Source organism: Strix aluco, chromosome 1 (genome assembly GCF_031877795.1).
Source record: "Strix aluco isolate bStrAlu1 chromosome 1, bStrAlu1.hap1, whole genome shotgun sequence".
Classification (NCBI taxonomy): domain Eukaryota; kingdom Metazoa; phylum Chordata; class Aves; order Strigiformes; family Strigidae; genus Strix; species Strix aluco.
This window is the reverse complement of record NC_133931.1, coordinates 12253626-12541983: the sequence shown is the minus strand read 5'-3', so window position 1 is coordinate 12541983 and position 288358 is coordinate 12253626. Positions and strand designations below refer to the sequence as shown.

The following is a 288358-nucleotide window of genomic DNA, read 5'->3' as shown; positions in this document are numbered from 1 at the left end:
AACCTCAGCTTTTGCCATGGCTGCTGAAGGAGTCTCACACTGAAGCAGTTGGCCCCTGGGAGACTCTAAGGACACACACAAAAGCATTTGTTAGAAATGAGGAAAGTCTTTGTATGACTGAGACACTTCCTGGGTGAGTCCTTAATTTCCAGGGTTCAGATACTGTCAAAGAACTTTTAACAGTTTATTGCAAGTTTGCATACAAAGCACCTTTTCTCTGATAGGGTCAAATTTACAAGCATCAATGTCCAGCCTGTTAGCTGCAGTTCCTCTGAGTTTCAAAATTACTGGAAATCTTCAGTTTTCCTCTAAATTTCCGGTTTAGGTCATTCCAGACATCCAGAAGTATTCAGGATCCAACCCTGACCAACCCTAAGTGAGCCTTCCACCAGGCCAAGTATTATTCATAGCAATTGCGGACTGTCTCGCCATCCTCTGTTCTGTATTTTGGATCCTGCCTCTTCCCTTTGCTCTTTCTAGTCTCAGTGCTTGGTAAAGGCCTCCCCCAGTGTCCCGCCTGAGTCCAGAGACAACAGCTCTCACCAGCTCTGTGTCAGCCTGAATGTTATCTGGGTACTGAGATGGTGCCACAGGGCTGAGCATCACTAAAGTCTGAGGAAGAACAGGGAAATGTGTTTCCTCATCCTGAACCATTTTCTGCCACACTGGAAACGACCCTTCATCACCCATCTCGGGAGCTGCTGGGCAGGGAAACGCCAAGGGCCTGCCTTTGCCAAGTGCTGTGAAAGTCAGGGAGGAAAGGGTAAAGAAAAAAGGGTCTACCTCTTTCTTGTCTATGCCTAAGGCAGCAGGATTTCTTTCTTGATGGAGTAATCCAACCCTGCATCCCCATGGGTAGGGATCAGCATAGTTTCTACTGCTCACCCAGAAAATCCTGCAGAACAAGCATTATTTTAAATACTCCCAAGGTACAGGTTTACTGCAGGATCTCTGCTTGGACTCAGGCTTGAGAGAACTCACAGTACTTCCAGAGGCGCCCAAAATTCTTGGCTGTAAAAGAAACTCAAAATCCAGGAGTCTAATGCAGACAGATGAATAAAAAAAGTGTTTTCATCATGTCAGGCTCATGCGTTGCCCAAGGTCGCCCTGCGGCTCCAGGTACAACAGTTTAACCAGAACTTGTCAGCGCAGCTGTCTGATGGCCTTCCCCACATTTCACAGACATTGTAAAGCAGCAAAGGAATAAAAAGCAGAATTATTCAGGAAAATCAGGGTTGATTTGCTGTTAAATAACAGCCTTTATGTTTTCCAATAGTTTTATTCCAGCAGCTTTAAAATCTCATTGTGGGCAAGACACATCTCATCTAATATTTGCATAAAGCTGATGATGTGCAACAGGTTTTATTTAAAAAAACACCTCCCCTACAGTTTTTTGATTTACAATGACAAATATATTTAGAAGAAAATTATTTTCTCCAGCTGCAGTCTCACAGTCCACACACATATTAATTACACCAGGAGTGCCTGGAACCCAACATTACTATTTAGGAGATGGTATTTCAGAAGCTCCTGTTGCTAACATCTTTTTCACCTACATTACAACCAGTCTTTTCCTTATGCCCGCCACCAGCCAACTGCAGATTATATCCACTCTCCCGCCGCTCTTTAAACTACAAATTAATACCGAAGATGGTTTAGAATAAAGTTCTTCAGTTTTCTTCTCTCCCCTCCAGACAAAAAGAAATGCCCATTCCCACTGCTGTCACCTCCAGTTCAGACAGAGCCCTCAAAATCTGTCAAGTTACTCTCTTCCAGTGATCAATATTCTCCGGCATTGATTAGAAAACAACAGCTTTCAGAAGGAGAATGGCCCAGAGGGTAGGGATAATGATAAGTGGTTTCAATGAGATAAACCTGGCCTGTAGGAGAAGAGCTATTTCATGCCAAGCCCTGCAAGCTACAGAAGGATTAGGCTGCATTGTCCACATGCATTCCAAGTAACTCATTCCAGCAGCAGTTGTACCCCCAGCCTGCTCGGAGACAACTGACCTGGAAAGCCAACACCTTTGAGGATGCACACACAAAAAGGGAAGAGAGACAGAAATAAGCAACAAATCAGAGATGCATCTAAAAAGCAATAGGGATCCTGGTCCTGCTTACTGTTGGCAGGGAGGCACAGAAACGGACATCTAGGAACCCCCACCCAGCTGTGATACATCGCACACAAAGGTAACACCATGTATGTGATATGCTATTTGCAGGAGCCTCTTTCCGCTAGGAGACTCAGAGGCACTTTTTCCAATCCAGGCTTCAATCACCAAAACCCTCCCAGTGTAATTCAAAACATGTATCCTTCCTTCTCTGACAAGAACTGAGCACTCTGTAACAGGTAAAACATAGGCTTGACCGTAGTGATGTTTCCAGGTTCTAACTACCAATGAACTTTTAGGTACATAGTGCTTATTTTCTCTTATTTTTCACCAAAAACCTCTGAACAATTAGAGTTTCATTCCAGTGAAGAATTTTTTTTCACAGAATAACAAGAATATATCATACACACTGAATCGCATCACGGCTGAGATAGGAAGGGACCTCTAGAGATAGCCTAGTCCAACCCCTTGCTCAAAGCAGGGTCACCTACAGCATGTTGCTCAGGGCTGTGCTCAGTCAGGTTTTCAATATCTCCAAGAATGGAGACTCTACAACCTCTCTGGGAAACCTGCTCCAGTGTTTGAGCGCCCTCACAATAATATGTTGAGGGTTTTTTATGTTTAAATGGAATTTCCTGTCCTGACACTGGGAACCGCTGAGAACCATCTGGCTCTGCCTTCTTTACTCCCCCCAGTCAAGTATCCACATATGGTTAAGGTCCTCCTGAGCATTTCCTTCTCCAGAATAAATAATCCCAGCTCTCTCAAGCTTTTTCTCATATGACAGATGCTTCAGTTCCTTAACCATTTTTCTGGCCCTTTACTGGACTTGCTTCAGTATGTCCATGTCTCTCCTGTACTGAGGAGCCCAGCTCTGGTCACAGCACCCACATGTTTCTCACCAGGGCTGAGCAGAAGGGAAGGATCAACTCCCTTGATCTGCTGGCAATGCCCTGCCTAATGCAGCCCAGGAGTCTGGTGGTCACCTTTGCTACAAGGGCACATTGCTGGCTCATGGTCAGCTTGGTGTCCACCAGCACCCCAAGCGCCTTTTCTGGGGTTGGCTCCAGAGTGTAGCAGTGCATAGGGCTACTCCTGCCCAAGGGCAACACTTGATATATTGCTTTGTTGGACTCCGTGAACTCCTGTCAGCACATTTCTCTGGCCTGTCCGGGTCCCTCTGGATGGCAGCACAACCCAGTGGTGTATCAGCCCCCTCCCAGTTTCATATCATCTGAAAATGTGCTGACAGAGCACTCTGTCCAATCATCCAGGTTCTTTAATGATGAGGTTAAACAGTACTGGCCCCAGTATTGACCCCTGGGTCATCACTAGTGACTGGCCTCCAGTTGGACATGGCTCTGGGCCCAGTCATTCAGGCAGTTTTCAGTCCACCTCACTGTCCACTTGCTAAAGGCAGGATAAACAACATCCATCACCCTCCGCTTGTCCACTAAGCCCATCATCTCTGTAGAAGGTTACCCAAATTCGGTTAGAACTATTGAGAAATGACACACATACCACAGGATAAATTATGTTATTTTAAAGTTCAAATAAAGATGATCTTTGAATCGTGATTCAGTTTATATGCTTATCTAAACCAACACACATTCGTGCTTTGCTTGAGAACTAATATAACATCAGAGTGAGGTTTGTATTATGAACAGTCAGGTGAGTAGCTATTCCTCCTCATATTTCCCCTGGAAAAGTACATTTGCTGGAGCTCCAACAGAGATGTCATCAAGATAAATGTGATCTTTGGTGAAAGAAATATACCACAGCCATTCATATGCTGACTTAACCTTGTTGCCTCTTGACTTAAATCCATCTATGTTAAGATTAATGATTAAGCATGTTCTCAAATATGCATGTGAAGATGGCTTTGAAGCCAGTTGAAAGGGAAATTTCTTGACTTCTATCTGATATTGAGCTATACAGACTTCTTTCTCCAGTTTATTCAATTTCCATTTTAAAATGCAAAAAACTGTACCCCTCTGCCAAATAAGTCATACAACATCTGCAAAACCCCCTGAGATCATAGGAAAACCTGCAGAATCCAAACCTTTCAAGTAGGTTAGTCAAAGCAACAAAATACAATCTCTCAAGCTCATCAACCAAAACATCTCCGATTTTCACAGTAACACCCACCATCAGAGCTCAAAGAGTACTGGCAAGGCACATCTCTGCACTCCTGCTTCCTGCCTTAATATCCATAAAGGACCACACACCCCCACAAGTTTTTATTATAGTTGGTTCATTCGATAAGATTTTGAAGCATCTTTTCTTCTTCATTTCTTTCTTTCAGTTTCTTAGAAGTTAATTCTCAGTCCTCCTTCATTTACCTACCCTCTATGCTGCCGATTCATCACTTTTTGCCCCCCATCAGCTCAGTTTTTAACACCCAAACACTGTTTTCTCTCACACTTCCCTGTTTGACCCATCCATCCTTTGGATTCTAAGTAAAGCTCCATAGCACCAGGCATCCCTCACATATATGTAACATCCCTGTTCAAAAAAGCTTACATCCCATTTCAACCACCATGACTTTTCATCCTGCCTCCCCTTCCCCACTGGCCCCGCTTCCCTTTCTCTTTTTGTCAGATGTGGGCTTCTGAAAATATTTTAGGCTTCCCTCCCACAGCCCTGAGTGTTCAGTATGAGTAGCTGGACTTAGCACTGTGCTGCTATGACAGTTATTTTTGTGTCCAGTGCCAAATTGATTTTTAAAAGCATCACAGCTTCCTGTTGCTGATGTGAACCTGAATCTCTCCTGGTGCCAGACTTGGCTGGTATCAACCCTTTGCTGTCACTCACCCTGTCTGCCAGCAGCTCTCTTAATGAATGAGTTTCTCCAGCAGACTTCTACACCCACGTGACTAGAGGATAAACATCAGGTCAGCAAGAGGGTCTGCAGCTGTGAGAGGACAAGTGAGTATATCAAACAGGCAGAGGACACACTGAGACAACGGGAGTCGAAACTTTCCATGGCCTCAATGTCATGCCAGAACCTGTCATGTCTGTGACAGAAAAGCCAGGTTTTGCACATCTTAAGGAGAAACCTTTATTATAATTGGGCCAAAGTGACCCTGTGCCCACAAAAAGTCCTCATCTTCTAGGCTAAAGGAACATTCATACCCTACTCAGTGTTGGTGCTGTACCTCACATACTGTGAACCCTCTATCCAGAACACTTCTGGAAGGAGACATTGAACAGTATCTTCGTACACCTGAGCAATGCCAGCTTCAACAGTCTGGACCCTTAGTATTTATATATGTACTTTGATGTTAAAAGCCCATTGAATTGACAAATTATAAGCCTACAGCACTGTAGAGGGCAGGAATGCACTGTATCTACAGTTAGATGCTCTTCATCTATGTACAGATCTTATAGGCCCTATCAACCTTTAGCTAAAGGGCTAGTCTCAAGAAATTGGTGTGGCCTCAGCACAGTTCTCAGCAGAGCACAAGTCTGCCCCAGGTAGACATGTCTTGTGTGCACGATAGGGGGTCATCCTGTGGCAGCTGCATCTTAGTCTCAAGTTTAACCAGGGTTTATGCTCCAGGAAAAGGGGCCTCCCCACTTCCCCAGACACCCATCATGCATCCTATACAAATACTGCCCATTGCTAATAAAACCTGTGCATCTCATATGGTGGAGAACTAGACCAGCAGCCACTGGACTTGAGGGCCCATCATTTGTTCAATGAATTTCACAGAATTCTTAGCACATTTTCCATTTATTAGTGTGTTCTGGATACAGCCCTGACAAATCTGCTTCAGACTGCCTAGATGACCTGATACACCATTACCAGTATCTGTTCTGGCCCAGTTCCCCAAGCTGTACAGAGAACTAGAGACTGTAAAAGCAGCTTAGCAAAGAATCTGAGCTGCTTTCCCAAAAGTCACTTGATTTAAGACATCAAGGCAAGTCTCCAATATGGATGAGGCACTATGTTTCTTTCAGGCCAAGAACAGAACAGCCTCCCTCTTTTTTCAGTGAAGGACAGCAGCTTTTTTGTTGCTTGCCAATAGAAACGTCAGTCTGCCAATCCTGCACCACAACTAGAAATAATGCTTTTATTTTCAATTTAGTAGTGTCTAGTCCCGAAGGTGAAAGACTTTATTATAGCTTTGAGATTGCTCCAAGTTTGGAGCACAGTCGTGTTAAAATAAATTGTCTCACCCACCACTATTATTCTTCTTTTCACTTATACTGATTGCAAAAGTCACCCATCTTCCAGATCCTACAAGCCATGTATCAAAACCATCATACAGCCAAGAGTCACAGGAGTCAGGGAAATGAATGTGAGACAGCCCTAGGAGTTTTTCAACAGATCTGCAAACGCCCATTTCACTGGGCTGGGTCACCACAGTGACTCAGGTATACAGTGGTCTTTGTTGGCTCATCTTCTCCCAGGATTCAGATGACTGGACAGCAAACCTTCAAACACAGCCCCACAGCCCCACAGCCCACCACATGATGTACCATGAGCACAGAATCCAGTCCTGAGGAGCCAGAGAGCCGCATGCAGTTCAAAAGCCATAAGGTGCCAATATTGGATTTACTTCCATCTCCATCAACAAGTCTAAAGTTTGGGGCATAATTTAAAGTTAGTTCCTCTTTGAAAGCAGAGAGACACAAGCATCCTCTGGAGATGTCTGGCTGGCTGTCGGAGTTGCTCAGAGGTACATATGATTTCTAGATAGCCACAGTTAAGTGAGACAAATCCTACCCTCCAAACAGAACAAGCTCATGTGCTGTAGGTTTCTCCAGCAACGTTAAGTGACAAAACTTGCAGTTTCTATAAATTGATTCACTGTTTCTAAGATCAGCAAAACCAGAGAGTTTCCTCTTGTGGGTTGAACATTTAATAGTTCTTGAAAATGATGGGGGAAAAAAAAACTAGAAAAGAAAGAGAGTCACAAAGATTGTGGAGAAAAAAAGCAAAAAAATATTGATGGCGTTCTTTGCATGGGTGGCCAGTAATGCCAAGAATAAGGACAGTTTAACATAATTGGTATTTAGAAGATAGAAAGCAAAATATTAATGTTAATTAAAAAAATACAGTTTTCCCTCAACTACTGCTCACACTTCTGCTAGTGACAGGATACTGTAAGAAGGATTCAAAGAGGCTAGGAGGAAATTCAAACATTTTTAATACAAAATAAAAGCTAATTGCACACGTAGAAGAAAATCAGGAACAACCATTTAGTGTTACAAGTCAGTAGGGTTGGAAATTCAGAGGTGAGAGAAAATGAAGAACATCTGCTTTGTGCAGTAATGAATGCTGAGACAGTTTTGACTGCACAGACAGTAATATCAGGAGGAAGGAAAAGTAACAGCAGTAAAATTTTCCTATTTGTTACAGCTACCTTGTGACAATCCCTGAAATACTCCATCCTGTGTTTATAAGCACAGGAAAATGGAGATTGCTTACTTGCAGAGAGGATAGCGCTACATGGAATTAATGGATATACAGAAAAGAGCAGTATGTTTCAACAGTGACTAAGACTGGTTAAAAGGGATATCTTTTCAATATATAAATATTTTTCAGTGTGCATATACACCAACCATGGGGAGGAATTACTTAGTATGACACACTGCAGAGTAATAATTCAAAGCAGCACTCTGGAGAACAGTTAAAAATGAAGGTCAAAAAAAAAACCCACCCCACAACCACTATTGAAAGCAAAATGTATTAAAGCTGTAGACCACACTTTGCAAAAGAACTACAGCATCACCATGCCTGCAACATCCTAGACATGATACTGCCAAGTGTAGCCAGAACAGTCATTCATGGACAGCAGCATCAACAGCTTTATTATTATCTTTTTATTATCTTTTTGAACATTTACACATCTCCACAGCATCCATGCAAAGAAAAAAGCATGTTGAGAAAGTGCAGGAACTCTCCTGCCTTTCTTTCTGCATTTTCTTACAATCTGGAGGAAATAAGAGCAATCACCCCACCACCAACATACCAAAAGGAAGTTACCAGCCAACTCTACCCAGAATAAGATTAGATGAGTATGTGAGATAAAATATTCAAAACCCACAGTGCATACTGAGTCAAAGACAGTTCCAGACATAGGCAAGATCAGAGGACACAAACCCTGGTACATCAGCAGACACCGACCTGTCACTTGTCCTGTGGCAGACTGTTTCTTTCTTAAACAGGTGCTTCCTGGCAGCAGGAGCCTTCCAGGCTCCGAGTCTCTGCACTTGCTCTCTGGTCTCTGCTTTCACAGGTACAAAGCATGGATGCTGCCCGTCGAGGGACTCTGATCACCACTGGAATTACCGTTGACTTCACCTGAGCTCTCGGAGCTGTCAATGTGGCAAAGCTCAGGGCACGCGGTGGCACTGGTGCAACGTGGGCACCACATCTCCTGCGCTACCATGCCCAGGCTTGGGCTCGTGTGTGGGCGTCAGAGTACCCATCACTCTGCTCACAGAGCTGGATCAGATGATTTCCTAAATACTTCCTAAAAAAACTACAGGAACTAAATAGAGATTCATGACTCCACTAGACCAGATCATAAGTGTGTGTGAGTCATAACATATCTTGGAGACTTATATTTAAAGGGCTTTCATCAGAACATTTTTAACCTGATTTGTATGAATTGATGACAAAAGCCAGATTATTTTGGTGGTGGATTATATGAAAAAGTCTCTTCCGCAACATTCAGTGCCACTTCACCACGACATATACAAGATCAATGCCATAACAGAAAGCAACAGAAGGCTTCATGCTTAGTTCAAAGAGCAAGAAGCAAACAAAACCTATGAAACCAGTATGGTAACCACACAGTGAACAAGTTAACTACCACTATATCTTCCATTGTGGCTGGAAAGGTTTTTTAAAGGAAATAGCCAAATCATAAATTGTGCTAATAATTGACATCACCTAACCAAAGTGAAACACAGACTACCTATAATTACCCATTATTGCTCTTCCACGTCAGTGGTGATGAAGCCACAATGTATAGTCCAAGGGCAATCAAAAGAGACTTCAGAGCCTTCGGGGCCTTGGGACCATTGGTAAGGGAATCTTCAGCACAGGCAATTTTTTCCTCTCTTTCCAGTTGTGGACAGCAGCATTGGAAGAAACAGACAGATCCGGTCTATTAAAACATGGTTCCATGGCTGGTGTCACTGTCACAGTTTGGGGTTTTTTGATAATGGGATGGTCTACACAGCACCAGGCCTGCTGGCGTTGGATGGGATTCATGACCTAGCAGGGCTCATTGACAGAGCTTTAAATGAGACTCGAAGGGGGAGGGGGATAATATCAGGCTTGTCCATGACAAACTGTGGGACAACACGCCAAGGTTAGAGGGATAGTGTTAGCAAGGGCCCTCAGCCTGTGGCTCTGAGATGTGCTGGGTACACTGGAGCACACTTAAGTCATATGGAGATAAGCCAGGGGCTCCTGAGGTAACAGGAGCCAAGAGGGGAACACCAGTGAAATACTTCAAAGGAATTAAGGGGTGTTCCTCTAAGAAGGTGACACGGCCGACAGTCCTGTTCCTCTACACCAATGTATGCAGCACGGACAACAAACAGGAGTTGGAAGCCACCCTGCTGCTAGAAAGCTACGACCTAGTTGCCATTACCGAAACTTTGTAGGATGAATTCCATGACTGAAGAGTGGCAAGAGATGGCTACAGGCTGTTCAGAAGGCACAGGCAAGGAAGGAATGGGCAGAGGCATTGCCCTCTACATCAAGAAATGGATAGAGTGTGAACAGCTGTCTCTGAAAAATAGCCACAAGCAGGTTGAAAGCTTATGGGTAAGAATTAGAGACTGAGGCAACAAAGGGAACCTTGTGGTTGGTGTCTAGGCGGCCTGATCAATAGGAGCCTATTGACAAAGCCTTCTTACTCCAGCTACAGGAGGTATCATAAACTCAAAGAGGGTAGATTTAGACTAGATATAAGGAAGAATTTTTTTACAATGAGGGTGGTGAAACACTGGAACAGGTTGCCCAGAGAGGTGGTAGATGCCCCATCTCTGGAGACATCCAAGGTCAGGTTGGACGGGGCTCTGAGCAACCTGATCTAGTTGAAGACGTCCCCGTTCATTGCAGGGGGCGTCAGACTAGATGACCTTGAAAGGTCCCTTCCAACTCAAACTATTCTATGATTATATGACTACAGGGAAAAGGAAGTGCATCCTAACAACTTTTCCCATTTTAGATTCAGAGTGAGAAAAAAGACTATTTGTTTACATGTGACGCTGTCTTAACAACATTTATCCAGCTAAGAACTATATGATAATAGTTTTAATATATGCCATTATATTATCATATAGGAAAAAACCCCACACTATTGTTCTCAGTAATCATTTACAATGACAAGCACAAAACAGAAACAGCAATGCTTGCTCTTTCACAGCCTGATTGCACATATAGGGAGCATCCTAACTTTTTAAACTGGAAAATAAAAGGATTAAGAAATAAAACACGCAGAATCCATTATTTCTGTTTACTATGACTCGGTTTAAATCAGAGTCAAGTCAATACAGGACCTGCGCTGAAGTGGTTTTCATCAAATGGAACTCAGAAACCTTCTAGCTTTGCAACCATCAGTGGGACTGCCAGAACGAAAGATACTGGTTTAGACCAAAACATTCCTTTTGTAATTTTTTCAGATCTTTTAATAAAATTAATTTGTTTGTATTTCTTTGAAAGGAGGGTTTATTTCCTGTGTTCTCTTCTTTTGCAATTATATTCTTCAATGTTTTATTATATGCCCCCTACGCAGATATCAGAACTACAAGTGACTCAAGGAGACACAAGCAAACCCAGCATTGAGAGGGAGCAGCTGCAGAATAGTCACAAAAATAATTTATTTTTGTAGGCCACAATTCTCTTAATGATTCGTCAGTAACACTGTTTGCTATATTACACCATTGACCTACCTTTGTGTTACACCAACTTTCAGCAACATCAAGCTGACAGCATTTAGCAGCACATTAGTTGTAAGTATGCTATTAAATTCCTTTTTGTTGGCCAATCTCTTTATTTTAACAGACTGTGTTTTTCAAGCAAAGAAAATTACAACAGGGAGCCCCGCTGCTGTGCAACATGTGACATTTGCATTGTTTGTCACAGCAGCTGAAATGAAAACAAAAAAGTTGCAATTTGCTACCCACATGGAGTGTCACAGAGAACAGCCATCCAGAAAGGAGCTCTTTCCCGCTGGAAAGTTTCTAAAGAAGTCATTTGTTTCCCTGTCATCCCTCTTCACTACCAAGCTGCTGCACTTGCAATTAAAGTAGGTTTGCTTTACAACAGTAAACAGTTCCCATCCAGTGAACTAGTTATTTCACTTTGAAATAAACCCTTCCATTTCATGTACAAGCTGATTTGCACAATTAGTAATTTCACTGATCAGAAGCAACATGGTGAAGACCAGGTCGATCAAAACCTGTGCAAACTCTGGGCAAAGGACAGGGCTAACTCCAACACGCTCCAAATACCACAGCCTGGAGAATAATAGTGGACAATAAGGATTAACATAAACATTGTATTTTCGGTGCAGAGGTTGTATGGCAGTAACCTCCTGCCTGCAGAGCATGACCAATCCCATCCTGAACAGGACACCTACAATACATCAGACAAAACACCTTCTCCAGTGCTTGACTTCTACCATCTGCAAAGGAGTCATGGCACGTGTGACCCAGATGAAGTTGCCCAGCTGGAACACGGAAAGGCTACATTTAGGCAGAGAAATCCCTTTTCAGGAATCTCCCTCACATATATGAAAACAGAGCCTTGAAGCCTGCAGGATATCTGAGTTCACCAGTACCCAGAACACTCGCCAGTCATCTAGATGACCCATAGAAACACCACATGCAACTGTATTTTGGCTTTTCTAGGACTTTATAATCTGCCAAAACATACACCCAGGCCATTAATCTACTGTGGAGATAAGGAGATGATTATCCTAAGAGACATTAAGGTTTCCAATGTAGGTAGCCTCCTCTTTTTTTTAATATCTGAATGAATGACTGCCCTGTTCCTCAGCTTGCCAGTATAACCCTTGGCATAAATTAACACAATCCAACAGAATAAATTATTTCCCGAGGAACCATTCCACTGTCTGCCTGCCTTTACAAGGCAGCTGAGGACTGTAAATGAAGATGAGACTGCCTCTCACATCATGACCTCCTCTTGGGATGTTTTCCTACAAGCAATGGCTCTCGTCACAGCCTCTCTCCCAGTCCTGCCATCCCTTAGAGGTTTTGGTGCTCTCATAAAGGAAAGTGGGTAGACAGAAAACACCACCTTTGTGTTCCTACACAAAACGGGACAAGTAACTGATCAGGGGAAGCCACGCAGAGAAAAAATTGCAGATCCACATCAAAGCTTATCTGAAACTTCACCAAAAGGGGCTATTCTCCTTTTAAGATCTAACTGACTTTTGATGCGGTCTTTGGCAACTAGGCCATTGTATTGCAAAGGTAAATCACCTGTAATCATTCTCCTCTTCCTATTCAGGAACTCCTGTGTTCAAAAGGGGGCGTTTTACTATCATTTTTCCTTTGACAGTTACTTCTGTGCAGGGACTATTGGCAGCTCAATGGCTGAGATGTGCAGAAAAGCCACTCTGGGGGAGGGAAGCCTCATCAGCGCTTTCTTCCAATCTCCCAGCATGTTAAAAGCACTCCGAGGCACAGAGAACAGCAAGGAAGTAGCATGAATGCAAATCATAGTTTTCTCTCTTTTAATAGATCCTCTATGCATCCCCATGTAGGGAAAATGACCCAGCAGAATCCCATTCTCCTCCCTTTCCTCCTCATTCCTACCTGGAAGTAACAGGAATTTTCAGCAAAAATAGATAGCATCACCACAATGCAAACAGATCACCCTGTCAAATCCAAGCAGCAGTGCTGTGCAAAGACAAGAGTGCACTCTCTGTTGCTGCACTACCATCCTGCTCAGGGACAACCTCTTCCCAACAAGAAGGGCAGCTGCAGGTCCAATTCAGCAAATCTTACTCTTCAGATACGTGTTTTCTAACCAGTGAATGGTCCCATTCAGTATGCTTCATAATCCATTGCAAAACAATCTATTTACTGATAGATAATATCAATACTTACATGCTTAGGAGGGCTTGAACCCTCTAAGCAAAAGCATAAGGCCCTTTTCATAATCAACGATATATAAATAGGGCACTAATAAGCACAGTATCAAGAACAGAACACAAAATGGACACAAAATGCATCAGGTTTGAAGTCTCAGATAATTTTGGTATTTCACAGCAACTTAAGTCTTTGCACACATACACAGGAGCAACTCTTGAGACTGTGGAGCTGCATTCATAGTTGCATCAATATTTAAGTCAGTTGCTTAGATACCTATGGACTATTAAGGTGAAGACTCTTAAACCAGAACTGTTTCCTGCCAGTTCTCTTCATGCTGCTGCAAGAGACCTTATCTTGGCATCATCTACTCACAGGGGAGATACTACATCAGCACATCACAGTCACTGTTGCTACCCAAGGTCACTACTCTGAATTACATACCTGAGGCTCAAAGACTGCCCTGCTCAAATATTAGTGACTACAGTCTCTTGGGGGAGCAAGGGCTGGGCAAAGCTCACAGATCTCTGGAAGGTGTCGTTTGTTTTGATTGGGGGAAATAGTCTTCCAAAACAAAACAAAAAAATCCTTCTGCATTTATCTTGGCTGGCTTTTAAATTCCAAGTTTCCCCAAAATCCTCTGTCCCCACATCAATACTATATTGAAGCAACGCTCTGGATGCCAAGGGTCCTGAACACTGGGACAAGGGTAAAACACTTTAAAACAGGTGCTTGAATTTGCGTTATGAGCATATTAACTGCAACTTGTAGCTCTAGCTATTTTCTTAGTATGTTAGGTTAAAAAATTCCCAACATAAGACTCTCAGAGCAGGATGATTAATTCCTCAATACTTTATTAAAGTCTTTAGTTTATACACCGCCGCTCTGTCAGCTTGTCACTAGACCATGTAAAACATCAGACAGAGAGAAGGAAACATGTTGACTAGAAGTGCGATAGACTCTCTGAACAACATTAATGAAGAGTTCTACTACACAATGCAATCAGAATAGAATAAAGATACAGCCAACCTCTACAGGTTGTTAAAATGAGATGAGACCATCCTTCCAGTACAGATGTTTTATTCACAGCACTTCTTTATGCACAGACATCCACAAAAGGGACTGACCAAGGAGTGAAAAAAGGTGAAGAGCTCCAAAGTCCAGGAAAGTTCAAAAAGGCTTAGTTTGCATACAAAACCTCAGTTAATTCCAGAAGTTCAAGTGCAAGTGGACTTCTGACTAATATTAACCACAAACACCACCAATTTACCACTGAAACATTTTAATTGTTTAAATTGCTCTCTTCCAAGCATGAAGAGAGAGAAGTACCACTCCACAGTCGTATCTCCCATGACAGTGACAAAGGACCACCTGCTTACAACTTAAATAATAAATTCCTGTTTTGTATAACTGAGGCTGAATACCCACAGGATATTATTAACATTTCCCCTCCAGCATCTGGTCTAATAAAGAAACACAGAACAGCTTTGCTGTAGTACAAAAGTTTACAGAAAGTTTGACAATTTAGTTAAAGACAATACAAAATATGTTGTCTGAATTCAAATAATTTAGGTAAAAGTACATGAATGAGAAAATATTGGTGAAAAGATCTGGGTAACTGTATTATCAGATGCATGTTCTTTGTCCCTAGAGATAACATACAGTCAAAAATACATTTATATTTTAAATTACAATAAAAGACAGCATTTTAAAATAAACACAATTTCAGGTCTACCAGCCCTTCAATGAGAATAATTCCTGTTAACACAGAACAAACTGATAGAATAAAAAAAATGGAGCAATACTGAAGTCTCTGAATAAGCCTGTAGTGTTTGTTTTTCCTTTTATTGAGGAGGGAGAAGACAACAGAAAACAAAGAGGAGTGTTTTGTTAGTGCTCTCTCCTCAGTGTTTTAAAAAGTGTTTAAAAAGTATTTTAAAAAGTGATCAGAGCATCAGGGATTACTTTCATCCACACACCCCAGAAAAACCTACCCTCCTTGTAAGGAGACAGGGTATAGATCAGGCACAGATCTTCCCTGCTACACAAAGCAGTACCACATCCACACAAGAGTGGACCCTGCAGGCAAAGCAAGCTACCCCTACTGTACTCAGGGTGGCAGCTTGACCCCAACAAGCACTTTCTCTCAGCATCCAGGTCCACTATTCCTCTCAAATCACAAATTATTTCTTCACATTTGTCAAATACTGAACCCCCGGAAGTCACCATTTAGATTATGGTATCAGACAACAGCCTGAAACACCCAAGATTTCTTACCATGTGTCACTTGCCCTCCACATTTTTGTGGTCAGCTAAATAGTTTAACAAGACAACATGATTAATTTCTTTGAAGATATTTTAGTTCATTAATTCTCGATAAAAGCATTGGTTGCAGTACAATAGTTTGACATACAGCAACAAAACGTACTCTATTTACATGCACAAGCTATTTAACAACAGTACATGGTCTTTCCTATTGCCTTTATAAAATGAACACTACTATGACAGATGACACAGCCTTCCAATTGTTCTCATGAGCACTAAAAAAGTGATGAAAACAGTGTTCCAGTTGGTACGACAGCAAAGAACAGAGGCTTGGCCACTTATTCCAATGAAGATGCCAGTATCATAATGGGAAACAGTGTTGGAATTACTGTAAAGACAGCTACAAAAAAAGCTATGCAAAATTGTTTTGATGTGTACTTCAGTTTAAAAAAAAAAAACCAAAAACCAACACACATGAAATATTTACAGCTTAGTATAGAAACATACCAGAAACAAAAGTACATGCAGAGGAAGAAAAGTTAGAGTTTAAGGCAAGACAAATGTGTGGATGACTAAAAAAAACCTGTCACTGAAGTACTGTAAACCAGCAGAAATCTGTTGGGGAAAGAGTGCATAATTTTCTACCAGGATTGTTTTTTGTTGGTTTGGGGTTTTTTTGTAGTTGGAGGGTTTTTTTGTTGGTTGTTTTTTTTCTTTTTAGAAAGCTTCCAACTTTGAAAATGCAAGCCAAAACTCCTCTGCATTTGTGTTCTATGCCTGGCTGAGATTTCTTTCAGTTTTACAGTTTGGTCCAGATTCTCATGGTTTAATGTACAATGTAGAGTACAGGCTACTAGGACTACTCACAGCAAGTTTTCAAAGTCTGCTTTTCAAAAAACAGATACAACACTGTCATTTTCATTAAAGGTTGATGTCAAAGTTTCAGTATTGCTGTTAAAGGGCTCCTAGCAACGAGAACAGAGAAGTCAGATTGATGACCATGACCTAAGCAATGACCTCTGTAAAATGTATATGTTACAGTAAGACTTTTCCTACAGCAAGTAAGTGTCATCAGGGGATTTTTTTTTTTCCCAAACATTTCTTTCTAGGTTTCAGAAGTGCTAACAATCCAGCAATAAAACTTTAATCTCTTCTTAGTGTCTTTTCCAAACCGTATTCAAACAGGTTAGAAACTCTCTCCTCTAATCAACAGTTACCAGTTTAGCATTATGCTACTGGCAAGTCAGATCCTGAAATATGAATATTCGATAGTTGTAATCAAATTTATTCATGACCATATAAAAAAGCAGTTACATGTGACTGCACTGCCAGATCTATAATACACCAAGACTGCCAAAATAAAAGGCAAAAAAGGAAAAAGGCCGCAAGTCTCCTTTTTTTTGTTGTTTGTTTTTTAACTAATCCTCTCACAGCAAAAAAAAAAAGTAGCAAAGTCTTAATCTTAAATACAAAGTTATAATCTGCAAATCAGGTCCTCTAATCCAGACTGATGGTACACTTTGTTTCAACTGAACCATCCATTACAACCTTGCAATGCAAATTTACAACTCATTCATACCCTGAAGTGTTCCCTGGCCTTGTCCACCCAATCAACTATTCACACCTTACTTTAAGCAAAACAATAAAAAAAATGTTGTTTGTGGTTTTGAAACAGTTGGTCTGGATTCTTTAATACCACACTCAAAACTCAGGAAGACAAATTTAAGGATATCTCAAACTCAATTCTCAAGATACTGTTTACAAAAGAAAAAAGAGGCATGAATATGGAAGTACAGAAGGTGTTAAAACACACTAAAAATGGACCTGGTAAAGAGCCTACACTGGAAACACTTACCTTGTCAAAGCATTAAAATGATCATCTCAGAAGACAATTCAGAGACACTTAGTCAGAATTATGAAAAAATGCAAACTAGACTGTCATAGATCACCAAAATATCTAATCCAAAGGCAGTGCAAAATGATGGCTGGTGAGGGGGCAACCAGTTGTGGCAGGTGCACCCACCCAGTGAAAATGGGGCTTCCTGGCTACTGAAATGTAGCAGCCACTGATTTCTTTTTTCGTGCCCTTGTTCTCAGGGCTTTATAGTAACTGAGGCCCTCAGCCAATAAGGGCTGATACTGACCACAGATCAGACTGGGCTCAGGTATAAATGGAGTCCCCTGGGGAGCCATTTTGAGCTAGTCCCTCCCGGAGCATTGCACTGCGGTCAAGGACTGTCCCCTTGGGTCAGGACGCTGCCCAAAGAAATTCCCTGAGGTTGAAAGCCCTCATTTTCTAGGTGAGTGACTGAGCATTTTGGATTGTTGTTAAATCCTAGAAGTTTGTGTGGTGATAGTTTTTGTTCTCCTCTCGCAGACATTTGAACCTGCTGTTTGTATGTTTGCAGAGTGCTGGTCAATTGTGTTGAAAATAAATTTTATTTTGTTTGTTATTTACTCATTTCGAGAGCCTCTGCAACACCAGTCGTCTCACAAACTGAGTGACTTCAAATTACTCATCACTGACTTAATAATCTGCATTGAAGGACCTGATGGACAGCAGTGAAATTTTTGTCATGCAATTATAACTGTTAAGCAACCAATATGCAACTCAAGAGTGATACTGTCATCCATGGTGGATTATCACCATAAAAATTCCATTAAAGAATAAGGTCAAAGGGGAAAGTGGTAAACATCAGTTGCCATAAATGAAAACACTTCAAAAATTTACAATTAAATAAAAAGTTAAATGGTATCTTATAAAAAGAAGTACTGAACACAAAGCCACAATAAATTAGTGTTTCCATAAAACGACATGCTGAAGGTTTTGTTCCCAAGTCTATACATTTTTAACTGTCTGTTAATTCCTAAATATTGACAGCGTAATTGAATAATTGAGGTACAGTAGTTTACATTTGTATGTCTTGTAAAAAGGTTAATTTTTTTCTTCCAGTTTTTCTTCCTCATCACCAAAGAACAACAAAGGAAACATTCCTAAAATGCAGCCAATGGTCACTCCAATAGCTTTACCCTAGAAAAAGGAGGAAAAAAATTAAGTTTCTCACTGATCAGTTGTTAGTCATTTGCTGTGTAGTACCAACACAATCAGGAAAACAGACCCTTTGTTCTAGTTTTTGGTTGGGAGCCACATTTTTCTTAGCATGCAGACTAGAAACAAAATCTATGAGAGAGACACAGATAGGACAAGGTTAGAAACAGGATGTGCTGTGGTAAGAGAGATATAAAAACGTAAAAATTTTGAATAAAGAAGGGAATGACCCAGGGTGATAAGGGAGGAGACAATGATTCAAAAGGATTAAAAGGTTGGTCAGGAAGACAGGGAAGGAAAGAAAAAAAAACCCACCACACACCACCCACACACATTTTAGGTGCAATTGTAAATGTATCTGCTTGCATCTCGTAATGCAAATTATCAAAGTCAGGAACAAGGAATTTCTTGCAAACTTGATGGCTTGTAAAGGCACAAGGCAAAGATTTAAAAAAAGAGATTAGAAAACATTTCACAATTGACCTAGATGTGAAAGTCAAGAGGACAGAAAGAACTAACACAGGCAACATCCAAACCACATCACCAGCTGTAGGTGGACAGTGTTGAGAAACTTGAGACAGTGGGTAAAAAAGAAAAAAATGCTAGCATACAGGTGAAGATGCTCAGAAGTGCTTTCACAGAAAAGTGAATGAACTGCAGTGGAATGACAGACTTTTGCCACACACTCAGCTTCCACCACGAAGACTTACATTAGACAGACGAGAGGGCAGCCCACTGACAACATGCCAATTCTTTCCTACTCAATGCTTTGATCTATCACTGCTAAAAGCAGACTTTTTTCCCCCCTAACTTTGCTTCAGCAAGTGTTTCTCTTCCCTTAAATCTGCAAAGATACTTTTCCCCATGAAGGTTCATTCTGGCAAAGTGAAAGAAATATCCGTTTCTTTACTCAGTTTCTTATAATCTGTTTCTTTAATCAAAATAAACTAACACACTCATTGCTAAGGGGGATTGCTTCAAATGTTTAAATGTTAATTAAGTAATCATCCTGAAAATTAATCTGCAAGGTGAGTGTCCTGTAACTGTAAATGCAGGCAGTGAATATTACTCAAAAGTTAAGATTACCCAGGGGAAAGCTAATTTCACATCCAAGCTAATTTAGAATATTAGAAATGAATACATACTAGCACAGGTATATGAATAGCAAGCAATTCACAAAGAAAGTATAGGAGTAAACTACTAAGAGGTCATAACTTTCAAATAAGCTATCTTATCACAGTAGCCAGAGCTCAACCCAGGTATCTGCATTGCATACATAAAGTCACTGCAGACACATCCACGTTACAAGTCATTCGTGGCTTGGTGCATACAAAAAAACCACCCAAGCCCAAAACAATCCAGTCTCATGATGCTCCCTGACATAGGCTCACAACTAAATCTGCCATGAAATGGCCAAAATGTTGGTGGCTATTAAGTATTTAATGGCAAAAGTGACAAAAAGGATTTATCACATATTGCTTTAAACAAAAAAAGCTCCATGCAAACAGTGCCTGCCTACAGGATACTCACCAAGTGTGCACTGAGACGCGTTTGCCACATATCAGCTTGTTTGGGTGTCAGATCAGGGATTGACAGACCCAGTCGTGAAGCTAAAGCTTCTACATAACCTGCAAGACTGGAAGAACAAGAAAACAAGTACAAATAATTTTGGATCTGACAGTATCTTCTAATAAGGATTTTGAAATATTTGAAGTGCTGAACTTAAAATGAATAGCTTCTCCTTCAGCTTACTGGTAAAGCCATCGAGAGGTAAATATGGGAAATTGTTCAGACTTCTGATGGTCACATTTTGCAACGTAAGTTAACTAATCTTCTCACTGAATTAATATGCAATATTTCCAGAAAAACTACGCAGTGAGACACAACTGTTGTGACCGTTACTGCATTTTTGCAGAGCTTGTAAGTAACCTTTACTGGAGGAAAGGTTACACACACACTAGTTAGTAATAAGCCTTGTTATCTGCAGAAGAAAAAAAATTAGAGGGAAAGTGGGAAAAAAAGAGGCATAACAGACAGCTTTATTTTCAGCAATTACTCAGAAATTTTCTTTGAAAAATAGTCAGGTACATCTGTTTATATCAGAAACAGGTACGCCTAGATCTGAAGACATTACAGATACAGAATTGTTTTATCTGAGAAGGAAATGTCTTCAGATCTAGGCATAACAATCTGAGGAGGTATATTAGGTATATTCTATCACAGCAACATATTACATCACAAAAAATGTATTTTTCCATTTTGTATTTTAATGAACACACTTTTTGTAGAAAAAGTTCTAATACTTCCTTAAAATCAAGCATTACCTACAGAGTACACTGAATCAGGTTAAACACCAACCCCAATTTTATCACTTAATATAATACTGCAATAGCAGTAGAGTTATTCTGCTTCAGAACTATGGCACTGCAGTTTTAACCTCAACAAAAACCACCTAATATTCCAACTTTTTCTTAGGAAGGACAGAATACATTTCTACAGTCACGTAGCTTACTGAAGCAAAACTCAACAGCTAGGAAAAAAAATAAAACAATTTCAGCAGTTTATATATTTTAGTTCAGTAGCACCAATAATGATTGCAAGAGAGAAAAAACCCCATATACTTAACACAAGTTCAGACATACCCCAGTCCGGCTAAATCTGAAACAAGGTTTCCCAAAGCTGCAGCTGGAGGGAGGAAGAAGGAAGAGAATGGGAGAAGGCAAAGTATTATTTTAATTACAAACAAAACCAACCAGTTCCTCTCCCTTTTCTCAGTACTTATAGCACAAAAGACTAGAAGTAAGCGTCTTTTAGAGTTTTTCTTCTGACCTTATTGCAGTTTGTAATAACAGCAGCAGACTAACAATAATAGGAAGTGCAACTATATTCTCAAGTTATATGAAGAAAACTTGAGAAATACAAAAAGACAACACTGACACCTGGAAATCAATGTAACAGCTTTTCAGATTGGAGTTAAATACAGCCATATGCAGTTGCCAGTTTCATACAGCTAACGTTGGACACCAAGCAAGGCCTTCTAGTGCCTGAAGAGACACAGGAGCACTGGAAACCAGAGGGGCTGTTACACATGTATGTAGCTTTGATAAACCTTTCAACATATCCATGAACTGTGTCAGTTTAGGAATAAATACTGTACATATGATTGAATAAAGTTACACACTTAAGATACATGATTTCACAGCAGATCTTACTGAGATAAGCTTGCTTGTGACTGTCTTGCATTGCAACAGAGGGCTACAAATTTCCAAATTCTTAACTTCTGCTGTATACATTTTCATTTAAGCTATCTGTGTGCTTTCGAGCAATGCTGCACCTGCAGTTGGTGCATCCATGAGCAGGTTTTTCCCTCTGACATTGCAGAGGCACCAAAGCTGCTGAGCAGAGCTTATCAGTTTTGGCCAGCGCAGGAGCAGGGTCGCTGCTTGGCCTTCCCATGGTATCACACAGAGGCAGAGAAGCTGCCAAGAACACCAGCCAACGCAGTAAAAGGACACCAACACTGATCTTCACGTAGCACTGCAAGCAAACAGCAACTTACAAATATGTATAGAAGCACACATAAATACCAGACCCTAGGCAATTTAGAGCAGTTCCACTACAGAAATGCAAATACACTTTGCCAAGCAACCTAGGATTTGAACTTTCAGATTAAAACCAACAAGCATTTCAAAAGCTATTTGAACTGAAATTCCATTTCTGCAAATGAAATTCATCCTTGGTTCAACCAAAGATTGTTTCTTTATTAAGAAAGGCAGCTGCAAGCCCAAGGAAGAGCTATTTCCAGCCCTGTGGCCCGCTTCCAGCCTAAAATATAGGCATGTGCCATGTTAGTCTATACATACTGCATTTTTATTACTTGCCTGCCATAGTTGAAATTCCTAGGACAACTCCAATTGACAACTCTATTTGGGTTCCCTGCAAAATAAGAGTTTTCTCATTATTTAAGGGATTTGGAGTTAAAATACATTATATTGAATTAACTGGTGAAAGTATTGTTTACTGCTTATGTTAAGATTGAAAGGATAAATGGACAGTATTTCTACTAGATCTACACATCTACCCTCCTAGCATGTGTATCTCCCCCTAGGACAAGAGCCTACTTCTGATATTCTTTTAATATTTTATACTGTTTCATAACGGCCACCTAATGGACAAAACTGTAATTCCTATTTCTGCACACCATTTTCCCCACTGTAATTCTTAGCTGAATGCACAGCTTTGAATGCAAACTTCTACAAATACTGAGCAAGTAAAACATCGTGTTATAGCTCCTTACTTTTTCACTTGAAGAAACGAAATCGGAGCGAACTGCACAATGGAACAGCAGTACAAGGTCCAAAGATGATAGACAATGTGCACGAATTAAAAGAAGACATGTTCCAGTTGGATGTAGGAAAATGTTTTCCACTGTGAGAACAGCTGACTATTGGAACAGGTTGCCCAGACAGGCTGTGCAGCCTCTGTCCTTGGACCTTCTCAAGACCCGCAGGATAAAACCATGAACAACTTCGTCTGACCTTAAAGCTGACCCTACACTGAGCAGGAGGTTAGACTAGAGACCCTGAGAAAGTCCCGAGCAGGAGCAAGACTAAAGACGTAGTGGGTCCTGGGGTTCCTTCCCACCTGAATTATCCCGTGATTAAGATCACACTGTCAATGATAGTTCTACACAAGGAACAGTATCTTTGGCCTTTATCCATCTTCCTGTTCCACTAGCCTATTTCATTTTCCAAACGAACAGGAAAGTATCTCATAGTGTTACTCAGAAATGCCAGGCTACATCAGTACAAATCAACATCAGCACTAACATTGCCTGCGTCACTCAGAACAAAGGAACACATCAGCAAAACCCCTGAAGACCTAGTCACCAACACATTATAATCACATTATCAGTCAGTACAAAAAAAAAAATATTGACTACATGATCATAAATGTGTCCTGCAGCACAAATTAGGAGAGGAAAAAGGCAAACCTCAGTTCAGTAAAATCAGTTACAATATTGCCCTTCAGAAGGAACAACACTGCATTCTGCAAAGGCTGAATAGAGCACGGACATTTTCTTTAAAAAAGAAAAATTAAAATAGAAATTAGTGAGTCAATACAGAGGGAACAGAGTCTTCCTGAAGCTCTCATCTACTCATGTAGTACTTGTACAATATGAATTTTACCGACTCGATCAAGGAATTAAATAATGAACTTACCGCAGCGATCATAATTGCGTTATCCAAAAATCCAAACCCTACAAAAGGTAATGCATTGTGGAAGAACACTAAAAGAAATAAGTAACAAAGAGAAAATAAATATTTATAAGGGAGTTCACTAGTTCACACGAACTACTGAAATGTCAGGCTAATACTGCCTTTAAGAGAAACAAAGATAACATACAGAAAATCCCTTTCCTACTACTTCTATTAGTGACCTTTTTATTTCTGGGAGGTTTGGTAAAACCTTCTGCTACCCATAAGCGTTACTAGTGGCTTGTGAAGAACCAGTTACAACTTACTCTGCAAATACTTGTACCATTTTGGATGGAAGCCACTTATGCCTACTACTGCATAAGAGAAATATTTGAAACTACACAAATTTTGACACTATTTATTTATTTCTAGCTGATGTTGCAGTATCAATGAAGATTGCCAAACTGTCTCACCGGACTCCCTGCATTCTTCTCTTGCTTGAAATAAAGCCTCTTCCTCTGAAAGTCCCTCCCTATTCCTGTGCAAGAGCTTCATCTTCTTCACACACTCCTAAAAATTCATATTTTAAGAGGATTGCTTGGAGCTAAGCAATTGTTATCAAAAGCCCTTCAGCTTAATCTGCAAATGCTAAGGTGGTTTTCACTTGTATGTCATACAGTGTTGATTATCTCACTATTCAACTCAAACGTCTGTGTCTTGATTTTCTTTGGGCACTATGCTGAGAGGAAGTTAGACTTGAAGCTGCTCCTCAGTACATTGTTTAAGACATCAAATTCCATCTTGTTTCATGCATTTTTTCTTTTCACCCCTGAAACTCCAAGTAAACCCTATTTCAAAATATTTTCTATTGCAGGAACTTGGAACATGCTGGTCTGAATAATTTCTAACAAGCACAGTGCTACTCTAGCATTCCTTTGTCCTGCTCCGTTTTCTCTTTCAAGTTTTAGCTTCTAAGTTTCTGATGGCAATAGGATTGAATTTACACAGCATTGCCTCCAGCTGAGTTTCAAGGTGCTAGCATCATAAGACTAAATACAGCACCAAAGACAGACTACATGACTAAAAATACAGCTTAGAAAGTTAGAACTTCTCGTGTTTTTTAACATTTTAGATGCATCAGCTATTTAGGGTTTTTAGGGTTTTTTCCCCACTTCAGATGGGACCAATAATTCCTGTATTTTATAAACTTGAGGTGCAAACATATGAAGAGGGAAGAAAGAAGAGTACGTGAACCTCAGAGTCTCGTGAAAAGAAAATGGTTTGAGTCCCTTTTAGGTTTACCTCTCACAGACAGCAAGAATCCATGATCATATAAAAAGTCACACTCAAGAGGTCTTTCATGCTCAGGTAGTAGAACATGTTTGGACTTCCGTAACTACTTTGTAAGAACACACATACCTTCTTAAATGCACAGGTAAAAGACTAAAGCACAGAACGTATGAAATTTCCCAAATTATTTTTTTAAACCATCACAGGACAAAACTCCCAAAAACATAAATAACAAAAGCACACAGAGATGCCTAGCATTTTCAAAATGTGTGCATCAAACTCTGGAGCTACAAAGGGAGCTCAAATTCTTACCGAAGTTGACAGAATTTTGGAATCCATGGAGTAAACAGAACCCCAGGGACCAAGCAAAAAACCCAAAGAAAAATGAGTGAAGATACCTAGAATAGGGAAATGTTCAACTAAATATGTTTGCTCACTGACAGAGTTTAAAAACACAAAAATACGCTGTTTTGGAAGCTACATCGGAATTTGAACGACCATGGTATCATAAAGAATACCAGATCTATTCCCAATTTCTCTGCAATTTTCTCCCACTTCTCAGTCCACTTAAAATATATGCAGTAAGAAGCAAGTCAATAGTTTTAAGCTTAAACACAACCCCCCCCACAAGGTACTTCAGCGTCAACACCACTCAGCTTACAAAACATTTGCTGCTGGCTTTAAACAGCATGGTCTCATTTGGGCTTTCTGTCCTACTTTCACTAAATGGTGCACATTCTTCAGCTGAGGTGTTATGAAAATAAAGAAGGCAGGGTGACTGTTGGTTCTTGCTTTCATTTTCTGTTACTCCATACGACAGGGATGAGGACAGACCAGCTCTTGTAGGAGAAAGATGAAGCAATTCAAAGACAGACGGCACAAGTACTGAACCACATTCAACAAACATTCTTCTTTTACCATGTTTCAGTTGTCCTGGAGATGGTGGTGCAACCTCCAACTTCTCTAGAGAAGTCAAAATGAAATAAGAAAGTTAGCTAGTTCATCACAAATTCAGTTTATTATATTATGAAGTGTTTACCAAATTATTAACAGGCAAAAAAAGCAGTTATGTTATTTAACGGCTTTAAAATTTGAAGAAAAATGCTTCACATCTACATTTTTATTATTTTTACAAAAGGTAACATGATATGAAAAGCCACAAAGTCTTAGAATATTACAAGACTAAACTAGTATAGTGATTATGCAAAGTAAGAGCATACATTAGAAGCCACCCAATAGCCATCTTTATTATTGAAAATTAGAAAAACACACTAAAATTAGAAAAAACAGGACATCTAATAAAAACTGCATTTTAATATTTGTTTTTAGAGGTCCTCTAGGTAGGCATCAGACAACCTTCTTTCCTCCAGAGACAGTCTGAAAAAAAACCACCCTATCATTTCTGTTCTGACAGACTAGTGTGAGAATGAAAGAAAAATACTACAACATTAGAGACCACTGATTTCAGTAACAGCAGATCAAGTTTGGTCATTTGTTGCATGTTTCAGGTATCCTGGGTTCAAACCATTAAGAGCTTGGGAGGACCAGGACATCACTCCTGAACACGAGAGAATAGTCTGTAGGAAGCTAATAGAGGTGATGCACAGAATGCAGCAACAGCTACCCATTTCACAAGGACAAGGGAAAGAAAACAAGCTACATTTTTAGGCTTTTGTTGTTTTTTTTTTTTAAACGTGGATATTGAGCATGAGACCCATTTTCAAAGCAGAAAAAAGTTGCCCCAATGTCTTCCAGTATTATGAACCCTGAGCTTTTGACAAGTTGCTTCCATACTTTTGATTAGGTAACTTCTATAGAAAAAGATAAAAAATGGTAAAACATGACAGGAGCCTACAATGCTACTCCAAGTACTCAGATTTTACTTGGGGCACCCAAGTACATGAAAAGACAATGCTGCCAACACAGGCTGTGAATCATTTGAGCATATGTCTGAACAGCGCAGACTAGAGCGAGTATCCCTGCATCCAAGTCATTCAAAGCTACTGTAAAGGAGAAACTATAATATTCACTTAAATTAACTTTTTTTGGGAAAAAAAATTGTTTATACCATAACACCAGTATTCAGTCAACCAGGCCACTGACTTCCAAAATAATTTCATTAATTTAAGGTCTTAAACTATAAGAACTTTCAAGTTTTAGCAGTTATTGAAGAGCTGTTTCTTCCCTCTGCCCAACAAAACTACCTAAGCTCTGCAAACACCAGTTGTACTCATCATGCAAGCAGGAGAAGTACAGCACAAATATTACAGAAATAAAGATTTTTTTTTTTTCCCTAGAAAAAGCCTAGGAATTCACAGATTCAAACTTCAGGCCGGAGAAGGAACATCCCTGTTAAACAGAGGGGAGCCCTGCAAGAGTCAGTCTTCCAAAGCCACAGGCATCACTGGTGCCTGACAGCCAGAAAACATCAGACCAAAATTTTCAGTTTATATTCAGGAGCTGGACGGGACTGATGGGAGTGCAGATGGGACCCATTTTCCCCAAGACAAGCTTCCTCTGTGCTGGTCCACATATGGTCTCCTTCCATCCTCACGGGTTAAGTAGAGCTTTTACAGACGCATGGAAAAAGAGCTCTGTCTATATATACTAGTACTGCCCTTTCAGCAGCTTTTCTCAAAGACAGCAAATCTGTACAACACTGGGCAAAATCAGAGCCACTCTGAACCAAAGAGATTAACTGAGGCAACTGTTTCCAGAAGCTCTAGATGCCCTGAGGATGGCCAGGCAACCTAAGCCAGCACCATCACATTCCTGATGAAGCTTTCCTAACCTCCTCTTGCTCCATCCTGCTGGATGCCAGGGTGAGAATGAAAACCCAGAATCACAAACTCAAGCACAGGAGGTCACTGAGAAGAGTGCTGCCCTCCACGGCTTTCTGCTCCAAGGGGAAGCTATCGCATCAACCAGCTATCACATTGACCATGTGACATTGCCACTGAAACCATCCCCACTGAAGTACCATCTATTCTTCTGATACAAGGATTTCATGATAAAAAAAAACTGTAACAGCATAAACAAACTTCCAGGAAACACTCTATTTACCTCTGAGGAAGACATCTTTTCATAGTTTGCCCTGATTACGATAACCAATTAGTTTAGATAATTCCCAAGTGAAGTATTTTGGGTACCAACAGAGAATACAGAAGACTATTTGGTTTGTCACAAAATACTACAAAGCTCTAGAACATCAGTCTTGTGGATGTAACTACAATTGACTTTTGAGTTTCATAGCACATGGCAGTCTATGTAATTACACTCTATTCAGTGTAGATCGAAAGCTATTTTAAAAAGCTAAAACCCAGTGTGTAACTGATTTTAGAAACTTACTACCAGAAGGAGGAATTGAGGGCAAGCATTTGGTAGGAGAGGGAAAAAAATCAACCCGCACTTGTACATCTATGAATAATGGGAGTTTCAAGTCGCATTAACTAAAAAAGACATAAACCTCCTCCTTCAGAACTTAAGTCAGGGTCTATCTTGGTTGGGATGGTTTTAAAAGGAGAGGCTGAAGGACATTACTTTGGAGTCAGAGGAAAGATAAATTAGTGCAAGGTAGAGGGAAAACAGCTAGGGATCAAATATAAGTGAAAATTACTTTATCATTGACATAACTTGTTTCAGTAGCATGGGATTCCTGCTAAAGAGCCATTTTATGAAGCAGGGCACCTAAGGTGCTTCAACACCACTAGGGCAGTCAAATGTTAAAAGAGAGGTCACTAAGGACAGCATGGTGGCACCATGCTCTGGAGACCAGACTGCTCTTGTCCAGCCATAAGAAACCCTTGCGTAGGTAACAGTCTTCCTGTCGCATCCCTAAGAACTTTCTTTTATAAAAGAGAGTCTTGCCAAACTCATCTGGAAGTGTGCCTGACACACAGCTTCTCGCATCACTGAGATAAAAATTAATCTGGGAAAAAAAGATCTGGGATCACATGTACTAATGAGACAGGGATAGGAAAAGTCTGACAGAAGAAGTTCAGATGAGTAGTACAGGTCAGCCCTGCTCACGCACCAGAGAGGGGAAGCTCCAATCCTGACACTCTCTCTGACTGAACCAAGACATATCTTTAGCCTAGAGAGGGCATCTAGTCCCACCCCTGCTCAAAGGAGGGTCAAATCAGACCAGGATGCCCAGGACCTTGTCACACAGTACCTGCAGGACCACACTCAAGGAAAAATCTGTTCCCTGTGGAGCACCAAAACAAGCCTTTAAGCACAAAGACAACTTCACAGACAACTGAAATACGCTCTGCCACTGCGAGGTACAGAGCACTGCCCGCTATGGGAAAGAGGGCTGGATCAACTTAGCTCTACTTGCAGAGGCCAAGGCTTAGTTTAAAGCTGGGACATTGGGAGGAAAAAAAGAATTAAAGCAGGAAGAATTAAATAACCTCTGTGTCATGAAAGCCAATAACCTTTTTACAGAACCACTTCCAATACCACCTCTTTAAAGCACAACATACTTCAAAACTCTGCAAGATATGAAGGCACCTGGGGAATACATCTCACAGAGCGCCAAAAAAATTCTTTAAAGCAATTTTTTAAAATTCTAGATAGCAAAATGTTTTTCAGAAAAGGGTATTTATTCATAGGAAGCTGTTCTGACTATTTGAATTGTCAAGGCTCTGCAAAAAACAAGAAAAAAATCTTCAGAGTACAGCAAAGGAAACATACACTTCGCTTGTTTTACTGGAGGGAAAATAAAAATCCAAATTACAAAACAAGAACTGAATTCAGTCAGAATCCAACAGTTCATACTTCAAATATCTGGGAAAAAAAACCTGAAGTACTCCAGTACTGCATTTCATGTTAGCTGTTCACCAGCTCATCCTGTGCCATAGTGCTCAGTAAGACACCAGAATTCATCTTATCGCAAAAGGAGTAAAATGAAATGGCAGCGTAGGAATAGTGCTATTTTGCAACTGACATTCGTTACCATAAATGAAGTTATAAATCAAGGTTCAAGTGCAATACAGGTCACACACCCTGAATTAGCAAAGTCTGGGGAGCAGAAAAAGAAATGTAACTGCCTCTTAAACTGTTCTAGATCTTTTTTTAATTTACAGTATCACTTTTTTGCTAACTGAACATTTACTTTTTTTTTAAAAAAATAGATAAAACCCAGGGGGGAATATAAAGCTGTCAACATAAATAATACCATTATCCACAACTTGGCCCAAATCCAGCAAGTTAAATTCACTCTGGCAATTGTAGCCAATTTAAACCAAGACAGTACTTGCAATTTAGTTTTAAGATTATTATCCTTACCCCCAATTGACTAATGGATAATGGAGGTGCATTTATTCAGACAGTTGGCACAAAAGCCCAACCAAAAACCAGACAGTTGTCATCACCAGTTTTTGAGTTACCAATTTTTAAAGAACTAGTACACAAAAGAACTTGCAAGCCTAAAGGCACGTGTTATGTTTTATTAAAATTGCTGCTAACACTGCCATAAAATTTTATAGCTAAATCTATTACTGTCACCCAGGGGCAAGAGACATGTAACAGTGTTAACAGGTACTATGGCCAGGGCTAGCCTAGGAAGATACATGCTACAGCTGAGTAGTGTTAAATCCAAGACAAAAATATGAGCAGTGTTTTATACATTTTTAAACAGTGAGCAAATTGTTAAAATTAATGATTTCACAATGAATATCAAGAAGGGAAGGAACAGCAATATGGAAAATATTAACAATCTACATCCATTACAACCTCATTGTAGGCTCTGAAGGTTAGCGTCTCATCTGGAAGTTAGGGAGGGTTTTGTCTCAAATGCATCAAATGGTTTCCTCCAAAAAGCCTGTCCAGGTCATTTCAACAAATCATTCAGATACACACCATGGATGCAGCAAAGGCTTCACTTGCACAGAACAAGAAATCAAAGCAACTGCTGCATCTATCAAAAAGAGGTACAAATTTCTGGATTGGAGCCTAGAAATGAGGTGTGTGTTATTGCTTTGTTCAGTATCTAGAGGTGGATCCTTAAGAGTGAATTCTGACTATGATGTATGAGTTCATTCATGGAATAAGCTCATAAGGCCCATCTCCATAGCCCTTCGTTTCTCCTGTTTTTCTCTATGTTTTAACAAAACCTGCAAAAATCTCAGTACATACAGCAAAACACAAAGTTGAAAAACCATATCCATTGATCTTCAGTTGGGTTCCCATAATATTTCAAATGAGAAAAAACAATCCATGAGTTGACAGCAAAGAAAAAATCTGCATCATTTGTTATAACTCACAAATGGTTTCCTGTTACTACAGCAATTAAGGCATGAAAGGATGCTGACTCGTGCAGTGCTAAATATAAACTTGGCTGCTAGCCCGTTCAGTCACATGCACATGAGAAAGCTGAGCGAAGCACTAGTAAGAGATGAATAGACAGAGGACATGATAGGATAATTTCTCGACTACCCCTGAAAAGATAACTATGTCCAACCAAATATTCTGCATAAATACAAATAGGACATTAAAGATTTTTTTTTTTATACTCTCTGTAACACTGTAGAAAATTACACAGTGGTCATGTTTCATTTCCCTCCTGACAAGCCTTGAAGTAGCAGAAGAGATTATCATCTTTATTTGAAACTGTTGTTGTATCTACTTGACCAAGTGTTGAACAAGCTTTGCAGGAGTCCTGTTTGCTCTCTGGCATCAGTCAACCAATTCCCTTCAGAACAAAACCCAGGAGTGATTTCAGGCATAGTACCTTCCTGGGATCCCCTCTGAGCAGGTGGGCAGCCTGGACATATGGGCCCCAGGACAAACCCAGGGCTAAGTGCCACATACAATGGATGCATCCACCTGCTCCAAAGGAAAAAACCTCTGTGACTCTGCACCACCTCATCTAGTGGTCAGTAGTTTCTCCCTAGAACAGACACATTTAGCAACAGAAATGTACATTATTTCTCACCAGATGCAGGATAGCCTAGGTTTAAATATCATATAACTTAATTTCAGCTTTATCTGCAGTGCTTACTGGATGTTCATCATCAAATATTGTGAGTATACAATACACTCATCCTACTATCCCTTCCAAAAATGTGATACACCATTCATATCATTTTAAAAGATGTTTAACAAAACAGAGACCTAAGGTGAAAACCATGACCAGAAACCTAGGGAGAGCATAAAATGCAAACAAGTATCCAGAGACTCAAATCACTGTCTTCATCACTAAGAGGATTTTTTCTCCTGATCTAATCCAATTCTCTATCAGTGCCTTATAAACTCAAAGGTCAACCTTTCATTTCAACTCAAGCAGGTTCACACGAAAATAGGATTTGCAGTCATTTGCTTAACAAGGTCTCAAACCACAGCTGAAAAACATTAAAAATAAGATGCTTGCCTCAAGATTTAAGGGGGTTAATCTGCTAAAATGATGACAATGCAGAAAGGACTTCCAGTTTGTAATAGAGATGTAGGGTAATGATAGAAATACAGAGTTTGAGCTGTCTCCTTAAGAGAGAAATGGAAAACATCAAAAAAAAACCCAGCTGAAGTGTTTGTATAACAATGCTATAGTAACATTGATAGGAGACTGAACAGGAACAGTAATGTGGTATTCTGCTCTGAGCATTCCGGAAGTGAATGGTTATACATTATTTAACAAAAAAAAAAAAAAACACTAAGAAGGTAATTGTGTGCTGTCAAGAAATAAACCGGCTGTAGCAATTCCCTGACTGGAGTGAGCCATCCACAGAGTCAAAATTCTCTGCCTCAAAAAACCAAAGTAATACCCATCATCCCAAATGAAGGTTGGCTCTTCTTTCCCTCCTCACCCTCTCCATTTCAACACTTGGGGACTCCAATGAGTTCCTGGGAGCTAGAGGAGGGTCACCTCCCAATGACACAGCAAACTTCCATCTTCAGATGAATGAATCTTCCCCTGGGATTATTAAGGCCCTCTCCACTAGCTATGGAAAAAGACCAGATAAGTACTGCAGACTAGCATCAGAGTGGAATTAATCTCATCCAAATATACTCACCTAACTGTTTCAGTAAAATGAGGTGTTGGCACTTCTCTGTCAGCACTGATATTTCTTGGGCCCCTCTGGTTTGAGGTATCTATCAATTATTTCACCAGTTTGCAGCTGAACAGAGCAGCAGCTCAGCAACAGTTTTGACCTGGCTACAAGTAAGACCACAGTATCTACGCATTATCAGGGTGTGAGATTAGGTTTTTGGTTGTCCTCCATAGCAGGTTCAAGTAAGACGATAAGCAAAGCAATTCCGTGGGACACCACAAAAGATTTGTTAACAAGACTTATCAGAGCTCTGTGCACAACCAAAGAGATCTGATCTAGTAGAGGACTTTCATCACCTTTAAATAGAGCAGTGTTAGGCATCACTGATGCCTACATACAAGCGCTCATGAAATAACCAGGGAGTTATATATACAATTATAATATCCTTTATTTAATGATGTTCCCCCCAGGCCCTGTTTTAAAAAAGAAATCTGAGGAGGTGGTGAGAGATGAGTTTGTTTATTCCCACTCCTCCTCTTCCTTATGCCCTTCCTCCACCTGCCCAAACCCACACTTGTTTCCCCAGGAAGAAGGCAAAGGAAGGTGGCAAGGTAATTTATGAAGAACAGGGAGCAGCGTTGGCTTTCGAGCCCAGGCACATGATCCTGTGCTTGCAGCCAGCAGCACATCCCCTTGGAGGACGAAGCTGACTGATGACAGCCTGTGCAGCACCCGGGGGAACCATGATGCTTCCTCCTCCGCTGCCCTAGCACAAAACTGAGTGTATTAATAACATGGGGGACTTAACGCCTCATAGCAGATGTAGTGGACCAGGTCCACTCTACACTCACTGGCTTTTTTCAACACACTTGCTCTTTATACTGTCATTCCCAGGCACAGGATGTGAGATTTTGCCTTTCAAGACCCTTGGGTTCTGCAAAATGAGAAAAAGCAACCTTGGCTAACATCAAGAGAGATGCTTACTGTAGGAGCAAATCCAAGGCCAGCAACGCCAGTGCTTCCCACAGACCTGGTACCAGCAGCAGCAGCACCTGTACTCAGTCGAACAGCAACAACTCTTCCAACAGCCAACACCACATGCAGTCAATTACAGCAGTGCAATAACACCAGGAGGGCAACTGGTAAATTTGATGTTTGGTGGGATTATTTTTTTTTCCCCTTTAAGAGAGCTCTACTATATCTTTACACAAAGCTGAAGACAAACTGCTATTAAATAATATACCACTAAGTACCAGCCTTTTCTTAAGCAGAAAGTTTCATTCCCTGCTTGAGGACAATCTTGAAGCAAGTAAGAGTGCAGAAATAAGCTTCTCTGAAATAATTTTAAATGCATGTAAAGTTTATTGCTTTTCATCTGTCTCAGAATTAAGACAGCTAACCAGAATGAGAGAGAGAGGAGAGAGAAACTGAATGGTGTTCAAACATTTTGTTACAGACTCACATGGGGAAATAAAGACAAAAGCATGAGGTCCCCTGAAGTCCTTAAGAAACTTTTCATACCTGTCAGCCAAAGGAACACTGTAACAAACCACTGACAATTTAAGTCCCAGCCAGAAGTTATACTCAGATAATTTGTATCTCTAACAGTAACAATGAAGCTATTCTTAACTCTTAACCTACCACAGTAGATAAATCACTTGGGTACCTTTCTTCTTCCCTTCCCCATGTAACTTAGCAAAGCCTCTGGCTGCATTGGTGAAACTAATCAGACTTCAACATCTGACTCTCTGCACAGTCAAAGCCAAGCTGCAATGTCAGATATCTTTGGCAAACGGCTGAAGGAACGAATGTTATATGATATAAAGTAAAAACAGGTAAAATACACTTTACATGGAACTTGACCTCAAAATGTTTTCTTTTAGCTTTTATAAGAATATGGAATATCTACTGGGTTGTCATGCAGCTGCATTATTTATTAATTTATTCTGAATGTGAATTTTAAGTTCTACTAAAAAAAATTCACTCTGTTCACGAAAATGATCTGGAATTACCAAGATTGTTGATTTTGTAAAGTCATATACGTAAGGAGAAGCAGAGGACAATAAAGACTGCTGTGCTCTACTCTTCCTATAAGTGAACAGTTCTAAATTAACTTCTAACTCCTTTAACCAATTGCCTTTAATCTGCAAAACAAAAAAAGGAAAATTCTTCTCCCAGTCAGTGTTTCTGCAGCCTTTGGTAAGCATAAACCCTCTCTCAGGAGGATTAATTACCTCAGTTGTACATGCATCTCTGCAGCTCCCAACTGCAGAGCTAACGCAAGCTTCGGCCCACATCACACCACTGCAAGTCACAGCTGTGCACACACTCCCTCTAAAGCCACTTCGGGACCTCTGCTCTATGAAGTACTACACATCTGGTCTGTTTATTTAATCCCAATGTTGCTTAATCTTCCTGAGAAACTACCCAATGACAGTTTATGAAAGATGAGGTTCCACCACTTAGCAGAGTCTGTGTTTCAACTTTGCATGTTTTCCCTTTTCCACTGCTGGTTTTCACCTGTTCTTTTGTCATAATTTCACTACGAGCACACAGCAAACTCCAGTGAGTGTTAAAATTACACCCCCCACCTCCAGTTTTGCTAATCAGCTTGAGAACTAGTAAATTATGAACACAAACCCACAGCTGAATCCAAGGTCTTCTACACCCATAAGCCTGTTTTGGTTTTTTTACATGGGAGAAAATATGGAATCTAATCTATTTAAAGCTCCTCCCCTTGGCAGTGGAAAGCACGCTGTGGCACTAGTGTACTGCCTGCATCAGTGACATACCTGTAATGCCAGTATTTACTGGAGACCTTAATGAAATTTGTGTTACTACAATTGTTGTCATACTGTGCGTTGGGGGATCACCTCAGTGTGCCTCCAGCGTCCTTCCCTCACCCATTCTCATCCACTTCTCCAAAATTTGAACAATGTTTACACAGCCTCTTCTCCAGCAGCAAGGAAGGGGATGGATTCAGGCTAAGGATGCCTTTTGCAGTGCTGAAGCAAAGAGCTGTGTGATACAGGAGGGCAGCCACTGATCCCAGGAGGAATAATCCTAAATAGAGAGCCAGAGGAAGAGAGAATACTGCTCCCTACCTAGTCATAAGATTAATTCTGAGGTCAAAAATGCTCCCAAATATAATTGCAAGTACTTGACAATACAAAAAAGTAACCTGGGAGATCGAAATATTGCTCACTAGTGCAAGTCAGCATATGTGCTGTTAGTGACACAGCAGGATCCCAGAACAGACTCCCGCCTGAGGCACACAAAACCTCATCACGCTTCCCATGAGAAAATAGGAAAGACAGAACCTTAGGTCAAATACAAAACTGCACCTTGAAGTGATCTAAGTCATGCTGCTGCTGCAAGGGGTGATTCGATACTTTTCTTCCCTTCCTAAATTCCCTCCTGGTCATGTATTTGGGACTCTTCCTTTATTCTAGCGCTTGTGTTCAGCCAGGCCCAGAGAAGAACAGCAGTGCTGGCATGAAAAGCAGAAGTAGGATTTTTACACCCAGAGGTGTTCGGGCCAGGAAGAACAGGACACTCCCTTCACAACAGCATGGGTGAAGCCAACAGTGAATCCACACCCATACAGACAAGTCACATCTATTACACATCAGCTTGTCCACAGCTCATCTGTGCATGCTCTTATCCCACAGTGGGGAAGCCATTTGAATGTTTTTCCTCCACAGCTGAGAAAGAATAGTTAAAATGAGGTGGGTTTTTTTAGCCAAGGTTTTAACACAAGGTCAGACATAAGACACAGTAAAATTCAGCCCATATTAGTGTCCAACTGTAAAAACTGAAATAAGCACGGAAACAAGGCTGATACAATAGGTTCCTAGCATCCAACCCAGAGAAGTAAACCAACAGTGAAAACATTACAAATCCAAAGGCTTTTTTTTCCTTCTGATAAACCAGATGCAATAAATGAGTAAACAACAAGTCACATATATTTCCCACCAGAACCAGTTATCTTTGACATACGCCATTTGTGCTGTATCAGAACCACAAAAGCACCTTTGTTATGTTCCTTCTGTTCAGGGAGAGCAACACAGACACAAAAAGTCTGTCTGACATTTTCAAGAGGAAAAGGTCAGCAGGCTGATTATTCATAACAGGACAGCCACTTTTTCAGCTACCTATTTAGTTTGGTTTATTTACTTTATCCCATCAAATGATATAAATAGGTAACAGGAAAACTGGGGGGGGGGGGGGGGGGGGGGGGGGGCAGGAATTTCAAGTTGCTCTCCCATTTTCTCTCTAGCAAAAATTTTTATTAGGCAAGATGGCATTGGATCCAGCTGGCAATTCTTACATCTCTGCATCTTGAACAAAACAGATCATTTCACATTTATAACATCCCATCTTCACTTGTGCTTTGTAAAAATCAGCCTGTTGTCAGGACCTAATGAAGCAAAGAAACAGCTGGATTGAAAAGCTATTTGCAATCTGAAAATACAAACTGATGGTATTCAAAAGAGCAGCTGGCTAAAGAAATTGGTTTGTTCCCTGCACATTTCTCTCCAGTCTTCCATGAAACCCAATAAAGCCAATAAAACATAATTCCTACCCATTCAGATTGCTATGAAAAATGGGATAATATCCTAATGGGAGGCCAATGATTCACAGTGTAAGATGAACTGTGGCCAGCAGGTTGAGGGAGGTGATTCTCCTCTACTCTGCTCTCCTGAAACCCCACCTGCAGTGCTGTTTTCAGCTCTGGGGCTCCCAACAGAAGGAGGACATGGACCTGCTCAAGTGGGTCCAGAGGAGGGCCCAGAAGATGATCAGGGGGCTGAAGAACCTCCCTTACAAGGACAGGCTGAGAGAGTTGGGGGTGTTCAGCCTGGAGAAGAGGTTCCAGGGAGACCTTGTAACAGCCTTCCAGTACTTAAAGGGGGCTACAGGAAAGCTGGGGAGGGTCTCTTTATCAGGGAGTGTAGGGACAGGACAAAGGGTAATCATTTTAAACTGAAAGAGGGCAGATTCAGATTAGAAAGAAATTCTTTACTGTGAGGGTGGTGAGACACTGGCACAGGTTGCCCAAAGGGGTTGTGAATGGCCCCTCCCTGGCAGTGTTCAAGGCCAGGTTGGACGGGGCTTTGAGCAACCTGGTCTAATGGAAGGTGTCCCTGCCCATGGCAGGGGGTTGGAACTAGATGATTTTTAAGGTCCCTTCCAACCCAAACCATTGTGTGATTCTATGAGTTAAAGCAAACTGGCCAGCAGTAAGAGATGGATCACTGCCTAGAGTCAAAAGCTATCAAAAGCAAGTAATTGAAAGCCATGAACAAAAAAAAGTTATTTTAACAGTACAGTAACCAGAAATTGATGAAGTCTAAAATGCAGCAGGTACCTGTTAGTTGCATTTGGACCTGAAGAAAATACCAGAGCTTTTTGACAATACAACTTTACATACATCAACACATCCCAAAGCAGAGACCCCTGTCCATGGCATGGACAAGAATCACATACCATGTCTCCTCCTAACCCTGCCTGAAGACTTCCCAGAAAGTTTTGAAAGAAGTGCTGGTGTTCAGCCGACAGGTCCCAGACTATCTCTGAGAAGTGAGCTTTGTGAACCAAAGCCTGGGCCACTGCTGAGACCCATGCCTCTGGCTTCTCTCAGTTCAAGTTGGCCTCACTGTAGAAGTCTTTTTCTCTCAAACTTTTCAATTCTTTTTGAAATGAAAAAGATTTTTCAAGGCTTCATCCTTGCTCCAGGTCATGCGGGAGCCTTTCACCAGGATCACTGCTAAAGAGTAAGGCAAGTTTTAATTCTGTAAATGCCTATTCTCCTATCTGACATCCTAAAAGCTATGAAGTAAATGTAGCAAGCATGTTGAAGAAAGGTTTTATCCCTGGGTACAAGCAGTAGGAGAAAATAAAACAAGCCACCTGCTCCTTATGTCTGCTTTAAGGCAACAGGAGAGTTGATACAGAATATGCCCCATCTCCAAACACATAATATTGCAGTCTTAAATATGTTCCTATTTGCTCTTTTTATTATCTAGAGAGGAACATGTAAGTTAAAAAAAATGGCCTGCTGGAATTTGCCAAAAGCTAAAGCATCTCAGTTTGTCAAAATTAAATTTGACAAACCTCAAAGAATATCCAAAACGCGATGAACATGAGCTCATCACATACAAATGGAAACTAGCAAATGATGCAGCAAAAAAGATATCACAAGTATCAGAATGTACTATGGCTGCTACAGTGGATATTTTATTAATAATTAACATTAAAATATCTAAGAATCCAAAGTAAATGAACACTGGAAAAAACAGCTATGATTTTATATCCTGTAGTTTTGAATGAATTATGTACTCTTCTGGGTTAAAAATGGTGTTTTGCAGGCTCTGCCTTAAAACGCTCCCCACGTCCCTGTGTTTCAGAGGAAGCAAGGGGTTTGTTTCAAGCATGGTTTAGTCACATCCCCAAAATTCCAAGGGGCTTTTTCAGTGTAAAGGAAATTCTCACACGCAGCAACACAACAGAAACAAGAACATGTGCTTTCAGATTTTTGAAATAACACTGTGCTAATTTAAGGAGAAAGAAAGGAGGAGGACACAAGACAACTCATACACTCAAGTCCAGCTTCCCCCAGATAAGCCACTTTTTGGAAAGAAAATAAACAATACTAGAGAGATCCAAGACAGCTTCCTTAAGTACTCTGTGTATCTGCATGATACACTTATCTCATTTTTCCATTTACTACTTTCTTTTTAGGAAAGATTTTCTCCTGGAGACATCAGCTGCTTCTATAGTTCCATATTTGGATTGATTAAATAATAAGGCTGACTAAAGCTAAGTTTTCAGTTGAATGAGTAAGCTTCAAATAATTTCTTTCTTAGAGAAACTGGTAGACTTCATTGTCTTTTAATTTTGATTACACACTGAAATGGTATCTGTGTTCACAGAATAAACAAGATCCATTGCATTCATGCCTATTATAGGGAGATTTAAGTGTTTCAAATGTATCACTCTGAAAGGTTTAAGTTGCATTGTAAGTAAAAGTTGCATTTCAAGTGATCTTTCCTGAAAAAGACTTAAATCAAAAGCACCCCCTCATATAGCTAAAGGGAAAATCTGACTCCTCATAACTATAAAATGTATTATTTTACATAAGACAGATACAGTTGAAGAACAATGGCTCAAGGTTTAGATTTTTTTAAAATTTGTGATTTAAAAGGTGTTCATGCACGACAACTATTTTGGACACATCACATGCTTAAACACATGCAAAAGATGGAAAACAAATTTTAATTAGAGCAATCTTCTATTCTACCTTTCTAAAACTTTAATTGCACGGAAGGGCAAAGGCAGCTAACTAAAGATTTTTTTTTTTAATGGTAATATTACTTCTGCATTATGTTTTGACCATGTAATTTAACGCACAGCATTTTCCTAGGAAAAGGCATAAGGTAGAAGACACAACTTCAAGTAAGTGAACTTGTTTCAGAGTCTGAAATCTCTGGTCAAATATTATCTAGAAACTATGGTATAGCTCGGGACTTTCCACAAGACCTGGACTTGAAACACTTCTTCAGTCACATTAAGTCCCTGAAGTACTATGGGGATCACTGAAACTCTTGAGACTGAGGGCTTTATATTAATATAAATAAACAAAAACAGTGTACATTTATTTCTTGTAGCAATACATGCCAACTGCATCAAAACAAGCAAGCAGAAAGTCTGTCAAACTAGCAGCCTGGCCTTATGCAAAGCCACGTCATAGCAAACACACTTTTTTGCTTGGGTTTTGGGGTTTTTTTTACTGTACCAAAAGTACTGGTCGTCTCTGGTGATACTACCTCCTTCGCTGGCTTCTCAAGTGGTACCAGTGGTTTGGGATATCTGGATGCTACAAAGAGTTTTCAAAAGCAAGAGAGCAATAAGTCATTATTCCAGTTGATACTGGAGTATCCGCCAGCAAGGAAAGAGCCTTTATAAGCCCTAAGATGATTGAACTTCTCTAGCTCTTACACCGATTCTACCTGAATGTTTGCAGGCTCTCCTCTGCAAAAACATACAGCAAAGTTTCTGCTTTTAAGCAGAGAACTCAGATTAGAACCCCCTTTAAATTACACAAACAAGTAAAACTTCAGAATATAGAAGAAAACCAAACCACAATAGCAAAACCAACATGAATTTCAGAAAACAGTACCTTGCTGAATGTGGTTGAAAGGCAGACAGTTACGGTGACATTTGACATTTTCAGAGAACAGTTTCAGGATAGTTTTACCATGCGTGACCAAGCACTAACTTTCTTGTTTACGACATTAAATCTCAGCCCCTTCTAATACTTAGTAATATACACATGGCCCTGTCCCAAAGTACTATCTATATTAGCACAAACAGAATAAGCCTCACAAATGGAGTTTAAAGCAGAAAAAGAGAATTACCAAATCTATTCAAAGTTAAAACTTTATGAAAATTTTTCTATATAGTTAACATTTCCATAAAATACTATGTGTGTATTGAGATGACAACACAATGAAAAATTCAAATTCCCCAGGCTACCTAAATTTGCAGTTTTATTGTTACTTAAAAAAGGAAGTCTGAATAAATCATATGCATCCAGTTGAAATAAAGCTTAAACATGAAGGAGCACTGCAATAAAGACATGCAATGTCTGACTGACTAATGAAACACAGTAAGTGCTAGAACAAACAATGGAAATAGAGATCTTCTACTGCCCAAGAGTGGACTTTTTTGTTCATTTTTTGGAGTTTTGTATGTAACTACTGTGAGCAGAGTGAGAAACCAGCTGCCCCCAGCCAGGCTCCATCCCAGCTCCCTGAAGAGGTGAGAAGGCAGAGCCCTGCTCTTCAGCATCAAGGCCTGGGAAAGCCGCAGCAGGTTTATGCAGCAAGTATTCCAGATATAGAAGCACATGACAGCTAAAGGGCTGAATACAGCTTATGATTTCTCCCTCTCTTCACTAAGGCTTAGGAAAATAGTGTCAGAGCAACTAGAAAAAGATATAACTCACATGCCTCACTTCCCCCCCCCCCACCCCGCCCCATGGCAGAATAGCATCAATTTCAAATAAATGGCTAGGATTTATTACTGGCATAAACTGACATTTAGGGTGAGAAGTCTTTTATAATAGTTTACTTCAGCCTGTTTAATAAAATACTTTGCATTACACAGATGACCACTATCTGAATATAGAACAGTTCCATCTGTAGATGTTAAAGAAATCAATCAGTAGAGTCTGTGTAGCACTCCTCCTTCTGCACTCTTGCCTTCATGAGAGGACTCCACGATTTGGGGAAGAGGGAGGATTTTTTAAAAAGTTTCAGAAGCAAAAAGAGAAGTAGCACAAAGAGAAGTAGCACATGTTTCCATCTGAAATACAATACTCCTTTCACCACTGAGTATTTTTGACTCAGCAGTGACATTAGCAGTAGTCCTGGTGTATGCTGTGATAGTTTAAGAACACAAAGGGACTGCATGCAGGCAGGCAGGCAAGAGTATACCAGCTGGACAGGGCACTTCAAACTTGTGAATTAGATGCTTGCCAGCAGCCTGCCAGAAGACCTTTTCCTAGAATAGCAACCAAACATTGGAGTTAAATACAATTTCTTGACCTAGGTCACAGCAAGGGAGAGGTAGATGATCCTTCTCCACACACAGCTCAGAGTTAACCTGCATACGTTGGGCCTGTAGAGGAGAGGGGGATAGAGAGCGTCCCCCACCAGGTGCCATCGTACCCGCCAAAGCACACCAGCAAGACTGTTCCCTCTTCTCCCAGCTCAGCAGGCTGGGCAGTCCTCGCAAGAAACCTCACACTTGCACTGTGAAATCACTCTTCAAACAAGACAAGTGCTTCCAGAAGGATCAAATTATGCTTTGTTGTGTTAATACAGATTAAGTTCTAACAAAAAGAAGTACTAAAATCTGAGTGGTTCTAAACCACCGTGGCAGATGAACCGGTTTGTTCATATTAGCAAGAAGCCTCTGACTCATGCAGCAAAGGGAATCTTTTTCATAGATCACATTTGGAGCATCTAAAAACCTCAGTAAAACCCATTTGTTTTTGATAACATTTGCAGTCTTCTGAATTAAATTTTCTTTTTAAAGCTGTGGAAGTAGAGGCACCTAGGCTCCCTAAGCTATTCCAGTCACATTCCCTAAGCTATTCCAGTAAACAGGAGAGTTCATAAATTTAACACCAGATCATAAACCGGAGATGCTTCTTCTGACACCAAAGTAAGACTTCACCCAACAATGGCTAAAAGCTTGCCCCAGCTGTCAGCCCTATTGAACACATACAAGTGGTGCCCTTTACCCACACACTTTTTTTTTTTAAACAAAGAGAAGATGCAGTAACTTGAAATTATAAACATTTTTCTATCTGAATGCACCGGTTTGGTCAGATTATTTATTAAACTATGTATGGTATGACATACCAGTGCCTTCAAACAGAGTCTAGCTAGAGACTGCATTTTCCAAGACCTGCAAATTAAACCAACAAAACTAGCTGTCAAAACTGCATTGCTACTGGATTTTTGCGTGTTTTCCAGTTAATACACAACCTCAACAGGCAGAGAAACAAGCAATTACACTCCAGAAGGCCTTTTATTTAGTGATCGCACCACAAAAGCCTTCCATTTAAGATATAAAATGCAAGTTAGTGCTTCAAGGAATTGTGTTCAATGTACATACATTATATATTTAAAAAAATATGTATTATATACAAAGATATATATTGCACATATATTTTATGTATATGTACACAAAGATGGGAAAACAGCAATTGTTTTCCCACCTTCACAAAAAAAGATGGGAAAACAATGGATTCTGTCACTATCAAGACCTGAGATTTCTTAGAGACCCTAGAGAGCCATCATGTTAATATTATTAATGGAAAATGGTTACATCTGGGCTCAAGAATATTTTAACCCAGCACAGATAAGAACAACAGTACCCTTAGAAGAAATAGATTCAGCAGACATGCTAAGTTTAGTATTTCTTATCTAAGCAAGTAAAACCCTTAAGTATTTTTCCACCTTGTTATCATGCTTGCTGCACTGCTCTGAAGTGCTTTCATGAATCATTTCTTATCATACATTGGAAACTAAAGGTAGAAAACCTGAATATTAGCTCCTTAAAGAAGTTACATCTCTTTTCTAATACCTCTCTTCTATAACGGAAAATTGCTACAGAATATCAGATGCATGAAATCATTCTCCATGTTGCCAATAAGATTTTTACACTTTCACCTAGCCCATGCAAGAAAGGAGCAACAGGAAGAAGGATTTGACTATCTGTTGCCAACAAAACTAAGCCTTGATTATGGGGCACCACTTCCACAAACAGGAAAGCAGAACTATTACATTTCAAATGAATTGGCCTACTTGCTACTTCAGTGGTGCTGTAACTATGAGAAAGAAAAATACAAAATATTTGTATTCAAGTCCACACACATCATCTGCATCTGGTGTGGCTGACATGCTTACAAGAAACACAAGTGGAAACTTAAAAACCTTGTTTCAGACCTCTTACTGGGAAAATGTGAGACCTTATTCACGTTTCCAAGATTGGAAAGGGGGGGGAAAAAAATACTTTAATGAAGAAGAAAAACTAAATCCAGATGAGAAGGTCCTGCAGCTGTCTTCAAAAAGAGCAACTTAGTGATGTTTTGACTAAATTTTGAGATAATAATATACAGATCATAGTCTAAATCAGGACAGTTCTCAAAATATCTTCGAGAACAATCCATCAAGATCCAGTTTCATCGCCTTCCCCCCAGCTTCCCCTGTGCAAAACCCATCTATTACTTTCAACTCAGGCTCCCAGCTTCACAGCCATCCTTTATCACAAACTCACAGATAGAGCTGTCTTCTGACTGATGCACGAAAACAAACAGAAGAATCTCTGTGTTTATTAATAAGCTCAACTGTTTAAACCGACTGCCAGCACTCAGCATCTGGAAGCTCTAAGAGTCCAGACATAAATATCCAAGTAAGACAGGTGACAAGGTGATGGCAGAAACACATTCACAAACCTCTCCCCACCTACAGCTTCTGTAACTACAGCGCAAACAGAGGTGTTAAGTTTCAAAAACGCTTCAGAGACTCACCTAACTTACAGGTCAACAGCTACGACTCACCTACCTGAGGACCGTCCTTCAGCGTAGCAGCCGCAGCAAAGGATGGGTTTCCCTGTAGCCTCTGCCATTAGCGGAGGCCACAGATAGTGTGTCCTGTCATATTTCGCGCTAGGGCAATTAGTTGATGGAACTGCATCCTTCTGGTGGTAGGCCTGGGAATGGGCTGAGGAACAGGCCCCATTTGGTTCTTGATGTGCCCAGGTCTCCCCATATTGCTGACAGCTTCCCCTAGCTGATATGGGGTCTGTTAGGGCACAGAAGAGGTAGTGAAGGAAGAAGGTCAAAACTTAACCCAATAAGGACTGCGTTAAGAAGGGTATGGACTAAGACCTCCCTTTCCATATAGAAGTATGAAAAGATCACAGGCACAAAACAAGCTTAAGCACAGTGGCAAAACTGCATAGGCATTTCATGATTGAAGAGAGACTGATTTTCCAGACTCAAACAGGACACGGAATTTACTCAGCAGGTAGACAAGCAAATTTGACAGCTGCATTTGGATCACTTTCATTGGAAATCAACACAAGAGTAAAACTAGTGACCTCATCTAAAGAATCAGCTACTGGGAGCTACAGCATGCTGCCACCAAATGAGAAGATTGAGAAGAAACGCAACATCTCCAAACCCACTTTGTCTTGATTAAGCTTATCAGTTGTAAAAATCAAAAGTGAAACTAGTAGATTGGAAAAAATACTTGGAAAGCAGGGCACAAGCACCTCTCACCCCCCCCATCTGCTACTCACAATCACAACCCGTGTACCTAGTTAGATCACTCCTACACAGTCACCACTTCAACAGCAGGAAAGAGCAAACATACAAAATATTATCTAACTATAATAAAGCATGTGAAGTACAGAATATTGACATCTAGCCTAGAAATCATATCATTTTCTTTCCAGTGCAGCTGTTCTATTCACTTTGTCTTCTGGCACTCCTTGGTGTTGAGAGTGATGATACATATCCAACACCCCTCAAGAGCCTGGCTCTACATTCACTGCCTTTCTTCACGTAAAATCTGAATTCTGTTGCTATTAACCCCCTACAGAAAATAGCTATGGGCAATCCACCCCACCCAGGGACTTCTGGCATTACCGTTTCCTTTCTCAGCCCTGAGCAGCTGGCACACACGCACACCAGAGAGGATCCAGTGCTATGGTGCAGGCACCTAATAGAAGCAGAGCACCTATTTTATCAGTGTTGGATGGTTTCTGTGCCACATTTCCTCTCTTGTTCACATGATTTTAGTTCTCTAGAATATCAGGGAACGTACTCAAGGTATGCACTGTGATTTTACGTTGGTTTTTTTTTTTCCTCTAATTCTTATTTAACAGACTTACTAGAAGCCCTTCTTGATTATGATTTTTCTTTCTTCACAACACATGTAGAAATATAATTTCTTAAGAGTTAAAAGCTGACAGGCATTATCATGCTGCAGCAAAAAAAAAAAAATGAATGGAACTGGCTAAAGGAAAAGGTTATTTTCAAAAAAGTCTTGTCAAGCTACTAGATGGGCAGATGAAGAATCTGACCCCAAGGACCAAGGTCTGAGGGCATTACAACACTTTGTGGAGCCCTCACCTGTGAGGCTATTAAGCCCAGAACTGAGGTTTTGTTGAAATGATCTCTCCGGTGAGATTAATGCTCAGAGTTTCAGGCACAAGTGAGTTGCAATTTCCACTAGTGAGATAAATTTGCAGTTTACTAATAAGATCCCATGCAGTAAAGTCTCTAAACTCAAACTAATGCTTTTGTTACTGTCTTCTAAATCCTGAATCATCAGAAAGTCACAGTATTTTATAGAAATAGACTTTGATATTATAGCTAACAGCAACTGAGCAACAAGACATTAAATAGGGCCATCTGTTGAATTATCTCTGTATAAACCTTGAGACATTATACTGAAATGCATTTTAAAGTCTCATTTTGATGTCCAGCGCATGATCCTCCAGGTACTCAGAAGCACTGTGAGCAGCCCAGTTTCATCTGAGCAGTAACTGCCGAGATCAAAACTCATACAAAAACCTCATGGCAAGAACCCTTCAGAAGCTTGGAAGGATTTATTTAGGAAAAGTATTAGTTGTTAGTATTCAAAAGTTAGTGTCAACTTACAGCTGAAAGCACACTTCCCACTATGTTGGGCAACAAATACAACCGATGCATGCTCTGCAAAACAGCAGCACTGCTCCTAAAATGAACCGTTTGAGTGAACTGCTCTTGCTCTGACTAGAAACACTAGTGTTTATATTGCAAGTGTGCTATAAACAAAACGGAGGAGGTACCTGAAAAGGTTCAGTCTCTTCCTGAACACAGCACTCTCACAGCTGACCCCTGGACCTTTTCTCTGCCCACAAGATTTCTTACAGACATGTACAGAAGAGCCACAAGGCACAGAAATGTCCTTTCCAAGGGCACGCTACTATCAAAGTCACAAAGAGGCCTAGATCAAATGCACGCTGATCTCTTAAGTACCTGCTATCATCTTCATTGCTACAGGGACTGTAAATTACAGCTAAGCATCAGAACCAGAAATATCGACGTTGTAATTAAGATTTGGTTTTGTCAGGCTTTGATTTAAGGAAAAGTGTCAGGCTGGCAAGAACAGTTGGATCACACAAAAAAAAAAAAAATCACCGTGAACTATTTTAATTGGTATTGCATAGCACTAAATTCAAAGATACATCTATAAACCTCCCCAGCACACACACACCTTCCCGCATAAGAACCAACACTTCCAAGAAGCAATGCCAGCAAGCAGGCAGGTCTCTGTGCGGGGAAGTGTAATTCATGAATGAGCTCCCAGAGTAACAGCAGCCCGGCGTCTCTTAAGAGGTCTGAAATCAATTTACTGCTGCACGAGTGTCAAGAGGGTTTTATGAGCGAGACACTTTCCTACTCCCGCTCCGAAAAATGGCCACCGCGCCTCCCCGAAACTCCTCGGGAGATGACAAACACACCGAGGATTTGGCAAGGGGGGTCGTTTTAAGTTCTGAAGGTGCTGCAGACGCTTCTAGAAACTAAATTTCAGGTTGTGTGTCTCATTTACACCCGACTACGCTAAAAGGCACTGGCGCACGCCTCTGGATGCCTTGTCCTGCTGGAGTTTCCTACTCGCCCGGCCGCCCGAAGGAGTCGCTTGGGCGAGGGCGGGAGGACCCGCCGCAGCCAACGCCGAACTTCGGGGGCTCGGTCCCCGCACCGGCCCGGCCCTCCCCGCCCCCGCCCGCCGCCGCAGGGCCGCCCCCGCCCGCCCTCGGCGCGGGGGGGAGGGAGGCGGCGGGTGCCGGCCCTCAGGCCGCCGGGCCGGGGTCTGAGGGAGCCGCCGCTCACCTTGGGCGATGGCGATGGACTCGAAGCGGTGCAGCTCCCGCAGCAGGCAGCTCCGCTCGGTGGAGTGCAGGCTGTAGATGAAGTCGCGGGCCCCCTGCGCCGTATTCAGCGCCTCCATCGGCTCCTTCTTGGGGTGGGTGCCCAGCGCCCGCCCGGGCGGCGGCGACGACCCCCGCGGGAGGAGTAGCCCCTCGGCGCCGCCGCGCAGGCTGCCCAGGCGGCGGCGGCAGCAGCAGCGCGGCGGGCCACGGAGCGAGCCCAGGCAGGAGGAGGGGGCAGCGGCGGCGGGACCCCCCGGCCGCCCCAGCAGCAGCAGCGCCGCCCGGCCGAGCCACGCCGACATGGGGCAGGGGAAGGGCGCGGCGCTGGGGCCGCCAGAAACGCCCGCCGCGGAGTCCCCGGGCCGCGCTCCACGCGGCTGCTTCCCCGGGCCGGGGAATCCGCACCCAGGCACCGCCCCGCGGCCGCTCCCGCCAGCGGCGGCGGCGCCGCGCCCCGCCCCGCGCTCCGCTCCGCGCCCCTCGGCTCCGCGCCGCGCCGCGCCGCTCGGGCCGCCTCAGCCGCTGGCGCCCATGGCCCCGCGCCGGCGGCAGGGCGGGGCGCGGGGCGGCCGGCGCGGGGCGGCTCCGCGCAGGCGCGGGGCGGTGGCGGGCGCCGGCGCGGCCTCCGGCCCCCCCAGGGCGCCCCCTCCGGGCGCGCGGCCTCAGGCGCCTCAGGACACGGGGGAAGCGGTGTGAGGGCGTAGGTTGGGGGAGCGGTGGGGGTTCAGCACAGCCCCGGCGCCTGGCGAAGCCCCTTCCCAAACTCCGAACTGTTATTCAGAGCCGTTATTAAGGTACCTGTAAGACCTGTACCTGGACTTCTCAGTAACAAAAGGTGTCCCCAGCCCGTGCCAGCCTCCAGCATTGTAGTAGAGCAACGGAAACAAGGTTTTCCTTGTCGTTCCCATTTTCCAGCCCCTTGCCTTGGAGTATTGCAGCGTTACAACCTTCAGTTTTTGGTTTGGTACACTTTAGCATTTGTATTCTTTTTAATTAATTGGCAGGCATTGTCTTTGAGCCAACCAGAATGGTTATTTTTTAAAAAACACACATTTAGGACCCAGTTTACATCTTGAAGGAACAGAGGGTTTTTTAAAAACAGATTTGAAGTGTTTTGCCACAGTCTGAACGCTTCCCTAGTACATATGCCATCCTAGGGGTTAATCCATGTTCTGTTTTTTTCAAAACGCTGTATTCAGAAAGTATTAGATTTTGTAGTTAGACTGCAAAGAACCTAAATAACCACAACCACAAGGGACTCACTTATATGTCTAGCTCATTTAATACTAAGGTAAGCGACTTCTGGAAGCACTCAAGATTTATTGCCGTATGTCTAGCTCTTTTAATGCCAAAGGCGGCAGACTTCTGGAGTGGGGATGTCCATCCAGGTGGTTTCTTCAGCAGGGGGGTCTGCTGCGTTCTTGAAGGGAGGCAAGCAGAAACTTTTAACTTCTCCCTGCTGCCTTCTCTGCCTTCTCTTTATGTGAAAAAGCAGCAGTTTCTCTCCAGTTCTACAGCTGCAGAGTTAATGCATGGTATAAAGACAAAGATCTCATGATAAACAAAGCTGTTTTACTCAGGGTATGCCTCAACATTATGGATATTTACATGTAGTATGTATACTGCAGAGAGGGAGAAGCAAGTGAGCGTGGAAATACAGAAAGTAAGTAATAAAGGCCTGGATATATGATGTTATAATTTTCACCCTGCTAGAGACGAAGTGGAGATAAATGGGTGTTGGCAACTATTTCCAGTTAATGTGTTTTTGCCATGCAGCTAATAGATCCTGACTCTGAGATGAGATTTTTTACAGTTCCGTAAGTCTTTCTACCAGCGCTTACTCCTGATCCAGAGCCACTAAGCCTTTGGAGATGTCAGACCTGTACTTATCTTCCCAGGTGTTTTATTGAAAATGCTACTCCTCAGGGGCAACATGGCAGTCAGGAATAGTTTTCACTTTCAGAGAACTGTAACAACAGAGTGCATAAAAGCATTCTGAGACCTTGTTAAAATTGTCTTAATCAGATAGCTTTTTCAATAAAAATGGATGCTTCCATACAGAAATGCAAGACATGCAATGGGATTGCTCAACACCTGAAAAAATGCCATCTGAAAAATAAGGAAAAAACAAGCTTTCCAGATGCCAAACCTTTACTAATTCAATTTTACATATTTCTGATTGTTTATATTATATGTTATATATTACATTTGATATTATATTCACACAGCTTGATTGCACCAGACTACAAATACAGAGCAAAGAAGGAACCCTGGTACCTGACAAGAAAGGAGACTTCCTGTCTTTCCCACCAACGCAGCCCACGCCAGCTACGCTGTACACCTATTGTAAATGGTGATTGCATTTGGATTATTCTTGGGGTGTTTTGACAGTACTCAAAACATTGCAGATGTTTTCAGACACTGAAGGAGAAAGTTTCTTTTTCTGGAGGGGCTGGCAGTCTATTGTGCCAGTCTCTCAAGGATTTCCTTATAGATGGGACCCTGTGCCATTGTGGATCTCTGATGAAATTAATATGAAATCAAAGATAATTAATGGGGAGTTTCTAACATAGCCTTTAGGTATTTGCTGTATAGGAACATCAACCATACAGAGAGGTGCAAGGGCATTATTTAAGTAGACATGATACTATTACAAAAATAAAGTCATTACTTGTATGTGAAGATAGAGATCAGGGTTTAGCAGACTAAATTCTTCTGTGGGCAGCAGCTGTGGCTTATGCCTTTCCAAGCCTTTAAACTGCATTGAACAAATTGGAATAAAAATGTCTTCAGAGGGACTATTCTGCAATGACAGGAAATGAACTAGATAACCTAATAGGTTTTTTCCGTAATTCTTTCTCTGTTGGAAGTTTTATTTTGTGAAAAAGTGAAATTGAAGTCATTGGCTAACCTGACACTTTAATTAATCAGACCATCTATTTAACTAGATTCAGCAGGTGGTGTAAAGTAACTTTCATTAGTTTCTGACACTCCAGCAGAGCTTGTAAACCTGCTGAAGTGCACGTTTCTTACAACGTTCTGAAAAATGCAGAAGTTTCCCTTTATTTTCTTGTTTTCTTGCTGATAGGTTAATTTTCTCCTAACATGATTTATTTTATGAGTGACCAAACTAATAAAACTGGTTTATACACCAGCTGACAGAAGTAGAAGGAAATTGTTTAAAATACTACATGGAAAATTTGGCAATGTTCAGCCCTAAAAGCTAGAAAAATGTTTATGTAGAAATCAGCAGAGAAATGCCAACAATCTTTAACAGAATTTCTGCAAGGCCTTCTAAGGACTGCAGAGCTGAGACACAAGTCTTTTTGTGGAGATTGACAGGAAATATTAAGCAGCCCTCCATCCTATATAAACATTGGGTGCACATTTAATAATTACATTTTTATGTGGTGAAGTAAGAGAATACTATTCATGAAGGAACTTTCTGTTAAGGGAGTAAGATGATTTCTCTCCCCAGTGTAAAGGTAAGCATTGTCAGCTAAGGCAAGAGCAAGATTTAAAGGTTGATAAATGTTTGATATCATAAACTGCAACTATGCACAGTTTGTGTTTTACCAGTTAAGTACTATATTTAGACAGGTCAACATTTCTAGGAAACTTGCAGATAGATAGCTCCAGAGAGGCATGGACAAGCTACTTTTCTTCTGCCTCACATTTCTGAAAAACACATGGCTCTTCTGGTCCTGCTAGCCCAGCCAGGGTCTGATCCTGCAGTTGTTTGTGTGCTGGAAGATGAAGGAATCCACAGAGAACACAACACGATGCTCACTTGAAAAAGGAGCCCTGAAATATATTGACCACTTGCTAAAATTCAAGATCCTGTCTACAGTCTAAAATATGAATGTAAGACAAGACTGGAAGCTTAAAATATCATTACTTCCTGAAATAATGCAAAAATGAGTAAGTTCTTGTCATTTAGCAATAAAAGAAGAAGTTACAATAATCTTGGGAAGTCGTAGATTAAGTGCAGAGGATGTGACCATCACTGTTTCCCTCCTTATACAGCTTTATACAATCATATGCATTATTATATTGATGAACACTTATAAATGATTTCAAGAACAGTTTTTGGCTTAGGACTCTGTACTGGCTTTGGCTGGAGTACAGTTAAATGTTCTTCACAGTAGCTGGTATGGGGCTACGTTTTAGATTTGTGCTGAAAACACTGTTGCTAATACAGGGATGTTTTCATTATTGCTGAGCAGTGCTTACACAGTGTCAATGCCTTTTCTGGTCCTCATCTTGTTCACGTAAATTATTCCATGTTTTTTACATTCAGGAAGCAGACAGGCACATTGTGTGGTTTAAACAAAGCTGAGGATCATGGCAGACAACCACTGAACTAAGCTCCCTGGGGAACACTATGTCTGAAAGGGATAGTATTTTTTTTTATATATATAAACATGGGATTATCAAATACAAGATGAGAAGTTACACTTTTTCTGTATTTCAGGGTAAATGCTTTTATAATACTGTATTCAGGTACAGTGTCCTCAGTCTAAGATAAATTGCATGTAGCTCAAAAAACTGTTGGGAGAATTATTAGAGGTTTGGAAAATTGTTTCATAGTAAGAGACTCCAAATATCAATTTATTAACTGGAAGTTTGTGGGTTTAACATAAACATAATCTCTGGATAACTTGCTTTATAAAATAACATTTTCAGCACACAATAAAATTATACATAACAGTCACACGCATCAATGTATGGCAAGTCTTGAAGCTGGAACTGGGGGCAATCAGACTACTGTACAAAATTTTAGCAGTGAAAATAATTAACAACTGGAACAACTTTCTAAAGGTTAATTTTCTGAAAGGTGGGATCTGCTTCATATAATAATTGAAGCCTTAGCTTAGACAAGCTCTTAGCTCTTCTTTTAACTTAGAAGAGCTGAAAATAGGTGTTTACTATAATTCCTCCCACATTTATAATACATGGATGCACGGCATTTCTTCAAATGAGTCCTGCAGTTTTTCACACTGAACATAATGGAAAACTTTGCCCTTTGTCCTCCAATATTTGTGTTCCATTTGAAAAAGAGAAAAGTTCATTACATCCTTTGAGTTCAAAAAAATGATTTTGTTAATAAATTGGGTAAGGTGAGAGGGCTGAACTGTTTCAGTTAGTGAACCGCATTAAAATGTATCAGGGGAAAGGTATGAAATAAGAGAAATTTTCCAAAAGACAGTAGGGAATGTCAAAGAAAAGCAGGATATAGAGCTTACATTTATTGGGCCCACTTGGCTGTTTTCTATTACACGTTTCTCAGGAAAAGAACTTGGTGGTCTAAAATTGTCTCTGGGAATTTCCACTGTACAGAGGGTCTTCCACATCAGTGTAAAGCTGAGACTATCATCAGGGGGTGCCTGAACACACTTTCAGGTTGGTAACATTTATTTTTGGGTATATAAAAATGCCGAGCATGAACTAGAGTGGCAGACCTGCTGTGAGGACTGAGCAGCTCCTGCAGAGCTCTGAAGTCAGGTGAACACACAGATGCTGTAAAGCACCTTTGCCCAGCACCTTCATCTGGCCTCTAAGCGCTGGGGTATCATGCAAAGGATGTTGTACCATTACCTTTCCTTTGAAGCATGGAAAAAAGATAAAGCTCTCAAAGCGTGACGAATCAGCTGGATTAGGATCTTGGAGACATTCACCACTTTGTGGTGTAAAATGGATGAAATGACCTATAGTGACCCCATCTTGATAATTTTTTACTGTGACTGAAGCAGACATTTCCTTATGCTATATAAAACATTTCTGTCAGCATTAACCGTGTTGCCCCTTGATCCTGTTTACCTCTATTGAACAAAGCTAATTAGTGACAGACAATAAGAGTTAAATACCACCGAAAGGGCAGCCCAAGAAGTTGTTCAGCCTATTTACACATTCAGTGAAAGGGGTGATGAACAAGAGCTTTGTTACCTCTCACCAGAGGTTTTCAGGCAGTTTTACATCACTGATTTCTCTGTCTTCCTCGTTTTTCCTCTTCATCGCTTGCTTTCTTTCTCTTACTTTCTCACTTTCTGCTCTATGAAGCTTCCACTCACGTTACCCTGTTAACATACTCAGCCAGGCTGTTCCCAATCTATTAATCTAAATGGGCCTACAGCTGCTTTTTGGAGGCTTTCACCAGTCCACTGTTGCTCCTTGCTGGGCCCTTCTTTTTTAAGTCATTCTTGCCAACCCTGCTATAGTACCCCAGCTCCAAAATTCAACCCTTCCTCCTCTCTCCAACAAGAACTAAGCTTATCCTTAAGTAATATGTCTTCTACTCTAACATGCAAATTGTTTGTTCAAGTCACAACACGGTACTTGGCACTAAATACTAAATGACCCAATGAAGCTGATGTCCAGTCTTTACAGGAAGGGTGTGACTATTGTCCTTATAATATCAGCATATATTCTGCAAAAGTTAGTATGTGTTATGTTTTAGTATTTTAGGTGATAATTGTAATAATTATTAACATATTTTCTAAATAAAAGAAAGAACCTGGTTTCATTCCCAAAATTTGGATACACCAGCCTTATCCAGGAGACCTGGACAAGGAGCACAGATGGAATTCTCCTCCTAAACTGGCAATATTCATTGTAGCAAAGTATGAGGTTTGGGGCAGTATATCTTGGCTCTATTCCCTGTGTTCTCTCAAGGTCCACCTTCACCCTTTATTTTTACCCTGTGCTGTTGCTCAGAGCTATAAAACAATATGCAGGCTATGAAATCTGTCCTCTGCAAGCTCTTTAAGAAAGTGCTCTGAGCTAAGAAAGAGTCAGAGCAAGGTAAGACACTTAGCAGAATGGTTATCAAAATTAAATATGAAAAAGTTGGAAAGGGGAATGAACATTATGAATCAGGACTGAAGCCAAACTTCAGTCACAAGCCAATTTATATGGAGAGCAGGTTATGCCGTACCTACCTGTTGAGGGGTTTCCTATATTCATTAAAAGGTCAGATATCGATCCCTGTCAAAGATGAGATTTGTGAACTAGAGGGACAATAGGCCGCATGAACAATGTCAAAACCGATGCTCCTGGTCTCTCTCGCATCCTAAACTATTTGTTTGGAAGATGTTAGAGTGGATATACAAGCAAATAGTCCTGTGTAATAAAGGAGGATGCTTGCTGCCAGTCATCTGTATCTCACTTGTGAAATCCAAGGATTTACCTTGCTTTTAAGCTGCTTATATTTCTTTTGAATTTTTCAGCACCTTGATAACCTGTGGAAGAATGTACTGCTGAATAAAGTGACCCATGTTCTCTCAGACAGAGAATTGCCACTGTTCAGGGTGGCTGAACTGTTCATTGCTTTAAAGACATAAATGACAGATCAGCCTTGAGTCTATTTCTTACCAATTCAATTGGCCATTATTGTACTCTTGCTTTTCTCTTTTGCTCTCAGGCTACAGCAAAGACTCTTTGAATTCATTTGTTTTCAAATATGGATTGAATAAACGTACAGAATATGCATGTGGGCATAACAGGTGCTACATACAACATCTGAAAACATGTTTAGTGATTTATTGACCTGTTTTCCTGAGGTACTTTAATGCTATACAGGAATTCTTTTCAAGAAGATTTTTCTGTTAAAAGAAATAACAGATAGGGAAGGAATAAATTGCCTTTATGGGGATTTATGTGTTGTGTAGATATTTTTATTTGGTAAACAAACAGAGAATTTGAGCCAAACTTTTAGGTGCCTGAAGATAAATAGGCTCAGCGGAGCTATGACTCTTCTATCACCCAGTTACTCCATAACCATTCAGTTTATAGTGATGCTTTAACAGGAAAATGAACTGCAAGTTTATATTTCTATTTTTGTTTGTTTGTTTGTTTTATTCTGGTGTCTTTTTATATTGCTTGCACAACTTTGCCCCCAACAATGCTCCTTAGCTTTTAAGACTGCTTGCCCATAGCAAGGACAGCTAGAGTCTGTCCTCCCTGATTTCTTTACAGCTATGTAATCCAAGAAGCTATTGACTTTATTTTATTACTCTGCTTCAGTATTGCTTAGACCTCAATAATCTCTGCCAGGCATGCTAGGTCATCTGTTTCTTGCATTTCATCTTTGTACTGCCTCTTGGAAGTTTGCCTCTTACTCCCTGAAGCCTACGTGATCTGGATCAGCAACATAAACTTTTACGGTTTTAACTCTGTGTTACCCTTGTATATTTTCTATCAGTCTCCTTAGTAGGGCTGATCTGTAATTTCCCTCCTGGGCTTTACTGCCTGAACTTCAGATTTCCATGCACTATAGAGACTAGATCAACCCGTTCAGATTTAGACATCTTAACTTTTTAGGAACCTATGGTGGCATCTACAGTGTAGGTGTCTGTGTGTAGGTGTCTGGGCTCCCAACACAGGCAGGAAGGGATGCAGACACCTCCGGAGGGCAATTGAGTTACCTCAGAGGTCTGTCTGATGATGAGTTTAACCACCCTCTATTCATGCCTGGTTATCAGCACCAACTGTAAAGGGAACTGGGAGTCACTATGGTTTAAATGCTTAACTTCCGGATGCATAAGCTTTAGCAGATGAGTTTTACTCAAAACCACCTTTAAAGCACAGATATACTACCTTGCCCTCAGATGCTACTTCACTTTTACTTCCTCTGCTTTTTCTACTGCAATCCCTGGGTAGGATTTTCAACCTGGTCAGCAGAGTGCTTGCTCTTCATCAGGAAATGAACCCACAGACAACAAGACATGGGCTCAGTGCATGGAATTTCAGCTGGTCCACCGACTTGTGCAGAACTAGGGATCCTACATCTTGTATCGGACACGTGTCAGAAGGTAAATCCCACAATCCAGACTAACTTCATCCATATTTATCATGTTCTTTTACACTTTTCACTCTCAAATTAATCCAGAATAAAAACTTGTATTGTCAGTACATATTATTATGTGAAGAACAACCGATATTTTTCTCAAAACGATGTATTTTGGCCAGGAAAAAAAAAAAAAAATAATAGGGCTTTGCACATGAACTGCAGCTGAGGGAGAAGCAAATACTTTTCTAGAGGTTGTTAGTCATGATGCACCATAGGAGCTATTTGTTGATACCAAGCATTGTTATTTGCTGCTGTATTTCCACTAACAAATGTGATTTTTAAATGTTTTACAAAATTATTCCTGTGGAGGGTTTGAAAGCACATTGTGCTTGACAAAAATAGGTGGTAATGCAGACATGATGTTAAGGACCCAAAGCAAATGTTCATCTGTAGACATATTAAGGATATGGTGTTCTCCAGAGAAGCAGCTTCCAAACTGGAGATTGCAATGCCACTTCAAAATACAAGTGGAATCATGAGCAGAAGTTTTCCTCTTGGCATTGCTACAAGCAACATAAATGATCAGCAGTGGTAATAGCAGCCATTGCAACATAATTTTGCCAGATTTCTGTCTCTCCTATATACAAGCTAATTATGTGATTATATAAGGAGAAAGAACCAACTCTTCAATATATATGACCAAAAAATGCACTGTGTTCACTTGCGTTCATTGTGTATATCATAGAATCACAGAATGATTTGGGTTGGAAGGGACCATAAAGATCATTTAGTTCCAACCCCCCCACCATGGGCAGGGACACCTTCCACCAGATCACATTGCTCAAAGCCCTGTCCAACCTGGCCTTGAACACTTCCAGGGAGGGGGCAGCCACAGCCTCTCTGGAGAACCTGTTCCAGTGTCTCACCACCCTCACAGTGAAGAATTTCTTCCTTAGATCTAATAAAAATATACCCTCTTCCAGTTTAAAGCCACCACCCCTTGTCCTATCACTAAATGGCCTTGTAAAAAGTCCCTCCCCATCTTTCCTGTAGCCCCCTTTAAGCCCTGGGAGGCTCCTGTAAGGTCTCCCCAGAGCCTTCTCTTCTCCAGGCTGAACACCCCCAACTCTCTCAGCCTGTCCTCGTAAGGGAGGTTCTCCAGCCCCCTGATCATCTTCTGGGCCATCCTCAGGACCCACTCGAGCAGGTCCACGTCCTTCTTATGTTGGGACCCCCAGAGCTGAACACAGCACTGCAGGTGGGGTCTCATGAGAGCAGAGTAGAGGGGAAGAATCACCTCCCTCGACCTGCTGGCCACACTGCTCTTGATGCAGCCCAGGATGTGGTTGGCTTTCTTGGCTGTGAGAGCACATTGCTGTCTCATAGTCAGTTTTCCATCCACTAGTACCCCCAAGTCCTTCTCCTCAGGGCTGCTCTCAATCCACTCATTTCCCAGCCTGTATTTATGCTTGAGATTGCCTCAACCCACGTGCAGGACCTTGCCCTTGGCCTTGTTGAACTCCATGAGGTTCACACGGTCCCAACTCTCCAGCCTGTTCAGGTCCCTCTGGATGGCACGTCCCTTCCCTCCAGCAAGTCGACAGCACCACTCAGCGTGGCATCATCAGCAAACTTGTTGAGGGTGCACTCAATCCCACTGTCCATGTCACCAGCAGAGTTGTTAAACAGCATCGGTCCCAATACTGATCCCTGAGGAATGCCTCACCTATTCCTTTTTCCAATTCTATAAGCTTGCTATGCTCTCTTTTTAAAAAATACTTCACAAAGCACAGATGCAAATGAACTTGAGATTTGAGACTTTGTTGTTTAACGTGGCGCATAACCCATAAACCAGGATATGAAATGATTTTTTTAGAATATGCAATCTGAAGTCTAGTAATGAATAAGAACCTTTTTTAGAAAATTGACAGTGTATATCAGACACCACAAAATGTATGTGAAGAATTTCAGAATAGGATAATATTGGATGTCCAACAGTAGGAATTGCCTTTTGTTTTCCACAGCACAGAAAGTTGCAGTTGTTTCTTCCATGGCTGGCCACAAATACAGGATTTTGAGGGTAGAATACAAGAAGAGCAATTTGTTAACACAGCTATAAACTGGGAATAACTTCAGAGAATTAGCATCAAAATACTTCTATAGGTTTTTATTCTGATCCAGTCTCTGTCAGCCATTTCCCACTTACCTTCAGTTCTTGCTTAGTTTCAATATATGGAAGACACTCAACACATAAAATTGAGCCTACAGCCTAAATCAGAGATTTACTTAGAATGTTGTACTGTTTCATCTTTGCAAAACACCTTTTAGGTTATGTTCCTCTTTTTATGATTCTTTGGGAGTTTGGGGCTTGTAAAGTACATTCTGTTTATATTTTCAAGGTTTTTATCATTGTCACAATGACTAGAAACTTACATAAAAAGACAAAAAGAAAAAGACTGTCATATAAACTTTAGACTTGAGCTCTCAAAACCCCCACGTTACTGTATCATGAGATTCATTAAAACTATTAGTGATTGCCCAGACTGGAGTTTTACTATATAGTAGGGAGACATTGAAACTGCTTGCATGCAACTTTTAGGTTTGCTTAGTGTTATGGTCCTCATTGACTTTAAATGACATTAGGGGAAACCTCAGAACATCTGAAGATCACATAGCAACTGAGACACCATATACTTAGGTGTATGAGTATTCTAATTTGAAGCTCAGAGGTACTTACAGAGTAACCTGGTAGTACGTGTGCCAATTTTGACTTTACAACTCTATTTGTAAATATTGTGTATAACAAATGAATAAATTATTTTGAACAAATTATGCCAAATTTCCAAACTGTCTAGATAATTAAACTTTCCATCTTAATGGATTCCCGAGAGCATTTGATCTTAAATACAGACCTGAGACTTTTAACACTGAAATTACAAGATCACAGGCTTATTTTTTTTTATTATGATAAGGCCCCTTTAAACCACCTTGACAATGTAAAACATCTGTACAATTCAGGGAAATGAAGCCTACACCCTTTAAAAGCCCTATTACTCTGCTATTGTGCAATAAAATCATCTTATTGTAAAAGAAAATTTAAGGGCCAGGAATCTAATTGAGAAAAAAATCAAATCTTCATGAGCTCTGAAGAGAGCTCTATGCAACTGTAACACAGACAGGGCCATCTAGAAATTTGCATTTCTCATATAGAATGTGGAATTATGTATAAAATATGTTACAGAACTTGTTTTGAATTCTACTTGTATCTGCGCTTTACCTCTGGGCATGTTCTGTCTTGTTTTGGAAGATCTGACAGAAATGTCTCTTTTTTCCAATCACATTCTCAGCAAATCATCAGGAAGGGAATTGCTCAATAGCAGATTTAACAATCAAAGAAAAATTACAGCCTGTGTAAAATTCTTTTATAATCATAAAATGAAAAAGAAAAAACCTTGGCTCAGTATATAGAAAGATACTCTGTAAGGATCCAGTTATGCAGAAGTATAGAATTAATACCAAATAGGTTAAATTGTGTGGGTAGAAGTATGGGAGAAATACATATTCATGAAAATGTAATATGTAATAATCTGTAAGGATTAAATTAAAAGCACTATTTTTTAATTTGTCTTACTGGTTCAAAATACCTGCAGAAGTATGATTGCTGCAGCTGCTGTTGTGAGGGAATGAGGCCCTGACTCGGCGAGCTTTGTGCCGGAGAAGTCTGGCATTGACTATCCTATCAATAACCTCGATACCAAAACCATTATGAAATGCTAGTGATAAGAATACACAGCAACCAAGGATTCACAGGTAAATTTTCCCCTTGCCATTCTGATAACACATTTATATAGCACTTTATACTTCTAAAGAGGTAGATAAACATCAGCGAATTAATTCTCACTAGGAGGAGGTGCTTCCACTTTATTTAACAAGCAGTGAAAACACTTAATAGTGAATCACTGATTTCAGACCTGCCAAGTCTCATGCACTGCATGTGAGACTTACTCATTTGATTCCCCTTTCATCATCCTCCGCTGTGGCAGTTCTAGGCCAGGTGCTTGCTGTACAGCCACATCGACTCTCTCCTGCATTCTGATCTCACACACTAGGTGCTGTGATCTGTTTGCCAGCTGCATCTTAGATCTCTTTACCTGCTGCAGCTTCTGTGTAGGGACAGGTGAGCCGTATGGCTCTGCAGCTGCGGGTGCCCGATGCCAGGGAGCCCTTCCAGAAGCCAAAGCCCTCAGCTGCAGATTTGCATCATGATTAATGATGCAGGCTTACCTTGTTGTGTGATCTGACGCACAGGCGTACAGCTCAGACTGGGGCCCACTGGACAGATGGACAGCCCTGCTGTGGGCGTGCAAAGTCACATGTCCCATTATGTGATCAAATGTCACACCTTAGTTGGAAAATCTACCATAATATGAAAAATTCAAGCCAGGTTCGAAAGTATTTCAGATAATCCTGCTTTTAAAGCCATTGAAGCCCCACTGTAGGTCACGTTCCAAGCAGCCTGAATTGGCTTTAAAGACTTTTAAAAATGGCTTTTAAAAAAGTCAATAGAAAAAGTCCAAGTCACCTAAAGCTTACGCAATAGCTCCAACCAAGTTTAAAATTGAGAAAGCATCTCCCCAGCGTACAGTAGGTTTTTAAAAACTGATAGTAGCAATTACATCCACCCTGAAGTCTCAGCTTTGCTATAGCCCTATACAGAGTCTGCTAGAGGCCACCACCTCTCTGTAGTAATGGAGATGTTAAGAACAAATACACTGTATCGTGTTTTGGGTAGATTTGAAAATATTTCCATTTATTTAAGTGTGCTTGAAACTATGTATCAACATAAACTATTTAGGTTAGTAATGAATATTGATACACTATGCACATCTTCTTTTATCTGTTTATATATTCACCAATTAAAATACTTCCTAAGACAATGAAGTAACATGAAGTCTGCTCTACCATCCTTAGAGAGGGACAGATTTGTTCCAGCCATGCAGAAGTTCTCTGTGCACACTAAATATGGTCTCATTAGCAATGTGAACACTACCTCTTTGCTGAAATAGCCCCTCTCAGCTGGTTACTCAGAATCCTGTAGCAGATTTAGATCTAAAGCCCATCTCCAGGCAGCCATCCAGCTAAATTCAGTAGGGCTTTCCTCAAAACTGTGGCAAGGTTAAAGCACAGCTCCTTCCGGAGGTGATTAAGGGTAGCTCTTGCAAGCAGAGCCCAGCAAGAAAAAAGCAGAGCTTTGGGAGAAAGGGTGACAGAGAGGAATGCATTTTAATAATTTCATTCATTTTTTAGGCTTGTTATGGTTTCTACTGTGGAGTATACAAAATCAATCGCATACGAGCTTGGGATAGCTACAGGCAAAGGAGGAGCAGCTTCTGTAATTGTTCTTCAATACAGGAAAATCATGGTCTTAAAGGCTGTCAGCCATCTCCAAAGAAAATACTTATTTACAAACACAAATAAAAAGGATACAGCATGCCATACAGTAACACTCACAGCCAGGCCTTTTGCTTAAAGTTTGGAAATTCCCCTCTTCTTCTTTTCCCTGTTTACTTTAAAAATCTCTTCTTTATCTGACATTGTTAAGCCTGTGATAAAAAATAGGGAGATTTTGGAGAGAAAGAACATGTGCTCTTAATTCTTAATAGAGATTTTCCACTGGGTTATTTTTATACAGTCATGTGATAGTGATTTGTAGACCACAACACTCTGAAGATCATTTCCTCTACAGATGTTGGAGAAATCTACGTTATTTTACAGGGAGCAAATGCTTCTGCATACTGATATTGGCATTTCACTACTGCTAAAGAATCACAAGCTCAGATGCAATGAACTGCCTGTAAAATTTCATTTTCAAACTGGCTGGTCTCTGTCATCCTTTTTAATTTCAAATTAAAGCTATATTTTACCACTAAAACACCTAGCTCTTTATACAATCATTCAAAGTAGCAAACTAGAAAGTTTGCATTAGTAGATAAACTTGCAAAAATAAAAGTAATTTAAATGAAAAATCAGTTGCATGAATTTAAAAACTTGTTTCTAGATCCTAAGAGAATTATCATATCAAATTAGACTATATCAGTTAAATACTTGATTATCTTGTCCAGTGTCTGATTGTCATCAGTGAGAAAAATATTAGGCAACAACATGAAAAAGATAAATGTCTTCTTAACCATGTTAAGAATGTACCATTAATGGTTTCCTCATCTCCTGAAACATAAAGGTTCATATCCATTTTCCATATTCATATCCATGTCCAATCCTCATCCACATACTTAGCTCTTTTCAGCTGAGCTGTTTCATTGTCATCCAGCAGCAAAAATATATTGATATAATATAATACAATATAATTATAAAGAGATGAAATTTAACAAGTCCAAATGCCAGACTCTGCACCTAGAATGGAGTAACACCGGGCACAAGTATAGACTGGGGGAGGAGTGGCTGGAGAGCAGCCCTGCAGAAAGGGATCTGGGGGTGCCAGTGGGCAGCAGGCTCAGTGTGAGCCAGCAGTGTGCCCTGGCAGCCAAGAGGTCAAACCGCACCCTGGGGTGAATCAAACACAGCGTAACCAGGCAGTCAAGAGAGGTGATTATCCCGCTGTATTCAGTGCTGGTGTGGCCTCACCTTGAATACTGGGTGCAGTGCTGGGCCCCACGATGTAAGAAGGATGTGAAGGTCCTTGAATGCATCCAGAGGAGGGCAACAAAGCTGGTGAAAGGGCTGGAAGGCATGTCCTGTGATGAGCAGCTGAGGACTTTGGGCTTGTCTAGTTTGGAGAGAAGGAGGCTGAGGGGGGACCTCATTGCTCTCTACAGCCTCCTGAGGAGGGGAAGGGGAGAGGGAGGTGCTGAGCTCTTCTCCCTGGGATCCAGTGACAGGACATGTGGGAATGGTTCAAAGCTGCATCAGGGAAGGTTTAGCCAGGACATTAAGAATCATTTCTGTACCAAGAGAGTGGTCAAACACTGGAACAGGCTTCCTAGAGAGGTGGTTGATGCCCCAAGCCTGTCAGTGTTTAAGAGGCATTTGGGTAAAGCGCTTAATAATGTGCTTTAACTTTTGTTCTGACCTGAATTGATCAGGCAGTTGGACTAGATGATCATTGTAGGTCCCTTCCAACTGCAATAGTCTAGTCTAGTCTAGTCTAGAATAGAATAGAATAGAATAGAATAGAATAGAATAGAATAGAATAGAATAGAATAGAATAGAATAGAATAGAATAGAATAGAATAGAATAGAATAGAATATTTACTTATATTCACTTTTCTTTGACCTTATCCCAATTTCATCTGTTCCTGATATATAACTCTGTTGTGCATGTGTAAAACATAGGAAAACTTTTTTTCAAAGCCTCTGAAGTCCATGATTGAAGACAATTTTCTCTCCTTGACAAATAATAAAATTCTTTCACTGACTGGCTTTATGCAACTGCATAGACGCAGTGCAGTAGTGACTGAACTCAGCATCTTTCTTAACATACCTGTCCCCTCACTTCTTTTATCTGTGACTAATGGTGTCACTGTTCTTCCTGCCACCCACACTTTCTAAACTGGGTGTTATTTGTTTATTCCTTTTTTGGAGCACTTCCTTTTCACCAGCATCTTCATTAAGATAAAATTTCTCATTCTTAGTTTCACAGCCCTGCAGGATGCCCCATTAGATTCCTTTTTCCCTTCTTCCTACATCACAAACAATCCCAATTCTTTTGTGTCTTTTCATTCTCACAATTCAAGTGTCAGTATCGAATCTTAAAGAAGAAACTCCACCAGCACACCAGGGCCTTTCTCTGATGACCCACTCCACTCATGCTTCTGGCTTGCAGCATCAAGAGAAACACCTGGATTTAGAAATATCTTTTGGCTTGCATGCATCATCAGCCAGACACATGTCCAGGCAATAATATAGAAATTGATGTTTTATGTGGCTACAAATATTTTTAGGACCAGCAAATCACCCTTGAATTATTTTGATGTTGTGCTTGACATTTCATGTTATTTTTGCTAGTTCTGGAGGAGGGTAGATGGTGAGGGGGAGTGAAACCTACTGTCAATATTTTTCCTGTGAAGGTTTGTGGCAACTTTACCTTTAACTGTCTTCAAACACTCTTAGTTTTGAGATAATGGCTTTACTGTGCATAGTGGGCTGAAAGGAATAGTATACCTTTATGCAAATTTGATTAATTATTATGAAACTCAGAACCTTATTTTTTGTACTGTGTGGTGGATTCAAACTTGCTGTTCTCTAAATTTCCTTGTCCTGGAATATAATCTAATGCTGGACCGTCACTGCCAAATTTTTTTGTGGACTGTCATCAGAATCAGTAAGATCCCATTAAAATGCAGTTGTTGAGACTTAGTTTTTGATGTTATGGAAGGATTCATTAGCACCTCAGCTGAATTCAAACCCAGAAGAGGAACTTTCGTTATATGTGAAAATGAGACTGTTAAGTTTCACCTTAGTTCCTAATTTTTTTTTAGGACACCCCTGTGGGGAAAGAAGAAAGCAGTGTTCTCAGCCTTTGCTGTGGACATTCAGTTTTACAGATTCTAAATTGGTGGAATGTGCTCCTGCTTGTTTACTGACAGAAATATCCCATACTAAGTTATTTCACTCCAAATGTCGTCTTCTATTATCTGCCTTGAAACTTCAGTGTCCAAGTCAGTGATTCCGTATTAGCAGCTCAAATGGTTTAAAAGCAATCTGAAAATGTGGGATTTTACACAAATTTATTCTTTCTACTTAGAGTGGTTTTCTACTTATTTCTGGGAAAGCAGTAGACGAACTTGAATATGTTACATTAGAGAGTATAATATCTGTAGTACATGTGACGCTGCCAGGTGATACTCTGCAATAATGTTATCCACGGTAAGTTACAGTTAGCCACGTGTTACAATGCAGAAAGACCAACCTACTCCATTCAGTCATCTCAGGAGGCTGACGCTGCTGCACACAATTCTGGTCTGATCCTGGGTGGGCAGTGGAGAAACAGGAGCAAGGAGGATTACAGCCCGAGGTCTTTCAGACCCCAGTCCAAACCTGCAGTAACTGAGACAAAGAAGAGGCTGAGCAAGGACTAAAAAGATGCAGAAGCTTGTGTGGGGCATATCTAAAGGTGACCAGTGCAGACAGGTCACTTCACTCTTCAGAAGCCATCTAAGAGGCCAGCGTTGACACAGCTAGTGACACACCTCTCCAATGTGTTTCTGTCCCCAGCCCGCAAAGCCCAAACAGTCGGTGCAGCTGCAGAGCACTGTGCCTATATCTGCATCCGCTGGAGACAGCAGCTTGCGGCCTCAGAGCCCAGCCACTTGGGAGCCACTGCACATGTTCCTCTGCCTTTTGTTTTATTTTAAAATCAAGTAAAGCCTCAGTAGGAGTTTGGTTTTCTCATATGTCAACAATCCACAGCTATCACAGTTTTTGCAACACCTGATGAGTTAACGAAGTCGACAGGTGGGAGGCATTATTCAGACCTGTGTGCAGCCATTACGCTGGCCTGGAGAAGGGGAGGAGGGCTCTGAAGGCTGACATCCGCCAAGTGACATGGAACTACACCACACCAGAAAGTATCAAAGCTGCAGCTGCAACCCTCTCATCCTCCCCCAGGAGACCCACCTTGCCAGGAGATACCTGCCAGCCTGGAGCTCGCTCCAGCAGACAGAACAAGCAGTAGGAATCGAAGGAGACATTAACACCAAATCCTGCCCCAGTGAATTCAGTTGCAAAATTCTCATTACTTCAAGGGACCAAGATGTTACACCTTGCACTCAGCTATGGGAGTGTGTCTTCTTAACACGATTAGGGGAGGCTCAGCAATCACTTTCAATAGCCCATTACGAGATAAATGAATCCTAAAAATCTGCTGGCTCCCAACTCTTGCTGTAGCTGCTTGCTTAGGCTAATCTTCCTGCTTCACATAAGTGAAAATTAAAGAGGATGGTAAAAAGTATCTAATAGCTAAGGAAGGAGGATTTCTTTCTCTTCCTAGCTGCAGTTCAGCTTATTTCATTACCTTATTTATCATCTCTAATGATCTCTAAGCACACATGGAAGTGGGGGACATTTAAAAAACAGCAGATTGGTCCTTGCTTCAACCACCTCTCTGTGTACGTGGCAGCAGAGGTGATAATGTGTCCCAAAACAGGAACTTAATGGATTTATCTGGTGCAATATTGCTTTTCAGGGACAGAGGAGTAAGAACATGGGGTTTCATATGGCTAACTGCTTAAATAATGTGAAAACTAGATGAGTTTAAAAACAGCCTCAATGAGAAATTGTGCAGAGGCAAGGAGAGTAAATGACTCACTCTGCTTCTCTAAGGTAACAGTGAAAAGCTGCCAGGTATCTGGTGCTAGGAAGTAGCAGTTAGCGTATGAAACCTTGTAGCAGAGGTTGGTTAGAGGCAAAACCAGCTCTGTGTAACACAGCATTTAATATTACATTCTGAATTCTTGCACACAAAGTGTGTGGCTGAAAAGAGAACAAATTTATACTTATGTGCAGATACTTACTGTACTTATCGTACAAAGCAGACATCTTTCTGGGAAATGAAAGGTGAAATATCTCTCCACATAAATCACTGGGAATTTTTCTTTCAACTTCAAGCAAGCAATCCAAAGAAATTAAGAGATGAAGAAAATTAGCATAATCAGCTCATGTTGTTTAATCCCCCTAGTCCAGCCCAGGAACATTCTCTGTGTGTTTCTGGTTAACACTTTTATCCTGGCCAGGTTTATATAACCTGTAATTTCCCTATTCCACTGACTGTTGTAACTATCAGATATCTCACTATGTGCATCTTGGATTTTATAGAAAGATGCACTGCACACAATATATTTTAAAAGTACAGTTATACTAAGTATAATGGAGAAAGGAGAGCACAGAGAAATACAGGAGCTACAAAAGAAAATGCTTTCAAATCTGATTATTTTATACAGGTATAATACGCAAATATTTTTGATTCCTTCCTTTAAAAAAGCTGCTAAGATTTGATAGTGACTGGAGTGATGACCAGGATGGAGGTCAGTGATGGATGACAGACTGAAGAACACAACAGGAGAAGAAGGGCTTGTAATAGGAGATTTATCAGAAGATAAGGAATCTGTTGAAAGCTGTGATGATTCCATCAGACAGCATGAGCACTGAAGGCTCAGAACAACCACAGGTAAGAAAAACAGCTTCTCTTAAGCAAGTATTTATGTCTCACTTAAGTAATGCTTGGCACCTGTCACTATAATGTTTATGTCAGAGACATAAAGTTCTCTCAGACTTTATTTCGAATAAAAGAGCTGCAAAACCTATCCCTCAGTTCAGTCAACTTCCACTGACTAAAGTGAAATCACCGACAGGTAACTTCCATCTGAAATGAACTGAATATGCACTGTTTGTAGACCATACAGGGTGTGCCACAGTATTACTAGAACAGGAATTTGATACAAATTACTGTTATTAATGAAATGGTTGCTGTTACAGTAGAAGAAAGCAAGTTAAATGGCACTTGTTCTTATAAGTTTCTCTTCAGAGTTGAAAAACATTTATATTTAGACACCCCTGCTTGATTTTGTGTCATTAAACAGAAATAATGCCAATCTGTAGAAACTTTCCCCATCTGTCATGTACTCACCTGGTTTCCTTAATTCCACTGAACTCAACAATATGACAACAGCTGATAATTTGGCCTTATGGCCATTATATAAAATGTAGATGTTATTCCAATACACAAAATCTGAAAGATGAAAAGGTAGTTGCTGGTTGCTGAGACAAAAATCTTGACAGAAATGGAATATTGATTAAATGTGGCAACATAACTTGGTGGGGACAGGAATGGGTTTCTCAAAATAGCTCTAAGAACGCTGAACAGAGATGAAACAATACCAACACTACAGGTGCTTCCTGTATAACAGACTTTGGGCAATGGCTACAATTATTTTGTATCTTCTAGAGATTAATTTGGCTTTGGAATATGCAAAGTTCACCCCCCCCCCCCCAAATCATTTTTCAGTGGTACATTTATAATTCTTAGAGATGTTATCTTGCAACACAAGAAGAAAAACATTCCTGTCATGACAGTTTCTATTTTTAAACTGGCTTCTGAAAAAAAAAAAAAAAGGCAAACAAACAAAGTGCTACAAAATACTGCAGCAATGAGAGAGAATAATAATGGAATGGGCCACTCAGTCCTTGATAGTCGGATGCATTACTCTGAGGTCTAATGTATCCACGCTTTTTCCATGGCTTTCTTCCCCTCCTCCCACAGTCACCCACAGCACGCATGGTTAAGAGTATGACCCAGTCAGACCATATGACACTTTTTTTTTCCTGTGAAGGGCCTCAGCAAAAGGGATTACAGGGGGTTTTCAGGTTTGGGTTTGTTTTTTTTTTTTTATTTCAGTATTTTGCTTTTGTTAAAAAGTCCAATTCTGACTCCCAAGAAATATTCCTTCCAATTAAAGAAAAAGATAATGGAAAAGTAACTGAAGCTGTTAGTTTCTACAGTTACGGCCTTTACCATATGTGAACTGCAAGTTTTTGGGACATAGATGATGAAAAACAGTGTAATCAAGTTTTCAAAGGATGTCCACCACTGCTCAGTGAGGTGGATCTGTCCTTACCCTGCTTCTTGTGCACAGTCCCATCCTCTGCCTCAGGCCAGCCAAATCAGGGAACTAATCTAGGGGGAAAAAAGAAAGATGCTCAGCCCATAGTCTGGTTCATTGTATAACCACATGAGCTCCATGCTGGGATAAAGGAACGCCACTGAACTGTGCTGCCAGGAGGTAAAACAAGGGACCACACGTTTCACCAGCAGCACAGAAGTCCATCAGCTCAGCCAGATCAAGAAAGTTTACCCAGGCAGCCTGATTCAAATCCTGCTAAAGCCAGTACAAGCACTCCACATCATCTCCTGTTTGGAAGGATTTCAGAGCTTGTTGACCAGAGAGAGCCTGACTTATATAGCAGCACTAGAGACACCCTGGCCAAAATACCTGGGAATAGCAGGAGGGGGCATTCAGGAGCCAGAGCTGCTCCTGGAATCATCCATCATGACTTTGAAAAGGTTTCTCACAGCACTGAGCAGTAGGGAGTGAATCCTGTTTAATAAGACTCTGGGTAGGGACCAAGAATTTGGCTCTCAGAAAGGAGAACACGGCATATTTTTTGCTGACAGTGCAAATAAAGATCCTTTTGTAAGAACTGTCATGCCAGACAAATACATTTTCTGTAGTTGGTCTCTGAAGACTTTTTTTATCTGGGGAAAAATGACGGTGCAATTCCAGGAACATTTCTTCAAAAGCAGTCCTGGGACCTGGCTTGTGTGGAAACACTGAGCTGGACTGAGGAACTGCCCAGCCAGGTGAAGGGAAACATTTTTTTCTTTCAGATTTTTTTCTAGCAGGATGCCTCTTCCAGTTCAATGCACCGTGAAATGATGCTGTGTAGATAAATAGAATGGACTAGAGTAGAACAGACAGAACAGAACCCATCATATTGGCATAATACAAATGGTAGAAACACTATATCATTTTCTATGTAGATATTAATTATGAATGTTCAGTCAGTACACTGATGCAAGTTATTAAAATAAGTATTCATAGTAATTTTTATTCAGTTCATCACATCTGCGATTATCAAAAATATCAATATGCTAAGTTATTTGAAATGAATAACGACTATCCATACTCTTGCTATACTAGGGTAAAAAGCATCAAGAATATTCCTTTTAGTTATTTCTCTGCCCCACTGTTATAAAAACTGTCAATGGCAGAATTTCCACAGCTCACTGGGAAGCTCATCTCGGTGCTGAGCTGCCTTTGTAGATTGAAAGCTCTCTGAAATACCTAATGAATAATCCTTTACTGCATATTATGTCATCCTCTTTTTTTCCTGCTCTCAAAGATAATGCAGAAAATGTGATTACCACTGGACCTTTTTTCCTCAAAAAATCAACTGGTATATGTATATGTTTTGGTTTGAAGGCTGCAGTGCTTTTAACTAAAAGAAATAAATCTTATCTTACATGAAGTAATGGGGATGAGGGTGTTATGCCTTCTTCCTCAATCTCATGTATAACACCATCCTTTGCAGGAATATTTGAAACTTCTTGTAAGGCTGCAGTATTTGCAAATAAGCAGAAGAAACCTATCATTCCTGTACCCTTGCCACACACACTTCTGAGTACTGAAACATTTAAAGCTTCTGTTTCATTCCTTTTTCATGACAATCCTAGCTGCTCAAAATAGGCATATGGAAATCAGGTTAACAAAAGTCTTCTTTCACTATAACTATAATGAAAATGCATGGAAAAAAACCCTTTCCCCTCTTTGTGGTATGTTCTATTTTGTTTGTATCAGCCTTCTTTCCCAAAAATCCTTCCCCGCTCTTTAGCTCCACTGCAAGCAAAGTGATTGTACAGACTGGAGTTTTTGGACAGCATTTGTGTTTCAGCACACCCTGAGCAATGACAGAAAACTGAACTTTCTACATGGGATCCATTCTCTGCCTGGTTCGTAAGTGAATGTAGCCCCTGGGTGACCTGGTCCGATGATTCCAACGCAAGCGTTAGCAATATTCAAACTGCACACTTCTGCGCCATGGCGTACAGTCACTACTGTGGCTTAGTGTGCACAGGTCACAACTGAAATGTAGACACAATACCAGCCCCCCCAAAAAAAGTCCATGGCAATGGGAAACATTTTGAGCCTTTTAATCTCCTGTTGAAATTGCACATCTAGAATTAATCGGATTCTTTATTTAAGGCTCTTAGATTCCTCACCAGTAGCAGTTTCTCACATAGCTACGTCAGCATTACTGTTACTGCCTCCACTGACACCAGAGACTCATTCTGTCCTGGAGAACAATGACGTGGCTTCAGTTATCCACACATCTATGCCATCTCAGCCGGATTACAGCGATATGACGTCTGACCCCAAAACCTTTGACAAATGTCTTTGTAATATTGCCCCACCTCTTCACAACCCTGCCCTTTGCTCCCTGTGCCAGTTTCCATTACAGAATGTAATTACGTTCAAGATCTCTGTCCTGACCTTTGGGGGAACCAGTGACCTGTGCCCAGGATATCTGAAAGATCAGCTAAAGCCTACAAACGAAAATCACTGCCAGCAATTCAGCTCTCTAGTAGAGTGGAGTACCTTACAATTACAGTAAAGCTCCTTGGTCTAGAAAGTCACACTTCTTGCACTCCTGGTCCAAAACTACGAATTGATTTCCCACAGGTTCAGAGACATTATGAGCATCATGACATTTTACTCTAAGTGTCATGTGTATTTCTTCAACTTCGTCTTCTCTATGAACACAAAGTATTTCCACACTGGGGAATGCCAGGTCAGTGAATAGGAGCTTTGTAGAAACTACATGTTGAGCCCCTACTGGGAAGCAAGTACTTTGCTTTCCTAAATTTGCACTTCTAGCCAACTCATTTTTGAGTTGATAAACTAAGAGCTTCACCCAGTTACCAATGGCTGGAACACTAGCCAGAATTATTCTACTTCTAAGGAAGTAAAAGGACTGCTTGTAGTTCTGGAAAGGATTCAGAAATTGCCAGTCTTTGATAGCTGGCTGAGAGGGAAAAGTGTCAGACTGTAAAGCAGTACCTAAATTCATTGCATGCTCATCCTTGCCCCTCCCCATGCCAAAGTTATGGAAAGAAAGAAGGAAATAGTAACAGAGCAAAGCAAAGAATTAACAGCAGATTACAATTCACTGTAATTTCATAAGGCAAGAAAAGACATCTGCCAGTTGTGAGAGTGGATGCTGGATCAGAAAGCCCAGAGCTGGGAGATGTTTGGTAATACTTGTAACCTAACTGTGTGGGATTCTTTGGTGGCTTTTTCAGAACTGTGGCTTTTTCAGAGCCAGACACTAAGCGCAGGGCAGCACAGGTGCAAGACTGGCACCGTGTTGTGTCACTCGGGAGCGTGTCCCACATCAGCGATGCCAGTGGGGCCAGAGGGACTTGCCTCCCTGAGAGCTTCTTCCCTCCCCCTGTACATATGTGGCTGTAAGTTATTGCAGGTTTTGTTATCTTTTGTTATCTTACAGTTCAACCATTACAAGGATAATGAAAATAATGTTAACGTTTCTAGTCTTGAGTGTGAATTATTTTATTCTTACAACCAGAGCACCTGTCTGTCTGTCTGGCACACTTTCCTTCCTCCCACAAACCACGCCTGCCATCTTCTGGCCAGGTCACCAAGCATCCAGGGGCTGGCTGGAAACGCACCTCGTGGGCTTTTCCAGTTGTTAACGCAAACAACCAAGCAAGGAGGTTGAAATTAAATCTTGCTTTGGGACGTGAAGTTCCCCTATCACAGAAGAATTTAGCTTTCAAGCTGTGCAAAACTCCTCTCTCTTGATTCATAAGGATTTGCATGAGTTTTTCCTTCTATCTTCATACCTGAAATATCCTGAGAGTTTCATTTATTCCAAGTCTAAAGGAGACATTCAGCCAAAAGAGTCATTATTATGCTTATTTTATATCTAAATCACAATTTTCAGTGGCTTTTATAGGAAACCAATGTTGGTTCCAAACTGGAATTATGGTTTTCATTAATATTTATTACACACCAACATTGCAGTGGAACAGGAGGCTGAGCAAAGTTCATGTGGTGTCAGGTTCCAATGCAAATATTTGATGTGGCTCTAATCAAAGACAATGCTAGAGTTTGATATCACCTTAGAAAGCTTCAAGGAATTTTCTAACTGGGAGTAAAACGTTGTTTAGAAGTCAAGTGTTAAATTCTGAAATCATTTCTTTGCTCCTTGCAATCTTCAAAACAAAGCTGAATCACTTTCTGAAGAACATGAGTTATTTTATGTATGAGAACTAGTGGTTGATATTTCACAGCCTGTTACACAGAACTTTAGATTGCATGCTCCTAAATACTCCCTTTAAAGTCTGTGACTAACCCACAAGAGCAGAATTATGAGAGGTTTTTTTCCAGGTTAAAGCCATCCTGTAGGAAAAGGAAATCATGTCAAAATCAAAGCACCTCATGAACTACATTGCACTAATGAACTTGAGAGAAAAGAGGGAGAAGGCTGTGACGATGTTTGCAAAACAGGACATTGATCTTCATTTTCTTTTCAATATCAAATGTAGTATGCAGTATATCTTTATAATAAATGCATATAAACAACATCTTATATGCATATTATATGTATACACATTATACGTATCAATGCAAATAATATTGAATCTTAAAAATAAATACTTGAATTGCTCAGAATTTTTGTATTTTCAGTGCCTCAATTTTAAAATATAAAACTAGCTCATAAAACAGAAATTCTGGGCTCCACATCACTTGCAGTTAAGAGGGATAGAGTGGGAACTGGAGCCATCTATATGAGCATGTAAAACATCAGTCAGACTAGTTTCAGCACCCTCTGAAAATGTACAAGGCTGTTTCTTACGTCACTGATGGAGACTGTGCTATCCAGCCCTGAGTGGTACGCTTCCATCACCCAGTTTAAGTCAAATGAAGGGCTGGGAACCATCCAGCTTTCCTGGGTAGGCCATGAGCAGATGTCTTCTCTGGCATCTCTGGAGGATTTCACCTCTTCAAAGACAAGTGTCTAAGACAGTGGCTGTGTGTCTCTCTTCACCGATTTCTCAGGAAGCCTGGATAGTAATGTAGAGTAGGCTTTAAGAGCAGTCAGCTGAGAGAAATCCTATCCCAGGCCTCTTGAGATGGTGATAAAACCAAAGAGCTGAAATGAGCTTATTTCTCTCCATTAACAGAGGAGGTGAGGCTGACTGGATGTCCAGATTCAACTATTCTACATCAGGCAAAAGTCGGCTAGACATCAGTCCAAATTTCTGCAGCAGCCCCATGAAGTGATTCCGTGATTCTGTGAAGTTTATCACCATGTATATTAAGGTTTGGATTTCCCTAGGACAAGGCTAGGCTGGTCATTGCTCCGAACCTTCTTTTGTGGTATATTACAAATCACTTATGCTCTACTTCATGTGAGATAAAACTGTGCTACCCTCTTCTTCCCACCCCCTCACCAAGATGGTAGCTATATGCAGTCTGAATTACACTAGTCCCTCTGACCCAGCCTCGTGCATGGTTAATACTCAGGCCTGGTGTTCTGCTGACCAGATTCAACAATTTAACAAACACGTTGCTGAAGGCTTTTCATGAGAGCAATGTTAGGATCTTCCTCTTCTGGGGAGGATCTTCCAAGATTGTATTTTCTGCTGTGGCAGGTCTAGTTTCTAGTATAACTTCACATTCTCTCTACTTTTGTCTCTCACATGTTGTCTAAGTAGCTCCCAGATCAGCTCTTCTGAGGACTGAAATCACCCTGAGATGTGTCATTTTAGCTAAAACCAGAAAATTATTCTTTCCAGTATGCTTCATTAATCAAAAAAAAAAAAAAAAAGCTACTATACAGAGCAGCTGACACTTTCAATTGTTTTTAACTACTTTTGTATTAACTAACTGGTGTTAACTAGCTTGAAGTGGTCTCACTGGTGACCATAAGTACAATTTGGGCCTGTGAGCTGTTTTCAGTTATCAGGAACTAGCTAAATTTAGTAGCCCACAGATTAGCAAATAGCTCCTCTTTGGGACTGTGTATGCAAAGGGCAGGGGAACTAGGGGCAGGGTTGTTCTGCATGTGACTTCAGAAGACTGAGCTTTTCCACTATGATTTTTTCTGCTGAAGCTTTGTACTGAGTTCAGCGAGACTGGCAATTACAGTGCGAACCTCAAGACTGTTTGGTAATGTTGAACATAGTCCTACTGAGAAGCAGAGGAAAGCTCTGGCAGACAAGGCTCAGCCCAGTCATGACAGGGAGATTAATGTTTCCACAGCTGGGATTTCCTCTACAAGGCAGGATTCTTCAGGAAGACCACATTTTCTGCTGTGGTATGTCTGGTTTCCAGTATAATTCTGATTCTCTCCACTTCTGTCTTTCTGAAAACAAACAGCACAAATGATAAAACTAATGTCGAGTCCCAAGTTGAAGGAATCTGCCTTGCTCTTTGTTATTTCACTTTGTAACTCAGGGGTTCTACAATTATATTCCAGATGTTGCTAAATATCTGAGAGAAACAGTTCTACAAGGCCTTTGCTTTGCATATATTGAATTAGAATAGCCAGATCTTGCCTTTCAGCTGCACAACTCACCACTTGCAGCCACACGTCACCTCGTAAGGGGAAAAAAATTTGTGCAATGTATAATTATTTTCGTTAGCTCTAAAAACACAACATATAGCGCAAGGTTCTACATGTACAGCTGCTATTTAATTTGTGGTTTCAAAGGGAAAATTTTCATGAATAAGGTTAAAAATTAACACTGAATCTGCATTTTATTTATTACATTTACAGCTGTATAACACAAAGCATGCCTGAGGTCAGAGAAACTGCTATGATGGCAGCATTTGCTCTTCCATGTGCTCCACACAAAATATCACAATCATTTCTGTTTCTCCCTCTCAGTCAGGCACACCATTTCTGAACTGTTGTCTGGCATTTGAAAAAAATGAGCTGGCCCAGCTTTCAGGCGTTTCCAGCTTCCCACCTGTTTTAGCAAAGACACATTTTTTGCTGAACAATTAGATACTGAGCTCACAAGAAGTAATAGCCAAGAACATCTACAGAACAGAAACTAATATTAAATTCCAGAAAAATACTGAATAACAATTCCTAGGACAAATTTCAAGTGTCTGATCTGAGATACTGTAAATATCTTTTACTACTTTAACATTCTAGAGTTATTTTTACTGAGTATCTAATTTGTAGTAAAGCATGCTGCCTTTTCTGCCATGGATTAATAGCAGGACTGGGGGGGCTGGGGAAATCATTAAGAAAGGGTATGATACCCAACAGTCAAGCACATAATATTGCCTGTCTCTAGCAAGATGCACTTGAAAAATCAAACATCAAGGCAAGAGAAAAAGGCATACTTAGCAGTAATAAAAATAAAATAAAAAAGGATATTTAACCATCGTTTTTGCTTGCTTAGTTGTCTTTAAATCAAGTCTGGAACACAAAGTTTCCAGTTCTGGAAAAGAAAGCAAACCTCTGCAGCAGAAGCCACAACGTGTGTGTGTGTGGCGAGTTATGAAAGACAGACATTTCTCCATGTAGTGCCTGGAAAACAAAACAACAACAAACACAGTGTAGGTGAAGGATCGGGGAGGAGCGGTTCATTTCCCAAAGGCCCCGGCACAGAGGAGAACTGGAGCCAAGAAAGCGAGCGCTGCCTGAAGCACGGTACCTCCGCAGAAGCCGGGCAGCAGAGCTCTGGCTGGCAACCAGATGGTGTTGTCCACGTCTGCCGTCGTCGCAGAGGAAAGAGGCCCGTGGCAGGCAGTCCACCTCTCCCGTAGCCCGAGAGACACCAGGAAGGGGGCTACAGTCCTCAGACATACTCCCTGGCTCTTTTCTTGTCTCCTTGCTAAGTATGCTAGTTGTAGGAAATGAGATAAATATGCCAGTGAGCAACTGTTAATGTTAGTTCTCTTACCACCCTTTTTTCACAGGAGGCAAAACCCAAAAGCTCTTTCTCTGCACAGTTTAAAGCCATAAACAGCACAGCCTAACACATTTATTTACTTTAAATAGAATGAGAAAGTTTGTCATTAAAGGAATACGGGGAAAATTATAGAACTAGGAGATTTTCCTCATGCAGATGGTGCACTTGTATGTAAATCTTGTCTCCTGTCAGAGATGACCCAAGTCTCATCCACGTCTTTTGATTCTCCAGTGCGTGCCTTGCTTTGTCAAGACAGAAAACTCTTCTAGGCATTTTGAACTTTCCAAGTGAGCATTCTCTTCAAATAACAAGCATAAAACCACCATCCCCCATTGAGGGAAACAGAAGAAGGAGTGCTCATATGTTACAGACATTGTCACTTCACACAGATGTGAAATCAAAATCGATCTTTCACACAAACAAGTTACTACAATTTGTTTTGTCAAATGGTTACTATGAGTAAATTGCCTTCTGCTTTCTCAGCTTCTTTTAAGAAACGCTATCTAAGGCCACAACATTTAGCTGTAGCAAAGGAATAAAACCCAAACTTAATACAATAACTAATCTTAAACACATTAATTTTTATAGGGAAATTCTTAATATATTGAAAAGGTCCCTATGACAGTAACAATATTTACAGGTTATCTTGATTTGCAGTTTTTCTCTTCAGAAGAAGACACAGATATAAACTATTCCTGGGTAAAGACTACCAGTGTCTTTAATTATAATATTAAAAATAGTTGTGCGAGTATAAATCGTTTCCATTGAACCTTAAGTAGTAATACGTTAGTCCTTAAATATTTTGCAAGTACCACATTGGAAACGCCACATATGAAGTCTACCTATACCAAACTGCAGAACAACAAATTAGATGTAGGAAAGTCTACACATCTCTCTGCATTAGCTGGTGATTCACTCTCTTGAGTAGCACACACACCAACAAAGCCACCAACCCTGCGTTCAGGCAGACAGAGCTGATGGCACACGCTGTTCTCTGCAGGAGGTAATGAGCAGCTTCACCAAGGCACAGCTGGGTGTCACCCACACGCTGGATCCACCAAAGCCTACATTAATAAAACATTGATATTTGGCTTTTAAAAAATTGTGGATTGGTCTCCTTTATGCTAGATTATCATCCTAGGAGAAGAAAATCCACTTTAAGTTCCTTTCATGACTCTTGGTTTTTGTTTCAGTCCAAAATATAGACGTCCTTACTGATAGTAATGAAAAAGCTGTCAGGACAAAATGATAGATATACCGTACAGAGTTTTATTCTTATATAAGCAATGCAAAATCCTATCAGGTAATTCACTGCAAAAGGTATCCGGGAAGGAGAAATGAAATTTGGAAATAGTTAATGGATGGCTACATTCCTTGCAAACTAAAACAAATTTTTGACACGCATATTTTGCACTGTTTTTCTTAGCAGTCAACTGTTTTCATTCTTACAGAATTTACTGTTATTGTATCAGGCTAAATTTACACGGCGTATTTCAAGGCAAAGGTGATGTGTATGTATTTAAAGCTTTTCAGGATCTTGGAGTTAGAAAAAAAAAAAAGTACTCTAAAACCCTCTCCTCATTTTTATTCTTTTTACTTATAAAAATGTGATTTTTACAAGACCATGTGATTTTGTAATATCTGATGTAAACATTGGTGTTAATCCAATAAAGCCTTTGGCTTGAAGGGCTCATGAGAGCACTTAAGCAAAAGGAGGAGTTTTAAAAATTCAGAAGTTGTTTTGCCAAGAAGTGATTTTAGATGTGGCCATCATATATGGGCACTGACCCTAACATGGCCTTGGCAGACTGGTATAGAAAATATGCAGTTCTATCATTCCATAAGATAATAAAGATTGCTCTATGTCTGGTTATTTCAGTGCATGCTACCTACACAGCCGTAGTTCAAGGAAACCATCAGAAGCTGCACTTGATAATTTGTATTTATGCAGTTCCTCTTGTTCTAAAAATCTCAAATTGAAAAATAGCTTTTGAAAAAATTATATGAATTTTGATCACTCTTAGCTGTCAAAAAAATCCCCAAAAATCATTTTCACATGACTGAGAATAAAATTCCAACCTTCTGCCATTTGCTGTATAGACCATCAAAGAAGTCCGGTGACTTATATTTGTTATTGAAGTAAATTGATCTGTGACTTTCTGACTCATAGCCTGATATAGGAGATGTATTAAATTATTCGGAAAGCATTTTCGAGTGTTAAGTTCTTATTTATTATGAACAAGCTCCCTAGGGCATGTTCTTTTGTGCTGCCTTGTCACAGGCTGCCGGCTTGACACCCGACACATTTACCAAGTCAGGTACACACAGCCACAACAATACGCAGAACAACCTTCACCTTGGAGTTCAGGACTATTTGCCCTTAACAGTTAACCTACATAGACAAATCAGGAGATTTCTGCTTAATTTCTGTGTTAGTTTATGAACAAGAAATTGCAGAAGTCCCCAACTAAGAAAACTTTTTTTATAGGAATACTAATATGAATTTACTTAGAATAGGATTTGACCCCCTAATTTACAAAGCACTTGAGACTGCATTTAACCCGAGAACTAATGGGACAGATTTTCCTGAATTCGTACATATAACTGAAGTCAATTCAGTAGAGTTATGCTTGTGTAACAAAGCAAAATTTGGTTTATTATTCCACATCTGAAACTATGCAGTGCAAATTGCAAAATTAAAAATATCCAGTAGGTGTCATATTTCTACATATTGTAGGTATGATAATCAAGTTTAATTTTTTTTTAACTGAACTTAAATGAAAAGTAGGAGTCTTAACACTCTGCAAAAAGTTTTCTGAAGAACATGCGTAAAAAATGCATGAATTTGATCTGATACGCTTTACTAACGCTAGGATTTCTGGCATATTTACCACCTGGAACTGTTTATGCACAAAATAATTTGCAGATATCCATGACTGTGCTTAGATGCCTAAATAACATCTGTAAAATATGCCTGTAAATGCATGTATTTAAACCTGAAAATCCATTTAATGGATTCCATTTAATCCACATGTCCTTAAAGGAATATAAATATGTACTACAGCATTGCCTCTGATCCTGAAGCCTGTATTGCAAAAATAGATTTAAGATCCTCTTTACTGATGAGGATATTAAATTAAGTTGGAAGGGCCTCAGGAGGGCAGGGAATCCCATTTCCATAAATGGTGTTTTAAGTTGTTGATTTCTTGAAATGACACCTCATATACATAAATATTTTCATGTGGATTATTGAGAATTATCAAGTACCCAGACTTGCTTGTTTTACATTGCTTTTGATTTCAAATCAAATACTTTCATTTATATTCAGCAGCCTCACAGCTGAGGAGTAAAATTCTTCAGGCGAGTCTGAATCACTGTGATTCTGCCATCTTCAAATCTAAGTAAAATAAACACGTACCACATTTTAAACCCTAACCTCTATTATTCGGCATGGGGATACTTACTAGGTCAGAGTTATGTCTTTCAGCGTGTGATTAAAACGTGCACTTTGTCCACGTCCATGGATTTTGTAATACAATCCTTTAGCAATCTGGCAACATTTCTGGCTTTGTTAGCGTGGGGCATCGCTTAGGAAAGTTCCTGTGCAATACTGCTGTTGCCTGATCCAAAATCCTTTGAAAATAATGGAATGAGTTCCAAGGGCTTAAGCCCTGAACTAGTGAGGCTCATGAACGGGCGGGGCGGTGGCAGGTGAAGCTGGCGGCAGCCCTGGCAGCAATGGCAGCGCGGCAGGTGCCAGCGGGCACACGAGCTCATCTCAGTGAGGCCTGAAACCTGCTTTTAATTGGCACCAGCGGTGGGGCGGGAAGTGCCCCTGCTTCGGACGGACTAACGGGGGTTACACGTTTGCATTTAATTCGATCTTTTTTTTTTTTCCAATCGAGTCATCTTGAAGTTTCCAACAATCCCTGTATCTGTGGCTTCTATGAAGGTGCATGAGGGAGGAAACAGGAATTTCAAAGGCAAACGCCTTTTTGTCCCTGTGATCCTGTGCTATGGTTAGGCACGGAGTAAGACGGGGCTCTTACCGCACGAAAGAACAGGAAATTCTGCCCTCATTAACAGCGCGTTAGTCCGCCCAGGTGAACCGCTCGCTCAGCAGCCCGGGAACGCCCACCGGGGCGCTCCCGCCACCCACACGCGGGAGGCGGGAGGCGGCCGCGCTGAGGCGGGCGGCCCCGCGGCGGCGAGTACGCTGCCCAGCACCACGCCTTTCTGTTATTTGGGAAGGATTCTTTGTGATGAAGCAGCGTTTTTTAGGAACACGAGGAATTAATGCATGTCTATAGTTTACGTATGTGCGCTGCCACTGCAGACCCGCCGGGGGGGGGGGGCCGCGCCCCGTGCCGCCTCAGCGCCACCACCCGGGCGGGTTTCCGCTCCCGCGCCGCCTGTCCGCGGGCAGCCGGTCCCTGCGCCGGGCGGGGCGGGTTGTCCCTCCCGCCGCCCCGAAGCCCGCAGGGCGCTGCCGGGGCCCCCCCGGGCCGCCGCCTCAGGCAGCGCGCGAGGAAGGAGGGCGAGGTGCCGCGCGCCGCCCGCCCCCTCCCGCGTGGGAGCCGGGGGCGGGGCCGCGCCCCGTGACGCCCGCGCGGCCCCGCCCCGCCCCGCCCCCGCGGCCCGGCTGGGGCCGGCGCTGCCGAGGGAGCGCAGAGGAACATGGAGGCGGCGGCGGTGGCGCGGCGGGGGGCCCGGGCGGCGGGCGCGGGGCGGTAGCGAGCCCGCCGGCCGCCCTCCCTTTCCCCCCCTCCCGGCCCCCTCCGCTTTTCAAGAAGCGGCAGAGGCGGGCTGCCTGCCTGCCCCGTCGCAGGGGATGGCGGCCCCGGGCCCTCCGCAGCTCCCGTGGCTGCGGCTGGGCCCGCGGCTGCGGGCCGGGCTGGAGGTCGCGCTGCGGGTGCCCAGCCTGTTCCTCATCGACGCCATCTTCAACTCGTCCCCGCTGCCGGGGGGCTCCCTGTGCGCCGCGCTCCTGGGCGTGCTGCTGCGGCTGCTGGGTGAGAGACCTTCCCCTCCCGCCGCCGGACCGACCCACCCCGCCGCGCAGCCCCGGCCTTGGCCGCCCGCCGGGCCATGGGGGAGTCACCCGTCGCCCCCCCCCCCCCCCGCCGGGCCGGGGCCCGGGCCCGGGCCCCTCCTCGCTGCTGTCTGTTCCCGCTGGCCTCGCGTACAGCCGCAGGCAGGGCACGGTCGCCGCTTTTCGCCCCGGTCCCCTCAGCCCTTGTTTTCGGCTGCTGTCGCGGCCTCTCTCCCCCGCCCCGGCCCGTCTCTGACCCCTTCCTGCCGCCCCGGGCTCCCTCCCCCCGCCCCGAGTCGCTGCTCGGCCGCTCGTGGCAGGTCCCCTCCCTCCCTCCTTCCTTGCCCTCCTCCTGCCCCCCTCTCGGTGGCCGCTTCCCCGCCCGTCCCCGACTCCCGAGCCAGGGGGGCCGGGCCGGCTCCCCCCCGCCCCCTCGCTGGGGTGCCGTCCTCCCGCTTCCCGGGCCGGTGTGACCCTCGGGAGGCGCCGGGACCGGCGGGGCCGCGCCGGGCGTGGCGGCGGGCGGGCGGGCGCTGCTCGCCATGTGCGCGGCGACTCGGGGCTGTGAGCCCCCTCCGCGGCGGAAAACATGTGACTTCGCGGCTATACCTTATTTTTTTTTTTTTTTTTAAAGCACTTTGGATAGTGTGATGTTTTCCTGAAATACGCTGCGAAATCCTTATTTTAGGAACATCGGTTCAGAAATGCCAAACGAAAAAGAAGTCTCTTGAAACTCGTTGATGGTTATTTTTAAGCTTTTTTCTTCCCTGGGATGAAGGTTGAAAATCACTGGTATAACTAGGCGATACTATTTTCAGTATTACTTGGTGTCTTGGGTTCTTGCGTGGCTTCAGCTGAGTTGGAGCCCCATTCTGTGAACTGCTGTACGGGTGATGCTGCATCATGTATCGCATCTTGGAGCTGGGAATCCTGAGGCAGGAAGGAAAGGAGGATCCAAAACAGAGCGAGAGTTTTTTGCAGGCCTGTGACGTGTTGATTTTGTGGTTTGTTTGATGTTTATAGCAGGAAAAAAAAAAAAAGCAGGAAGGGAATAGGTGGTATAGCTGTTGGGGTAGGAAGCTGAGAAGCGAGGTTAAAAGGAAAGGTACACGGTGAGAAGTGTGGTAATGGCATTGCAGAAGTTGAGGAGCAGAGGAAAAAAGTAGAGGATAACCTGTAGCAAGACAGCAGGTAAGAGGAGAGCAAAGAGAGAAAGTAACAAAACAAAGCAGATACTTTCTTTGGGCTGCTGCTCCTCTGGTAAAGGGTGCCTGGGGAAGTCGCCGCTCATGTGAGAGGCGAGGCTGAGGAGCTCATGACTTGCCTCCTTTGCCCGGCCTTGCAGCTGGTACCAACAGCTTTTGGGAGGGGGAGGAGGGCTTCTTCCTCCCTGCTTCCCATTTTCTTTGTTTTCTTCTGTTTTATACTTCTGGAATTGCTAGGAGCACTTCCTACTGATAATTTTTAAATTTTTTTAAAAAATGACATTGCAGTTGTGCCTTCAGGAGTCCTTCGTCCTATGATCCAGGCACTGTAGGAAGTGCCTTGAAATTAATCCCACGTAAATGAGAACGGTGGATATGTTATTCGACGAGCTCTCCTAAATGTGTGATATTGGGATTAACAGATTAAGGTGCTTTTCAGGATTGCTTTTATATGATCACTTTTCTGGAAGGGTTTGGGGGAAGACGTGGGTAATCCCTGCTTCCTGCAAAAGAGCTTTGGGAACAGTTTATGTCAAGAGATTTATACTTTGAGACAAGTCATCTGTAGTTCTTGGCTTTCCAAAATTAAAGAAAAAGTAAAATGTAACCACTTGAAGATGATGTTAAAGACCTTCCAAGTGGTTCTAACAACAGTGCTTTTGCATCTATTTTTTCCTCATCTGAATTTAAGGATTACAGGGTTGGTTTTTTGCTGCTGTTAGGATAAACTGAAATACTTATTTTGGATCATTCTGTATTTAAATAGTAGGGAAGTTGCCCTTTTAGCTACCATTTGCAGGCTTTGAAAGACTGATCCAAATTTTTCGCTGTAGCACAATACTATTTAGCATAGGATAAATGCACAATTATCCTCTAGATATGAAGACCATAGCTCTGGAGAGATTTGATAGCTTTCAGTGGTGATACTGAGAAGTTCTGCAGTACTCTGTGAGTGTGAGTACAGTTCTTCAAGAATGCTAATAAAGATCTGTATGATTTTTAAAAAGTTTTAACTGCAGGATTCCTTGGTCTGATGATTCCATACAAGTACCTAGAGTTACACACAGCACAGAACCAAGTTCTACAACTAGAGTGCAGTTTTTCTTCAGTCTTTTTCATTAACCTTGCTTTGTCTCTAGCACCATGTTTACCTTTCATACCTTTGCATGGTTTAGATTCCAGCAGAACCCCCACCCCCCAGGAGTGTGAAACTGTTACTTCAGACAGCAGTCTCTTCTCGGCCAGGACTCTGATTTTTCAGAGGGTTACAATAAATACTGTAGTCTGTAGAAAGATGTGGAAGCAAAGTAGAATGGCTGGGGCTAAGGAAAAAATAATTTGGCAGTTCCACATGATTAAAATACATATGTGCAAAGGTAACTGAACTCTGCAACTGACTGAAGGTCGAATCCTAGGTAGTGTGCTACTATAAAGATACTGACATTGCAGGAGTTAAAGGAAAAAATGAGAGGGAGGGATTCATTGTAACACAAGAAGTTATATTAAAAGTAAATGAGTGTGGTTTGATTAAATGTTGCGTTTGGGGCCATACTGGAGCAGCTGGTGGTGGGGTGGCACAGATAGGAACAGTGAAGATGAGCGGCAGTATATACAGAAACAGGAGACAAATCTTATCAAAGGAGGAGTTGTGCCATTTCCTATCAAAGGAAAGTGTGAAAAGATTTACTGTTTGGTGAACACTTTGCAGGGCGGGGAAAGTCTCTTCCTGGCCAGATAGACTGAATGACCTAAATGGTGGAGATGGGGGAGAGGAGTGCTCACCTCCCCTTCCCAGATTTGAGTTACCTCCTGTGGTCTTTTGCAATTCTTTTGGGGGGGTCTTGACTTTCCCACACAAGTGATGACAGAGAAATGCTTTACCTTTTGTTAGCCCCTCTTTAGAGGAACCAGTAGGTCTAGCTTTTCTATTGACTCACTGTAGCACTGTTTTTAGGGATGTGTCTTGCATGTGAAACGTCAGTGTTTTAAGATGACCTGTAGTATCTAAATACAGGCCTGTTACTGCAATTGCAAGGAAGAAAAATAGGTTTTAACAGGCGTGTTTCAGAGCAGCCTGCTTAGTGCAAAATGCATCTCATCTGGTTCAAATGATCAGACTTATGTAAATAATGAGCTTGTAAATAATGAGCTTGTTACAGGCATCTGAGCCTTTTCTGTGACTTGTGAAAAAAGACAAAGGGTACAGACTTGGCAGCAGCCTTGGCTTTCCCAAAGGTGTTTATGGTGGGAAACCATCAAGCCTCTTTTAAAAGAAGTGCTGTATGTAACCATACCCAGCTATTCATGGAAGAACAGAGCTGTGATACAAGGCAAGGCACTTGCTGAAAACTGATTGAGGCTTTTCCTCAGTCAACTTCACAAGGTTACTAGGTTAATGATTAGTTAAAGAGAATGTTTTTGTATGAGCCAATGCTGCTGGCAAGAAATACTGTTAAGGTGCATTAATAACTTTTTGTAGTCTGCCTTTTGCTATTGATGCATGTTGACCTTCTCCCTTCTTATTCAGTCCTCCAGGCTGGGGGTTTTTTGGGGAGAGGGGTGGGGTTGTTTGGTTTTTTTTGATACAACCAGCTGGCAACACTACTGGTGGAATCAAATGCTGGTTCTTAGCAATTTTTTTTATTCCCATGATCAAGATACCATGGCTTAAAATATTTTTTTTTTTTTAAAACACTTGATTATGGAGGATTTGGAACAATCTAAAAGACAATTGTCAGAAAAGACTGATACTGTCCTCCAGTTGGAAGAGGATTACTTGTGATTTCATTAGTTTTAGTACAGAGATTGAAAGCAACTTAAATATAATTTGTAGAGATCGAAATCTCTCCAGATTGGTTTGGGTGAGAAAGCAGTTCTAGACTGGAAGCTGATTGAGAAGCCCAAACCAAAGGCAGTGTGTTTCCTGAAAAAAAAAAAAAAAAAAAAAAAAGATGTTTAAGGAAGTGAATCTAGTGATAAGTGCTGTTTAATTAAACACCTGTTAGGGCAGAGCCCTTACCTATGTAGTACGTAGTGATGAAATTCATAAGCTATGCTACAGAAGTTTACTGCAAAGTTCTAAATGTAATACCAAGGTACTACAGATGCTGTGGTAGGATTTCACATAGGAGGGTGCAGACTTCCAGTCACGGTCAAGATGTGTTCGTGGTCAGTGTGAGGGAAAGGTTAGCAAACAGGAATTTCAAGATCTAAATCTAACTTCCACCAGGTAAGATGCAGGTTTGCACTGGCATTGGCAAAGAGGCGATTGGTGCAGTTTTGGATTCTGTGTACAAAAGCTTTATACTGTGGATGTTTTTTTCTGTAAGACTTTTGTTTCAGGATGCCTTATCAGAAATGAAAGCGAATGGAAGGGAATTGGAAGAAGAGTGCCCTCTCCCTAGTAAACCACCAATTTTTCACTATTTTCCCATTAAAGGGTTTAGCTAAACTGTTCTGGCCACTGTTATCTTTAGTATTCCAGCTTGACATCTGCAGCTGAATGCTTTGCTCAAATGAATTAAGGGACTTCATAAATTTCACTCATTTATTCCTTATTAACTTTGCCTATAAAGATGATGCTGTATCTGGTAATTCTTTTCTGCTTTTAGAACTTGTCTACCCTTAGATTTCAAGAGTAAGACTGAAAGGTTGGGAGTTGTCACTGCTCTAGTCTGAAACCACAGATGAATTTAACAGCGATTGTGACTTTATGTTTGCACTGCAAGCACTTGACTTTATTGCAGCTGCACTGCCCAGATGTATTAAACGCAGAGATTAAGCTGTCCTCTTGTCTGTTCTCTGAAAAGGGCACCACTGGTAATGCAAAGTGGCAAGTGACTAATTGGGAAATGATACATTAAATAAATGGAGCTCCAAAGCTAATAGGTTAAAAATCTGTTGTCGAATTTCTGCTGAGAACTAAACGATTTCAATCTGTTTTTAGGTGTCTTTGTATCCAGTGTTGTTCTGGTCTTACAACAGCGAGCACTTTTCAAGTTTTATATGATTGCCTCAGCATTTCTGCTGGCTGCGACTTCAGTGTTGGTGAATTACTATGCTGCTTTGCACATAAACTTCTACAGTGCCTACTACACAGCCGCGTTCGGAATTCAGATCTTCCCTCATAAAGGACCTTCGCTATGGATGGCGCTTTCCATCCTTCAGCTTACCTTTGGCATCGGGTATGTCACATTGCTAAACGTGCAGTCCATATACTCTCAACTCATCATCCTGGATATACTGATTCCTGTAATTGGCTTGGTTGTTGAATTACCTTTAAATGTCCGGCAGATACTAGTTTTTATTTCGGGCCTAGTTCTGACACTAAATACCACAGCCATTTTAGTTACGAAAATTAAATGGTTCTATTACTCGGTGCGATATGTTTATCTGCTGGTGAGGCACATGTATCGCATTTATGGATTACAGCTATTGATGGAAGATACATGGAAAAGGATTCGGTTTCCAGCTGTACTGCGTGTCTTCTGGCTAACGAGACTTACAGCACAAGCTGTGGTATTAACATATGTTGTAAAGATGGCTGAAACTAATACAGAAGCAAAATTCTTCTTGATATCGTGGGATAACTGCTGGGAGCTGATCTGCAGTCTGATCATAAGTGGGTGCGACTCTACGTTAACCGTGTTAGGCATGAGTGCCGTCATTTCCTCAATAGCGCATTATTTGGGACTCGGTATCTTGGCCTTCATCGGATCAACTGATGAGGATGACAAAAGGCTTGGTTTTGTAGCACCTGTCTTGTTTTTCATTTTGGCTCTGCAGACTGGTTTAAGTGGACTGAAACCAGAAGAACGGTTAGTTCGCCTGAGTCGAAACATGTGCCTTTTGTTGACCGCAGTCCTGCATTTTATCCATGGAATGACAGACCCTGTGCTCATGTCTCTCAGTGCCTCCCACGTGTCATCGTTTCGCAGACACTTCCCTGTACTGTTTGTTTCTGCTTGCCTTTTCATCCTTCCAGTTCTGCTCAGTTACATCCTCTGGCACCACTATGCACTAAATACGTGGCTTTTTGCAGTTACAGCATTCTGTGTAGAGCTTTGCCTAAAAGTAATAGTTTCTATCACTGTTTATATATTGTTTATGATTGATGGCTACTATAATGTGCTATGGGAAAAACTTGATGATTATGTCTATTATGTTCGTTCAACTGGCAATATTATTGAGTTTATATTTGGAGTGATCATGTTTGGAAATGGAGCTTACACAATGGTTTTCGAATCGGGAAGCAAGATTCGCGCTTGCATGATGTGTCTACACGCATACTTCAACATCTACCTGCAAGCAAAGAATGGCTGGAAGACTTTTATAAATCGCCGGACTGCTGTTAAGAAAATAAACTCGCTTCCTGAGGTAAAAGGAAGTCGGTTACATGAAATAGATGATGTCTGTGCAATCTGCTACCATGAGTTCACCACCTCTGCTCGCATTACGCCATGCAACCATTACTTTCATGCACTTTGTCTTCGGAAGTGGCTGTACATTCAGGACACTTGCCCAATGTGCCATCAGAAAGTGTATATTGAGGACAAGGAAAATGCCAGTATCTCTAACAACAACGGGTTTGTGGCACCAAATGAAAATCCTGTACAAGTTGCAGAAGAAGCTGCTGATGCTGAAAATGAATTAAATGAAGATAATGACAGTTCTGATAGTGATGAGGAAGATGATGAGTGTGTGGCACAGCACTTGAATGAGACTCTCAATGTTGACTCTAACTCTCTCGGTGATTAAGATGCCCTTTACTAAGCCATGAGGTATTTGTTTAAGATTGACTTCAACAGAATAAAGTATCACTTTGTAGTTATTGTACTTAAGCACAACAGCAGTATCTCAATGTTGAGTCTGTGAATGGTGGTTGTTTACTGTGGTGTGTGCTACTGTAAATATACCTCTAATTTTTGCTGGTCTCTTTCATGACCACCTTAAAATTATGTACATTATTGTACATGGAATAAAATGTTTTCACATGTTTTTAAGATGGTTGGAAAAACACTCTTTAATTGATGTAGTGATAATGCTGTGCCAAAGACTGTATACCATAATCCCTGATCAGAGAGTTCTGGATGCAAATGAAAAATACTGGTGAAAACAGACTGTTCAGCAGGTCAGATCAGAAATGAAAAGCCTGAACCAAAGCAGCTTTACAAATTCAGTATTAGCAGAGCTTTATCGCTAAAAACTAGTGAGTTGTGTTTTTAAAAAATAAAGAATTAGGTTGGTAGACTTAATGTTACAGCATTTGCGTATGTGGAACAAAAGATGAAACTGCTAAGCTTTCTGGTGAAGTAGTAAAGCATGCCATTGATGTGTTAAACACTTCTGAATTACCAGTAGTAGCTTGAAGTGCTCTACATGTGAACCCGGCAGCCTGGTGTTCATCTTGTAACATATACAGGTGTTAACAAGAGTTGCTAGCTTGGGCTGTCCTTGAAATTGATCCTGAATCTTGACGAAAGGGAAACAGGGCTGAGAAACTGCACAAATGCAGACGACCTTTTCAAAAGCAGCTTTAATCTTGTACCATAAAAAAAAAAATAAGCACGACATATTGGCTTCCATTGATAAGAACTTGCAGATATGATAATTTTTAAGGTTTTGCAATATATTTACTAAAGTTATGCTGAATAAATGTAAGAAAAATGACTATGTATTTGGAAAGAAGACTTTAATAGTGTTGTTATACAGAGTATTGGCCAACTCAAGTGGGTCATCTTCTCTTACTGCCGCCATTATTTCCAGTATTTGACTAAAAAAGAAAGATTGATATTAGAAGGCTGAAACTCAGTACTGAATATACTTCAGACTGCTGCATGTGTATGTACAAGTCACTAAGATTAACCTGGAATAAAAACCTATGCTGAGAGCAACAGGGTAAGGTGCTCAGATACGCAAATAGCTTCACTTTTAAGTCACTAACTGCCATTCCCTTTACACTGAACACTGGTTGCTCACTGGTACAGATTCATCTTTGGTCTTTTGACTCTTGTTTGGAGGTAATTAAACAGCTTTCTGTTTCAAAGAAAGTGTCATTTTGTGGGTGTCTTTATCAATGGTCTTCATTTTCCAGACTGAAACTCATTAGCCTTTCAAGGCTAAAGCTGCACTACGCATAAACTGGTCTATGGCAAAGCTTAAATTCCAGACACAGCCTTATCTGAAGAGTATAGCTGCCAAAGTAACTTATTCCTCCTTCCTCATTCTCTAGATTAATTGTGATTAATGCATATAGATGTTTGCAGTAAATGTTAAATGAGCAATTTTAAAAGGCCCATAGCCTTGATCCAAGCTAGGAAAAGGAGGCAAAAGAAATGGGATGAATAATATTAACACTAACAGAAAACCAAGCCACAGTATTTTCTCTGTACTTATTTTCTTGATTTTGTATCAATCATTCTGAAAAAAAATTAATATTCTGTGCACTTCCTAAGACGAGTCATACTTTCATTTCTTCTATTAGCAGAAAAAAACCTTCAGAGCAAAGAATAAGAACCTCAAGCCTGGTGGTAGGGTTTGGTGGTTTTGGTTTTTAGATCTTGCCTCTTAACTTATGCAATAGCTAAACTTCTTTCTGAGGAAGACAGAGTAGAGAAAGTTGCTCTTAACAACTACTGGAATGTAGATATTTTCCTAGATGCAGAATTAGCCCATTTCATGACCATTCCTGTGTTTTGCAGCCAAAGAGCTTCTGGGTTTAAGGGGATGTTCCCTTAAGATGAGATGGGGTGAGATCAGGCCTACGCAGAAGTAATAAACACCAAAGAATTTCACCCTTGAAGAGCCTTGGTAGCACTTAATATCTATTCCCACTTGGATGCAGCAGGATGCTAGATGTTACTGTAACACTGCGTATATGAAATCACTGAAGGAGGGGGAAAAAAGAGCATCTTGTGGCTAAAGTTTCAAAAAAATAGCTTCCAAGGGTGAGTAGTGCAGTTCTGAAAATACATACAAAGCAGAAATACCACCCAGCAGCAAAATTGAGAGGTATCCAGCACCAAAGAAAAGACAAGTGGAAAATTCCTCCTGCTAATTGAGCTATATTAAACAGTATATATACCCTAAACATTAAATATGCTTTGTGGCCTAACTTCCCCCTCACACCAGATCTTGCTATTTGAGAAGTCACAAAACACCAGTTCTCAGTTACTATAATTCATTTTTCCTAAGGTGTAAGAGGTTCTCCGGTTACTACTCTACAATTAGTACAGGTTATATTTAATGTTTTAAAGGGACAGTAACTTTGAAATAATTTTGAACTAAGTAAGATTTTGTTTTATAACAGAAAGCAAAAGCCAAAGTGTAGCATTTGTGTACTGCTCTAGAACAGACTCCCTGCGTTTCCAGTTCTGGGGTTCTGGAACACTTCTGTAAACTACAACTAAGGCTGCAGCCAGGGAGGTGGGAGGTGGTGGTAACACACACAGGCTTACCGAAATAGCCTTATTCAGTGGCAGTAGAGGTCCCCCAGCTGTGACCAGAGAACTGTTCTTACTGGATTTATTCACCTCCTCCAAAATCATGGACTGACCCTAGAAAGTCTTAAAATACTGAAAGAGCCCTTCCGTGGTAGTGTGTGCACTCTGTGTTTAAAGCCAATTTCAAAGGCTATTACAACTTGACATAACTGCATAAAATGTATCTGAACACTCGGAGATGTCACCATGTAAGCTTAAACTGTGCTTTTAGTGTGATCAGTGGTCGTCTCTCTCCAAGAGTTTCTTCGGGTCTCCCAAAAAAGCAGCAGAACTTCCTTCTGTTCTCAAACTCTTGTTTAGACTCCTTGCTGAATACCTACATTCTTTAGTACTGTCCTGAGCAGTTATTCCAAAAGCTAGTTCCAAACAGGTAATTCACACAGCTTTTCATCGATATACATACAGACTTCACATCAACATCAAATAACCCCGAATAAATGGGCTTTGCACCTGCATCAGTACAGCTATGAGCTTTATTTACTTAAAATTCATTCACTGCAAGAAGAAACCTTCCCAAATTCCTTTTTCTTTTCAGAGAGTTGGTAACGAGAAGATGACTGAGATTGGTATAACTCACTGACCAGACTTCAGTAAGTGTTGTGATATTTCAGGCATTTAATCCATCAGTGCTATTTAATGGAGATAACTAAACATTTTCACTAAACCATTGATACATTTCCCTACTTTCCACACCTCTGCCAGGAAGCACATGAAAACGGTTTCTGCACTTTCTAACTCTGTCAACAAGGCCCTGGAGTTTTCTTTCACTGTTCTCTATGCTGACTGCTGTTCTTCACATCCAAACTTCATAGGATCACACTATTCTATGAAACTTATTTTTTTTTAGGCACAGTAGCAGAATGAAGAAATGACCCTAAGCAGATTCATGTTATGGCAGTTCATGTCCCAGGCGCTGTGATACGAGCAGAGGCACCACTGGGTGTCTCAGTAATGTCCCCTCTGCGGAGGACTGCACAGCTCCAGTGCGTGTCAGTTTTAAAAATAACTGGAACAACAACTGAGTGAAATTTATTCAAGTCAGGTTACTTCACAGGGTTTAACCCCTCCTCTAATGTATCAAATGAGAAGATAAAAGCAGTACTGGTTTCACTTTCAGGGAGCTTTTTACATTCAAAATTGCTGAAGTGGGAAAATCACGACTTTAAATTTTTCCACAGCCTATAAAGCAATACCTTGCACAAGTTTCACTACATTTAGAATTCATGTCTATTTACTACATTTTCAGTGAACTGATTTTTTCAATTTTTTTCCCTGTGAGATTTGAAGTATTTTGAATAATGGTACAGCAGTACACTTACATTATATGGCAGGGTTCATTTCTGTCCTTCAGGCAGTGCCCTATTTCCCATTTCTTTTTTGTAGGAAATGTAGTTTTAATGTATTTTGATCCAGCGTGAGTATTTTTCACTCCACACCAAGGTGCATCTAGTTTCATTTGAAAAAAAGAATTAAGAGTATGCAATTGTTTGAGAATAGCATGAGATCGTTTAATCAACTACATCCACAGACAAAAGTTCTTGCAATCTCTAGCAGTGACTTACGATTCAAAATGGAATTTAAGAGATTTGGGCAATTTAACATCGCCACAATCTTTGGATTTTTATACCATTAACCTTCACGATTTTACATTTTAAAAAATCAGCAGTAACAGTACGTAACACTAATTTCCTCTGACATAAAGATAGCTAGATACACTGCATGTGTTCCACAGAAACTTCCTGTATACTTCAACAGGTCTGTACTTCATGTGCCAATAAATCTAAGGATTTAGGCAGTTTGTTATTTTCCTTTCTCATATTCACAAATTTAAATAAATACTGTATTTATAACTGCCAGTTATTGAGAACTGAACATGCCAAAAGAAAAAAAAAAAAGGCATCCCTAGTCAGTCAATTAAAATCACTGCTCATTAGGCCAAGAGGGGAATTGAAGCATTCTTCTCCTTTATCCCATTTAAAGCGCTGTTGTTTCCAAATGCTGACACTGCTACCAGTGGCAAGCTCACAGCCATTGCCCTGTGTCTGGCACATCTCCAGCAAGCCAGATTTTAAAAGATAATCAAGCAGGATTCTGGTACCCAAGTACATTTAAAAATCTGGGCTTGTCCATTTGTCCTTTTCATCTTCCCCTGCAGAGTCAGAACCTGACACAGCAGCTTACTCCTTCCAGCAGAAGGCTGAAAAGGAGTATTTCTGGAGCCTGTAAACTGCTTTCCAAAGCGGAGAAACAGCCAGTCCTTTTTCTACCCTGAACTCCTTCTGCCTTATCATTGCTATACAAGCATATCTCGTTGCCCAATAGTGTTTTAAGTCACAAACTGACCAAGATAGAAAATCTTACCAGTTTCTATCATTAATCGTTCACTAGGAATTGATTTCAGTGTTTCCAAGTTGGCTTCTGTTTTCAATGAACTAGAAAATCAGAGTTTGGTTAAAAAAACCATAAAAAGTATATAGAAATAAGTAATTTACCTCTTGAAATGTTTTGCAGCAAAGGCAGCTTCCTAAATAATTTTGTTAGTGAATAAAATTTGCTTCATTTTTTAAAAGTGCTGCCTGTAAATTCGAACTTTGCAGAAAACAGCAAATTTGGAGAGCTACCCAGTGAAGCTGTCTCACCCTAGCAAGCATGCGGAACCCCTGCCTGCACTGCCCACACCTGCCTGGCCTCGGCAACCCATGCAACTTATAAAGTGGTGCTGGCTGGCTTTTGGCCAGATGACTGCTGAGAATTCAGACTGCGTAACCAGTAGATGAGGCTGCTCAGGTTACATTTGCATTACTCCTGGATTTGATATGGCAGCTTAAAATTATGCTATTTTTTAAACACTTCTCAGAAGGACTGCTTCCACGTTCAACAACCTTATTTATTTACAAACAAGGATTGACCTGAGGGTAGTAGAATGGACCTAAGACTAGATTAACTCACTGAGCTGTGAGTTAAGAACTTTTTATAGCTAACAGACTAATGAGTGCAATTCTAAATCTGTCAGATGATTAAGAGTCTAGTGAGATTTGAAAACTTGATCTCATTGTTTAAAAGAAAGCACAGCTGACATTTAAAAATAGTTTTATTTCTTGTAAAGAACTTACCAGCCATTTATCCCAATATAAAGATCCAAATCTATTATAGCTGCTGCTTCTTCCTTTGTGCCATCAAAAGAATGTACCTAGAACATATATAGATGCACACATATATACTTAATTATAAAACTCGAATCACTTAAAAGTACATATTAGGTTTTGTGTCATAAATATCTTTGATAGTATGCACTGCACATCTGTACAAACATAAAGATGGGGCACAGCTTAGTGGATTCTGCACTTGGCACATGATTCTGAATTTGGGCAAAGTTCAGGCTGAAGTCACTTGAATGCTGCAATAGAAGTGGCTACCACATTTTATTAGTGATAAATATGTGTAGAAAAGGCCTATCCAGTGATACTGCTTTTGGCCTAGGAACTTCCTGTAGCTGACAGCTAGGAGACTATACACAGGAACTAATCCTGTGCATGCTAAATTTTTACATTTTTTCCTCAGTACTCCCCACAGGACACTGTCAGGGACACAGTAAGAGCCGTGTTACATTCTCCACAGATTTTAGCCCACTGCAACTAGAGGGACAGTCTATCTGGTCATCACAGGGACTAAAGAGGCAAGTGAGAGGTCACAGTGTATAAGCAGTGTAATGCATCTGGGAACTGCAGCTTGTCAGCTGAGTGGAGCAAAGCCAACTGTCTGCTTCCCCACGCTGCGAGGGGGACACTCAGCTGCAGAGGCTGCCTGCTCGTCATTTCTCCACTGATTACCAGTTTTGCAGAAAAGCGAAAGAAAGGAAGGAGAGACCGTACTGTATTACGTAAGAGCACAACATGCAAAGTACTGAGCTAGGGGGGAAGGTTTTAACAGTAACAAAAGGGAAACCTGGGGACTGAGATATTATTGTAGGAGGTGTGGTGGTATTAGTAGGATAGAGTAATCCAAGCATCTATTACTTTTGGAAAACCCTGCCATAATGGAAACCTGAGAGAGCGTTGCTGGACTTTCCTAACTATTTCATCCAAAGTTTCTCCTCTTATGCTTGTGAATTAAAATACGTGATCTGAATACCTAAAGTAATCAAAAGTTACATCTGGATCTAATTTGAAAACGATGTCTAACGTAAGAAGCAAATGTTTGAGGTTATGGCTTCCACTGGGAACATGCATCTAAATTATCTGTGGTCTGAACGCACTGCAGTTACAGACACTGACGAATTGGGAAAAGGCCAGTATCAATTATGAGGTGCTTAAACTGTCCTTCTGACAGGCCAAGAAAAACTGCTCATGTCAGCTGCAGAGCTTTTTCTCAGCCTATCTTCTTACCTCGCAAAAAACCTGTTGAATAAGCAATGAAAATAAAAATACTAGAAGGGACTGGAAAACACTAATTAGTAATAACTTAAACCATATAACAGGAAGCCTACCCAGATTCTATGACAAACAAGAAGTTGCATATTAAGCAACAATATTCACACATAGGCATATAAAAAAGAATGCTACACTGAAGTCCATACTTACCACTCCTCCTACAAATCTATCTCGGTTTCTTCTCATTATGTCTATGAAAGGAAATAAATAAAAATGTAAGACAGCTTTATAACAGACAAAGGCGAAAGATTCAGGTTTCCAGATTTTACATATTCAGAATTTGCTCTGAATATGAAATATTCAAACAAAACCCACCTAAAAATTCAGCATGTGAGTTTCTACAGTGGAGAAACATGGGCAGTTGGGTCTGTTCTGACAGGTCAAATTGTTTTTCAAAATACCTGTAAAATAAAAAACACCTTTAAACAGAAACTCAGTGTAAGAGCAAATACAGACAGTAAATTAGTTTCTTCCAGCTTTTGTCCTCAAGAACTAAAGACAGAATTAATGCATTTGCCATGCAAAAGCTCTTCCTTGTTCAAGGACTTAAAACGAACTCTTTCCTGAGGTATATTCACATAGTTGTGATCTATGCTGGAAGACAGATAAGAAGTGGCCAAGAGCATCAATACTGAAGAACGCATGCATATATATATATGCCAAGCGTGTACTCTTGTGTAGTGCCGGTGTTGGAGTTTGGTTTTATTGTGCAGACTTCTATAGCCTGAGACGGTCAAAACTGCATCAGAGCTGACTGGCCTGCAAAATAACAATCCAGAGTTTTTGTTTGCCCTTCCATGAAGGTCAGTTTTTCCTCTCTTGGGGTGGCACAAATACCAATATTAGGCACCTTACTTCTGTCCCATTCTGCCTATTGTCTTCACTCTTTCAAAGTCCTCCACTGTCTTCCCTCTTCTCCTTTGTGTGCCTACATCCTTTCCTTTTCACTCAGTTTATCCCTACCTTCTACTCCTAGTATTCCCTTCGAAGGAGCAGTAACAGCAAGGCAGCCATGCTATGAAAAGACATAAAAATATGGGCAGAGGGAAGCTAACTAGGTAGCCAGCTTCCCCAGTGCAGTTTTCAAAGGAAACTAATTAGCACTGAACTAACCCATCACTTGTCATTGGCAACTAATTCTGATCCCGGAGCATTATCATTTACCACTTCTGTCTGCCACGCTACACCCAGGCATGCAAATGACCAACGCTCAGGAAACACAGTAGAATTTATGCATGGCAGAAGGCCAGCAGTGCATAGGTGACTCAGTATCCATACGCAATTTGAAAGATGACATTATTTGGACAAGGCAGGAGAACAACACTGCCTGTCCCAACAGGCTGGGACTGTATGCATGTATTGGATTTCTTTAGGTGTTACTCTTAAAAGCAGTCTGGGGCACTGGGGCATTCCCATCATCAGATATCAGAAACATTTCAAAAGCAAACTCATATCACTGTGTATGATTCACATATCAATCAGGAGAAAGCAGCAGCAAACCATTAGTTTGATTCACACTTTGTTAACATATAAATAATAAACCAAATTGCAAAAAAACCCCCAATGCAACCGGTCATTCAGTTTTGTGCAATTTTCAGTATTTTCTGTATATTACAGGTTGATATAGAGGGTGGAAGCAAGGACAGGTAGCCTGGGAGGAATACAGAGGAATTGTCTGAGCAACCAGGGATCAGGTCAGGAAAGTCAAAGCCCTGACAGAATTAAATCTGGCCAGGGGCATCAAGGGCAACAAGAAAAGTTTCTATAGGTACACTGGTGATAAAAGTAATACTAGCGAAAACACGGGCCTTCTCCAGAAGGAAATGGGAGACCTGGTTATCCAGGACATGGAGAAGGCTGAGGTACTCAATGACTTTTTTGCCTCAGTCTTCATCGGCAGGTGCTCCAGCCACACCACCCAAGTTGCAGAAGGCAAAAGGGGGGACTGGGAGAATGAAGAACTGCCCACTGTAGGACAAGATCAGGTTTGAGACCATCTAAGGAACCTGAAGGTGCACAGGTCCATAGGACTTGATGAGATGCATCTGTGGGTCTTGAGGGAACTGGCAGATGAAGTGGCTAAGCCACTATCTATCATATTTGAGAGGCTGTGGCAGTCCGGTAAAGTTCCCACTGACTGGAAGAGGGGAAACATAACCCCCACTTTTAAAAAGGGAAAAAAGGAAGACCCAGGGAACTACAGGCCAGTCAGTCTCACTTCTGTGCCCAGCGAGATCATGGAGCAGATCCACTTGGAAACTATGCTAGGGCACATGGAAAATGAGGTGATTGGTGACAGCCAACATGGCATCACTAAGGGCAAATTGTGCCTAATGAATCTGGTGGCCTTCTACGACAGGGTTACAGTGCTGGTAAAGAAGGGAAGAGCAACTGATGTCATCAACCTGGACTTGTGCAAAGTGTTTGACACTGTCCCACACAACATCCTTGTCTCTGAATTGGAGATACATGGATTTGACTGATGGACCACTCCAGTGGATAAGGAATTGGCTGGATGGTCGCACTCAAAAGAGTTGCAGTCAACAGCTCGATGTCCAAGTGGAGAGCAGTGACTAGTGGAATTCCTCAGGGGTCGGTGTTGGGACTGGAGCTGTTTAACACCTTTGTCAGTGACACAGACAGTGGGATTGAGTGCACCCTCAGCAAGTTTGCTGACAATGCCAAGCTGTGTGGTGTGGTCGACTTGCTGGAGGGAAGGGATGTGCCATCCAGAGGGACCTGGACAGGCTGGAGAGTTGGGTCTGTGCAAACCTCATGAAGTTCCACCAGGCCCAGTGCAAGGTTCTGCACAAGTGTCGGGGCAATCCCAAGCACAAGTACAGGCTGGGCGATGAGTGGAACTAGAGCAGCCCTGCGGAGGACTTGGGGGTGTTGGTTGAGAAGCAGCTCAACATGACACTGCAATGTATATCTGCAGCCCAGAAAGCCAACCACATCCTGGGCTGCATCAAGAGCAGCGTGGCCAGCAGGTTGAGGGAGGTGATTCTCCCCCTCTATTCCACTCTTGTGAGACCCCACCTGCAGTGCTGTGTTCAGCTCTGGGGCTCCCAACATAAGAAGGTCATGGACCTGCTCGAGCGAGTCCAGAGGAGGGCCCAGAAGATGATCAGGGGGCTGGAGAACCTCCCTTACGAGGACAGGCTGAGAGAGTTGGGGGTATTCAGCCTGGAGAAGAGAAGGCTCCAGGGAGACCTTACAGCAGCCTTCCAGTACTTAAAGGGGGCTACAGGAAAGATGGGGAGGGACTCTTTATGAGGCAGTGTAGGGATAGGATGAGGGGTAGTGGCTTTAAACTGAACGAGGGTATATTTAGTTAAGATATAAGGAAGAAATTCTTCACTGTGAGGGTGGTGAGACACTGGAACAGGTTGTCCAGAGAAGCTGTGGCTGCCCCCTCCCTGGCAGTGTTCAAGGCCAGGTTGGACGGGGCTTTGAGCAACCTGGTCTAGTGGAAGGTGTCCCTGCCCATGGCAGGGGGGTTGGAACTAGATGATCTTTAAGGTCCCTTCCAACCCAAACCATTCTGTGATTTCTCTGATAAAAGTTACCTTCCTTGTTTATCAGTGGAGATCTTTGAGATAAAACAGCTGGAACAGAAAGCACCTGTAACGTTAAAAACTGACATGAAAATTCAGGAGAATTAATTACACGTAGTTTGAATCTTCTTTGTAGTCTAGACTCTGTGCTTAGTTGAGCCTGTTTGACTAAATACAAATTTAATTAGAACTCATGATTGCTCTTGCGGTTAAATAGCTACAGTTGCTTGATTATTGGTGGGGTTTTTTTTTAAACAGAAGACTTGTTTCATAAGGAAGTGATGTTTTAGAGACTGAGCTACAAACAAGTCCTGTAAGTAACTTACTACCAATTTCAATTTAATTTTAAGAAGGGCAGTGGTCTGGAAAGTACAGAGTTTAGTGTCCCTACAAGTGGAAAGCCAATACAATCTTCTTCCATTCCTAGCAACAATGAAGCCGAACACATGCTACTACTTGCCCTGTCAAAGAGAAAGGGGAGGTGAATGGGGAAGTTCTTGGAGAGAAAAAAGAAAAAAAAAAAAAAGGAAAAATAAGGAAAGAAAGATAAACCCTGGAAAAGCATTAAGAAATCAGAATGATCAGAATGGTAACAAAATAAGTCAGTAGGAAACTAAACCCTTCTAGTTCTAGTGCTGAAGGAACCACCTTTTTCACTGGATGAGCAGACAGTCATTCAATACATGCTGGTTCTATGTTGCTTCTCAATGAAGAAGTTTGAAGATATTTCTGCAGGGTTGTTTGCAGGTCTAGTTTTGACCATAAAGTTCAAATACTGTGGTATTTCCACATTTGGGATTAAGGCACTAAAGGAGCTGAAGCAAACTTGCCTTGCTGAGGGAGAATATCCCCAAACAATTCTGGATTCATGTATGAATAACAGTGCAAGTGATTTTGTTCATCCCCTCCAATTTGATTACAAAACCTTCCGTTTCCATGTCGCTAAGCCCCACAAACCCCTCCCAGTAGCACAGCACAAGTAAAACTTCTATATACTTAGCAGTCCATTTATAATGTGACCTTCACCATAATATGAAGGCAGTATCTTCATCCAACTACCATTCAAATTACCCTCCTTCTGTTGGAAAAGTTATGAGAATGGAGAAAAATTCTGACAAAGTTCTTAGGGCTGCTTCAACAAAGGAATTTAATTTTTATTAGCCTCTCACCTTTATTAACTTTTCAATCCAAGAAAAAGGATTAAAAAAATAATGTTTTTTTTTTTACAGGTGAAAATTATCCAGAAGAAAACACAGCATAACTAACTAGAAAATAATGATTAAACATTAAACAAAACAGAGGTCATGCTCAGATACTACCGCCTGGGAAACTACCATACTTCTCTTCTACAGGGTAACTCTGCAGCTGCTTGTGACATATTCCAATGAGTGCTCCAACACCTGAACATGCATCAGCTGAAAAGCAGTGACATGCCTCCATGCACTTCACATGTTGCCTTCCTTTGATTTAGTTCATTTATGAAGCATTCATTCTCTATTAATTCGAAGAACTCACCACCCAGTCTGCTAAAAGTCATGAAAGCCAGACTGTATCCAACTCCATAGCATCCAACTAGCAGAAATTAAAACAACCCTAAACCCTGACCATGTTTCACAAACACATGGAGGATGAGGAGCAGGGAAAGCTGTCCATTTAGAAAATAGAGGATTTCCAAACACAATGTTTGCAGGCATCTACCTCTGAGGCTTTCAATATTTCTTCACTCTCTCATATTTCTTGCTTTCTGTCTGTTTCATCAATCACCTCCTTCCAACTGCAATTTCCAGGAAGGGCTCCCAAACAGCTCTGAGAAACTAGATTTATGTATTTCATACGATTCACTGAAATAGCTCAGATAAAGACTGTCTGTCATTATCAAATGTAATCAGAAAGGACTCACCTACCACTTTAAAAACTATTTCTGTTCCACCCTGTCACCTCTTTTCTCACAACCCAATTTCAGTGCACTTAATCAGAAGTTTTTCACTACAGGTCTTCAGCTGCAGTCCATCAGATAAGGAAAATCAGATACATTTTTTTTCTCCCAATAACATCAAGGCAGTAAGGATCTTAACATGTGATACTCCACTAGTGTTCTAGTTTGCCACAGAAAAGAAACAGGTTATGCTCCTAGGTGTGCTCTGCTGAACTGTACACTGAATTCTACCAGCAAAAAAGTTCTGTCCGCTTTGCTGAATATTTTACCGTATGATTGCAGCATTATGAAGAAATTAACCTACCTACTGCTAACATGTGGCAATTAGAAAAAAATACAACTAACCACTGCCCCCCAGTGACTAATTTACTCAGAACAGTAATATGCAAGAGCAATTCATTATTCACTCATCTTATTTGAATTTATCACTCTTATCTTTCAGTCAGTTCCCTCTGTAGACAGAAGTTCTCGATACAAGAATGCAAGCTGAATTTAGGGGCTGTGATAGGTTTTTTCCATTTGGTATCTATGCTGCAGATACTACTTCAAAACACAGATCTCCCCAGCTCCCGAGACTACCTTTTTCATCAGCTGTCAATTATGTGCTCCCAGCTAACACATCCCTTAAAAGCTCATTTTTCTTCCACTGCCGACTTACCCTTTTTGACAGTTCTGTTCCCTTCCCCATGCCTTTCACTCAACTGAATTCTTCTTTCACATACTACAGTTACGTTGTTGTCCCCATGAGTCTCTATGAGTTCTTGAGTATTAGCAAAAATGAACATCTGTCACACTCAGAAACCCACAAATTCTGATCGATTTTACAGAAAAAGACATGCTAAGTCAACACTAGGCAGGTAGCAAAATTTAGCACACAGCACTACTTGAATGTAGACATGCATCTTTCTTTAAAGTTCCATTTCTGTCAAAAACCCCCAGATCCAACCCTGCAAATGGCAGGTCTATGCCTGACAAAATGTTACCTGGTAGAATACAAGATAGAAAACACTCCTGTAAATTGCTACAAGTCAATGTATAGTCATCAACAGTTTCTTACTTGAGTTGGGTGTCCTTTGGGCAAAATTCTAATCTATCGAAATCTACAAATAAAAAGAACAAAAAACCCACTTAAGTGTTTTAGAATTTTTTAATATATGTCTAGAAAAAAAATTTGAAATACTAAAATAACACTTACCTAAGCCACATTCTCCAACTGCTATTACCTTTGTCTTATTTTTTTCAATCAGATTTTTTAATTCAGATAAATACTGTTCAGGGCTACTCTGCTCAAATTCTCCACAGCGGGTAGGATGACAGCCAACTGTACTGTAAAACACATCTAAAGCAAGATAGTATTAGAAGGTTTTAAGAAAAAAAGAAACAAAATTTATATAAGGTATAGACAGTATCTGTATTTGGACTTTTTTTCGTTGCTCATAATTTTAAAAGAAAACTCCCTTTGAACAACTTTATCTTGGTCATACTTTTATTACGCTGCTATTTTCTGCTTTAAAAATGTTAGACAGTATCTCTAGTGGGGGTGTGTGCACGTGTTTCTTTTTAGTACACATAATTTAGCATACTCCAAAACTGCAACTCAAAGCTGAATTATTCTAGTGGAGTGGCCCTCAACAAATCATACAATTGTTGAGGTTGGAAAAGACCTCTTGAGATCATCTAGAAATACATCTCGCTCAAAATGTATCAGGTCATCCTCAGCTTAAGATTTGCAGACAACATGCAATTTCCATCGTGTGTCTCTGCATTAGCTGTTACAGAATTCCGCAAGCAACACCTAACCTGATTTACCTAAATATCTAATCTAGACTACCTTAGTGCCAAATCTAACGCTTCTCCTAAGTGCCTTTGTGGAGAATGTAAAAGCATGGGTGGGGAGGGAAAGAATATATAACGCCCCAAGAGTTTATGTTAAAGCTAGTGCTGCTTTGATGGAAGTGGGGAGGTGGATTGGGTTGGACCAGACCACCTCCTCAGGTTCATTCCAACCTGAATTATTCTATGGTTCTGTTCATAAATAGTACTTTAACATGTGTTTTAGTTCAAACGCATATTTAATTAATTAGTGGAATGATATTTGCCTTTTCACAGAAAGAAAGGAAAAGCCAGGAGAATCATAAAGAGAAAGATACCTCTCTTGTTCAAGCTGGTCATGATAGATTGCTAAATAAAAACCAAAAACCCACCAAAAAACATACATTCCACACCATATAAGCATTCTATCTTATTTCTAGAAGGCAGCCTTGTAACAAAATTTTTATTCCAGAAATTTCCTGAAATTTCTATTTTTATCTAGAAATAGAAATTACAGGAAAGACTGATTCATTCCAACACCCAGAGATCTAAAGAGCAACATACAGAAACTCATACACAATGCATTCACCCCACTCTGAAACATAACTTCTCATTTTAATCTGAGATTCTGTAAACACCTCCAGGGGCAGGTCCTTTTGAACTCTTAATTCTGAGAGTGGAAAAGGTTATATTTCTGACTGACAACATAAATTTAATGTGAAAATACCATTTGTCTGTGCCAGCTGCAATGCATCTTTACTATCTTGTAGACTCCCACCTGTAATCAGAAACTTGAAAGAAAAGCAGTGTCAGCAAGTATGTTCTCCTTTGAACATCAAACAGAATGTTTAAGAAAACACTCAGATATAAGTAAGAATCTAGGCAGAGAACATCTGAAGGCAATTACTTATATATGACAGAATTTCATAAATCAGTAACAAACCCCAGTGTTCCTCAGCAGCTAGTAAATACACTACGTATCAAAACCTGATTTTTTCTTTATCAAATATCTTCTATGATAAGTATTTAAACCATTAAATGAGTAAAATACTTCTATTTGCAGCAATATTAACTTCATTAGATAATGACTCGAAGCTTTATTTGCATTCAAGAAATGATATTCAGAAATAATCTCCCTGTTTTACAGGTGGAGAAACTAAAACCTCCCTAACACCCAAACCAAGATGCGAGTAAGTAGATAAACCAACAAAGGAGTCTGTATCAGAGTCATGATTACAAATTTAAGAATTTCTGGTTCCGATCTTTTATTTTTACCTTAAGATCAATGGTTATCACACTAGAATTGTTGCTTACAGTGTTTTTTGAACCACCACTTGCAGGATCTTGCAGCCTAAGTCCTAATAAATCATGACTACACTGCTTTTTGGACAACTCTTACCCCTACACATGCTACACCAGACTTGATCAGCACCAAGTCAGACATTTCTGCAGTATGCAGTAGAGACAGACACGTCCCAACAACATCATCAGAAATGTAAGTTAAGCTGAAATTGTCTCAGTGTACATACAGCACAGGGCAAAACTTCACAAAAAATTTACCACAAATCAGCAGCTATACAGAAAAATAGAAGTATTTTCAAATAAAGAAATTAATCTTATAGGCAAGCAGAAACAAGTCTGGGATGGAATGGACTTCTGACACTGTACAAGCCAGGAGCAAGACTCAAGACATAGCTAAGGACATGGAACTCCTGAACTCCATTTCTGAATCCACCGTGCACCTTAAAAAAGTTATGTAGCCAATCTACTTTTGATGATAAAATAGGAAAATTGCCACTTACTTTCAGAGGGTGGTATAAAGATTAAACACTACTTACACAGCACATATAAATACAGTAAAAGTGACTATGATTCTGTACTTGCTGCAGTGTGGTAACTTCTCCATCACTAGTTTTTGTTTTTTGTCTCCCAGTTTATTTCCTACTCTTTTCAGATGAGAGCCTTTCAGCAAACATTCAAGATCTCTGTTCCTCTTCTAGAGGTGGGTTTATTTATTTCTAATCCATCAGCCTTATTAGTTCAGTAGAACAGTTTGTGACCATGTGCACTGTATTTTTTAATTCGTATTTTTGTCTTGACAATTTATTCAGTCTAGAGAGAGAGAGGTATAAGCAGGCTGGACTATTATAACTAAAGGAGTGCAGTCCATGGCTGAACGCACTGATTTCAAGCTAAGAGTTACAAACCTGCTAAAACTGTAAGACTTTATGGGCACTTCCAGCTCTTCTGCAATTACAAATTTCCTTTACACAGAGAAATATCTGAGGGATTATGACCACACCAGTTTTTGAGTTTTGATCTGTAGCGGTAACTGTTGACTGAATCACTCAGAATACAAGATGACAGGCTGCCTATAATACAGCTAACATGGAAAATTACGTACTCGACTGCAGCAGGTCAGAGGAGAACATCTTTCTTTTGAAACTGTACAAAAGAAATTCTACATACTTATCACATATGATACCACTGAACTGAAATAATCAGCTTCTAACGATCTGTGTAAGTGAAAGACAATGCTCTGCACGGAACACTTTTGCTTTATACTATTGAAGAAAGTTACTGCATTTTCCATTGTAAGTTCCAGAAACTTTTAATACTGAGCACTAAAAAGCAAAGTATTAGAAAGCAGTTTAAAATATTAAAGAAATTTTATGAGAAGAAATTACCTTTTTAACGCCAACTTTGACTGCTCTCTCTACCACATCCAAAAAGTCATCTGTGAAAGTTCAAAAAATGCCATAAACTGAATTTAAGATTTTACAGCACAATTTAACTACTTTTCAACTAAAAATCACTTTCATGCAGTCAAAATGCCTATCATGAACAATCTTTAAACCACACTTTATTAATCTTTAGAAGACACTAACAAAATGCAGTAACTGAAGACCCAGTTTAAATTACAAGAAGTCAACAGAAGTTTTTCTCATACTTTAGTAGAGACTCTGTTTTTACATCTATATCTACAGGCTGTGAAAGCAAAAAAGCATCAGTTATAATTAGTAGCTACGATTCGGCAATGCTGCACTTTGGTAGTTTATTGCTCATAATTCTCAGATCAGTTTCTTCCATGCAATCCTAACATAAAAACATCAGCAATTTTCCATTTTGCTCTAGAAGCAGAGCTACCAGTATGACAACTTAATAGCAATTCAGTAGAAAAGAATATATTTTGCTTAGAACATCTAACTTATTTTGTCACGCTTTCTTCTTCAAATCACAGTAAATAAGCATCCAGTTTCTGAGCAGAAAAAGAAAAAAATCTAACCTCACTTTCTGACAAGTAAGAAGCTTCCATTTTAATAAGAAGGATCCTGTCTTTCAGCAGATACAAAGAAATGTTTACCTTGATGTTTTTGTGTTCCCCTGTAGATTCCTCTGAACATAGGATCTGTTAGGTTAATACCAATATCTATGAAAAAACAAATATAGAAATTAGATGTTATAGTCACTCTACATTTCAATTTTGAGCATTAGCCAACTAGAGAAGACAATGAAAAGCATATCATAGCAGTCCCCGCCTACTACACTGACAGGCCATATAAAGCTTAAGCATAAGTTTACTTGAATAACTTGAGAGCTTACTCCTTACTAGAAGTGTCAGAAAAATAAAATTTTGGCCTTCTGTGCAACTCCAGACTTATTCTAGAGTGTATACGACATGCCCTTATAATCACCAAGGCGAATACACATACACTGTTTATTGCAATTAATTCTGCTTTTCACATGAAAATACAAATTTATCTCTGCCAACAAGCAGTAACAGGGAAGGGAAACTGCAGTATCTCACATAAAACTTTTACACGGGTGGGAGCAGCAGCAGACTGCCTCATAAAAGTGCCCGTTTTCCCTCCTACTGCCCGCGTCCATCCAGCCGGGCCAGCAGCTCGAACAAGAACACCTGCAATGCAGTCCCCGAGCCAAGCCCGGCCAGCCCCAGCGCTGCTGCTCTACTCGGCTCCCCAGGCTCTCCCTGAGCCGCAGCCTCGCAGACCCGCGCTGAAGCACAGGCATCAGGAACAACCACCTCTGCAGCTGCCAGAGCCCGCGTTTCTAGCAGGGTTTTCTAGCGGGACGGGAAATTTTCCAAGATAATATTGGGCTGCTTAGCCACAAATAAAGCTTCAATCTGAACCCACCTTCTGAAGTTATTTACATACTTCCTGCCGAATTGCCTAAGAATATTAACATATTCATCCAAGCCAATTCCATACAATTAGAAACAACCACGGCTAACGCACCAAAGCGAAAAGGGCACGAGGGGCGGCCAGAAAAACAGAAAACCTAGAGTTTAAGTATGACTTTGAGGAGCCACACAGCAGTCCCCCCCTGAAGCCCCCAGCGAAACGTTCCCAAACGCTTCTTGTAGGCTGAAAGGCAGCCTGCATCGCGGCCCCGGAACCACCGAGAGGGACGACAGAGGCGACAAGCCCTGGCTGAGGGTCAGGCCCTGCCACCGGCGCGGCCCACGCCCCCCGCCCGCCGCGCTCGGCCCCTCACCACGGAGCGGGGCGGCGGGCTCCTCCCGCGCGGCGCGCACAGGCGGCGGCGGCGGCGGCTGCCTCAGCCCGGCACCGGGCGAGGCACGGAGGGACCGGGGGCGAGGCGACCAGCCCCGCCGCGGCCGGGAGCGCGGGCGCCCTACCCCCCTCCGCTCCCCCCTCACCGATGAACTTGGCGCGACTCATGATGATAATGATGATGATGATGGTGGTGGTGGTGTCGGCGGCTGAAACGCGAGCGACGCGCCTGCGCGCGGCGACGTCCTCCAGCTTCCCGTCAGCCCCCGCGCGCGAAGGTGAGGGGTAGGACGGCCCGAAATGGCGGCCTACCTGACGCACCAGCAGAAGGTGCTGCGGCTCTATAAGAAATCCCTGCGGCACCTGGAGTCCTGGTGCATCTACCGGTAAGAGGTGAAGGGAAGTGGGCCTGGGGACGCCTGTCCTTTCTGGGAGCGGGGCCTTCTAGCTCCGTGCTTAGCTGCGCGGGGGCCTGGCGCTGGGACTGGCCTTCCCTTCCCTTCCCAGACAGGGCGTTGGACTTGACTGGCGCTTTGTCCTCTTTTTTTTCCCTTGGCCCAAGCGTGGCTGAAGGGGTGAGGAAAAACCCTCTGGAGTCACTTGGGAGTGCCTGCCACAGAAAAGGGCAATGTAGGAACAGGAGCTCTTCAGATGCCCCTGACCAAATCCTGTCTTTGCTCAAGGGTGACTGGTGATGTTACCAAACTTTGTTTCTGTATGCGATTAGTGTTTTCTTGCATACATCACTTAATCTCTGTAGAGACAAGTACCGCTACTTTGCCTGCCTCCTGAGAGAACGATTTGATAAGAACAAGGATGTGAAGGATATGGTGAAAGCTACAGAGCTGCTGAGGGCAGGCGAGGAGGAGTTCTGGGCGAACCAGCATCCTCAGCCGTACATCTTCCCTGACTCCCCTGGGGGCACTGCCTATGAGAGATATGAGTGCTACAAGGTAAGGTGGTCTGTGAAGTTCTGTATTACTGTGCTTGCCTTGCTCTTCTTTTAGGGAATGTAAAGTGAGTGCTTTAAGTGGACTTTCATAGCACTGCAGCTTGGCTCAGCAGTATAACTTCAGTAGTAGTTTACTGGTGCTAAACATCTTGCTGCTTGTGTGGGAGAAGCTGTCCTGCTTGTCAGATCCCTGAAAATGGAGTTTGGTGGTCTGCCTGAACACAGCTAGCTTCTTTCTGCTGGGATAGTCGTTGCTCTTTTGCCAAATGGAAGCTGCTCTGCAATGGGTCAGGCAGGCACAGTGAAAGGGTTAGAACTGAGCTGTGAGAGTAGGCAGTGTGGAGGAAGCTGTGCTGCCCGCTGTGGTGCCATCTGGTCACAGCTTTGGTTTCTCTCTGGTCTTGTCAGGTAGGCTGTCAGGGGACTTCACTCGGTCCCATCGTTCTTCCAGCATTTTGAGTAATGGTACAAATTGTCATTTCCCTTCATAAGCTGTAGTGCTAGATACATATCTGTGCGTCACTGTGTGATAGGTAGTATCTCTAAAAATAGAAGCTGTATTTTTAGAATCTAAGGCATTTCTAGAGGCTTTTTTTCCCTGCTAGATTGTTCTATTTAGGAGTAAAGAAACAGGTTTCGTAGACAAACACAGGGTTTTCACTTTCTTGGCACTGGCTCTTTTAATGTATTACAAGAAATTAATACTAACCTAGAGAGTGCATGCACCCATTTTCTCCTGGATTTGAAGAAAGTGCTGACACAAGATTAAATCTGATCAGATCTTTATGCATAAGAAGCCATGTGAAAGGGAGAATCTGACATAGTTATCAGAGGCAGAAAAAAGAAGCTATGAGTGGAAAGGGAAGAGGAGAATTTAAGCTTATACCAAGGTTGCGGGCCTTAGCAGTAGTACAGATAATAGGGAGCGAGAATCTGGACAGAAAAAAGGCCAGTTGAGGAATAAATGGTCAAGATTAGTCTTCATGTAGAAATACAAACTGGTTTATGTTCTCTCTGCCCTGTTTGCTATGCTCAAACTGTCCTTTCACAAAATGGCTGTCACAGGGATTTGGCTTGTTGATACATCAGTGAGTGTCCGTTGTGGATGCTGCTATAAAATGTAATTTTTTAGATCTCAGGCTGTTTGATGGTTTTAATTGTTGTTTGGTGTGTGTGGATTTCTTTTTATATTATTATTGGCAGCTCTGCTATTTCTGTTCAGTCAAAGGTTTACTCAGTGATGAGACTCACGGTAGGAAACTGGAAATGTAAATGTCACTCAATGATAGTATTGGAGCAACTTCTTAATTTTATTTTTTTAAGAATGGGGGTTTTTGGGCTTTGGGTTTGTTTTTTAATCAACGTTCCTGTCTTTAGAATGTTAACATTTAGTGATACGCTGCTGCAGTATTTTAAATATGGCTTTTTTCTTGACTGGACATCTTAGAGGTCTGACCATTATCAAGATCTTAAAGGTCACTAATTTTTTGGTTGTTGTAGACAAGCAGAAATGAGCTGTAAGGTTCTGTCTCTGTCAAATAAAATAAATTAGGAGTTGGAGAAAAGAATGTGTCTAACCTGCTACCTTTGGGAGAAGGAAGGGAAGAAACGAGATTTTCCCTTCCACCAGACAGAATTATTTTGAGAACCTTAGAGCAAACTGAGATGACCTGGGGACTTTTCTTTGGGATGCTGTGATTTAAGCAAGTCTCTATGATGTCTTCCTATGACTTAGGATAATGCGTGAAACAAAGATTGAAAGTACTGACCTCTGCCATACAGTGCCTTGAGACTAACAATAGCCAGGTAGCTCTTAAATGGTGTTTTTATGTAGTACTTTATTTCCTGGGTTATTTATCCATTTTAATACTGGCTTCAGCAATTGCGTTTAGGTTTTTGTGTGTGTGTGTACTATGCATGATTTCATATATAAAAGTAATATATATAAATCATGTTTTTCGTTAACAGTTGCCTGAGTGGTGCTTGGATTACTGGCATCCTTCTGAGAAGGCAATGTATCCGGATTACTTTGCCAAACGAGAGCAATGGAAGAAGCTGCAGCGGGAGAGCTGGGATAAAGAGGTCAGTGCTTGCTCAGTGCAAAGTAAAGCTGCTTTAGCACAAAAGTATTTTGTGTGACATCTAGATATGTTATTGGAAAAATTATTGAATGCCTGCTGCAGTGTCATTTAGAGTCTGCTTTATTAGAACTCTTGTCAGTGTGAAACACTGACTTGACCTAAAATGCTTACACAGAGATCTTTGAGTTACTGCTTCCTAAAGACTGTGAAGGGAATTTGACGTTAAAGCTGAACCTCCAACCATGTTTCAGTTAATGCAGGGCTGTTGCAGCAGTTTTGCTAAAAGAAATTCCAAAGTGGGATGAGAGGAGATTAATGACCACAGAATTTCCCTTCTGCTGCTGGGAAGCTCTCACAGTTTCTGGTTGCACCTTTGAAGGTGACTTACCACAGTGTTGCCATCAGTTGGGAATCGAGACTAATTTCTGGCCATCTTAAACTGAGGTTCAGTTGGAAAAAGTTGATGTTCTTCGAATAGTTCTCTAATTCAGTTGTAGAGAAATAGTTGGATTGTATGTAGTATGACTCTTACCAGAATTAACAATAGTGGCAGCCAGCACTTATGCTGCTTCAAGAAACTGTGAAGGCTGCTTCAAGAAACATGTTTTGAAAACATCTAGAGGGCTGCTGGCAGCGTGCAGAAATAGAGGTCTCCTGCAGGCTGGGGTGGAAGTTGATCAGGACTCGTAATGGTCTGGCAGCTTTCAGAGCAGCAAGAGAATTACGTCTGTTTAATGTAGCAGTAGTAGACATGAATCATGTGGAAATAATGACCTTTTAAATGAGATTTCTCTCGTAAATCACTTTTTACTCCTAAAATTTCCTTCTTAATTAGGTAATAGGAGCCTGCAATGATTACTGCGTTCAGAATACTGGGAAGCATGAAACCTGTCTGTCAACCACAGGTGTTACTGCTGGTTCTTCCCTTCTGAAACAGGGGCCAGTTTTGCTTAGTGCCGGGATGCTGAAAGGCACATTATGGAAACGTGCATTTATGAACTAAAGCAATTTTATGTCTTGTCTTCTAGATTAAGCAGTTAGAGGAAGAAACTCCAGCTGATGGTCCAAGAACTGAAGCTTTGCCTCCAGCTCGTAAGGAGGGGCATCTGCCACCGCTGTGGTGGCACTACGTTACAAGACCTCGTGAGATGCCCATGTAAAAGCATTGTTCCACTTGAGAATTGAAGTGGTCTGTCTTCTGTAAGCAGTTGATGTGTCAGTGACTGCATGCTACTCTAAGTAATACACAATAAAGCCAAATAAAGTAAAAGAGAAGGCATTTTTCTGACATACTGTTCTGCTATAACATGCACATGCTTCCCTTCCAGTTTGGGCAGCGTAGAATAGATAACTGTTAACATCTACACAATATAGTGAAGATATCAGAGCGTGCTGACCAGCCTGTGAAGGAGTCTTACTGGGGTACTGACACCAGAGCAAGTTTTATTGCAGCTTTCACAGGAAGAGTTAGAAAACTCAGAACTACGAGACTGAAAAATTTGGCCACATAAAACGCTCACGTTCCCAGAGAAAGAATGTGAGCTTGAAGGGCAGGAGAAGCAGATTTACTGGATCAATGATAAGCAGCTAAACTGAGAATAACTTTGCCAAGAGCGTGTTTCCTGCTCAGAAAAAGGTGGGGAAAGTGGATGAAAATTAATAAATTTGTATCAGTCAGCCCCATAACTTGGAATCTGGTACTAAATACAGGCAAGGTGTTAAAGCTGGAGTTTCAAGATACTGACAGCAACAGACGTGGGCTTTGGCTGCTCCTGGAGTGAGGGTAGTCATAACCTTGCTCAGGGATAAAGACTTTTTGCCCTCCTTCCCCACCTTGTTAGGCTCTTTGCTGCATTTTTCACTTGGGTATCAAATTTCACAGGACATAAACCTTCCGTACAATGCCACACTTTCTTGCTGGCACAGGTAACGTGTAGAGCACTGGAAGAAAGTTCATCCCCCTATAAGCTGAATCCTGGATAACTACAGAGTGGTATTGGTTAAAGCAAGCGGCCTGCTGAGGGCTGCTGTGTGCTCGTTGATGGGTCACAAGCGGTTCTAGCAGGCGATGCGATGCAACGAACCGGTACAAAAAGCTGTTTGATTCTGGACACGTTCCCAAAGCATCAATACAAGACAGGAAATTTTGCTGACAAGCACTCACTAACCTTCCCCTAAGAGAACAGATGGGATATAGCCACCCAGTAAAAGTTCACCAGAAAACCTTCCTGGCTCTTCTGCTGTTCTCCCATTTTTAGGGCTGGAAGAGAGATTTGTGTTACCTCAACTGCATTCCATTCTACAGAAGTTACTTGATTGTACCATATTTAACCCTAAGGCCAATTTTTCCATGGACTCCAACTTAAGGCTTGAAGATAACTGATGGCAAAGGCACTAACTTCAGGTGTTTTAAGGACTAAACATATTTAGCTTGGGTATAAGAAAAGGCTTTAATCTGACTGGTTTTCAGAAATTTTACGCAGTCCTCTTCAAAAAGCTTATGTACTAAATATTCCTGAATTTTGGAAAAAAAACCCAAACAAATCCCAACCTCCAGAAAAATGGTTTCACATATTCCACTGCTGAAATTTCCACTCCTACCAGGAAGCAGGATCTGCCTGCGCTCCCTTGGCCGCAAGGCAGTAGCAGGGTCGAGGCGTGCCCTTTTCCAGCAGGGCTGTCCAGCACACCCTTACCTTCAGGCTGTTCACCTGCTCAGCACGGAGCTGCGTCTTCTCTCTGCTTGGGTACCCGTGCTTTGCTCTGCTGTTTTTCAATACTGAAGGTGATTGTTCACAGAGTTCCAGCCTGTGCCCCTTTTTTGAACTTGGTACAGGTTTCTAATACAGGGTCTGCACTACCAGCGTTGCACTTCCCTAAATTAAAAATGCTGATTTGCTTTAGCAGCTACTTGCGTTAGCCTGAATATGAAAGGCCACAACCAGATGTGGGCAAAATTCATTGGGAAATACAACCTCACAGGGCAAACCCAGCTCACCTGCCCTGCCCCTGAGCCCACTTTGCCATCTCCACCAGCCTGGCACGAGCAGCCCTGGGCTTGGAGCCATAACGGGGTGCGCTGACGGCACGGGTGGGCTGGTGCCAGAGTGCTCGGCGCTGTGGTGGAGCAGAGACAGCGGAGCAGTCAGTGGGTATACACCAGGTGGGTCTTAACTTCTATTCAGACAAATACAAGCTTACAAAAACTGCCCCCTCTTCCTCCACCAAAACCCAATTTCTGTGCTTTGCTTGTCTGGTAACTGTGTTCAGAAATTATGCAAACACCAAAACACTCTCGTTTTTTAATTATGTGCAATTTTGCTTCCTCCCAGTCAACCAACCAACCACATCATTTTTTTTTGGCTATAAACCAGCAAAAAGTCCCTCCTGACTTTTACAAACACTCGAGCAGGGTTGACATGTTCTGTAACATGATGGATACCCCACATCCCAGCATTAAAACCAACACCAAAAACCCTCACCCCACAACAAAATAAATGTATTGCACTTGCAGCTGCAAGTGAATCGGATTCACTGTAGAAGCAGCAGGGATAAACTTCAAAATGAGAGCACCTGGCCAAGCAGTATGTGAGATACAGCCATAGAGAGACAGGAGGAATGAAACTATAAACCTTTTGGAGATGGGACATATTTCCAGGCAAACCACCCTGAGTTCTCCTTTAACATCTTCATGACTCAACTCTGGCTGAGATGGAGTCAATTTTCCCCATAGCAGCCCTCACAGTGCTGTGCTTTGCACTGGGAGCTAGAACAGTGTTGGTAACACACCAGTGTTTTGGCTACCACCGTGCAGTTCTGGCACAGCATCAAGGCTGTCTCTCCATCCCCCCTCACCAGTAGGCTGGGGGTGGGCAAGAGCTTGGGAGGGGACATAGCCAGGACAGCTGACCCAAACTGACCAAAGGGTGTGGGCTCCTCTCTCCATGGGGCCACAGGTCCTGCCAGAAGCCTGCTCCAGCATGGGCTTCCCATGGGGTCACAGCCTCCTTTGGGCATCCACCTGCTCTGGCATGGGGTCCTCCACGGGCTGCAGGCGGAGATCTGCTCCACCATGGACCTCCATGGGTGCAGGACACAGCTGCCTCACCATGGGCTGCACCACGGACTGCAGGGGAATCTCTGCTCCAGTGCCTGGAGCACCTCCTTCCCCTGCTTCTTCACTGACCTTGGTGTCTGCAGAGTTGTTTCTCTCCCATATTCTCACTCATCTCTCCAGCTGCTGTTGTGCAGCAGGTTTTTTTTTCCCCTTCTTAAATACATTATCACAGAGGCGCTACCACCGTCACTGATGGGCTCGGCCTTGGCCAGCAGTGGGTCCGTCTTGGAGCTGGCTGGTGTTGGCTCTGTCAGACATGGGGGAAGCTTCTGGCAGCTTCTCACAGAAGCCACACCTGCATCCCACCCCACTTCCTGAACCTTGACACGCAAACCCAATACCATAACAAATGGAAACCTCTGGACATAAATGAATCTATTGCAGTGGCAAGGAAATAAATTGGGCCACTGCATGGTAGCTGCAAGTGGGAGCAACATCCCTCTCTACCTTTGTTCCTGAGAAAGCTGAACAAAAGAGTCTTCAATCACTCAGGGGCATGTGGGAGACGGCACTGGTGGTGTGCTTGATAAATTCTGGCTGTGAGCACAGGCAATGTTGACAGCAGCAATTTTTCTCCTCTGGCAAAAGGAAGTCCAGCACTGAAGCAGATGCACAAACATGTCGCGCTGGCTGGGCTTCCTGGCCAGATAACAACTGCGAGGGACAGAGAAATGTCATCAGTTATTATTTAACGTGAATTTCCACTGTTAGCACTGCACCTTTGTTCCGCTAGTACCCTTCCAGTGCACATCAGTGAAACACAGCTATATGTGATTTTATTTACTTGTTTTTCAATTGTCTCTTGCTTCTGCCGCACGCAGATGGAACCTGCGTGATCTTCAGAAGTCTGATGAAGGACACCATTGATCTCCAAAGCCCTGGAAGCAGAAAGTCTTTAAGAACTGAAATACAGAAGTTTTTCAGCAGTTCTTTATTTATAATGTAGGCTTAAGCAATCATTACAATGTAGAAGGGAGACACACTTACAGCAATTATTTATACCAGTTTAGAACAAAAAACTGCACAGGGAGAGGTCAACTCTCAGTACAAACTAGCAACTAAACCACAATAATTTACCATTAGAAACATTTTATTTTTTAGCTGTGACACTGCTTTTACAATATGCAAAAACACAAACAATAGAACTATCCAAAGTGTTTTGTCACATTCTTTCTACATTGAATTTGGCAACATTTTATATTAAATTTTACTGATTATACTAACGTTTAAGAACTAAACAAGTGAAAAGCTGTACTCGGGTACAGTTACATCCATTTATTTCAAAGGTTTAAATAACACTTTTAACTATTGAGATTATCTCCTAGCAGTTTTTGTTTATGCAAAAACCATCCCAAAGCCTCATTTGCACAATGCATCAGCTACTGTATCAAGATTGGTGGGCTACACCACAGGCACTACTGTTTATTATAATCTGTAATAAGGAGCTTGTTTTTCAAAGAAAGGAAGGTTTAATATTTTCTAAGAATCATGCCTTTTTTTTTTCTTTTTGCTTTTAAGCCATAACAAAAAAAAAAAAAGGTTAGCAACCACAGCAGTGTAAAATGTTATATAGAACACAGTGACTACACAGTTACTAGAAGTTTCACATCCAATGCAGTTATGTATTAAAGCATAAGAGGTTATGTAGGCAAGTCTAGAGCCAACAGAAATCTGCAGAGTGTGTGGTGGAAACTAGCCCCTTTTATGTATTATTTGGTGCATTTTTAAACAATCCTGGATGCGGAAGTCTGGTGTCCATCCACGCCTGGGTCTGCTGTGGGTGGGCAGATGGCATCCTTCTGGACTGTCTGATCGGAACACGTGTCGTGCCCTGGGGTCTGCATATTTCTATCAGCTTTAGGAGACGGGTATTGCAGCAATAACTTACTTTTACTTCAAGGAAAAAATCCGACTCTTAATAATTCTATCAATAACGTTCCAAAAAACATGACTTAAAGTACAAAAAAAGAGAATATAGTGGTCAGACTCCCGGTATTATCAAAAAAACAGTATCTCTCCCCACCCCCCACCCTTCACCCCTTTCTCTTCGGTATTTAATAAAAGCCAATCAACTGCCATTTAAAAGAAGTTAAGAAAAACAAGCCCCTGTATTGGAAAGAAACATTTGCAGTTTATTAGATCACAAGCTGGTTACACCTGTCAAATTTTTAAGTGTTTTCTCAAAATATTTGGGCTTTCCAAGGTGCCCAGCCTGCTGGGCACAGTCAGAAAAAGGCATTTTGATAATATCTAAGAACTCCCTGCTTGCATTTTAAAAATGTTTTCACATTTATAACTGCCTTAAGCCTGTCGTCCTTGTTTGTATTCAGTGAAAGGATGAGTGGAACAAAAAGTGAAGGTGGAAGAACCAAGCCTACACAGTTAAGGCTGCATGCATGTGACTGAGAGTTGTTGCTGTGCAGTCAAAAAAAGAAATGTGGAAAAACCCCAGTCTTTAAAACACCCTACAGAAACAAAACACTGCAATCCAATATGGCTTATTCTGATGCATTTACCATGAAGCTACTAGTACTTAATCCTACTAGGCTACTTTTGTGCAACAGCATCTGCTATTTTGATGGCATCTCCCACCCCCCCACTACCCCTCAAATATTCTACCAACTGCAGGTTTCTTCCTTGTATTATATATTGCTTTTATTGTCAATTTTTATTCCTGCTTTTCAAACTTTTTTTTAACACTTAAACGAGGATCTGTTCCTTACAGCTTGACTTAAACCTTAAAATACGTCCCATTGTTTTGTTTTTTAACCTCACTATTACAAGGCGCTCTACAAAAGCTTGCAAAAAAGCCAAATTTTCATTAAATCCCTTTGCTGAAGTTAACTACTCGACATTTTTTTTTCTCCTATGATTTAAAACTTTACAAAGAGAGTTATAAAAAAGGTAAATGGGATTTGGCACCTTCAGAAAAAATTAAAAGTGTAACTTAGATCAAAAAAATGCAGAAACAAAATCATTGATATTTACAAATTAAAACACCAGTGAAGATTATGTCTTACTACGCTCTTTCACCTTGTTTTCTCTTTTAGAGTACTTTCAGACTGTCTGTTACCGAGTATCTTAAAAAATTCATTGATTACAGATTGGAATGGATAGAGACAAATTAGTTTCCTCACAGTTCCTTCTCGGCGGCTAGTACTCTGGCAGCTTCTCCACTCCTAGGAAATACGAGGTGCTGAGCGATCATTCGTGGTCGTCTTCTTCAGTTTGACACCACGCCGAATGGCGTTCAGCATATCTTCACCTTGCGGGACATCCCCAGGACTCAGGTCTCCGGGATCGAGCTCCGGCTGGCCCGCAGGTGCGAGGCTGCTGACACCATCCCGGTCGCTTTCTTCCCCCTCGCTCTCAGGAACCACTTGCCTCTGCTCGTCGGCAGCACTCAGTTTCTGGCTTGACGGCGGAGGGTTGACAGATGCTTGTCCGCTCCATGAGGACGAGGGCATGCTGGTGACACCTTGCCCACCATCTCCTGCTGCCGGAGACTCGGGACTTTGCTCGGGACATTCTTCTGTCCCAGCGAGGGTGCCGGGCAGCCCTCCTGGGATATCTGGGACAGTTGGTGTTTTGACAGGAATCACCGGCGTCTTGATGGGAATCGGACCTCCCCCTATGGTACCGCGTCTGACTGACGGCTTGGTGGAAGGGGTCCGTCTGATGGTGGCGACGCCGGGGGTGACGATGACGGGTCCAAGCGTGGTTGGCAGGCCTGCGGTGGAAGCAGGACGCTTGGTTTGAAACATTCTGCGATAGGACTGGCTAATGTCGCTGTTTCTTGGGATGGTGGAAGATTTGTCAAACTCTTGTTGTTCTGCCTCCTGGTCACCACTCACAGAGAAATAATCATAATCTGAAACTGATGCCAAAAGACACAGTTAGGAACAAGCTGGAGAAGACAGCTGAATCACATCAGTAATTCTACAGTATGTGTCACCAAAAAAGTATACAAAACTGAAAAAGCCTGGAGGTCAACACCAATTAAAGGTTTCACCTTTAGGAGGAAGGAAGCCTGAGACATTGTGACCAAGACTCTCAGACTGTGTGGCTAAAGGCAGGCACTACAGCAGACTGACCCTAAAGCTGCTGCAGGGTGCCCACATCTCTTGTGAAACAGAACGAGAACTGTGCACATTCAGTACCTTCTCTGAAAAGAACTAATTAAGTAGCGAACACTCAATGTTTGTTGCCAACATTAAGATACCAAAACCAGCATCCTACAAGCCATATGCTACCACTTGTAGATACAAATACTTAAAACAAGTCAGTGACTAAAAAATGTACTTCAGACTAGGCAATGTGGGGCTCAGGGGACTGTGTACCAGTGATTTCAGCAACAAATTGGCTTATTTTGTAAACAAAGTAAATCCCAGCTGTCACCTCTGAAATCTCAGCCTCAGCTTTAATAATTGCATTGAGTTCCTTCCTTTCCAGGTAACTGCTGTGCCAGGCTAGGCCCTCCACAAGTCCTACTGCCTCCTTTGATGGCACAGCACAACCGACCTCAGCTGAGCAAACAAGGCAGTTGCTGAACTGCAAACACCAAACTCAGTCCCTCTCAGCTTTCTGCTGGTTCTGAAACAGGGTACAAAACCCAACACCTTATTGCAGCTTCCCAGGTATGGCCAAGTTAAGGTCTCTAAACTGAAAGAGGGTAGATTTAGATTAGATGTAAAGAAGTTCTTCACCGTGAGGGTGGTGAGGCACTGGCACAGGTTGCCCAGAGAAGCTGTGGCTGCCCCCTCCCTGGCAGTGTTCAAGGCCAGGTTGGACGGGGCTTTGAGCAGCCTGGTCTAGTGGAAGGTGTCCCTGCCCATGGTAGGGGGGTTGGAACTAGATGACCTTTGAGGTCCCTTCCAACCAAACCATTCTGTGATTCTATGAGCCCATGAAATATAATACCAGCATCTTCTTTAAAATGGTAGCATCCTTAAACTAAAACTCTAGTAATACTAAAATTCTAGTAATACATGAGAAAATATGGTAATTCAGTACACTATGCAGCAATCCAGGTTTCTATTTAGTTAATAAATCCAGGCTGCATTCCAAGCTGGAAAAAAGTTCACAACAGCAAGGTTCACCCCTTCCTCCCCAGCTGACTACAAAGCCAGTAAGTGACAGGTGCTGGAATATAACTCCTTGGCACCACGGGGTGAGTGTATGATGGCCAGGCTGGGAATGCTCTGAAAAAGAGCATCTCTTGGATGGGTACCTTGAGATGGGATGGTGTCCTCTGAACAGCACGGAGTTGTTGTCTGGGTGCTGTAGCCACTGGAGCACTGCAAGGAATCCCGACTGCTCCTCTGGGTATCCAGCTGCAGCCCTCTCGTCAGAGCGAGCGCCAGCTCCTCGCAGGCCTCCATCTCCTCACCCTGCTGGTTACACACAGGAAAGAGAGTCATTACCTCTAGAAGGGCTAGTCTATCTTCACTGACTTTTAGCTGTCTCTCCTCCCAAGCAGAGCTTGTCACCATCACAACCCACCAGGATTGTGTCCAACCATTTACTAGGGCTTAGAAACAGACACACTTTGAATGGTGTTGCTCTACAAATGTCAATACCCAGTGGCATATTCTCTCATGCCCAGGCAACTTCCACGGACCACACCAACACCACACCAGTACAGCCTGTCAGATAAACATGTGCCAACATAAAGCACATCAAAAAGTACTGGCAGGAGCTAGCACATCCACTTCCTTTGCACCAAATAGCATATTTGAAATTAGAGTTTCACCCTTGTGGCAGCTGACACCGTCATGCTCCGAGGTCTCTGGGTGTCCTCAGGGGGCACGGGTGGCCCGCTCTGAGCTCCTCCATTGAGTTCTGGTTCACGCTTTTCTTTGCGACGTTGCAACGTGTTCACCATTGGTTGATCGTATGGGCCTGGTTTGGCCCAGTCCTAAGGAAACGTGCTTGTTAGTGATAGCTTGCATCAGTAACTGTGCTTTAATTACATGTAAAACTATGCAAAAGGACAATTTTAATGCAACAGATTACGTATCAAACTGGATATGCCTTTCTGAATAAGGCCAGAAATAAATTAATTATGAGGATATTAAAAATCTTCACTTATACAACCTATCTTCTTTATTAAAGGGAATCTAGATTTCCTATTCTACCTAAGTGTTCTTATTTAACATTTTAATACTGTAGTTTTCTCTAAATGAAATTCCATTGTGTTAAAGCCTTTATTTTCAGAAATTCAAATGCAAAATCACTGGCACAACAGCAGAAAATACACATAAATGTCCAATCAGTGATGCAGCTGTTCTAGATGTACACAAGTTCTAGTATTACGTGCTGTTACGCACGTCTTCAATTCTGAAAAAATCAGGCTTGCACAGATTTTTCATAGATGTTAGAGAAGCAAATTACTCTGAGCAACCTCTTCATTTACTTACTAGCTGAAATCTAGTTTGTAACAATGATCTGTACTGAAGAAAGACTAACTTCACTCTGAATTACTGGTGCCAAATTTGAAACAGAAATTCCTCAGGCCATGAGGGCTATATTCACTCAGGGCTCTATTAAGCAAAGTCCTGAGGGTGTCCAGAAACCACACGTTGCACACAACGAGCAGGATTGACCAGTGACCTGTGCTGGGATGCAGAACCACTGCTGAGCAGCTGCTCCCCAAATGCAAGCTGCTGCAGGGGCAAGTCCAATCCTAAGAGAGTTTTCCCTCACCAAAACAAACGGTGCTTTAAAAATAAAAATAGAAGAAACAACTTTTGCGTGAGAACAGGTCACACACACCCCACCGTGGGCAGCAGCTGGCTGCTGGGCAGCCTCTGCACAGCCTTCTGATAAATAATTAATGACGGGCTAAGACCACACTATAGAATTTACTGATGGGTCTCAGTCCAAGGTATGAGAAGTGCAAGGCAGCTGTACTGACAATGGCCCCTTGTGCAGACAGGTATTCTGGTTTTATTAACACATATGAAATTCCGCTTTCCCTTAGCAGCTGTGTCTTTGCTGTAAGTGTTTTGCTGTGAAATATACTGGCAAACTGCTTCTAGCATAGACACAACTAATTACCCTGAAGCTCCAGGACCACTGTGGCCACCCTGTGTGTATGTCTCAACAGTCTCCAGCTGCTGGAGAGAGAAATTAGGGAGATCTGAAACAAGTATCTCAATTTACATGTCTAAGAAGGTCCAGTGGTGCATATGCAGTATCATATAACCATCCACAGGCACCTAAGACCTGTGCAGCTACTATCAACTGCACATCAGCCTTGTGAAGATTCAGGGCAACAGACAAGAGACCTTCTCCCCTTGCTCTGGGGCAGTCTCCCAGGGAAATCGCCTGGCAGGGATGAAAGTCAAGGCTCTGGCAGAGCAAAGATGCTTTGATGCCAAGGAAGATCCCTGCAGATCCAGCTGGAGCAACTGAAAGAAGTTACTGCACTCTGACTTTTTTGGTGGTCTCACCCAAGAGAGCAAAACAAGCTGGGTGAGCACTTTCAGTCTGTGGCAGTAGAGCTGGGATAGCTTCAGTCATCACTTAGGTTCCCCTGGTGACGAGCACATTCTTAAACCACTCCAGCTAGATCTACAAGAGCCATGGGGCCAAGCACAGCCGCCGCAGTGAGAGCATCATGTTGTTCAATGTATGGTTTCACTAAGCCAACGGGATGCCACGCCTGCGCTTCCCTGCTCAAGTGAGCGCTTTGACGGTGCTAAACAAGCTCTTTTCTCGCTGAATAGAGCCCAGAGTGCTTTCACCAATGTTCCAGAGCTAAACTGTTCCTTCCTACCTAGGTGTTGTCAGCTTTAATATGTTTTAGGCAGTGCCAGAATAGACAAGGTCATTCAGAAATATCTACTACCAGATTTCAGCTCTCTGATTATCACCATGCAGTGCCCATTCAGAGTGATATTAAACAGAGCAAATCAACAAGTAATTACATGGATCGAAAGGTAGCAACAACTGCCGTGTGCACACTGTTGGTATGAGGAGGTGAGGACTGCCACAACAAAAGGAACACAAACCTTCCAGCTAGGGATCTTAGATGATGGTAACATGCCTGGCCCAATGGTGTAATAATGAACGTAGTCTGGAAGGAGGGCTGAGGGAGCCCGAGTCCACGCGCGGGAGACAGGCGGGAAATGAGGGAAAGGACCTGCACCAACTGAAGCTACGGATGGGTCACTTGATAAACTACAGTGATAAAACCCATTAGACAACTGGAAACGAAACAAATAAACAAACAAAAACAGAGAAATTAATATAAACAGAATGAATATGAAAATATACTGCGACTCTGATGTTCTGGGGAGAAAACTTCTGTATCTTAAAACAAAAGAAAAAAATCTTAGCTTTGCTGCAAATAAACAACAGAAAATTGATACAATGCTTGGTTCAGAAGTGAGATTGCTTGAAAGTTGTTATTTGGTATAACAAATTTCAGACATCAATCTAGCAGTCATGGTCTCCAGGCTGAGTAGCTTTGCCTTCTGTCCATGAAAGCAGCACACTGTGAAAAAGCCTTTGCAATTTAGGTACCCTGCAGACTGCAGACATAGAAACAAAACATTTCCAATACTGGAAGCATCTGCATTGGTGGCGTTTATTCTATGTAGCTGGACAGAGAGGAAAAGCATACAGCCTTTGAACATGACGTGTTCTGGCTGTGTGATGATATGGAAGAAAAAAAAAAGAAAAAACCAACAGCAAGGATTTACCAGATGAGAATGGAGACTGCTATCACTTCCTCCCCTGATTCAAACTGTATCCCCTGTAATTTATTACAACCGTGTGTGTTTTGTTTTCCTTTTTGTTTTGGTCAAAAACAAACCCCAATTGCTCAGTTTAATGTGTGCTACCTAATGGGAAAGAACAGCACAACCTGGGCAAGATGCTCTTTGTCAGGCAACCAGCTGGATTTGGGTAGTGTTCCACAATCTTTTTAAGTAGAAAAGGTGGACAAGGAGCTTTTCTTAGAAAAGTACCTTTGTAAAATGCCCAATTTGTAGCTTCCCCCTAGCAGCTACTTTAAAGGCAAGTGTTGCTGTGGCTTATTCAAACAGATTCATTTCTACGGGAGCATGCAACAGTTCCTATTCTCATCTTCACAGAGTGGAATCCTGGCTGCGTCCCATGCACGGTGTTTTTTTGTCCAAATGTTGCTGGGTTTGGATAACGAGCTATTAGGTTTGTATGTCTTTTAGATGAAGTTTTTCACCTTATCTGTGGAGGCCCAAGCCCCCATGGTGGAGCCTGAGCTGACTGAGGTGGGGGAACTGCACTCGCTCACTGACTGGCAGGTTTCAGAGGCTTCTGAAGAGGCAGAGCTGGACGAATTCTGCAGCGTAAAACAGCACCGCAACGCAGGGAAAGGATACACAAGCCATCAAAAAAGAAAAAAAACACAAACAAAAAAAAAAGACAAAAAGCACGTACACAGAGACACACACAGGAGAGAGGGAAGGATGAGAGAAGCAAAGGGTTAGGGTTTTAAAAATCAATTAGAAACTGCTCAAAACCATTGCTAATGTTCAGGAAATCTATGAGAAACAAAATAAGCCATTTGCTTAATGCGAGAACTTGCCACACTGCTTTAGAATGAGGGAATCGAGGCAGCGATCTCAACTCCTCATTGCAATTTCAGCATCTCAATTCTGTTAGCTGTCTCAGAGCAAGCAGCTGAGGGAGCTGGGGGCACCTACAGTCCAAACATGCAATATACTGAGACAACTGATTTATACAGAAAAGCAGATCATCAGTACTTCAAAGACACAAAGTTTAGATTTAAAACATGGAGCAGCAAACGTCACTTACATTCACAAGTTCTCGGATATTCTTATCTGCAAAAGTGCTTGTGAAAAGCTCATCTGAGTTCAAATATTATGGAACAGAGAAATAAGTGATACTTACCAAAACTGGAGGTTTCCAAAGTGCATTATCTGTATGCATGTGCCTCTGTGGGTAGTATGCATACACCAAAAACACTCTGAGTCAAACTTTTCTGCCCAGCAGCCAATATGAAGGTACATGTACTCTGCTGAGCGCATAAGTGGTGGCATGTGCTTGCCACCTGCTTTCTCTTAACAGCAGAGAGAGAAATATCAGGGGCTTGGATGGAGAGCGAAGGAAAATGCAAGACATAGAGTGTTCATCAAAAACCTTAAACGTTTTACTCCTAGCTAGGAACTTCCAATTTCCAGTGCACGCGCTTATGTTACATTTGCTGCTGTAAGGCCTCTACAACAGCATCTAACTCACCTACAGGCAGGCCAAGGTGAATAACCACATGGACCATTTTACCAACTAGAGTGCTCTAACACATTTCCCCCTTGAAAGCGGCATCCCCCTCAGTAGGGGTGTGCGTGCAGCTCCAACCAAGAGCTTCGAAATAGTCAAGAATACTTGCAAAGTTGTCAGAACAGTACTGAGCTCTATTTACTGCCAGGAAATTCAACACTAGCAAGACTAATTCATCATTTGGTAGTCCAAGACCTGTGAAGCAAGTCTATCTAAGGATATTCCTGGCATTTTATTTTATGACAGCAGAGAGAATGCACTCTTGTATCGAGTTTGTGTGTCAAAGCCTCAGATTTCAAGGAATGGCATTTTGAAGAGAAAGGGAAATCTCATCTGAAATAAAATTTCAGCAGTTAACCCTAGATGAGATCTTGGGGTGGGTTTTCAATAAAAGATAGCTGGATAAGAGGCACTGTAGAGAAGTAATTACTGTTAACACCCAGAAGTTGTCTCACTGGTCACCAGAAGCTACATATAAGGAATGTACAGCTAATTGCCTAGGTAAAAGGAGATGTCTGTCTCCTGAGACGGAATCATCATAAAGATTTTGGTGAAGACTACTGGGGCTGTTGAAAAAACAATACAGTATCAGCATCTTAAGCTTATCAGCAAACTGTGTATTTAAGTGAAACTTTGCAAAGGCTGTTAAAAAAATTTAAAGATCATGTAATGTGGTGGGTTATTTTATAGAAATAACACATATCCCATCTTATGCTGACATTAGATCAGATCTGCGGGTGACCTGTCAAATTTGTTTAGGGTACAAGTAAGCTCAGCTAACAAGGCTCGTATTCAAAGTGCAGTAAGAGTTGAGGTGAATGTAAGATCAGAAGAAACTACAACAAATGACATGTAGCTGGTAAGGAGAGAAGTGAAAAGTATGCAGTGGGGTACCCAATGATGCAGTGGCTTCATGTCTTGTGGAACTTGTCACATTCTTGATTTAATGCAACTCCTTTCACAGGAGAAAAAACTCTAAAAATAAGAACATTGACAAACATGGGCTGCAGTTGACTCTGCCATCAGACATAACTACAGTACACTAAATGGAGATGAGGCCTATTGCTTCTATCTGTAGAGAAAAATACATTATAGAAAATTAGCTTTTACACTAAAACTCCAGAGTTCTGCCTAACATTCCAGGTAGCTCAGTAAAGGAAACTGAGAAGTCCCATGAGAACACTCACACTAGTATTACACTTTGGCCAGGAAAAAAGAGAGAAAAACGTAATTTCAGAAAATGCTTCCTGAAACCTCAGGCTTATGGCCTGAAAGATGTTCCTGGCTCTGCATACTCTGCACGTGGCAGGACAGACAGTGAAGGGTCTGAGTTCCAAATATAGTATCATGCCACCCTGTTCTCTGCAGATGCCTTAATGATAACAAGTGAGAATTTGGAGTTTACATCTGATACGACTATTCCTGATTACAAGCCAGAAACTTCATGAGATTATGTCAAGTAATGGTAGAAATGGGTCATAAATGAGGTTTATTAGCAACAAAGCTGCATGTAGCAAACAGATGGAAAAAGGCCAAAATGCAAGTTCTGAAGATGCAAAGAACTACTCAATTTACTTCAGGTATGGGGGAAAAAGACTGCAAGTGGTTAACTTATTTTTGCAATAAAGTGACTCCAAGGTGAAAAGAGATGAAAGAAAGGACTCTCCCACTAACTCAGCATGGACATTTTCAGCAGGCAAAGCTAGACAAAGGATGAACCAAGATGCCATGGGGAAAACACCTTGGTAGTTGAAGAAAATGCAAGAGGTCGTGGTAGGGAAACAGGGTCTACTCCTCGTCTTGAGAAACTTGCATGGCACAGGGTAGGGGAGCCTCTGGTCTTGCTAAAAAAGGATTACAACAGTAAGAAAACAATAAGAGAGGGAGACAGAAGAATACTGAACTCCTGAAGGAAAAGCATAAAGAAAACATGGAGTGGCAACAGGTCAAAGGCTGCCTGGATCAGACTGCAGAAACAGTCTTGAATGCGTGGGTTGGACCTGGGTGTGGGAAGCACAGACCACCCTTCATTTCTAAGCAGAAAGTACACGAGGGGCTGAAAACAGAAACTGCACAGTTACTGCTTGGGCAAAAAGTCTCCAAAGTTTTGAGTGCTTGTTCTAGATGCACACCCACTGGCACACGCACACCTGGGAGCACAGGCACAGGCAAACACTGGGCGGAGCAATTTCTACTTCACATCCCATGGAGTGAGAAATTTGACTATAGGATTTTTTCAACTTATTTTAGTAAACTCCTTTTTCAAATGATTGTTTAGTTTGAATAATTCTTAAAATAAATTCTTTCATTTTAGCTATCTTAACCCTGGGACATTTTTTTTTCCCCATAACTGCGATAACGGTGGTTCTGCTCTGATCTCAAACCACCTCTTCTGAGAAAAACCTTAAAGTTAACAGTATCAGCAGAAATCTAAAACCATGCTCTGCACAGTAACAACCAGTTCCTCAAATGTACATTATACATATGCAGCTTGGTATCCAGTCTGTCTCTCAGACATTGTGCCATGGCTTGTTATTGGACAGTGTCCCACTGCTTGGTGTGGTATGTATGAATTCCAGAAAGGATATAAAAAAACCCTGTAATTTGGGCTACTGGACTGTATGATCATATTTTCCATCTGTTGTCCTACTAACCTATAAAATGACTGCAGTTATCGTGGAGCACTTGCACGCTTTGCTATGTTTTCCATTCAAATATAATATTGCTTTCTTAAACGCTTCCCTTCTTCAACTACTAGACAGAGCTTCCTGGGCAAGGGCTTCCCAGGAGACCAAATCCTAATGAAGAGCTTCGTCCACTGTCCCTCCACAGTCAGCGGAAGATGTCTCAGTTGCCTTTCAAAAAGCTTTGGATAGTGACTCAAGGTCACCTCCTCGATTTGTCTCACTTCCAGGAACATGCCTCTACTGTCCCCTCTTTTCTAGTCAGGGACAAACTGTTGGGAAACTTAACTTAAAAAAGGAAGTTTAGGAGAAACAAATACTTGCTGATAAATTACAGATGCATTTCAGTTATTTTGGGGTTTTTTGGTTTTGTTTTTTTTTAAGGTCTCATGTGAAATAATTTCTTAATTTACGTGGAAAACTGAATAGTTGTAACAACGTATTTCCCCTATTAACTTCAACCTACGTCAAGCAATGGAGTCTCCTCAAAAGCAGAATCTTTCCAGCTTGCTAATCCGTACACGCGGAAGGAAGTTCACATTCAGTTTCCCTCTACTTCACTGTTTAGGGAAAGCGATTTCCAGAATACTCTAACAATAAAGACTTAGTCCTCCGCTGTTTGACAGCACATCAACAGTTTTTTTCTCTTCTTCATCTGCTTCTTTCTCTCCCCCTGCTTTCATCCCCATGAAATCATAAGCAGCCTCTAAAATCCAACTGTATAATTGCTTCCCCCATGCGTGTTCACTCCAAGTCCACTGGCTCCTTCTATTATCCTCCTAAATCAAACTGTACTAAATCAAATAACTGTACTACTACCATATTACTTCATCACAGATACTCCCAGATCACAGTTTGCCTACTACATAGGGCAACATGTGGGTTTAGCAGCACCAGCTACATTCAGTGTCCATCCAAGAGCTACTCTGTGCTCCCCAGGTGTGTCAGAAGGGCTTTACATGGTGTCAGTACATGCCATGGACAACGCTGACCATGGCTCACCTCAAATCTGGCATTTAAAGGAACTGTTCTGCTCCAGAAAGCGACCTGTGATGCTTTTCCAGCTGATGTTCAGCTATACGCAAACGTACTTTCTTAATTAAGATTAAAGCATTTTACAGTGACCTTTCCACATGTAGAGCTATCTGTTACAGACTAACGCTTTTACTCCCAGTGATGTTAACAGCAACGCTGCAGAAAAGAGATCACACTAAGCCAGTGTAAAGGCAGAGTCTGGTTTTATAATTGCTCCTTTTCCTATTTTCTATGCAGAGTGTGATAACTGTAAAGACTTATTCCTCAAACTATAGGCTGAAAAGCAGTCTTCATTTTGCCAGTCATCTCTCCTCTGGTATAGTCTGTATCTTGTTTAAGTCTCTACTAATTCCTTGTTTGAGATATTTTTTTCCCCATCTGTGATTTTGAATAAATTCAGTTTAATTTTCAGTGACGCTTGTCTAAAATCTACGTGAGAGCATAAAAGCTTCACATAGCTCATATATTCTCACTCCAATAATATGGGGATTTTATGTAGCCCCCTTCTATTTATTTTTTTTAATCCATTACTAAAAGAAAATGGGCTTTGTTGCCCCAGTAGGTCTCACAGCATGTAGCTAGCAAACATCAGCTAAATATCCACCTGCGCAAGATATACAGCTTTTAATTTCCTTTGTTGATTCCAGAGCTTGCTTTTCTGCTTTCTCAGTGTCACTACTAGAAACAATGACATCAGTGTTTTAGAAACAGCAGCCCATATTGCTGCTCCTCCCCACCCACCACCAAGCCTCAAAAGCACAATACCACAAGGAAGATCTGTCAGTTGGTTAGAGACACACAACACAAAATAACGCTGTAAATTGAACAGCTTCTTGGTAAGCTCACGATCACAATTATCTGTCAGCACAACACACACGATTTACTTAGTGCTGAACATACAAAGCAAGACACTTAAGCAAAGGTGAAGCGGCCAGGCAATGATCTGTTACCTTTTCCTCTGTGTAAAGGTATACAGAGACATACAGAGCACATACCTATTTGTTATACCAACACACTACACTTGTCAGGTCAAGACCACACTGCTGCAGCCTTCTACAGCTCATGAATAGCTCAAGGGATGCTTGGATCAGTTTGCAACTTTATGGACAGTTTCTAAAATGAAGTGAAAGCATACGAACCTAGCTGGTGTAAATCAGCATGACTCCCATCAACTTTCAGGATGCTCTGCCAGCTGATACCAGCCTAAGTTCTCTCCCCTGCTTAACAGGGGAACTTGCAAAGAGAGGTGTTGGGGTTTTCCCATGCTAAGGGCAATTGCAAAGTTACATCGTCATCTGCAAACATAGCATCATCATGTAGATTACTGCCCTTTTATGAAAGTGCAGTGGATACTATGAAATCGAAAGATGATGCTAGCATGTATAACTGATGCATGTATCTTAAAAGCAACTTCCTTACCTTGTTACTATTCCAGTTTACTTTGTTACTGTTAATTTACTTTTTGCATTTCACTTAGATTAGCCATAGCCAATCAAAACAAAACATTCATTTTATTAGTGAGTTCAAAGTTCTTTAGGATGTCATCTATAAAAATACGCTGATGTGTCCAGACTTGGGACAGTGCAGAAGATGTATTCATTTGAAAAGAAAGCATTTCTATTAAAATGAAAGAGGTAAATATATTTAAAAACGGTTCAACTTCCCTTGAGAACATGTTCCAAGCCTAAATGAACCAGTGTTGTTTTGGATGATACCCTAAAAATCTCACTAAGGTTACTACCTACTAAATGTTCTGCAAAAAGTAAGGGTCAGTGTGCTGTCAAAGGTGGTCTAGGAGTAGCTTAAGTGTGCAGGTGACACTTGGTAACTGCTAACACTGAAATTGTTGGCTGCTTGCTGACTGTAAGGATTAAAACCATCTACTCCCCAGCCATGCCTACAAAACCATCTACTCCCCAACACATGAAAAGGAGTGCAACTACATTTATTAAACTAAAGGACAATCTTCTCCAGCGACCTCAGGGTGTATTAAAAATGAGTGATACTCAACAACAGGATATTAGGTCCATTTCTGATTGGAACTAAGATTTACAATGGGATTTATAATGTGAGATGGCAGTTCAGCCTTGTTTAAAAAATACCGCAGTTGCTGTGTGGTTTGTTATAAAAAAAAAACAAAACAGAAAAAAGAATTCAGGTGCTGGAAGATACCATGGAGGCACGCAAAGCTCTGCCTGCAGGTGGCCAGTTAGTTTTTATAGGAATGATGCCATGAACAAACACAGCAGCAACTTTCTTCAGCAGACCAAAAAATGCTCTGGAAAAGTTTTTATTATATTTATAGTGAAATTCTCTTAGTTTGACTGGGTTCAGGACATTATCATATATAACTACACAAATGCTCATTTCTTATGAATTCCATAAAGAATTAAAAATACCTCTCATTTTCATGCAGAAATCTTATTTCTGCAAGGTGCTCAGTGGATAGTCAAAAAGAGCAAGCCTATCCACAGAAAGAGATGTCATAAAACCCAGCAAAACAATTTCATGTGATACTGCTAATGGCATTTTGAGTATTCCAGGCCCTTTGCAGGGGAGGAATAAAAGTAGTCTCTCTGATGCTGAAGCCACCAGTATCAATATTAAAGCTGTCAGAAAGCTGTTCTGGCACTGATATTTGTCCATTAAACAGTAAACAGCCACCAGATATTAACAACTTGCAATCTGTGCAGGATATTAATTGGTAACTTCAGTGGGCAAAGTGAATATTACTCCCTCCTGTAAGGTGGGACTTCTTGCTCTTTCTCATCAGTATGTATCTGAAAGTTTGGCATCTAGGTTCCCTCCAGGGCTAGGGTGAAAACCAAATCCCCTGACAGCGACTGATCCCTTACTTCAGTGCTAACTGCAAAAGCAGCATAAATCACTCCAGCTAGAGGCCCAGCTTTTAGATGGATGAAGTGCAGTAAGACAAACCTTACCCTCAGTGTTTAACCTGACTCCAAGGTACCCCAAAACCACACCAGATCCTTTTTGTGAAAGGTGAGCCAAGTTACAGAGTCCAGCTCACGCTCAGGTTTTTGTTCTCATGCTTCCACGTACCTGGTTAGGTGCTTCTGGTGGCATGGGGGATGGCGATTTGGACTGGAAAGCATCCTGGGACATGAATCCAGAATCATGGGAGGACACACTGGACAGCCTCATGGGTGCCTGCTGAGGCAGATTGGAGCTGCGATAGCGATAGTGTGAACTAGGTGAGTGCGAGTGCGAGCCACTGGACCGGGAATCACTACTGTTAACGCTGTTCAGACTGCTGTGAGAGACAAAAGGAACAAAGAAAGGAAAGGGGAGAGGAAAAGACACAAGGGTGGGGTGGGGAGAGACCCATATACAGTACAATTAACATTCCACATGTCTCTAGCAACAGGCAGCATAAACCGGAAAAGAAAAAATGTTGACAAATTAAATATATATATATGCACATATATATCAGTAAAGAACCATAAGCAGCTGCAGTATCCCTTGCGACCAGAGAGAAAATGGCGTTTTACCTTGAATTTCACTCATATGATCAAATTATGTAACCACTCAAAGTTCAAAGTCAGGTTAGGGACGAAGGGATTGCTGCATGCCCTCTCTAGGATTTGCACAGCACTTGCACAGAAAATGCCTGCTGACAACTCTCTCCTATTCCTGACTTACACCTTGTTGTTCTTGCACCATGGCCCAAATTTTCAGTGGGATCTCTAGCAGGGGGTTCAAAGGCATCACAGCTCATCTAAAAGTCTGTCTCTAGGCATGCCATTGCAGTCAGTCAGCAGGCCAACTTGTGAGACTTTTGAAAGCATCACCAAACTCCATGCTTCAGAGTACCTGGGACAAGTTTCGCTCACATATGAAGGCTTTCTACCAGAAAAAAAGCATGTGATGGCATAGTGAGTGAAGTAAAGCCTCTGGGTATGCAGCTTCAGTTACTAAGAAAGACGATCAGAGAATTAAATATTCCTAATTAATATCCATGAAAAAAAAATTTGATTTTTCAAAAAAAGAGATTGATTTTTAACCTCCAGTATCCATGAATGACAGCAGCGACATGCCAGCCACAATGTGGGAGCCTTTGAAGTTTCCTGCTGGGGTGGCTGAGCAGGACTAGCAGGATGCATCAATCTAAAGGCAGCCTCCTACCTTCGTTGGCAGGAGCCCATTAACTAGCTGAAGGGATGGCTCTAAAGGATATATGGATGAGGACTACACCTCCTGCTCACAGATTCCATGTAACACATGAGATGTACAAGCCAGCTTGGAGCAGGGTAAGAGGAGCTCTGCCTTATTTTACCCATACTCAATAGTCTGTTGTCATACAGGTATCCCACACAAAAAGACGAGGCTGATTAGGAACACATGATGGATTTTTTGGGGGTTTTTTGCCATTTTCTTTTACAGCTTCAGGATATTGCATCTTTAAGCCTGTGCTCATTGCTCTAATTATGCATGTTTTCACATATATATATAAAAGTACTGAAGTTTTTTTTATATATATCTGCATGCAGAGACAAGTAGGTACATAGAAGAAGTCACGTTCACTTGCTCTGACATGCTATAGGTAACTTTGCTCATACACAGGGAACCTGTAGTACATTATTCATAAAGCAAACTAAAAGGTAATCATTCGAGAGCAGCTAGAAAGGTGTTGAGCAGAATACACAATAGATATTTTCCTTTTCAGTAAAAGGAAAGAGTAAATGTAGACATCAGGGTATGGGGGCAACATGCTAATAAACTGTTTTATGAGAGAAAACAGTTTTTATGGAGAAAGCATAGACAGAATCCAGTGTTTCAACATATTTCAGGACAGCATTAGACAGCATTAAACAGTCAAAAAATCTTGTATCAAAAAAGCATTTCCATCTACCAGACTGATAGGGCAATTGCCAAGGATGTTTTTCCTTTTCAAACAGTTTAACTTACTGATTAGTAACGACTACTTAGAATAATCTAAAAAGTCATCACATGAAAACCAGGAAATTATGAATGAACAATCTCAGAGCTCAGATCAGTACAGTCTGCTCTTTGATCTGAAATGGATTCAAGAGAACTGAATCAAAAGCACCTTCAAGTTGTTTTGAGTTCCAAAGCTGTTCAGTCATTCCCATCCTTTTTAATATTCCCAGTCACACACTTAAACGGATAAAGACCACGAGGGATTGATTTCATTAACAGTTGTTATTTAAGATTTAAGTATGCATACAAATCCATAAGACAATCTGAACTTGCCTCCCTTTGCCCCCGAACAGGTTAAAATTAAATATTACCAGTCTACTTACCTGCAAACACTAGATTTTCTGGACATGGTAGTACTGGGAGAGGATGGAGGAGTCTGATAAGACCAGCTGTAATCAGAACCTTTCAAATCTAAAATTACCTGATGAAAGATAATCAATAGCATCAAGGACGTGGAAAAAAAATTTTCCCCCTATTAACAGAAAGCATCCGCTGTCATACAACATTCATCACCACTACAAACTTTCAGTGCCAACTGACCCAGCTTCAGTTCTCTTCCAGAATTACACTGTGCATATTACACAGGAGAGTCAGCTTCATCCTTGGCTTTCCAGGAGCTACCATAGTTCAACACTAGGGCTGCTATCACAGAAGGAAAGTTCAGATTTGAATGGAAAAGTTTTTAAAAAGTAAACTGGAGATTTATTTTATGTATGCTGTAAAGCTGTTTTGTTTTGTTTTCCTTTAAAAAACTATTACAGCCTTACAGTTTAAAAACTGTTGTATTTCAAAAACTTAATCGAAGATCCAATATTTAACCACAGGAAAGCTTCCCTCCTTTACATTTCTATGTCAACGATAAGGTAATTAAGGTATTACAAGAAAACTGAGTTCACACAGCAGGGTTGGGAAAAAAGGTCCTATTTGGAGTGATTTAATGATACACATTTTCCTACACATTTTAAAGACAGCATGGAAAAATGCTCAAATGTTAGACTCTGTCAAGCTATCTAATCCCAGCAATCTTGTGACCACATAAAGACCAGGGGTGCTGAAATGTAGGGTGAGGAGATGATGCTCATTCCTTATGTACTCTCAGCACAAATTGGGCATCTTCATATACTTCAGAGTGCTACTTCACACTGGTCTCACCAGATACTTCAGGAGCACTCAGCTGGTACTTCAAAATCAATTTCTTTAAAATGCTTATGTTAAAAATGACCTTGCTGCAGTGACGCATCCACAAAGCATAACACTAAGCCACTAAATGCTAGGAGGCAATATTCCTCGTGACACAAAAGGAAAACTGGTACAAGCTACGGATAAAAATGTTTTCCAGGTAACAAGAGCTAACCTGTTCACTTGAAGATGGCAATTTGTGTGGATCCATGGTAAGACTTTTCAGGTCATCTGATATGGTTTGTAAATGGGTTATTTCTCCCAGCATTGATATTTCTTCTTCCTGAAAAGACAAAAGAACAAGGCTAATCACAGCCTTGGTTTTAAAAATCAGACCCATAACACAACACATTATCTTTTTCTTTTTGCTGATGACTGTGGGAATGGTCAATGGAGCTGCTTTTTCTTTGCCCATTAAGCAGTCATGTCTTATGAAAGAGGGTTGAAAAATTAATTTAGAGTTTTATAACTACTTTAAGATTGCTCTAAGTTCTGAGGCCCAGAAATCTTTTCTCTCATCAATGAGATAAGTAAGTCTCAGCCTTCTTTTTGTGACATCTTCAGAAAAAGAGTGTAGTTTTTGTTGCATTTGGAAAAGATTTAACTCTTCTATGTATACTCACTAAGGTACCCTAAGGATTTTAATCTTGAACATAAACAGGGGTTAAACTCATAGTTTTTGCTAGTTTTTGGAAACTTCTGAGATAAAGGCACTATACAGGGACAAAGCATTAATATATCTATGATTAATTCTGGCTCAAGTTAGATTAACAGCTAACTCAAAATGATTTCCGCACTGTAAGTTACCATAGTAATCCCTTAGCTACCATGGTAATTTCATCCAGGTCCTCGGAGTCTGGAATTCACCTCCTCCTGCTCAGCCATCACCTCCCTACTTCTCTAACCATGTTTTTTTGTTGAGACTGATGCTCTTTGTAAACAAGCATTGTGGAGACCCTTCAGAAACGCATCATGCTTGCACAAAGCCACAAACGATTCATCGCTGGGCTTCAGACAACCCGAGAAGATGAAAACATACTCAAACCTTTTCAATGAACTGAAAAAGCTGTCATGTAGGAGGAAAAGAGCTGCCAGAAAACTGCATGGAAGCAGCCTGCAATCTGTCAGATAATGTCATCATATACACAGGGGAGGTCTTGAAACATTTATCAGACCTAGCACTGGAGTAGAAGTAAGGATGATTTATATTAAAATGTGATGTTAAGAAAAAAAGCAGTGGAAAAAACTGCATTAGCAATGTCTCAGGTCGGTAGGCATAGGGAACTCAAGCCCACTTAAGTCTTTGCACCCATTGTTTCCCCATTAGTTATCTTGAAAGCATTCAGTGTCTTCAGTCCCTGAATTACTCCAAATGCCTACAAGAAATGTCCCAACTCTTCCTAGGGAGAGATGTAGGTTGAATTTTGGCTCTGGAATTTCATTCCTAAGACATAATGAGCTACTCTTTTTAAAGGCTTTTGGCCACTTATGTAATTTGTGAATTTTACCCACTTAAAAGGGAGAGCTCTTACTATCACGGGCCGCAGCATCGAGATGAAAGTACAGAATCGACCACGCTCCTCAATCAGAGCTTTTCTGACAGCTTGCTTCTCGGTTTCTTCAAGCAGCAGGTACTTATCATTGACATCTTGTAAAGCACTATCCAACTGGGGCTGAATGTCACCCCGTCCTGTATGCAGGAAACAATCAAGAGTACATTTTGTGAAAACTGTTGACATCCATAAAGGAAGACCTTATTTTCAGCCAGCACTGCTACCGGATTGTGCTTTTGCAATCAAGTCTCAACCAGCATTTTCCCTTAATTCAAATTAGTAAGGGTTTTTCTCCCAAATAAATCAAGCATTTTGTAGCATTTATTTTTTCCCCCTTTTGCACAGAATAGAAATCCAGCTCCATTCAAAAAGTTTCAACAAGCCAAAGACAGCATTTCACATAAGAACTTTCTCAAAGTGTTAGCTGTAGAAACCCTTCACATCATCCTTGCTGAAAATCAACATCTTACTAACTGGGAGAGTATTAATCACTAACCCCAGGTATATTCCTCTTCCTTCCTGCTTTTGTGCTTGGCAAGGTCCTAATGACAACTTTGTGGAGTCACTAAATGAGGGAATGAATCTGCTATATGAGATGGTATTAAGGACATGTTACTGACCATTGGACCACTGCATTCAAGTACTCTACACAAGCAACAGCTAAAACAGTTTTCTTTGCTTCCAATCCAAAACAATCTATCAACATCCTAAATACATACTAATGTCCAGTATATGTCTATGGAAATAAAAAAAAAAAATCCAGTATTTTGCAATCAAAAAGCTTCACTGTGTTAATTATAGTAAACTCATAATACCAAAACTTTCTGTGACAGTTAAGTACCTTATTCTGCAACAACTGCTTACTCTGCATCATGCCAAAAATTTATTCTTCTAGGAACGAAGAGCTGCTGCATTAGCCATAGTATTACTGAGCCAATTGCAAATGTTTTCACGCAGCTTATACCCCTAAATATTTTAAAAAACCTCAGTTATGTAGATTTGTCTTAAGCCTCCCAGAAACACCATCACATGCAAATTAGGTATCCAGGTACACATCCATGCTGCTGTTGCTAAATACCAGGAAGGTAACATTGAAAAATGGTGGGTGAGTTACAATTTGCTACCCAAAATCAATTTTTATGGACAATAACCTTTCTGCATGGAGGATTTAAAGCTATGAGCAAGAGGAAGAAAAAAAGTCTCTTTATGTGTGTAGTACACAATGCAGATGACTGAAGGTCAAGGTTACAAAGGAAAACTTTTGCCTTATTATCATATATATTTCTTCAACACTCCAGAGTGAGGTGAAGTCATCAGCTCCTCTGCACCGATACACAGCCAGAGCCGCGGGAAAGAGAGTAGTGATGGAAGCAAAAAGAATCACACTGGCTTAGTGGCATTACAGACTGGATATATCCAAATCTCCTCTGTAAAGAGTTAAGACATAGTCCAGATAAAACTGCACAGATACCCACAAGCAGAGCTCTGCAATGGATCCTTGAAGAATCATGTACAGTGCAACACTGGCACAGCCACCGCCAAGGCCACCTGCGTACCAAGCTGCCAGCAGAAACACCCCACATCTGATCCTGTAGATCAGGCTGACTGGTGTAATGTGGTCATAAAACTGTTTTGGAAGTAAATAACTTTAACAACAACAGACTCTGAAAGTTGCAGTCACCTGCTTTCTCTCTCAAAATTAGCAGCTGCCAGAAACAAGTTATAGAGGAGTTTTGGATAACTCCCTGAAGGTCCTGTGCCTTCTTGTCTGTCATCCTTAGGAGACAAACTGGGCCATTCTGCTTGAAGACAGTTCTGTACATTTCAGGTCCTTCCCCATATTCTTCTTTGCTATTAGATGCAGCGATTAAGCATTATACTTCTCTGGAGTTGTTCTTTCAAACTCCTTATGACACTGCGACTTGCATTATCGCTCAGACCCCTTATTTTGAGAGCTGCCTGGAAATTACAACAGGTGAAATAATCTCCTGTTGTTCAAACCTAGATACTGGCTCACTACTGTGGATGTACCAAATGTCAAATACTTTAGTTGCAAACTAAATCACACACTCATTAGTTTAGCTCTGGAGAACTGCTGTAAACGTTCAGCTGCTCCACCATATGATAATGCCCTTAACACAGTAAATTCTTGTTAAATGCATCTGTCTATGCAGTGAGAAGATACACACTTAGAAAGCAACTGGACTCCACTGACAAAGTGGGTTCACTTACAGTAAATTTTGGTGATTTATGTGGACCTCACAGAGCACCACGTCTTGGACCAGAGCAAGAAGAGCACCCAAAACATGGGGCAAAAATAAACCTCATTTACACCTGTGTAACCCACTCAATTCAACAAAGTTATCAGCACAATGTTCAAGCTGTGTATTTTAACCCTTTGGCAAAAGCACATGTAAAACCAAATCACTCTCCAACATCCTCTGTACCTCTACAAAGTATCCATTTTATTCCATTAAGTGAGTTGGGACATTAACAGACCTACCATCCCCTCACTGCTACTTTCATGGACCCTTTTTTATGCTACGGCTTTTGGGCACCTCCACAGTCAGTGAAAACACACAAGCTGTCCGGGGTATAATTCAGAGCAGGAAACAAGCTTAGGTGAATCATTTAGATGAGGCTCTGAAGGCAGATGTTTACATGGCATGAATACAGCTCTCTCCTGATGTCTCCTTGCAACTCATCTTTTAGGAGCAGGAAAGCTTTATTAACATCCTTTGAAAGCTCCATAATGCAGACATCAATCTAATAAGTCTTCTGAAATCAGGCATAATTCTTCCCACGCCCTGAATCACCAGCTGCCTCCCATGGCACTCAGACAGCTCGGGAATTTGAGGGACAAGATCTTTGCCCAATTTAACCAGTTTCCTTTGCTAAGCAGAGCAGAGCATAGCCCCTCGACAGCACTCCTACACCTAGAAAACACTGAGGATGTGAGGGCCAGGTGCTGATCACTTCTGCTCCCACCCATCTTGGGTCTCTGCTAGTTTGAATCCACTACTTATCTCAGAAGGGAACAATGACCACTGGAGAGCAATGCAGGGCTTTTCCCCTTTGAATCACAAGGGGAAGGTCACTTGTCTATGGCATCCCCGACAACTGATTGCACTATTTTTCCTGTGGACATGAGGCATGCTTTCATAAGGAACATCAGCAACTGATTATTCTCTCCAGCCCACATTCTCTGGCCTTCAGGTTACCCATTTGGAAACACTTTCAAACCAACACAACTATGGTAATGACAGAAAATAGTTCCAGAACAGTCTCATCATGGAGGAGCTGTAAAAGTGCACCTGGAAGGACACTCCTACCCCAGCTGCAGACAGGTTTGACTGACCCACCAAAGCAATCAGCATTAGCAATTAGCATCAAATGTAGTCACAGGTCTCTGGTCTGCAACCAGCCAGAACCACATGAACATGATGTAGGGATGGTTCTGCAGAGCGTGTCCGGTTGCACTCCGAAGAACAAGTCAACAATCTTTAAACTGAGGAGAAATTCAAAACCAGCCTTTCTCAAAGTGGAACTTTGGTGTTGCAGGGAGGAGCAGAAATGCAAGACCAGAAGTTGTGGGCTGACTGCTCCAACAGCACCATGGTCTGACAGCCCGGGGACTTGCGGCTTGACACAGGCAAGTGGCAGCTAATGAACTGCAGAGAGCTGAACTGCTTCTCATCAATATTAACATGAATCCACTGCTACCTTCACGTTACCTTCAGAGCAGGTGCTTCACATCATTACCATGACATGCAAGAGCTTTAAAGGACCAACATGCATTAAAACCTCAGTTTTACAGTGTTTTGTGTGAATCCTGCCTGAAAGCCTCATGCAGCATCTTAAATAATGATCGTTTGAAAAGAACTTTAGTGAAGGAAATGTCTTAGGGAGAAGGAAAAAGGTAAATCTAATTTTCAACCCAATTTCATGCCTCTACTTTATAAGACAGCTTAAACTAGCAAAGCTGTCAGCAACAGCAAAGGAGAACAATGATTTTTAAATGCTCTCAGTGCAAGTCTGACTGCTAAAGTTAATGCTGTTCCTGACAAAGTAATATAGCAAATATTGGCAAAATTATTACTTTCCACATTCTCACTTAAAGAGTACTCCCTTGCACTTTTTTAGGTGTCTGCACAGAACTTGAATATCCAATATTGGACATTTTACAGAGTGGCAGAATTTACACTGTATGAGACAATGCTGAGTACACCTCTACTCATTCAAACCAAAGCAGGCTCTAAGTCATTCATTCCCAAATCACCTTCTTTACAAGAGCAGGCCTGCTTCAGCTGCCAGGATGAATAACCCCTCTAAGTCCTGCACAGTAAAGCCAACAAATAAACTCATATGGATCTAGGCTGAAAACAGAAGAATTCTGTCACTGTTTACGGAAAGGTGGAAAATCACATTGCTGGGGTTAACTTCAGACCCCTTCAGCAATCAAATCTGAGTCTTTCTGGTGGCTACCAGATCTGAATCAGCTGCTAATGTTCAAAAGTGCTACCTTGTGCCTTAAAAGAAAAGTTTCAGGTTACCAAAGGAAACTTCCAGATTGAATTACAAACCAGGAAAAACACAAAGTGTGGTTTCAAAAAAGCAGACAAGCAGCATGCATCAGTGCCCAGCTTCAGGAGCCCAGCTGAGGTCCCGATCTAATCAGTCCAAGCTTCTCCAAAGGGCAACACCTACATCATTACACCTACAAGTGGAGGTATGATTATTTCTCTCAAATTCAGAAACACCACGTTTCATTCACAAGAAGATCTCAAGGCAGCTACTTTAAATTTGCAATACAACTGAAACAACACTCCCAATTTAAGCAGATTTGTGATGTGATCAGGCAGCTGAAGAAGAGACAATTGTGATGCTGATTTCCACCCCTTCCCCATCATGAAGTTAAATACTGTGATTTCTTATCTATCAGTTAAAAAAGGTGCATGCGATTTTTCAGAAAAAAGGGGGACTTGGATCACAGGTTTACAAAGAACAACACTAAGGACTTTAAGCTCTAGACTTTAAAAGTCATATTAACAATAAGATATTCAATTATTTGAACATCACCTTGATGACGTGTCTATTCCATTTAACTTCTCTCCCAACTGTGACATATCAGTCCATGTTAATCCCTTTCTAAAATAAACCAGAGGTTTATCTACAATACTGATTTTCTTCTTTTACAGTGTTCCAATTAGATGCCAAAAGAAAATAAATCAAAAGATGGTTTGTTCGTTAAGATTAGGCAATATTTTAGTTTCATTAGAAATTAAAGTCTAGGCAGTTAGTGGAGACCAGACACCATAAAGAGGCCACAGCAAGGGCTACAATAAACCAGCCACCAGGGTTACAGCATGGCACAGACTTACCCAGAGCCTCAGCTGTCAGGCAGGTGCGCATGGTGAGAAATTGCAGGACACAAAATTGACACAGAAAGGAAAATAAAAAAAGTCAAACTGGTATTCCAGCATTCCTAGAGTTTAGACATTATCATCAGTGCCAAGACAAGAGAGCGAGCAGTTTGGACTAGACTATTTTGACTTCTTCCGTTGATGATAAAGACAAATGCATTAGTTTTGCTTCCTGATGAGCTGTTTCAAATTAAACTCCCGGTTATTTACCATACAGTTTTATTTTAAGAGACTTAATCCAGTTTAGGAACTTTGTTTAGCTTGCAGATTCGTAGGTGAGAACATGTTAACCTGTGCTTCAGAGAAAGTGCACAACACAGACAACTGTCAAACTCTGGTCAAACTGATGAAGTGGCACAAAGCTCATCCCCTCATGGGGAAGAGGGAACTCAAACTTGCAAAACTCCAGGCGGGTGCTGCATTAGTAACCACAGGGCTTTTTGATGTTCTCTACTGCAATTACATTAATAGATTGTTAATTAAATGAAAAACTAATTGCTGATGCAATGTGGAAGAACATCAAAAAGATTAACCATGATATGTGTATTTTAATTTAAAAACTTTATATATAAGGTTTTGCAATAAACTTGGCTCACTGTCAAAAAGAGGGGAACTATCAAGAGGCATTCAAAACTCAAGGAATGAAAATAAATCAAAGAAATATCTCTGGCCACTGATTTTGCAACGCCTTCACTGAATTTTTATGAAGTGGAGCTTACATTATAAGCTTGCGGGGGGGAGAAAAAAACGCAAATAAAAACCTGCAGGCACCTTGGCCTCATCCACACAGGATTTTCTCCCTGCAACTGACAAGGATAATTTGCTCATTAGCTTCCCTCCTTCTGAGCTGTACCATGCTGACTCCACAGCGAGTCCTGGCCCTCACTTCAGTCATCATGCCACAGCTGATCAATTCAGAGGAATAAGGCTATCTCCTGGCAGGGAAAGGCTCTGGCCGGGGGTCCTCCCTCCCCAGCCTGCCACTCCAGACAGGGCAAGTGCCAAGTATAGAAAGAGTGAAAAGTACTTGAATGAGAAGGTCTGCATTTGCTTTAAGAACTGAGATGTTCTTCAGTGATAACTACATTGAAGAGCTTTATGTTTTTCAGTTAAGAGTCACAGTGTTTGCACACTCATCCTTCAGAGGAGTATAACAATATTACAATTTTCTAAAACATAAACATGTCATCTTTGTTAACTGGGAGGAGGAGAAGAAAAAGCACTTTTGGCAGTATAACAGTAAATTAATAATCATGTTCTACTCTCAACTTCATTAAAAGTAAGAATACTTTACAAAACTGCTGCATACTCAAAAGTAGAGGTTGTGAGTTTGGATACTCAACTCAATGTTGATGGGACACAAGATGAAATGTTGTACTGAATGTTAAGGGCGCTCTGCAGAAACTTCTACAAACGGCTTAGAGATAAAACTCAGTTTTCACATTAACACATGTTATATTATTGGGAGCATTACATATAACTCCTTTTCACAAATCCACTTGATTTAAACATTTTCCTCAAAGCTCACACACAGTGTCACATGAAGAACCTGAAAATGAAACCTACCAGTCAGGTTACAGGCAGAAGGGAAACCTGTCTAGTTTATCATTAATAGCCAAGCTGAAATACAGAAAATAAAGCCAACATGCACTCCAGATTTTACATGTACATTCAGCTATATTTTAAGTGAGTCACTTGATGCTTTTTTTTAAAAACTAAGAATCATGCATTTTGTTAACCTTCCAAATTGGTTACATGCAGAGCCACAGCTGCTGTCTCTCCTCTGAATTCAATATAGCATCAACAGCTTCTAGCAGCTATGGATCCACTTACAAGGCCTTGACTCAGCAGAAACCTAAACATGGAATTTATTTTAAATATATGCATAATTATTCTGCTGATTCAGGTTAGCTGGGCTGACTTCTGATGTCCAATGTTTGTCTGAAAACAAAGAGCAATTTAGAAGATATATGCAGTTCCATGCACTATGTAGCTTCATCTGTTCAGACAAGAGCTAAGTTTCAATGCTGGGATGGGCAACATGCCCTACAGGCCTGTTCCCCTTGGGAACTAGGGCGTAAGGAAAAGGATGCACCTTGAAGATCACCACGACACCCCCAGGGACTGCATGGATCTGGGAGGTGCACCAAGATCATATTTAGAGTACATATAGTTAGACTTCATATGGATTTTTTTAATAGTCATAGACAACAAAAAGAATGAAAATTATCCCCATAAGGTCTTTTGAAATGCAAGACCTTCATTTACACAGACACTTGTCATTTTACCAGATACACTCTAGCAAACATCCAAAAAGGACCCCTAACACGTTTTTGTTTTGTTGGTGTTTTCCCCATCACTTCAAGCTCTGGTAACACCTTTATTGCAATTAACACACCTACTCTACAAACATAATTTCTAATAAATGCTCTTAAGTGCCTGGCCTGAACTTTCATCTTGGCCGCATGGAACCAGAACAAACAGACCATGCACAAGCCAGAGAACAGGCAAACCCCAGTGTATCAGCCCCTTAGCACTAAGGTGGGGTGCCCAACCTGTAGCACTGCTGCCAGGAGAAGCCACGCAGCCCATGGCCCTCTCTCCCAAACGTCCTTGGGATGCAGGCAAGGAGCAAGGAGCTGCTATGCATGCTGCAGCCATCGGCTACGAGAGGGAGCCTCTGCAGCCTGCTGCGGCAGGGAGAGAGGACACCACTGCCATGACACAAATGAGAAAAGTAGAGGGTTATATTTGAGTTCCTAGATCTGAAGCTGCCCAAAGCAGAAGAAAACCACTTTCCCATCCAGTCACAGCAGAGAAAGCTTGAAGGACATTTTTAGTAGCATGCACAGTATTTAAGCAAATCCAGAATTCAGCAAACATCTCACTTGCCCACAGATCATCATAAGGTTAATTCAAAAATATTCTTACAAGCGCTAGGAAGGGAATGAATTGGTTGTTTTAGAGTTCCCATAGGTGAGTCAGTAACTTTACAGAAAAATCAAAAGGACAGGTCCTGCTTGAGGAAGAACAGAACAAAAATAGTAAGTCTGAGCAACAGGGAAACAGGAGAGTTGAAGACACAGTAAGACATTCATGCACTCAGCCACATGCCTGCCAGGACAGTTTCATCCAAGAGTTGCCCTCCCATAGTTTAAACCTCATTTGTGACCTAAAGCAGAATCACTTCTGCAGCTTTTTCAATTTACAAATAAACCCCTTCTTGATTTTTTTTTCATCTCTCAGTGACAGCAAGAGCAACATACTTCACCATGTAGCACATTAAACAGATCTGTCAAGGTGGGCACATACAAAAGAGTTTTCATAACAACAGACCAATGCTTTATTCCTTCAAGGTAGGGATCAAAAAGGCAAAGAGGGGAAGAAGCATCTGCTACGTTTTCTATATTTAAATGCTGTAGATAACTTGCAAGAAGACAGGGTGAATTCCCTCCCACCTCCCACCCACTCGTGCTGGGAACCCACAGGGCCAGCAGCTCTGGGCATTCGTTCTCACATCCATGAGAGCCTCAGCACCTCACTACACCTCTCCTCCCCAGGAGCCGTGAGAACAACTCTCAGCTCCTCAAAAATACTGCAGCTCCTCCTTTCCCCTGTACTGGCTACCTGCCAGCCTCCGTTGCTCCCACCTTCCCCATACACGTCCCTCTGCAACCAGCTTTAACCCCACTGGATTTGTGCTCTGGACCCAAACGCCATGTGTGTGACAGCAGTTCTGAGGGATACAGCACAGAAATACAGCAGGTTCACTGACAACTCCAGAAGCATGTCATAACAGCAAAATTAATCAAGGAAATGACATTAAAAATAAAAAAAGTCTTCAATCATAGCATGGCTGTTATAAAAATGGTAGCAAAATGAGGCCTGTTCCACTCCCTGCTCGAAGATATTTAATCCTGAAGGAGGACAAGACACCAGTGTGCTGACCTTCGTCACTAGACATGGCACACTTTTGGGAGGGAGATAGGAACCCAGAAAATCCAAGGAGAAAGTCCACTTGCTTTAACCACTGCTGAAAGACACCTATGGTGGAGTCTGCAGTATGAGAACAGTGGGGTTTTTATCCAGAAGGCTTTATGTGCTTCTCTCTCCTCTTCCCACCTTACAGAAAATTCTGTCTCCTCCTCCAAGACTGCAGATTGATTTATTCAATACTCAGAAGCAGGATAAAAGAAAGATGGAGCCACATAGCTGTCAATTCACACAAACAGGTTCAAAAAATGGTTCCTTCTTCCCAGATCCGGACATGCTTTCCTCAGCTCTCACCTACCATGCATTGAGGGATTGTTTCTATCACACAGGGACAAGAAGCAATGAGACCAGAAAAGGGAGAAGAAAGGGAAGGAAACAGAGGGAATATCACAGACTCTCTAAAGCTGTTGATCTGAAGTCAGACAATTCATCACATGAAATGAGAAACATGTTTACACATCACCCAAAAATAAAATGTTATCACAAAAAAATCATGTCCTCCTGAAGATGACCATTCTGATTTAAAACACTAAACTTCTGCACAGACATACAGACACATAGCCTACTGAGTTAAGCTCCTTCTTGCTGGGTTCCATCTCTCCCTCCCTCATCCCTCATCTAAAGTCAGCTAAAATTCAAGAGCAGTTTCCCAGTCATGTGGCTTTCTACCAGAGTAATTATTGACTCACCTATTAGGAAGGACAGTTAGAGACAGCTCACCTGTTCTGGAGAACACTTACACAATTTAAAAAGTTCAAGAAACTCCCTGCCCCAGCATTTATTTTGCTTGTCCCTGGGCTCACAGTTTTTAGGCAGAAGGGGAAGCACAAGTTGCAACCTGCAGGCTGAGAGCTGCTCAAACCACACTTTCTACCCAGCTAGGAAGAGCCCAGTGCCGGGAAAGGGTACCAGAAAGTCTGCTTCTGTACAAGCTCCATATCATTCTTGCAAAGCTTGGTGGCGTTTGCACTTAGCCAAGTAAAACCCTTAGTGATGGCAATGCTGCAGCTATCAGTGATGCACGTTGCCATTAACATAATGATGAAACTCCTGTGACAAGATGGTGGTGGGAGAGCAACAGGAGCACGAGATTCAGCTGCTAAAAAAAGACAGATTGCCTTTGTGGAGAACTCCTTTTCTTTTCTTACTCATCTTTAGTTTTCTATGGTTGCCAAGTGCCCTCCCCCTGACAACAACCCATGCCACCTTCTCACACTCTGAGGAATAATGTAAGGTTTAGGAGATTACAGGCTGTTAAGAAAAAAAAAGAAGAAAGGTGGTAGAAAGGAAGAATAGTTACAGAACGTTTATGTAATGGCTTTTTTTATATTATTCCAAAAGATTCTAGAATATTTTACAGGTATCTGCACAAGTCATGTTACAGTGTCAACATTCCTAACAGGAATAAGTTAGCAGCAAGTGCTCTATTTTAAACATGACTGACTTTGTACAAACAGTTTTAAGGCTTTTGTATAAGAACATTAGATACCAGCTTCAGAATATGATTTAAATGACACATAGTAATTGTACCCTGGTGTTCAAGTATGTACCAGGAATACAATACAGGGGACCGAATTATTACAGTAGAAAGTCCTATCGCTGTTCAATCTTTGTCAATGAGCACCGCACAAAAGGTTTTTAACAGTACAAGCATGAAGCAAGTTACCTTTCTTTGCTTTCTTCTGTAGCTTCAGTGTATCGGATGATTTCTTTTTTATCTCTTGGCGGGCTTTTTTGTATTCTAAAAAAACACACAGTCTCTATTATCAACATAATGACAAAACAAATGTTTTTCACAGAAAAGGCTATGTTTATAGACATTAGACTACAAATTTTAAGAGGACAGCTACTATTAACCAACGCGACTTAGAACTCGCATTTTGTAGTGCCTATACATTTGGCTTAATATAACATTTTAGGGTGTGAGTACATTCACATACCAAAATCTTTCCCAAATAAACAAAACCTTTACAGAAATAACAACTGAGAACACAGTACAAAATTAGAGTGCTTTTCATTTCAGAGACTCATCCACTCTCAGAAATGGAAAACAGAGATGACAGGTTTCTCGAAACATCTGTGTTCAAAAACAAGTATCCAGAAATGGCAAGGCAGAGAATATCCTGTGATCCCTCTCCAGCATGAGAGTCAGGCAGAGGGAGAGGGTGCTAAAACTTTGCCCAAGGAAGGGTCACATTGCTAGCTCTTGCTGATGAAGTGGAGCACACTGCAGTTGTCCTCATTTTCAGATGAGCTGCAAATCCCGGGAGAATTAAAATCCCAGAACAAAATATCCCACCTCTAGTCCAGGCACACTAAAGGTACCAGATATGAAAACTGATACTTTGGGGAAAAAAAAAAAAAAGATAAAAGGCATGTATGCATGTATATACATATACACATACACTTTAACAAAGGAGGTCAATGTTATTACTCTTCTATAGATGGAAAAACAGAAGCAGGCTGGTGGCGGGCACAGGAACTGTATCGGGGCCAACTGCACCCCCAACACCCAGGTCTACCCCCTAAACCCTAAATCTCAGTGCCACTTTGGCTGGGATCACCCCTACCTGCAGGAACCCAGGTGATTCCTCCCTCCTGATCATTACCCACTTAGCACCCTCTGCAGCACAACGTGGAAAATTTTTCAAGAGCTGCTGGCTTAGCTGCTTCTATTTGACCACAGTAATAGTGGGGCAAGAAACAAGTCCTGTTTTGGAGGCCAAGCACACTTCTTTCCATCAGTTCTCACCCTTCTCAAAATAAATTATGGTTTTGCTGCTTGTTTCAGACACAGCAAAAGTCTTCAGTTTTCAAGGGTCAGTGGTAAACTGCAGCCTGCTTTCAGCACCTGTGCTAGAGGGCCATCATTCCCAATACAAGTTTTGCAAAGTCAAAGGCATCTACCAACATGCTGTTGCTGTGCAAGACTTTGCTGCCTCCTGCTCATTCCCCCAGGAAAGCCTCTGGAGCCATCATCAGCACCGCAGCTCTGAGCATCCCATGTGCAACGACACAGCTTTCCCCTTCCCCAGGTGCACATTTCTGTATTGTACCAGATATAAAGTGACGATGCTGAATGTTTTACAGGGCTGTGCATTCTCTGGAGGACACTATGTCTGAGACATAACATGATCTTACAGTTAGCTTTTAACTACACCCCAGGGCTTTGCAGGGATAGAAGCAGCATCCGCAATCCTCAGCACTATTGGAGATCATACAGTAAGAGTGGGCTAACAGTCAAAGCTAGTCAGTTCTTACCAGTCTAGAAAAACAACCCATCCCTTGGGGTCCTGCAAACTAAACCTTCAAAATGTATACGCAAGGGTTAAAAATTTGTTACGCACTTTGGGAGAGGAATGTTTTAGAAGAGAAAGGTTGCTATACATATTTAAGCACGTCATTCAGTTCCCCAGTACAAACATGAAAAGAGGAAGAAAAGCTGATATTACAATCTTACTCCTATTAAAGAATTCTTCCTCTGTAACTACCTTTTGCATGGTCTTTATCCAGTTGATTGGCCACTTTCTTCCACTCTTCCATCTGTTCTTGAAGTGGGTTTATCAGACAGTCAATTAAAGCACTAATTTTGTTGAAAAAACACAAAGAGCAATCAAATCCTGCAGATGCCCCTATTCTTATATAGAGAGCCAAGGTCAATATTGGAGTATTTTTACTTTTTGCTGCGACAGCTACCAGTGTCACAATGTAAGTATCAGAACATAAAAATGTTTACGCTGGAGAAAGCAAAAGAAAGGACTGGATCAAAAAAAATCCACATCACAAGATAACCAGAATTACTGCACAGAAGTTCAGGACAGTGAGGAACAGAGCATAAACCAGAGGAGTGACCCAAAACAGGGCCAATGTAAACAGTCAGATCCTACTCATCTGTCACACAGAGCAGTCTAAAATGGATGCTCCAGAGACCAAAAAGGTTCATGCAGCCATGAAGATTATAAACTTAAATAACACATGTATATGCACAAGAAGACAGAGCAGTTGTACAAGCAAACAACATCCTGCCCACTGATGTGCCTCACCTCTCACCAGTGGAGTCCATGATACAGCACTAGTAATGTTCCACTAATTAATGAGATTGGGATTGAATCATTTAAACAGCTAACTCTGGGGTAACTGGAAACTAAAGTTGTCTCCTCACAGCCAATTTCACATATATCTTTATTTTAAACAGGAAAAAACATACCAGGTTGTCAGGCAAAGGGTGAAGCATCATTTTGTTTCACATCAGGTCAAGTATAACTTTTAAGTCTGGTTAAAAAAGGCACAAGTGCAAACTACTACTTACTACAGAAGTAGGTTGTTTATGTATAGACCAGCTTACACGAGTTAATTCTCTCCCATTACTTCTACAGTCTAACTTTAACTGCAAAAAGGGAGTGAGAGAATTTGTGTTTTCCATACTTGTTTGCTGAAAGTTTCTCTCTTGGCTACAAGCTATTTGGGCTCTCCAGTAAGCTGAGGAAGCAGCACAGTACTTGCTGCTGCTTTAAAACTCAGTGACAAAGCTTTAAGTCCTGAAACAAAGACAGGTCGGTCACATCAGTAGCTGCCTGCTCAGCACCAAGCAACAGGAACCTACGGCGGGAATATTTAGAGTGGTTTGAGGTGATCAGCCCAATCCCCAAAACATGCAGTGAAATCCTGCATGTTCACACATCTGCTGTGCTGAGGGGGAGGAAACAACTACCATTCTCAGTGACACAGTCAGAGATCAGCTGAAAAGAACAGCTTTAGGTGCTTCCCAGCAGCAAATGAAAGATGAACCTCGAGCTCTGGTCCAGGTACAGAGCCACTCACCTTGAGAACTGCCGGAGTTTGGACTCTATACTTCTGTGCCTCATACACATCCTGGTGAGAGCAGACCCAATCTCTCTGGTACCACCTAAAAAACAAAACACAAGGCAGGTGAGACCCCTGATGGAGATTCCTGCCTGTGGTGTAGAGGCATGCCAACCAGAAGGCAGATGCCAAGTCTTTCGGAGCAACTGTAAACCAGACTCATAACTGTAGAATCGACCAGGCTATTAACCGGGCAGACCTCAGGGATATCTACCACCTCGGGAAGAGATTAATTCTTGTTCATCCAGAGACCAGAACTGACCAATTAAACACAATTAAAACACAGTTCTTCCCAGCAGCTTTATGTGCCACGAGGCCCAACTCCGTGGCAGAAGAGTTAAAAGAAAAGAGCTCGAGATGTCAAAAGACAAGAAGCAAAGCTGGCAAGCGAGTGGGTGTCTATGGACAGTTTATTTCAACATTTTGGAAACAAACCTAAGGGATTCGATCCAATTTTCCCATCTCTAGATCCTTCAGACCCAATGACTCAGAAGGATTTTGCTCCTCCTGAATATGTAACTAATCCTACATCACTGACACATACCATCAGTGTATCTCACACGTACCTGCCATCTCCGATCACACATATTTTTCATTACATTGCCAGAAGGTGGCACTATTTGCTCTATACCCTCACTCATCTCGGTTTCTGACAACTGCATGGCAGCAAGAATAATTTTTTGCAAGTGTTCCTCCTCTGAAGTTTTCCCTTTTAAAAGTACACGTTCCTCCATTTCCCACTTTAATCAGCATTACCAACTTTGATCAGTCTATTAAATTTCAATGTAATTTTGTTTTGGTTAGAGTTAGTTTTGATAATTGCTTAGTTCCTATCTACTAGCCACATCTACTGCTCTCAGGGTACAAACATCAACCTTTGTACAAAGCTTTTCCAAACTGTAGTATTCTCTGAAATGGCAAAGATATCAGCATCTATTTAAAAGTCTCATTTGATTATTAAAATAACCTTAGACTTGTAATATACAGTAAAATATCTTCCTTAGGCTTTAAAAATGGTATCATGCAAGTAAAAAATATTTTCATAGTAATGAAACTTGAAAATTTTAATAGTTTTTTTATTTTTTAAGCACAAAACCAAGTCATCATCTTCCTGCATTCTTGCAGAATTAAATCCTGTGCCCACAAAATGGGTCCGGAACAAAGACACTAAATAACTGGAACAAATTGTGGCTATTTGGTATTTTCCATTGTTCAAAAAGATAAACAGAAAGTCCTTTGTCACTTGCCCAATTACTCATGTTTTTATAAGGAGCTTTTGAAATAAAATTATTTGGTAACACTGAAAAGCTGTAGCCTTGCTGCATACGGGTGGCTGGGAAAAGCATATGGAATCCAGCCTGGATCCGGACCCATCTCTTCCGGCAATGCTGCACTTGCACAAGCTGCGATAGACTCTGGTAACTTGAAAGCAATACAGAAGATGGGGAGAGGCGTAACGGAGATAAAGCAACTGGAGGAAGGGACAATGTCCACAATAAAAAGTAGAACTCTGTCCCAAAACATGTGCATTTTTCTCTGGAGCCACTGCCAAATAAAAGTAACTCAGAGCCTAACGAAGCACAACTCCAACAGCACAGATGGAGAAATGAACCAAAAACTTCCACGGCCATCGGCAGAGCAATTCCCAATTGAGTTTAAGCAACAGGCAGGTTTTTCAGGATGAAAACTCATTGAAATACTGAAGTATTAAGGACTGTCAATGGTTAAGTGACACTCCTTCCTAAGCCCACTACATGAAAAAAGGAAGAATAATTTCAGAACAATAAATAGGAAATAAGGCACCATGTGTTTTGAAGACTAGGAAACAAGGGTCAGTTACTATTCATATTAAATTGCAAGATAACAAAATTTTAACTGAAACCCCAATAACCAAAGTATAAATATATCGCCTCAACACATAGTACAAATGGATGGGCAAGGTCAGCAAAACAGCTATACAAATTAGGTCTATACACTGGTAGTTGTGCTTGTTGAAAAAACACACAACAAAATAAATAAAGCCTCTAACAAAAAGGTTATTCCATAGGAAAAAACCAAACCCAGCTGGTTGAGGATGAGGGGGGTTACTGGTTCTTCCCACCTTTTAAAACTTCATGTTACCCATAACTGTTTACAAGAGCATGGAAGTATGAGGTGTTAATTTTATTCTGTGAATAAAGACTATTCTAACAAAGCAAAGGGGGAAAAAATCATTTTGAGAAGATTTTAATGCCTCTTCTGGATACAAGGTTTTGCAGAAGATGGGTTTAGGCCCCTGCTCAGGAAGAGTAATGAGGGATACTGCTGGAAAGTTTGGGAGGGCTGAGCCAGCACCTCAGCCCCGTCAGCGTGGACCCGGGGAGGGCTGCGGGGAGTGGGTTGGGGCCGGCGAGGCTTCGTTTTAATGTCCCATGCCGAGGTGTGCAGGGAGTTGGACAGTGCTGGCGAGGGTCAGTGAGGTGACTTGAACTTCTGAAGCAGCAGCTCTTGCCAACCATTTGTCGAGAAAGGTGCTGCTCGGCCCTCCCTAAAGACTGTAAATCCCTCCCAAACAGCGCTTAAATGATAAACTCAACCTGCCTAAAAGTGAAATGTTGGGGAACACAATTGCTCTAAATGGCTACGAGAAGAAAGGATTCCCGTTCCTCTGCAAAACTGTAACTCGCTACGATCAATAAACTGAGTTTATTGATAAATAAACTGAGTTTACAGTAAACTGAATTCAGAATAAACAAAGTTTAACTACCTTGGAAATGAGATTTCTGCAGTACTGCAAAATATCAACATAACACTTGCAGTAAGTGCACGTCCCCTATACAGTCTTCCCAGCCACTCTCTCTGCTCCTCTTGCTATGGGACCATTTTAAGAGTTCTCTACAGTCTCTCGCCGCAAGGCTTACAATGCTGTTGGACACAGACAGGAGTGAGCTTTGCTTTTATTCCTCAGAGCCACCTCATTCACAACCCACTGCTATCCTGCCATGTGCCCGGCAGCTAAAGGACATGAAGTCCCATTTAGCTCCATCAAGGGTAGAGGGGGGCAGGAGGCAGGCGCCCACTGAAAGGCTGTTGGGTGCCAGAAGCTTCTGCCCCAGCAAAGGGGAACCGGTCTCTGTTCGACACATGCTCCTACAATGAAGTCACTATGCATTTCCAATTCCTGTTTAAAAGCCAAAGTTACTGGTGTCTAATTAAGTGTAGGAGAGAGAGAACCTTTGCAAGAGACAAGGGGCTTTTTAATTTTGGCACTCACTCGATTAGCAGAGGCAAGAACAACGTCCAAGCTTCCCTATATACCTATCTAGGTGAGACACACCACAGAGGTACAGATGCACCTCCTGCGGAGTTTCTGGATGCTGAAACAGCAAGCAGCAGCATTTTGAAAATGATCACTTCCTCAGGTATGCCAAAACAATTCACGTTCTGGGGGTGCCTCAGCAATCCCTTGTTAAGAATCTGTCACCAGACTGAAGGAAGGACAGTACAGCTCATCTCCTCCCACGCCTGAATCCCACTGCTCCTCCTCAATGTATTAAGTACTCTAACAGCACCAAACAGAGCTTTACCATCCTGTTTCCAATTATATTATCTGTGAAGAATCAAAATACTTCCTGAGAAGGCAAAAAAAATTAAATACAAGCCTCTCACCACCCCTTGATTTATTGCGTTGGAGCACCACAGCCATTACTGATGCGTTCAGCAGTCCTTCCAGGAACATGTGCGGCGCAAACGGTTTACCTCAACTGCCAGGAGGTTTCTGTGAAGGCTGGTTCCCACCACCAGAACTGCAGTGATGCTTCTGTTTCCACAGGGCTGGGATCAGCTAGCTACACAAACTGGCAGAAGGGAACCGTTTTGTACCACTGCAGCGGTTTGAAAATGTCCACACATAACAAGGGACATAGTTTGGATTTGCCTGTTTTACCCAGTCTCAGCCAGACAGTCTTAGTGAACAAGAGTAACATATGCTTTATATAAATTATCATTCAATGTTACAGTAGTTGTTTGCTCACAGAAGGACTGGGTGGCCAAAATGCATACTCCGCAAACAGAGATGGACCTTACAAGCAACATTAACATGTGTGCAAGTCCTGGTATTGGCTGTACAGCTGATCTGGTAAGAAGTTTATTGCACTGGGCTATGCCACAGTCATACAAAACCTGCTTCAGCCTCCAAATTATTTTATGGTTTATCTTTTCAAAAAGACCAGCTCCGTAAGTGACCAACTGCCTACTTACTCAAGGCCAGAGCCATGAGCCAGGCAGGCAGAAGACCAAGTGGAGATAACTCCTTTTTCATTGCTATCAACACACAAACTTAGTGGCAAAAAGAGCATCTGAAACAAAAGTGTGTCAAGAGTATGATGAAAGCACTGCCCGTCTCCACTTCACATACAAGCAGGACCCTGGCAAAAAGTCATGACATTCTCCAGTAGCTATAATTTCCTGAAGAGAAATACTGAGGCCACATTAGCAAACTTTTCATCAAATCAAGTTGGGTGGGTGACCTGGGCTCCATTCACAGCTCTGCAGCTATGCAAGTTACACTACTGTGCCTTGGACTCTCAGTTTATAAAATGAGGCTATGAATTACCTACTTCTCTGACATACAGTAATTCATCCATTAAAACAAACAATGCTTGGGAACGGTGTAAAGTAATACTTCGAAACCGGAGACAAGAGCTGTATTCATCAGAATTCCCACTCAGAGAAAGTGGCTTAACAAAATGCTCCTGTCAAATTTGATTAGAAAGTGGATGATAACATCAGCCTTATAAGTAAAAGGCAACTCTGCAAGGCAAAACGTGCTTTTGCTCTCACCTTCCCTGCTTCTCCCTATTCCTGTCCAAGCCTGTAAAAGACCAAAAACCATTTTCATGCAAGATAATTAAATGAAAGCCTGTGGACCATGACACTACAATGAGTCCACTATAAAGGCATGAATGATTTTCTTTCGATGCTTGCTTGTCATTCAACATTGCAGAGAGACAACAGAGAAAGATTGTAGGAGAGAGACTCAATTGTTTTATTGGAGTCATCATGTTTGTATTTAATAATGATCATATATCAAGGAAATGATTATTTGATGAAATGTGCAGCTGTACAACTGCACGGTCTCTGTATACTCCGAACAACCCACTACAATCGACCTCTTATCTTCCTCCTCTTGCTTCACTGTTGAGCAACCCCAGAAGGCTCAGAAGATGACTGCCTTTCAGGAAGTGCCTTTAAGGCTCCAACTTATTAACGAGCTCATCTTTATCTTCAAGGGCAGAGTCCAAATGTGCCAGCTACTTCCCTCTTTCCCAAAAGGGAAAGAATGATGAAAAATGGGTGTAATACTTCTGTAATTTCTGTAATTTCAAAGTTATCAGAAGAGGCTTCCATTTTTGAGCAAAGATTAAAGCAGGAGCGGAACAGAGGCTAGATTATTAAATACAACTCTGAACGTGGAGGCTATGACAGGATGACTAACAGTAGGACATTTTAAGTTAATGGTCATTACTCAACTCTTATCCAAACTCACGCTGTTAGAAGAGCAAGCAGCTTCCATCACTGATTACATGGGGCACAGACCTTGATCTTGCAAAACTGTTTATGCGGATACCTCCGTGAAACTCAAGGATGATGGGATCAGTGCCAGGGAAAAGGGGTGGTAAGTGTAACTGGTGGGACAGAAACCTGAAAGTGGAGTGATGGTAGCACTTTATGTTTCACGGTGTCAATGGCCTCCAGGTGAGGCTTGTAAGTTGGAAAAACACATCAAGAACTGCAAACAACAGAGGGATGTTGCTCAGCATCTACCAGCCAGAAAAAGAAAACAGGACACCCTTATTCCTACAGCTACTCTGAGCCTTTCTGAGCAGTGCTTGGCAAAATCTCTGAAAGTTGCTGCTCAAAACCAGCAAAAAAAATTTCCTGAAGTAATTTTTAAAAAAAGTTTTCATTTAGACATCTTTCAGAGAAGACTGGATCAACAAATGCAGATTCAAGGTCAAACTCACCTAAGCTTTTCAGATTAACTGAATTTAATAAAACAACCCTGGCAGGCCATTGTCATGTACCGCATTTGCGGTTGTCACTGCAAAGGAACAGCTTGCTTGCATTGTTCAGTCGAGTGGCCTTTTAGGCAAATCACTTGGAAAACGTATTTATAGAGACCTGATATGAAGTTGTCACATTTGCTAGAGCCCCATGCAGTCCAGACAACCCTGAAAAGAAAATGTGGTAGGTGGTTTGTTTTCTCTTTTTGCAGAAGAAACTAGCAATTTGTTCATGGATGGGACTTGCAGGACATCAAATTGCATTTGCATTGATTTTAAAGGAGAAAGAAGAGTTAAGAAGAGTGGCAGTGGCAGCTAGTTAAAGCAGTAAAGAAGCAAAAGGAACAGGAAACGTGAGCCATCCCTAGCCCACAGCCTGCCCTGGAAACCACCAGCTTTAGGAAGTCCTTAAAACAGACTATGACCACGTTACAGTCAGTATGTTAAAGAACATGCAAGAAAGCTCTCATGACTTCTTCCAATCCAGCTTATTCCTCTGCTCAGCAGCATTTTTGCTTACCCTAGCTGTTCTCCTAGCAGAGCACTCGGCAAAATCCTCGCCCCATGGGAGCCAACACGAGTGTTGCCATTAAAAATGCAGGGTCAGAATTTCACCCATGCACACAGAGGTCACTACGGAGTCTGTCCAACATATAAAATATGGTCATGAGCAAGCCATGCTATTCTTTGGACAGTTTGGATTTAGTCAGCCTTCAGGGCATGCTGAAAAGCTCACCTGTGGCCCTCTGCTTAAAGAAGATGTCACACACACAGGCGGCTGAAAATGTTTTGGGAAGGTTTAAGTTAAGTTACCATAGGATGCATCGATTCAATTTTGGAGAAATCTAGAAGTCTGTCATTGATTCACAAACTTGTAAGAGACATAAAATGCATCACTGAACCATGACATTCTGTTAGAGAGCAATAAAAGTCCAGGCAGAAGTGCTTCCCAGTAACAAAAGCCTCGAGTTTGAGCATGTTTTTGTCAGGAGTGCAAGCTGGCTTGGTCCCTCCTCCTCTCCCTTTCATAGATGGTGTTACCTGCACAGACAGCAACCTTTTGCTTCTGGAGATTTCTTTCAAGAATTAATATCCATCCCACCTTGCAGGTGCTTGTTGCTCATTTTTATGAACTCCAAGTTCCGCATCCAAGTTTTAATGCCACAAGAATAAAACATCATTAGAAACATATTTGCTTAGAAGAGCAAATACCACTCTTGTGTTTTCCAAGGGCCATTATTTACATTTTATTCTTTGAAATACAAATAATTTCATTACTGAAAACCAACAGGGTCTGCTAAACATCTGTCCTTACGATGAAGCTGTGCCCACTAATACTGTCCATACCTTTTCCCCATTTCTTTTCAAATTTATAGTTAAATGTATTTCCAAAAGCATTCTATGAATAGTTAGGTAAACCTAACGGTCTTAATCTGAGCAGAAACAACTGCTTTGCTCCCAGTGCTACACCCACTAATGGTTTAAGAAAGGCAGGCGACGTGAGTCATCAAGCTTGTTCTCCAAAAAAAAAAAAAAAGCACGGTAATAAAAAGGACTCTTTGTAATGAAAAGGGAATTCCTGAAGCTGCTGAAGAATGCAAGGTCAAGCCTGCGTGCTATTTCAGGGTAAACCCATACCTGTGCAGCACCCCAGAGCTGAGCTGCCAGCTGACGGGTATCTAAAGGCTGGCTCCATAAGCCAGGGATACTCACTGCACCAAGGACCACGCTCCACTGCGTGTTCCAGATGGTGGAAAGACAGAGATGTGGTTCAGACCTATTTAGATAGTCAGACTCATTGATCTCCGTACCTTCGTGAATCTGGCTCTAAATGAACATTTAATGTCAGCTCAATGTGTGAAGAAGGCAGTAACTCAAGATTGTTAATTCTGAAGTATGGCTCTTATTTCATCTGGGCACAGCTATGAACTGTGTTGTAATCTGATTAGACGCCAGCAATATTCAATGAGGGGAAAGGATAATACACTTACAGCAAATGGCTTGGAACACCAAGAGCAATTCTACCACATCCTCAGCAAAACACGCATGGCTTCTTTTGAACTGGCAACTTCCACAGAGGCTGTGAAAAGCCTACAGGTAACTCTCCTCTTTGTGTTTAGCTATCAGCCTTGCAAAAACTTCTGGCCCCAAAAGTCAAAAGCTCCTTAACTCAGGTCTCCCAACCACCTGTGCTGCTGATCCCAATCCAGCAAGGATTTCAGCTACGACCAAATGGCTGCTGCCTCCAAAGCACAGAATGAAGCACGACCAGGACAAGCAGGTGCAAAAAGCAGAAGATTATTTTTTTTTAAATTCAAGTCAGCAGATCTAACTGAAACCCTACAGCAAGCAGATCTGCAGGATAAGGCAGTGCTATTTTTACACGCTGTCACTTCTTCCAACAGAGCACGCTTAGTGAACGGAGGAAAAGATCATGGAGGCACAATGGGAAGTAAAAATCATTCAAATTACCTTAAGAAATTATCAGTTCAAGAAATTTTAGAGAAAGTCTGTTACGTTTCAGTTAGTTATACAAAGATACAGCATCATCGAACCATCAAAAGACTCAATGCACACCTAAGCATTGAGTGCAGCATTTTAGTCCCTGGGTGCAAAGAGAAGCTCTGCCCCCGCCCCAGGTATTCAGGGACATGGTTCCCTCTCGGTGGTGCAACCTCGTGCTTTGCTCAGCGTTAATCATCTCTAACTGCAGCTGGCATATATGGGGTGGATGCTGGCGGTGATGCTTCAAAAGGCAATATATCCTCTTTCTGGTACTTTCTCAAGGCAGTGCCCTGTGTGCTCCAAAGGCCGTTTAAAAATAATCTCAAATATGTATTGAAATACCCATGGCTCAACTTCATCCCCCCTGATTTATTTAGTGCACCTCTAAACTCATTTCAACATGGCCTGGTAGAAACCTAGAGATTAAAAACACACTGACTTTGCAGACTTCTCCTGTAAAACTCGGGACACTCATCAGCAGACACATGGAGAACGTGCACACCTCTTTAATAGAGTGGCAGATAACGAAAGAGTAACAAGAATCCAGGGCACCAGTGTTTACAGTTATCTGAAAGGCCCCAAAGCTCATTTTGCCCAGTGCTATATATAAAGACAGTTGCACTGTTCATCAGGTCAGCTCTCAACCAGTTAACTAGTTTTGTCCTCAGTGATGGGCTTTTTTTTTTTGGCAGCATCCCACTTATTTTCAACTTCAGCTTCCTCAGCTTTACTACAATATAATGAATTTTCACAAAAGCAAAGGAGAATGTCACCGCATGGGTTTGACACCAGCTGGCTGCTTAAGCCCGCAGTATGAAGGAATTTGATACACAACACTGAACGCGGCTTTAAAAAAAAAGTAATATTCCACCTGTTACAGAAAGTGAAATGAGGACAGTCATCTCCAAGCACAGAAACCAGAGGTCTTTGTGCTTTTGGCCACAAACTCAATAAACACACGCACCGAAAGACACAGCAAACTCTGAATTCATACTTTTGAATTTAGAAAAGGTACAGGCATTTTCTCCTTTACTTATAAGTAGCAAACGAAGCAAGCTGCACACAAGAACAAGGCTTCATGCAGATCAGGTGAGACAGCTTACAAGCACAGGACCGTGCTCCCCAGATCTTTGGCTGCTTTGAATGCACAGATTCACATGCTCCGCAGGCAAACTCCTGTTTATCCCACAAATCCTTCCAAACAATCTATGCTGTCAGGCTGCATTTGAAGTGTGCCTGCTTAAACCATGAAGAGTGCAGCAGGAGAAAAGCTTCAAGAGTTCTTTGATTTACAAAAAGGAAAAAGCACATCTTGTAGAAAAGATCAAATGAAGCTGCAGAGGTATACGACATTACAAACACAGCATACAGCAAGACACTTAGCAGTGCTGATTGGCATGAAAACACCAAGGATGTGCTTATCTTTTTCTGTGAGGACAGAGCAACTGCTTTTCTTCTTCCAAACAAGCTCCGTTGGACTTGTAGCGAACACGTCCCAACCACTGTAACAGCAGATGCATGTAATTCTGCTGTATTTGACCGCTGTGACGCACACACATGCAATGCACACCAGGTTTATAAGACCTGTGCAAGAAGGCTAAGTTTTAAAATATCAATCACCCTAAGAACAACTGTAAGAAGCTCCAGGAAACTAGGATTTGAATCAATGAAAAAGGCTATAAGCCAAAAGACAGAAGGAAAACAAAGATGAATTAAGAACAGGGCTCTGCAAATCCTGAAATTTAAGCCTTAAAAAGGGAGCAGAAACCCTCTGTGCCCACAGAAGCGGCTTTACAGCATGATTTCTCCATCATTTTAGCCATTCCTCACTGCAGTACAGAACACCTTCTGTACCTCCTCCCATTGAACAGCCCCTAGGAGAGGAGCAGGAGGGGATTCGCACCTTACACTCCACATAGAACAAACCTTCAGAGTACTATTACCATTATAGCCAAGTCCTACTCATCTTATAGTCCTTAATCATCAAACCAATTGGGGCTGGGCAATTTTAAATAAGGCTGCAATCCATATACAGAGTGCTGCTAAGGCTTCGTAGCAACTGCACGCAAAACTATGTCCCTCCTTCCACAGCAGAGAAGTCCATGTGCCTGTACTGCTCCCCTCCAAATACTGGTGTAACATGTTTGGTTATTGGTCCTTCCTTTCAGCATCTCATGGAAAAAACAGGGAGACAAAACCGGAGGAGATCCCAGGAGGCCGTGTGGTCTGCTTCCCCACTAAAAGCAGGGCCAACTTTGATGAGGTTTCTAGGGTCCTTCCAGTCCAACTTTGAGTGTCTCCAGGGGTGGGATTCCTGGGCTCCTCTTCCAGTGGCTGACTAGTGCCATTGTGAAAATTGTTTTCCTTACCTAAATTCCAGAGTCCATTGTCCCAGCAATTCAAATCTACAGTTTTCTAAGAGCCTCTTGGGAGGCTATGCTCCCCTGACACTGCTTCGTCAATGTAACACAGTAGATACATGTGGAAAGTGTTTATTGGTTTTATCCAAGTAAAAGCTTTGATGTCAAAGGAATCCAAACATCCACCTTACGCACACAAAACAGCATTGTTGCAACCCAATCTGGGAAAAAATAACATTTGTGGTATTTTCAAAATGACAAAAACCAATTAAAGCTCACCTACAAAAAGCAGTCAGCCCAAGTGCTAACTTGTCCAAATGCATCCATGTACATTTATTTTTGCAGCATATCTTAGAATTTCTCAAAAAATGAATTCATGGTACTTTATGGTTAATCTGATTTTAACACAGAAACATTCATCTGGTCATTTGACATCTCTGGTAATACAGGAAATCCATCTAAACCTCACAGCTCCTCACACGCTCTGATGCTCCCTTGTTCTTTTAACAGACCTCATCAACCCACACCTACAATACACAGTTGGCTGTGACCTATTGCTATTAATTTGTCTATTAAAGACAAAAGAAAGAGTCAAAGTTGGATGGAGGATTTCTGACCTAGGCTTTAAGCACTGTAATACATAGGACTCGCATATAAATTATAAGTTTAGAGGAAAGTGCTCAGAAAGGGTCACCTCCTATTTAGAATTTATTAACTACTCCCCCCAGAGACCACCCTGATTTAGTACTATGTAACCCATATTCCCACATTTCACAGTGATATTGTTACACGAAAGGTTTTTCTTCCTTCCTGCTCAGCCATGTGAAGCAGGAATGAACAATTCACCCAGCTCTTCTCCCAAAGATGGTCAACTTGACAGGTCTCTCAGAAACTACATACACACAAATGTGCACACGGTTACAGAGAGTTTGAGGAAACCCACTGTGCTGGTTTTGCCTGGGACAGAGTTAATTTTCTTCACAGGAGCTAGTATGAGGCTATGTTTTGGATTTCTGCTGAAAACAGTGTTGATAATACAAGGGATGTTTTTGTTACTGCTGAGCAGTGCTTACACAGAGTCAAGGCCTTTTCTGCTTCTCACCCCACCCCACCATCAAGTAGGCTGGGGGTGCACAAAAAATTGGGAAGGGGACCACAGCTGGGACAACTGAACCCAACTGATCAAAGGGATATCCCATACCATATGACATCATGCTCAGCATATAAAGCTGGGGGGAGAAGAAGGGAGGGGACATTCAGAGTAATGGCTTTTGTCTTCCCAAGTAACCGTTACATGTGATGGCAGCTCTCCTTTCCTGGAGGTGGCTGAACACCCGCCTGCTGATGGGAAGTGGTGAATGAATTCCTTATTTTGTTTTGCTGGTGTGCACGGCTTTTGCTTTACCTATTAAACTATCTTTATCTCAACCTATGAGTTTTCTCACTTTTACTCTTTTGATTCTCTCCTCCATCCCCACCCGGAGGGGAGAGAGCGAGCGGCTATGTGGGGCTTAGTTGTGGGCCAGGGTTAAACCACAACACCGACATTTGTAGCACAGTGCTGGACATGCTGGGAAAGAAAAGCCTTATATCACTCAACAGAAAGTCATCTTGCCATGTGGTCTCAAAACCAGTTTGTAACACACAGGGCCAACAGAGATGACGAGATTTTATTTTGCTAACTGAAGTAAGAGCCCCCAAGTTTTGGAAGCTCTAAGACTTGGGCTCTAGTCCCAAATCCCCAAGCGTAAGCTTGACTCAAATCCATCTGCTGCTCACCAGCGTGTTCAGCTGACCTAGACTGAAAGGCAGAAATCTTGCAAGACAGTGAAAAATACAATCCACAGAATAAGGATGCAGCTGCTCTGAGAAGGTGTGCAGGAAAGAGGCAGTTACTGAATTGCCCACCTTCCCCTGATGGGTAGTAATGCTTTAAGGCACTGATTCGTGAGCTGTGTTTTTCAAGACGATGGTGTGCGCCCTACTGCAAGTCCACAAGCAGTGCAAAGCCCGGGCTGCAATACAACTGTATTGCAACTGTATCATGGCAACCAAATGCCATACACAGCAAAGCATCTTCTCACCACATACCCATCCAGTGACCCCCACATGAGCTGCTCAACAACGCTCACATGCCTATATTTAACGTCTGCACTGAGAGGTAATTTATGCTTTTATTTAAGGGGAGCTTCATGAAAGAGGGCAAAGGTGCCTCAAATTGTTTTCCCCAGAGTAAAGTGCATCTGCAGACCTTGAGGAGCAGCTAACACACGGGAGTTTAATAACATGATACCATTCTCGTTCCCTGACATTCTCCTGGGCATTGCAGGGTCAACGCAGGCCAAAACTTTTGCAAATTTAAAGTTTCAGTTAAAAAGAAAAACACACACATGCTTTTCACATCATCTATAGACCAGACACAACTTGTTCCAGAAAGAATCAATCTGTTTCTCCCGCTTGTACAAATACCCACCAAAATGATGCTAAACAGCCAAACACTTGTACTGGTAAACTAGTTTTGTTACCACAGCATGCCAGAATGAAAACGAACCTTAATAATGTGATAAAAACAAGATTTTAAAAAAATATGTATTTTTAATGTGCTCATTTTTAATGTGGTCAACTTCTGGAGCTACACTCCGGTAAGCGTGATGTATCATCAGTCTTAATAGACTTCCAATGCAACAGCAGTTTCTGATTTATTTCCTTCCATCCCACATCCTCTTCAGAGTCCATTTCTATTTCAAGCATCAGTACCCAACGCTTGCAACATCTGCAGGTTGCCAAGCTGGTTTATCTATGGAAAAATGGATACGAACTACTTGCCAACAGAAGAAAATACAGCCTGCACTGAAAACTATGGCTAGCTTGTGCTTTTTCCATCTATCTATAAATACAGCAACACCAACTGCTAATTAAAGCAGACAGGTTCAAATGGTGTAAAAGCTGTAATCACAGTATGACATGTGTAAGTCTCTAAATATACGTATTAAAAAATGAGGCTAAAAAGCCCTCCAACCAAAACTCTGTAAAGGGATAAGCACTCCAGCTTTTTACACTGCGTTAAGGAGAACAGAGAGCCGCTGATAAAGGCTACCCTGTGCAGAAAGCACAAGATATGCAGTAAGAAGCACAGAAAACACAGACCATGAGATCTGTCATTATGTGGTACTGAAGCCACGCTCTCCTCAGGCTCCCGAGGAGCCCTTCGGCTGCCGGAGTATCTGTCCGTGACGTAAGCTGACAGTAACTGCAATGCAGCACTCGCATGGGCGCCGATTATCTCTGAACTTGCCTTCTGAGGCAGCAGCACCGTCACTCATCCTGAGCGAACTCAAGGGCATGCCTTGAACAGAAATAATTGCCATGTTTAATCTGTCCAGCTGCAATCCATTTCAGATGCAACTGCTTGCAATAGGCTTTAGCCTAGATTTTTGTAATGGTTTGTTTAAAGTAGGTAAAATAAATGATTCAATTAAAAAGATAGCCCCCAAAGAACTGGTTTTTGATACGGGAGTAAGGACGGTATAAATGGGTCTTGATGTAAGCAGTATTACTACAGTTCAGAAAAAAATCTGTCCAAAGAAAGTAGTTAATCTGCCATTCCCAAAAGAATCAAAAGGCTGTGAAAGGCACGTCTTGCAGGTCAGACTGTATAAAAACAAGGCACCTCAGTTGGCAACCCAGGATAAACCAGCAATACACATGGGGTGTATTCTATGCCATGCATTATTTTCCTATACAGATGTGGCAAAACCCTATGGCAGCAGAAGTGGGAAGCACTAAAAAATCCTGTGAAGACCGATGAATTGTAAATATTAATAAAAACAGAATCACACTCAAGGAGCTCCAGTTTCTCTAAGAAAGCTTTACACCACATCTGCTAAAATGTATGCGAACTAGGGGCAAATGTACGCATCAAATAATTAAAAAATGTACTGAGCTCCAAAGAGGGACATGGCCAGTTATCTGCTATGAAAACAAAATTAAACCTAACACTATTTTAAAGCACTTAAGAAGGTGATTGAAGAGAAAATAGGTACAAATCAGCATCAGCAATTACCAATCCAATGACTCCCCTCCTCTACTAGAGGCAGCTCTTCCAAGTCAAGTCAGCAGTTGTGATGGGCAGAAGGAGGTAGAGGATCCCCAGGGACACTTTTTCTACCAAGAACCAAATGTGAAAAGACTCTGCTTTAAACCTAAAGTGCATACAGAAGGCAGTACGACACAGTTTCCTTTGGAGTTTAACTGCCTTTTGCAAAAGGAAGAAAAAATACTATCTAAAGAAATGAACTTGCAAAAAAAGGTGAAGAGATCTTTTCAGCAGAAGCTATTTTCCAAGAGTGCACCACCTTCCTTCGGCCTGAACCCTGTGCGAGGCAGCCTCCAAGGAGTCACACACACAGGGTGTTCCTCATCCAAACATAGATGCTGGGTACTGAAAACGCACCTTTGCTTTAAGGTTTTGTTACCAGAGTTGCACTGGACACATTTCAAACAACTTTGATGCTGCTGGGCTTTGCCAGGCAATAGTGTGAAACACCGACCTATCTCTAACCTGAAGAAGTCAAACCAGGGGGCACTAGAGCCGCTTGGGGCAGGATGAGCACTTACCTTCGTCATCTCTCTGCCAAGGTGCACTCCAAGCAAAAGTATTCTGAGAAGTGGGCAGAGACCAAAAGTAAAAGTCCTGTGCAATTTGCTCATTTAAAAATACATCCCCCATCAATTTATTCTGCCATCTGTTGGTGAGGTCAAAGGTCCATCCAAAGTCTAGGCAAGCCACCAGCCCTCATGGGTGAGGCGCCCTACTTTCTGAAGCCAGCAGTGCACAAGTGTTTGATGGGCTCAGGATCTCAGCCAGCTTCCTTTGGCTCTCTGGCCAAAGTGACGTGGTGCATTTGGAGCAAGGCTGATCAGGGACAGCCTTTGGCACAGTGCAAACCCAGGCACAAATGTGGGTTTCTGGATCTGCAGCTGGATGCTGTTATGCATCCTATTCCTTTGGATGTTTTGGCCTCTTCTGTCTCTACAAGACTGGCATCAACATCTCCCAACAGCAGTTCTGTAGCCCTGGAAAAGGCCACTAATGCATCCAAGGATGTCTCCTAAAAGTAAGAACTACTAGAGATGAGAACACCCCTAGAAAGATGGACACAAAGACAGAAAGCAACACAGAACATCTCCCAACACCTCATCAGATGTCACCAAGGTCCATCCTCTCCCAGATCACAGAACAGTTGTCTGTAGCCCAGACCTCTCCTCTAGATAATGTGCTGCTCAGCTTCATGTGCTTGTTCGCCACCAAGGTACGAGAACTTGGCAGATGACAGGAAACACGTTCTTCCGGCACTGTGCTCTCTCCAACCCATTCCAAAAGTAAGGAAATGGTCAAGCTCAAAACATGCCAGTGGTCTATCAATTTAGTACAGCCAACACTTCCGAAAGGAAAAGCCTCCAGGCTTAAGTCTTTAACCCAGTCTTTCAAACAGGCCAATACATTTTATAGCAGGATATGCTTCCTGCCATAAAACATCCATATGCAGCAAATACTACAAATTTCCTTCAAAATCTATATTTAAATTGGAGTGATAACACACTGCTGATATCACTGCTGATATTCACTGCTCACCACTGCCTTTTTTAGCGAGCTAGAGGTTTAGATGCTTTAGCACAGCTTTTTGTTATTTTATCTGTAAGTTTTCCTCCATCACCATCTGAATGCTCCTCCAGGAGAGCCGCCAAGACAGATACCACCTGTCCTGGTGACTCCCGGCAGTGAACTGGATGCAATCTAAGGACAATGAATCATTGAGAAGAGCTATTTAAACCAAGTCCAGCATTTTGATAAGAAAAGTGTATCACCTTCATCAACCTAGAAGGCTCTTCTACAGCAGAAAGCATGGGAAGATCCCCCAGGCAACGAGCCAAGTCCTCTCTCTACAAAACCTTCCCAACAATTGCTTTGGTGACCGCAGGGCCAACCACAGGGACAGGAATGATAGTCCTGTCCGAGTGACACAGTTCCCCCACTCACCTGCATGGACAAGTGAACTCCAGAAGGAAAGAGTCTGTTCTTTTCTCAGCCAATGCAGTAAAACTAGAGGTCTACAGTCTCTTTAGGTAGAACCAGGAAAACCCTACTTCCTATGAGATGGCTCTTGGCCCAGTGAACAATGAAGAACTATTAAATTGAAAATACTGACGCCGCCTGGCTGTGAGAATAGAGACCTGAGCTCCAGTTTTACTCCTGGAATTCACTGTGATGAACAAGAATGAACCCCCCAAATATCTGTGATTCAAATTTTAGGATAATTTGATTCTCCACAGAACAGCAATGCCATACTGGTGGTGTTTTGGGGAAATTTGTGCAAAGCCAATGCAACATTTTTCAGCATGGCCTCTCTCATAAATGAACTCATCGAAGTCCACTGTGTGAGCCTGAAAGATAAGCATGCCGAGACTCATCTTCAGAATACAGATCTTCAAAGAGCATCTTTTCGATTTCCCCTAGTAACTTCAGGCATAACGCTCAGAGGGGGGAAAAAAAAAATGCAACACTATTACAATTTCTATGACTATGACCTTTAAATGTTTAACTAGCAATCTATTCTTTGCAGTCAAGATAAGGCAGCAGGTGATTAGCTTCACTATGAGTCACTATGGCCCTGTAGTGCAATAATTCAATTAGACACTTTAACAGCCTTCAATTTTGTTCAGGATCTGCTTATTAGAATCAGAGTTCCCTAGCTACAATTTTGTTCTGTCTTGCAAGCTAAGCAGTGTCAGTCCAGGTCAGTGCTGGGCTGAAGAAGAGGTCTCAGAAAATCCCAGATGCTTCAAGAAATGGGGCTGATGTTTCTGGAGGAGACACCGTGAGCAAAAGCTCTGGAAAAAGGTCCGGAGCTTGTGCCTGGATACAAGCTGCAAACTTTCAGTGAGCTACAAGCAAAACTCTGACCTCTCCTACTCACTGATCTCAGGATACACTTATTTCACTTGCTCAGGCTATCCACTATCTCCCAGATAAATTGGACACCATATTCTTCATTCTCTGCTGTAGCTGCTGCAAATATACTCTTAAGGGGCTGTCTCACAGCTCCAGAATTGGCTTCAATGTGGTGGTGTGTGTGAACACCTACCCACCTTCACCTTCTGCCTGATCGATTCCTCAGCTGGTGTTGCAGTATCAGGAAATTGCTGGAGCAGCTGAATAAAGTTTCCTGTGTAATATGTAACATACAACTTCATTTTCACTCGACCACACCTGGATTTTAGGAGTTATACAGGAAAGTATCTGCAAGGTTGAACTGCGTTCTTGACAGCCAAGGCTCTTCCCTCTCCTCCAGAGTAATTTCTTTTTCCCCCAACAGCTTGATAAGCAATTCTGAAAAGGAAAAACATATTTCCCTCCTCCACATAGCTGAGTCAGCAATGGCAACAGCAAACTCCCAGAGCATGCATGTACCCTGCTGACCTCTGGACCTCTAAAATTGTTTCACTTTTCCTCAGCACCCAAGTTCTCCAAACCCAGACACAAGCACAATGTACTCAAGTTCGCTGGTACTCGCAGGACCAGCCCCTGACCTCTGCTCACAGTCCAGAGGTTTACCAAAACACAAATATAAATTAGCGGGAAGGGTAAATGTTCTTTCCATCAACCCATGGCCCAATACATTTACCAAGAATCAAACTACACACAGTATCTCTTCTAAGCCTGCACCATGGGGCACACAGGTTAAGTTTAAAAATTTACTTTTCTAAGTTTTAGCTTAAAAATTACCTTCGGTCACCCTTTATTGACCATTTCATAAAGCTTAGGAATCTGTTACTGGCTGCAAGGTAAGTACTTTACCTCAGACAACATCTGCTTGTGGGTTCAAACTCCACAGCCATGGTCTGTTCATTAGGGTTGTACAGTCATAACAATTAAGAAAAAACAAATTACAAACTTTCACAGAGAGCAATGAAACATTTTTGTTCTACAGCAGGTAGTGTGATCAAAGCCTTTTATTAAATATTCTTCCACTTCTTAAACCAAGCGTTCTGCACTATGGAAAGGGTTCTTTTTATCTCATACCTACCCTGGTTGTATTTTAAGGCCATGTTTAGTATGATATGTTTTTTTAATCCAGGATTAGGCTCACCAAGAGTCTTATCAACACATCAGTCAGGGGTTTGCAAGGAAAGTATCTGTAAGATCCAGCATGTATGCACATAGCTTCACCAACATAAACACATTCATCCCAGTAAAAACTGCATTTTCATTAGGCACTGCACTGCTATTCACGGAAGTGTTAAAAGGAGGGTTACTACAGCTTAATGGGTCTAATATTACCATGACACAGGGAAGCCCTAATGAAAGTTTTGCAACACTGTATTGAAAAAGGGCTCCAGGACTAGTTACAGCAGAAAGATTTATGTCACAGACATCTGTACCTATATGAATGGGAGACGTTTAGTTTTACAGGGATAAAAAACTAAAACTGTGGCCTCACAATAGAAAGTGAATCAAGACAAAAGAAATTCATCTTACACAGCAAGAAGATAAGCTGGCAAAAAATAAAAGCAGGTAAAGTCATGTATCAACCTCATGACTAGAAAGCAAGAAAAATGCAGTCCATCTGGTTTCCACTTAAGTCCAAAATCTCATATTTCTTTCTAAGAAGGCCTTAAACCAAGACTCTTATCTGCCATTATAAACTTGTACTTTGGTTTGTCCAATAACAGTAAAGGCACAGCACGTGGGCACCATGATCTCCTGTTTCCAACTCTTCTAAAATCACTTTCAATGCTTCAACCTCTCAGCACTCCTACAAGAAAAACCTGGTGAGTCACCACAAGCAACCAAAACGCCCAAATACCTGTGACCTGTGCAGGGCTGAGCAGCTCTTCGACCTACAAAATTTCATCTCTTCAACAGACACCAGCCAATTTTGAGATGGCATAACTGCCTTCAAAACTTGAAGTGGTGACTCCTGGAGCTTTCTGCCAAAATGAGGTATGCCACAGTTGTCACAAGTGGAGGTTTACAGTGGGAAAACTCAGAATAAAGTATATGTTTAACAGCTGGGCTAGAAGAGGCCATAAACCTTTCCTTTTTAAAAGCAATGCAATCTCCACACCACATCCCACGTCCCAGGAGCGTGGGAGCAGATACGTCCCTGGCTCGGCAGTCTGGGCTCAGTACACTGTAACTCGAGCAGCTCCTGCCTCTACTGGGTGAGATGTAAAAACCACTGTCAGCCTGAGAAAAGACACGGGTTGTGCTCTTATACGCTCAGCACATGGGAGATGGCCCTTTCCTTCAAGGAGCACAAGTGACTGACGTTTGGTCAATTAGTTCTCTATTAACATGCAGCTGGGGAGCCGGTAACGAGAACACTTTTTTTTCTTCCTGATTTGATAGAAGGGACACGAAACATGTTTTAATCTCCCAACACAGACTGATAAAACCAGCTGCCCAACAGACAGTCTCTTTCACGAAGGCTTAATTCTCCTCGGAGAGCTTGAGAGCAGCTTTACTGCCTCCTGGATAAGTCATGTTTACAGCAGATCCTCAGAGCTGCTCAGCCTCCTAGATGAATTTAGAAATCAGACCAGAGGGTAGATTTGTAGAGCAGTAATTAGCATAGGAGACAATGTAGAAGCAATGGAGAAGAATAATTTAGTCTGTGTCAACATAAGGTCAAGGTCCGGGGTACTTGTTCAAACTTCTGGGCAGCTCATGGGGAGAAAGTCAGGGAAGGATGAAACAAGGGGGATCTGCACTCCAGAAACCCAACTGCTCCCCACAGACCAGCTTGAGCAGCCTTAATCAGCTTTGCAACTCTTCTTCCTTGCCATTTCAGGTTTTTTAAATTTTGTATTAGAAAAAAGGCAGATAGTGGGCACCTCTGACAGGCAGCACTGCCGTGTTGCCACAGTGACTGTAACAGTACACGGTCTGTTGGCAGGCAGAGTGTTTCCCCATTACTGCCTTTCTGCAAATGAGTCAGCAAGTGCCTTAACTTAAATAACACACCACCAGCTCAATCAGGCTTGTTACTGTGCCACTGCACCCCAGAGCAGAGCAGATGGGAGAGTTCTTGTTGTACCAGCTGGGTTCAACCCTGCTACCCTCTAGAGCCACTTCCAGAAAAAGCCAACGTGGGTAACTCCAGCCACCAATTGCACATAGCTCAGCATCACCATTTCCATCTCAGATGGACTGTGTCAGCATTGAAACAAAATAAGACAAATAGTTAGACAAAGACAAAAAGATATGAGATATAGGCAGGCTTACTTGAAAACAAAACTCAAGTCAAAGGAAGGCCAGGCACCATCAGGCAGTGCAGCTCCTTCTGGGTTCTCCTGATCCAAAACAGAGCCACTGCACCAAAACTCATACGTTCCCTCTCATGTGCAAAGATGCTAGAGAATTTGTCAAACAAGTTTCTGTAGGGCTGGTTTATTTGTGCTTCTCTCTGTTCTCAGGAACTAAGCATCTTCTTTTTCTAAAGTCAGTAAGAACTTACTACTGACATTCCGGCTACAGACAAAAAGCAGTACCAGTAGTGTCAATACTGACACATACTCCTCCAATTACTCCTAACACGTTCCTACTCCTGGAACTGTGTTCGTGAACACAAGTCCCAGAGTACACACAATAACTGCACACTCAAGAGCACAGAAACTAGCAAAAAGATTCACTTCCCTTATGTAAATAGACAGGTTGAGTACTCATATTCCTTAGACCCTAATATGTAAAACAACACATGCAGATTCCCAGAAGAGCTAAATACAGAGTCATGGACAGGGCAACTGAAGAGGTGGACAAATCTTTTTCCTATGAGTATTTATTGACTTTCTGAAAATGGCAAATGTGCATTAATTCAGGAAGTAAAAGAAGGAGGCCAGATCCAGTCCTTTCCAACTCCCAAGCTGCCTCTGCCCTCCCTTCCATTTTCCAAGGCATTTTCCACCCTATCTGTGCCTGGTTGAGACAAGCTACTGCAAATCTGACCCAGGAGACAGTCTGCGTATTGCTCCCATTTAACGGAGGCACAGCAATTCCTGAAAAAAAAAAAAAAAAGCAGGGCTAAGAATAAATCCCAGGGGCCAGAATAAGTACATGAACTAAGTACAAGGCACACGTAAGAAGATTTATTAGGTCTCAGGCTGTAACAGCATCGTGAATCATAATGATGCCCTATTTGCTACCCACATAGATCTTTAAGTCAATGATAAAAGTTCACTTAGCACAGAAACAATACCATGCAGGGTTTCACCTGCGGTGTTTTACTTCTAGCCCTTCCCAATTCATTTGTGTTAATCCAAAAATTAGCTACTTTGGTGGAAAAAGATGGAGAAGTCCCACAGCCTCTCCAAGCTGGTGAGCACATAGGGTTGACTAGCAATTTGCTAGGCTGGGACTGCCCCGCTATGTCCAGTAAGTTCACGATACACATCAGACACACGAGTGAGCCAGTGATCACAGGAACACTCACAGGAGGTAACCTTACCTCCAAGAACCCATTTCTTTGGGAACCTTGATCTGAACCCTCAAAAATCAAGGCAAGCATTACAGGAATTGATGCTGGTGTCGCTGTTAGAGCTGGCCTGCAAACACTGCTGGACAAAGCGTGTTGGAGGGGAAGATGGGCTGTTCCAGTGAGTCCTGTTTGCAGGTGTACCAAAAGGGCCAGCAAAAGACCCCATAGCAATGATGCCATGAAGGGCAGGACTATTACTACCAGCAGTAAATGGTCTAAGGAAACTACAAGGAGCAACAGGAGGAAGTGAAAGCAGAAGGAAGAGTACATTCAGAGTGCAAAGCCACCAATGGCACATCTGTTTTTTTCTCCTGTTTTCCACACAAAATGACTACACATCTACCATCACAACCAGTCTCCTCTGCATGGCAGGTTTGCCACCTCTCCTTGAGGCTATAGAAGATTTAGCAATAGATTTTCATAACTTGCACCAGAGCACAGATGTGCTGGGTATATTCAGTACTGGTGACAGTGACCTTCTAGGAAGTCCTATACCACCGCTCCACGTCCTTTTGTGCAACCTGGCTTTCAAGACTAAATACAGTCTCACAAGCTTGTTTGCTGTGCTCCACAAGCCTCTGTCTTGCTCTTGTTGGAAGCGACACCACCACATCATCTGATGTAAAGGGATATCCATACCTTCAGCTCACAAGCAGATATTTCCATTCAGTGCTAACTTTGGTGCTGGCTTCTCTGCTGGGAGCATGTCTCTGGTGCAAAAAGGATGTTAACCAAAGTTATTTGCACAAGCCTTTGGAGAGCTTTGAAGGTGAAGCAATATTCAGTCACTACCAGTGTGCTCCCAGTTAAACTACAAAATACAGCTAAGGACCCTGCAGCCACACTTCATCTCCTAAATCACTAATTTCCTGATAAATCGTTACTGTGTATAAAACAAAAGAAAAGATAGCAAAGCTCTAATTGTCATTCCCATCCAAACACACTTTGTATTTGCTGGTCCTACATCTCAGTTATGGGAGCTGACCTGGGATCATTGGGGAAACACATAGATGGAAATGTTAGTTCCAAGGTCTGTGTATTTTTTCCATGATGAAAAAGGTCCCTCCAGGGCTGGTTCAGACACATACTACAGGAGATGAGGAACGTCCCGGCTAATGCCCAGGGATCTGTTCACATTCACTGCACGCTCCTTAGTACATCTGCCTACAGTATCTCTTATTTTACAACAGGTCCTTCTGTTTGGACAAACTTCATTCAACCTTCATCTGCCAAGGACAAACAAAACTGAACAGAACACCACAGTGCTCCCAACCAGCTATGGCACAGTTTTGCCTTTATTTCTCTTGTTGTAGAACAGACATAAGGCGACCAGCTCACGTGAGTAGTCGAGGAAAATATCCACCTCCTCTGGCATGCAGTGCAGGCTTCAGGTCTCGGAGGGACCGTTTCAGCTAGAAACCTTCAGATGCTGAACGGGGAGCCAGGCCTGAGAGCGAGAGGCTGAAAGAAGGCAAGGAGGTTTTGCAACAGCTCTGTGTGGCCTAAGAGCACCAGGGCTCACCACCGAGAGTGGCTCTGCTGTGCATTCAGGATTATTGATTATCCTCTCCTAATCCCATGATTGAGTGCCCAGAGCAAAAGAAAAAAAAAGTTTCATATTATATACAAATAGATAGCTATTTAAAATCATTAACAGAGATTTATATCTCTGAGCTAGTCTTCTGTTCTCTGGGGAAACCAGACAGCTGCATAGTAAGAGACTGAAAGCTACAATAAAATGAAGAAATGAGCTTCAATAAATCATTAAGCTAAAGCTCAGAATGTTTATCTGCAATGTCATGTCCCTACAATCTACAAAAGCAGATGTGTAACTTTTTGTTTTTCTTTTATCAACTATTAAACTGTCATGTAGCTATTACAGAAGATTGAAACTTCTTTTTAAAAGCACTAAGCATCAGGGATTGCAGTTTCTTGTCATGGAAGGGATACTTTCACGCCAATCCATATCGTGCAAGAGGAACTAGAGATAAAATATATGGAAATAAACCTTTGAAGGAGAGGCTGTTCACCTGCTCATGTTCTGGCAAGCTAGACGTGCTCAAAGCTTTAGTAACAAGGCAGCTCTTTGGGATCATTTTTACCAGTTCTGCTCCACCTTCCCTCATTTATTCTTCTTCCAGTACACCCCATCCTGACGTTTCCAAGTGTATTATATATACAGAGGCACAGGCAGCACCAGAGCTGGTCTGAAGCCCCTGAGCAACAAAGGCAAAGTCCTGTGCGGCCATGGCACTTCTGCCCGGGGGGCGTGGTAGGGGAGGGCAGGCAGAAAGCCTAGAAAAAGGAAGACCCATTTCAAGAGCAGAAGGAGGTTTCAGGGTCAGCAGTTGCTCTGCTACACCCTCCCTTGCAAAGGGCACTGCTCCTCCCCCAGCCAGCCTTGCTCTCCCTCCCAAGCCCCAGAATTGCTGGGGAGATGGGAAGCTCGAGAACTGGGGCACTGCTCCACAGGAGCAATGGTGGAGAAAGGACAGCCCTGGAGACATCCCACCAGGGGAGTCATTGCAGGGATAAGCTGATGGCAGGTACGGATAGCTGTGCCCCCAACATCATCCCCAAGAGGCTGGGGCAGGTGGTGTAGAGAGGGGCAGCTGCAGCCCGAGGAGACACGTTGCTATTTCCCCAAGATCCTACAGTGACCAAGAAAGGGGGCAGCCAGTGTTGCATCACAAGCAATGTGTTTGCATGACCTCTCTGTTGAAGGCTCAGAGCTCTTCCCGCCCTGGGTAGCTCCGTAAACACCGCTGACATTTTCCAGAATTGCACTGTAACACACTATGGACAGAGACCCTTCACCTCTTTCTCTGGGGCAGTACTACAGACACCAGGAGAGAAGGGAGGAGAAGTCAGCCTTGTAGGTATTTCAGGGACCCAAATATTATTTTTAAAACATTCCTTTTTTTAGAAGAATAGAGCAGGAAAGCTCTCTGCTCCCTCAGGCTTGATATCCAAAAATTAGCATTTGTTTGTTTTACAGAACAGGACTTGCTCTATGCAATTTAGACCCAATCTGTTAATCTACAAACAAAAGTAAATAAATACCAAAATTATGACTAAGGGAGATTTCAAATGGCCTACACCTTACTGTGCTTTTTTGAGGTATTACGAATAGTGTCTTGCATTTATTCTACTGTATTTCCTGCTGGCACAAATGCAAAATCCAAAGCTGCTGTGCTGTTTTTGTCTGCTGCTGATGTAAAGTGTAACTACGTGTTCAATCCAGCCTGGGAGGGCTGCTCTTTAAAAGCTCATTTGAAGCATGATTTCCAAAATCCTGATTGTATGAATCCGTGAGCAAATCTCTCTACTTGTTCTATGCAAGCCCTCAAATTACTGCTATGCTCAAGTCCTTGAAGTCCACCAAATTAACAAGCTCTGGCCCACATGACAAAGGTTCACAGAAGTTCAACCCCAGCTTATATAAGAGACAGAATTGGTGTGTTTGCCTTTTAAAAAAACCACCAAGATAAATACTAGGGTCAGCAAACATGCTGTGCAATATTTAACAAGAAAAAGCTGGGACCTTAACAGGATTTGCAGCCTAAAACTGTTCCTGAAGGCAACAAACATGACATGATCATTCTGACAGCTGTGACAAATTAGGTTTCATTTGCCTGAGAGCCAGCCATGTTCATTTAACTGCAATTACTGGCACATCATGATCCCCAGCCAGAGAACGCACCCAGCCATCCAGCCAGACAGTAAAACAAAGCATCTTTCACAGCTCAACCTGTTTAAATGGTTCTCCTGTAACAACACCAAGTCTTCAAAAAAACCCCATTTGCTAATATGCACCAATAGCTTCTTCAGGTGTTTACTGTGGTATCTCAGCTCTTTTTCAACCAGTGGAACAACAAAATCTTGTTAAGATGCTTTAAACTCTGCACCGCTTTCCTGTGCGCCAGGTTGCCGAATGCAGTGCTCACAAGAGAACGTGATATTTAGAGATGTTTACTCTGTCTGGTCTAATCCAGAAGATGTGAAAGTCCTTTCGTGCACCCCGAAATATTCTTTTGAAAGACTAAACATATAAATGAACTCTTTCTTTGAAACCTGTCTTTATGCCTGAGAACACATCTGGACTTTATGATCTTCAGAGCAAAATCCTGCACACATATCTACAAGATACCTACAAGGGTTCATAAGAACCCTTTCCTTATCCCCTCATACTTCAGCCCCACCAAAGAAGAAAGCTTCAATCAATTATACATGCACCATTTCGACATATTTAGTTGGTGAGCTAATTTAAAGGGGAAAAAAAAAAATCTCTGGGATGTGGCCCTCAGCTTCCTTGAAAATTCCTGGATAACACATCCACAGCGTGTCTAATCCATTTAGTCACACCACAAAATATCACTCATTTTTCTTCAAGACAAACTTTATTTATTCCCAAGCAGGACTTTACAAGCCTATGTGTCCTATAGGCAGGAACGCAGGAGCCCTCGTCCATCCGTCCGTTTGCTGTTGAGGCACCAGCTGCCAGCAGTAACAGGTGTTATCTGGTTTTCTTCTCAAGAGAGAGTCCCAGGCACTATCTCTGGTGGAATGCAAAAAACCAGCACGGCACGCAGGGCCCGACACGGAGCTGCATTCCTACCCAAGCAAGCAGGCAAGCCTCCCTCCGCTGGAGCGCCACTCACTCAGATGTTTTCCTGGGGAGTAAGCTGGGTTTGGGTATACACACTCAACAAATTAATCCAAATCATCGCTTGAAAGGCAGGTTTTCCCCACTTTTCTTTGCAAGGAAAATAAGTTTATAAACAGCTGCAGAGCACAGTACATTTGAGCAGTGCAGTATTAACCAACTCTCAGTACACCATCAGCTAAGGCTGAAGACTCTGCCCTGGTAGTAGGTAACTTCTATTCAGTGTTTCTATGCAGGGAAGATCTTCAAAAGTTATTTTCAGTAACTTCTGTTTTCCTTTTCAAACTCTGCAGTGAGCCAAAATAGCTCAAATTTCTGAGAATAAGATATGCAGGAGAAAAAAAAAAATCAAAAAAGAGGGATTAAGAAAAAACAAGTGGTGAAAACAAGGAAAAACACGGAAATGTATTTTTTATTAAAAACTGGAAAATAGCCCGTGACCAAAGCAAACAGCCATGCAATGTGCCACCAACATCTTCTGAGGAATACTTAGCAGCGAGGCACCACACAACTGAACACAAATTTCAAAACGAAATCAAGTTTGTTTCTGATCTTCAAAGGCTTATAAATGCGTTAACCTTTACTCGCTCCGTGTAGCCCTGCATATTTACAGTGAATTAAGCTAAGCATAGACTTAAATGACTGTAAGATTCCATCTTAAATCACTCCTACATGGAGTCCTTCTCATCCTGTTGTACGCTGGGCATTTTTAGACAGCAGGTTTCTCACGGTGGAGATTGACGATATCACCTAACATACTCCAAATGGGAACATGATACAAGCAATAAAGCAGCTGCCCAAAATCTAGTCATGTTGCCCATGTTTACAATGTAAAAAGTTATGTTTATCCTGATAAACTCATCTTTTGAAAAGGTTATTTCCCCCCCACTCTGCAAACAGAAAAGGTTAACTTCATCATCTGCTGCGCACACGTCAAACTATCATGCAAAGGAAGGCGCTGCAAAGAGCACAGCCCTGTGTTCCTCTGCACCAAAGAACCTGTCAAAGCATCCCGGCAAAACACCCAGAAAACCATCCTAAAGTTACACTAACCTGCCTCAAACTCCTCTGCCACAGCCTGCTTGTTTAGTAGACTTAGTTTTAAAGCAAGCCTCTTGAGGCATGGGTTTATGAACAAGTCAAGTTCTCAGACCAGTAAATTCAGAGGTAAAACCCAGCTTACCTTTTCATTTAGTGTAGTCATTAAAAGCAGAGTGCCAGGAGAGTTCCTCCCACCTGCTTTCAGATTAACCCCACTGACACAGCTAAATCACAAAAATTTAGTCACAAGTGACTGATGTGCTGCTGAGAGCTGACTCCCAACTAGTCTTTACACCCTTATTCCTTGAATTATTTTTTTTTTTTTTAAAGATAGTGCAGAATTCCCAGAGGACGTCAGTACTGTAACACAAAGTAGAGCAGCACTCACAAGCTAAATTGCTGCCTCTCGGGTGTACCAGCAAAGTTCAGAACAACCACTGCATACACAGGCAGGCAAGATGCCCGAAATGCAAGAGGTCATTTCAGCAAAGCCCAGAGATGCAGGAGCCGGAGCTCCTTTGACAGTTGCCTGGCAACGCTCTGTAACCTTACATTCATTTATATTATTTTTAATACACTTACAATTATCCCCAGGTCTCACCCAGGGTTCTCCCCAAAATGAGTTTGGCATTTTCTGTCATTGGGGGGGGTGTTTGCTTTCTACAAGCCTTCTGGAAATGAGTTCTGCTGAAAAGAGCACAAAACTCAAGAGCTTTCTGAGAGCAGTTTTTGGAAGGGGCTCTCTGCTCCTTCCATCCTCAGTTTTGCATCACAACATGCATTTTGGATGGCTATTTCTCAACAAGTACCTCTCACGGCTGCTACCTCGTCAGCATCCAGCCAGACACTCGGCATATTTCATGAAGAGATGGGCTGAACTGACTCTATTAGCTGAAAATATCAGTTAATGGGAAGCTACTGTAGTATTAAAAGCATTTTTATGCTTAAAAAGCATTCAAGTTTATTCCGTTGTCAATAAAAACAAGGCAAACTTAAAATTCAACAGGACCTTGATTTGCCACTACATTTTCCAAATTAAAGAAGAAAACGTTCAATTATTTATTTCTGGGGAGAAATCTCCCCCTGTCTCACTTCCCCACTTAAAGAAAAAGAAAACATAATTGGTGTCCACACAAAAAACACCCTAAAGCCCTTTGGGCATGTTTTGAATAAGCTATTTAGAGTAAGGAACATGGGCATTCTGTATCCTTGTATTTATAATGAGGCTTCACCATCCCCAAGTGCTAAAGCAGAATGAAAATGGGTCACGTATCTAATTAGCACTATTGAAGCGTGAAGCCCAAACATCCCTGAAATCTAATAGATTTTTTTTAATAACTCCAGCGTCATTAGAATATCCCACAGTCACCTATGTGAAATGCCAGAAGCTTAAAAAAAAAAAAGGGTACCATAAAGCAGGCATGTATCCGGTGTCATGCTGCTTTACTACTGGGGAAGGGGAGACAGTGCTTTTGACAAAATCTTACCTATTAGCTAAAAAATGAAGCAATTAGTTAATCGGCCTAGGATAGCCTGTTCTTTAATCACTTATTATTAAAAAACCCCAAAAACCAACACAACCCTTTTGACTAAAAAACAATATACAGATCCACAGGCGTGGATGAAGCATGTTCAAGAAGGAAAGTTTTTAAAGCAAACATCTGGACGGGAACGGGCAGATTCCCACTCTTTCTCCCAGAAAAACATCCACATGCTGTCCCATGCTTTGCCCCCTTCCCCATGTTATCAGCAACCCAGTAAGGGCTCTGCAGCAAGCCCCCCACCCAGCTCTGCACTTGGCTGCGCTCCTCATCCACACCTCCCTCCCACGCGCAGGTATCACACCATCCGAGTGTCAGACACCACCAGGCACGTCGGGCTGTCATCGACAAACGTGTTCAAAATTACAGGTGTGTGTACTGGCAGAGCACACTAATGAGCTTGTTCTCCTGCTTGCCAGAGAAGGCACAGGGAGACTGCACGGGTGGGTGGAGGGGAAGAGGCGACGGATGACTTCTCCTTGGATGTGTTTGCAGTACACAAGGCTCCAAAGAAGGTGCGTGAGCGCTGCCCATCAGGCTGCCATGCTTTGCTTTCCCCTCCACTTCCACAGCCTGCTGCTTGCTCTCACCTCCCAGGGCTTGCTTTTACACCAGGCAGACTCAGCCTCATGCATCCAGCACCCAAAACTGCATTTGCTTTGGGCTAGACAAATGCCAGTGAAGCTACGGGAAGCATGCCCAAGGATTACCCAGCAGCTGTCCACCCACCCGAAAGACACTCAGTGAAGACTTCCACATGCAAACCCGCTCTCTTGTCAATAGGACTCTGCGCCTCATTTCAATCAAAGTCAACAAGCCATAAACGCCACTCACCCGTGAGGGTTTGGAAGTCACTACAGTCTTCTGGAAAAAAAAATACTATAAAAAAAATCGAAGGGGGGAATTAATTGAGCCTGCAGCTGTCTGCTCTACATATCAAACGTCACAAAGTTCATGTTGCTGCACAGGATTTTTTTTTTGTACAAGAGATAAGCCGGCAAATGCAGCGCAAAACCCAGAACAAAGTGTTTACTCTGCTCATCCATGACCACACTTTTACCCCGCAGGCGACTGTCTTTTACAGGACTTGGCACGTGAGCACTTTGATGCATCTCCTGCACTGATTTTGCATTTCTGTTTATCACAGCGAGAAGCTTTTTCCTTTTTTTCTTTTTGTTTAAGTTCTTTTGTTGCAGTGGGGAATGAGGGACAGCACTGCATGTGAGTGAAACACAGTACTTTATTTGGTTTAATCTAGTAACTCCCTTATCTGCAAATGGAAACAAAAATAGACACACTTTAATTATAGAGACATATATAAAAATTTATATCTTTTTATAATGGCATAGCATGGTAGTTCACAAACCAGCAAGCTCTCCCAAACTGCTCAGATGCAATGGAAGTTAAAGCCAAAGCAGAGCAAACAGTGATGGATGATCCATGTCAATGATGGAGACCAGCAAAGACCACTGGTCCAGCGTCTCAAATCTACACCTGACATTATCACTGCTGGGGTAACAGTTGGCATTTTTATTGGTTGCACAGGTAGAATTTCAATTACATTAGTGAAAACACAGCTTATACCACAAGTAACTCTTCACAAATTCTTCTGTAACCAAAACTCTCTCTCCATCATTTCATTAGAATACCAATATTAATGATATGGCTGCAAGGAGAGTCGGCCACTGGCAGTCTCTAAGTGGTTCAAACTGTATAATGCGTGACAGACCTACTTTCCCTCCCCCCTCCCCAGCAAATTGCCCAGCAATTGCTTAATGATTCCATCAAAGTGGCTCCAGAACTCCTGAGACTGAGTTTCCTGAGAAGCTCAGCTTCCACTAAGGCGCGCTCTCACCAGCTCAGGCAGCTCACCCAGCACGCAGTTCTCAAAATGTGGCCTCTTGCTTAAATATCTAACTGGAAGACGACCTGGGATATGTTTGCCACCATGTTTGATCCTGGGACCTCCAGGTTGTGAAAACTGCCTTTCAGGCAATTGAACCCATGCACCAAACTGGCCTCCTTGCAGTCCAAATTGCACATTCAAGGTTTCCCACCCACGGTGATGGACACAGCCTGTGAGGAGCCAGGAACAGTGTCCAGAGCTTCCACCACCAGAAAGCCCCATTTACTATGGAACAGAAATAGCAGAGGGAAGGCTTTCAGTGGAAAATGTGATGAGAATAGAAAGCAAGAGAGTAAAAGCCCTGTCAGCACATTTCATAGACAGTCTTTTTAATGAGGAGATAAACAGATAAAGCTTTCAATCCATGTATGGATTTTTGCCTTTTTTTTTTTTAATTTGAAAAGAAGCTAACCAAGCACACAGGATTCAACAGAAAACAAAGGCTGAACAAAACATTTTCTGACAAGGCCTAAACAATCTGAAAAAATGTCAATTCTAGTGCCACAGAGAAACCAAAGGTTTCCCCCACTCCCTACCCACCCTATTTTCTTTAATTACCTTTTGCTTTCAGGTAGCTGGCTGTGTAATGAAGTTAACAAGTACATAAAAAAAACAGCCCCCAGTTCTGCAGAGGACCCACAGCTTTGCTATAGCAGCACTAGAAGTCAGGGCAAAGACTGGGAGCAAGCTAACCTTCCCTACTGGAGACAGATCCAAGCCACACAGTTTGGATCCAGACCTCCCCAGATGCCTGAGAGCTCCCACCAGTGTGGCAAGACTTTGTCCTTATTACACAGTTCCCAGCTATAGTACCTGCAACCCTCTACAACCATTTGATGTGCAAAGAAGTTGTCCCACCAATAACATGCTGTTTCTTAAATCTGATGCAACTCATTTAAATCAGGTGTGTAAATGGAAAATCAACATCCAAAAGCCAGCCTGAAGCTATTAAGCAACAAGAGAGATTTCTTCATATGAAGATGATTTTAAACACAGAATTTAAAAAACATGAGATGGGACCCAGACAAGCAGCTTCGCAAAAGAAAGCCCTCTCTTCAGATGCCACACAGCAAGAGTGAAGTGTGCTCTCACCAAGGTTTCTTCCATCATAACCTGGAATGGTAACCTCAGATGGGGGGTGGCAGCTTATCTTCAGTGGCCCCTTGAATGTTGACATTCATCCTTTGGGTGGAGTCTTCAAATGAGTTATCTCCCACGCACAAAGACATTAAAAGCCAGCAATCTCCAGTGAAGGCTTTATCCTCTATGCTGTACTCTCCTGGGCAGCTCACAATACCGTCAAATTTCATATATGGCATCTTCAGAGATAAATGATTTAGGAGGATTTTCAGCACAATCAGAATCTGCCCTGCAAGTACCACCACAGCTTCACCCCTGCTGTTGTAAGAAACCACAGGCATAGATATAGCTATGGACTTTTCCCTAGACAAGCTGAATCCATCCACACAAACCCCAAACTTGAAAATGGAAACAAAACTAGTTTCATATACAAAATCCAACTAAGTGACAACCATACTCCACAGAAAATAAATCTTGTTTTGGTGTTTTTATGTTTCAGAGATTGCATTTCAGGTTAGCAGAAGAAAACCATATCCTAAAGAGCCAGCCACAGAAACCTATTACAAACACATATACACTTAAATATGAGAGATTGCTGCCAGACATTTTCAACAAACTGCAAACTTATTGCATATTCAACCATCCTGAACAGTCCTCAGGGACCATCTTCTGTGGTAATAATTCAAGATGTGCAAGTGTCACCACATAGGAAGCAGCACAGTCCTGTAACCTGTTACCCAGGTTATACATACCATGCAATACAAAGCATGTAGGTTTTTAGTCTGAAGTTGTGAAGCAGGGCTAAAAACTGCCTCCTACTTTTCTGTATTAATAACTATATGCAGAAGTAGATCATTGCCCACATGTCAGATGAGATAAAAGTCTAATGTGGTTCCTAATTTATAACAACTGGGCCAAAATTATCTCTAGACATGAAGGGTCATGATCAGAGCAGCAACTACATCATCGCAGACCTCCAGAGTGGTATTTCAGACTTCCTGCACTGCGAGGCTGGTAGACCCTGGCTCCCTGTATAGCAGAGCCTGTTTTCAGACCCGCTGGTACAGTGGCCTAACTCAGATGCTGTGCCTGTCTCTGCCTGCAAAAGGAGCCGGCAGCCCCGTTCAGCAGGAAGCCCATTTTGCAACTTGTTCTCTTGAATGAAGATGCCATGGTACGTGACTGTATGTGTCTTCATCTCTGTATAATGCAGTCTGAATACAACCACCCCAACTCTCCCTTTCTCATCTGGATTTGTTCAAATAGCTAGTTAGAAGGGTATTCTTCCCAAACAACAGTATAAGCGAACATTTGAGTTTGTTTTACAAATTCTTGCTTTCTCACTTCTATTTTGTGGAAGCAAACTGGGCTAGATTAACCAGTGTACCAAGAGAAGCAATAAATTCATCACCACTCAGGCTTCCGAGTCCACTGAGATTTGGACAGCCTACCCAAAAGTTTTGGGCACAAAAGCTTTCCATTCGCACCAGGGAGATCTCATCACAGGAATTCCTATGTGAATTCCTCAATCTGAATGAAGTAAGAGATCAGATAACAACGACACAGACTATTTTCAAAAACCTCCTCAAAATACACATGCTCTCTGAATAGATGCAGAAGTTAATATATCTACCTAGGACTACAGATGGATACATCAGCTGCACCAGTGACTGCTCCCAAGATCGTGGAATAAGCCTAGATAAGTGGGAAACTGCACAATGAAGTACTCACAGCAAGGCCAACTGTCTAGAGTATCCCAATTTATTCTAATAGTTGGCCAATCCAACATGAAGTATGATATTTTTCTTGCATCTTAACCCTAATGTTTGAAATATACCCTGTACTGCCTTCCTCCAACACCTCTTTTTAATTTGAAAGCCGATTTTACTACTGAGAAACCTGTGTATACTACTAATTTTTTTCTGAAAAGGAATTCAACAGTTAAGCACTTTTTTAAACTTTTTCATCTGGTCCAGAGCATTCACCTCTCACTCCCTTCAATAAAGGAATTTGTTAATGGACTTTGCTTCAGTCCCACTCACTTTCATGGCATACATCTATAGCAAAGAAGTTTCTACACATACGGCAGATATCCAGCATTTGCTTTCAGACTGATCATCATGAAAAATACAGATATATTCCTTATGTATTATATGAATCAGAGCCATAACTCGAAGCCAGAAGTAATTACCTTCTCTGGACAACATTCAGCAACCCATTCCCTTCTTCCCTGGCCTGCCAGCTGCCTTCAGCACAAGCAGCCATGTTCCTCCTTTTAATTATCCACTCCTTTGTTTCTTGTGGTTTAGTCTTTTCCCATTTTTCTCCTCATCTTTCCCACTTCAGCTTTTTACAGGGGTTATACAAGGCTCCATCCCCAGGCTTTTTGCTCTCTGCACTCTGCTCAGCTTCTTCCTGGGGGACCAAACTCCCACTGAAATAATTTTATTGTGATCAGCAGGAGTGCAGCATCCTCAACCCTTGAAAAAAATATCTGTGTTTTCAGTATTCTCAAATATAAACATAAACAACTTGGCATGGATGACTCAAGATTAGCTCTCCTTTTCAGTCTTGTTCCCCATCTTAAATGTCTTGGATTATTTCCATTTTTTGATGAAGTTCAGGCATGAAACACTGCCAAAAAAAAAGGCAGACTCAAAGCACACTCTTAGCCCCATTTCCTGATCGCTGGAGACATGGCCACCCAACTGACAGACCCAGCTATGGGGGACTGCTTTCTGCTTAACCCTTTCTCCAGATCATTATGTCCTGGCTGTGCTTCTGGATTCCTTCTGAGAAGCAGCAAAGATGTGCTTTTCCCATCCATCCTAGTACTGAAACCTGTAACTGAGTTTGGGTTTTGGTAATGCTAATATCTCCTTTTTTGATACATGTGTCCTGTTGCTTTGTTCAGACTTAGCTTTCCTTCCCCTGGTCTAGCTTTACCAATGCACTTAAAATCATTGCTTTCATTCTGGTTTTGGACTTCAGTGCCTCCATCAGGCTTATGCTATTTCAATCTTCAGACTACACTGTGTTATTGAAGTGTCAGCTCCGGTCTCAGGTAGGCTGACCCACATAGACTTCACTGCTCATCTGGTAAACTTTCAACATATTCCATCGTGATTTTTCTCTAATGAGGTAACTGTTCATCCTGTTATCTACAATATATGTCTGTCTGTCCTTGCGGCTTTTGCTGGGCTCAATCAGTAATTTTCAGTTGTTGCCTATCATATTGATATTGTTGTCATGGTTATACACTAAGTATATGGTGGAAAAAAAGCTTTCACTGGGTTCAGCACTGTACAATCTTGACTCAGTACAAGCCAAAGTAACCCTACATTTATTAAAAACTGGCCACAAAGTAGCTCAAAATATTCCCAAATATTATTATAACTGAAAATACTCCCAACTATTTCATAAAAAACATTCCCTGCCCGATTGTTGCTTTTTACTTTGGAAGTCAGTCACATTAATAGCAGCACTGATACTAGCATATGGAGCAGACTGTAGCTTTTTAAAGTTGCCAACAAGTTTAAACAAACAAATTGCAGAAATTAAAGTTTAAGCAAAACTTTCTTCCCAGAAACAAATACTGACACTGGATACAAAATATGAAAATGCCAAGCCAATACAAACACCGAAGGAGACAAAACAAAACCAGGCAGGAATTCCATTTTGGCTTAAGTGACAACAGTTTTGTGCCTGGATCACAAAGGAGCAGTTTCGTTTCTGAAAAATGAAGTGTCTGTACCCCCAAGCAGATAGTGAAGCACCCAGCAAGACTGGGGAGAATGATGCAGAGCGCTGCGTTCCCTCTGCCCAGTGACTCACCAGGGAGATGCCTGCCAGATCTCTTCTGGTGGTGTTTTAATTGTTTCACACAGGGCAGACTGGCAGCTCCCGAGGGTAGCTCTTCCTAGTAAATACTACACCGGCAGATTATAGACTCCAGGAGTGGACAAGCCTTGGAGGCAAAAACCCGGGTGTGCAACTTCAATGATAGAGACCTACTTTGATGTGACCTATAGGATTAACTGTAATCCTGGTGTGACTAAATATGTTATTTGCGATCTTTATTGCCCATGAAGGAAAATTTAATGACACCCCTACTTCTTTTCGCTCTTCCAGGCTAGCAAAAGACTGGGCAAAAAGATAATACGCAATACACTTAAACCCTATTTCACGCTAGCAGGTTACTTTTTCCCCTTCTTTGGATGGATGCTGAAGCAAAACTTAAACTTTCAAGACATTAATAAAAGAGCACTCCAACTATCAATAAATTAATAGAAAAGCAATCCAGGCATCCTTGTCAGTATTTCCTTCAAACAAAAGGCATTCTGAGGCCCTTTGCTCCATGTGAACTGTTGCCACACACTTAAAAAGCAGCTCCATTTGCCTATGCAGACACTGCACAGACAGAAGGGAGCCCTCTTCAAGGAGCCCTTTGAGTTACCTAACATGAGCCATTCAAATTAAAACATGCATAACAAAAGCAACTCAGTCTTGAAGAACTGTCATTACATTTCCAAACCAAAATGCAAAAGCTATGCATTTGAACAGCAAGCTCTGGCTGAAGTAACCCATCGCCTGAAAATGCTGTTTTAAGAGCGTGCTCAATATAGCACCAAATTTTGTGAAACTATTTTGCTACAGGACACAGTCATTTCAGACTAACATTAAATGTGGCCACTGCAAAAGAAGCAGCAAGCAATAAGGCAGATTACAAATAAGCAAATCTTATCCCATGACCTTTTCAATCAGATGCTAAGTAGCAACTTATCTCTGTGGCAGATCATTGGTATCATCAAGGTTGCTCCATCAGATTCTTCCTACAGTCCAGTCTAATATTACATCAGCAAGTCAAGTGAGGACACAGCCATTTAACTTTCCCCTTTAATTGAGACTTTGCAAAAGAAGAGCAATTTCTTCAGGTTTTTTTCTCTGTTCAGAGGAGGCCATCATATTCACATTTAACTATCTGTAGTGCTTACAGCCCTAAGTGGTCTAGGACCAGGTTCTCTCAGAGATATTCCCTATGGGCTGTTCTACACCATTGCCTGTGCTGAGTAGGGTCTGGGTACTCTGCGTGGGACTAACAGCATCTCATCCAGATGGTTTCATTTTAAGTCACTATGCAACGGACTCTGGCTTTAAGTCCCTTCTGGCCATGTTTTTTAGAATTAACTTTCAGAACTTGAGACAGAGTGTACCATCTATACATACCCTGCCTTTGCCTCAGCCCAAATGCCACAAACTGAGTTTTGGTTGCACTCAGTTAAGTAGTGGATGTGAAACCAATCACTTCAGGCAGCACTGTACCATTATTCAGAAGCTATCCAGATAGCAGTGAAAACCAGGACCGTAAGAACACCCAGGCTCCTGAGCCCAGGCAGATACTTTTCAACTTAATTGCTTTTCCTGTTCTACAGATTACCCCAAAGTCATTTGTCCCGGTCTGCATTCCTTCAACTGCTTGCTCATGGTAAGTACCTGCTTACTTAGCTGTCCTTGGTCACGTACGCAGCTTGCACAACTCCCTGCCCACGCTCTGCCTCGCCTGGAAATAAAGCAGCTCCTTCTTGAGCTGATTTTGAGTAACATTACACTCTACCTCACGATTGAAAGCAAACTCATACAGAAGGTCTGACAGGCCAAAAGACCGTTTAATGGAGAGGAAAAACAACACCCATGGTAAAAAGACTAAACTGCCCTACAAAAACACTTTGTAAACTCCTAGGAGGAAACCTTTGTTAAGTATCAGAGGCTTTAAGCAATGGGAAATCACATGCCTAAACAACCCTGTGGAGTTGTATCCTCATGCCAAGGCTTGAAGGTTTTAGCCTTACATTGCAGCATAGCCATCTTTTTGCACAATGGCAGGCTGATCCCAGACAGAAAAGTTAGCTGTGCCATACCTGCATCTAAAAGGAGGAGGTGCTTTGTTTAATTGCTCAGGTTCAAAGAGCCTCGCAGAACTCTCGCTTGGTAGCTCCTATCAGAAGCTATAGGATTTCCTCAGTATACATTAGTCCATTACCTATTACAGTCAATAATGTGAAATTCGGCACCCTTTACAGGAAGGGTCCTGACTGTGCAGCAGGCTGCTCTCTAGTGTTCCCAGCAGTCTTAGTGAGGTATAAAATAGCAACTGCTACCCACTTGTGTGCCTGATAAAACTCCCAAGATAGTAAATCCCAGCATCCATACCTCTGCACTTGATCAAAGTGGAGGGATGATTCTTCATCTGCATGCAAAAAAGAGTTTTCTTCTTTAATTATCAGCCTCACATGGCCATTTTTGCCACACAGCCTTGAATAACCTAGATGCAGGAATTAAATTCTGTTTCACTTCTCACTGTTACTCAACATTAAGTCCTGCTATTAGTCAGATGTAGAAACTTCATTTTTCATGTAAGTGTCTGGATCCTCATTCCCATTCATAGCACCCCAGTGGCCACAGCAGCTACACAGGGACCACCAAAGCAGGGAGGACATAAAACTTTGGTACTGCTAACACAGCACATCAGGCATTTTATCAAGACTAAACCACAATAACTACAGCAAAACCCAATCTCGTGCCCATTTATCACTGCCTGCATTTAAGTCTGTTGCAGCCTGTCAAGTATCTGGAAGCTCTTCCTGCCATCTGTTTCCTTCCTCCACGGGTACTGCAGTTTTCCATCACTGCTTTCTCACAAAAAGCAATTTCTGTGAATCTTAAGAATTATTTTTTAAGTGGGTTATGTATTTTGAACCTGCCTATGCAGATTGTAACAACTGTCATTTGCTTGGATTGATAAAATTCACCCTGTTACCTGCCTTCGTCCTCAGAGTCACACCAAAATCTATTTTCCCCACCCTTGCTTTGTGAACTGGTAATATTAAACCGAGCCAGTTAAGATGGCAAGAATATACCAAGCTGTTTCCAGAATGCAGTGGCTTGCTGCTCCCACAAAAAGCTGTCACACCAATTACCAAACCAATTAACAGCAACTAAGCAAGGAGATCGATTTGTAGAAAGACTTGCTTGAGTTTCAGTGCTGAGTGGTAGTTTTACTGTTGCCCTTTGAACACCAAAGTTTACAACAGATTGTTAATGGTACCTTTTCTGCAGCACTGAGGTTCCTGCAGATGAGCATCTGTCTCCTCTATGTATGTAAATATTACCCTTTTCCTTACTTCCTACAGAAGGCACCTAAGGATTTTACCATCTCAGGAAACAGGCTGCCCTAAATATTTACGGATCCTTTTGGAGTTTTACAGCAAATAGCCCTAAGTGTACATAAACATCTACTTGTTGTTATAACAAAGTCTACTTTTTCCATAACGCAGGAAGTATACTACATAGTAAACTGTCCTTAGAACAACAAAAAATAACCCAGCACCTTAAATTATAAGTAATATCCTTGAAGAAACACTGAATTAAAAACACAGGTCACTTAATTTACTTTCTGCAGCTACTAGCTTCAATAACCAAAAACTGGGGACGGGCTGGCTATTTAGCATTCATTTTTCATTTTGTTTTATACTGCAGCCGTCTTGCAGAAGAAAGAGTAAGAGATTTCTCACAGGAAAACATTCTCATTTTAAACTTGAGGCTAAATGACTTGTAGTGAAACATTTACATTAAGAATACCATTGCACAAGAGTCAGCAGAAACACTGTGGTGTTAATATCACATTTGGAAGTAAAGACTAAAAATCTGTTATGAGTATACTTTGCACAGGACCTCAGAAAGCAAAGGGAACAACAACAACAACAAAATGTCCTGTACCAGGTACGCCTCCTGTATTCGAGAGTTATAACAACACCGTCTTTACATAATCTCACTGGAAAACACCAGGCCAATCTGACCTACATGTTTTAAATAACCTGCTGCTTCTACTTTATGGAGAAGCTGGTATTAAACCATTAAGCTAATAGTCAGGGCTGGCTACTGTTTGAGTTTTAATAAGATCTGGCCCCAGCTGATAAAGTACAGTGAGAAAAAGCTTTACAAATGGAAGCTTTGCATGAAAATCTGGTCATGGTAACACCAACTCAATTTCCCCTCTTAAAAAAAGGCCATAAAACCAGCACTAAGCTGATTTGCTCCATCTATTAAGAGATATCAATACCCACCCATATTTCAGCAGGCTGTGGGAGCAAAGGCATTTACAGCACAAGGATGTTTCTCAGAAGGGTGTATGCTTTGCTGTTCACATAAAGAGCTGAGCCTTTCCCATATTCCCCATGTTTTGAATACTCAGGAACTACTCAGCATAAAGGACCATGTGCCATGCTACCTGCTAAAGCAAAAAACAGCAAAATTCAGCACATCTGCCTCCAGAAACTGTAATAGTTGTAGAAGCCAGAGCTGAAATATTTGTAATTATGAAATTGTGCAAGAAAACTGGGAGGAGACTGTGTTGACAGAAAAAAACCACACATTCTTCAAATTAACTCCGAACTGCCAGGCACTGCTTGCCTCCCTTTCTCCACCCTCGCAAGCTCCCCACTATGAAAGAGCAGCTTCAGCGCAGCCATCCCCCCATGCCTCCCCACACGTCAGTACCAAGGGTGTTTGTATCCTCTAGGTCGCCACTCCAGCATCATTTCTTTCCCATGAACAGAAAATAGCAGTAATTCACAACATCACTGGGGTATGTTGGACAAATGCTCACTGTTAAATTGGGAATGCTACAGAGTGCAAGATGACCCCTGTGATTTGATCTGCGACCATGGGTCTGGCTGAAGCTGCTGCCTCTGCTTATTAGATGAAAGGGCTCTGTCTGCTCTGTCCTCAAACTCCCTTCCATCTTCTACCTGGTCTTTCTCCAAAGCCAACACTATTCTGGACAGCAATGCCTAAACTGTTTCCCAAGGGCTTTGTTACATGGCAGTTCCTGAGTGCTGCATCTGAACAGGCCCAAAGGGAGAACACTGAGCTGAAGGCTCAAACTTGCTTAATTCCATCATTTTTACAGCAAAGGTTTAGCTGCTTACCATGACTGCAGCACAGCCAACATCAGTAATAAAAAATGTACTGCAATTTAAGAAATCTTCTAGGTTTTTTTCTATTTTCTAATTTTTTCTACTATTTACAGCACATTTAGTTCACATTTTCAAGTTTTCTCCTCAAGAATGCTAAGAGTTCTTTTTAATCAAATATTTCATAGATCCACAAAAAAATTGCAAGATGTGGAATAAATTATTTGAATATAAGCCCAGTAACACTCTGTATTTGGAACATCCTACAAAGGGGGCCTTAAAAAAAAAAAGTCTTCTCTAAAACAGCAACAAAGTAGCATTACACTTTTAACTCCTTAAAGGGATATTTACTTTGGGGCATGCTATGCTATCAGCACAACCCTAACCATTGCTTGCTGTCTGGATTTCCCTTGAGGAACATAATTAACATGAAGTTAAAACCCTACCTCCAGCATCAGGGAGATAATTGAAATCCAGGCAGTCCCAAGACTCTTCTCAAATTGAGGAGTTGCTAAACCAAAATGTAAAGCTGCGGCGAGATGTTTGTATTAATTATACTAACCAACCATCAAGGGGCTCTTATCTGAGGGCACTTTTCCATGGATAATTCATGGCAGCTTTTGTATGATGGTCCATAATACACTGTGCATTCCTCAACAACACAAACAAGCTGTTGTAGCTACTTCGGGCTTCCCCTATGAAAGTGTAGTGACTGCTTAAGACTGCTCCAAAGGAGCTAATCTCTCTAACGTTATCTTGCAGTGATTCCTTTGTCAAAGTGTAAGGACATTTCATGGTTTAGTTTCTGAAAAGTACTGCCTTGTAACACCCTTGAATTATCACCATCCAATTAAGATACCTATGAGCTAATAGCTTGAAATTTCAGGCAAAAAAAAAATCTTTAAACTTGTTTTTAGAAAACAGCTAAGTGTTCCACTGCTTTTTGCAATAACTTCCCTATTTTAGTTTTTTACCACTTTGGGTTTTCCCCTTGAGGTTCTGCCCAGCAAAGATTTTTGCAATTCCTCTATATAAAACTACACAGAGAGTTACACCAATACAGTGGGTAAATATGTCCCCTTTATATGAGTAAATCAATTTAACTGACTAGCTACAAAGTCAATCAACTAGATTAACAGTTGACCTGCTTAAAGATAGGGAAAAGTATATGATACTTACTTTCTAGAAAATAATATGCAATACAGCATCATCATATAAACAGGCAGGCAGCCCAGATAAAGCAGGCTGAAGACTAAGGGCATGCACAGTAGTGAAAGAACACATGGCTCAATGGTACACTAAGGACTCCGTTTTACACTGATGCATTTACATGAAGCTTGTGGTCTTGGGGAAAAAAAAGGCAGTGGGACAAAGGCCCTCTGTGAAACATGGAAAGCTATCTGCTCAACACAATGAGTTTTTCCCAACAGGGGCAACTCTAACGATCAAAATTTCCCTCTCTGGATTTTCTCAGAGCTCTTCAGAGTTCGGGGTTTAACAATTCCCTGTTTAACAGGGTTTAACAATTCCCTGTTCGATGGCCAGGCTTGCTTTGAACACCTCTCTCAAGACGACAACCATGTGAACTCCCATGAACGCTCATTTCACACTGTTGCATTTATGCCCTTATAAGCCATCTGTCCTGCAGCAAGCTATGGCAGAAGACATTTACCTGCTTTGACCCTCAACTGCAGTCAGCAGTTATCGCACGTGCTGCTAAGAGCTCCTACTTCCACCTAGGTATCAATTTATTGGAAATCTGATTTTCTAACCCCCTTTTTCCTATTGAATTTACAGCAATTTAGAGACATTCTGTACTAACAGCTGATTCACACTTATTCCAAACTGTTTGTTACATTGGGGGAAAGGTGTGGGGCTTTTGTTGTTGCCTTCTGGTTTTGGAATAAAAAGCTTCGTTGGGAGGAACAGTGCTTCAGACGAAGGTTATGGGTTCATGCAACACAACAGGGCAAGCAACCACAGCTTAGCTAAATCAGTCTCCACCCAACACTACAGCTGCTCAGTCTGCAGTGTGGTTTCACACCTGCATCACTGGATTAAGGCAGTGACTACAGAGTAGAAAGACCATTCAAATCTTTTGAAAGGCTCCTGTGGCAGTGCCACACTACTCAAAAAGACCTATTTGTACTGGAAGCTGGAGCTAGAGCAATCCTAATAAGTCATTTCTTCAGCTATTCGTCAATCAACAGACGGGTACATTGATGGAGGCTGTATTGTCTATGAGTGAAATGTGCTTTCTTTCCATGCAGTCAATCTGAACATTGTAATTCTAGCTCATATCAGGCTATGTGTAACGTCACTTATAATTAACAAACCTGAAAAGCAGCAAATAATTCTGAGAGACAACTGAACAAATGATGTCAGGTTTTATGACAAGGTGGTTGAGCCAGAGGCAATGCATCAAACAGCTATGTGACATTAAACTTTCTTCTGAAGAAACATTCAGCTGCTCTCTATTAATTTACTTATTTGATATTTAAGGACTGACAGCGCTGAAAAAAGTGTCATTCCATTAGACAGATAGCTGTCCTGCCTCCGGGGAAAACGCCGTTACTGTAATGGAAAGAGATTTAAGGCTCATGTGCCATCAGCCCCTGTCTGCCCTGAGCAGCTGTTCAGAAACCCCGCACAACCATTCCTCAGGAAACCACAGACTTAACAGCAGGGCCAGAAGTTTCCAAAAAATGAAAAGCATCTCTCATCCCTCAAGAGAATGTGGGTAAACAGAGAGAAGAACAAACAAGGAGGGGAAGCAGAGGGAACGATTAGGAGTAGAGGCCAGCTTCTGCTGAACATCTCTTGCATGAGGCAATTCAAGACAGGAGGACATAACAAGAACTACTCTGATTTGCAATGTAAATTCGGACAATTCGCTCATGGTTCTTGCAAATATGTACTTTGAAGGTAGTCCAGCATATTTCATTCAATATCTAATATATACAGAGAAAAATAAATTTATTCTTTGTATTCTTATTTGCTCTTAAGAATATCCTTTCCTTCCAGTTATGCAAAAATAAAGAAAATAAACTGTCATTTTGGCTGACTTATTTTACTCTTTTTTTTCCCAACTTTTCTCCCCACTTTTCCCAGAGGCTTCTCCCGATAAGACACTCAGTCTCAGACGGCTTCAGTTATATACTTTCCCTTCAGTCCTGGTCCCCTCAGTATGTTTTAGCATCTTTTCATGAGATGGTGTCACACAATTTAGTTCCCAGAGTCATCTAAACAGTAGTATTTTGTAAGGACAGCAGCAGTCCTTGGGCTGGATTAATTTCTCCCTCTGCCAACAGCAATTTTAACACCCACAATGTAAGATGAAAGCTAAGAAGCAGAAAAACAAATGCTTGGGGGAACCCGATTACAGGGGAGTCCAGCTACTAATGCAGTAAGCAGAGCTTCCTGTCATTTCATTTTGTTGATATATTCAGTGATGGCATATCTCCTCCCCATCCACAGAGAGGGTACTGCTACTCCCTGATGGAAGTGTGCGAGATACGTGATACAGACTATTGGGTTGCAGACTGTACATTATTTCCTATCCCTTTCAGACAAACAGACCATATTGTTCCTTTTCTAATGCCTGGATTTGTTTCCTAGCACATACCTATTCCCTAGCTTAGAGGTGTGAAGAAAGCTGGGTTTGATATCTTGAAAGCAGCACGCCAGTACTTCTCAGCCCTTCCCCGACCCCTCTATCGCAAAGGCAGAAGCATTGCTGGTTGAGTGCCATCCCAACCAGCTGGCCCTCTCAGCACTCTTTACAACTGTCTAATATCTTCGTGTGACCTTCACGGCGCTACCCAAGCACAGAGAGGTCCAGGCAAACAACTCAAGGAAGAACACTAAAAATATCCCAAACTTGCATTAGTCACAGGACTACAGCCCTGCTGAGAACACAAGCCACTGCTCACATTGTGTCGCACCCCTGCTCTTCCAGCTCAAAGGCATCGGTGTATCAACTAAGCTCAAACACTTTCATTTGGGTTATTTTAAAATGGCAGTGAAGAAATACAGATTTCTACCACTGGGTTTTGTCCCATGACTAAATCAGAGTATTAGGAGGAGACTCACCGATCCCAATCAGCACTGGCATAATTCAGCATTCAATAGCTTCTTTATGCCAGTGCAACACCACATCAAAGCTCTGCCACAGTGGGTCATCCTCCTATGATTTACTGAAACCAGGCTTCCTCTCACCAGCTTGTCAGAAGACTCAGCTGAGGAAAGTACTTGCTCAATGCTTACCTTGGAAAGATACTCCCCGGAGACATGGAAACCAATCCATGCACTCTTGATACTGAGCTAGGGAATACCAGGAGCTGAGCTACTGGGAACAGTCCACAGGTGGATTCAGATACTTAATTCCCATCTGGTTAAAATAAAATGCAACACTAAGGATGGATGAGGCTAAAAGGCAGTAAAAGAAAATAAGTAAGTTCCCAGGTCAGAGAGGGTTTCAGGGATTAAAGGGCCAGCAAAACATCTTAAGACAGTGAGAAGCTTACAAATAGATACGAAATGCAGCACGAAAACCAACTTTTCTGCTAATGTGAATGCTTTCCCACAAATGAAACCCTTTCACCACTCACAGAAAAGCTGATTATAATAGAAAAAGCATCTGTATTTTCCCCATTTTAAAGTGGCTACTCACAGAAACACCTGTGTATTTCCAAAAGCACACCAAACTTCAGTGCTCTTTTAATAACCTGCAATAAAACCTCCCAGCTGGCCAGTGACCCACAGGCAGGCAGTTCAGAGGAACAGGAGCATGGGGGTGCACAGAGAATGAAAACCCCCTTTTCTCCCCAGATTCCCCAGCAGCTGGTGCTGTGGAAGGGCTACGGCTGCAAGGGCTGAGGGCAGCTGCTGTAGGACATAAATACGCAACAGCTGTTTGGCCATATGCTCGATGGGCTCCAAAGGGTTAAACTGTCACCACCCCAAACTCCTGCACATGAAGCTGCCTGGCCCCAAGGCAATAAATACCCTTGCCTCTGCCTGCAGCATCACTGCTTCCACCCCTTGGGGCGTGGGGAAGGGGATGAAAAGAAAAAATGCCGTGTTGTTCTCAAGGATCAAAAAAATTTCGAGATTTTGTTTTGAAGACAAAGCCAAGGAAAACCTCCGAGGGAAGTGAAAACCCATTACAAAGTGTACTGAAGTACTCAGGGTGTGATGAAAGCCATCACTTCATCCCATTTGTTGTGTGAAGGTACTAATGCAGCACTGCGTGTGTCAGTACTATTTCAGACCAACAAATTCAAGCACATCAGGGTGCACAGTGACAGTTGTCTTCAAATACAAGACACACTTTCCCCTGCTATCACTGCACAGCTGGAAGCAGCCCCAAACCCCAGAGCACCTTGCTGCTCCAGTTCATCTTCACAGCACACAGCTGAGCCTTGCAGGCACAGCTGCCAGTTCCTCACTGAAGCTGAAGTTTGGGATTTTGCTTGGCACTCTCCTCTTTTTGGGGTGCTGGTCATGACTTCGTCTGCCTGCCGCCACCATCCACAACACTCCAGTTCCTGTGGAAACAATCTCCCGACTGCGGCACACAAAGGCAGTGGCTCTTTTTGGAAACAAGCTCCGAGAGGAGTCGACAGCAACCACAAACAGCAGCTTCACAACAAAACGTGTAGAACACGGCCTCAGCCTCACCTTCCTGTCAGCCACAGCACAAGAGAAAGAGCATTTTGGGGGAATCCTCTCATACTGAGGTAAGACAGACTGACCCGCTGGGTATGCAAATAGCAGCAATGTACGGAGTGTTACAGAAGCAGAACGGAGCCTAAAGTGGTTCTTGAATTGTAAACTTCAACCCTTCTCAAATCCTTCTAACCCTGTTGCAAAGACAGCTTATTTGCTGCTGTTTGTTGAAATAACCAAACACAGCCCTTCCCCAGCTTCACTCTTCCCATGGGGCTAGGACAGGGCAGACGAAGCTGCTGCCACAGCACTCCACATCTACCCATGGTCACTTACTGTCCCAAATAGTTTGCATTCTGCATCTAATGCCAGGAATGAATTCCTCTCATCACACGGCACTCATGCAAGATTTAATGAAGGCACACACCACACCTGAAAAAATAGTGACCGAAAGAACGGGATGAATTATTTAAACTACCAGTGTATCTCTTTTCCCCAACAAGAGCAATCACATGAATGCCCTCCTCTGATACAAACCCTTATCAGATAACCAAGTACCAGCTTTCTGGAGCAGAGATCAGGAGTGAACTCTGCTTTTCCCAAAACCAGTTGTGATACAAATGTTAAAAAAAAAAAAAGGCAGCCTCCCAGCCATCATAAAGCAAGCGACACAACCAGCCGCCTCCCAGAGCGGTGAAGTGCAAGAAGCACGGATGCAACAAGCCACTGTATATTATAAAGAGATGCTATTTCTGGTAGAAGCCTGGGCCCCTCATTTCCTTTGACCAACGATGATAATAGTATTTGGCAACAGAATCAGGGCTAGAACAAAAACAAGACCAAAACATTTATATAGAGAATTTACAGCACATTTTGGAATCTCTGCAGATTTTTATTTCACCAAGCCAGTAGCATACCCACTGTCACTGAGAAACACAGACCACAGAAGAGACCCAGGGAAGCAGAGTTAAGGTATTGCATGGGAAACGGGCATCATACTATAGGCTTACACCCAAGTAAAGCAACTCCATCCCATCATTCCCTTACATGCCGAGTTCAGTTGCAGTGAAAATCTTAAGGACAAACCACTGTGCAAAGAACCACCGTGAATTGCCAGGAGGAAAGTCAGTTTCCCCCATATCACCCCACCTTAACATGAACTGTGTCACATGTGCCAAAATTTCAATTAAGAAAAAGTGAGTGTGAATAGTACAGCGATGTTCCCATAAAAGAGGCCAGAAGAAAATGACAAGAACAATGGATAGGATTTGGCTATGATTTTTATGTTTATTCCAATGATGTTACCTCTGTGCAGAGATCCCATTTATCTCATCAGGCTAGACGCGGAACATTATGACAAGTCGTAATCATAATGTGGAAGACCACAGAAGCCAAAATGGTGATTCCCCAGGAAGAAGGCAAGAAAGCTCATATTTTTCAGGTACTATAAGGGAGATTTGTAAAGTCACTGATGCAGAGAAACATTTCCATTTGCTAAATCTGGTCAAAACAATCTACATCATTCTTAAGTGTGGCTACACAGAACTGTCAGGCCCAAAATTAATGCCTGGATGCAATAAATAAATAAAATCACGTGCTATAGCATAAGGTGGGGTTCTCATGCAGCAAGCGCAGTAGCTGGAGAAGAACGAGGACAGTACTGTAGGAATTACTGAATCACATAAATACTCACGCCCTTGTCACTACTATTTCACACTACTTGCTGTGTTAGCACGCCAAACAGAACACACCGTTCTGCAATAAACACTGGTGCTATTTATTCTGGTGGTTTCTCTATTTTGGGTGTACACACCCATAAGAACCTGATCACACAAGAACGATTCAGCTTTATACGCCTTTTTCCCTGTCCCACTGAAGTTACAGGTACTCTGACCAAGTATTTTGCCAAAACCGGATTTTCGGTAAAGCCACGGCACCAAATCTGTTTATCTCTGATCAGGCACTCCACAGGTATTTATTTTTCCCAAAGCCTTGTCCTTAACCAAGTGCAACTCTGTTTTAATATCTTTTTGAAAGTTAATTAAAGGTAATGGAATTCACTGCTCTAAGTGCATGGACCAGGCACGCTCACCACCCCTTATGGAGCAGGCAGCTATCTTCAGAAAGTAAGTTAGGCAATGCGTGAAAGAATACTGGCATAAATTAAACCATATAAATCAAGTCCTGCTAGTCTGTAGGAAGCAAACAAGATGGTTAGATATCAAAGCTTTACTTGTCCTAAAATATTATAAGTTTATACCTTTACAGTTTCACTGTTCTTTGCGTTGCTATATTTCACAGAATCATCTAGGTTGAAAAAGACCTTGAAGATCACCTAGTCCAACCATTAACCTAACACTGACAGTCTCAACTACACCATATCCCTAAGTGCTTACAAGGCATTGGGAACCATTTAACCAGCTAACCACCTCCCAGGGGGTTACAAGTCAGACTGCAGACAGCTGGTATCAGCCATTTGGCAACTGCAGACACATGCAGTTTGGGGGAACCAAAGTTGAGCTTCTTGGAGATAGGCAAGGATTTTCTCTGTATTCTTCATGAAGTGACCACTCTCAGGAAGCCAAGGACGATATGCTTTCATAGAAGCCATACAGCCTATTTTAATCCTATTTTAAGTAGAAGGCAGCAGTATTTCCTCACAGTTGGTTGACATCAACAGGATGCAGCTTTCTGCTAGCAAGCACAGGTTACCTCTATCCGAGGGATATCTTCCAAGACATGCCATTTAAGCACTCACATTTAGATTAATGTATTCCGTGTGTCCCATTGTTAAACTATTTCTCCATAGCTTCCTTCCCAGGAGTTCATTTTCCTCTTGAAAATAGTCACAAGGAAATAAAATGCCCCTCTGAACTAAAGGGATATTCAGTAATTAATTCATCAAACAGGACACCTATTTGAACCCCCCCTTTTCAATTTCTGAAAATAGTTATTCTCTTTTCACAAATTAACTAGGCAGAAAAAAAAAAAAGTCTTTTTTGTAAACTACTACTGGAATAGTTACAAACTGTATTAATGGTTATCAAGTGTACCTTTTTATGGTAGTGAAAAAACAGTTCCAAATTCCAGAATTAATGCTGTTATTAGACATTTGTTTGGTTTGAGAATTGAATAAGAAAATTTAAGCTTCCAAGTGGCTTTCTATTTGAAGGCCTGGGTGACTAATTATGTATTCAGATACTGCTTGATTTAATATCTACTCAATTCCCATTCTGTTTCTGTGGGAAAGAGACTCAAAAGACTTTGGAAGAAAGTTTTCCTGACCATGAACCAGAACTTTATGATGCAGTATTTTAAAAGGAAAATTAGATTTCACAATTGAAGCAACATAAACCAATCTGCTTCATGGCAAAGGAAGTCAGAATGTTTTTGGTAGCAACATGTGAAAATGGGTAATGACAGCAAAAACTGAACTACACCCTAATCCCCCCTCCTGCTTAATATTAACAGTGCCACTGTGCTACTTCAGCATTATTTTGGTTCTGAGAAAATGCATAGAAAGAGCAGCAACTGAAAAACAGCTACCTCAAAATCCAAAATTTCCCTTTATTCTACTGAATTAGGATTACTACTGAATTAAGGATTTCAGATCCAACAGAATATTAAGGGAGGAGGTAGGGAAGAGCCAAAGATCTACATGAACTTGAAAATTAGCTTGAGTTTACATCAAACTAAAAGGATTGAACATTCATTCTACATGCCTGGGAAGACTCCAAAGTAATCCCCCAGATTTAGTTTCCTTGTCATACAGTTTGATAACAAATATACTCTGTCCTGCATGACCAACGTGAACCTTGGCCTCCCATTCAAGCTCTGGTTTTCAAAAGTGTCAGAGAGTCCAGAACCCATTTTTGGCTGTTCAACAAGTACATGAAGCTAAAAGCAGACACCTATTACACCTACATGGGTGTGCAAAAATAGCAAATACACTTTTTTTGCAGAGACTTGTCTCTGGAAAAAAAGTAACCTAAACATGCCCATTACTGGTTACTTCATGGCAAATACAAAGTTTAATACACTACTGTAATTAAATGAGTAAGGCAGAATAAACAAACAATTATTTAAAAGACCTGCTGCCACTAAATTCATGTATCTGTTTAACCCTTACTTCTTCCACCCCCACATGAGGTTATATGAAACTTCTCAGTCTTCCTTTCTGTCTCCCTGTTTAAGATGTTGATAGTTTTGAACATTTACTGTTGGGTGGACATAGTGAATGAGAAGTCAAAACAATTTGTGAAGTCTTAATTATACAGTAACAGATTTACATTTTGCTTCCACAAAGACTAAATTACAGCATTTCCCCCATGACCAAAGATACAGAATGTCAGATTCGGTGTCCATGCTTCTTTGTGGACTGTCATTTATCTCTAAAAATGGCACCAGCAAACAAGGGTGTGGCACCAAGGCATGCTCTCAAAGGGTGACTTATTAAGGCCACATCTCATGTACAGCACACCACATCCACTGGCAACAGCTGGTGCTTAATCCAGGAAAAGACAGGTTTAATCTTGAATTTTAAACCTTTACTCCTACTTTTTTTTATAAAAACACATACAAACCAATTGAGCCACACTTGCTTTTAAAGCCACATAAACTTCAATTTGAAGTTATGAATTTGTTGTTGAACTTGCCTGTCCTCAATGCAGATCGGACTACATGATGTAAAACACCCCAAACAGTTCAAGTCATTGCCTATTCTCATGTTTCCTCTCTTCCAATTTAAAAAAAAAAAAAAGAAATAGTGTAAAATATCCCAACCCAACTAGATTTTTCTTCTTCCTTTGGGCACCCAGGAGCAAGTTCATGCTCAAAGCAAGTCACTGCTGACACCTGCAATGCATTTGCTGCCACCTTGAATTCTTCCACCTTTCATCAGAAGGTTTATTTGAATTTTGTTTCCTATTCTGTTCAAAAACTGGAAGTCCCAAAGTCCTCCTCCCCGCCTCACCCTACCCCCTCAGACACTGTAAAGACCTCAGCAACATTTGCTTGAATCCGAGATGTTCATGTCATCTCTTGGCACACATTCTCAGGTCAGCTGTGTGATGCTGCTTCCTCTTAGAAGAATGAGGAAACGTTGCCAATATCTTTTCCTCCTCTCTTTTTTAGTCACTATTTCACAATTAAGCACAACCCTCATGACATTTAAAAATAAAAATGTCTGACCATGGATTTTCTCTTCCTCTCACCTGCTATACATTTGATATGTTTACTCAAATATTTAAATTATGAGATTTTTTTCTGAGCCCAAAATAGTGATACTTGGTGGATTACTGGTATTTTTACAAGATGCTGGTGTACTCAAAGCAATTAGTCAAACACAGATTCATCCTTTACCAGTTATTCAGAAACACTGAGCAGCACCATTTAAATAGATAATATCCTGCTAACCAAGAAAATACGATTAAAAACATATGCTAGTGAAAAGGATCTAATATGTTATTACAAAAAGGAAACAATGGAAACAATAAGCTCTGCAAAATGCCCTGTTTTAAACAGACTGTGGTGAATACAATGCAGATTATCTGGGAGAATATGCAGATATCAGAAAAGAAAGATGAGAGAGGAATTTTAACTGTGACAAAGAAGATTCAGCAAGACATTAAAAAAATAGATTCTTTTGTCAATTGAGAGAAAATTGCCTGAACAACTCTGGCATCTGATACCACAAGGCTATTTGGATACTACTGGATTCTCTTTTTCATCTTAACTTGGTCTGTATTAAAGACCACACAAACATTCTTCTGCTAGAAGCATTTGTTTTTTAAAGTTATTATTAGCCATGAAGATCTAAAGCAGATCTGTTCTCAGCCCAGATGTGGATATTGTGAAGACTCTGCACGAAGAATCAAAGCCAAGATTCCAGAGTCCTGTACAAGAGGACCCACAGGAGATGAAAAGAAGGCTGTCTTCAGCATTTCCATCCTACAAGCTATTTAGGGGACTATGACTTCATACTTGTTTGTTCTCAAGTAGCACAGATGTGCTCTATCAATTCATAGAGTTGGAAAAAGACGTGTAGAACAAGTGTAAAGTCGGAAAAAAAAAAAAAAACACAACACTTTTGCACCCAAGGTTGCAGCAGTACAAACAATGGAACCAATAGGATTTGCTGTATTATCATTGGGGCAGAACATTTATTTATATAAATACTTATATTATATTCTGTCTGACCATCAGGTCTGAACAGATTCTGAAGCCAACAACAAAAATCTATAGCTGGAAAAACACTTACCCTGTCCATGTTCTCAGCTTGTTTAAACTGCAGGAACAAATCCTGACTGAATTAGCAGTAAGCCTTTCTTCTGACATGTATGCTAGCTGCAAGATAACCATTTTGTTGAGGATTTTTTTGTTTTAAATTAAGTACTGTCACTTTTAAACAATGCATCCTGTCTTCAGAAGTCAGATAAAAATTTAAACAAAAACCAAGCATCCTCTACAAGAGTGAAGATACCAGTAGGTCCAGAAAATTGACTTGCTCTGCCATAACACAGCTTCCAAGTGTGTCAAAGATGGTGTAGTAAAATTACTTTTTATGTTGCTGTAAGTTTGCAGTACTTTCTGCCAATAATGTTTATGGGAAAATACTTTATAAAGCAACAGATTTCCCCTTCCTATGATTTTTCCTTTACCTACCACATTACTACCCTCCTTGCCCACATGAAAGTTACATTTGCCACCAACTGGAAAACATAAAACACACAAGCACAAAGATCAAAATGTGTGATGAATTCAAGAATTTGCACTGGGATGTCCCTGAACATCAGGATGCTGCCCCAGAAGCCATCCTGATTCACTTGTGCCTTCTACAGAACATCACACAGCAGCACGTAATCACAAACAGAACCGCCAAAATTTAAGGGATATGTTTTCAATGCACTCCCCATATTCCAGTCAGTGGTACAAATTACCAAGGCAGGTTCCTTAATTACAAAGTGCTAAATTTAGTATTGTAACTTATTATTCATCTCAAAGGGTCATAGCCATGTTTATTCCAGCAGCTACAAAAATCCACCTTATACTTCAATGCTGTGTGTATTACAGCATATGATTTACAGCACAGAACATTTAGGGGTTTTTTTAAAAAAAATTGCCTCCACAAATGTGAACACTCCTCCCATTTCTTTTTCCTCCCCCATTCTCCCACTTCCATTCAAATGAGGTTAGCTAAGAAAAACCCTATTCATAGGAATTAAGAGCTAAATATACAATCCACTCTTGCAATGAACAAGCAGCCTCAGTTAGTGTCCATGTCATAAACCTGCTCTGGAGGTTTATAAACAGGCTGCTGTATTTTTTAATTTGAATGAAACACGTCTGAGCTATTAGAGAGGCCTGAACCAGTAGGATCTACTCAAAAACTTCAAGACCTGTGTTTTGCATTACCTTAATCAAACACTGTTGCTTTTAGGAAAAAAAAAATTAAGATTCATGGATTAAAAGAAACCATGCTTCTTGACTAAATCCCTACATTTTCAGTGACTTCTGTGGTGTTAAGTGTCTCAGGAATTAGAAGAGCTAGAGGTTCTCAAGCTGTTATTTTGATGATACTATGAACAAAATCTCTCCCACCGACATTCTTGTTCCAAGGCAAGCCCAGCCACATACACAGTGCTGAGCATGCAAGCACTGTTTCAAAGGTCTCGCAAACAGAAAGTTCATTAAATCACTGTTAACTATTAACCTCCAGTTTACTGACCTGCAATTGCGTTATCAACTCAGCTTCCATGCTCCTCATCCAGCTCTGAACACAGTTTAGCCTCATCTTGTTTTCAGAACATTTAACAACTGGCAAGATCAGTGTCTTGACAAAGCTCAAAGCACGGCAGATGCATGGATCTAGCACTAACTCTTCCTGCAGAGCATCCCATTTAAAATAAAGCACTGAACCTCAATCCTGAGACAAGCCTCTGTAGATCTGTGCAATTCCATCTTCAATCAACCAGCAGGTAAGAAAAGCTCCTCTAACCACTAGGATGGCCATTATTTACTACTGAAGAGGTCCTGCGTGCCTCAAGCAGCAAATTCTGCAGAAGAATATTCTGAATCTGACCATACTTTCTACTTGGCTCCGCAAACCTTGCTCATGGAGAAAGCCGATGGTCCAGCTGGGTAACAGGTAACCCAGGATTCTCCATGTCTTACATACTGTCTTGGTCCACAATTTTTTCCTGCCCATCACAGTAATTAATTCAACAGATCTATTAAGGCACCACACCAGTCATTTCCATCGGCTAACTTGGAGGAGCTGCACATCCTTTCAACGAAGCCTTCGAATAGCTCATTTCCAGTCCCTTTACAGCAGGTGATGACTGGTCATACCACCTGCAGTTTTAGGACCCATTGTGAATTTAAGACACATGAAGGTCACAGCCTGTTGTACAGACTAACTGTACAGGTCACAGGAATTGGAGACAAACCAGAGATCTAGCAGTTGAAGTTGTTACTGCTTTAACTCCAAAAACACAACACTTACCACTGAAAGACAGGCTTTGAAGAAAGTAACTGAGACTACTAAATGTGCAGCACAAGAAAGTAGTCCTAAGATATTATTTCAAATATCATGTAATAAAAATATTCCCTGCCAGTCTGGCAGCTGCACAGCAGCACTAGCAAGTCTGCAAGGTCTAAGGGTGTTTTCTCCAGATATAGTGGACACATCCAATTGAAGTGGTCTGGAGTGCAAATGAAAATTGCATGTTACAAGCTGCTGGACATCTGTTGCCAAATGATCTGTTAATTCTTCTGAGTGTTCTTAAATGGAAAATCTCTCACCCTCTATAAAAAAAAAATCTATCAGTAGTTGATATAATTAAATTTAATTCAATAAAAAAATTGCCCAAACTGTAAGACCATCCCATAAATATGTAAATTTCACTGTTATGAAAAGACTAGTCAATCAACTCCATGAACAGATACTGAGATATTAACTTGTTTATATTGTTAAGTGCCCATCACTTTTGTCCAGATACTCGAAATTTCAATTTACACATACACAAAGCAGTATTTTTTTTTTCCCCCAAGCTGAATGGAGACCAGCATCTCATTTCTCTCCAATTAAAAAAAGAAATAGCTGAATGTAATCAGCACATTTTCTCTCTAGATAAGAATGACAAATACAGTCAATAATGCATTGCGCTGTATTTCTGGTCTCGCAGCTGCTTGAAGCCTCTACTTCCAAAATGAAGTGTCTCAAAAGTAGACAGCAGTGAACGTAACTTGCCCTATGCAAATGTCTCCAACTTTAAAAGAAAACTAGCTCCCTCTGTGCCTAGCTCCTTCTTGTAGTGCAAATGAGGAAAAGAGAGGAAAGTCAGCATGCTCAGATTCCCCCTCTCTGTTATTTTAGGAAGCTGTTTGGGAAAATAGCTGCTCAGGCTCTGCATTTCAGAGTAGCCTGAACTACCCCAGCCATTAGCAAAGGGCTTCCCTTCAGCCAAAGATCATGCTGCATCCACGCACTCCTCAAAGCTCCTTCTGCTCATCCTCATGACCATTCCTGGAAATTATTATTTGTGCAATCCAAAGCACGGCTCCAAGTACATCTCTCTAGTCAGAGCAACACATGCCTAACAGTGTTATAAACCACTCTGCACACAGTATGAGGGAGTCCGTGCAGCTCCAAGGCATTTTGTAAACAGGCAGACATGCTGCATACCAGACAAAAATTTAACAGCATATAAGAACTAGGAATTTAAAATGCATACAGGACATCACTGACTGAATTATGGCAACCGTCACACCTTTTTTTTTTAATGCTTAAGGTTACTTATCCTACTTATTTCACTTTAACATTTCAGAACACAAGCACAAAAAGGGGATACTAACCACATAAATAAGCAAAGCAATATGCTGTTGCTTTTCTTCTCTTCATACAACTTCATGAAAATAACACCTGCAATTTTTCTTCTGTTTCTCCACATGCTTAAAGCAACACAGGAAAAAGTACCTGGAAGATGGAACACACTGACAGAGAACCACCTACATTCATCCCTTAAGCCTGATGCGATTTCAACTCTTACACTTTCACAGACTTCTGGCTAAACAGCAAGGCAGCAGAAACTGAAAGAAAGCTATATTCAGTTAGTCACTGCTATTTTATATTCTTGTTCTCATTTCTAGGCAAGTGGACTGCAAAAAAAAAAAAAAAAAAAAAAAATCACAAAGCATCACCACAGATGGCAGTTTGGCATCCTCCAGCCAACCTCACACCTGCAACTTTCTCGACCCCTGTTGCAGCTGTGCTTTTTGTCTCCTCTCATCCCCACACAGAGAAAAGCTGCAAAATATGCAAGTGTTAAGTGACCCACTACCACCATCTATTTCATTAATGAAGTAAGTCTGTAGGAAATCAAGTTGCAGTCTTCCACTCTTGGCTCTGCTCCCACTGTCACAGCTCTGCTTGTACCATAGGAAGAGGTAATCTTCAGGCAGTTTGGTCAAGATCAGTTACCAAGGGGATGGGGAGGGGTGGGTTAATTTTAAATCTCAACCCAACAGAGGGAGGTAAAAAAGAAAGCACACAGAATTGATAGTTCTGAAGAAAACTCGATGGTCACCAACAGCAGCATGAACCACAGGAGCTCTCTGCTAAACAGGTTGTCATGAGCCTTGCAAGGACAAAAGCGGATCTCTTCACTGCAGTTTTATTTAGACTCTTGCTGCTACTAGCCACAGCAAAATGGGAGTTACCAGCTCTCTACACACATTACGTATTCCTGGCCATGACATTTCATTCCAGGCCATGGCTTGGCACCGCTGTTTCCATGAGCTTCACACGTTACAAGCAGTAGGTTTTTGTGCCCAGTCTGAGATGTGGCAAGAGAATCCCTCCCCTACCTGTAAATTTTATGCAAAATCCAAGACAATAGACACCACCAAATCCAGTATGCATATTTCCTTCAGGACTCAAGTCAAGGAAGACAATCCAAGCAAGACTTCTTGTGGGTACTAGTTTGGTTTAAAAATTTTTACATTTATTTTTATACAAAAAAAGATGCTGCCAGAGTATTTTTCCAGAGCATCTGCGATTCCACAGACACTGCCCGTTCCCACGCCTCTCTCTGCTGGAGGGCTGCAGCCATGGCTGCATCCAGCACAAGGCTTGCAGTAGACTAAGCCCTGACCAGTCCTGCAGAGATAATCAGGTTAGATGATCTAATGGTCCTTCTGGTCCTTAAAAAGAAAATTAGCTGTGAATCACTTCGATGCTTTGAAACTCTGGTACAGTTTCTCCCACAGGCTGAATACAGCCACTGCAAGATGAAACTGAAATCAAAGCCAAGTTTTACTTCTGTGGTCAGCAGCACATGGCTGCAGCCATACATATGTCAGACAAAACCAAGGTGAAGCAGATGAGCAGGGAAGAGGGGTAAAGCTAGACCGGCTGCTCACTGTCTGCGGGACACAGAGGCATTCAGTTGGCTAAGAAACAAAAATGTAGGGAGACAAGGAGCCTGAGGGGTGCTTCCTGGCCTGATGCTTTCCACATGTAAACCCTAAAATGGCAGTCACCTGTCCGCCACCGTTCATTCACTCACCCCTACTTATCAAAGCACAGTTCTCTCATCAACTGGGTGGAACGTGCCATCTTTGCCTCTTGGGCAGGTCAGTGGCACGAATAACTTATCCTCTAATCATGCTTCATCCTAATACTTAAAAAAAAAAATGCACCAGACAGCTATTAATAAGGGTAACTCAGGAGGCTTTTTTTTTAAGCTTAAAAACTACTTTTTCTCCAACATCTACCTGTCCAGTTGTCCATACTAAGGTGGCTCAGCAATACTTAAATCATGAGGCCATTGCTGTTTAGTGTTCCCGCAGAAATCTTCCCAAACAGATTTAATTATCTGATAAGTTATATTGAGAACATATTCAAGCAACCTAGGGATGCTGTTCCTCACGTTCCTGCCAAAGCAACTCTACTCCTACTCTTCCTCCAGCATAACTGAGTCTAAAAATAGCCTTATAAAAATATTAAAATGGTTTTCATCATAGCTTAAACTAGTCAGATAGCTTTGACAACTCTTCCCACAAAGCAAACTCCCTGTAGACCTTTTTTAAATATCCTGAAAAGAGTTGTAGCTCTGCCTACAGAATTGAAATCTAAAACAAGTTAACAGAAAACAAAAGAGGAGGTAAATTACTACAAGTGAAGTGTTCATTGCTACATGGAAAGGCCTTTGTCCAAATATACTGCATTTAAGAAATCTTAATATTGTGTAATTAAAACCTGAACTAATATGGCCAGGGAAGTGGAGCTTTAAGAACAAGGCTTTCAGGATTGTCTAGTTTGACACCTTCTTTAGTGGCAGAAACAAGTTTGTCTGCCTTAATCCTTCCTATACAACCACTGAGAAAGGTCTGCATGTGTTATAAGAGGAGCACCTGAGGTTTTTAGGGATCAAGAAAGAATAACAAAACCGTAGCTAGGCCTAACGCCATTCAAACAAGAGATGAACAAGATGCAGTATTCTCCATTGTTATTACCGGTCCTCTGGCAAAACCAGGGTATTCTTCAAATTACATACTATTGAGTCATCCAGCTTAATGCAAATATGCTGAAAATGCTGCAGGAAACATGTAGTGCCACAGAAAGAAAGGAAAAAGCACCGAAACCCACAGAAGTTGAAAACAAAAAACCACAGGTAAGCCTCTTCCCAATGAAAACAAACACTGACCTCTGCAAAGCAGCACTAACTGAACCAAACAGGGAAATCCAGACAGACCCACGAAACACCAGAAAACAGCAGTTACTCCAGACTTCTTACTTTAAAAAAAAAAAAAAAAGGGGGGGGGCGGGGGTGGAGGGGGGGGGAGCATGTGTAAGAAATCTAGTTGCCCTCAAGATCCTGTCAACAGGTATCCACCTGTTCAGCCCCAGTACCCCAGTAATGTTTTGGGGTAGTTCTGGGCATGCAAAAGAGCATATCTAAGATCCTAAATAACATTACTGAAGAAATCAGGTGGCAGGAATTCCAGACCCTGCATGTTTTATGCAGTCACTTTGCTGGAGTTACATAGCATCTCACACTGGATTTCCAAAACAATTATGTAATTTCCACAAACTTTGTAGACATTAAGACCAGAAGAAATTCTTACTGCTATAAATGGGTCATACAAAACAGATGTGCCCGACAATATTTGACATCTAAGTCTTGTGGTCAAACTACCACTTCACACCTCCATCCCAGGGGATGTTCAAACCCTCTACAATCCAGGACTATTCTTGGAAGTTGGAAGTCTTTATTTTATTCTCCCTTTAACTAGAACTAAATCTTCCTTTAACTACAAATCATTGCAATTATGTAAATTGCTGTTGTCACATTGCTTGCTTAAAAAAACCCAAAATCCAAGTTTTACTTGAAATTATAAATTCTGTGCATCTACATACTGAAACTATTGTTTGCGGCAAGATATGTCATTACAAAAAAAAGCTAAAGGAATAGACTATTTGCCTTGTGTCCCTTCAACCTTTCTCTTTCTAACTGTTGGAAGCAGTGAATCAAAGGTAAAATGAACTGACTTGCCCCAGTTTGTTTCCATGCAACTTAAAGCTGCATCATTAATATTTAATGTTTACTCCCATTGGTCACGAGAAGCTTTTTACATTTCATCTAAGAGATGATCTTTCTCTTAAAGAAAGCAAGAGAAGAAAGCTATTCATACATCCTTCAGCTTCTGGGTAGATCTAGAGGGCACAAATTTTGAGTCCAGCTTCCTTTTTTTTTGACAAAAAAAATCACACATGAAAATAACTTGGAACCAAACTAGGACTAACCTGAAGTAAACAGAAGTTAAGCATTAACACAAGAACATACCTCACTTTATTCATGACGATCATGACCTCAAAAACTGAAATCTAGAGAGGCTGAAATTCTGACCATTTTCAACAGATTAGGCAACAGTCAAAATAGTACATTACAGAGGGGGAGAGCTTTAGAAATGATACTGAATAATTGTACTTTTTAACCCGACCACACCTTCATTAACCAACCTCTTCAGAGAGCACAGGACAGACTTCTTGCCATGCTGGTTCCAAAATCCCTTGGCAATATTCATGATGGGCATGCAGATGGGTGGTTGCATGCACTCTTGCAGAAATTAGCTTTTTTCCTTTGAGAGAACCCATTAACTCTAACACAAAGCCTTAACAAGAAACCTTTATTCTAACAGGTACATTTGTTTTAAAATACTCAATTACACTGTACATAAAGTCACCCTACAGTAACCTCCCAACCACCTTCTTGACTGTCTCTATAGACACACACCAGAAGTTGAGCATTTCCACCCTAGCTGGGAACATACACCATGCTTTTTCTCCCACTCCTAATTTTGGAAACCATGTTAAATTAGTAAGGTTGCCAACAACAAAAAAAAATATATTATGAAGAACAGTCTCTGAAAACAGGCAGCCACTTTGGAGACAACTGCTAAAATGCTTGTTAAAATGCAGCTTGAAAAGCATGGAGTTTATAACTCCTACTAAGGTCAACCTCAAGCTTACAATGAAAGATTAAAATCTGTTAGTCTAAATCAATTATCCATCCTGAATGCGCATGGTGCATTTGAACCACAGAGTCTGGAGAGAGCTTTGCATCATGGTACATACTCAGTGACAGCACTCATTTCCCCAGCAGCAAGCTAAATTTCAGCTTAATAGCTCAAACATTCCCTTGACTATACTCATAACCAAGACTCCTGCCTCTACAGTAGCTACACATGAACTCTTTACCTTTGAACCAAAGTGACTAATGCTCACACTGAGCTGCTATTCTCCATGCAAGATAACCTAGATTTAAAATGAATACGCACTCACAACAGCATCAGAAGGAAAGAGTGCTCTATTGGACTCCAGTGATTTTGCAAACTAGCAGAAAATGAACAAGCATTAAAACCAGGGATAATCCATCACAATATGCATTTTAAGTATTTAGTAAATGTACTTCAGATTTAATTTATTTATAACAACTCAGTGTTCCAGACTTGCATCACTATGTTGTGTAAAAGTAACACTCTTATTCTAAGACCTCATTTCAACACTCTGCTTAGTACCTGCTTGCAAGAAAGGGAAATTTCTTTTACTTCTACAAAAGAACACAAACAAAAATGATTTCTCAGCAACATGGGTCATTATATTCTTGAATGATAGCTTCCAATCCTGCTTCTCAAACTGTTAAATCTTGTCATCTCAGTGTCAAATTATCTCAGATTATTCAAATGCATGATTACTCTCAATAGAACCAGCTTAATTCAGTAATAATTATTTTTTTTCCATCACTATTACTTTTTACTATGGACTTGCACATGTAAACAGCAAATATAAAAGATGACCTGTCTGAACAATTTTTTTTTTTTAAATAAAAAGCCAAATGAATATGCACCTGATGTCCCCTAAATATTCCTAGCACAACACATGAAGGCCCTCTTTGTCCCCCATCTATTTATTCCTCTCTACACTCTTCTTCAGCCCCCTCCAGCATCCCCAAACGAGTAAGAGGCTATTCTTGGGGTGGCCAAGTCAGGGCTTCCCTTGAGCTGGCTGAGCAAGTGGCACTTCTCACTTAACCAGGTGTGTGCACACTCATGTGCATGCCTACAGGTGTGTAAGACATAAAACTTCACCCTCTCCTCAAAGATGTTTGCTTTTTGGGGGAGAGGTCTTGGGAGAGAAGCAGGGGGAGCACATGATCATACACACCTCCTTTTCTAGGACAGCCATGAAAACTGACCTTCAGTCATACACAAAGACATCTTCACACTTCAGACTATTTCAGCAATACCATAATACAGTTCAAGCTTGGCTTCAACACAATTCTGGGGAACTACTGGGGCGGGGGGCGGGGGGGGAGACTCAAACCATTGCTGCCTGCCTAGGTCCAATTTCTGTATTTAGAGGACTTCTCTGGATGTAGACCACTGTTCTGCATTCCTCCCCCACCTCCGTAAGGTGATAAAAGTTTTACTTTGAAAGTGACCCTAAATGGAAGATTAAGTTTCATTTTAATGCACCTGACCCCACTATGCCTTTCTGAACTACTTGCAAACTGTGCAAACCAGGCTTTCCATATTGCCTGGCACCCTGAAAGCCTACAACCTACAAGCCAAGCTTCAATCCTCTCTATCCCCTTCCATGCTTAACCCTGCAAAACAAATACATTTAGTAGGTGTGCCTGCGCCTAAGTGAGGGCAGAAGCTAGTCCTGCAGATGAAACCACATTAACAGTGCTATTTATCATGCTCAGCAGAACAAACACCAGCTCTGCTTCAAAACAGAATAGTGGCAACAGCAATGGCTGTTATTCTTGGGAGAAAACGGACCCAGTTCCTAGGCTTATGTTTCACTGGCGTGGGCTGAAGTGAGTCCAGAACAAACACTCATCGGTGTATTCTTCAGTGTTTCCATTCAGCAGCTCTCCCTCAGGAAAAAAAAAAAAATAAAAAGAGGGAAAAAAAGACACACCCCCACCTCACCTCCAACTCCATTTTGCAAAATGCCTATTTTTAGACCTCAACGTACATGCTGAGGTGCACAGCGCTACTACTGTAGCAATGGCAGCCACAACCTCTGACTTCTTGTTTGTCATCAATCAAATAGTCATACAGGATTGCATCAAACTGCGAAATACGCTCAAATACAGCTCCGTAGCAAAGTGCCAGCCAGCTCCTTGATATTAGTTACTATAGAAACCAGTCCCTTGGCACAGGCACTCACAGCAGGAAATCATGCAGATTTCAATTTTACATAGTAATAAATGCTGCAGGAGAGGAGAATTTCACAACAATTGCAGGGGTTGATTGTACAAACCCGGACCACTTCTACCCTGTGACACCACCACACTGCAGATGAACGTGCTCTCCTCCCCTCCCACACAGACAATTGCCACTGCTATTAGTTTTGAAGTGGTTTCCACAAAGCCTGTGTTGGGATGGTTGCTGCAAAGGTTGCAGCATTTTTCAATGGCTTCATTAGATTAGAAAACATACTCGTTTTCACATGCAAAAAGCCCAGGTGAAAACAATAATAAAAGCAAAAACTGCAAAGCAGTAAAAAGATTTTAAGCTTATATAAGCACACAGAGTCCAAACATTTTACAGGAAGTACAGTCAGGTCACAACCCAGAGCTCCTTTGGAAACAGCCCATCTTCCTTTCCCTCTCCACCCTATCCAAAAAAGCAACCTGAATAGAGGGCAGGTCACAGATTAATTGGGAGGAAAAACCACTGTAGAAAGCACAAAGACAAGAGGACGTCTCTAAGCCCTGAAGTGAAACAGTGAGGTAATTATATTATTTTAACTTTTCAGAAGTAGTTCTACAGGTTGAACTTCATCAGGCGTGGGAGTGGAAGAGGAAGACACACAGCACAATGCACTACTTGTCCTAGGCAGATGCTAATTTTCTAGTGAAGTTCAAGAACCAGCAGGGACTCTTCCCCACCTCTCTAAGTGAGCCTGTAAGCCTGAACAGTGCAAGTTCTGCCATCTCAACCAGGGTAAAAAAGAGCATGGAACTGCTTCACTGAAGAAAACGAACATGTAGGGGAGGAGGGAAGGGGTGAACAGCTTGCACAGCAACAGGGACAAACATTTGTGCTGGCAACACCCAACAAATCATCAAGCAAACAGAAGGACAAGAAAATGAAGGATGCTGGTCTATTTTTAAGCAAGACCTCATTATTACCATGAACATGCACTGCTTCCCTGCAAAGCAGCAGGTATGCAAACATGAGATGAATCATATCACCGAGTAAATCACCTGGCAGTAGGAACGCTAGTTTGCATGGACACACACAGAGTAAACACACGATCTACTGTCCTGACACCTCCAACAGTGCGAGGAGGAACATCCTTCTGAGAGGCAGACTGCTTTATAGAGGGCAAAAAAACCTGTTAGACAATGCAAATGTCACTGGTGCTTCTGTTAATGACTTTCGTTAATGCTTTTGTTAATGATTAGCTAGAGCTACATTGTTCTGGACACTCCACTCGACATCAGTCTTCTGGAGCTTGTAATCTCACTTTCTGCATACCTCTTATGTCATTAGAAACAAACATAATTTCTGTCCAGCCAGGGTAGGAATAGACTTAGGGAGTTGGAGAAGACATCCCAAGTCAAAGCAGGTATTTTTATGCCACCACCTTTGCACAAGTTACCTTGCTAATATAAAGAAATTCCACAAGTGGTTCTAGGGATCTATAGACTGGGGTGCAGTGAGACTGAGAAAACTGCCTGGAGTCTGGTCAGGTCCACACTCACCTCCCTAGAGATCTGGTGAGTTTCCATAAGGCCAGTTGATAGCACCAACCTGATCCTTCACCAACACATTATGTCTTCTTGGAAGCTGCCTCTGGGGTGACCAACAAGAGAACCACGGCTGAACCTGCATTTCAAGACAGATGTAAGGCACAGCAGAAGCACAGTAACTGCTCTGCTGTCTCTACAGTACATTATGGCAAGGTCCACAAGGCAAGAAGCACTACCCTACTTTACAGAAACCTAGCTTACTCTGGACTGATTTTTTTATTTTTCCTCCCACACCACACACCATCTCCCTTTCTGTCTCATGGCAAATAAGATACTAAATAAAATGCAATAGAAACAGATCTTCAGCTACATTTGCTATCCAACTGGTGACAGATTTAAAAAAAAAAAAAAAAACAAAAAAACAACTGCAACAACTCTCTTGTTGTGGTTACTGCAGAATTGCTGCTATGTGCAACTAGGAATTTATCACATCAAAAGGCTGACTAAATTAGCCTGAAAGGGGATCTCCCACCACAAGAACATGTGCTACACTGGGAAAACCAACCGCCAACCAAAACCTCAGCCTCCATTTTCAAATCCACATCCCATTATCAAAAGGATGCTCTTGCATCTTTGCTTCTAACGTAATAGATTATTTGAAGGAAATTCTCACAACCATTTGTGATTTATCCTCATTATTTCCCAAACTGGATGCTTAAGACATCAAAAGTTTGGTTCTATTGTTAAGACTGAGAAAACTCTTCGGAGCTACAAAACCAGTATTTAGTTACTGCAGTGTAGGTGCTCCGCATGAAGATGCCCACAGAGATACAAAGTCATCAGATAGTTAGGAACTACAGTCAATCCATCCATCCCAAGCCTGCAGAAAGATCAGGACCTCATATCCTATCCTACCACAAGCAACACAACTGCATAAGGAAGGGGAGAGAAGGAACTATAACTAAGATTGAGTATATGAAAAATTAACTCTGTGTTGTTCCCCCTCCCCACACTCCAAAAGATTTCTGATTCAGGTGATAGTGAGTAGATTTACATTCAGTCATGAAAAAAAGGGCCTGCCACTCTTACCTTGACACACCTGCCCACTCCTTGGATGAAGTATTAAAGAAGCTTATTTGCTTCTTCCCCCCTCATCCTTTTATTTTCCTCCTTTACAGAAGATAGTCTCGCATTCAAATTTTCTGTTTCTGTTAGCATCCACAATCACCTGGCAGCTTCAGCCCTTTCCTAACAACACTTCAGTCTCTTAGCAAAGCACCTTAAGCTCAAAAAAATACTGGGTTGTAGGGCAAATACAAACTCTACTTATGCATCACACTGTGCACCATACCAAGGGGTAGCTGACTACAGAAGTTATTATAGCAATTATTTATATCTATTGCCCTGAAAATTTCTCCTTAGGTAGGAACATCAACACAGTGCAAACGTTGCCAAGGACCCTGAGCTAGGTTTCATCCTGACCTCAAGGAAAAAAAAGGCCAAGATAAATAAATAAAGTTTCTTTATGCTGTAATGCACACATCCACCCGAAGAAAGGGCAATGGTAATGTTTTGTCTGCAGAGCAGCCCTGTTAATCCCCTAAATAAAAAATCTAGTCATTAATAACCAAACCACTTTTCCTGTGTTTGTGCATATAAAATGTTCATCCCATTCTGACTGCTCCAGCCAAACTGGCTCACATCAGCAGCAGAGTTCTCAGGGTGCCACGCTTGCTGAAAGACACGGACTGACATTTGCTACTCGTCTAGAGAAAGATGGGAATACAGAAACAGGAAGTAACACAGAACTGCCCATTATATATGTGTTTTGTAGTTTTAGTAGTTGTAAGTAGAATTTTCAAGTTCCACTTTTCAAAATGCAACAGATGTGTAATATTCATCAAGCTTCAAAATTATCTGCCAACAATTTTGAATTGGTCCTGTGTTTTGCATCATCTTCATGAAAGTATAATGGAAGACTGAATGGTTCATTTAAATAATTTTCTTCCTGATTATTTTATATTTGAAAATCCACAAAGAAAAAGGCTGGACTGTATTACTTTACTTCAAAGACTCCATGGGAGGAATAAATGCTTATTACAAAGTCTTATCTTAACTGACAGGAAGCACAAACAAAGGTTTCGTTATCTGAGTAAGAGCATCTGAATTTAAAGAGGAGATAGAATGACAAAAGAATTGGACAGTGAGAACCCCTTTCCTCTTGTGCCCAGCTTTGCTTTCACTCTGAAATTATGCACACATTATCATCACAGCTCCCCAGACCATAGCCAGGAGCATAAGAATTCATTTCAAAAATGTTATACAGATTTTAGGTCTACTGCTATAGATTGTGGTCCTTCCCCTCCCCAGGTTCCCCTCTTTTTTTTTTTTTCCATGAAAATAAATAAAAACCCACCTTTCAGTACTGTCTATAACATTTTGTTGTGGCCCCAAGAATTTATCCCTGGGGTCATACTATGCCTTATTTGCAGCGAGAGAGATACTGGTTCAGAAGGCCTAAGCACACTTACTTGGGAGATAACAGATGCTAATTCCAGCACTGCAACACTTTGTGCAGCTTGTCACCTTGGAAAACCACTTCAATATATACCATTTATATCCTGGTTAAGATGACAACGAAACACCCAGAGTAGGGACTACCTCACATAATACCTGGAGCAATATGGATGCAGAGTCTGCCCAGGAACACAGATCTGCAGCAAAGGTACTATTTTAAGCAGCTTTTTAAAACATGAATAGCAGTCACTGAATACTGCAGGACAAGAGCTACCGGAGGCAGACACTCACCATTATTAACCAGGTTTAATTTTGTAAGTAAAAGCGTTAAACCATATTTACATATCTGCCTGCTGATAAAGATTAATGGGGCCTGAAAAAAGTACAGACACTTTAATGCAGCACTTCTTCCAGGCTGATATACCCTGTTTCTCAAAAGGGTAACATTAAAATGGCTATGCTGATTTTGGTACCCTGACCCTGCTGCCTGCCATGCGGGCTAGGGCTGAGTTTTGCTTCCAGGTCTGCTCAGTGTCCCTTTGTAGCTGGTTGATGACCATCCACAGCTCTTCCCTCCCCCAGCCTCAGACCCTCTCTGCCCACCAGGCACCCTCCATTAGAATTTCCTGCAACTCTTGTCAGTAGCTCTGCATTGCCTTAAAGTCCTCTCAGACATCTGTAAAATGAAAGAGATGGAAAACATAAATAGCACCAACCAGCATGACAGATGTCAAACTTACCAAAGGCAGGGAAAACATACCTTTAGTAGGACTTGCCAAGTTGAAACAAGGCAACTTCAAACAGCACTACAATCGGTGGAATCCAACTGGCCAGAGAAAGCCATGTGATACACTGAAATGTATCTTAAAGTGATTTAACTCATCTGCCAATATCACACACACCTATGTATATGCAAAACCTTTCAATATGAATGAAAAACAAAAAACCCACAAGACTGGATATCAGCTGCCTCATTAACAATCTCACTTTGAAGATCAATTTTAAGCTTCAGGGTAAATCAAAGCTTTTAGATCATCTTTCCATAAATTTTAATTTACACCTGTGAAGATGCAGGTAGGCAAGACAGGGGCACATTTTTTTCCACAGAAGCCACTGATGGTGTATTAAGTAGATACAGAAGTGTGCATGTCTTCACATTAATCTCCCTCATAACACAAGACGAATAGTTACTCTTCACACCTACTTTTTCAAGTTCCTGAATTCTAGCACTTATCTACAAAGGACATTCAAATGCAGCAGAGACAGAAGAATACTAGCATACAAAAAGCAAAGCAATTTACACACATCCTTTTACATACTGTTCAAACCCAACTTACAATATGTTTTTGTGATATATGTTTATATTTGCAACGCACAGTTCTTGCTTTCATAAGATAATAAATTTTTAATTCACAAAATATCAGGTAAACGGTGTTAAATGAAATTAGACTTAAATCTCTTTCAAGCTTCAGTTAGAATGGATACGGATAAAAACATTCAAAATTTCAGATACTGGAAGACTTAAGCCATATGAGAAAAACTTGAACTAAAACTCACAAGCACACACCTCCCCAAAAGGAAATGTCACTGGGGTTTAAAGGTATCCTGAAGTATCTATTTAAATTAATATTTTGTGAGTATTCTCTTTAGTAATCATAGTGAGAAATAATACCAGATACCACTTCCGACTATCAAGTTCTGCCAGGCTGTATGCCAAAGAGAGGTAGCTTGAATAATACAAGCCACTAGATAGATGTGTGTATCTTGTCAGAGCTCAAAAGTCAAAACATCTAAAGGAATTTTCTTTTTAAAATCTCTGGTACCAGCAAAAAACAGCACATGCCGCTATTTAGCTAGCATTATTAGAGAATTAGCAACGTAATTTGACAGAGTCCCCCATCCAAAGTATGTTTTTCATATGATCAGACCCACAGAAATAAAAACTTTTAGCAATAGATGCATCAGAACTACTTTCCCCGTGTTTTTCCTTGTCAGGCTGAAATCAAAAATCATTGAACTGAGGGAACTGAACTCAAGGAAAAAGAGAGGCTAAACTTTGGGTTGATAGGCATCTAAATGGAGAGACAGCAAAGATGGAAGCAGAAGCTGAAATGAGCTGGTCATGAAATTCATTTGTGTATTGAGTCACCTCAAAACACTGGGTATTTTACATTCACAGCTTTTTCTACTTCAAAAACTACAACGTGAAGAAAATACAGCAAAGTACAGGTTATCTGACTCATCCAACCACAGGTTTTACCATAGGCAGAGCTCCAGTTATGACCTCTATTTGAGCTCGAAATGGGAATGTGAAGATAAACATCGTTACCATTGGAGAATTAGAAGAAAGTAAATGACACAGAAAGATACACCAAAAGGAAAAAGCCAATGTTTGAAAGCAGCGGTAATGGCACATGAGGTAGAAAAAGATATCAGCTGGAACAAGGACTGGAGTTGCTGGACATAAGCACTGGGTGTCTGCAAAGGTAATCATCTCTTCTCACGTGTGTGTGGACATGTACATCCATGTAAACACTTTTTCTTCTTTCAAAGCTAATGCTGATGCAGGCAGATTAAAGAGTAGCCAGAGAGTGCTTCTGCTGACTGATAAAACACTTTCATCACCTACATCAGTAGGTCTTAAAATAACAGACCACTTTCTGTAAAACTATAAGCAATCACAAATAAAACGCAGCACCCAGCTTCACAACACTTCAGTCATCCTACAAGGAACTAACGCTGTTCCTCCAGAACAGGCATCTGCTTCAGCATTTTCATATACCATTCCCAGAAGCCAAACCTGGCTCATGCAACAAGCCAGCCTTATGATTTAAGATACACCAACCCTCCCTGCCCTTGTCATGGGAAGTGCTACACAAGTCTTGTATATTCCCAGAAGTTGAACATGATCTTTCCTGACTTTGGTTAACCTCTTAACTGAGAACCCTCTAAACAGTGTGAAGCATAGCCAGGTGTTGGATTAGACAATCAAATGCATGATTTTATAAACTGTAACAGGCAAAATGTGATGAAGAATTGTTCCAAGTTAGGTATCTCCACAAAGGAAAAACTGAGAGCCCGTTAAAATCCCCACATCAGAGAGGAAAAAAAATTAAGTTTGTTTAGTTTTTTTTTTCTGAATACAGTTGTTTATACTAACAGTAAAATACACTTTTATGAAATTGTGCCTGAGTAAGTCATAGGGAGTTTTGCCATCATCTTCAATGGGGCCAGGCTTTTATCCCTGTCCATAGCAAGCTAGAAGGATTTGTATTTGTTAAAAGACCGACATGCAACCTCAGAGATGCTCTAAGGCAATAGATGACTTATATGTAAATACTTGAATGAGCACGAGTGGAAGTTGGGTTGGGAGGCAGATCAGAACCACCAGCTTGGAATTTTGATTCTTTGCCCAGAACATCACTTTCTAAAAATAAAAACAAGATTCCCTTCTATCCTTTCAGTCAGGAAAGGCAGAAAGACAGAACAGAGGAGCTATACAAATTTGGCAGGCCTGAATTTACAGAGCTCCTTTTGTAGAGGATGCGTTCGAAGAGATAAGGGACAAGATACGATGCTTGTTGGACATGGTCCAAATAACACAGCAGAAAGTGCAAAATACCCTTCAAAATTCTGCACAAGACATTTTTGTTTGAGAATAGGAGAGTTTCAGTCATTCTGGTATCTGAATGCAAGTTCTATAAGCCTGCCAGCACAGCCAGAAGAAAAGTCTCAAGGATTTTGGTAAGGTTTACTTTGTTTTCTCTTTTGGAGGAAGGATAAGAAATGTAAGAGAGCATGCTCAAAGGAAAGACATGCTAGAAATCCAAGTTAAGTTCTGCCTTGGGTCTCATCCTTAGTTTATTCCACTTTCTGGAGTGTTTATTATTTTATGCGAGTAGATTACCCATCATTTACAGAAGGTATACATATAATGAGGAACTTCTTATCAGAATGTAAATATTAGCTTTAAAAAGGGAAAAAAAATACTGTTCCCTCTTGTCATTCTATGGCTTGATACTTGTTCCAGCAGCTACCACTACTCCTGTTAGCCAGAAATGGAGGGAAACGGAAGTCTGGCAGAGCTTGCACACTGATAATGGAAATGCACACTCTTCATATTAGCATATTACTTTCTTACTCTCCAAGTCAAATGACAAGGACACATTAGGACTTTAAAAAAAGTTACAAAACCTCGAAGGTTAGAGGTGGCCAAAAGCCACTCTCAGCAGTGACATATGCACTTTGGATTTGCTCTTCAGCAGCAGAGCACAGGGACACTGTGACCATGGGGAATGCCCTACTGCTGCAGGGACATCTGCATGCAATGCCTTGGTCACTGGGCATCCAACATCAGAGAAAAGCAGCCTTTTGTTTCCTTCCAACTCAGCAGCCTGGAAAGATTGCCAGCTGCACTATTTCGGCCTCCATACTCAGCAAGCTTAGACTGTTACCCAGAGAGGCCCACAGCCCAGGAAAATTAATTCTGACTAGTCATGTCAGATTTAAAGAAGAGTAAGGACAAGCAAAGACTTTACTCAAAGATACAAGTACAGGCTACTATTATCATTATCTGCAGACCCCAAAGGCCATAGCATCAGCTCTGTCTTCAGCAACCCTGTGCTTACTTATACCAGCTGAATATCAAGCCTTTTACATTTACTTAAGGTACAGAAGCATCAGTGAATAGATTTCAGTAACTCTTGCTTTCTAAAATATTATTCATCAACATATAATTCAAATGGTAATTAAGAAGTGTTCACATGATTGATGACACATTTAAATTACAGGTTTCCAGCATTTTTTTTAGTAAAGACAAGATTACTTCCTTTTTCACGTACCGCTTTTTCAAAGTGCAAGTCCATCTAACAGATGTCTCACAGATCTGCTTGTCAATGTAACAAGTTAGACTTTTTTTATTACGATAAATGGTATAAACCACACAGCATTTTGTTAAACTCAATATTGACACATCTGCTTACCACGTGTATTAGTAGCCATGTCAGCCACTTTCTGAAAGGCATCCAAAAAGGCAGCAGCTGCTACTACTGTAGTCCTGAAATGCATACAGATAACAAAACATTAGCAGTGTCTCATTGCTGCCTATTTAATTATTGCCAAAAACATTTAGGCTTATAAAGAATACCACTGTGAACTTGCAGAGGCCACAAAAAATATCCTCTCTTATATCTGAATTTAGCCTTTTCCCTCCTTCATTTCTTAATCCCTTCCTTGCTTTGTGTTAGCACTATGGACTTGGAGGCAGCCATGCTAATTCTGTGCTGTGAATTGCACAGGACAGGTGCTATTTCAAAAGAGCACAACCACCCCCACCCCCACCCCTCCCCTTTTAGCTGATTTCCTCTGATGAACTAATATTAAGCAGTCAAACATGAAAAACAAATCTAACACACATTATATTGCACCCATTAGTGTACAAATTACAGCCACTCTATTTCCAGAGAACATATATATTTTAAGAATAAGTATGAAGGACCTTCCTTTTATCTAGGATCCTAACCAAATACCTTCCTGAATTTCTCAACTGAGGAGCATGAGAATCCCTTGAAACAGAAAATAGTAACTTCTTGGAAATTGGACTGGTCTGGAGTTCTTGGGCAAACAGAAAAGGAGGAAAAGGAGGAAAAAAATATTGGCTTCAATAAAAAAAGCCCACAAACATACAACACCACAAACAACCCCCAAATCCCCAAAACAAACCAAATTAAAAAAACCCCTTCCTGATCCAGTGCTCCTCCAAGCAAGTCCCTTCCCAAGGGGTACACCAGCAATTGTGGACACTCCACAACCCAAAGCGTAAACCCCTCTAGCCCCATCTCCATCCAGGTTTGGAAAGCACATACAGACCGCATGTCTGTTCAAGTGGACAGCAAACACGAGTTACAATTTTCCAAACATGTTTGTTCTACATAAGCAGGTCCTAGAGCCCCAAACACCTCAGGTCAGTACCAGATGTCTTATGGTTTATATTCTGGTTGACCCAATTTAAGTGAAAGTAGGCCAGGGCTCTACAGGTAAAGCAAAACTGTGCCCTCTCCACAGTTACCTTGCCATTCTGTTTCTGCACATCTTGTCTACCAATAACTCTGATTTTCTCTCCTGACAGTAACAGTCAGCCTCCCCAGGCAAAATCCTGAAGGAGGACCATCAACTTCACTTTGTTTCAAGAGCTCCTTGCTACCTTCAAAAAACCCCAAGAGACCTGCAGGAAAGCTGATCCTCAGCCAGAAGGACCACAGGACTGATTAATTAGGTCAGGTTTTATGCAAGTCTCACTCCACATATGTGCAAGATATAGAGGACTTAACTGGTAGTAAGTGGCCTACTGACAGCACTAAAGATTTGAACACAAAAAAACAGGCTTGAGAGGACCAACCAAATGCACAAGGACTCTCCACATGCCCAAGAGATTAAAGGGAGGGCAAAATAACCCCTGACAGCTAGCTAGCAATATTGAGCCCTGGAACCAGATAACCTTTTCTGGGATTCTTCTTAACAGTGTTTGTGTTCTTCATCTTCCAAACTTGTGGGTCATGCCGTTATTCACGTACCATGTTGTTAATTATTAATTCTATTGTTAATAACAAAGTTCTATTTCTCCAGTAACAAGATCCAGGAAGACCTGGCTCCAGCTCAGATGACATCTGCTGTCCTTTATCCGAGCACACAGAAATGAACCAGAGGCAAAAGGCTCACATTTGCTAGAAATGAACAGCAAATCCTCGCACACAGGCTTTCAAGCTGCCTGCTTGCACGTTCCTGTAGCTAGAAAAGCGCTACATTGATTGAATGCAACACCACAGGACTGGGAGATAAACAAAACTACCCCTCATGCCTTCCCAGAAGGCCTGTGTTTAAAGAGTACAAAGGGCTAGGAAAGTTCTCCATTCCTCCTCTTTCTCTACTTCCCCCGCTTCTTCCACACTCACTCAGTGTTGACTGCTGGAAAAGGAAAAACCACATGCAAGTGTGATATTTTAGGCATGGTGTGGCAGAACTGCATATTCCAGCTGTTTAGGGCAAATGAGCCTAAACCCTAGCTTCTTCAGGAACGGTTCACAACGCAACGCAGAACCGCAAAATAGACTGCCAATAACCATACCCATTACCACTGCTGCTGTGAAAAAAACCACCCATGCTCTGCAAAGCACAGCCAGATTGTGGTTCAGGGAGAGTTGTGAAGAAATGGAGCTCAGATTCATATTAGCAGAAACAGATTTTACAAGTGAATGAATTCTAGAGATAGTAGAATTGGTCTGAGTGTGACACATGGCACTTACTAAGCAATGCAGAACGCCATTTGCAAAGTAAACCCCGATAAAGTAAGTTTTAACAATCACCGATGAATGATCCAGCACAGCAATTCCCTTCATTTTCAAGGCAGAAGAAAATGCTGTTAAGACTACCAAAGGCTCAATATTTTGAGACCTCTTCTAATATAAATCTGCTGTATTCTACAACAATAAAAAGGACAACATAGGGCTAACTAACAACAATAAACTATCTTTCCAATTTTCCATCAGAAGCCATGAGATTTAGCTCATTTTATGTTTATTATGTACATCTGGTGGCAGATTGTGTATTTTCCTAAATACATGAAAACAGCAATAGTAGTATGTGAAAAAATTACATGCATGGGTGTTGACCAATATGCACAATTTTACTAGGACATACTTTGCAAATTATCCTGGCAGAAGCTGTACTTAATCTTAATGTTTGCACATACAAGGAATTGTAAGGGATCTTGACTCTGTCACACAAAACTCACCGGAGCTGAGACTGCAGTTTTCCAGCTTTGTTTATAAAATCTTCCCACACTGGGTAACTTCCCTGCAAGAAGAACAAGACACAGTAATGAGTACTTAATTTGAGCATTCTGGTTTTGCTACTCCAGATTAAATGAAACTAGAAGTAAAGCAACAACTAAAACTTTACTAAATCCTAATCCATTAACACCAAAATGTATTTTCCCAGCAAGTTCTCTCTTGCACCCTTAGACACCAGTCCCAAGCAGATGGGACATCAACTGTTTCTGAATCTATATGAAACAGGAGGTCCTCTGAGGAGCCTTTACAGATTTTCTGAATAGAAACAGAGTGAGAAGAGGGATTACAACTAAAGCAAAGAAATGCCTTGCTTCAGATGGATACAGCAAAGCCAACCTATTAGAAGTGGGGTGGTAGGATTTTGCAACAACATGTACAGAGAAGCTCCCAAAACCAAACGCATGATTCCAGTTGTTCTTCTCTACAAATGGATTCTCTGTGTCATTACCAGGTTCCCATCCTCTTTTTTAAAAAAAGAAATAAAATTAAATTATTTCAAAAACCTTTACAATAAAGGTCTGAGCTAACCAAGAGACCACCTCAAACACTGTCTCAAGATAACTCAGCAATCTGGCACAGAAAAGGCACAATGGCCATAAGACAACAAACTTTCTCAACAGCTGCACTGTAACTACAAGACCTGCTTCCAAAACAGTCTCAAGTGACCTTGGAGCTGATTTCTGAATTGAAGACGATAAAGCAGTGTGCCACTGCATGTATGCGAAGTTCTTAAGAAGGTTTAATTCTTCCTGACTTAAAAGTTTTCTGCAAATTTATTTCCCATGTTTTGAAACTGTATTAAAAGCCCAGATTTTCATTTAGAATATGGACACCAAGTGTTCTTGCAAGTTCTGATCTTTATTTTCCAAAGTTAAAAAAAAAGGGCTGATTTTTATGGTTAAAAAAAATCATCCATTTTAGACCAAAAAAAGGTTAATTTGCTCTCTGCAGAGCAAGTGCAAATTTTCTGTTAACAGCAGAAATTGTGGTAGAAAGAAACCTCAAAATTTTCCTGTGATTGGAGTCTAGGGAGTAAAATAAAATATCACTGCTTCCTTTAATAAAGGTATAAGACTTGCTGTTACCAAAGCAACGACACAATGAAACCCAGATACAGCAGATCCTCAAGGCTAACATTACCCCAGCTCTGACTGGAAGAGGTTGCAAGCAAGTGCAATTGCTTGGAGCAAACTGGATCCACCTCGATGAACTGGTCTGCCTTTTTTTTTTTTTTTTTTTTAAGTAAAACAAAATCCATTGCCCACACTGCCCATGAAAGGCCACCTCTTGTTCAGGGCAAAGACGGCCCCTTTCCCAAAAGCTGACAGCCAAATTCCAGCTCCTTGGTACACCCCGACAAGGCAGCTCCCAGACATTCACTGAGAAGCCTACTGGTACTCTACGTATTTTTCAGCAAGTCTTTTGGGTTTTTTGCTTAAGGAAAAAAAAAATAATCAAAAAACCCCAATGTAAAACAGGTGTTCATAAAACCTCATTGTAACCTACACACAACAGAGCCAGTGGGAAATGCAGAATAAGAGAAAATAGCAGTTATTTGGGTGGCGAGACCTAGAATATAAAGTGCTTTGTGCTAAGCAGAAACTGTCAGACATTTAAGAAAGTGAAAGAAACCCAACAATTATTTGAAAGAGGAAAAAATCTATTTCCTTAAACCTATTAGTCTTACTGAAATCCCCTACTCTGAACCATCTCTCAATGTTTGTCTGCATGCCGTATATGCATTATGCATGTGTACGCCAGGAGCCCTGAAAGCCCTGACAATTAACAGCAGGGCCTAAGGCTTTACCGAATTCTCGAGCAAAACGAAGCCGGCAAGCAGAGGATACCAAAGCAGCCTGATTATGTTTCCATCTCGGTGGTGTATTACCCAGCCAAACGTGCCTGATGGCATGCAGGAGATTGACACCAGCCTTGTGTTTAACTGCTTCATAGGGAAGCTTAAGATACTCCTATCAAAACACAGGTCAGGAAGAAAACACCTTTTTTTTTTTTTTTTCTTTTTGTGGCCAGGCTGGCCACAAAGCAAGCAAAATTAGAATAGTCACCAAGCAATTCCACGACTATTTATTCTGTGTCTTTAAAAGTGTTCTCTTCAAGCCAAGCCTACTTAAATAAACTGTAACAGCTCACTTAAATAGTTTGCTGTATTTGTTTGCTTGAAAACAACACAATCTCTTCACATGGGCACTCCTACTGGCCAAAAGCACCTGACCTCATTTTGAGCAGTAGAAAAATGCAGCGTTTTTAAAAAAATATCACTGAATTAATAACTTGGGTGGTGGGGTTTTTGGGGAGTTTTTTGTGCGTTTTTTTTAATTGTTAAGAAAACCTTTCAACAGTACTGCACCAATGACAAATTCCTGAATTATCTACTTGGCTTGGGGTATATTGATTTGTTTTCTGCAACTCTGAATTCTAATAAACTCAGCTGCAAATTAAGAGGAGTTTATTTTATCTGCGTTCCAGTAGAATTTGCTTTCACTCTTCCCTGCTGAAGTCACATCCGCAAGCTCTGTCAGTAACACACAACTCAAGTCTTGCACATAAATTCTGCGACCCTCTGAGCTTTCCCAAAAAAAGACTTCTAGCACCACATCTTTTAGCTGGAACCAAAACCCCCTTGATTCCTACCTACAGCGTAAGTGCACAACGCCTACCACTTCACAGGACCTAATAACTGAAGTTTTATCCCATCACCAGAACCTAGGAAGCCATTTACTGATGTTTGTGGGGGCAAACCAAACAGATGACATAGGAACCAAACTAGTGCTGTAAGTACTGCAAGGCTCCAGTACCCTGGGGAGCAGCTCCTTCTCAAAGCCCTCTTCAAGTACCACCTTGAGCATGGCAGTCCCGCTGTCGGTCCGTGTCTCACCTTTGTGTTTGCAATAGTTCTTGCTTTTGTCAAAGCAGCCATCAAGAGAAATGTTAACAGTAGTGGAAACCACATGCTAAGAGAGCCATAAAACTTAATCCTTGATTTGACATGTATTACTTTCTCAATTTTAACGCAAAGAAATAGCAGGTGGAATTAAACGTCTTTGGCTAAGAAGTGCTTTTGCAACCAAAAGCCACTTTCAAAGAGTAATAACACAGTATTTTTAAATGCTGTCTCTCCCAGAGCTTCCTCTTCTCCTTCTGCAGTTCCCAATTTCAACCAGCTGATAAAGAAAACCAATTTTCCCCCCTTTAAATGTCAGGGTTACTCAGGCCCTGGCATTATCTGTAAAAGCAGCAGGCCTCCTCCACCTCCAGCCCCACTCGGAGAAGACCTGCTACAGGATTCTGGGTCACAAATCCTCTTTTAAGCTCCTCATGGGTTAAAACAGAAATCAGTTATGGTGCAGGTTTGTTTAAATAGTTTTCTTGAAAATCGTTAATGGTTTAATCTGGGGACTATTTCCCCCCAAATAACTTTGTGCCCAATTATTTCTTCACCATCAGATGACGAAATTTGACATGTCTTCCGTGAAATGGGTGTTTTACCATTACTGTATGGCACTCCATGGTGCCAAGTCCCCTCAAGCTGCTCAGTGAGGCCCAGCCCCTGGCTGCTCACCCACCCATCAGTAAGCCATAACATGCCATTATCCTACCCTATTGCTCAATTAGTCAGTTTATAGGTGATTAGTCACCTGATCCCAGTGCCCAGCTCCAGCTAATCTACACCAAACACAGGCAGGGAACCACCTTTCCACCTCAGGGCTGAAAAACAAAATGGTGCCTCGTGCCTTCACTGATGTAGCCAGTCTGCAATTAGGGACATGAAACAACTTTCCCTCAGGGACAGGCACACAACAAGTTTTTGAAAGGCACCAGGCTGAGCTGGCAAAGCACCTACAAGTGCTACACACCAACACCCAGACCCGCCACTGTCCATCCAGGCAGCATCGTCCATAGCTGCAGCTCCTGGGGACGGATCCTCCCTGTGGGCTGCTGGGGATTCCATGAAATCCCATCCAACATCCAGACCCATGGACATGGGCAGATGTTTTAATTTTTGTCTGTCACCATTCAAATCTATTTTAATTGGCAACAAATTTCATCTTCCCTAGCTGAGTCTGGTTTGCTCATGACAGTAACTGGTAGGCTATTTCCTTGTCTTTGTCTCAACCCATGAGCCTCTTCATCTTATTTTCTCCCCTGTCCCACTGAGGAGTGAGAGCACGACTGGGTGGGCACCTGGCAGCTGGCCAAGGTCAGCCCACCACACCACAGAACAGCAGGCAGTGATCACTAACAGGCAGCTTTGGAAGGAGCATTTAAACCCTGAAGAATTTTTTTTTGTGAACCAGCCACCCTACACAAACACAGCTCTACGAGACATTTATTGAAGTTTGTTTTCCCCTTCTTTTCAGGCCAGCAATCCTGCAGTAGGAGTGAGAAGAGATGATTCTCAGCGATTTCTCAATAAAGGAAGGGTAAACTTGCAGCAAAGAATCATATTTACTGAAATTGTTATTGATTACATCTAACAGCAAGAATAGGAACCCAGATTGTTGTATTTATTTAAGACTACAACTTGAGTATCAGCAGTCTTGACAGTTTAAAACTGTTCTGTCACTCCTTCTGCTAAGGAGTTATGATTCTTCTTTTTCCATTAAAAGACACCTCCTTTAATAATTCATTTCCGTGCACCCCAACTCCCACAGACGAAATGCCTCACATCTTCTGAAAACCCTTGACAGAGTTCTTTTAAGTGCTTTCATTTATCAGAAAGGCTTTCCAGCCCTATTATCAGCTTTTGCTGGGACACCAAGTACAAAGGCAGCAGAAACAGTTTGGTATCTTGATCACAGCAACAACCCATCTAAACTTTTGGGGCAGGGGGAAGGAGAGAGCCAGCTGCTCTACAGCAAAGCAAATTCAGAATCTAATTTTGGCTGTTCCAGCTAAAGAGGTAGGAGAGAAAGGGACCAGGTGGGCAGTGCCTTGATTTTATCTCACCAGTTATCAAAGCAAGAGCTGTATGCCTTCCAGAAGAGTACTGAACAATGACTATCTGCAGACTTCAGTAAAATGGAAAAAAAAAGCTACACAGGTTACAAGAGTTAGGACTTCTCCACTTTAGTGTAGTCATTCAGCTATGACCAGCTAAAAAGCCGAGTCCCAAACACACATCACCTATCAAGCTTCACACCCTAGTAACACATCCAAATGACATACATCTATCTTTGGAATAAAAATTGTCACTTTGCTCCTGCATGTGTTCTCCTACCACTCCAAAAGAAATTATGCTGAAGACAAAATATTTTTAATATAGTTTTATCAGATATCAGAATCACAAAGATTATTATAAATGTCTCATTTCTGTGGCATTTACTACACTACCTCCAAATAGCAAAGAGACTTTATTGTGCTAGACACCACACAAAGACGCAGATGTTACACAAAAAGAATGACCTGGATAAGCAAGTATGGTTTGCACATAGAGATTATCACTTTTCCAGGGGGCCTTCAACAGGCAAAAACAGGAAAAAGTGGAGGGGAAGGGTACAGGAAAACAATGACAGCCTAAAAAATTTAAAAAAAGTGTTCCAGCCACAGATGTCTCAACACATGGGAAGATGCAATGGTTGACAATCAGTTTCCCTTCCCAGCTAACATCTGGCACTGGAAGTTTTTCCTCTTTTCTAAAAGAATCAGTAGTCAACTGGGGAAAAGGACACTTGGCCAGCCACAACTGCAAGAGTTACAAAGCGCTACCAAACACTAACACATTCCTCTGTGCAACCCACAGATTCAGCCAAGTTCGTGACTCATCAGTAGGACTGCCTCGTCCTTTAATAAACCACAAAAGCTCCTGCAACACACAGGTGAGCAAAGAATGAACATCATCTTACACAAAGTTCATAATTGCTCTTCTCCATCCAAAAAATTCTGCTTTGCCTCTTTCTAGGTTGAAAAATAAACAATTCAAGAGCCTGTCTCATGAAGCTTTCTAAGCTGCATCTATTTCCCAATCACTCACCATAATGTCTCAATCTTTCAACAGATCAAAACATAAGTTTTGCTGGTGAGAGAGACTTCACTTTTTATGAGGACACAGGTGTACACAACACTTATTCCAAGACTTCTTTGGTTTCATTCACCTCATTTCAAATATACAGAATCACAGAATGATTTGAGTTGGAAGGGACCTTTAAATCCAGCCCAACACCCCTTCCATAGGCAGGGACATCTTTCACTAGAGTTTGAAAGATTATAGTGCATGCAAGTGAAAGTAAAAGCATATCAAAGATCAGATTAAGATGTCATTTAACCTGCAACTACCCTTCGGGAAAGAAAGCAGAGATACTTAAAATCGAAGTCTTGTATCCATACATCTACTGCCATTATTTCTGCCACTTGTTTAGGGAACGGTAGGGTTAGAAATGAGTTTCCCCTCAGCATGCACAGTATAAATATGCATGACAAGCTTTGTTTTCACAAGGCAATATATTATCACAACATTGCAAATTATGCAACAAAACACGTCTCATATGCTATTAAAACAACCTGTCAACTAGGTATTCTACGCATCACAGAACCACTCATTTAGTATTTTCAAAACTGTTTGGTTTTCAGTCTAAACAAAGCATTAGGACATTGAGAAAAACAGGTAATAGCATGGTACCTTGAGAAAGTCAAGACTAAAATCCAAGCAGAAAAGTCCAGAAAAGGGTAATCACCCCACTGGGGGAAAAAAAAAAAAAAAAAAAAAAAATCACATAGATATCAGTCATTTCTACATTCCCAAACCACCTGAAGAACTCTAAGTAATACCCAGTTCCCTGAGCACTGAAATGCAGCACTTCTTAACATGAACACAGGTATTTATTAGACCTCACTAACTATTTAAAGGGGGAGGGAACCTAAGTCCGGTACCATTTTGTTGTTAGAGCTCTAGAGTCTTTAATTTGTATTATAATAAAGCCTACACTGCACTAACCAATATTTAAACATTCCCAGTGGAGGATACCAGTTGCCCCATGGTTGTGACTTCAATTTGTAGTACGGCAAGGACCGGTGAAAACTCATACTCCTTGGTCGCTGCATGGCATCCTGGCTTACAACCCAACTTGTGGGCCCCCTTGCTACATCAATAGGGACCACGTCAAATCTGTACTGTGCACAGTCCCGTTTGCAAGACGAACAAAGTCAGCTCTAAAGCAGCCACGGTGTGGTTTAAATTCAAGATCGGGTAATTAGCAAACAAAAGTTATACTGTGAGAAAATACATCACGCATAAACATACAGTCTCTCTCCCTCTCTAAACACAGGAAGTTATTCACAAGGCGATGAGGAACAACTAGCCAACAACTAGACCTTTTATCCCATGCTACATTAAAAGAGTTGGACATTAAGTGGTCATCCAGAGGAAGCATTTAGTTCCACATTTTTCCCTGCAGGTCTGAACAAGTTTGCAAGCCTGAATAGCAAATTTCTTCTCAGAGATTCATCAATACCACTCTTCATCCACTCAATCATTAAGTGTCCACTGTGCATACTCAGCAGCTATTTTCTAAACCCACAATATTTCAGCTAGATCAAAACAAAGATAATTAAAATATCAGGAGACAGTCATTCAAGTTAATGCCCACACAGGATAGCCTCAAGTCAACAGCCCTTTGTCGGTAATGCCACCAACACCACTGGGGTCTCATCACTTCTTCCCAAGCAAGGAGAAACCCTAATTTCTAAGCGTTCGCTCAACACAATCTCCATCACACAAGCAGTCAAAACACTTTCCACGACTCAAGAAGTGGCAGTATCTATTGCCAAAGTACTGACAATCACCTGAGTTGAGCACAGAAGTACCTCACTGGGAAAAAGGCAGCAGCCAGGCAGCAAAGTTTTTAGTGCTTTATGAACTTTGGCTCTTGCCAGGCAGTAAAGTGCCACTACACTCATCACAGGCTACTTTCTCTTCATTTCACTCATGAGAAGAGAAATAATCACATTCAAGCTCCAAGTAAGACGCTTGGTTTGCTCATGGACAATGAGCATCCACAGGGTTTGTTCATGGACTGTTAGAAGGCATCTCATCACGAATAAAGCTTTATTAACAAAAAAATCCCAAATTAAGCCACTACACAAAGGGCTTCAGAGACACTATAAAGCACATATGTGTCTTGTTGAAAAAAAAAAAATACATCTCATGCTTGGGTAAGAAGCATCATGGCAGTTTATGTCGAAGACAAAAATGGGAACAAAACTGAACCTTTCTGTACCACGAACCAAATGTCTCTAGTTACACACTCATCGCTAGCATTGCACACACCAACACAAGTTCATTCCTGCAAGTGTTCTTTTTAAAAATATCCAAGGTGATTTGTTAAGTGAGGTTAGTACTCCAGCTAGCATCCTAGAATTAAAAAGAACTACAACACACTTATGGTTATTAACCAGAAGAGTGAAAAATACAGAGCTCACATGCAGCCTCACAAGACAGATGGCCAAATTCTTCATTATCTACCACCCTATGGCTAAGACGCTCCAGCCAGCCTTCTCCACTAAGAAACTGAGATGTCCTGTAATTTCAGTTACAGAAGAGGAGTTCAAGGTGTTGAGAGTTGATCAGTCATTTGTAGATGTCATCTCTTCTGTCTGCAAACACTGGGTTATCACAGGGAGTGAAGAGCAATACATCTTAAGCAGTACCAACAAAGTGGTGTATATGTGTGGACAGAAACATGTATTATACTGGGAGCTTAAAAAAAATCATCCCCTCATTAACTTTGTGCTCTCCATGCACTCAATTCCTTCTTGTCCTAGGGGAAAGAAGTCACTGAACCTGCAGCCATAGCCTGCCTTTCTGTAAAAGGGGAGCCATTCTTTGGAGCTAAGTCACACACAGAGCACTTTGAAGATGAAAGCTGCTATGGTCTTAACCACAAAGCTACCAGACATTTTGTCTCCAATCCTTCCAAACATTTCAGCATTCAAGCTATCTCACAGGCCAGCAGGAAGAAGTCAGTCAACATCCTTAAAGGTCAGCCCAGATGCCAGTAAACAGGGCAGTGCTCAGCACCTTACAGTATCAAGGTAGACAGAATTTTGAAATTGAAAACATACACTTGAAGAGGGAAATGCATTTCTGTATGTAGCCTAAAGAGGCTACTCTACTCTCTAGAGTAGCTTCTTTATAGTACTAACTCAAGCCTTTCTGTACCCATCTTTGCATGTGCTGAATTAGACCAAAAAACCTTTTTAGATACAGTTCCTTTTCTGCTCTCTGCCATGTGATGCTTTCTGCTTATCTTCAAGACCACACTGTCTCTGGGTAGACCATGAACCTTAAAAATGTTTTTCAGAAGGTGAAAACACACAGGCTGTTAAGCAGATGATGCTATTTACAGATTTACAGGAATATTCCATCAACTGTTGGAACTTCTGTACTTTACATAGCAAACAAAATTTTGGTTTTTAGGGTATTTTATATCAAATATTTTGTACAGCTCATGCACACTCAGAACTAAGGAAGGAAGCAGCAAACTCTCCCAGATACCACCCTGTTAGGTATTAACCAGCACAGAGCCTGTAATTACACAGACTTCTTGTCCTCCAACATTTGTTCAGCCAATTGTGTTTCATGCAGCACTGCACAACTCCTTCCACACTTACAACCTCTCAAACCCTACTATGCAGTTTTTGGCATTCTGCCAGATCTAAAAAGAGTACTCTTAAGAGACATCAAAAATCCTTGCCCTGGGTATGCCACAGAATAAACCAGCCTCGAACACACTTATATAGTGAATGCTCAGCAGTTGTATAAATTGTTAACACTCACACAAGAATATCTGGAGCAAGAAAGAACATGTCCCTAAGAACTAAATTACTTGTGAGTAAGTATCTTCCCAGCTATGTCCTGTTGCTTGAACCCCAGTATTTAAGCAGGCACACAGTGGCTCTCTCCTGCACCATCGTTCAGCCTTCGTTGCACACCAATCCCTCCCCCTCCGGGATGCAGAAAGATACTGCAGCTTTTTAGAAAAGGCAAGGAATTTCAGTGTACGCAAACCAACCATTTGGGCAAGCAAGCTGTTGGAAAGCAGCAGGGTTAAGAAATCAGTGCAGCCAGCTACGCCCAAAATGCCCTGGTGGTGAAACCTTTCAGGGGAAAAAAAAAATGGAAAGAAAAGCTACATGGAGCGGAAATGAACTCATTTCATGCTCTTTGGGGAAGGCGAAGAAATGTTGATTTGCTAGGTTTGGAATAGATCAGTTGCCCAAAAGTCTGTCATGCAAGGGACATGCCAGTGCAACACAGCACACGTGGGAAAGGGAGGACAGAGATACCCTTTTCTCTCCAAGCCTGTACCTGTCTGTTGCACACGAAACATTTGTTTTTCCTTACAATAGCTATCATCCTTAACAGCTGGATTGAAAATAGACCTTAAAATCATTGAGCTGAACATTCCTAATCGCCACAGAGATCCCAAGCTTCAAATAAAGCACAGCTGCAGAAGAGCTGTCTTATTACAACATGTCAGGGTAAAAGAAATTTGCTCAGATTCTCCAATACATGCAGGCTGTCCCTTGGATTAACACAAATGCAAGAGGACCTGCAGCTGTACTTGCCATAGTAATTGTCCCAGCATTTCTAGCAAATATTTTTTTCCACTCAGTTTATATTATTTGTGTGAATAGAACAAGGCCGTCCTTCACAAGCAAATCAGGCCTGCTTAACAAACGGCTCTTAATCCTTGATGTGGCCACCCCCGGTTCCATCTTCCATAAAAAGCAAGATTAAAATGCTGCTTCACACCGGTCACTTCCTAACAGGAGATAAGACGCTGCAAAAACATAAATGTTTCTCATGACCATATGTTCATGTCTTTCTCTCCTGCTTTGACCAAGAGATTTGCATGGCTAAAAGCAAAGGTGCACCACTGCCTTGTTCAAGAGTCCCAGCAGCAGTAAGGGAGTGAAGGGAAGGTTTCACCTCCTTTATAGTATTAAAGTAGAGATTACTGCCCAAAGCAAAAGGTTGATTTCATTAGGTTTTCAGCTAAACAACTATAAATAAAGCACACACATTTAAAATAAAAGATTTTCTAAAATTTTCTAAAATTTCTCCTCCTTTGGGAACCTTGTTTTTGTTCACTGACAGGATGATGTTTGCAGTCCCTCTCATAGCTGTACATCCCTCGCATGTGGGGAGATGAGAGAGACCAACTGGTAATCCACACCAGATCCATAAGAATTTAGTAAATCCTCCCACTTGGTGTAAATGAAGTCACAGACAACCTGTGTTCATCAACTGCTCATTACTTATCTTTCCCCTATGCCCACCCCAAGGGTGTCAGGTGCCGTACACATACGGCAAGCCCCTGCCCTGCCAAAACACATGCTGGCAAAAGAGCCGAGACAAATAAAGAACATGCAAAAAACAAAAGAACCAGCATCAAGCAAGTGATGAACTACAAACACTGCCAATTTCAACATTTTCAGAAGTGTTTTCTTGTTTTCCTTCAAGATAGCAGAGAACAAGGCAATTAAAAGGAACACAAAATCAAGACTCAGAAGGAAAAGCAGCATTAAAGAGAATCTGCTCTGCGTGAGAAGACAAGATCTTTCGAAACCCATCCGCAGCAGGCCCTCCCAAAAATTATCTGCACTGATTTGCTTTGCACTACAAGAAATATTGAAATTAACAGCACATTACAGCATCTCATTTCTCAATTGCCAGAAATGAGTTACAAACCATTCAGCTCAAATGCTCCCTTCCCACAGGGAGCTACAGAAAGTATGCCATGTTCAAAGAGAAACCACACAGCGTTTGCATGCAACGCACAAAACTACTCCTCCAAGGGGACACACACGTTTTATTTTTGCTTTTATAAACTTTGATTGCTTTGAAAAAGATCTTGCATTAGAGTATAACAAGTTAGAAGTGCCACGTACTCAGTGACGTATCACGGGAAACACCAGGGCTGTGACAATGGACCAAAATTTAAGGATGGGAAGACTTCTTCCCCACCTTTATGATCCTTTAATCTGATCCTGAAATCTCAAAGCATCGAAGTCCAATTCTAGAGCACAATGGCCAAGTACAATTCCCATTGTGGACTTTCCACAAACAACCCTCTCACCATGTACACCACACACTACTCAACAAACGTGACCCTTGTTTTGCATGGAAGACATGGACTTCCCTTGTCAGGAGACTGAAGTTCCAGATGTACATTAAAGTGCTGTATAAATGGGATGTTTATTAACCATTGTTACATTTAACTCAATAACATCATTTCTCTAAATCACATAGCCTTACGCTGTATTGTTTTGGAACTTGTTTTGTTGAGTATTAACCACAAAATTATTTTTGGTAGAGGATGGAGAGAAATTTGGAGTTTCTAGAGAAAATATTAAAAGCAGTTCAAGAGGCCTCAGCCAGCAAGAGAGAATCTTGCCATCAAAAAATGTGATGGGTTAGTCACACCAGCATATATTGCCCTCATTAAGTTTCAAAGTTAACACAGTACAGAGACAAATGGAAACAATCACATTATTCAGGATTATAATTCCAGTTTCTGTAACCTTGTCAAGATCAAGGAGAGCTCAAAATTAACAACAGGTACACCTGAGCCAGTCCTGTGCTACTGCAAACAAAGAGAAAAATCAGTCCACGCGTACCGTATCTTCATCACCTCGGCTGCAGCACCCATCTGCATCCACTGGCAAGACTTCAGAGTAATTTTAATACACTGTTGATTAACCCTACCACCTTTACAACGAGGTTTACAGCAGAGCAATACATATGATAAAAAGAACCTGCAAATTATTTAGTTAAAAAAACAAGGCAGATGCTGCAGCAAATCCCTCAGTACTGCAGGGCATGTGGGGCCTTGATCACAGCCTGTGATGAGAAACAGGCACAGATAGTGCACTTGGGTATGTGTGGGCAGACCCCTACACAACATCTTCAAGATTCTGCCAGAAGCCTGCCCACACAGACCTGACTACGTGAAACAGCTCTTAAAATGCTAATTTTCATTTTACTACTAAAGGTATGATTAGTTGAAAGGTTCTGGTTAGCTGTCAAAAAATAGCTACTTTTTCTTAGAAATTGTCACAATCCTTTGTGCGCAATTCACAAAGAATCCTAGTGCATCTCATCAGTAGTAGGGCATTAGCTGCATCAAACTGAACTACAGATTAAAAATTATTTGTTCTATTCATGCTAAATAACAAGATTTTTTAGACTGTAACAACCACCATGCTGCTAAAGATCTGCTGTGATTCCTTCCAAACCTTCCCCCCCTCCCCCCCCGCCCCCAGTAAATTGCCAGTTCACAAAACAGGTTCCACTACTATGGAGGATTAAGAAAAAAATATTCACACCTGTGCCCATCTCCATAAGCTCATGTCAACATGTTTCTGATGAGCAGCATTCCCATGCAACTAACAATGTGTAAAGGAAAAAAAAAATCCACACAGCAAAGGCCCATTTGCTTAAGAGCAAGAAAAATCAAATGCATCACTTATGGAAAGAAGCAGAGAACAAACATACTCAGTGTCCCTCTGTGCTGAAACCCAAAACCGCACTTCATCTGGAACAGAACATCTCCTGCGTGTTCCCTCCACAGCCCACTAAAACAATTCCACAATTTGTGATTGTTTCTTGCTTTTAGGGAGGTTTGTTGGTTTATTTTAAAGCGCAGTTGTTATTAAAAAAACGAGGGGGCTGAGAGCCGGAGGAACACCACCGCCAGGACTGCAGCATTGTCTTGACAGATACACACACACACACTCCCCCTCCTCTCCGCAATCTGCCTGCTCTTGACAAGCCACGCTTTTAATTAAACGTCTCCTAAGATCTGTCGAGAGGAAAGTGCATATGAACACTTGCCAAAAAATAACTTCTAGTGCAGCTTCTCCACCTCTTCCCCAAAATACATGAGAAGCCCTTCACCTCTGCCAGGCTCCCTCCTAGGGCAGACCCCATCCTCCTCCACCACTACTTGGCGGCTCTTTCTCCCGCAGCCCCCCCACTCATCAGCGATAAAACACCCAAAGAAATCCCGCGCCCCTGGCTGGGAGAAGCACAGCGGGCAGGGTCACTGCCTTTAAATTACGGCGGTCCCCCATTATCTGACGCGTCCCTCAACATCTCCCGACAACTGCATCCTTCCCAGCCGGCCCTGGGAGGGAGACAAGCCGTCCTTGTCCGGGGGAACACTGCAGTATTCTGCAGCACGGCCCTGCGCCGGAGGCCCTGGGTTCGGGGGAGGCATGACTGGCAGAACACAGCCACGCTTCCACGCTGTTTATTTCCACGAGCGAAAGGCGTGAGGCATCCACTCGTCCAAAGAAAACCCTGCAGAAGTGCCCTTGGCTGCCAAGGATAGATGGGGAGCGCCTCTCTCAAAGGGACCCTCCTCTGGCAGAAGGAAGGGGACGGCGCAGCCTGAGATTTCTGGTGACTGGTAGAGAGGAGAGAGCCGGCAACTTGAGACCTTTGCATTCATCCACAGAAAGAAGCAAATGCCACCTCCATGAGCATACACAGCACGAAAATAATACCACATAACCGACTGAGCAGCAATTTTAATCCAGACACACATCAACTTTCGAGCATCTCCAGGCTGAATTTTTTTCCATCGTGCCCATCAGCATGGCACAGAAATCCTACATTGCCCTTTCCAGCCCCACCCCACGGCTGACATGCACCGTGCCCATCTCCTACACACAACACTCCCGCCTCACTGCATTGATTCTGCTGGAGATCTGACAGCCCAAAACAGAACAAAAAATAAGAAGAGGTGGAGGAGGGAAAGGAAAAAAAAAAAAAAAAAAAAAAAAAAAAAAGAGACAGGTTTGGAAAACGCTGCCCCTGGTGCAAGGTAATAGCTTGCATGTTTGAGCAGGAGAGACAGAGAAAAGAGGGAAGGAGGGAGGGAGAGGTGGTGTCCTGCAAGCAACTCGCAAGCCCCAGACCACGGGGGTGAAGCGTTTACACGGACCTCCCTGCCCGGCTGCCTCCGCCGGCGGGGACACGCACCCAGCGCCCGGGGCAGGTCCCCCAGCAGCAGCCCAGGGCCGGGTGGGCTGGGAGGTCGCTCCACCACCACCGCCCCCACGCAGCTGCAGCTCACGGTGCAAAGTTTCGCCGGGGCAGGTGGGGAGAGGTTTCCTCTCACCTGGGCCCCCCCCAGACCCTTCAGTCTCTTACCTTCATGTCGCTTATGATGGTCTGGAAGAGCCCTCCGAGCGCACTACATTCCTTCTCTATCACAGCCTCCATTTTCCTCGCTCGAGCACACTGGAGGAGGCAGAAACTGCTGCAATTTCACTACTGAGCTAAAGATAAATTAGACACCCCGGTGTCCCACCTCACGCAAAAAAAAAAAAAAAAAAAAAAAAAAAGAAAGAAAAAAAAGGGGGGGGACGGGGACGGGGACGGGCAAAGAAGCCGATGTAGGCAACAAGGGAAAAAAAAACCCAAAAACAATACACCTGAACCCCTATCTGCCTACACCTCTAAAAATTTATCAAGAGAGGGGAAAATAAAATGCAGTGCTCCTGGCGGCTCTCTGCTACAGGCAGCTCCCCGCCCCGCTCAGGAGCGCCGGGGGACTCGGAGCCGAGCGGGCACTACCCTCCCACGCGCGGGCGGCCACGAAATCCATCTCCGCGCATAACGGCCCGAGCCCGGCGGCGGCGGCCCCGAGCGGCCGCCCCGGTCCCCCGCGCCTCCCGGCACGGCGGCGCGCTCAGGGCAGCGGGAGCCCGCAAGCCCGCCGGCTCCGCGGCACCGGGCAGATGCGCACGCACACCCCCCCGAAAAAATCAGGAAAAAAAATATAGAGCTCTATAAAAAGAGCTTGGATTGCGCGCTAAGCCGCTCCTCGGGGCGCAGTCTAGGGGGTCCCTGCCAGCCCCAGCGGACCAGGCTGCACCTAACGTCCCCGATCCGCTGCCTGCCCTCTCCAGGAAACGCTCTGCCCGTCCGCCCGCCGCTCCCCCGGCAGCGGCGCCCGGCCCCGCGCTGCGCTGCGCCCGCCCGCGCGGAACGCCCCGCCCCGCCCCGCCCCGCCCCGGCGCGTCACCGGCGTGGCCGCTGATTGGCTCCGCGCGGCCGCTGGGCGCCGGGGCGGTGGGTTCGCGCCCGGGTGGCGGCGCGTGCTGCCGGGGCGCGAGCGGAGCCTCCCCCGGGGGGGGGGGGGCGCGCGGGCGGCGAGGCCGTGATCCCGCCGGGAGCCGGTCCCGGCCCTCAGAGCTTGAGCACTCGGCGAAGAAACTGTTTTTCCGGTGACATTCACCGAAATTGCCAACATTCGGCTGTTTCTGGTGAAAAACATCTGCCTCAGCCCACCCGTTTAGAACGTCTGAGCTGAAAGTCCTCAGCCAAGCGACAAGCAGTGGAAGGAGCAACCCTGGCGGAGTACAGCCGGCAGCAGCTTTCATCGTACATTATGTGGGGCTGTTTATTCGTCCTGTCCTGCAAACTGAGAAGATATTTAAGGGTGTTAGAGTAACTTATATAAACCATGGGGGTTTAAAAGTGATACAGTTTCCACATTCACTGGGCCAAATTTTGCAAAACATCGTGGTCAAAATGATGTATTTATACATGTATACAGGCTGTGGTTCACATCCTGCGAACACTGATGCGTGTGTGTAACGCAGGGACACGAGCAGCATACGCTGAATGTCCTGAGGCTCCCCGAGACTCTCCGTTGCTCTGAAATCAAGCTCTGCTCATCAGTTTTGGGGACCTGAGGTCTGAAGAGCCTGTTGGTGCTAACCCCAGGGGAGCCACACTCCTGGGGAAACAGGCTGCATTGCTACGTGATTTAGTAAGAACCAGATGTAGAACAAGGAAGATGTAAGTATGGAAGAAAAAGCCTTGGGCCTTGAAGTGAGGGGGGAGTCTGTCTTCATATATACATACACACACAGGTACATGCACAACCATGACTGAGAGGGAAGTTTAGAAATTTGAGTTATTAAAATTTATCCTACAAACTCTGCCTGAGAAGAGCCACTGTGCGCACCATCGTATTTTGCTTTATTTCAGCCAGTATCTAGGTACATGCACGTGACGGATTACGTTCTCTGTGTTAATTTAGCCCTGGAGGAAAAGGCTGGACAGGCGCCCTGCCTGCAGTGAGACTGTGACAGCACAGGCTGCTGCAGCAATTTCCCCCTTGCTTTTCCCCACTTCACTGCAGGGAGGAAACACCCCACCCAGGTCTGACCAAGCAATTCATTTTGTGGCTCTGTATGACCCTCACTCCCAAAGAATAGCCCAGGAAACGTCCCCGCTGCTTGTGATAACAACATCACGTGCAGAGCTCTAGGTGCTGTCACATAACCAGCGTGACAGCATTCCCCCGGGACAGAGTCACAGCCAGAAATTTGACAGGGAAAGTTGGTGGCCCACTTTGCTTTCTTCAGCTGCTCCGTTTCTGCGATGATCCTCGTTTTAGCATAATTAGTGCTTTGGCTAAGACCCTTTCTGGGAATGAGAATTTCCAATGTAAAAGGCTTTACAGGAGTAAAGGTAGCAGAGTGCACCATGCACGTGGGACAAGAGGGAGAAAAAACTCCTTCTATAAAGAAAAGGCTGTTGTTTAAGGACTGCGTTAATGCTTTAGTTAATAAATCAGGGCTGTCTGCTCTGTAGCAAGCAACAAGTCTTCATACACCAATGAAACAGCATGCAGGTATACAACAGAAAAATTAAGTAAGAGTTTCAAGCCTTGATAAATTACAAGAAGTAAATTAGGCATACAGTGTAAGAGAATTGGTTTTTACCTTGCAAATTTGAAGGGAGAAACTGTGCACATTTCTGGTTATGATGAGTAACTTGCTAAACCACCGTTACTCAAGTGTACCCAGTCCCGTTCCAGAGAGATCTTATCAAAACTGTTCAGGTGGAATATTTTTCTGTCAGAAGGTGCTAGGTTGTGAAAAATGGAGACATGATTTCAACAAACTTTATCTTCATATGACAAAAAAATCAAAACAAAACATTGCAAACATGAAAGTATTTGTTCTTTCCAGTATTTTTTATTTCAAAATCTATTTTGTTAAATTTTCATTATATATATCACTTAGAATAATGATTGCGTTAATGTTATATTTTAAAATTTTTGTTTGTTCATAGCATAACACAGCTAAAAATAAAGCAAGGGCATATAATTTAAAGCCATCAAAATAGGTTCTTGATGACTGAAACTTTTTTTTCTCTTGCATTGAAGGAAATTTCAGACTTTTAATTTTATTCTGCCTTTTAGTGAGTTTTAATGATAGAATTTTCTGCAGGATGGCAATTCAGCTTCAACCAGCTGAAGAGTGAGAGTTAACATTTTTCTTTAAAGACCTGAGTCCAAATGGTTGTTTAAAGTGCGAGTAAAAAGTAGTTTGGTGATGTTGCGGTAATGTCGGGTTACCATCTGTCACATTATTTCTGGGATCTGCTTGATTGATTCTTAGCAAATCGTTTCCTGCAAGCATTATTTGCAAAACTTTATTATGGGCAAAGGCTATTTCTGTGTTTGTGAGCCATCGTTACCGGGGAACATTTCATTACCAAGTGATGACATTCTGTAAAATATCCTGGTGCATGGGCAAATGCCAGCACCACTTCTTGACAGTGGGTTGGCTGAGTGCACCTTACTTGGCAACCCCCAACAGATGTCAACCTTAAAATTTGTCAACAGCACAATAGTAGCCCATGTTCTGACATCCTTCAACGCGTTGGGTGCTCTGCTGACAAGAAGCCTATTCCACTGAAACCGCAAGAAGGCTGATGGTTAAGAAGGAATTTCTCTGGAGATAAGTGGGCAGGTTGAGCAATGATTTGGTCACTTTGCCTGGCCTGGATTGTTCCTGCTGCTCCTCCCATGCTGAGCACCAAGGCACAAAGTGCAGCAGAGTGAACTAGGGCACAAATCTGTGAGGGTCAAGAGTCCGCAGCATGTTCCCAGGTCTGCCAGTGGACTTGCCTTTTGACCACTATGTATCCATTCACATTCCCGTGCCTTGCTTTTTCCTTCCGTAAAATGAAAATCTCAATTTTTAAAAGCATTCTGAGTGTTTTTGCATCAAGCACAAGTGTGAAATGTCATTGCAATCAGAAGAAACATGTACTCTGTCAATGTGCCGTAAAACATTTAACTGTGGTGCTTATTTAGGTCCTGATCTTACAAAGATTTCAGCCCTCTTATGAATGTGAGTAGCCCCGTGGAAGACTAGATCACACATGCACTTAAGTGTTATCAGATTGAAGCCATAGAACAACAATCACAAAAGGTATTTAATCACCTTTAAATTACAGTGTTCCTAATTTAGCTAATGTTATTCCCCAAGGAAAAATTGCCTCATCTAGCATACAATCAAGAAAGAATCAAGGGCTGTTCCTTCAAGTGGTTGACAGTTCAAAAAGAGATGTGATTTTAAAAAAATAGGTTGCTAAAGGCTGAACTATTTAATTGAATTATCTCTTTAAGAAATTGATGCAAATTAATATTATACTACTCCATTATATTGCCACAGAATCTTTCATCCTCAAGCCTTTGTAGAATATATTAATAAACTTGAAAAACAAATGTATACTTTTTTTTATGGAACCAGCATTCTGTCCCTGTTTCAGGCTTTCTAATAATGATTTATACTTTGAAGGATGATGGTGTTTTCTTCTTTGTCGACTGAGGAAATAGAGCCCAAGAGCTTCTAAGAGACAGAGTCCTTGACATGATTTCCTTCGGTCCTCAAGGTGCTCACCAGGTACAATCCTGCTCTGTCCCGTAGAAGCAGATGAGCTCACTCTACATTGCCTATTTGGATGGAGAGGTGAGGTGGCAGGCCATACAGCCAGAATGATGACAAAACAAATTGATGAAAAATGGAGCAAACCCAACAGAATCTATGTGAGCCAGACGTCCCAACATCATTACAAATATTAAATAGTGACGTCCTCCATATCACTGGTGAAAAATCTGTGTTGTATCTAAAGAGGCTTAATTCTTCACTGGTCGTACATGGAGGTGGGGACCTGATGAAGGAGAATTCATTGTTTTTCAGGAGCAGGTGTTTACAGTCTCTGGTTTCAGAATATAAGAAATAACAGTGAGTGGTTCTTCAGCTTTATTTGGGTTATTTTTATGTCCCAAATTGTTTTCAAATTGCCAAGTAGCATTGCTGTAGTGGGGGTACCTCTGCAATTGTTTCTGCTTGCAGCTTGCTGGCAAAATAACAGCTGCTATTGCTTTACCAGGATTGATTTCCATAGAACAGCTCCATCTAAAGCCTACCTACAGGCAACAACTCTGCAGCAAAATATCAATGCAGTCTCATTTTCAGCTGTAAGCTTTTCTCAGAAGAAAAAAAACCCACAACATTTTCAGCAAAGTCCAACACAGGATGTCATTCATTCAGAGCACATAGAGGACGAGATGCTTATTTTTAAGGGACTAAATTAGTCTTCCATTTCCCCCTCGCCAACAAGTAGGGAAAAAAAGGCCTTCCCCCAGCTATCTTTGTGTGCAAGGCACAAAAGCTAAGCATCACTCAGGGTTTGCATGTTATATCAAAGGCTTTACAGATAGGCCACATTTTTCAGTAGTGGGAATGTGAAATGTTCTTGCTCACATTTGCCATCTCAGGCTGGTAGATTCAGAAAAAGCGCACAGATCGATCTATCACCTCCTTCCAAGCTCTTAACACTTTCATGATGAAACTCAATAAATGGCCAGGGGCATTCCCATGGCCAGCATTACGTGATCACTTTCATCCTGTGCAAGCCTCCTTCCTACACCACCCCATGTCACCGCACTGGAGCTCAGGCAGCCGTATGATGGATGGACGGATCATGCAGGGACCTGATTTGGCAGAAAACTAAGCCTACAAAGAAAGACTATTTTAGCCCAGATGAGGACCCTGCCTTTTTGTGTTTCACGAAGAAGGGGCAGCCTGTATAACCATTCCCATGCTCATTCCGCAGTAGATACCTTCTTGTTTCTCCCCTACAGCCAACACAGGTTTAAATATCCAGAACTGTTGACCTGAACTCTCTTTCAAACTGGCTTCATTACCTTGTATCAGGTTCTGGCATGGACACATTCACTCCACAAAAACTGGCCTCGCTTTCATGTTTTAAAGCTGTTTAGCTGATGCATCTTCAAGTCACGCCCTAAATTAATTTGGTTAAAATTTCCTGAGTGCACCAGTGTAGACAAGCAGTAAGTTAAAAAAAAAATCAGGTTATACTTGCAATTACATACATGCTTAAATGCTCTGAAGAAGTAAAGCCTATAATAGGTGTCACTTTTGCAAATAGTTCATGTTCTCTTCCTTAAAGCAACATCAACTTTGACTTCAGTATAATTACACATATATATCAAAGTTGCCTGTTGGGCTATATCTCCAGCACGTACATTAGCCCAAGCCTTTGTCAGCCATTTCTCCCTTTAGGTGTGATATAAAATGAATCTGAGTTCTTCTGCACTTCCCATCAAGCAACGATTTTTAGTAGGTCACTATTCCTGAAATCTCTGAGATCTGTATTTATTGGTACGCACAGAACTCAGTGTGTTGAACCACCTCAGGACACAGTCATGTGAAACATAATGCAACACTTTCTCCTATAAAAGAAAACATTATCTTTTGGCAGTCCATAAATCCAGCTTTTAAAACAAGCATTACATTCACAAAGAAATGGTTTAGAAAAAAAATAAAATGTATTAGAAAAAAATAAAACGTATTTCAATGGGCAGACTTCCAACTCTCTGTAAGTGTGGAATAGTCAGGTGCTTTTTTTTCCTATCTCTTTAGTTATGTTTAGTTTTTGAAATTCTGATGAAAACAACTTGAACGCTAATCCTCTTTTCCAGATCTAGACACCTGGGATGTCAGTAAGTAGAAATTGTTAGGTAGAGGTTTCTGCTCTGAGTACAAGTTAAAGTTCTACTGTAAACTCCATGGCCAGAAAGCATTCAGGGGAGATAAGATCATGCTGAGAGTTTGCTATGTGCAGTTTCTTCAAAAACAGAAACAGAAGAATTAGAAAAAAGAGGAGCCCTTCTAATGAAGCAAAGAAGATGGACAAAAAGAAAAATCTAGTTTACTGATCCAAATAAAACAGGCAGACTAGCACGTACTGGAATTTGGGACTAAAACCAGAGAGAGCTGACATGAGGACATACTGCAGGGAGGGACAAGCACAGCGATGAATGGTGCCATTGTGTGACTATTTTAATTAATTTTTGTAATGAAGCCAAAGCTCTAATTTACCACATCCCAAAAGTAAATAGAAAAGGTTATGACCTTAATTTCAGAGGTGGGGAAGGAAAACCTAATTGCTAAGTAGTCAGCTGTCACTCATTGCAATTGGATAGATACACTTGGTGTGTTACTATGAATAGTCCAGATTCAACAGTTAAAATAGTGGGTAATGACAGTTTCGTTCCCTCTCCGCTTCATCTTCTTTCAGTCTTTGACTAGTAACATTTTGTACCAGTTTTACCATGTGGATTGCAATACTCCCAACTCCATCAGATGCTGGGTAAACCTGTCTGGGCCACATAATAGCCTTTTTTTTTGTCTTCTTAGTAGGCAGATGTGTGCAACTTTAGCAGGATGCAAAACATACAGAGATTACAGGAGATCATTCCTGCCTTCTTACTTTCTGCTAGCCCCAGTGAGTATATTCCTATGCAGGAGCTAGCAACGGAAGGACAGCTTTTCAATGCAACATACCTACAAGCAGAAAAAGTGCAAAAGCCACATCTATTTCTAACTATGGCCACTAAATAAATGCAATTAAATGTGCATTATATGCTGTTCAAAACATGCCTCTGTTTTCATCACTCAGACTATGCACAACCATCTCTGCACTTAACTCATGGGGTCATTTCTATGGACCAAATAAAGATGCATGGACAGGTCTGAGATTGGTGTGAGGTATTTATGTCTTATCAAATGCCACACCTCTATATGTGCCCACATAAGAAGAGTACAGTACTGTGTGCTCACTAAATTAAGTATTTTCTACTCTGGATCTTTTTGTTCTTTGTGCTATAATGCCAGTTTGAAGAGGAAGTTACCCAGCATCAGAACATAGAATCATAGAATCATAGAATCATTCAGGTTGGAAAAGACCCTTGGGACCATCGAGTCCAACCATCAGCCCTACTCTACAAAGTTCTCCCCTACACCATATCCCCCAACATCTCATCTAAATGACCCTTAAACACATCCAGGGATGGTGACTCCACCACCTCCCTGGGCAGCCTATTCCACTGTCTGACCACTCTTTCTGTGAAAATTTTTTTCCTACTGTCCAGTCTAAACCTCCCCTGTTGGAGTTTAAAGCCATTCCCTCTTGTTCTGTCACTAATCACCTGTGAGAAGAGACCAGCACCAACCTCTCTACAATGTCCTTTCAGGTAGTTGTAGAGAGTGATGAGGTCTCCCCTCAGCCTTCTCTTCCTCAAACTGAACAGTCCCAGCTCTTCAATCTCTCCTCATAAGATTTATTCTCCAGGCCCTTCACCAGCTTCGTTGCCTTCCTCTGCACTTGTTCCAGCACCTTGATATCCCTCTCGTATTGAGGTGCCCAAAACTGGACACAATACTCCCGGTGTGGCCTCACCAGTGCAGAGTACAGGGGGACTATCACCTCCCTACTTCTGCTGGTCCCACTATTTCTGATACAAGCCAGGATGCCGTTGGCTTTCTTGGCCACCTGGGCACACTGCCAGCTCATGTTCAGCTGCTTGTCAATTAGAACCCCCAGATCCTTCTCTTCCACGCAGCTCTCCAGCCACACCTCCCCAAGCCTGTAGCGATGCATGGGGTTGTGGTGGCCCAAGTGCAGGACCTGGCACTTGCCCTTGTTGAAGCTCATCCCGTTAACGTTGGCCCACCGATCCAACCTATCCAAGTCTCTCTGTAGTGCCTCCCTATCTTCATGCAGATCGACACTCCCACTTAACTTGGTGTCATCTGTGAATTTACTGATGATACACTCTATGTCCTTATCAAGTTCATCAATAAAGATGTTGAACAGAAATGGTCCCAACACCGAGCCCTGAGGAACACCACTTGTGACCAGCCGCCAGCTGGATTTAGCTCCACTGACCACCACTCTCTGGGACCGTCCATCCAGCCAGTGCTTGACCCAGCAGACCGTTCGCTCATCCAGGCCACGGGCAGCCAGTTTTTCTATGAGAATCCTATGGGGAACTGTGTCAAATGCTTTTCGAAAATCCAGGTAGACAATATCCACAGCTTTTCCCTCGTCCAATAGTTGGATCATCTTGTCATAGAAGGAGATCAGGTTTGTCAGGCAGGACCTGCCTTTCATAAACCCATGCTGACTAGGCCTGATCCCCTGGTTGTCCATTATATGACTTTTAATGGCACTCGAGATGACCTGCTCCATGACCTTCCCTGGCACCGAGGTCAGACTGACAGGTCTATAGTTACCTGGATCCTCCTTCCTGCCTTTCTTGTAGATGGGTGTCACATTTGCCACCCTCCAGTCCAATGGGACCTCCCCAGTTAGCCATGACTTAAGGTAAATCATGGACAGCAGCTTGATGAGCACATCTGCCAACTCTTTCAGCACCCTTGGGTGTAACCCACCCGGTCCCACAGACTTGTGTGCATCCAAGTGGTGTATCAGGTCTCTGACCACCTCCTCTTCAACTGTGCTGACCTCAATCTGCTTCCCCTCCCCATCTCCCAGCTCACGAGGCTGGGTGTCCAGGGAACAGCCAGTTCCACTGCTAAAGACTGAGGCAAAGTAGGTGTTGAGCACCTCAGCCTTTCCCTCATCCTTAGTTACCATGTTTCCCTCTGCATCCAATAAAGGAGGGAGATTTTCCCTAATCCTCCTTTTGCTGTTAACAAATTTATAGAAACGTTTTTTATTATCCTTAACAGCTGTGGCCAAGTTGAGCTCTAGCTGCGCTTTGGCTCTCCTAATGTTCTCCCTGCATAGCTTCACTACATCTTTATAGTCTTCATGAGAGACCTGGCCCCTCTTCCAAAGGCGGTGGATTCTCCTTTTGTTCTTGAGATCCAGCCAAAGGTCCCTGTTTAGCCAGGCTGGTCTCCTTCCCCTCCTGCTTGTTTTTCAGCACACGGGAACAGCCTGCTCCTGTGCCTTTAAGACTTCTCTCTTGAAGTATGTCCAGCCTTCCTGGACCCTCATTTCCTTCAAGGCAGCCTCCCAAGGGATTTTGTTAATCAGTCTCTTGAACAGGTCGAAGTTAGCCCTCCGGAAGTCTAAGATGGCAGTTTTACTAAACCCTCTCTTTGTTTCTCCAAGGATCAAGAATTCGATCATCTCATGATCACTGCACCCTAGACGGCCTCCAACCTTTACCTCCCCCACAAGCTCTTCCCTGTTCACAAGAAGCAGGTCCAGGAGGACGCCTTCCCTGGTCGGCTCACGCACCAGCTGTGTGAGGAAGTTATCCTCCACACATTCCAGGAACCTCCTGGACTGTTCCCTCTCTGCTGTGCTGTGATCCCAGCAGATACCCGGGAGGTTGAAGTCCCCCACAAGAACAATGGCAAGTGACTGTGAGATTTCTCCCAACTGTTTATAGAAAGCTTCATCCACCTCACTGCTTTGGTTGGGGGTCTATAGCAGACTCCCACAGCAAGATCTGCTTTATTGGCCCTTAACCTAATCCACGCACTCTCAACCCCGTTGTCACTATACTTGATTTCTGAGCTGTCATAGCATTCTCTTACATACAGGGCCACTCCAACCCCTCTCTTTCCCTGTCTTTCCCTCCTGAAGAGCTTGTAGCCATCGATTGCAGCACTCCAGTCGTGTGAGGCATCCCACCATGTTTCTGTTACAGCTACTATGTCATAGTTCTTGTGCTGCATCATGGCTTCAAGCTCCCCCTGTTTGTTGCTCATGGAGGATTTAAGCAGAAATGTTCATAATAAAATATGCTGTTCTAGCAAGTTCTGCTATGGCAGAAACAAAGGAGTGATCTGCATTAGGCTGACTAGTTCAGACAAAGCATACTGGTATTAGGGTGGATATTATTAGATCAACACCTATAAATGTGGTAGTTATCATCCAGAATAACAGATACTTTCTGCCCCCAAATCCTTGTGTTAATAGCCACCCTCCTATCACAGCATATGCAGAAGCAGCCACTTTTTTTCTAGAAACATGAACACTTCTTCTGGCACTGTCCTTTTCTCAATACTTCTACTCAAAATCCTGAATTAAAGGGCACTTCATCTATAGTAAGTCTTTAAATCTTCAGTGGCGGGGCAGGTTAGTTAGCTGGTTGGCATCACAGTTTAACAGTTTAGGTCCTGAACACAGAATTTGAAGTATTCTGCTAGGAATCAAGACCTGGTTCTTTCAACAACCCAGAATAAACCTCATGAATGACTTTCTCAACTTCTGTCAGTACAGGAAAATAACAAATCTTCCCTCTTTTGTGGCTGTCAAATCAAGAGTGGACCGTCTTTTTTTGAAGGACATGTTTTAACGAAACACAAATTAGCACAAGTCCTGATGGCCTGTGTTAGCCGACAGGATGATGTAGCGGTGTCTTTTGACTTTGAAGGCTATGGCTGTGTCAGTCAAACTCTAAAGAAGACCTAGGGCTTAGCACAAATCTCGAGAGACAGCTGCCAGTCTTATGGATGCTCAGGGTTGATATATAGGGAAAGCACAGATCCTTTCATGCTCTTGTCCCAGTGGGTTGAGGCATAGCAGCAAGAGGGAGAAAGATCCTGTGATATATGCTCTGCATGCCCAGTGGGCAGTCTGCTGGTCTCCAAAGCTGTGTCTCTTCTGGGGACACTAAGGCTGTCAGCAGAGGTAATATCTTTCATTAGGCCAAGTAGGATATTTTGAAAAAGTAGACAAGTGTTTGAGTGTATGAACTTTTCCTAAAACCTGTGTAAAATGCAACAAACTTCAAAGCTAAGTGAAGACATTTAAAATACAAAAATTATTTCTGGGTAACATTTGACATTGCTCTTGTGTGAGAAAGCAAAACGTCGGTTTTTTAGAGGACAGCTTCCACATCAGTTTTGGTTTTAGGGCTGAAAATATCCTCCCTGGATATCTGGGTACTTTGTTGACATCCACATCTTTTGGCCTTTCATATGTGAATCCTATGGCAACGCTGATTTCCCAGCCTGTGCTCCGCTGAGCAGGGGTGGGTGAGCAGGGCCAATGGGCATTAGTTCCAGCCGACGGAGGCTGCGGCGTGGGCTGCCCTCCCACCAACGCTGCTTGAAATGGGGAGCGGATTTTACGCCCTTCAATTGCAAAAGGAGTGCTTGGCTTCACCGTCAAGGCTGGCCTTCGGCTCTGTAGATCTCAGTCATCTGCGAAGAATTGCTGCATGCTGACCTAGATACTCCATCAGCTCTGCTGCAATGCTAGCTTGGTGACGAGGCTGCCATTTCCCTGGTTTCTGCTCTGCCCTATATCCTGCCCTGGAGATAAAAAAAAAAAAAAAAAGAAGAGGGACAAATTAACATTAATCAGAATAACATTTTCCTCCAATGATTTTTCTGGAAAACAGAGTTTCCCCAGGGAATCTGTAACCTGTTGCCTTAATCTTCCGCTACTGCTCCCCTTCCCTGCTGTCTCATTGTGTTACTTTATCTCAGAGTATCCCACCATGTTTCAAACATACACTGTCCTCAAGAGAAGAGAAACGTGCCACCTCCGTTCCCTCCTTTTCTTGAATCTCCACCCTCTATAGTACATCTACATGATGTTCTCTATAGTACATCAACAGAGAGTGGGGAGGGCAATTTTTAAGATAAAAAGGGGGGCCCAGAGAGAGGGTAAGCCTGGACCTCTGACAGCAGCCATCTGAGATGTCTGCATTGCACTCTGGTGGCATATTATTAACAGGGCACTCAGTCCAGCTTGAGAAGTACAGCTGATAATATGAAAGTGTTTTTGTAGCTTCTGATTTGTACTAGATAGGAAATGAAAAAAAACCCAACACAACATAATTGCCTCTAAAATTTCACTAGTGTCGAATTAGATTGGCATATCTAATTTTTCCTCTAAAAAAATTAGCAACTGTAAAGGTTCATCTGGGATTACCAGTAGAAGGGAATGTTCATCCTTGCAGTCTTGCTGTAGAGGGCTACAGGGCCAACAACAGCAGAGCATCCCAGAAGGCAAATTTTCTCCTACATTTTTGCTTCATGTGACAGCGTTAGGCCTTGAGAAGGCACAACACCCTGTGGCATAATGAAGCACGGTACTGCACTGCCTTGCCTTCCTCGGTAGTTCAAGGAGAAAAGCTGCCTGGACCTGGAGACCCCTTGGTTAAACCTGGTGCACTACATACTGCTCTGAATAAAATCCCTGCCCTCCTTTCTGCTCTGAACCACACGGAGCCACAGGCTTGGTTCTCTGCAGCTTCATGCCACTTTCATGTGGCCTGAAGTGAATAATTCAGACTAAAATGCTCAAACTCCATCCCTTGGCTTCCTATCTTTGTTACAAGGCTACTGTAGCCTCAGAGGGACCAGACACCCCTGTGCACTGCACCAGAGCTACGGTGGCATCTGTCCAGCAGGATGGAGGATGTGGTTTTAGCTTGGCGTTTGGTGAGACGCTGTGAACAGTCCCACCAGTCATTCAACCACATATGACAGGAGGAGAGACCATTACCTACAGGTTTTCTTGCAGATTGTTTAGATAAGTGGGAAGAAAATACTGCAAGGCAGAGCAATAAACATCGTAATTCACTCAGCAGGATTTGCAGGGCAAGGTGAATAATGCAGAAGCAAGGGGAAACAATGCAACTTTATTCCAAAGTATATGAAAATACAACATTGGAGCCTGATAATTTCCGTGAATTCAAAAACAATCCTGTAAAGACCAGTGTCTTGAGAGAAGTGAGCGATTTGTTGAATTCAGGAGACATCTTTTCTTAAAGAAGGGGGAAGCAAAAAGGAGGTGAGGGCTGACAGCCCTGCCCTGTGCTCTTTGGTTGATGCTTTTCTTCTTGAGGTAATAAAAATAACAGTGTTTTCAGAACTGCTCTTACTGATGGAGTGACTGTGGCAAGCGTTGGCCTGGGGAGATATCAGCCCCATTTTCACCTCATGCCACTTCTTTTTCCTCCCTCACTAACCTCTGATTAAAAGAAATCTTTCTTTTACATCCACAGTGTTTCCAGGGCCAAATCTTCAACCCCACGGTGAAGTCTGACAAAGCTGGGTGAGAGGAGAGAGTGATGGGGAAGCTGTGTGGCAGCAGGACCGAGTTTCAAGAAGAGCTCCCAGAGGAACAAGTGTGTACAAGATGTTTTCCCACTCTCTGAAGAATTTCTGTGGTTAGGGACAGGGGCTGGACTTCCATCAGAAGACCAGCAGCCTTGAAAGCCAGTGCCCAGCTGACTTTTGCTAAGATTGTCAGGTGACAGAGGACACAATGCCCTAAAATTTTGGTGCCCTGCTACTCTGGGGGAAGGCTTTGCTCCCCATCCTGTGCCACGAGCCTGCATTTCAGCTGAGCAGAACCAAACTGAGCTGGACAGTTTGGACAAACCAGTCTGGTCTTTTGCTTCTGTCTTTCCCACAAAGGGCTCCTGAAGCTGGGAACTGACTTGCTTTCCCCCCTCTCAGTGCACATTGCAAAGCCCATCTTCCCCAGGCTGCAAATGCAGACAGTGTGATGTGATCAGAGATACAGGTCTGGAGGCTGTGGGATGTTTTAAGAAGGCATGTATGATTTGATTGTGTAGACTATATTTGAGATTTTTTTTTTTTTGAGGTAGAGCCTGTTATTAGAAACTTTTGTATTCAAATTGTTGAATTAGACTATCTCACTGAAAAATATAGATGCTTCATTTTTGCATAAAAAATACAACACTGCAGAACACTGCAGTGGCACCAGTGGATTAAAAATAAGGTAATATCAGAAGCCAGTGAGCTGGTTTGTCTGTCACCTGCCAAGAGTCTAACTTTCAGTTGAATTCAGCAACTTCGCTCTTAAAGGTACTGAGCTCTCCAAGTAATAAAGTAAATGCAAAGATGGCAAGCAGTGCATTTAAAATATTTATCAGGGCTGGTGCAATAAATATATTCCATTCCCCTATTTCTATTTATGAATTTACTTAAATGCAGCTAGATGAAGTAATTTTACAAGGAGCATAATATTATTCCCTTGCATTAATCATGCATTGACTGCCAATGCAATCTGAGATAGTGGTGCTGAAGAACAAATAGGAAATATGCTTCCAGATTTTGTTATTTCTCTCCCACTGAGATCACTCATTGGGCTTGCTTTCCTTCTCCATCCCATCTCTCCATCGCAGGCAAGAAACTGAGCGTGCCAAGGAGGAACAGTGGTTTGCAATGCATCTGTGCCACACTATTGTGTGAAAGCTGGTCCTCCTGCTCCCACGTGGACCATACACAGAGGGCACATTACATGCATGGCTGCTGCAGCATAAGCTCTTTGAAACACTATGTCAGCTTGTCTCTCTGATATCCCAATAAAACAGAGCTTTTTGAGCATTAATTTTTCAAGATGTAGGTGGTTATTTATACTATTGTTGTCTACGTAATGGCTGAGCCTTGTTCTGCCAGGTTGCTATTTTATTTCTTCAGGATTCAGTGCACTTCCTATTGATGGTAGTAGCAAGTCTCCCACTTACAATGCTGAGAGGAGGAATTGTCTCTTGTGATAACAACATATTGTATGTGAAATCTGATAATGAGGATTTTGTAGATAAGGCACTGCATTGATTTAATTGATTTAATGTCTTTTCCATACCTTGATCTGGAGCAAGGCCCTCAGCTAAACTTAGTCCTTGAAACTAAAGCAGACTTCTATCAAATTATTTTTTGCAATGGTCAAAACAGAGAAGGAAAGAAAAAAGGATGGTTTATATGCTGGGGGCTCCTGCATTTCACAAGCGATAGGAAAATTTCTGTCTCCAGAGACGCTGAGGCTTTCATCTCCAGGTGGGAGCTGGGAGGCAGAAGCAGGTGTCTCTCACATTGGCAAGCTCTGCAAAAGCCTGTATCCACCTCTGAGTGGAAAGCTCAGCAGGCGTTCCTGCGGTCCACAAATTGTTGCCAGCTGTCAAAGTGAAATGGTTCAGCAGTGAGTCTCCCGGGCTGTGTTCCAGCCAAAATTCAATCGGATTACAAACCAATTGCTCCAGCCTGTCCCAGAAGCAGGAAACCACCATCAGCTGGCTGGTGGGATCTGGTCTCAGTGACAGACAGTGCTGCTCCTCACCAGCTGTAATGTGTTTGCAGTAGCTCACTGGGAGCAGTGGCTCTCCTTGCAGGTCTTATGAATGCAGTTCTCCCTCCTTCCCCAAGCTGTGGGAATGATGATTTCCTGAAAAAAATTTTAAAAAGAAGAGGAGGAGAGGACTGAAAGGTGTACTGCTGCAAGCAACTTTTCTCCAAGCAGTGATTTCTTGGCAAAACATCTTCTGAAACTCCAGGGGCCACATCCTCCCAAAGCACTACCACTCACATATAACTGAAATAGCAAATACCTTTCACCAAAATAAGAAAATTGCTTTTATTTCACATACAGTTTGGTTGTGGACGGTCTGGCTGTAGATTTCATTGATATCAACTCAAAGAGACCTGGCCAATTCTATAGGTAGCAAGATTATCTAATGACAGTTTGTAATCAAAAACATTTTGGAAAAGAGAAAGAAGTTTCCTGTTTGGGGACTCAGTCAGGCTCTGATTATTTGTGATTAAAGGCAAGACATTCATGAGAAACAGGTTGTCATACACATACCTTGCCATGTTTCTTCTCTTTCCCTCTTTAGCACTGACTGCCTACGACATGCTGAAGTACTTGGTGAAGGTTCTTAGTAGGATGCCTCAGCTAAAGCCCCACTTAAGCCCATTTGTAAGCTGGACCTTGGAAGAAGTAGTCATCATCTTTGCTTCACTTGTGGGCACAAAGCAGTGAAGCCATCACATGTTAGTCTTGTCAACATTTTAAGACTAAGTATAAACATGATAAGAAAACAAGATGCTGTTGAGGCACTTGGCTGATCCCGCTGAGTAAGAAGTGCCAGTGGTGGAGCATTACCAGGTTGAGGCAGTTGGCTGCCTGTGGGCTCCTTTGCTCTGAAGGGATAAGACCTTTAAGAGCGAAAGGTAGAGAAGAACAGGGAGATGTGGACACCTGAGGGTATAATCAGGAGCTTCTTCCCATGAAAGGAATGGGGGAGGGAAGCTTTGATTCCTCTCTCTCCCACATGCCTTCACTGCCCTTTCTTTTCCTCTCTATTTCTAGTCCCATGGGGAAAACGTTTCTATTAAAGCAAACCTCCAGGGAACTGAAATATACGTAGGAATTCTTTGGAGGAAAACTTGGCTCCGGTGAAGTCAACAGGAGTTTTGGAATCAACTTCAATTGAGCCTGAATTTCACCTTGCTGTAATACTGTCCTAAAACATTTCCAGGACCTGCTCAATGTTGACCTTTCTATCACAACTGTATGGAGCCTGATACCATCCTGTGAAATTCACCATTCTTTTGTGATAAATCGCATTCTCTCTCAAGGGCTAACAACAAATAAATACCTCTTAATCATCTGGAGAATGAGATTAACAGTTTCATGTATTGCTGGACACCACGACCAGACCTTTGTAGTTTCAGTGGGAAACTGCTGGAAATTGAATGTTTCTGCAGAGGTTGTTTATTTGGAATATTCCAATGATCCAGATTTAGTTATTTTTGGTGTCCCTTTCCATAGGGAGTTGGCAACCTATTTAAATCCAGGGGACCATGACTAGTTATTCAAGTTTTGTCTGCTGGATTTGTGCCGTGTATATTTTGGAAACAACGTCTGCTCTGAGCAGCAGATAGAGCGATGCCACAGCCCACATCAGTGAAAAGCTCTTGTGAATTTTTTTTCCTATTCCATTTTCAGTGAAGGCTGTGCTCTGTTCTCCTTCTTTCTATATTTTATTGCCAATGTGGAGTGCTTTAAAAATGCCATTAAGGAATGTGTTACCCAGTAGGATCATAGCGCATTTCACTCTCTATGCTCTTTCCAACAGCAGCCAAGCTCTGAATCTACGATATCATTCTGATGATTGAAAAAGCACAAGCATTTTCTGTTTGGTAAGTGTAACTCTGGGGCTATTGACAACAGACTTCTAATGTAATGTGCAGAGCCCACATTTTCTTAAATGCACAGTGATTTTGACATGACTGGCCTGATTTTCCAAGGCAGTCAAACATCTGAGGATCCCAAGCTGATGGTTTTTAGCTTCTCAGCAAATGAGACCAGACACTGGAAATTCAAAAGTTAGATCCAAAGAATGAGCCACCCAAATTTGTGAAGTCAAATGACTTTACCTTTTTCCTCATCCCCACTGTCTTTCCCATTCCTGGAAGAATTCCGCCTGATTTCTTCAACTTGCGCTCTATGTGTTAAAAGCACTTCTGGAGCCATTACTTCACCATCCTTGAAGAGGCCTGGGATCAGGGAGTTCATCAGCAGTGAGGGGTGACTCAGCAGTGAGAAGCGGTTTTCAGTTACAATCCTGCCTCCCACAGCGACTCTGAGCAGGGAGTAATCAGCATATGTGTGCAAACACGTTGGCTTGGCAGGATGAAATGGCAGCCGGTCCTCGTGCAACATCTGCTTCCACTGTCAGTCTCTCACGTATGCCCACGTAGCACCATCCTCTCAGCAGCCAGGCACTGGGAATGGATCTCCCCTTCCAATCCTCTCCCATCCGGCAATGCAGGATCCCTTGCCTGCTGCTTCCCTGTATTAGTGCTTGCCTGGCTCCAGCCTATGTCTTCCTGCAGATCTCTTCTACTAGTAGGGAGGATCAGTGCTTTGGGAAGCCCCTGGCAGAAGATGGGACTGTAGTCTTCTATACATTGTATACTTCTATACACTAAGACGATGTGATGATGTGAGATTTCCCTCTGCACTGCTTTGTCACCCCCAAACCCTGCCTCAGGCTGGTTTGGCTATGTCCTTTGGGACAAGATGGCAGTGGGACTGGGAACACACTGGCTGTGCAGGAGCAGGATGCTCAGAGACATTCCCACTTCTACCATCGACTCACCACATGAGGCTATAAGGGCAGGTAACTTCTCTGTTCCCTGTGTTTAAAGACTAAAAAAGCAACTGTGACCTACTGAGATTAAAATAACTTAAGAGCCTGGGCAGTGTCTTATTAACTGATTATTGCCAGAAAAGGAAGAGAAAAAATAAGCTGGAAAAACCCTCTTTCACTTGCCTTGTTCCACTGCCATCTAATTCCCATAACCTCTACCTGTATCCCTGGGCCCTTGTATCTCACTTATCACAAGAAACAAACTTAGTCATCCCACCAAGAGACAGAATCCTGGTGCAATGCACAGGGAACCCTATCAGATAGATGTTGTTAAGAGCAAATTTCATTAGAAATATTGGTGAAAGATGGAGAAGGTGGATGGTAAACCAAGGGCTAGCACAGAACATGTCCTGCAGAAGTCATTAGAGCTATTTTGGTGTCTTCAGCAGCAGTCAAACTGGGCACGGCGTCTGGGCCATTTTGTAGACTTCAATCTTCTACTATTGTGAGCAGTCCTGGAGGAGGATGGCTTTAAAGTCCCTTTCAGAGAGTTTTTGGCCAGAGAAATGTATGCATTCAAGATGCTACAGATGATTAGAAATATTTTTGCTAGCTCAGTTTATTAAGAAATGACCTTAGTGATACAGTTGATGAGTTCTTTGTTCTGTGAGTTATAATATGATAATAAACATTGCTCTGCAAATAGAGAAAGGCTGGTTAGTCTCTACTAAATTCCCAATGATTAGCACCAAAGCTGTGGCCTCAAGAAGCTGCAAAGGTTCTGTCAAATAGGGCTAAAAGGGTCTAAAGCCTAAAGACTGGCCTCCACTGCTGGAAGAAGGACCGGTGGGATGCTGTATGCTTTAGCACTCTGCTGTGTTCCTTCCAGATGCTGTCTTGCTCCAAGCAGATGATGTCCTCTGTTCGGTACTGGAATCTGTATAGTTGACAAGGTAAGTAGAGCATTTCCAGATTGCTGGGGAGGGAAGAGATCCTAATTCAGCGGTCCCAGTTCACCTCAGCACCACTCTGTGATCTCCAAGAGCTTGCTGATGGCAGCCAAAAGGAGGGTAGACAGCCATAACTGTGTCCTGCCTTGTTTCCAGCTGGTGTTGTGGCTACAGACTTGCTGATTTCCATCACAGCTACTCACTTCTCATGTGCCACTGCTGCTTGGCCATGCTGGCCCTTTATTGCAAAGACAGTGACCGGTGGTGTAACATTTTCTGCTGCAAGAAATACAGGCCCTTGCCACTTGTATGAAGAAATTCCTACAGCATGTCTATTTGCTTGTGCTTTTCCTCTGTGTACATAACCTATAACTATTTTTATCTAGCTATGCACAGACCTTTTATAGTTATCTCTGCTTATTTTCAAAAACCTTAACATTTGGCATGTATTGTATTGGTCCCACTGATTTTGTGTTGTTTTTCTTCTCTATTCCCTTCATTCCTCGCCTCCTCTCCTCAGTGGATCCCAGCCCACGGTCTTCTCCCAAACAGGCACAGGCTGGTTTCAGCCCTGTCTGCCCCACTGATTTAACCTAGTCCTTTCCCCAACCCAAATTAACAAAACCTTCTCACAATAGTCAGTCACAGGGCTGGTGGCTTATTTCCAGCTCTTAAACTTACAAACCTATTTATAGCTCAAAAGGCTTGAAAAGAGATCATTAAGGGAATACGTTTGCGAATATAGAACAAAGATCTGATTCTAGGATTTTCTTTATGCAATTAATCAGTGTAAATAATAATGTTTGACACCTGCTTTCCTCTCCCATAGAAATCTCAAAGCAGTTTACAGCTATGAATTCACTAAGCCACCCTCAGACCCAGTGCAACAGAGAGAGGAGCCATCCTTGAAGGTCTTGGACTGACACCACGTTCAGATCTACTAATGTTATTTTTCTTTTAAATTCACTGACTTGCTCTTACTCTCTGACCCCCACTCACGCTCCTCCTCACATCCGAGGCTGAAGTGTGCGTGAATTAGACCTTCACAGATTCGAATTATATCAAAAGTATAGCACTATAGTGCTCAATGGTGACATTCACTGGAGACCCTGAGCTCCTTGCTTTATTCTGAAGCCATTAAGCATTATCGTTCATCTATAAAATATAGCACGGTTACACACTGATGCAGAGAGATTATTTTTTCCCTATTTCTTCAGTTCCCGTCACTATTAATGTAATGTGATCATCAGAGCACGGGGCTCGGGAGCTCCATCCTATTCCTGCTCTACAGTGACAACCTGAATACATGTTTTCTGCAAATTATGTTTTGCTGTTTACCTTTGGTTCTGATGAAAAGCTGCAAACTTGCAGTTAGTGTTTGAAAATCAGTGCTAACTTGGAAAGTTCATGCATTACTCATGGAAATGCACTTCAAAACCAGGATTACTCTTACGGATCATGTCTCCACTCAGAGAAATGGGGACTTAGTTAAAAATGGCAAGTTCCAAACAGGACTTATGCTGAGGATGCAGCCACATGAGCTTATCATGACTTCTTTATCCCCAAATTCAGATTTTTTCCTTTTCTCTGTCACACTTCAGCTCTAAGTGCCACTTTGCTGCTGGTCACAAAAGCTCGGCTGTGATGTGCACCTGTTTGCAGTTTCTTTCCATGTAGTCAGGACAGTGTACAAGGACGATCACATTGACTCAACCAAGCAAAGCCATCCACCTGCACCTGATACAGCCCAACAGTTGGTGAAAACACAGCAAGGCCAGATATTTCAAACACTAGGTATGTCCTTTTGTAACCATGTTTCACATGATATTTTTAAACTTCAAGCCCATGTTCTCCCAAAAAGTATCTTCTGGTAGAAGGGTTGATTTGCTCTGAAAAGTTTCTTCTTGCCATGAATCATTCTTTTCATTGAATCTTTACTGTGGGCCTTGACAAAGGTTTCAAAGTCCATTTTGTTTTCCCTGAGCAATCATGAACGTGCAGATCAGCAACCTCATTCAGAAGACTGCTGGCCATGCTTGGGTAGTGCTGTGAGTTCTGGACTCCTGTATTACAGAGATGTGCTCCCCTTGTACCTGGATAAAGCCTAAAAGACACACCTCAGTGAGATTTCCCCTAGAAAATAAGGCAAAAATTAGCTTGATTTATGAAGCATGTTTTAATCCAAGTCAAAATATTAGGCCTCTGCTCTGAGAATTCAAGTACATCTTGTTGTCTTAGGTACCTTCTGGGTGAGGGAGTATAATATAGTGATAAAATGGGGACACAAGGATTTTAGGTAGTAAGTGGGGTAAAGTGTGGGGAGAGGAGCTAGAATCACAGTTCTTCAGGGCACCACGAGGTATGACTTGGGGGTGAGACCAGAAATGTCTCTGTAGACATCAAGTGCATGTCTAAGCCTCATCAGGTTCCACAAAGGTTTTCTACTTGTGCGAAGCTTGACCTGGTTGATCTTCTCATGCCTTATGTAATGAGCTGGATTAAAAACCCTCTTATCCTTCTACTCCTTTAGGCTACTTGTGCAGGGCACAGTCACTTTGAAACCATGATGGACTTGGCAGAAAGACTCACTAAGATTCTTTAAATTAATAAATACTTCCTCATTGTGTTAACTGGGCTGCGTTTACATGTCTTTGTCCGCAGCATGTGCATCACCACTTTTTCTTCATCTGAAATATGCCTACACTTAGACTGAGTATTCAGAGGTTTGTGATATCCTTATGTGTCTCATCCTCCATCTCTGGCCCAGCTACACCTCCTTTACACCTGAACAGAGACTCTTTGGAGCAGAGACCTGTTGGCTCTGTGGAGGTGCCAGCTGCTCTTTAGGGCATAAAAAAATTACGGCCCAGAATGGGGCCAAATTGCTGATGAATAGCAGTTGCGGGTGCCAAGTCGCTGATGACTCTTGGGCCTGTTGGCGACTCCTCTGGCTACACCTGTACTAGTGAACTGGTGCCAGTGCCTGCCCTTTGGTCCTGAGGCCAGCTGGCATTGGCTGGCCATGTTGCTACTTTTAGCTTCTCTTAGCTACCAAAACAAGTTTGTAAACTTCCTACTATTAGTATTCCTGGTCCAGGCAAACTCCTGAGCGTTTGTTTAGGAGAGTGCTGCTTACTCTGGCTATAATCATGCCTGAGACCACTCCAACACCTTCACAGTGTTGATGTTCCAGTGTCTGAGCCTGGTCTCTGGTGTTGTTCATGCCAAATGAATGCCAACTTGCTTTGTGGTTTAACAATATCTTCTTCCCAAACACCAAGGATTTTTTTTCCTGCTCGGTTGGTGCTAATTTCTGCAAATACTCTCACTGCCTCCCAGTTTTCAGTGCATGTATCCCCTTGGCAGATCTGTAGAGAAACTATGTGTGTGTCTTCACTACAATTAAAGAGTAGCAGCAGTCTTGCAGAGATATAACAGAAATCTATTGTTTAAAGTAATCATAAATCATAATTCAGCACTTACTTTACTTATTTTCAGCAAGATAAATCCCTGCCAAATCCCAGGCTCCACAGCCAGCTGGTATTTCTGCAAGGTAGACACATCCTATACCCTGGGCCTTCCAAGGTTTGAAGAGCCTGGAGGATCAGGTCCTAAATAGCTCACTAAAGGTCATGAGGAAAGTCTGAACAGAATGTGGAAACAGCTCTTCCAAGTCACAAGCTATCACAGCAGCCCCTGGAGCACATTTTTCTCAAATTTAATAGGTGATAGAGCCTTTATGTCCTTTAAATTTTCTTTCCTCTGTAATAACACACAGGACCAACCTTCGTTCATATAGGCCAGGGTCATAGCTCCAAAAATAGTCAGAAAGCAATTCTCAAGGGAAAAGAAGGACCCCCATAGGGCAGAGAAATGTAATTCAGTGGTCCAGAGGCCTTGATTGTATCTGTGTTCATATATTACAACTCAAAGGTGAGTGAAACAGCTTCCATGACAATGATATACCTGATAAGGCTAAAAAAAATTTAATCCTGGAAAACAAAAAGGGTGAATAAAAGACAGAGGAGTAGAAGAAAATAGGGATTTGTCTGTTGTCCATGGTAAGCTCAAACGAAGACCTAGTTAAAGAGGAGCTGATAGGGAAAAAGCGTCCCCTGGCACCAGGGAGGGGGTAGGAGGACTTGCAGAGGTTTCCTCCCCGAGAGAGGGCTGGGAGAGCAGCATACCAGCAGCATGGGAAGAGCAATGCAGAAGAGCAAGGAAGGCCAGGTATGCACTGTGTTGTCTGCAGAGAGCTGCTGCAAAGGGAAGTCCACCTAATCTTTGCTACCTCTTGCTTGGTAGGCACTCCATGAGAACATGAAAAGTAGCACACGTACCTCTTTCAAACACAAGAGCCCCTTCTGCACAGACTGAGGGCAGCTCTCCAGCATCCACGGGGGACAGACACACTCAAGGGCAAAGCAGGTCTCATTAGGGACAGCTCTGGTGGGTCCTGGAGCAGACCCCGGCAGGTGCTTATCACATTCAGGCTGTGGTTGGTCAATCTGCCTGTATTAACACTGGGGAAAAAATAGGGTAAGGCAATCACCCTCTTACTACCACAGGGTTCACCAATCTCCCCACTTACTAAAACAGCAATATTTTAAAACAACCTTTTTATTTTCTACCATGCTTGGATCCTGGGGTCTTATTTTAGCTGTCACATCCAGTCTGCTAAGAGAGGCAGGTTCTGTATCTTAGTCTGCGTATGATTTTCTGTTTGTCCTTTTGAATGACTTTGCCCAAAGGGGTGATAATAAAAAAAAGTGAAAGCTGGTGTCAAAATAATTTCTCTAAGCCTGGAACATACTTTTTTTCATTATTCTTGACATTCTCTTTTGTTTGTGTCTTTTCTCTTCCCCTCTTCACTTACGTTCAGTATTAGAGCAAAGTAAAACACATAATATACATAATTCTGCTTTCAGATTTCTTGGCCAGCATTGACCTCCTTTCATGTGGATATGTGGGAGCCTTGCACACCACATATGGTCTTTATATTCCTGTGATTTATGAAGACATGTAATTTTCCATTCACAAGTGCACAAGAGCGTGATCATATGAAAGATCCTTTGATTCCTGCTGTTGGGAGTTCTCCTGCTATTTAGCCAGAGCCAAAAGCTACAGAACCATCCCAGAAGGAATCTCATCCAGCAGCAAATTAAAAAAAAAAAAAAGGACATGTTCCATACTGTCATACAGATTATTCAAAATAGATCTTATAAGGTCCTTCCATTCTATTGGCCAAGTGGGGTGATGCCTCCAAGAGGAGGGGAGCTAACCCAGTGTTTCATGCTTGTTATTCATCTGGGTGGGATCCTGGGATCTGGAAGGGCTTTAGGAAGACACCCTCCCTCTATGATATTTAGAAGGATGTTAGGGATGTCTGGTGTTTTCCTGTTATATGCTGTGGTGAAGAACTGAAAGGAAGAGGGCCCGTGTTGATGAAAGGCTGCTTATATGTGCTGTCAGGCATTAATTGTCCCAGGTAACGTGCTCTGTAATGAGGCACCGGTGTTAATGCTCCCACTTCATCTGCATGGCTCTTGGAGGCCCTTATCGTGTAGGGGGTGGGAGTCAAATGGCAGCTAAGTGAGGTTGGAAAGGATCAAAAGCAGATGCCGTTGTTTCAGCGTTAATTCCCAAATAAGGCTGTTTTAGGAAGAGAGCTTGTTTCATGGTGATACCATATTAACATGTAACTGCTGGCACAGCTGGAGGAGTGGTTTCTCTCCCTCTCAGCCCTCTTTACCTTTTCCTAAATTGTTTCTTCCCTACCCCAGATCTTCTGTTTTAAAGCCCCTTATAAAGGACCTGGTCTGCTTCTAAACACATTCATGGGTATTTCATATGTTTAGCAAAAGCGGGGTCTAATTTCTGAACGAGTGTCACCATTTTGACATTTGTGTTTAGGAGATAGCATCTCCAAACCTGTATGTCAGGGGGCACATCTCAGGATCAGACGTGGTTTGGCTGATACCACAGCTTTGTTCCTGGGCATGGCCACTTCTCCTGAAGGCCGTGCAGGATAAGCATTTGGGCTCTCAGTCTAGATAAAGCATAAACTGACATATTTTCACTCTTTAGTATTGACATTACAGCAACTCTTTAAACAACATATTAGATGATGTACTGACATGAAGGACACAGCGGTCCATCTGCCACATCAAAGACAATGAAAAAGGTGGAAAAATGACAGATGTGCCATGTGGGGTTATTTCAATCCACCTATGTCTTTAATATCCACAGCTGAAAAATAGTTAAAATGAAAATTACTGTTCACTCTGGGATCCTCATCAAACTGTAGTGCCACAAAGCTTGTAAAGATGAATGGATGCTACAGTCAATTGGTCTTAGTGAGCTACTGTAGTCACTGCAAAAATAGGATTTGCCTCATGGCTGAAACAAGGGACTAGGAATCTCCTGGCATTTGTTACAGTCTCCAACACAGATTTGAAATGGTGGCTTAGGGCAAGACTTTGTTTTTCTGCCTTGCTGTTCTCCTGCCTGAACTAAGCAGTATTTCCCGCCTTGCAGAAATGCTCATGCTGGGAGATTAGCAAGGTGTACCAAGAGCCTGGCATGGCATGGCCACAGCTGGAAATTCCAGGAACTGTTCACTGCAAGGGCGTGTGTTAAGTAATTGTGTTTGTTTTTTTCATCGTGGCTATTGCTGTCTGTCAGCAGCAGTGAGAACACAGCAGTGAATGCATCATCACTGTCCTCTGACGTAGTGGAGGAGTTGGGCCACAGGTCGAGTATGGGAGATTTATGAAGGTAGGGTGCACAAATGGTTTTCACATGGAGATATACACATTTTCCTGGCATGAGTGATGCACGCAGTGTGAACAGTTCAGAGAATTGCTTTGAGCGGACAGGCTTTGCAAATAACGTTTGTTTTGTTTCGAAACAAACAGGGAGTGATTGAAACGCACAAAGGTACTGGCATGCCACAATGAGAAAATTATAAAGGCACTCACACGTGACATGTTGACTGAGTTCACATGCCGGGACACTTCTGAAGCTTGGATTTGTGAAGGAACAGAAGAGAATGGGGTCTTCAGATCCCACAGATATTCAGTGGGTTTTGAGTGCCCAACTCCTTTCAGTATTTAGGGTAACAAAAATTTGATATGAATTTAATAAAAGAATGGGCATTAATGCACTTTCCTCAGTTCAGGCCAATGATTCCTGGCTTGGGCTGCGGAGTCAAGGAGATGTTGTCACAGAAAGACAGAGGTTGGTGTCGGTAGTTGCAGCGTGGCAGTGGCCAAAGACCCTGCTCCAGACTGGCTCCCACACCGGTGGGGCTGGCAGGAGTGGCCAGGAATGGATTACACCAGAGAAAAGGACCAGGTGTGCTCCAGAGGAGAATAAATCAACCACCTGTAATTACCCATAAGCAATCACGCAAGGAGGGAAACTGTTTCCTGGTTCCACAGCAAACCATTTATTTTTTACAGATTTTTGGTTTGATTAGCTCCTTTCTCAATATACAGAATTTCCTTCTTATTTCTTCCCAAATCCAGCCCCGTAGTTCACCAGACCATTCCTCCCAGCAGGTAATTCTGATTAATAGAAAGTGCTGCGAGGTCTCTTCAGGACGCAAGGATGACTAACTCTGCAGCAAGTATCTCTGGCATAGATCAAGCAATAACATTCAACCAAAGCAGATTCTGACCTCCTTTACATCAGCTGAAGTCCCAAGTAACTCCAGGAGCTTCAAGGGATTTATGTCTTGTTTTAGTATAAATAGTCTGAACTGACCTCCCTGCTGAATGCAGCACCAATTATTTTGTATGGGCAAGGGTGGATCCCACCACAGTAGGTTTTGGAATGATCTCTGTTTTTCACACCACTCTGGCAAATGAGGTCCAAGCTGGGGTAACCTGGCCCACTTTGAGTTGTGCCTTACTGTAAGATCAGCTTCTTGAGCATTCGAAGTATGATGTTCTCCTATGTGGGCTGCCATCCCACCTTTCTCTCAGTATGGTAATTCATAAATAGGACCTGGTCCATCCCTTGCTGAGACACAGGTGGAGGGACCAGTAACTGAGATCATTGGTTTGAATGGCCTAAACTCTGCCCTCCATCACCTCTTAACCAAAATGGTGACTTGGATGAAGGAGAAAGAAGAGGAGAGCAAGTGGGGAGAAGACTTAATGAGTAAATTTAGGTAATTTCAGTATGTAAGTTAGGGTTTACTACTGTTATTAAATGTATTTAGCAATGGACACACACTACTCAGGTCCCTCACTACTGCAGTCTGTAAATGGCAGGAGCTGTCAGCACAGTAGAGAGGGACACACCACACAGGATATTGCTGTATTATATTTTAGAACAAAACTGACCTTTCCTCTTTTCCTCTAATAACTCCTGCAGGAAGACTTTGACCATCCCTGGGTTTTATATTATCTGCAGAATGAGTCTCATTTTCCACCTCAAGCTTTACATGGCAGGATGTGATTGTCAGACACTGCTCTGCTTGCTCCGTGCACACTCTCTGACAGTGCTGACGTGTTTATTATGATTAATAAACATTATTATTCATAGCACAGTGGCAGCTAGAGAGTCTAATGATGCATTAGGGCCCTGTTACTCTAGGTCTGGTAGAAACTCATAGGAAGAAGCAGTAATTTAAATAGACAAAGAATGTTATTACTGTTTTACAGGTGAGACCCAGAGAGATTTGAGAATTCGTCCCATGCCTCACAGGAAGCTTTGCAGAATCAGAAGCTGAACTCACATCCCCTGAGCTCCAACCTCTAATTTTACTGAGACGGAAATGCAGGAGGAAAGCCACTGTCATACAGCCAAGTGCATCACAGGAAACACACTCATTCTCTCAGCCCCATAGAGTTGAAGCATTTCTGGTTTTTTGTTTTTATTTCTGTGTTTCCCTTCCCTGGTGATTATTTCTTCTTTTCTTCTTTGACTTGCAGCCTGTGAGTCATTGTTGTAAAGAGAAAATTTTCATCCAAAACAAATGGAGCCCGGTTTAATCAGGAAATCAAACACTATTTCTTTTTCTTTTTTCCTTTTCCTCTCTTTTTTATATCAAAGAAGTACCAGACTGGGCCCTACAAAAAGAAACCCAAGTTCCAGTTGGACTAACATTTGATTGCCTTTTACTTCACCTGATACCAGTTCACTTTCACAAAGGCCAGTGTGGAGCATAACACCTCTTCACTGCTAGATTTCCTCATCCTGCTGGCAGTGGGGTTAATCTTGTCCTGTACAGGACATATGGCATGATCCCATACAAGTATCTCTGTAAGTTGTCTCCAATTCATTTGAAGCATGAAGGGATGTCTCCATGATCTCTACCTCAACAACTCATCTGAGATTCAAATCCTTTTTGAAAACTTATCCCCGTCCTATTGTTCTTGAGAAATTTGCTGACCACTGTGTCCTGCTTGAGCCACCTCTGTATTCTGGGCTATGTCTGACCATGACTGTGCCATCCTGGTTTTCCTCATCTACCCCTGCTTCAAATTACATTTTCAGTCCCCTCAGTGCAGGTGGCTTGTTTTCTGCTGCTGGAGGACTCCTAGCAGAAATCACCTTGCTGTTGTAATTTGGGTGAGGAAGGAGGTGGTGAAGGGTTGTCTCTGCCTCAGCATTTGCTTTCCTCTTTCTCTTAGCTGCCATGCTTCATTTCATGGCATCCTCAGCCAAAGGGGTGCTATTATAACCTTTCCAGGCTGCACCATGCTGTGGATTCCATCCCAAATACTGCTATAGGCTACAGCCTTTTAAAAACCTTTGGCAGACCTGTGGGCCAGATGAGGACATCCAGGCATTCAGCACATAACCTGGGACTGTTCCTGGTGTTATTCCATGTGTGGCATTTCCACGGACGGAGGGAAGTCATCCCCTCTTTCTCCAGAGAGTCAGCAGCTTTAGGATATCCAGTACAAGTATCATCTCCCACAATTGCTCGGAGAGAGGAATCTTTCTCTGGAATAACATCCTCTGTGGCTAGTGAGTGCTGTGGATTAGTAAAACACATGGGCCTGCGATCACAGAGGCTTTTCTTCAGCAGGGAACTGGTTAACAGAGCCCACAAAGAGCATCTTCTGCTGCAATGGCAGAGAGAGCTTGGCAGGTGGAATAGCAATGCCTGTTGCTGGAGCTGGCCAGGGTGCAGAGGCTTACAACACTCATCTCCTCCAGAAAGCTAAAACAACATGAACCTGGTGTACAGGCAATGATTCGAGATATAACAATGTGCAGTTATTAATATTCTCACACTAAAAAGCCTTTGCTACTGCCTCGCTCCGAAAAGATGACCCTTCAGCACAGAGAGGTGTCTTTCCGGCACTGCTGCGCCAGCTCACATATCACTTGGTGTGGATACCTTTTAGAGACTATAAATCGATGCCAAGACACTGGCAAATTTGGTCAAGGACATGGACTTGTGGGTCATTTTGTCTCATGGTGTACTGCAAATCAGTACAGCAAAGTGCTTTCCTCGTTATGATGTTAATTTTTGCAAGGGAGGTAAAACGAAGCAGACTTTTCCTCAGAGGAAAGAGAGCAGATGGCAGACTCTCAAGGCATGCTGTGTTTTGAGTAAAAAGAAGGCATCATGAATGGCTGGATTTGAAGGCAAAGACCAGATATGTTTTAGTCTGCTCTCTCCTGTTCCCTTTATTTAAGGACAACAGCTGACTGCCTTTCCACTGTGTTTCAAAGGGCTGCTTCAAATGGCGAGTTTCAACTCCAGGCATCTGCTCCTTCCAAAACACTGAATAGCCATGGTGCTTCATAAGACCATTTACAGCCGTGAATTTCAGGGTCACTAAGCACCCAACCCAAAAGGCTTCCAGGTGGATATTCAAGTGTGGATACACTTGAAAATATGTGACACCTTGAAGACAAGGGACTTTTTCTTTTTTTTTCCTTTGGAGAAATGAGACTGTTTAACCCTTCCTGTTCAGTGCTGAGCATATCAAACACCCACGGATTTAACCAGAGATGCCAAGTAGGACAGTATAATGGTTGTGAAGAAGCATGTTCATTAACACTGTTGAAAGCCTTTGAGCCTGCTTATCTGTCCCCTAAGGACCTGCTTCATGGAGAGGTTGACATTCTTCCTGCATCTTTCATCTCTCTTGGGCATGATAGACTCACCACCTCCTGAGTGCAAGTAGCTCTTTGTGGACCACTCACACAAGGAAGGGAATTCTTGTGCCATTACCCCTCCAGCATCCTCATGAATACAGGTCCTGATAGACTGGAAGGAAAAACTGAGATATTTCTAATTGTAGCCTCAGCTTACAAACCCCATGTTGTTTGCATTTACCTTGACAACAGCTGCATTGCAGTTCTCGTATCTTCGTGGTTTTGCTTTCTCTGTGCTTTGTCATTTTAAACCAACAGCTGATGTCGAAATAGAGTTGGGCTTTCCCGAATTTTCCACTTTTGATGGCAATCTTGTCAGACCTCTCAAACCACAAAGACATATGGGTGGCGAGGGAGTTCTCTGAATGGCCAGACACTGCAGGGAGTGGTGCTGACTGTTCAGCATGTCTCACTCTGAGTCACCTCTGAACCCATTGATGGAGATGGGGAAACACAGGCTTATCAAGGTACCACGTTCTGAACAAAACAGAAAAAAATGCCTTATATTTGAGGATATTAAAACTTCTGGGGAGAAAAAAAATTGCTATTTAAAATAAAAAATAATAAAAGAAAGAGCTCCACTGGATCAAGAAGCCCTGTGGGGAGTAAGACTGAAACATTACCTGGTGTCAGATCCCTTAAAACACAAATGAGGAGTTCACCAATTAGCAGTGTATGTGAACAGCTCTCTGACCTAAGGTTGCTTTACTCAGCACACATTATCTGATGGCTTGGAAGTGAGAGGGAAGTTGTCCACAGGAGGCAGAGGGTCACTGTGATCTAATGTCTGCATTTGCAAAGTCAAGACTTGTTACTCATCCCTTAGACATCTATTTTAAATAGTATTATTTTTACAAGTAGCCACAAGACCGACTTGTAAAGCAATTCCTTGTAAAAAAACATTGGTTCAAAGACTAGTATCCAAGTGGCCTTTTCACACTGTAAATATATTCTGTGCATTTCAGATTTCCCCTGCAGTAAATAATGGATTAGGTCATGAAAATCACATTATAATGAGAATGACATGATGTTTTAATGAGATCAGAGCTAGGAAAATTAAGCCAATTTTCTGTTCTCCTCAGAAATCAGGCTAAGGTTTATCATTAACATGATCATGATCACTGAGTAATTAATGACAGTAGCAAGATAATAGCAAGGTGCTTGGCAGTGTTATTCTAGCTGGTGTATGGACATATCACAAAAATCTGAGCTTTGTCCAGAAAAGTTTACAACTCAGAAGACTAGAACAGAAAGTCCACAGCTGCCAACCTCTGGAGCACCCTAACTACAGGCTGATGACAAGGTGGATTCTTCCCTACCCTTTCTGTTGAAGCTGAACCCTACACGAAGAAAGACCAAGGAAGACGTCTCTCACTGGTAAGTAGCCACTGGCATTCCCTGCAGGAGCAAGCCCAGAACTCTGCTTCTCACTCCTAGTGCTATTTATACATTTCATACCATGAACCAGAACCAGAGAAGTCCCTGGTGCAAGCATCAACCATCACTCCTCATTCCCCACCCCAGAAGAGCCCAAACAACATGCCACAGAGGCAGGACCTCTTTTGATTGCTTTCTCTTGCAGATGTAAAGCCTCCACTCCTTTTTACACAATAGCCCAGCTACAATTAGGGATGTGAAGTGTGGGGACATTTCATCCTCTCTGACCTCCAGCAAAGCTGTGACGATGCTCATGTGGAAATGGAAGCAGTGGCTTTGAAATCTCTCAGGTTGAGGGTGTGAAACCCAGGTCTTCCTGTTTCTGGACAAGTGCTCAAACTAGCAGGTTTTTATACAAAAAGAAAGAATTGTCTGTTTCAGTTATGGTCAGGAAGAAAAAAAGCTAGGTGGCAATCTCTACCCGAGGGGAGGATTATGGTTATGTATGGGAGTGCTCTGCAAATCCCCAGTCTGGATGGTTGCCCTTGCCACTTGCTGACTGTGTGCCCAGGGGACACCAAGGTGTGCAGTAACCTTCCACTCTCTTCCACTCTCCAGCTTCTACAGGAAGAAGACATGGGTGCAGAGGTTGGAAGTCATGACTCATCCCAGACAGGTCCTGGCTTGGCTGTATGGAGGACCATAAGGTGAACTGTGGATCATCAGCATTCTCCAGCCAGACAGCTGGATGTCCCAAGGTACAAGCTGACACATAATTTGGGCTTTCAGGTAAATACCTGAGTCCAAGAGAAAGGTGGCATTTTCAAGATTGACTTCTTCTTTACATTTCAGGCTGTCTTAGCAATGCCCTTCTCAGCACCCTCAATGCTGTGGGCCCCATTCTGCGATGCCAGCTCTTCTCATTTTGACAGTGCCCTAGGTGCCTTAGCTCATGAAATGCTAAGGGCCTTCTAGGTGTCAGTTTGTAGCCTGCCTTTCACTTGCAGCTTTGTACCCTTTCTCCCAGGCTGCCACAGGAGTGTTTTCCAGAGCTTCTGGGGTAGTTGTTTTCCTCTGTTGTCAGTCGCTTTCCTCTGTTGTTCTCACACTGTTGTTTTCATGATGTTATTCTCATGGCCTTGAACCTGCAGACCCCAATACTGTTGTCAAGATGGGTTCTCAAGGGGAGCAACTGCCACCGGGGTGAGACTCATACCCACCCTTTCCCTTCCTGTTGGTGGTAGCTTTCAATGAAGGGTCCCAACAGTACACAAAGATTAAAAGCCAGCCAGCATGCAACACCCACCCCGATCAAAGTGGGCTCCCAATGGCCTTGCGAGCAGGAATAAAGTACAAATTCCCTCAAAACAGTTCCTGATGAAAACTGTGTAGTTATTATGGAACACTGCAATGGAGGGACCCTGCTACACTAGAGAGGGCACCCAACCAGGGGGGCCCATCACTTGTCTTCCCAGCTGGGCCCTCATAGAATTTTCCCTTTCCCTTATCTCTCTCTCTACTTCAACACTTGTGCCTTGTTGTCACTGATAGGCTGGTAACAGCAAGTGCTGTTTGATAAGATGATTGCAAACATGGTGCCCTAACTCAGGATGTGGTTATGATTATATCTGAAAAAACTCATACATCTAGGCACTTGTCTTCATAGTTCATCGTTCTTTCAACCTGCTGATTCAGAAATGTACTGAGCACTTTCCAGGAAAGGACTCATGAGCCCAATTTAAGATCAGATCTTTAAAAGAAAATTTGTCCCCCTGTTTATTATAAAAAAGACTACCAGCACTACCAGTTCTGCAGGGATGGCTTGTGTTAAGATTTCATGATGTTACAGAAGTGTGGACCGATTTCCCTGGTGCAAACAATGATGTCAGTTCATGGCTGATGAGTGTTTTAATCACCTTTATCTTTAGACCCACCCAGTAATTAAGACTCCGAAAGGGACTGTACGAATGTGTTTGCATGCAAAAGATGATGCCCTGCATGGAGTAACTGATTATATTAGCAGCTTCAATTCTGGCTGAGCAGTTCCTTAGTCCTGCCAAAACTTGGGAGTCAATCCAGCTAAGAAAGATATGATTTCTTTGTATCTTTTCCAACTGCTGTTGGAGATTCACTTCAGCCAGAGTCCTAACCAGCGCAAACCCAGATAAAGCACTGGGAATGCACAGACGTACAGAAGACTCAAACTGAAGAGAGTCTAACTTCCCAGCATCCTGGAAGACAGCTGCAAGATGTTTATTAGCCATGATGATACATGAGATAGAAGGAAGGATGACTAACAAGCCTTTCACTTGAAATTGTGGCTGAGTGTCTCATAACCAGTAACACTCAACTGCCTCTAGGCAAAATGCTCCATCAGTCCCAAAGAGCAGACAGTGCAGTGAATGAGTAAACTGAAGCTGGGACCCAGTGATTTCTCAAAACACTTGCTGATTTCCACCCCTGGTGCTTTGAGCTCTAGTATGCAGCTAGCAATGCCCTTGCTCCAGAATCATTATTGGCTCGACAGCATCTAACATAACTCACCCATTACACATTGTCTAGGGTTCGGCTGTCATGGCTATGAACACTGAAATAAGGCAAGATAAGAGATTACCCAGATTACTGGCAGCAGTAGAAGCTGTAGAGCAACCTTGGCAAGGCTGCTTTTGCTATCTGGCAGAAAGCTGAGTAGAGAGGAAAACAAGGCTCTGCCCGTACTGGGGGCACAGTCCTTGGCATCCTGCGAGGAGAACTTGACACAGGCTGCCATCACCCAGGATTTATGACAAGCCACCCTTTCAGCTCAGAAAGGCTCTGTACAAGCTTAGGGCATCTCCCCATGCACAACGTTTGCCAGTGGCATGGCCCCGCTAGAGGTTCAGACACACAAGGGAGTTACTGAAGCCTTAGGAGGCACTGTATGGCATTGGGACCCTCTGCTTCATCATATGCTTACCCTGAGCTAGCAGCAGAAAAGGGTTATGCTAACACACTCTGCAGCTCCTATTTGCAAAAAGCTAACCCTCATTAGAAAGGGATCAGGGTCACTTCAGAACGGGAGCCCAGTGGATTCCCAGAGAGGTGGTGAATGCCCACATGTTAGCTGAGCTGTGGTAACTGTTCACGTACGTGCTCTTACCCCTTTGCGAGTAACAAGGAAAGCATGTTCATCTAACCCTCTTCCACTGAGGCTTAACATAATGTGTTTTACCTCATGGCTGCCGTAGGCAAAGTGTATGAATCAGTCAGCTATTGCAGCACAGCTGACATGTAAGAACTCAACCATGTGTCTCAGCCCTCTGGGCTAACTATTGTCACAGTGTCCTTCCTCCTGCATTTGTCTCGGCTTGTTTATGACCCTGCATGATTGGGTCACATCAGATTTACTTTGTGCCTTCCCTTAGCAGGGACCAGGTTCCTGTTTCACTTTTGCTATGGAGTTTTCACTTTTCTGGGCTGCTGTGGTTTAGCCTCTTCTCCCTCCATACAGAAGGGTGGTTTCCTGAGCTTGAGAAGTATTTTTTTATGTTTTTACTTAAACCCCCCATTGCTGAGCCTTTCTATTCATATTCAGACATGTTCCTCTATTGCTCTCCATTCAAGTAATAAAGCTCTCTTCATAAGCAAGCAAACAAAAAAATAGCCTAGTACCAAAAGCTGTTTAAAACAGGTAAAGTTTAAAGCCTTACATAAAAAGTGGGGCTGATTTTTGCAGTCCTCATTGTACTCAGTGGACCATTTTGTCATTATAACTTTGGACTATAGCAAAAGAACCTTGCAATAAAAGGCTGCCATAAATTGACCTTTTGTTGCAAATTCTGCCATTCAAGCATAAAGCAGCAAGAAAGGCTACATAAGCTGTGTTAAAAGTAGGTCACTGTACATCCACTGTTACCACGGCTGGTCCTGGCTGTGTGTTACTAACTGGGTTTCTTGGATTGAGCAGCGATACGCACGCAGGCAAGATGGTGAACTCGCTACACAACTATATGGTGTAGAAAGGCTGGAGTCGTGCCGGGGGTGTTTAAAAACCTTGTTCCTAGGTAGGGCAGGACTGCTGATGACCATCTGTAAAGCCATTTTCTGAGATGTGAGGCATCCTGGTGGCAGTGACAGTACTTTTGGAAAGAGCCTGGTGTCTGGCACTGCCACCTCTTAGGAAGGTCTTAGGACTGCAGAAGTGACACCAGGAGCTGGTGGGAAGCTCTGCTGGCAATACTACAGTTCTAGCCACAGCAACAATACTGCAGGGTCTGCGTTGCCTGGCCTTGCTGAGCCTCTCTCTCCCCACTATGCTCCCATCCAGAGCTGGGACAATGCCACCTGCCTGGGCTCCCTGCCACGGCAGTAGTCCTCTTCCTCCAGCCCAGGGTGTCTTCCTTTTCCCCAGCAAAGTGCTTGCTCTGTTACACTCTGGCCAGTACAAGGTAGAGGGAAAAAGAAGGGGTCAAGAAATTACTTACATTGGGGATCTCATCTCTTCTGGTCTTACCTTTTCAGTCTCCATTGTGGCATAAAGTTGCCCTTCCTACTGTACTATTAGCTTGCTCTCAGCTAGAGAGCAGAGGGAAAGAAAATTTTACTTCCTCCACAACTGTCTGAAATGTCAGTCTCCTGAAACATTCAAATGGTCTCAATCTCTGCAGCTCCAGGACAGTCCAAGCAAAAATAACAGAGGTGGCTTAACTCACCCTGTCCCCTTCCAGGGCTACATCCAACGGGTGATGCCTGTTAGAGGATCCCTGACTTTTTTTCACCATTGCCAACATTACTGAAGAGAAAGTTGAATCCAAGCCTCCAAGAGTCAACAGGATCTTTCTCTGTTAACTCCAGTGGGATGGTTACAGACATTACCTCAGAAAACCACCACGTTCCAGGAATATACTTAAGTGCACCAAGCTCTAAAATGCCATTCTGAATAGGAGTGAACAAAGCTCAAGGCCAAATGTTTCCTTGACTCAGACCCTAACCAGCATAATACAGATAATAAAAACTGAGTGAGTCATAGGAACTCCTCAAGAAAACAATTATAACATCCATGTTTCCCCTGACTGTCCAAGCTTATCTGACTCAGTTGCACTAACTGGCCCAAAATAAGACTGGATTCAAGATCCAAGCTCCTCCTGCAGATTGACAGTAGATCCTGGCAGGTGATGGAGGGCAAGAGCACTACCCCAGAATAGGCAATCCCAGTGCCAGTTCTGCCTTGTCCTCAGCTCAAGGATTTCCTGTTGAATCTTTTAGTCAGCAACAGGGAGGAGCCTTCATTTACTATCCTTGACATAAAATGACATGATGGACTGAAGCGAAGATATTTTCCTTTGTATCTCCATTATAGACTTACACAGTAAAATAATATGCAGCCTTTGATCTTGTTCTGCTTGGTTTTTTGCATCATCTTTGCAGATGATTGAAAAATAAAATATAGGATGTGTAGATTAAAAGACATTCAAAGTAACAGACTAGCTAGACTTTATGATTTGTGCTGAATTATTTATTGCACAAGAAATGACTTATCTGTTCTAGTAGACAATCTGTCCACCCATCCCCTTCCATGGGCTGCTGTTCAAAAGGGCTTAGACACTGTCAGAGGAGAGAAGCAATGGAAGCAAGCAAAATGATGGTGCCTAGTCAACAGAGGAAGGAAAAAAAAGTGGAAGTTGTTGGGTTTTTTTAAATTATAGCACCGGATAGACATTAAACAGAAAGGTTCTTTCCAATATCTCTCTGTCAGTTCTGAGTGGTTGCAAATGGAAGTACGGTTCCCTATACTGAATAAACACGGGCTAGGCAGAATGGGTGGCCCAAGATCCCACAGAGCTGGACCACCACAGCTTGGAGAGGGACAGTGTAAGACAACCAAGACCTGGTCTGACTTGCTTATCTGACATAGAAAGTGTTGCATTTAACGTGCACTTTCTACTAGTTTTGAAGGATTTGCACCAAAATACATTGAATACAATTCTAGGCATTATATGCTAAAAGGCCTGTGGCCCGTATTGCCCAGAAGACTCAAACCTAAACATAGACTGCTTTAAAAAAATGCTCTGCACATGAGTGCCAAACTTTTTAACTCCCCCTGAAACAAGCATCACAGAATTTCTTTTATCTCTGTAAGCTTGAGTTTCTGAAGAGTTTATGCAGTCAAACTGTGTGTTCACACATGTGTATATGTATAGATGTGCCCACCCTGCAGAATCACAGAACAGTTGAGCTTGGAAGGCATCTTTGAGACCATCTGGTCCAACCCCTGGTCAAAGCAGGGGCAATTAGAACAGCTTGCTCAGGGCTGCATCCAGTCAGGTTGTTAATTTTTCCAAGGATAGAGACTCTATAACCTCTCTGGGCAGCCTGCCCCAGTGTTTGACTGCTGAACAGTAAAAAAGTTATTTATATTCATGCAGAATTTCCTATATTTCTATGTATGTCCATTGCCTCTCTGGTGGTGTCGCTGGGCACCATCACTGAGAAGCATCTGGCCCATCTTCCCTACTCCCCTCCTCCCCTCCAGTTCGGTATTTATACACATTGGTAAGGTCCCCTGCAACTTTCTCTTCTCCAGGCTGAATAATCCCAGCTCTCTCAGCCTCTGCTGGTGTGACCCTTGATCACCTTTGTGGCCTTTTGCTGGACTCATTTGTGGCATGTGCACCCACCTGATGAAAATAGGGCTTCTTGGCTGCTGAAATGTAGTGGCCATTGATCTCCTTTTTCCATGGCCTTGTTCTCAGGACTTTACGGTAATTGGGACCCTTGGCCAATGGAGGCCGATATTGACCACAGATCAGATTCAGCTTGGGTATAAATGGAGTCGCCTGGGGGAGCCATTTTGAGCTAGTCCACCCCCTGGAGCAGCACGCTGCGGTCAAGGACTCTCCCATTGGGTCAGGACGCTGCCCAAGGAAACTGCTTGAGGTTGCTATGAGTAAGGATGCTTCCCTAAGAAGTTCCTCAAGGTTGAGAGCCCTCATTTTTTTAGGTGAGTGACAGAGCATTTTGGATTGTCTTTAAACCCCAGGAAGTTTGTGGTGATAGTTGTGCTCTCCTCTTACGGACATTCAAATCTGCCATTGTATGTTTGCAGAGTGCTAGCTGGTTGCATTGGAAATAAATTATTTTTAGTTGTTGTTAGCTTATTTGAGAGCTTCCACAACATCGTTCCAGTAATCCATGTCTCTCTTGTACTGGGGAGCCCAACACTGGACACAGCACTCCAGATCTGTCTCAGCAGGGCTGAGCAGAGAGGAAGGATCATCTCCCGCAACCTGCTGGAAATGCTTTGCCTAATGCAGCCAAGGAGGCTGTTGGCCACCTTTGCCACAGGGCACATTGCTGGCTTGTGTGTCACTCCTCCCAGTTTTTTATCATCTGTGAACATGCTGAAGGTGCATTTGGCCCCATTATTCAGGTCACTAATGTAGAGATTAAACAGTACTGGCCCCAGTATCAACCCCTCGGGGTACCTCAATGGTGACTGGCCACCAGCTGGACTTTGAGCTGCTGATCACAACCCTCTGAGCCCAGCAGTTCAACCAGTTTTCAATCCACCTCACTGCCCGTTTATCTAGTCTGTACTTCAACATTTTGTTTTGGAGATGTTATGGGAGACAGTGTCGAGAGCTTTGCTAAACTCAAGATAAACAACATCCACTGCTCTCCCCTCACCCACTGAGTCAGCCATCTCATTGTAGAAAGCTTTTGGGTTGGTCAAGCATGATCTGACTTTTGTAAATTCATGTTGACTACTCCCAATTACTTGGGATTATTTGCTGCATCACTGTCCCAGGGATCATGGCGAGGCTGAGCAGCCTGTAGTTCCTCAGATTCTCCTTCTTGCCCATCTTGAAGACAGGAGTAACATTTACTTTCTATCAGGCCTCAGGAATTTCCCCCAATTTACCACAATATTTCAAAGACAATTGAGAGTGGCCTCACAGTGACATTGGCCAGCTCCCTCAGCACTCATGGGTGAATCCCATCAGGTTCTATAGACTTGTATATGTCTAGTCTGGCTAAACGTTCCTTAAATTAATCCTCATCCATCAAGGGCAAGTCTTCCTTGTTCCAGACTTTCCCACTGGTTTCAGTCACCTGGGATTCCTGTAGGCAAATCTTACCAGTAAAAAACAAGGGAAAGAAGACACTGAGTACTTTGACCTTTTCCGTGTCCTTTGTCACTAGTTTCCCTGCCTGTGGTGGTTTGACCTTGGCTAAATGCCAGGTACCCACCAAGTCGCTCTATCACTTCCCCTCCTCCTCTTTTTTCTCAACAGGGCAAAGAGGGGAAAGAAAATAAGATAGAAAAAACCCAACCCTTGTGGGTAAAACCAAAGCAGTTTTAATATAAGCAAAGCGAAGCAAAGGTCCGCGCGCGGAAGCAAAAAAAGAAAACAGATTTATTCTCTACTTCCCTTTAACAGGCGATGTCAGGCCTTCTCAGGAAGCAGGGCTCCAATACGTGTAGTGGTTGCCTTGGAGGACCAAGGGTGACCCCACCCCCTTCTTCCTTTTTCCCAGCTTTATACTGAGCAGACGTCATATGGTCTGGAATATCCCTTTGGTCAGTTCGGGTCAGCTGTCCTGGTTGTGTCCCCTCCCAAGATCTTGCCCACCCCGTCCCACTGTGGGGGGGGAAATGTCAGAAAGACCCTTGGTGCTGTGTAAGCACTACTCAGCAGTAGCCACAACACCAGTGTGCTATCAACACCCTGCCAGCTCCCAACATAAAACTCAGCACCATGAGGGCTGCTATAGGGGAAAACCAATTCCGGCTCAGCCAGACCCAGTACACTGTCCCACTCTCATCTCATCGTCACTGCAACCAAGGCTACCCCTGACCTTCACACTACTGACCAGTTCTTCCTTTTTGGTGCCGGGTAGAGCAGAGCACTTCCTTTTGCTGGCTGCTCCATCACCTGTGTCAGGAAGTGGCTTATCATCAGTGCACTCCAGAAACAGCCTTGCTTGCTTGTGCCCTGCTGTATTGTCCTTCCAGCAGATATCAGGGTGGTTCAAGAACCAGGACCTGCAAACACAAGACTTCTTCTAGTTGTCCGCTTCTTCCCAAACAAGTGATCTGTACCAGACAACCACCACAGTTGTTCACATTGGCCTGACCTTTAATCCTGACCCATAAACTCTCAGCTGGCTCATCACGTCTCCCTAGGCAAAGCTATACTGCTCTTTCACATGAAGCTCTCACACCCTCCTAACTTCCAAATCTTCTAGTTGATTTCAGAGAAATATCTATCATCTCAAGCATGTGAAGTTCCCACTACGTTTTTCATGGAAACTTGTCTCCATAGGTGGGGGGAGGCATGGATGGACAGACAAATAGGACAGTGGGATGCAGGAGCTACTCAACCCTTCTTAGACACTGGAAATCCAGTTATAGGACCCAAATAAATGGGGACCCAAATAAAGGGGAAAATCAGACTACATTATTTCTACTGTGTACAAAGCAGTTCTGTATTTTTCATAGAAGCATTGTGAGGCTTTGGACCTTCTAAAATAGAAAAAATCTGAATGTTATTCTCAGAAGAAAGGAACACCTACATCATAAGACATCCCAAGGGAACTGTAGAAAAAAGGTGAGATGTTCCTTACACAGCAGGAGTCCAGATCACGAAGTTGTTATCTAGTCCTATCATTGCCTGTACTTTCCACAGGAATTTTAACTGAGCTACAGCCCCTTAAAAATAATGGATGGATTTAAGGATTTTGTACTATTAGAGAAAACATGAAATATCATCCATTGAGTCATACACATTGGGGGTCCCATTTCTAAGTATCTCATGAGAACTGGAAGATCCCACTAATGTCAGACATTTTTATAGTTTTGGTACCACATAAGTTATTTACACTTATTTGTTCTTTAATGAAGGCCAGTGACACACTTATACCAAGCTTATAGAGAAGAATGAAATAAAAAGCTCTAAGACTCCAAACGTAAAGATACAGCTCCCACTTGCTGTTTAAGAGCCCCTCATCTCTCAGATTTACACAGGAGGGAGAGGGAATGAATCCAGTCACCGGATGAAGTTACAAACTGCCCTTCAAATCCTGAAGAAATATTCTGATGGCTTTTGTTGACAATATCTTTATTAGTTTCCTGGTGTAAACAGCCATATATTTTGTGAAAAAAAAAAAATTGGATTTAAATCAGAGTTCCCACAGCTTGTTTGCAAATACAAACTTCTTGGAATTGTTTTAAAGCTTATCACACTTTGCCTGCTTTCTAAACAAGCAGGAATGAGGAACAAAAACATCAGTTGTTACCTCAGGCAGGTATCTCCTTCAACAGGGCTACTCTAGTGCCAAAGTCCAACCTTGATTCAGGGTTACTGCAGGTTGGACATGGAAGAAGCCCTCAGCACCAGTGTCCTGCTGAGCAGATCTTGGTGCTGCTCCCAGTGCAGTGAGAGCAGCCCTCACCCCAGGGAACGATGGCACAGCTGGCCCCGTGCTAAGGAATTAGAAGCTTCTCTTTTGAAAGGGTTCTTTGTTTCCATAAATAATGGGTAAAATTCTTAAAAGTGCAAATCTGCTTCCTGAAAAGTGACAGGAAGCCCTTGAGCTTAAGTCTCCAACACAGCTGCAGCCGAGTTACCTGATCACAGGGATCCATAGGATCCAACATGCCCAAATACATTTGAGAATCTGGGCCAAAAGATTGAGTTTCACCAAAGAAATGGAACAAGGACTCCAAAGTGCTATTTCGTTAGAGTACTTAGCTGTCCTAGTATGGCATTGTGAAACACATCAGTAGGACCAAAGCACCTCTTGTAATTATACATCTAAGAACTTTTCTTTGTGTCTGATCTTTGCTGGTTTTGAAAAGTTTACCCCAAATCTATCTCCCTGTTCAAAAGCCCAACCATTCTTGACAAAGATCTGCTGTCAGTTACACCCTGCAAATCATCTTGATACCAACATACGTGGTGGCTAGACGCGTGCATCAGGCCAGAAGAGCACTTCGCCAGGAATTTGTATGAAGTAATGTTGCACGGGGGCAGTCCTGCATAACTGTGTGGTCTCTCCCCTCTCCATTACTATGCATTCCAGGCAGAAATAAGAGAGTGTCAGATGGAAGCTGAAAAACAGCCTTCTAGGCTCTTGTAAATCTGTCTTGTAAATGCAAGTTGTTGTCTCAAAGGGCTTTTGTATTACCTGCAAGGGGACCATGCCAGGGTCAGCGTCAGGAGATTTCTGTCACCACAAACAGTCCTTCTTAGAAGATCTTCTGCAGCTCTCAATCATTTGTAATGAATTCTTGCCACCACAGTCACAGGACATCTTAAGCACAGATGTCCTTTCTTACTGCCAACATTCAGGATGTTGGTTTATCATGTGTTTCTATAAACCTGGTTTAGAGAAAGGCTTTCTCTCACATACAAATATATCAAGAATTTAACTTTTCTCCAGCAGAATATTGCATTTTGTCCTCCAAAGAGTTCTTCTTAGATGAAACCCTAGAGTCATCCAAAAGCAGTCAATGTAAGAACAGAAGTTTTTTACTTCGTTATAAATACAAATGACAGGTAATATTTAAAAAAAAATCAGGAAGAAACCCATGGAGCTGTTATTTTCATTCACTTGCATCTGCCCATGCTGCTTTGATATGAAAATGACAAGACTGTAAAATTAAATTCAAAAGTGATATAAAAGAAGTTTCATCTATGTTGAACCATTTGTAGTAGAGCTGAAGCTGACCTAGCCTTTGTGAGTTTCTTTGCTAAATCAGAGGTGTTATTTTTCTTGTTGCTGTGTCCGTGGGCCAGCAGAAGCCCACGGCGGCTGCATGTGATCCTTCCACAGTGACGTGCTGGAGACCATTCTGCGGGAATGCCTTATGTTAGCATTACTGTAAACGACGTGATGTGCTAGTACAGATGTCAGGTGAGAACTTCACAGTTACGATAAAAATCAGTACAAAGCCTGTAGCTGGCCAGCATACCAGGAAACCTCTGCAGATTTATGCAATCCTGTTTGTTCCAGTTATGTCAATCAAAATTGCCCTGGCTCAGGAAACATAAAGCAACTACAAACAATTATTTTAAAATAACAAAGCTCCTAAAATGTAATTGAAGAAACTCTGAACTCTGCTTTATTCCCATATAAAAAAACATTCCATACATATCAAGGATTCGTCAGAATTCCCCTCCCTCTGTCTTGCCTTCTTGTAAAATTTACTTTTAATAACTGTCAGCTTCCTGAACCACAAAGTTCTCTCTTCTGTTTTGCTGTTATTCACTGGGGCAAAATAAAATGCTAAGGCAAGAAGAGAACCCAGGTGTGTTTACCCTGGGTCAAGGCAAAAGGAATTTGCCCTCCGTCAGGAGTGGAAACACAAGCAAAGGGCTAATGGGTTGTTTCCAGCTTTTGCCTGCTGCAGTGGGAGGTCTCCTAGAGGGGCTTGCTAAAAGACACCAGCCAAAACTGCACCTCCACCTGCACCTCCGACTCCTACATGCTGCCCACTGAGATAGCTTATACTGGAGGGAATGTGATCATCCTCTTCCTACTGCAGGAAGTCCCAAACCTGCAGAGAGCAGAGGGGTAGCAGGCATCTTAAACACTGCAATTTCCACCCCAAGAAACCATCCCAATTCCCCTGCAATCTGAAACCTTATTACAATCAGGGAGTAAGCGCCAGGAAGAGGTTTCAATGCCTTTCATCCCACCAGTGTCTCCAAACTGGAAACTTGGAAATAACACAATCCAGTGCAGATATGACAGTGCAGCTCCCTCTTACTGCAGTGCTCTTCTGATACTGCCAGAAGCCCCTCTTGTGCCACAAATGGCAATACCCTTATGGAAGAATATGATGGCACTGCGCAGAGGTGACAGGCCAGGTTTTAGGAAGCATTGATCTCACTACAAAGGTAGATAGATTTTGAGAAAGATTTTTCAATTGTTTAAATCCCATCGATTTCCATGGAAGTTGTGTTAATCA

At 42.1% G+C, this 288358-nt stretch overlaps 5 protein-coding genes across 25 annotated transcripts; 2 read left to right on the top strand and 3 right to left on the bottom strand.

Annotated features, from left to right (window-relative positions):
• Nucleotides 1-14036: 14036 nt before the first annotated feature.
• Nucleotides 14037-48990, bottom strand: TMEM65 (transmembrane protein 65). Of its 4 annotated transcripts, XM_074845055.1 has the most exons (9): nt 48456-48990; nt 45133-45372; nt 40791-40871; nt 25920-25964; nt 23736-23803; nt 22395-22449; nt 21156-21198; nt 20044-20149; nt 14037-18495 (listed from the first exon to the last, which is right to left on the bottom strand). In XM_074845055.1, the coding sequence occupies exons 1-9, from the start codon at nt 48796-48798 to the stop codon at nt 18400-18402; spliced, it is 1077 nt and encodes a 358-aa protein (XP_074701156.1). In that variant the 5' UTR covers nt 48799-48990; the 3' UTR covers nt 14037-18399. The 4 variants fall into 4 exon arrangements, with proteins under 4 accessions (XP_074701156.1, XP_074701248.1, XP_074701341.1 ...); XM_074845147.1 differs by lacking the exon at nt 40791-40871; XM_074845240.1 differs by lacking the exon at nt 45133-45372.
• Nucleotides 48991-82466: 33476 nt separating this feature from the next.
• RNF139 (ring finger protein 139) lies at nt 82467-90047 on the top strand. Its single transcript, XM_074844489.1, has 2 exons — nt 82467-82820; nt 87992-90047. Exons 1-2 carry the CDS (start codon nt 82640-82642, stop codon nt 89800-89802), a joined length of 1992 nt encoding a protein of 663 aa, XP_074700590.1. The 5' UTR covers nt 82467-82639; the 3' UTR covers nt 89803-90047.
• A 515-nt stretch (nt 90048-90562) lies between these two features.
• On the bottom strand, nt 90563-109067 carry TATDN1 (TatD DNase domain containing 1). 3 transcript variants are annotated; one of them, XM_074844718.1, is made up of 12 exons: nt 108966-109067; nt 107646-107711; nt 106969-107018; nt 105009-105072; nt 103665-103808; nt 103527-103569; nt 97292-97377; nt 97127-97167; nt 95660-95736; nt 94908-94978; nt 93866-93992; nt 90563-90817 (listed from the first exon to the last, which is right to left on the bottom strand). In XM_074844718.1, the coding sequence occupies exons 1-12, from the start codon at nt 108985-108987 to the stop codon at nt 90715-90717; spliced, it is 894 nt and encodes a 297-aa protein (XP_074700819.1). In that variant the 5' UTR covers nt 108988-109067; the 3' UTR covers nt 90563-90714. The 3 variants fall into 3 exon arrangements, with proteins under 3 accessions (XP_074700819.1, XP_074700734.1, XP_074700895.1); XM_074844633.1 differs by lacking the exon at nt 108966-109067 and adding an exon at nt 108800-108931; XM_074844794.1 differs by lacking the exons at nt 103527-103569; nt 103665-103808; nt 105009-105072; ... (1 more) ...; nt 107646-107711; nt 108966-109067 and adding an exon at nt 103453-103489.
• On the top strand, nt 109057-113131 carry NDUFB9 (NADH:ubiquinone oxidoreductase subunit B9). Its single transcript, XM_074844932.1, has 4 exons — nt 109057-109205; nt 109580-109772; nt 111740-111853; nt 112881-113131. The coding sequence occupies exons 1-4, from the start codon at nt 109120-109122 to the stop codon at nt 113010-113012; spliced, it is 525 nt and encodes a 174-aa protein (XP_074701033.1). The 5' UTR covers nt 109057-109119; the 3' UTR covers nt 113013-113131.
• Nucleotides 113132-116885: 3754 nt separating this feature from the next.
• Nucleotides 116886-243864, bottom strand: MTSS1 (MTSS I-BAR domain containing 1). 16 transcript variants are annotated; one of them, XM_074843124.1, is made up of 16 exons: nt 243085-243864; nt 227849-227910; nt 225042-225115; nt 151907-151991; nt 150577-150668; nt 148752-148826; nt 143051-143062; nt 137649-137806; nt 136292-136399; nt 135261-135358; nt 133039-133249; nt 125178-125297; nt 123985-124179; nt 121722-121886; nt 121200-121362; nt 116886-119846 (listed from the first exon to the last, which is right to left on the bottom strand). In XM_074843124.1, exons 1-16 carry the CDS (start codon nt 243154-243156, stop codon nt 119149-119151), a joined length of 2388 nt encoding a protein of 795 aa, XP_074699225.1. In that variant the 5' UTR covers nt 243157-243864; the 3' UTR covers nt 116886-119148. The 16 variants fall into 16 exon arrangements, with proteins under 16 accessions (XP_074699225.1, XP_074699313.1, XP_074699392.1 ...); XM_074843212.1 differs by having other exon boundaries at nt 121200-121359; XM_074843291.1 differs by having other exon boundaries at nt 133039-133246.
• Nucleotides 243865-288358: the final 44494 nt, after the last annotated feature.

What these genes read in the sequence shown, in the direction of transcription:
- MTSS1 (XM_074843124.1), bottom strand. Translation starts at nt 243,156, where the DNA reads ATGGAGGCTGTGATAGAGAAGGAATGTAGTGCGCTCGGAGGGCTCTTC. An exon ending in AAACTGCAGTCTCAGCTCCG is followed by an intron (nt 225,116 to 227,848) that starts GTGAGTTTTGTG and finishes TATGCATTTCAG; the next exon opens with GACTACAGTAGTAGCAGCTG. An exon ending in CTTGGGCCTCCACAGATAAG is followed by an intron (nt 124,180 to 125,177) that starts GTGAAAAACTTC and finishes TTTCGTTTCCAG; the next exon opens with TTGTCTAATGGGTTTTATCA.
- TATDN1 (XM_074844718.1), bottom strand. Translation starts at nt 108,987, where the DNA reads ATGAGTCGCGCCAAGTTCATCG. An exon ending in GAGTCGCGCCAAGTTCATCG is followed by an intron (nt 107,712 to 108,965) that starts GTGAGGGGGGAG and finishes GTTTTTTCATAG; the next exon opens with ATATTGGTATTAACCTAACA. An exon ending in CCAAAGGACACCCAACTCAA is followed by an intron (nt 97,378 to 103,526) that starts GTAAGAAACTGT and finishes TTTATTTTACAG; the next exon opens with GTATTTTGAAAAACAATTTG.
- TMEM65 (XM_074845055.1), bottom strand. Translation starts at nt 48,798, where the DNA reads ATGTCGGCGTGGCTCGGCCGGGCGGCGCTGCTGCTGCTGGGGCGGCCG. An exon ending in CGCTGAAGGACGGTCCTCAG is followed by an intron (nt 40,872 to 45,132) that starts GTAGGTGAGTCG and finishes AACTCTTTGTAG; the next exon opens with CATCCAGATATCCCAAACCA. An exon ending in AGAGACGACCAGTACTTTTG is followed by an intron (nt 25,965 to 40,790) that starts GTACAGTAAAAA and finishes TGACTTCTCTAG; the next exon opens with AGAAGTTGGAGGTTGCACCA.
- NDUFB9 (XM_074844932.1), top strand. Translation starts at nt 109,120, where the DNA reads ATGGCGGCCTACCTGACGCACCAGCAGAAGGTGCTGCGGCTCTATAAG. An exon ending in GAGTCCTGGTGCATCTACCG is followed by an intron (nt 109,206 to 109,579) that starts GTAAGAGGTGAA and finishes TAATCTCTGTAG; the next exon opens with AGACAAGTACCGCTACTTTG. An exon ending in GGGAGAGCTGGGATAAAGAG is followed by an intron (nt 111,854 to 112,880) that starts GTCAGTGCTTGC and finishes CTTGTCTTCTAG; the next exon opens with ATTAAGCAGTTAGAGGAAGA.
- RNF139 (XM_074844489.1), top strand. Translation starts at nt 82,640, where the DNA reads ATGGCGGCCCCGGGCCCTCCGCAGCTCCCGTGGCTGCGGCTGGGCCCG. An exon ending in CGTGCTGCTGCGGCTGCTGG is followed by an intron (nt 82,821 to 87,991) that starts GTGAGAGACCTT and finishes ATCTGTTTTTAG; the next exon opens with GTGTCTTTGTATCCAGTGTT.